Source organism: Musca autumnalis, unplaced genomic scaffold, assembly GCF_047663935.1.
Source record: "Musca autumnalis isolate F117 unplaced genomic scaffold, ASM4766393v1 scaffold_3, whole genome shotgun sequence".
In the NCBI taxonomy this organism is placed as follows: domain Eukaryota; kingdom Metazoa; phylum Arthropoda; class Insecta; order Diptera; family Muscidae; genus Musca; species Musca autumnalis.
In genome coordinates, this window is record NW_027411866.1 from 157,595,035 (window position 1) to 157,874,408 (window position 279,374).

The window sequence follows — 279,374 nt, forward strand, 5'->3', positions numbered from 1 at the left end:
TAGAACAGTCTTTACTTCCAACACGTGTAGCTAACTCCCTGCAGTAGCCACCTCCCCATCAGCAACCAACTCTGAAATATATGAGTGACTCGAGTCATGACGTGAATCCGAATTATTCTCCCTAAGCACTGACTACGATGGTTCAAAAATACACTGGAGTTAAATTTACCAGTGTGTGGCCACTAGTGTCAGGTAGAGACAATGTATGGTGGAGTGTTGTCAAAGCGCTGTTTACCCAAGACTGTAAAGGCCAGAACAGAATCAAACGTCGCTTGCTTTGCTTGCTTCCCCAAATGTCAAATTACACCGTCCGACAATTTTCCATTGCATATTTAAATTGTTTTTGATTTTTGTCGTTAGGCGCATCCACTGTGCGATGTTCGGTATTTTGAAAGTTTTAGCCACATTATTCAACTGAAATAACCGCAATTTGGTATTTTGTCTTCGTTGGAGTTGAAATACTTTCCTCTAGAGATTTCTCGGTACAGGTCCACATTTTGATACAATATTCCCGATTTTCGTTATTTTGAAGGTTTTAGCCTCATTATTTAACCAAACTGGCTTTATAACAGGCATAACATTCCTAACGAAAAGTCAGATAATATGGGTCTACGCTTTGCTATAGCCCCCACATAAGGATACCACCAGATTTAAGCTTTATACATTGAGGTGGTTAATTTGAATTTTGTGTTCATAGAAGATAGAAAACTTACTCGCAGGTTTGAGTGAAAACTTATATATGCAGGTTTGAGTCTAGCCCCCATGAACTGATATTGCTCAATTCGGAAAATTGTATTCATTGGTCTATGTTTTGGAAAGAACAAACATGACAGCCCATGTAAGCTCTTTTAAAGGGGTTTGCTACATTTTCCTTCTGAAATGGATTTAACTCCGTATTTTGAACTCTCAATAGTAAACCTTCACGCTGAAAATTGTCAATATAAAGGCATTTTTCACGGAATAAGCCTTAACGTGGAGGACGAACTTAGTACTTTCATATACGAAAAGAAATTAATTGATCCTATTTGTTTCAATACATTTATTATAAACTCCTATTAACAAACACACCAACACACTGACATATATTTTCAACAAAGTAAAACAAACAAAGTAAACAAAACAAACAATGAAATCTATTATAACATCGTATTTTAGTTTTAATTAAATTAAATATCCTTTTCGTCATCTGCCATTAAAATGCTACACATTGTTTCGGTCTTAATTGCAAACACAGAGAGAGTAGTTAATAAAATACCCAACAATGTTTCCGATTGTGGCCACAAACCAACCAACGAAACCCGACAACGACGTGTAATTACCACAGAATGTATTGGGCACATGCTGACATTATAAACGATTAAATAATTATATTTGTGTTAATAGTTGTTTGTTTATAAGACACGACAATAGTTTTTTTGCATACATTTTCCACATATGTAATTTCTTTTCTAGTGGTGACAGAGTGAAATGTTTACAGAAATTAACACACAAAATAGTTTAATTGAGCAAACAAATGTTTCCATAGCATAGCAACCATCTACTCATTAATCTATGTACAGCATATCATTCACGTATGTACATGCAATTTTTAATTTCAAACTACATACGTATATAAATAACTATGTTTTTTAAATATGTTCATAGAATGTTGACATATGCTATTGTAGAATTCTTCTATATATGTATACAAAAGAGTTGAGTGATGATGACTGATGGGATTGTGGAAATTCGTACTAGAAGGGTGTGAAAAGTACTAAAAATTTTACCTTTTGTGTGACTGACAGACGAAACGGCTAAAGCTAGAAACTTGAAATTTTCAGAAAGGTTCTCTCTTGGTCCGAAGGTATCAGATGTGGGTGGGTTTTAGGAAGTTCGAACTAGAACGGTACGAAAGGTACAAAAAAGGTATCAAATATAGTACCATGTGTATATGGCGAATCAGTAGAGCTGGAAATCTGGAATTTGAAATGAGAGTCACTGAAGGAACATAGGATAGTTTCGTACATCTAGCCTACGTTCCTTTAGTGACTCTCATTTCAAATTCCAGATTTCCAGCTCAACCGATTCGCTATATACTGGTACTATTTTTGGTACCTTTTAGAAATTCGAACCGTAATAGCTTGAAATTTGGAATGAAAATCAAGGTTAAGAAGTAAGGTTGATATAAAGAGGCGGTTTTGGAAATATGTACCCATTTACATATATGAAAAGTACTAAATGGTACTAAATTTGGTACGATTTGGATTTGGAGAAATGGATAGAGCTGGAATCCATAAATTTGGATTTATGGTTAATATTAGAATGTAGGGTACTTCGCCCAGGTAGTTTTGGAAATTAGTACTTATGGGTACGAAAAATAGTAAATAGTAATACATTTGGATTTGGGTGGTCGCATAGCGCTATAATCCTGAAATTTAGAATTGATATTAATATTAAAGTGTAGGATTGACGTATTTTTAGAAATTCGTTCTTACGGGTAGGAAAAGTAAAAATGTTTCTAAGTTTGGTACAATTTGTATATAGGTGATCGGATGGACCTGGAATCCTGAAAATTGGAATTATAATTATTGTTGGAATATAGAATACGGTATGAATTTGAATTCGGGTGGTCGGATAGAGCTGGAATCTTGAAATTTGGAATTAAGATTATTGTTGTAGTGTAGAATTGTACTTATTGGTACCAAAATTACGATTTACTACTTAGTAAATTGGTACAATGGTACATTTTGTTCCGAAGTAAGTCAATACTTCCTAAGATAATGGGCCAAAAGCTTCAAAACCCTGTCGGATATTGTGCAAGATAACTCTAAAACTTTTTCAAAAATTTCTTTCAAACTTATTTTAACATAATTTAATATTTTGAGTTCTTTATGAGGAAGTTTAATTGCCAAAAATGTTTGGTATATGTCAATGATTTGGTATAAGCCCACGTTACGGTACCTACAGATTTTAAAGCAAACTCGTGATATAAAATCAATATATTTTATATACGGCATTATTATTGTGTTTGGTTTGGTTTTGTTGTTTTTTTATTCTTGGTCAGTGGCTGAGGGCATTTCTCCGTCAGCACAGCTGACTGATACGTACTTACTTGTTTTTGTATTGATATTGATATATTGATTCAGAGTTATTTCGAAAAACCATCAAAATACATTAAACAGGATGATCCCATTGTATGTGGTCTAAACTAAAGTTTTTAGCTATTATTAATGTAAATTTTCAGCAGAATCGGCTTAAAGTTTGGCAAAAACCTTCAAAATACCTTTACCTTGGTAGAGAAGTTATCTGGTCACTCAAAGTACAAATCGCAAATCATCAGGAAAATCGGTTCAAAATTTTACCACCCAAACATCAAATAGTTCTGAATTTTATATACATATGTGCCTTGAGAAAAAATTATGCTTCATTTATCGCAACGAATCGCAACTTGAAACCAGTTTTTTTTTTATTAAAGTGCACACATCAAACTAATTTTGATTTTTTTTAAACACCGCTCACTCTCACTCAAAATTATTTCAGTCTAAAACAATTTTTGAAATTAAAGAAAAAGTTAATAATTTAAGGTGTTTCCAGAAATGTGTTGATAACTTCGTTCTTATACCGAATTTTTCTTTCGAACTTTTTGGAAAATTAGACTACTTTCTTTTATCTATCTTTTCCATATTTGAGCTTTATTCTATTTAATTTTATTATTGTGATGTTATTACTACAGAAATTATCACAAAATAGTGCACGTACAGCTCTACTAAAAACACAGTGAATAAATCCCAATTTTGATAACTTCTCTTTTAACGGTAAATGCAAATTTGATACAAACATACTTTGTTTTTGTAGTTTCGGAATGTTTACTATCTTATTATGAAGGAAAATTCGAAAAGGAAGATGTCAAAAAATTGACTTAAACAAATCTTAATACCTTAAGTTTTAATAGATGAACGTGGGTGACGTAGGGGATGGAAGATACCAAGGAATGGTCCTGAGCGGCTTTAACATGGCAAAGCCCAAGATTTATCTTGGTCCTTCTTTCATCTCAAGTGAACACTGACCTCCCCGTGGTACCACCTGGGAAGCTGCCTTTAACACCCATTAAAGGTAGTGAACTAACATGTGCCGCGCGTTCACCCATAAGAACGTTAACAACTTGGTTTTGGGCGTCGGGTAAGTAACCTTCACCTAGAAAAAGCAGCCTACAATGAAAAACGAAAGAAAAGAAAAACAAACCCCTCTAAAGTTGAGGAAAAGTACAAGGCCGACATTACTGCCATACAGGAAATACGATGGATTGGGAAAGGCGTCACAACAACACCTACAGTTGGCGCACTTTATAATATGTGCCATGACGTAAATCATGAGTTTGGTTGCGGATTTGTAGTTGGTCGGAAATTAAAACACCTGCGGCATATAGGGCTACTTCACAATTAGTAGCAACGCGTGGCGCACTAGAGAGGTATCGGGAGAAAAGGAGAGAGGAGAAACGTCTTTTCCGCAGGAAAAAAGAGAGATATGGAAAATCGGGTGTGTGAACAAATCGAGATGTACAGGAGCCAGAATGAAGTCCGAAAATTCTACCAAAGTGTGAAACATGAAATAGATGTCTTTGGTACAGGCACATCCTCCTGTAGAGACCAGCAAGGTTATCTGGTAACAGATACAGATAGCGTGCTCAGGATATGGAATGAACATTTCTCCAATCTGCTCGTATCCAATGGTAGCGAAGACGATGATATCACAGATCCAATCCCAGAAGATGGTATAGAATGTATACCGCCCGGCCAAGATGAGGTAAAAACAGCAATCAACCGGCTGAAGAATAATAAAGCAGCAGGAGCCGATGGCTTGCCAGCCGAGCTGTTCAAAACTGGAGGCGACACGCTGATAAGGTGTATGCATCAGCTAGTTAGCACCATCTGGCACCCGACGATTGGAACGTGAGCATCCTATGTCCAGTCCACAAGAAGGGAGATAAGAATGTGTGCTCCAATTACAGGGGCATAAGTCTGCTCCCTATCGCCTACAAGATAGTTTCAGGGATATTGTGCGAACGACTAAAGCCAATGGTCAACGAAATAATTGGACCATACGAATGCGGCTTCAGACCTGGCAAGTCCACCATTGACCGGATATTTACCCTGCGGCAAATCCTGGAGAAGACCCAAGAGATGCAGATCGACACCTACCACCTTTTTGCCGATTATAAAGCAGCCTTCGACAACCCGCTACGTTCAAAGGTATTCTAAGCCACGTCTGAATTTGGTAACCCCGCAAAGCTCATTCGGCTTTGTAAATAACTCTAACTGACACAAGATCTTCAGTTAAAATAGGAAAGAACCTCTCCGAAGAGTTTTGTACCAAAAGAGGTTTCAGGCAATGAGACAGCCTCTCGTGTGATCTTTTCAACATCCTGCTAGAAAAGTTTATACGAGAGGCAAACGTCAAAAAAGTGGCTCAATCTACACCAATAGCCACATGTTACTTGCTTATGCTGATGATATAGACATCGTGGGACGATCAGTAAAATAAGTAACCGATACCTTTATGAAGGTCGAAGGAGAATCTGCTAAAGTGGGTCTGGCGGTAAAAGGCGAGAAGACCAAGCTGATGGTGTCGACGCGCAATGCGTCCATTGAAATCGGACCAACTGTTGAAGTTGGTTCCTATAATTTTGAGGTAGCAACATACTTCGCATACCTCGGCACCGCCGTAAACACAACAAACGACATCAGTTGTGAAATAAAAAGAAGAATTGTATTGGCCAACAGATGCTACTTTGGCGTAAGTAAGCACTTTAAAAACAAAGCCACCACTCGTCGAACAAAAACAACGCTTTACAAAACACTGATACTACCCGTGCTGATGTATGGTTCCTAAGCCTGGGTACGCTTTGGCTAGGCCATATAATAAGAATGAACCCGCTAAAAAGCCAAAGCAGGCCAAAGAATAGATTGCGCAAACAAGTGGATGAAGAGATGACAAGGTGCGGTATTCCAAAAAGCGAAGGACGAAACAGAGAGAATTTGAGATCTTTGCTTAGTTCGGTCTATGGAACAAATGTTCTGTAATGGGCCTGCTAAATAAGTAAGTAAGATGAACGTGACATTGAGAACATCCGAAAACTCTTAACTTCAAACTATGGTCATCGACGCTCGCCTTGAATCTTGCGCCGATTTTTATTTAATTCTCAGCTATCCAGTATATCTGCTGGGTAGCTAACCTGTAAATGCATCCGATAAAACTCAGATTCGCTTCCATAAAAGAACTGGCCAATTTGAGGAAGCCGCAACCGAAAATACATAGGTTTTTTTCTTTCATGTTACCTTCTAATCTGCAACCCACCGCAGTTTCATAATAACTCTTAATATAATTGGATTTTGCTTAAGTTAATGGTGAATATACAACTTTTTACAATTGTTGCTATTACCAAAAAACGTTGGAAGCGATAACAACGCTGCCGATTGTGTGATTTCTTCTATTTTTTTTTCTATATAGAAACAAAAAGTAAACGAATATGTTACGGTTGATCCTTTTTCATAATGGTTCCTCTTTAGAATACTTTACGCCGAAAAAACTCAGTATAATTGTACTGCTTGGAAACTTAAACCGAAACAAAGAACAAAAAACCAATTCTTAAAAAAGGACTAAAAGAATTAACAACAAATTGCGCTCATTTAGTGATTTTTCTGTGTTCATGTTTTTGCTGCTACCTCTATATTCTTGCTCGGGGTTTTCTACTCGGTTTCTGATTGTCAGTGCTGCGGTCCTTAAGAAGTCACATGTTAACCACAAAAGTACGTGACTACAATCTTAAAAAAAAACACACACACACAACTTTTATTTCGCTTTTTGCCGTTGTGTAATTCGTTTTGTGGCATAATTGAAAGCAGCGTTGGTTTGATGAAGGGGGGTCTGTATCTACTTCGTGTGATTGTTCCTATATATCTATGTGGTTTACAATCTGCTACAATGTTCATTTTGGCCCATCATATCATCGTCGTACATCCTTGACATGATGGGAATTTTCATGAGATTCGTTTGTAATTCATTTTGATGAATCCTTTCGTTTCTTTTTCTGTATTCATTTTTTAGTTGATTGTCAGACCAACTCGTACATACAGGAATGCCACATATGTTGGACATGGCAGCAGTCAAACGTATTTGTTATTGTTAGTGAGATTTTTCATCTGAGAATCACAGCCACAGCTGTGTGCTAGAACAGAACAAAAAGAAAAACAATAAAATTGTTAAGAAATTACTAAAAACTTTTGTAATTAAATTATACATTTCCCCTCCTTGTTTTAATTCACATCATGTCCTTTAACTTGGCTATTGCTCTTCGTTGCTGAGCATCAATAAAGTGACGTAGATGTCCTAGCATTAAAAACTGTAGCAATTAACAATAATTGATTTCTTTTTTTCCCACAACAACATCAAAAATGTATGCATGTTCCAACATAATGTAGTTCAGACAGGGGCTTAGAATTCTCAAAACAAGTAAATATAGATCATTGTACTGCCAAAACTTATTTAAATACTAGCAGACCCGGGTCCGCGCAATTTTGGAGGCAATTTTTTACTTCACAATTCAAAAAATTAGTATTTTCTTCGCGTCCATTGTTACACCTAGTTTTTCATTGAGGAATTTTAATTTGTCATCAGACTTTATCTGTAAGCTATTTAACGTTTCCGCTTATTATAGCTGGAAGGATAGATCTTTTTGTATTGTTGAACCTCGCCATTTAAGGCACTTTGTAAATATGTCGTTTTTTTCTAAATAGGGGAGGTACCGTGCTACCTTCGACATTCACGTCTACGAGTACCACGCAAGTTCCAGAAAATTTCTAGATAATCGATTTGTTAGTTTTAGAGATATAATACATTTTACAAATAGGAACGGTATTAAGTTAGCCAGACCAGCAAGTTCGGTAAAACAATGTAGGTAACATTAAATATACCGAAATTCGGAAGGTACTGTTCCATGGTTTTTATACCCAAAGAAGACTAAATACGAAATTTCCGATATTTCGGTAAAACCTTCAAAATTCAGAAAATCAAGAGGTAGTAGGAAGATAGGAACCCGCGGAATATGTTATAACCCCATGGAAGACTAAATAACAAATATCAGTCTTTCGATGGCATCACATCCTTCCGAATTACGAAAATCGCGAAGTAATGCTCTATGGAGGCTATCCCGAAACGTGAACCTATACCGATGAATTTCAGTCAAAAAAGCTTTAACTTCCAACAAAGCTGTGGCCACAACCTTCAAAATACCGAAAATCGGATGGTACCGTTCTATGAAAGTTTAATACTACAAATGAAGACCATATACCAAATTTCAGCTATTTCGGTGGATTATTGTGGCCACAGCCTTCAAAATACCGAAATTCCGGAAATACCGTTCTATGGGGCCAATATTAAGGAGTTGATCTATACCGACAAATTTCTGGTACCAAATTTCAGCCATTTCGATGTTATAATGAGGCTAAAACCTTCAAAATACCGAAAATCGGGTGGTAGCGTTCTATGGGGGCTATATAGAAACGTGGACCGATATTGCCTATTAGTAATACAAAACATTCTAGGAGTAATAAAAGCTTCTATAACAAATTACCAGGCTCTTTCTTTAAAATTGAGAGCTGTATCTTCATTTCAATTATATATTATATATATATATATATATATATATATATATATATATATATATATATATATATATATATATATATATATATATCTTCATTTCAACAGACCGACGGACAGACGAACATTTTGTTTTGTGGCCACAACATTCAAAATACAGAAAATTGGGATGTACCATTCTATGGGGGCTATATGAAGGCGTGGACCTATACTGACAAAATTCTGGGGAAAGTTGAATACCCCCAATGAGGACTAAGCTCCAAAACTCATTTCGGTGTGATATTGAAACTATTGTCTACAAAATACCGAAAATCGGGTGGTACCGAATGTGAAGATTTATCGTCATTTTGACGATTTTTGGCCCAAAATTGAAAAATGAGGATTTGACGATTTTTTGTCCAAAAAGGCGATTTTTAATGAAGCCAAAATTGTATGAAATAAAAGGTAATAACTATATTTATATCCTCAGCATTTATGCTAACCAGGGTATATGGCAATATTCAAAAACGTTTTTCAATCGTTGAAGTTGAGGATCACCATTTAATAAGTCGCGAAATGTTAATATATTTTATAAAATATGAATGTATTTATATTAATTGAAGTGTTTTAACCACGATCTCATAATATGGACCATAACAAATAATTTTCGTGGAAGCTGCTTTGGTGGTAATATAAAAAAATGGGAAAAATGTGTTGAAGTAAACAAGTTTTTTTGTGTTCTTTCTTGATTTCTGGCCAAACCACGCAAAATTCAAACCTGTGCTCAAAGAAAGAACTAAAGAATACCGCTTGGGCAACATGGTTCTAGTGCAAGACTTTTCGATATATACACTGCATCCCCCTAAAATCGATGCTGACATTTTGAAGTTTTGATTTCAGTGTATTTCGAATTTTTCTTATAATTAGAGGGTGCAACTAGATAATAATCGAAACTAGTTTATAGGATTGTAGAACTCGCGATTCCACGTCGTTCGATGTATATCTCACGAGTGTGCTCCGTACAGCTTCCTAGTAATAGGAGTCCAAAAGCGAAATTTGGTGCGTAAATTTTCTGAAAAAACCTATTTTTTTGGCTTTAAAATTTACAACTGTCGCACAGGTACCCCTGTGCCCCGCGTGTTTTTAGTTTTTTACGTGCCGGATCTAATGAACCCTTCCGCGTTCGAATCCATCCACTAAAACGTCGGATATAGACACCTTGAAAGTAGGAAAATCTGCAAAAATATATTTTGACAATTCCGCTAATTGAACCGCGATTTTCTCTGATTATTTTTACATAAATGTAATCCTATATACGCGATTGTATTTGCCAAAAAGGTGTGTCACAAATTACAAAGATTCGGCAGTAATATCCCTATTTATCCCAAAATAGAATGTGGTGGCACATCCGCGGTTCTTGACGAATCTGTCTAAAATAATTTATATTGACGTATTTTTAATAGGCGGCCATTGAAATCGGATGCACCTTATAATAATATGCACATCGCGTAATTTTTGCCCACTTGAAGGTTTTTTGAATAGTAAGATGCAACTGATGGCACACTTTGGCCGCTGAATAAAACATGGGAAAATCCATGCATATTGATAGACATGGACTCCCTGTATCCGAAAAGCACATGCACCTCAACCGATTTAAACCAATTCGCGAATTATACGGTTTTTAACTTCTATGTTTTTTCTTTGATTGTAATTTGAATATTACTCTCTACTTCTTATTTCTACTGCTTATCAAAGAAAGCAAATATACTTTCACGATGACTAATTACTTTTCTCGTAGAAGTTGAAGCAAAATACGTCAGGATTTGGATCGAAATTTAGCGAAATAATAGAATAACTCCCAACATTTACTTTTCAAATTCTTCGTATTTTACCAAAAATATATTTTTTAAATAATTTCCAACAATAAGTTTCCGTTCTTTGTTGTTGCTGTAATATGCAAGTTATAAACGCGATCTTTATAATTTTGGTCTCACATTTTTCTACGCGTTATCTAGATTCTGTACGTATTTTTAAATTATTTTTTAGAGATTTTTTGGACTCTGATTCAGAATTAATAAAATTTATTCCTAGATTTCTTCAATATTTTTTGATTTTCCGCGAAAATAAAAATAAATTTAGCAACTATTTTAGCATCTACGGATAGATATGAAATGCTGCTAACGATTCATATATACATGTTCTTATTACAACACAATAGGAATTTTTAAATATTTTTTCTTTACAAGAAAGTAAAACCACATATAACTTTTGAGTGCAGCATCCAATTTTGTGAACGCGAACAGATTTGAAACCACGATTTTTTTCGTAACCCATGTACCAAAAATGTCGGATGTGCTAGCCAAAAAAGTTTTTAATTTTTTTTCTATGTAATTGTAAAGGAAATTTGAAATTTACCATATACACTTTCATACGGGCAAAATATGCCTCATTGAAATAATGATTTTAGACCCCAAGTATGTTTGTGCGAAATCCGTTTCAGACAATTTGGTGTTGATTTAGCCATGTCCGTCCGTCTACCTGTCTGTCTGGCTGGAGATCACGATAACTCTCGAACGGATCAACAGATTCGGTTCAAAATGTGGCTTTTGTAATATTTTGTTCAAACTTAGATGAGATAAATCGGCCCACTCCTTCCGGTACCTCCCACACAAAAGTTCGAAAATGTTCGGAAAATTTGTGCGCACGATAACTCTTGAAGGGAGTAAACGATTTGATCCATACTTTGCATATCGTGAACCAGACTTAGATGAAGTTCTAATATGAACTCAATCGATCCACACCTTCCGGTACCTCCCACACAAAATTTCGAAAAAGTTAAGTTTAGGGGCTGCTTTCGAATCGCTTTGATTTTTGTTGTAACAACTTGCATTCACTGCCACCCCAACGACGGTTTAAGTTTCATCAGAGGCAAGTCCATACTTCCTGAGAAAATAGCCAGAAAGTTTTAAAAAATCCCTATTACATCGTGTGTAGTGGTTTGAGCGCAAGATAACTCTCGAACGGGTTTGACGAATCGGTCCAAGATGTGGCCTTCATAATATTTTGTCCAAACCTAGTTTAAGTTCGAAGTTAAGCCATATCGGTTCACTCCTTCAGGTACCTCCCCCCCAAAAGTTCAAAAATATTCGAAAAAAAATGTGCGCACAATAACTCTTGAAGGGAGTGACCGAGTTAGCCCCTACTTTACATGTCCTAATATATTTACCAGATATAGATCAGGTTCGAATCTGGAACATATTTGTTCACTCCTTTGGGTACCTCCCACAGAAAATTTCGCATAAGTTCACTTTAAGACCTGCTCTCGAATCACTTTGATTTTTGTTGAGGCAACTTGCACTCGCTGCCTCAATTACGACGGTAAAATTTTCTTCAGGGGCAAGTCTTCTTGAGAAAGTTGTAAAAACCCTTTGGATCCCCTAATATTATGTGCAAATTTAGTTTAACTTCTAAAATGGCCCATATCGCTCCTCTCCTTATGGAACCTCCCCCAAAAAGTTCAACATTTGTGTCTAAGTGTAGTTTAGCGTCTGTTCGAAGATCCTTTGGAAAAGTATACCGATGTACTGGTCAAAATGTTATACGCTGAGCTACTGAAATAACTAGTGGGCGCGATATCTATCGAAGAGATATGACTGCCAAAATAAGATCCACTTCCATAATGGACTATGTCAGCCCATTCCTCCAAGTATCTCCTCCACTTTTGAACTTCAATCCTAATCCACATTTTTTTTAGGCAAGTTCAAATGTCCAAAAAAGACCACAAAATAAATTCGATGTATCCATAGATGAAACTTTCACGTCACATAGGCTGAGGGTATATGTCTCTCGGCGAAGCTGACTGATACTTTTTTACTTGTTTGACCAACATTTACCAAAAGACTTAAAAGAAAAACAAACTTGCAAACTGGATTTTATGAGTTTTTTTAATTTCCAGACGGATTGAATATATTTAGGCATATATCAGGAATACAGATATTTTTGTTTAGGATTGTTAATGGAAGATTAATGAAAATCTAACTTGAACATTTTTCGAAATAAAATAGGAATTATATCTATGTCGTTGTGAAAAAAATTATGAGTCCAGGGGCTCAATTCTGTTTCTATGAAAATGTGAAATGAAAACTTTTATAAAGGAAAAAACTGTCAAATGAAAAAAATTATAAAGGAAATACTTTTCATTTCAAATTTTCATAGAACAAGAATCAAGCCCCAGCTTTCTTAACTTCCTACTACTACCCTCGACTGCCCAACAACTAAAATGTACATGTACCGACAAACTTCGGCGATCACACTGTCAAACAAGGGATATTTGAGCTAATCTGTCATTCAGAACTGGCAATATGTACCCAGCTTTACCTTGCTGCATTACTGCAAACTCGATAATTATAGGGGAAACTATCGTCTTGTAAAAGCTGTTTTTATAACGATATTTAAGTGAGATTGGGTTAGATTTAATACTGTGGGTGTTATATCTTATGTTGTCTGTCTCATTGAACTTAGTTTTGGACCATGTTGGCGATTTTTGACTTGATTTTCAAAATTTTATTCACGATTTTACGATTTTTTGACGATTTCAGATCAAAAACTGTCGGCAACGCTGGGGCTATATCAAAACGTGCACCGATATAGCCCATTTGCAATACCAAACATTCTAGGAGTTTTAGAAACTTCTATACAAAGCTCTATCTTAAAATTTGCGAGCCGTATCTTGATTCCAACAAACAAACGGAGAGACGGAGATGGTTATATCGACTTAGAATTTTACCCTGATCAAGAATATATGTATATACTTTATAGGGTCTCCGATGAATATATCGATGTGTTACAAACGGAATGACATATTGCATTATACCCTCCATATTATGGTGGAGGGTATAAAAAGTGGGCGTGGTCAGTTTTCTTGCCATTTTCTACGAACAATATTTAATTGTTATGTTTGATTTCTAAATGAAATTGGACACTTTTGCCAAAAAAAAAAATGGTTTTTATTTCCTTTTTATACCCTACCCACGTCTTCATGTAGCCCCCATAGAAAGATATCCTCCGATTTTCGAAGGTTATGGCCTAATTATCCCACCGAAATGACTGAAATTTGGTATTTAGTCTTCCTTGGGGGTATACCATATTACACTAAACATTTGTCGGTATAGGCCCCCGTCTTCGTATAGTCCCTATAATAGGGTAACCAAATTTTCGGTATTTTGAGAGTATTAGAAATAATCAACCGAAATTACTAAAATTTGGTATTTAGTCTTATCTAAGGGTACAAAACATGTACAAAACATCCCTTGCAAAAAATCAGATAGTATAAGTCCACATTTTGGCATAGCTCCCGTATATGGGTAACACTCGATTTAATTTTTTTTTTGAAAATTTTAGTCACATTTTGTGTACCAAGAAGATAAAAAACTTACTCGCAAAAAATTATACATGTACATCCGGGTTTTAGTCTAGCCCTCATGGAACCAGTTTTGGCCTATTTTATGTATTTTGAGGCCATTTGTCAAATTTTCTAACCGAATTTGCAGTAATTTGGTATTGTGCCCTAATATGAGCTCTGAGTCCATATTTGAACAGGATTTAATTTTGAAAGACATTTTTCGATGGGCAAAGATTGGATCAATGTCAGTTACTGCTTTTAAAAGTTATCGTGCGCACCAGGTACTTTAGTTAGCCACGGTGGAATTTTCAGAGCTTTTGGACCCCTATGTCAGGGAAAAACAGAAAAAGACATTTCGTCGGTGTCATGCTTAAGTGTTCTCTACGCCATTTGCCTGGTTCCAGAAAAACTCAAGTTAATGTTTAAGGTCATACAGGATAAAAATGGTGCAATAATCCAATACTTTAAGAGCTCAGTTCTACTTAACTAAACTAATAGAATATACCAGTAGTTTATTTTAGTCAGATATCTGTGATAGTCTAGAAGTTATGGCAAATTTTTATAATTGCAAAAAGTTGCTGAATTGTTCCATGGAATCTTTTTTCCATATTTTTGGCAGTTTGTATCACATGGAACACGTTTTGTCACATTTCTACCAAAACACTTTTTATCAATCGTGTTCCACCTCCCTTATATGAAGTGCTACTGTGGAGTTTAAAAATCAGGACTTTAAATGAAACATTTATTTTTCTCATATAAATACAATAAGGACCATTATTATAGATTTCCTTAACATTTATTTAAGGGATTGCCTCCACCTATCACTATTTTTTTTTGTGTTAAAAATTTCGATCGGACAAAACGGATTGATATTTAATTAATTCTCTTTCGAGTTGAGCTTATTAGACCTATTATATACATTGAAAAAATAGGAATCTACCGAAGTCCCACACATTCAACCATTACGCTACGTTTCACGGGTGGTTAAGCCGATCTTCAGGCGTATTGAATGTTGTTTTTGTGGCAGACGAAGGCAAAGCTTGGGAACTAGTATATATATCGCACTTCATTGGATACATGCATATGCGAAATTGAAATGTCAGTTAATTGAAACTCCAAACTTTTCCTATAGTCCTGCTTGGTAATCCCATTTTTCAAAGTTCACAAATACAATGGTAAGTTTTATTCCTACGTCATTAGTAATTGCGCTCCTATATCAGAAGATTTTTGATCATCAATTATTGTCTACTAAAGTTTTGACAAGTTGATGGTGGCTCAGAACGCTAAGACGCCGGAAACCTTGACACTCAGTTGTCGGAGACCCAGGATTGATATTTTGCATTTCAAAGGTAACATAAAACGGTTAAACACGTTTTTCTTATAATACCATTTTTGTAGTCGGTGTTCACACTAGCTTCAAGTCGAATGGACGTTTTTGCGTATATTTTTGTGGACTACCATCAAAATTTTGTCTTTAAACTAGGGATTTTTTGTTTAAACGATTGATAAATTTTCGTTTTCATATAACAATACAATATTCAAAAATATTTGGATTTAGAAACTATTATTCTTCAGTTTTTAAATCAAGTCCTTTAAAACAATTTGTTCCATACGCCACAATATTCGTAACTTGGCAAAAATAGAAAATTTTTTGTTCCAAACGCCACCATTTTTGGTGCGGAACAATTCGTTCAAAGTTTGGACCTAATCGGATATTCAATTCGCAAGTTTCGTACTCATCAGTTGTTTTAGTTGGTGCCGGCAGGTTTATTTAAAGTTATGAAATATGGACTTGCCCCGGAAAAAAATGTGACGTCATGAAAGGGGCCGCGAACACAACCTGCTGCGAAAAATTTCATGCCTTGTACCTCAATCTAAGTTTGGACAAAATATTACGAGAACCACTTTTGGACCAATCGGTTGATCAGTTCGAGATTTATCGTGCGCTCCAGTCAACTGGGCAGACAGACGGACATGGTCAAATCGGCTTCAAATTGTCTGAAACGGATTTCGTCCAAACATACTATGGGTCTAAAACCACTTATTTCATTGAAACATATTTTTATACCCTCCACCATATGGAGGGTATAATTAAATTTGTCATTCCGTTTGTAACACATCGAAATATTCGTCGGAGACCCTTAAAGTATATATATTATTGATCAGCATAAAATTCTATGTCGATTTAATGATGTCCGTCTGTCCGCCCGCTGTCTGTCTGTTGAAATCAAGATACAGCTCGCAATTTTGAAGATAGAATATTTGGTACACATGTTTTTATTACTTGCAGGATGGTTGGTATTGAAAATGGGATATATCGGTCCACGTTTTGATATAGCCCCCATAGAACGGTACCTCCCGATTTTCGGTATTTTTAAGGTTTGATCTTCATTTTCCTACCAAAATGGCTGAAATTTGGTATTTAGTTATCGTTGGGTGTATAAAACTTTCCACCTGAAATTTGTTGGTATTGGTTAATGCCTTCATATAGCCCCCTTAGAACGGTACCTCCCGATATTCGGCATTTTGGAGGTTTTAGCTTCATTATCCCACCAAAATGGCTCAAATTTGGTATTTAGTTATCGTTGGGTGTATAAAACTTTCCACCTGAAATTTGTTGGTATTGGTTAATGCCTTCATATAGCCCCCTTAGAACGGTACCTCCCTATATTCGGTATTTTGAAGGTTTTAGCTTCTGTTCCCACCAAAATGGCTGACATTTGTTAATTCGTCTTCGTTGAGGATATAAAAATCGTTCCATCTGAAATTTGTTGGTATAGGTCCACGCCTTCATATAGCCCCCATAGAACGGTACTTCCCAATTTTCAGTACTTTGAAGGTTTTAGCTCCATTATTCCACCGAAATGGCTGAAATTTGGTATTTAGTCTTCGTTGTTGCTATAAAACATTCCTCCAAAATTTTGTCCACGCCTTCAGATAGCCCCCAAAGAACGGTTCCTCCGGTTCGGTTCGGCATTTTGAAAGTTAGACACATTGTTTTACCGAAATTGCTGAAATTTGGTATTTAGTATTTTTCATGAAATCACTTATCCGAAGCAAGTATCTATTAACCTATTATCGAATTAAAATAATACTCAAAAATTTTAAGTTCTCTTTGTTTAATGTTGAATATTTCCATATAATTTTGTAAAAGTCTCAATAAAATATATCTTGAATATTGAGTCTTCTTCATAAACGAAAGGAAACTAATTGTTCCACTTTACTTCAATACAACTCGTGGTGGAGGGTATAACAAGTTCGGCCCGGCCGAACTTAACGACGTTTTTACTTCTTATAGTATCAATGTGTATGTCCTCATTAACCTTAAGGCTGAGGGAATAAACCAAAATAAGAATAACTACAATTCCATATTAAATCAAGGTGAAAGGTGAATACAGCGTTCACGTTACAAAATATTCCGGGAAAGTAACTTTTTATATATAAAAATAACTCTTGGCCTTTTCTTTGATGCAAATTACAATAATCTAGTGGTGAGATTACGGGAATACAGTAATGACAATTCTTCGAAGGCTGAATCCAAACAGTTTCCATTGCAAATCTGAATTTTCATTCGTACAAGTGCACACATAAAAAATCATAATTTTTCAATGACTATTTTAGATACCATGCAAATGCTCGTTGACTTAGAAAATAATAATTTAATACAAAATTCAAAATAAACCCATCTGGCATTGAAGCGCAAAGACACCACATAATTGCTGATACTAAGAAAAAAAAAACACACACGAATATGAAAGACAAGATCAAAGAAGAACACATGCCACTGATTATTTGGCTTTTGGGTATTTTGATGTAAACTCAGAATGGTGCGTCATGCAGCTATTAGGTTATGTTTCCTATTCATCACTGAGGTTTTACAACATGATGCAACAACAGTCTCGCTTTTTATGGTAGCTACCTTGATTTGAACTTGGCTTCCTAGTTCTCTGTTCTCTGTAGGTAGGTGGTCGTATCGTTGAAAGGGAAGTTAAGTTTGTGTGTACACTACGACTTAGATCCACGGTTAGTTCCAGCACAATAGGATTAGCATACATTTGCTTGAATATACTAGAATCATTTGCATGGCTTCACACAACACAACAATTCAGCCACCCAGCAGCTTTTAGCCAGCTTCCTTTCTAAGTTATAAGTTTACATGAATTTGCCCATTTGTATAGCTGTGTAACTCCCCCATTTTCCTGTTGTACGACTGGAAGCGTATGTATGTATGGCTGCAATTTATATGCTTCAGTTAGCATTGAATAGAGTTCTCTGTGTTGAGGGGAGCAACACTTGTAAGGAAGCTATGATTCCGGTGTGCCTCCTTTTTTTATTTTTTGTATTTACACCTGCGAACGCTGTTATCTATGACTTCAATATGTTTCCATAATACGTTTTTATGATTTATATTCATACGCTTTTTGATGAGATGTGTGTATAGGAGTTGGATAACCCACACTTTTTTTCTGTTATATCTGTGAAAGGATTTTTTTCTGAAACTAAGGCAAGCACAAATAACACTGTGCAACAGCATTTTTGGGGGGTGAAAAATTCCGTTTGGAGATTAAATCCCTTTCTGAATGTATTATGAGCCCAAAAGGAAATTGTCTTGTACCACAAGATGAGATTTCTCCACATCCAAATATTCAACGAAAATATTGCTCAGAAGATTTAAGGTACGGTTCTCATTGGGAACTAATCAATATTGTCCCGTTTTCATTGTCCATAAGAACGTTTGGGTTTGGCCGCCGGGTTAGTAACCCTCCCCTAGAAAAAGCAGCCTACTATGAAAAAAAAAGAAAAGAAAAACAAATCTCTCTAAAGTTGACGACCCCCGCAAACGTTTTAAAGACCATGTTCTGCGAATCTGCACCTGGAATTTCGCACACTTTATAGAGAAGGTGCAGTTTACGCATTGGCAGATGTACTTGAAAAGTACAAGGCCGACATTACTGTCATACAGGAAATAAGATGGATTAGGAAAGGCGTCACAATAACACCTATAGGTGACGTACTGTATTATAGCTGCCATGACGTAAAGCATGAATTTGGTTGCGGATTTGTAGTTGGTCGGAGATTAAAACATTTGGTCTCCAGCTTAACCCCAGTGAATGAAAGACTCGCTGCAATTCGATTAAAAGCAAAAATCTTCAACACCAGCTTTATTTGCGTTCATGCTCCCACAGACCAAAGATATATGTATCTTATGAGCGCTTGGAAGAAACTTATGACCGTTGCCCTGCCCATGACATTAAAATTATTCTAGGCGATTTTAAAGCCAACATTGGAAAGGAGAATATCTATGGCCCAACAGTCGGGAAATTCAGTCTCTACAGTGAAACATCTGACAATGGTATGAGGCTGATAGATTTTACAGCTGCAAAAAACATGGTAGTTAGCAGTTAAGCATCTGGATATTCATAAGGGCACCTGGCTGTCTCCAAATAAAAGAGCAAATAATCAAATTGATCATGTTGTGATAGATGGAAGACATTCATCGAGCGTGTTGGATGTAGGATTGTTCAGAGGAGCAAACATAGATTCGGATCACTACCTTGTTGCAGCAAAAGTATGTACTCGTCTAAAGGTTGCAAATAAAGCACGGACAGATACAACACGAAAGTTGGACATCTGTAAGCTGCAAACACAACAGATAGCCACAGCATATTCCACTCAACTAGCCCAGGTGCTTAATGAAAGCACTCCTCGTCCCGATAACATATCAGCACAATGGCAAAATATTGCCCACAACAGCCGCAAAATCCACACTTGGATACCAAAGACCTCCACCAAGGAATCCATGGTATGGCCAGGAGAGTCGTGCTGCTACCGAAGAGAAAAATGCGGCATATAGGGCTACTCTACAATCAGTAGCAACGCGTAGCGCACGAGAGAAGTATCGCGAGAAAAAGAGGGAGGAGAAACGTCTTTTCGGGCATCAGGCGGGCGTGTGAAAAAATCGAGATGTACAGGAGCCAGAATGAAGTCCGAAAATTCTACCAAAGAGTAAAACATCAAACTGATGGCTTTGGTACAGGCGCATCCTTCTGTAGAGACCAGCAAGGTAATTTGGTAACTGATACAGATAGTGTGCTCAGGTTATGGAAAGAACATTTTTCCAAACTGTTGGTATCCGATAGTAGCGATGACGGCGAAGATACCACAGATCCAATCCCAGAAGATGGTATTGAATGTATACTGCCCAGCCACGATGAGGTAAAAACTGGCTGAAGAATAATAAGGCAGCAGGAGCCGATGTCTTGCCATCCGAGCTGTTCAAAACCGGAGGCGACACGGTGATAAGGTGTATACATCAGCTAGTTAGCACCATCTGGCAGGAAGAACGCGTACCCGACGATTGGAACGGACTGTGTGCTCCAATTACAGGGGCATAAGTCTGCTCCCTATTGCATACAGGATATTATCTGGCATATTGTGTGAGAGACTAAAGCCTATGGTCAATGAAATTATTGGACCCTATCAGTGCGGCTTTAGACCTGGCAAGTCCACCATTGACCAGATATTTACCCTGCGGCAAATCCTGGAGAAGGCCCAAGAGATGCAGATCGACACCTACCACCTTTTTGTCGTGTGATCTTTTCAACATCCTGCTGGAGAAGGTCATATGAGACGCGAAGGTCAAAATAAGTGGAACAATATACACGAACAGGCATATGTTACATGCTTATGCCGACGACATTGACATCATGGGTCGATCGGTAAAGGAAGAAATTAACACCTTTGCAAAAGTCGAAAGGGAATCTGCTAAAGTGGGTCTGGCGGTAAACGGCGGGAAGGCCAAGTTGATGGTGTCGACGCGCAATGCGTCCATAGAGATCGGGCCAACTGTTGACGTTGGCTCCTATAATTTGGAGGTACTAAAGGTCTTCGTCTAACTTGGCACCGCCGTAAACACAACCAACAACATCAGTTGTGAAATAGGACGAAGAATAGTGTTGGCCAACAGATGCTACTTCGGTCTGACTTAGCAGTTTAGGAATAAAGCCACATCTCGTCAAACAAAAACAACGCTTTACAAAACACTGATACTACCCATGCTGATGTATGGTTCCGAAGCCTGGGTACTTGCGCAAGCAGACAAGGTAGTGCTTGGTGTGTTTGAGAGAAAAGTGCTTGGTGTGTTAAAGAGAAGAGAAAGCGCGGTATTCCAGAAAACGAAGCAGTAAGCAAGGAGAATTGGAGATCTTTTCTTAGTTCGACTTATACAACAAATGTTCTGTAATGGGCCAGCTAAGTAAGTAAGACATCTGGGGTACTTCTGAAATATGTACCATAAATAGCTATTGTAATGACGAAAACGAAAATAACAAATTTTCTTGGAGGATAGTTCTGGTTATCTAAATTTTTGAGCTGGATATTCCGATATTAAAACCGATTTTTGAACCGATTTTAAGTAACCGATTAAGCTTGTATATATACCATCAAAAAGCTTATAAATCAATCAAATGAAATTAAAACACTGCATTTTATTGATTTAAGAATTTAATAAGAAATCTGCCACGAAGACTTCCAATTTAAGTCATAATATATATATATATATATATATATATATATATATATATATATATATATATATATATATATATAATTGGTCCACAAACATCCCATAAGGGACAAGGAAGACTTCCCTCATATCAATGAGTGCACCCCGATTCATATTAGCTCAATGATATGGGATCTACAGTTTACCGACGAGTCCGAATGGCGTGTCTAAGACACCACTTTTGTAGAGAAGTTTTACATGGCTGAAATACTCAGGAAACGTCGCCAACATTACTGAGGGGTATTTTGCCACCGTTGAAAAGTGTTTTGATGTTGCCTGGCCGAGGAATCGAACCAACGACCTTATGTGTGCAAGGCGAGTGTGCATACCATTGCACCGCGGTGGCACCCAATTTAAGTCAACTAACATTTATTCCTTTGAAAAAATATCATACCTAACTTTGGAATCATTCCAACTTTTATGTTATATACCGATTCTCTAACTCATATTCGCCGAGTCAATTTACGTATATCCGTCTGTTCATGTATTTTTGTAAACAAACACGGTGCGCCTTAACTAAATTTAAATGAAAGGTGCTTACACCTGGGAAGTTTTTGCGGTTTCTGAAACTACAATGTTCATAGTTGAGAAAAATAAAAAAACAAAAAAATCGCCGGGGTATTTTTTAAATAAATTGCGGTCAAAGTTCGATATATCGATATGGGATTAAAGAAAGTTTTGTAGCAGGGAAAATTCTCTAAAAGATTTTCCTTCCTGATGTTTTCGTAGGTATTACAAAGATATAGAAGTTATGAAGTTATGACTGCAATTCCCCATCTTAAACTTATGTATCTCAGAACAACCTAGTAAAAAGTTACGAGATTGGTTTTCGAATTTTCACAGCTATAAGATTTGCTCTAATCCTATTTCAATATGACTTACCGTTTTCAAGCAAATCGTGAAAACCTAACAAAAGAACCTAAATATGTGACCTGAACTTCTCGTATATCTCAAAAATGGTAAATCCTAGGAACAAATCATAACGGTCAATCCTCTGGAGGATAGGACTTGGTCTGTAGGATAGGACCTAAAATAAACCTAAAAATGTGAAGTTTGACCGCGATTTATTTAAAAATCAATGCAGCAATTTTTTCTTTTGGATTTTTCTCATAAGCCGCGAAAACTTCCCAGGTGTAAGCGGTTTTCATTCAAAGTTAGTTAAGGTGCACCATGCATGACATTGTTTTATAGGGGGCATACAGTCAGTACATTGTCCCAATTTGAACTTCTATATCTCAAAAATGGTAAAACCTAAACGAAAATACCATTGAGGTCAATCTTGTAGATAATTTTCACTGCTACAACATTTTCTTTAATCCCATTTCGATAGGTCTTGCGGTTTGCAAGCAAAATCGTGAAAACCTAAAAAAACCAAAAAATGTGAACTTTGACCGCGATTTATTTGAAAATCCCTCCGGCGACTTTTTTTGTTTGTTTGATATTTCTCATTTATGAGCATTGTAGTTTCAGAAACCGCAAAAACTTCCTAGGTATAAGCACCTTTCATTTAAATTTAGTTAAGGCGCACCATGCAAAATACGGATCGCACTTATTATAAGATTCGCATAAAAATTGGGGAAGCTATTTTTTGCCCAAAGGACGAACCCCATTTATTTTGGTAAGAATCGGTTCAGATTTGGATATAGCTCCAATATATATTTTCGGCCGATTTGAAGTATTTAATGCACCAAACAACCTATATACATATGTCATAATTATATATTAATTATATTTAATTAATTCCTCGTTGGAGCCGAGCTTACTGACAGATGATTTTTGTAAGCGAAAAAGTGATGAGCCTCTACAAAAGGCGAAAAATATCGCATAGTGGTGGTTGTGTGGGTTCGAATCTTCACTTAAATTAATTAAAATTAATATTAAAAATGATCTTCGCCCTAATAGACAAAATTTTCAAATAAATAACAATCAGCTTGAGCTAGGCTGGAGTTCAAACCCACGTCCTTGAAAAACACATGAAAAAAGTGTTTTGTTACGGCGTGATAGCGTTCAGAGCCAAACTCATAACTTTCAAAGGCTCTGCTATGCGCTTGTCATGGAAGCCATGCAATTAATCAAATATCGATCCTTGTAAAAAACAAATTGCATTTGAAAGTGGAAAAGTTCGATGATAGCGAAGCCGCTCCGATATGTCTGATGAGCCTCTAACAAAGGTGGTGGTTGTGTGGGTTCGAACCTTTGGCTTTCCTTTTCACTTACAAAAATTATCGGTCATTAAGGTAACACAAGGAAATATATTCTTGATTAACATAAAATTCTAAGCCGATATAGCGATGTTCGTATCTCTATTTAAGATAAAGCTTTATAAATTGGTACATAAGTTTCTATTCCTCCAGGATGTTTAATTTTGAAAATGGTCTATATCGGTTTGATAACTAAACTTGAAAACCAGCTCTTGACCTCTCCCGATGTACGGAGTCTTGAAATTTTTCTGCTACCTCTTGCTCTAAAGTAATGTAACAACTCGAAATATTGGTCCTTTTTCATTGGTCCATTCGGTGAAAATCAGCGAAAGCTATTTCTAAAAGTCTTTTAATATTGTTTTCTTTATAATATGTTCAGATTGTCCATTATAAAATAATGAAACTAACACACAATTATTTGTAGAATTACATGTTTAGCCACAGAAATTAACTTGTAAAATCTTCTCATCGATTGGACAATAAATGTGGGCTTTTGAGCAATTTCGTGAAAATTCAGCTTTGGCACCATACAAATTACTATGGAAAATTTGAGGCCCGTATTAATATATTCCGATTGTATTCAAACTTTGGCAATCTTAAAATGTAGCAAAACTAAGCATTTAAGGTGGTGCCGCATAAAAAGTCTGACAATGTCAGCTCTCACACAACGAGTAAAACTAACTCCTTTTTGACCTGACAAAACGTGGCATTATTGGGTCATCCGCCATTGAGCCCTGACTTGGCATCCAATGAGTTCATTTGATTCCCGCACAGCAAGAAAAAATTGTCAACGGAACTACCTGATAGTTGACATTCGAGATTACCAGTGGTCACAAAACATTTTTAATTTTTTTAATATAGCTCCACTTTTTGGTATAGGTCCCCCAGAACGGAACGTTACCACCTGAATTTCGGTATTTTGAGGGTTTTAGCTACATGTTTGATGGAACTACCCGTAATTTGGCAATTGAGATCCACAGTTTGAACACATTTTGTTAGATTAGATTAGATAATGTAGGCATTTGGCATATCCGTGGTCGTAAAACTTTTGCACTTAAAACTGGAAAGGAAACTAATTATTCCACTTTAGTTAAGAATATTTTATAGTGGAGGGTATAAAATTCGGCCTGTGCGAACTAAACGACTTTTTACTTGTTGTTTATTGAAATGGATCATAATTCATTTTAGATATTTACAAATCCTATTTCACACTTTATTGCATTTGTTAATAATTTGTTTTTATTTCTTTTCAGGATATAATTGTTCCGTTGTATATTGATCGAATTTCCTATGGACTGGACAGCATTGTACAACAATACCTGCGGATTATTGGTTGATTGTATGTTCAGCACATACGCAAAACATCATCATCAATGTATCCTTAAATATTACAATTGACATGATATACTAAATTAAATAAACTTTTGTTAATAAAACATATGTTAAAAATAAAACACAGTAAGAACAATAACAGAGCTTTTTATTTTTGTTTTACATTTTAAATAAAACATGTAGGTATTTGCACCAAAATGGTCCAAAAAGTAGTTTTTATTATATTGAAAATTGACACTTTTCTCACACACTTTTGACACTTTTCTCTTTTACCACTTTTACCATTAAAAAACAAAGGAACGAAGCTATTGTTAATCATGATCCAATTGATGGCGCTCCATCCAAATATTTAACAAGTAAAAACTCCTTAAGTTCGGCCGGGCCGAACTTTTTATACCCTCCACCATAAAAAAATCTTAATTAAAATGGAATAATTAGTGTCCTCTCACAACTACAATAGGTACACCAATTGTCTTAATTATCAAATCTAATCTAAAAAATGTGTTCAGCCAGGTGAAAGGTACCACCTACGGGACTATATCAAAGTGTCAACCTATCTTTATAATTTTTGGTGGAAAAGTTTTGTAACGGCAGAGAACCTCAAAAGTCAAATTAAATTGAGGGTAGTTCCATCAAACAATGTAGACCCTCAAAATGCCGAAAATCGGAAAGTACCGTTATACGAAAAGATGGACGTATGTTGACGAATTTTAGTGAAGAAGTTTCGTGATCACTGAAAATTCAAATGTCAAATTATAGCTAGTTCAATTAAAAATTGTTGCTAAAATTCTCAAAACACCGAAAATCGGGAGATATCGTTATATGGGGGCTTTACCAAACCATGGACCTATGTTGACGATGTTCGGTGGAGAAGTTTGATGACCACTGAGAACCTCAAATGTCAATTTACATCTAGTTCGGGTGAAAGTTGTAGCTAAAATTCTCAAAATACCGAAAATCGGCCGTTATATGGGGGCTATACCAAACCATGGACCTATGTTGACGATGTTCGGTGGAGAAGTTTGATGACCACTGAGAACCTCAAATGTCAATTTACAGCTAGTTCGGGTGAAAATTGTAGCTAAAATTCTCAAAATACCGAAAATCGGGAGGTACCGTTATATGGGGGCTATACCAAAACATGGACCTATGCCCATATCCTTTGGAATATAAGTTTGTTGATCACTACTAACCCTAAACGTCAAATAATACAGTTATACCGGGGCTATATGGAGGCTATACCAAAACGTGGACCGATATAGCCCATCATCGAACTTGACCTGCCTGCAAACAAAAGACGCATCTTCCCAAAATGTCAGCGTCCTATCTCCATTTTTGTGAATGCTAGAGTGATTACCACAGACGGACGGACGGACGGACATGCACAGATCGACTCAGAATTTTACGCTGATCAAGAATATATATACTTTATAGGGTCGCAAATGTTTATTTCAATGCGTTACAAACGGAAAAACAAACTTAATATACCCTCCATACTATGGTGGAGGGTATAAAAATGAAATCGCGAAAATTGAATCCAATTCCACTGTTCTAAATTGTTTTACACCAAAGCACTATAGGTAATTTGCCCTGTTTTTGAGACAAAAATTAATAACAGCGGAATTAAAGGATTTTTTAACTTTTTAAATTATTTATGTGTAAAAGTGAGATAAAACAAAGATTTTTACAGATAAATTCGGAATGTATAAAAATTCGGAGGGTATAAAAAGAATGGACATTGTTTGGAATTACAACAAAATTACAAAAATGATTTGTCCCTTATCACCACCAACAAAACATACGCTGATGTATAGGACAGAGTAGTTTCAATAAGCGCCTTAAGTTATGCCACGAACATAGGATCGAAATAAAGACGAAATTCTAGTGTGGTTGGCAGTACTGGCAACGAGGCGTTTTTAACGCCACCTATTGAATCATATGATTCAAATTGGCCATGTAAAATTTTTAAATAATAAATTTTTATGATTTTCAACAGCCCACTATTTTCAAAATAAATCAAAAAATTACAAATTATGGTTAAAAACCATAATTCTCAGATGTGCTACAGACTTCTTAATGGGTATTTCATCCAATTTTTTTAAACTTTTATAGGGTAGATTGGTGTTGTCCATTTTATAGAAAAATTATAGTGTAGAACTGTAATATAAGGACTACCTTCATTAATAGCCGATAGCCTTAGATGCTAGGGCTATTTTTAATTATAATTTTTATTATAATAATTAATTGAATTTAAAAAAGCCTTCATTAACATTTTTTACACTTTTCTCGAAGAGCCATTAGAAGAAACCATGGCACAATTACCCAGGTAGTGGCATCGTAAAATTTTGAATATGTTATGTCAAAACTTTCTTTATGTTGTTGGAGACTTTTCATATTAGAACAGCTGGTGTGATACCACTACCTGGGTAATTGTGTCATGGAAGAAACTATCCGAAGGACTTGTCCGATGTAGATCTCCTTGGATCCTTACACATGTTTGAAGAAATATTACAATTGTCAAGGCGCAAACACTACGCATTAAGTATGGTATTAATTCATCATTTTAGTTAGTACTGGCGAGCTTTTTGAACCATTTGCTTAGAAAGTTGGAATTGCCAACCTAAATTATATCATTGTTATATGTTCGATAAAAATTTCAAAACTATTTTCTAACAGTCCTTAAAGATCATATACGCTGAGGAAAAAATAAAATAAAATGTTTGGGTGCAAACAAATAATATGTTTGGATCCAAACATATAATTGGTTTGAAACAGTCGCAAACCATGGTTCAATTATTAGAAGGTTGGGCAGGTTCATAAATTTATTAAAAAACAACTCTGATGTCGGTTTGCTTATAACTTCAAATGAATAATAACAAATTCAACAGGTTTTGTTTATTTGAAATATTGTCAAATATTTAAATTGAAATATTTGAAATAAAATATTTTATATATGTATGTATGTATGTATGTATGTATGTATGTATGTCCACGTTTTGTAGAGGTTAAAAAACATTTCTACCAAAAATTGTTTATAAAGTCCATGTTACGGTATATCCCCCATATAACGGTACCTGCAGATTTTAGTTCAGAAAACTTGACGGTGGAGAATATAAAACGTTCGGCCCGGCCCAATGGACACTGAGCTCACCGTGGGAGCTACCTTTAACATCAGTAAAGGGTAGTGAGCTACCATTTATACTCATAACAACGTTATGACTTGAGTTGGACATTGGGCTAATAACCCATCCCTCCAAAACATCGTACTATGAAAAACAAAGAAATAGAAAACATTATAAAAAGCGAATCTACACCTGGAATGTTCGGACTCTTTATAGAAGGTGTAGTTAACGCTTTGACAGATGTACTTGAAAAATACAAGACCAATATTACTGCCACAAAGGAAATACGATGGATTGGGAAAGATGTCACAACAACACCTAACGTGACACACTGTATTATAGCTGCTGTGACTTAAAGCATGAGTTGGCTGGTTTGTAGTTGGTCGATGTATAAGGGTCTGGTATCCACCTTCACACCAGTAATTGAAAGACTTGCTACAATTCGTATAGAAGCAACATTTTTCACCATCAGTTTTATTTGCGCTCATGCATCCACAGAAGACAAGGACGAACAGATCAAAGATACATACATATATTTTATGAGTGCTTAGAAGACACGCATGACTGTTGTCCTGCCCATAACATTACATTTATTCTATGCGGTTTTAATGGAAAATAGGAAATTGGAAAGGAGAGCAACTTTGGCCCAACAGTCCGAAAATCCGGTCTCCCCAGTGAAACTTCTGACAAAGGAATCAGGTTGATAGACCATATTTAAGCATATCGACATTCATCGTTCCTAGGAGCTAACATGGACACTGATCCGATTAAACGTTGAAAATAAAGTACGAACAGACACAACATGGCAATTGGACATCGGCCCAATTGTTTAATGGAAGCACCCGTCGACAATGTTGAAGTTATTTCTGTTTCCAAAATTGTACATCTTCTATATTTATTTTTGACGTATTCAATTTGATTTTAAATAAATTTATTTTGTCGTTTGTCAACTTTGTCAAAACGTTTTGACACAATAGGAGGACCACAGGAAAAAATTGTAATCAGATGTTTGCTGTGTCCTACCTTCTAATGATTGTACCATGGTCGCAAACATAACATATGTTTGGATATGTTTGTAAAATGTTTGCTGCATTTGTTTTCTCCGTATATGTATGTAATTAAACATTTTTAATCCTTTGTGGGTTTTCCTCCCCACAGGAGTGGACTCATATAATCTAATGGCGATCTATGTTTGGAACAAACAAAATTGAACCAAATTCGTACTCCTTTCCAATGAAATATTTTTACCTTAGAAATATTTAAAAAAAATCGAGAAAAAAATCGCCTTTCATTTGACACCTGATTTTGGTCTGTAGGGCGTCAGATTTATTTTTATACACTCAGCATTTATGCTAACGAGGGTATATACACTTTCATACGGGCAAAATGTGCCTCATCGAAATAGGCGTTTTAAACCCCAAGTGTGTTTGGACGAAATCCGTTTCAGACAATTTGGAGTCGATTTAGCAATGTCCGTCCGTCCGTCTGTATGGCTGGTTGGTGCGCACGATAACTCTTGAACGGATTTATCGATTTGTTCCACAATTTGGCTTTCGTAATATTTTGTCCAAACTTAGTTTAAGTTCGAAGATGGATCATATCTGTCCACTCCCTAGGGTACATCCCCCACAAAAGTTCAAAAATGTTGTGCGCACGATAACTCTTGAAAAGAGAAGCCAATTTGGTTCATACTTTGCACATCGTGAAATTTCTACCAGACATAGATGAAGTTCCAATATGGACTTTATCGGTTCACTCCTTCGGGTACCTTCCACACAAAATTTTAGATAAGTTCAGTTTAAGACCTCCTCTCGAATCGCTTTAATTTTTGTTCTAGCAACTTGTATTCGTTGCTCCAATTACGACGGTACTAGTTTTTTTTTCAGGGGCAAGTCCATACTTCCTGAGAAAATAGCCCAAAAGGTGTTAAAAACTCAATGGCACCATGCGTAGTGGTTGGAGCGCACTATAACTCTCGAACGGATTAACCGATTTGGTTCAAAATTTGGCTTTCGTAATTATACCCTATACCACAATGTGGAAAAGGGTATTATAAGTTTGTTTTGGTAAAAATTCATGTAACACCGCGAAATATTCGTCGGAGACCCCCAATGTGGTATACCATTCTTCATATCTCGACGAGATAAAGCGATTTTGAGATGTGTGTCCGTCCGTCCGTCCGTCCGTCCGTCAGTCCGTCCGTCCGTCAGTCCGTCCGTCCGTCAGTCCGTCTGTCCATTATAAATTGTAAACACGCTGCAGGCCGCAATTATGGACCGATCGTCACGAAATTTTGTATGGAGGTCGGTTTCACATCACAATAGGTCGCTATTTTAATTAATGATGATCATGAAATGTTTAGCGGGTGAAATGGACCAAAAACTAAATTTTTACTCGATTTGGTAGCTGCTCTGTAGGTCGCAATAATAGTCCAATCGGCGGGAAATTTTAAATTAGGTTTGAGGTCATGACAAAGAAGAAGCTTGCAATATTAAAAGATGATCAGATAACATTTAGCAGGGTTAATGGACCAAAACTTTTGTTTGAAAATTGTAAAAAATGTTAATGTACAGCCTGTATCTTTATTCTTGGAAGACCCATTTCGGTCTAGTACGTGATATTTGGAAGAGGAACTCTTGACCTTTCCATTGATGTCAATTATATTGAGGAAGGTGGTCAGACGGCAGAGCCTAATGTATAAAGGGGTCTTACAGTGCGTAGTGTATAATATTCACGAAAATGTTGTAGTTATAGTTCAATGCTAACAAAATTTTGCATGAGATAAGAGTTTAGGTCAATGAATATACCAATAATTTTGGATGATGATCGAATGGTGTGAAATTGGTCATAACTTTTGTGTGAAAAATATTTAATTTCAAGTTTTAGTCCATATTTCTGGAGGTATATTTCTGCCAACAAGATTATACAGACAAAATTAACTCTTGATATTTTACTTTCTGCTTATTGTAATAATGCAGCGGTTTGATAACGGAACTGCTCCCTAATACATAGGTGTGTTCCTTAGTTTTTTGTTGTGTGTAAAAACCTACGTTTTTATTTCATGCTACAAAATGTCGCTTTCATTATAAAGAAATTTTCGCTATCATGGTGGAGAGACCACCACCACAGAGAATTCGAAATCGGAATAATCTAGGTGATGCTGAGGGTCTTTAAATTTCTGTATAATTTTTTATTTTGCTGAAACATAATGTTATACCTCGAAATGTTGTTGCCTTAATCATATAAATATTATATAAAGATATATAAACTATAATGATTATGACTGCCACACATGGATAGAGCAACTCATTCGTAAATTCTTATTCCTGAATTTGGCAGAAAAGCTCATTTCATTTCTTATTGTGTCCTACACCACAATGTGTTAAGGGCGTTATGTTTGTTTTACTAAAAATACCGATCTTCATGTAATTTGTGTAGAATACACAATTTAGATCTTGGATTTTCAAGTAATGTCAATGTACAAAATGCTATGTGTATGCATATGACCGGACTGCAGCAAGTCGCAATCATGAAAAATAAATTCCGCGGAGATATAGTGGCCATATATAGTGGTATAGGGTATCACAAGGTCAGTCCCGTCTGTCTATAGTCGTTTCTTACTTGTTAATAAAATATATTTTTCTTCCATCCAACAAATTGTCATTATATGATGGTAAAGAAATTGTCGTATTCGTGACAGAGATATCCTAGATTTCCATTTATCTACAACGACTTAAAGTTTTTATGCTACTTTTGGTTTTATTCAATAGTAAATATTGGTCCCACCTGGCTTTATATGTTTGTTGGTCCATATGTTCATTATAATTTTTTATGAATCTTCAGAACGCAATCATATACAAATCGTCAAACAATTTCGCATTGAATTCGGAACCTTATGACAAGGACGAAACCTACGTTTAGATATTACGCATGAGCTATTTAGTAAGTCAAATGGACTATACATCTTGTGTGAAGCATTTCAAACTGTATATTGTAGTTCTGTGGAACTAAATTATATGAAAAAGGAACTGTTGACCCCTTAATGTAAAGTATGTGGTCGGTCTTGTATACATATGATGTCAATAATGTGGTCGGTTTGGTACAGAGTCAACATTTTCCTATATTGATCAAAGTTGCCACTAATATGTATATTGATCACACACCTTCTGAAATTTAATATAAAGTACAAGCAAATATTCTCTATGTTGCCTGTATCTTAACTTTATGAGGATCTACTGTTTTTCCAATATAATTTCAAGTCTCTTGAAAAGGTATCCTTGTTTTTTGTTCAAACTTAGTTTAAGTTCAATGATGGGTCATATCGGTCCACTCCCTCGGGTACCTCCCTTACAAAAGTTCAAAAATGTTCGGAAAAATTGTGCGCACCATAACTCTTGAAAGGAGACGTAAATGAGATTTTAATATGGACTCTATCGATCCACTCCTTCGGGTACATCCCACACATAATTTCGGATAAGTTCAGTTGAAGACCTGTTCTCGAATCGTTTTGATTTTTGTTATATCAACTTGTATTCGCTGCCCCATTACGACGGTACAAGTTTCTTCAGGGACAACTTCATATTTCCTGAGAAAATGTCCGAAAGCCGTGGAGCTTCATGTGTAGTTGCTTCGGCCATAACTCCGGACGAATCTGCTGATTCAATCCAAAATTTGGCCTCGGTAACATTTTGTCCAATTTGTTTAAGTTCGAAGAAGGGCTATATCGGTCAACCCATTCCGGTACGTCTCCCTCAAAAGTCTAACAAAATTCACTACAATGCACGCCTATCTTGAAATTATCTTCAAATTTTGTTCACCTTCGAAAATGGCGTATATCGGTCTAAGGAGAAGAAGATGGTACCACCCACGTTTTTAGAGTCTGTTAGAAGATCCTTTCGAAATTTATACCAATGCTTCTCTTTGTGGTCCTGTTTACAGAGATATATTTTTCGTTCAAAACACTTCCAAAAAAGGCCACAAAATCTGAAAACCCCTAATAAATAATTATCGGGGAAAAGGATTTTGGTTGGGTAGCCGGTATTCGATTCAATATTGTCATCTCTGCCGGCAAAGCCAATTGATAGTTCTTTACTTGTTTATTTTAAAGACATGTCAAAATTTCGAATAAAAAATATTTCGCGATTTTAGATCATGTGATTCAATAGATGGCGCTAAAACCATGTGTTTGCCGGCGTTGCCAGCTATCTTCATGTAAAATGTGCCTCGGCTAAACAAAATAAAATTTGAAGCATACTTTCAGGCGCAAATTATATTAATTTGCTTATTTTCATATACGAAGGAAATTTCTATTTTTAATGTGTTTATTTAAATTTATTAGTTTTATTGTACAAAATAATATGTTACAATGTTATTTTTTTAAACAAAATGTATAATAAATTTACTAATGAAATGTACAATAAAAGTCTTACATTGCAATTCTTATATATTGTGATCAACATTTTAATTTAATATGTTTATTTTATATTTTCGGGTTTGTAATTAGGGCTAGAACAAGTCATTTCCTCTTTGAAGTAACGGATCAGAAAGGCTCCATATTCTGTAAATAAAAAATGAAAAACTGTAATTAATAAAAAAGTGTAAAGATAAAATGTATGTATAGTAAAGATATATATCGCAAAAAAACATTTATTTCGACAGATGTTAACCAATCAGTTGAGAAAGGCAGCACCGTTTTGGATAGTTTTTGTTTTGAAATGTTCGCCATAGCACCACTTGAAAATGCATTTGCGAGACAATGGTGGTTGTGTCTCCGACCTCAGAACTTATTTGGGGCCTAAAGACCCGAACACGCCTACTTTTTTAATACCAAACTACATACAATGTTTAACGTTGTCCCATGCCTTATTTATACCCTACACCACACTGCACAGTGGTGGCACTTACATGGGAAGGTGTGAACTAAATACTTCTAGGTAATATATCGAACTGAAATTTTTATTTAAAAATACTCTAACAAAAATATTGTAGTCCTAGGTCCAAGTTTTCGAGTAAACAACTCTTAATGTTCGTACGCGTGGTCTAGTGTGTAGTATGTTCGGCTACAAATCAGAAGTTTGCAAGAGCAAATCCAGCAGACAGCGGAATAAAATATCAAAGGATCAAAGTCGGGCGGGGCCGACTATATGATACCCTACACCACTGTGAATAGGTAAAATGTATATGGGAGCTAAATCCAAATGTGAACAGATTACGATATAATTTGGCACATATATTTCTAGACCAAACACCGTCACACATTCCAAATTTCATCAAAATTAGACATACATAGCGTCTTTGGTGCATCAAATACCTTAAATCGGGCGAATATATATATGGGAGCTTTATCCAAATCCGAACCGATTTCGATAAAATTTGGCACTCTTGTTTCCAAATTCCGTCACACATTCCCTATTTCATTGAGATCGGACATATATAACGTGTTTCGTGCAGCAAATACCAACAATCGGCCAAAAATATATATGGGAGCTATATCCAAATCTGAACCGATTTTGACCAAGAGCAATAGCGTTCTTCATTAGGCTTAAAAACATGATCTTCCCCAACTTTTAGCCAAAACGAACAGTAAATGCGACCTGTACGTTGCGAACGGACGGACATGCATAAATCGACTCAGAAAGTGATTCTATGCATATCCCTAGAAGGAACTATGGGTCTATCTCTTTTCCTTAAGCATGTTAATACAAATGCACTAGCACATAATACCCTTACCACAGGGTAGTGTAGGGTATAAATATGAAGTGTGTTGAAATTGAAAACAAATTCCACATCAAATATTCTAAAAATAAAACCCATGTTTTTTAGCTTATTTTTCAACATCTACTGACCTAATAAACAATATTTAACATGGAAATGGAGAACACTCAATATTTTGTTGTACTATACCAATTTTAATTAATATTTATTTGTAAAACACTTTAGTTCGATTTTCAAAAAAAAAAAATCAGCCGTATCTCACCCCACACATCAACAGCGAGACACAGTTTTTGAAGTATTTTAATTAAGGGATTTCTGTCCTCAGAAGGTAAAATATTCCTCTAAAAAAATACCATTTAGTGCTTTTTCTTAAATTTATTGCAGGTATTTCCAATACGATTTCAAAAAAAAACTTCTTATATTATCGTTCATGCAATACCAAAATGGTACCAAAATTCAGTGCTTTTCGTATGTACGCCTGGGTATAACCTTCAAAAAATTACCTTTTATGTCAACCCAATATACCAACCACGATTATCAATTCTAACCCTATCAGTTTCCCCAAAACCAATTATTGTACTTTACAAATAAAAACATAAGTACGCATTTCCGAAACCACCTCCCAATATATCAAAATTCCTGCTAACCCCTTTACACAATAAGAAATTGTACCAAAGTCTGTACCATTTAGTACTTTTCATAGTATGCATTTCCAAAGCCATCTCCATAGCTTAATTCCACATACCAAAAATGTCTCAAAGTACAAATCTTAGAATTCCAGCTCTGTTCCTACACCCAGTACCAAATTTAAACCGATTTGATAATTTTCGTAAATTTATGGTACGTATTTCATAGACCATCCCCCATATACCAACGTTACACACCAGCTAAACCCAATAACAAAATTGAGTACCATTTAGTAATTTTCTTAAAGTTATGGTACTTATTTTTACAACCACATTTATGAACCGTACACCGACAATAATACCAAATAATAACAGTAATCTTAATTCCAAATCTCAGTATTCCAGCTCCTTCCATTTGTCCAATACCAAATTAAACCAAACTTAGTACCATTTGTCACTATTTGTACCCATATGTACGATTTCCTACAACTACCTCAATCTTTGACTTCAACAGTAATCCTAATTCCAAATTTTAGTATTCCAGCTCTATCCGTTCATCCAAATCCAAATTGTACCAAATTTAGTAGCACTTAGTAAATTCCGTACCCATACCTACGAATTTCCAAAACCTCCTCAATCCTACACTCCAACAGTAAGTTTAATTCCAAATTTCAGGATTCCAGCTCTATCCGTTCGCTCAATTTCAAATTGCACCAAATTTAGTAATTTCCGTAACCATAAGTACGAATTTCCAAAACTATTTGAATCCTACACTTCGACGGTAATCTTAATTCCATATCTCAGGATTCTTGCTCTATCTGTTCATCAAAATCCAAATTCTACCAAAAAATACTAACAGTTAGTACTTCTCGTAGCCATAAGTACAAATTTTCAAAACTTTCTCAATCCTACAGTCCAAAAAGTAATCTAAATTTCAGGATTCCAGCTCTATCCGTTCGTTCAAATGCAAATTGTACCAAATTTAGTGCTTTCCGTACCCATACCAACAAATTTCCAAAACTACTTGAATACTACACTTGGACAGCAATCTTACTTCCATGTCTCCGGATTCCTGCTCTATATGTTCATCCCAATCCAAATTCTACCAAATATTGTACCATTTAGTAATTTTCGTACACATATGTAAGAATTTCCGAAACTTCCTCTATACTATACTTCAACTGCAATCATTATTCCGGATTGTAGGTTTCCAGCAGTAATCATAATTTTAGATTTCAGGATTCTAACGCTATCCGTTCAACCATATCTAAATTTTACCATATTTAGTACCATTTAGTACTTTTTGTACACATAAGTACGAATTTCCAAAACTATCCCCATATCTCAATCCTTCACTTTATCAGTAATCTTAATTCCAAATTTCAGGTTTCTAGCTCTATCCAAAAACCCTTTGGTGCATCTTCCTAGCTCTCCATCAGTGACCCTCATTTCAAATATCCGAATTCTAGCTCTTTCCGTTTACCGAATACTAAGGGTACCATATTTAGTACCTTTTAGTACTTTTTCAATTTGGAATTTCCAAAAACCCAGTCTTATCTCACCCCTACACACCAATAGCACTCAACAATTAAAATTTCTACTTTCTAGCTCCAGCGGTTACGTTTGGGCGATGATATGCCAGTCACTCACTCACTCAGTCATCATACATACATATGTTCCCATAACATCCCTGAAGGGACAAGGGAGACTTCTCTCATATCAATGAGTGCACGCTGATTCATATTGGCTCAATGATATGGGACCTACTTTTTATTGCCGAGTCCGAACGGTGTGCCTTATGACACCACTTGTAGAGAAGTTTTTCATGGCTTAAATACTCAGGAAATGACGCCAGCATTACTGAGGGGGAATTGAAAATTGACGTTGAAAATTTGATGTTGATTGGCCTGGGATTCGAACCGCAGACCTTCTGAGTGCAAGGCGGACGTGCTAACCATTGCACCACGGTGCCCCCCTCCCACTCAGTCATCACTAAGCTCTTTTATATAATAAGAAGATATGCAGTGAATATATCGGAATATCATACACATTGATACTTTCTTTCGGCATAGGTCCATGAAATCCCGAATTCGGAAAGGAACATTAAAACTTGTTGGCTTCAACCCATTTTTCTACATTAATGCCACGTATACTTACTTAGCTGGCCCATTACAGAACATTTGTTCTATAGGCCGAACTAAGAAAAGATCTCCATTTCTCTCTGCCTATTGCTTCTCTTTCTGGAATACCGCGCCTTGTCATCTCTTCATCCACTTGTTTGCGCCATCTATTCTTTGGCCTGCCAATTCTGCGTGCACCGCCAAGCGACTCATATTTATACGTCTTTTTAGCGGGTTCATCATCGCTCATTCTTATGATATGTCCTAGCCAACGCAATCGTTGCATCTCAATACGTTTAACTATATTGATGTCTTTGTATTGCAGATACAGCTCGTGGTTCATGCGACGTCGATATTCACCGTGAACGCAGATCGGTCCGTAGATCTTTCGAAGAATTTTTCTCTCCAACACACCAAGCACTGCCTTATCTGCTTGCGCAAGTACCCAGGCTTCGGAACCATACATCAGCATCAGTGTTTTGTAAAGCGCTGATTTTGTTTGACGAGATGTGGCTTTGTTTTTAAACTGCTTACTTAGGCCAAAGTAGCATCTGTTACCCAAAACAATTCTTCTTATTTCACAACTGATGTCGTTAGTTGTGTTTACGGAGGTGCCGAGGTTGACGAAGTCTTTTACTACCTCAAAATTATAGGAACCAACGTCAAAAGTTGGCCCGATCTCAATGGACGCATTGCGCGTCGACACCATCAACTTAGTCTTCCCGCCGTTTACCGCCAGACCCACTTTAGCAGATTCTCCTTCAACCTTCATAAAGGTATCGGTTACTTCTTTTACTGATCGTCCCATGATGTCTATATCATCAGCATAAGCAAGTAACATGTGGCTATTGGTGTAGATTGTGCCACTTCTTTTGACGTTTGCCTCTCGTATAACCTTTTCTTGCAGGATGTTAAACAGATCACACGAACGGTTGTCTCCTTTCCTTAAAAACTCTTTTGGTACAAAACTCCTCGGAGAGGTTCTTTCCTATTTTGACTGAAGATCTTGTGTCAGTTGGAGTCATTTTACAAAGCCGAATCAGTTTTGCGGGGATACCAAATTCAGACATGGCCTGGAATACATTTGAACGTAGGGGGCTGTCGAAGGCTGTTTTATAATCGACAAAAAACTGGTAGGTGTCGATCTGCATCTCTTGGGCCTTCTCCAGGATTTGCCGCAGGGTAAATATCTGGTCAATTGTGGACTTGCCAGGTCTAAAGCCGCATTGGTATGGCCCAATTATCTCGTTGACCATAGGCTTTAGTCGTTCGCACAATATCCCTGACACAATCTTGTAAGCAATCGGGAGTAGACTTATGCCCCTATAGTTAGAGCATACAGCCTTATCTCCTTTCTTATGGACGGGGCACAGGATACTCAGGTTCCTATTGTCGGGTACTCGTTCTTCCTGCCAGATGGTGCTAACTAGCTGATGCATACACCTTATCAGCGTGTCGCCTCCGGTTTTGAACAGCTCAGCTGGTAAGCCATCGGCTCCTGCTGCCTTATTATTCTTCAGCCGGTTTATTGCTGTCTTCACCTCATATTGGCTGGGAGGTATAAATCTTCTGGGATTGGATCTGTGGTATCTACGTCGTCTTCGATGGATACCAACAGGTTTGAAAAATGCTCTTTTCATATCCTGAGCACACTATCTGTATCAGTTACCAAATTACCTTGCTGGTCTCCACAGGAGGAGGTGCCTGTACCAAAGCCATCAGTTTGATGCTTCACTCTTTGGTAGAATTTTCGGTCTTCATGCTGGCTCCTGTACATCTCGTTTTTTTTCACACTCCGGCTTCTCCATCTCTTTCTTTTTCCTGCGGAAAAGACGTTTCTCCTCTCTCCTTTTCTCCCGATATCTCTCTCGTGCGCTACGCGTTGCTACGGATTGTAAAGTAGCCCTATTTGCCGCATTTTTCTCTTCGGTAGCTGCACGACACTCCTGATCATACCATGGATTCCTTGGTTGAGGTCTCTGGTATCCAAGTATGGATTTTGCGGCTGTTTGCATGGAGTGGGCAACACTTTACCATTGCGCTGATATATTATCGGGATGAGGAGTGCTTTGATTAAGCAATTGGGCTAGTTGAGTGGAATATGCTGTGGCTATCTGTTGTGATTGCAGCTTACCGATGTCTAAATTTCTGTTGTGTCTGTTCGTACTTTGTTTGCCACGTTTACCCGGGTGCGTACCTTTGCTGCAACTAGGTAGTGGTCCGAGTCTATGTTTGCTCCTCGGAACTAGCGCACATCCAACACGCTCGATGAATGTCTTCCATCTATCACAACGTGATAAATTTGATTTCATGTTTCCTGATCTGGAGACATCCAGGTGCCCTTATGGATGTCGAGACGTTTAAATCTGGTGCTGCTAACTACCATGTTTTTTGCCGCTGCGAAGTCTATCAGTCTCATGCCATTGTCAGATGTTTCATTGTGGAGACTGAATTTTTCCGACTGTTGGGCCAAAGATATGTTCCTTTCCAATTTTCGCATTAAAATCGGCTGACGTAGGGGATGAGAGATGCCAAGGAACGGTGCTGACCGGCTTTAACATGGCAAAGTCCAGGATTTATCTTGGTCCCTCTCTTCTCAAGTGGACACTGACCTCCCCGTGGTGTCACCTGGGGAGATGACTTTAACACCCGTTAAAGGTAGTGAGCTAACATGTGCCTCGCGTTCACCCATAAGAACTTTAAAAACTTGGGTTTGGCCGCCGGGTTAGTAACCCTCCCCTAGAAACAGCAGCCTACTATGAAAAAAGAAAAGAAAAAAAAATCCCTCTAAAGTTGACGACCCCCGCAAACGTTTTAAGGACCATGACCTGCGAATCTGCAGTTTACACATTGACAGATGTACTTGAAAAGTACAAGGCCGACATTACTGCCATACAGGAAATACGATGGAACGGCAAAGACGTCACAACACCACCTAAAGGTGACGCACTGTATTACAGCTGCCATGACATAAAGCATGAGTTTGGTTGCGGATTTGTAGTTGGTTGGAGATTAAAACTTCTGTTCTCCAGCTTCACACCCGTGAATGAAAGACTTGCTACAATTCGAATAAAAGCAAAATTCTTCAACATCAGCTTTATTTGCGCTCATGCTCCCACTGAAGACAAGGACGAACAGACCAAAGATATATTTTACGAGCGCTTAGAAGAAACATATGGCCGTTGTCCTGCCCATGACATTAAAATTATTGATGCCACGTATATTATTCCTTAAGCATTACATTTTAAAGAAATTATGTTATACTTTATAGAATATGTCAATAGTTCGCGAATTCTGCAAGGGTGAAACTCGGATTCATCGACTGTAAAACTTTTTTTGTTTGTACTATATTTCCTCGTTAGTCTAACGACTGAGGGTATAAAAAACAAATATTCAAAAGTATGGAATGGGATTCGATTCGCAGATCGGCTCATGGAATAAATATTCTGCATCAGACCAAGAAGTTATTTCATTCCACTTTCTTACACTCAGTGAGATAAAGCCCTGGAAATTGAAGCAAACGTTTACTTTATGTCCAATATGTTTTGAACTGACCAAGCGTTTTTAACCGAATTGTATATATTTTGGATTTTTTTCATAGGTATAGAAACCCCCTAAGGTTTGCATGTAGTGCACTTTTTAATGGCGCAAAATATTAAACATGTTGTTATAATAGCTGAAACACTTCCGTTTTATTGACAATGCTGAGGTAGGTGCTAACCTAACCCAACTTCATTGAAATAGGATTATGCCATTGAATGTTATTACAGTCAAACAATTGTCAATTGTAATTTTACGCTCCTCTAAAGCTATAAAATGACATTTAGAAAACACAAAAGCCAAACATATCTACCTGCAGCAGTTACCTCAATTGACCATAAAGGTGTGCTTTAGTAACCACGAAACCATTAAAACATGACTGCATTTTCATAAATAATAAAGCCAACGAAATGTTAGCGTCCTGTTATTATCTACCACACACTCTCGCACACAAACGAAACATTTCGTCCTTTTTATTTTTTTTTATTTCACCACTAAAACTCATTCCCCAGATGGTTGGGAATGAAAATTCTAACGAATAAAACCAACGAAAAAAGGAGGAAGGACGGAAGTAGACGCTACACCAAATGCGACACATGCCTTAAGGGGTTTGCATAATGTTTCAATTTGAATAATGTATTCCATACCAAGGAGAAGGCAGAAGAAGAAGAAGAGTGAAACAAAACAAGCCGACGAAAGGATCCATGTTATTCTAATGTGAGGGCAACAAAGTCATAATGTCAGCAGTCTGGTCAACGATAGTTGAGTTAAAAATTAGAATTAACTCAAAAGTTATTGTTATAAATAGCACTCTTTGTTGAAAATTCGAAAAAGGGTGGCTAATATGCATATTACAACCATAAACGCTTAAAGTTATATTAGCATCAACATGACTGGGGTTAATTGTATTCCAGTTTAATGTTAAAGTTTAGTTAAATTCTTCTTTTGTTTAAAATCTTAGAAATAGACATAATTGCCGAGTTGAAAAGTAATAACTTTTGGGGTTGTGATTTTTTTATTCCTTTGACGTAAAACTTTTTTAGAAGCCTTTTTTAATGTAGCCGGATTTTTTATCTTCGTCCACGAATTTCTCCCTAAGAGCAACCACAATCGCAATATTTTATGCCACTGCTGATTTACCACTTCCTGGTAAAACATTATTTTTACAAATTAACTTAAATTATATTACTTTGAGAACAATAAGTGATTGAGATCGATTTGTAAGATATTTTGATTTTCAATACTAAATATTTCTAAACTAATGTTTCCAACAGATTAGGTCAAACTATTTAAAGGTGTGGGTATTACGTGATCCGGAATACATATATAGTTTTCTATACTTTCTTATATTTTCTTTGTTGGTTAGCATATTATTTGTATTTACTACAGAAAGCGGTGAGTGTCCTCTTTCACCCCACATTTATACTTTTGCACCCATGCCGAACGGACTGTTCGGCACTACTATGTGTGGAGGGAATACATTTATCGTTACGTCAAGATTAGGCCCACAAATTTTTAGTCGAAAGTTGTTTACCACCAGCGAAGACCAAATAGCAAATTTCAGCCATTTCGGTGGGATATTGAGGATAAACCCTCAAAATACCGAAAATTGGGAGGTAACGTTCTATGGGAGCAACATCAAAACGTGGTTCGATATAGGCCATTTTCAATATCACACATCCTAGGATATTGCGAGCTGTGTCTTCATTTCAACAGACGGACGGACAGACCCAAACCCAACCCAAACCCACTGGGTTAATCCGGTTAAGTGTAACCGGGGTATTAGCTTCATTTTCACACCGAAATGGTTGAAATGTGTTACCTAGTCTTCGTTGGAGGTAAAACACTTACTCCAGAATATTGTCGGTATAGGTTCACGCCTTCACTATACCCCCCATAGAACGTAGCTCCCGATTTTCGGTGTGTTGAAGGTTGTGGCCTCAATATTGCTCAGAAATGCCGGAAATTTGGTAGATAGTCTTCGTTGGGGATATAAAACTTTCTCCAAGAAATGTGTCGGTATAGGTCCACGCGTTAATATAGCCCCCATAGAACGGTACCTCCCAATTTTATGTATTTTGAAGGCTGTGGTCACAATAATCCACCGAATGGGCTAAAATTTGGTTTTTGGTCTTCATATGGGGTATTAAACGTCCAGTATGAAATTTGTCGGTGTAGGTCCACACCTTCATATAGCCCCCATAGAACGGTACCTCCCCATTTTCTGTATTTTGAAGGTTGTGGGCACAGCAACCCACCAAAGTGACTGATGTGGTATTTAGTCTTTGTTTGGAGGTAAAAGCCTTTCTGACTGAAATTCGTCGGTATAGGTCCACGTTTCGATATAGCCCCCGATTTGTGTAACTCTGAAAGCAGTGACGTCAATATTATACCGAAAGACTGAAACTTGTTATTTAGTCTTCCATTAGACTTATCAGTATAGCTCCGCGGGTTCCTATATCCTCCATAAAAACGTACCTCTTGATTTTCGATATTTTGAAGATTTGATCGAAATATCGGAAATTTAATGTAAAGTCTTCTTGATATAGCCTCCATGGAACAGTACATCCAGAATTTCGGTATTTCGGAGGTTAGTCACATTGTTTTACCGAATTCGCTGAAATTTGGTATTTTGTCTGCTTCGTAAACGAAAGTAAACTAATTGTTTAATTTTACTTCAATACAGCTGGTGGTGGAGGGTATAACAAGTTCGGCCTGGCCGAACTTAACGTCTTTAGTATATATTTCAACGTCAATTTAATAAATATGTCAATAATGTGGTGAAATCCTAAATATGAGTATAATGTAGAAGGTATATAAAACTGCTGGAACAGCATGAAGTACCCATTTTAGAGTTTCAAAATGGTCTAAAGAATTGCTGAGCACAATTTTTCGAAGATTTTTGCAAGAGGTTACTTGGTTCATATCCCAACAGATTAGCATCTATATAATTGTTCCACAAACATCCCAGATGGGACAGGGGAGACTTATCTCATATCAATGAGTGTACCCTGATTCATATTAGCTCAATGATATGGGACCTACTGTTTATCGCCGAGTCCGAACGACGTGTTATACGACACCACTTTATAGAGAAGTTTTACATGGCTGAAATACTCAGGAAATGTCGCCAACATTAATGAGGGGTATTTTGCTACCGTTGAAAATGTTGATGTTGCCTGGCTGGGGAATCTAACCCACGACCTAAGTGGTATGTTCAACACTTTAGTTCTACTACTTCAGAGCTACTAATAGCTAATAGCCCCATGTATGCCAAAAATGTAGTTTAACCCGGTTTAGATCTGACAGGACAAAACCCAACTAGGGTTTTTGTAGTTCCAATGTACAGTTTCAAAAAAAGCACACAAGAAGTTGTTTGCATTATCTGTGTTGCACAGTGTTATCGAACGAAAATGTTCACAAGTAAATTCTATTTTTTTTTCTATATATTTTTTGTAAAGTAATTTTTCAAATCAGTGCACCGTGGTTATAGCCATTGGCTAAAAATGAAACCAGTAAAGAAAGGATCAAAGCCGGGCGGGGCCGACTATATAATACCCAACACCACTGGGAACATGTAAAATATATATGGGAGCTAAATCCAAATCTGAACAGATTTCGAAATAATTTTTCACATTTTTTCTAGACCAAATTCCGTCACATATTCCAAATTCCATCAAGATTGGACATATATAGCGTGTTTCGTGCATTAAATATCTGAAATCGGTCGATAATATTGAGGGAGATATATCCAAATCTGAACCGATTTCGATATGATTTGGCACACTTATTTCTAGACTAACCACCGTCACATCAAATAGTTAAATTCCCCCGAGAATATATATGGGAGCTATATCTAAATCTGAACCGATTTCGATATACTTTGGCACACTTATTCCTAGACCTAATTCCGTCACATATACCAAATTGCATCAAAATCGGAAAGAATTTGCGTATTTGGTGCACCAAATGCCTCAAATCGGGCGAAAATATATATGGGGGCTATATCCAAATCAAATATCAAAATAAATAGCGTTCGTCCTTTCCCCAAAAAAACTATCTTCCCCAATTTGCATGAGAATCGGACAATAAATGCGACCTGTACTTTGTTTAAAAAAAAATACATGGACAGACGGACATGCGTAAATCGTCTCAGAAAGTTATTATATGTGTATTCCTACAAGGAACTATGGGTATATCTCGTTTCCTTTTGCATGTTACAAATTAATGCACAAAGACATAATACCCCTTACCTGAATGTCAAATTTTTGGTACAACAACTGGTAAATTTGACATCTATGACATGGAACTCTTTTAAAATACACTGTGCAACATTTTTAAGGTGATCTTGTGCAAACAATTCGAACTGAGGACTTTTTGAAAGTACAGACCCAAACGACAAGAAACCCTAGTTGGGTTTTGTTGTGACAGATCCAGCTCGGATTTTATGGCCCCATCTAAACCTGGTTAAATATTGAGTTTTGAAAGAAATTCAGGGCTATATCTCTGAAACCAATGCGAATCTTCTTCTGACCTCTGAAGCAAATTTGTAGATAAGAACAAGAATAAAATATGTGGAGAAATAATGAACTCGAAAAACTATATTAATTGCATCAAATTTCAAAACATATGCAAAAATTCCACAATTTTTATACATTTCACACCGTATCTCCAAAATCGTTAATTATTTCTGAATATTTTCTTTTGCAAAAATATTCCCTGGAATGTAATACACAACTCCTCAGAACATGTCATTGTTGTAAAATGCATCTATGCCTCTATTTTCAGTACATTTTTCAACGACCATTTGATAAAAATTTCAATAATGTAGTGAAATCCGAAATGCGAGAATAAACTGTTGGTGTGAACTGTGTTTGAAATATGTGTTGTAAAAGATATGATACAAAACTCCGCTGAAACAACATGAAGTAAGCATTTTAGAGTTTCAGGTTACTTGGTTCAACTCCCAATAGTTTAGCCGATACTGACCAGAATATCAGCAATTATGTAAAATTTTCTACATTTTATAGATTTTGATGCCCTAGAGGGAGTTTTTCCTATATGGTCTGTTCAAAGGATAAGTTCTACAAGTTCAGGGCTGCAATATTGCCTAAGACAGCAAGGCCAAATTCCTAATCGTTTCTGAGATAAAGGCCCGATAAATGCAAAAAAGTGTAATTTTAGCCCGGTTTAGATGCGGCCATAAAATACGAACTGGATCTGACAGGACAAAACCCTACTAAGGTTTTTGTAGTCTAAATATGTACTATCAAAAAATGCACACTAGAAGTTGTTTGCATTTTCAGTGTTGCATAGTGATTTATTAGTTTTTATACCCTCAGCCTTTAGGCTATGAAGGGTATATACACTTTCATACGGGCAAAATGTGCCTCATCGAAATAATGGTTTTAGACCCCAAGTATGTTTGGACGAAATGTGTTTCAGACAATTTGGAGTCGATTGAGCAATGTCCGTCCGTCTGTCTGTCTGTCTGTCTGTCTGTCTGGCTGGCTGGAGCGCACGATAACTCTCGAAGGGATGAACCGATTCGGTTCAAATTTTGGCTTTCGTAATATTTTGTCCAAACTTAGTTTAAGTTCGAAGATGAGCTATATCGGTCCACTCCTTCCGGTACCTCCCCCACAAAAGTTCGAAAATGTTCGGAAAATTTGTACGCACGATAACTCTTGAAGGGTGTAACCGATTTGGTCCATACTTTGCCCATCGTGGAGCGTGTACCAGACTTAGATCAGGTTTTAATATGGACTCAATCGGTCCACTGCGTCGGGTACCTCCCACACAAAATTTTGGAAAAGTTCAGTTTAGGAACATCTCTCGAATCGCTTTGATTTTTGCTTTAGCAACTTGTATTCACTGCCATCCATACGACGGTATAAGTTTCATCAGGGGCAAGTCCATACTTCCTGAGAAAATAGCCTGAAAGTTGCAAAAAAAACCCTATGACACCGTGTGAGGAGGTTGGAGGGCAAAATAACTCTCGAACAGGTCTGCCGATTCGGTCCAAAGTTTGGCCTTAGTAATATTTTGTCCAAACATAGTTTAAGTTCGAAGATAAGCCATATCGGTCCACTCCTTCAGGTACCTCCCCCACAAAAGTTCAAAAATGTTCGGAAAAATTGTGCGTACGATAACTCTTACATCTTACGTTCGATTTCAGCTATTTTAAGGTTTTTAGATACATTTCTACAACGAATTAGTTATAATTTGACAAGTAACTTCTCCACTTTGTGGAGAAAGAAAACAAATTACTCTATGCCGAACATAACGCTTTTTACTTGTTTGATTTCGCTTAATTTTATTGTATTTTATTTGTATTTCCCTTAATTTTATTTTATTTTACTTTATTTTATTTATTTTTTAACTTTATTTTATTTCAATTAACTTTACTTTATTTCACTTAATTTTATTTTATTTCACTTTATTTTATATTGTTTTATTTTTTTATTTTATTTTTTATTTTCTTTTACTTCATTTGATTTATTTTGATCTTATTTTAATTTATTTCGTTTAATTATTATTTAATCTTTATTAAAATTATTTTATTTTATTTTTATTTCATATTAATTTATTTTATTTTACTTTTTTCATTTTATTTTACTTTATTTCACGTAATTTTATTTTATATTATTTTATTTTATTTTATTTTATATTATTTTATTTTATTTTATTTTATTTTATTTTATTTTATTTTATTTTATTTTATTTTTATTTATTTTATTTTATTTTATTTTATTTTATTTTATTTTATTTTATTTTATTTTATTTTATTTTATTTTGTTTCATTTTATTTCAGTTTAATTTAATTTATTTAATTTTATTTTATTTTATTTTATTTTATTTTATTTTATTTTATTTTATTTTATTTTATTTTATTTTATTTTATTTTATTTTATTTTATTTTATATTATTTTATTTTATTTTGTTTCATTTTATTTCAGTTTAATTTAATTTATTTAATTTTATTTTATTTTATTTTATTTTATTTTATTTTATTTTATTTTATTTTATTTTATTTTATTTTATTTTATTTTATTTTATTTTATTTTATTTTATTTTATTTTATTTTATTTTATTTTATTTTATTTTATTTTATTTTATTTTATTTTATTTTATTTTATTTTATTTTATTTTATTTTATTTTATTTTATTTTATTTTATTTTATTTTATTTTATTTTATTTTATTTTATTTTATTTTATTTTATTTTATTTTATTTTATTTTATTTTATTTACTTTTAATAATATCAGTTTCATTTCATTTTTTCGCTCTTCTCAATTTTACATGTCTTATTTATTATTGCCAAGTAAAAAATAATGCAAAGATGATAAAACATTCTGTGGAACAAATATCATTCACACTTTGCAAGAGAACTGAGAGACTTACCAATATGGCGGAAAAATTGAGCAAGAGAGCACAACAACTGTGCTAAAAGAACAGTGATAGACAAATTTGCTAAGTGCAAGGGAAATTGAAAAGTAATTTTGTGGAACAAAAAAAGGTTATCACTTTTCAAAATAACTACTTTTTGATAAATGCAAAATGAAAAGCGATAAGTTGTTTCGAGGAATAGGGCGCTGATTTCATATTTATTTAATTGTTTAATAAATTCGTAATAAAACTAAACAAAGTTTATTTTTTATTGGTGTAAGTTAATTTAAAAAAAAATGTTTTGGGTCTGAAGTTACATAGTTATGTAGCAATAAATTTTCAAAAATTATTATTTTTTTATGTTTTTAGTTCAATATACTTTTGTTGAATGGAGCGTAACTACCAAGGTCCACTGAGGTTCAGTCCAATTTTTTTTTACTAATTAAATTGGACTTCCTAGATTCCGAATAACTAAAATTTAGCTGCAAATCTTGCTGATAAATGGTCTTGAAAAATAGCTTAAATCCTCAAAATACACAAAATCTGTCGGTACGGTTATCTGGAGGTACCTTAAAAGCGCCCTATAGCCAAACGTGGACCTATGTCCACAATTTTTTGTGGAAAGGTTTAGTGATAACTAGGAACCCTAAGTACCAAATTACAACTAATTTGGAAAGAAAGGGTGGCTTAAATCCTCAAAATATCGAATATCAGGAGGTACCGTTATATGGGGGCTATACCAAAATATTAGTCGATGTTGTTCATATTTAGTCCATTATTGCCCACGGACACAGACTAAGTTTGTGCAAAATTTCAGAAAGATATCTCCATTCGTTTCCAAGTTATTAATTTCGCGCCGCTAGATCAGTGATTTCGACCACTGTGCATCGATCCAATTAATATGATGTTTGTGTTTTTATACCCTACACCACTATGTGGGGAGGATATTATAAGTTGGTTTTGGCCAAAAAGTTTGTAACGCATCGAAATAATGGTCGTAGGCCCAAGCTTATATATACCAAAATGAATGTCTCGACGAGTTGAGTCGATCTATGTGCGTCCGTCCGTCCGTCTGTCAATCTACTTTATTATGATCGGATCGTCACCAAATTTTGGGTGTTGATGAGGGTCCCGGAGGGCAAGAAGCCTATTGAAGGTCGGATAATATTCAGGGATCGGAATGGGCAAAAAACTTATTTGGAGAAAAAGTCAACGTTTTATTTCAAAGCCAATAGCTCTGTTTCTTTAAGAGGTATATTAAAAGCAAAACCTGGCGAGGAAAGTAGAAAATATCACCTTTGCAACGATGTAAAGTAGGTTGTCGTAGGTGGTCAAACAACAGAGATATTGCAATAGTCGGTAATGCATCCCATTTTCCGATTTTTTTTTTTGTAATCACGCTACAGGTCGCAATTTTGATTGGATCGTCACGAATTTTTTGGGAGTTGATGCGGGTCCCTCAGAGGAAGAATCCTATTAAGTTTGGTTATAGTCGGATAATATTCAGGAGTCGGAATAAGCAAAAAGCTTATGTGGAGAAAAGTAACGTTTGTTTCTTATGCGAATATCTCCGCTTCTGGTAGGAGTATTCCAAAATGAAAGCCCGTCAATAGAAGAAGAAACGATCTCCTTAATATTGATGCAAAGTATGTTGGCGTAAGTGGGCAAACAACCGAGATATCAGAAAAGTCAGTAATATATTCAGGGTGAAATTTTGATCGGATAGTCACACAGTTTAAGAAGCCTATTGATTTTGATGATAGTCGGATAGTATTTAGGGGTCGGAATGGGGAAAAACTCATGTGGAGAAAAATTCAAAGTTTTCTTCTTTGTGAATATTTCGGCTTCTAGTACGGGTATTCCAACGGCAAAGCCTGTCAGTGGAAGAAGAAAATATTACTTTTACATTGGTTGGCGAAGGTGGTCAGACATTTGTTTGCAATCACGCTACAGGTCGTAATTTTGATCGGATGGACACGAAATTTTGCTTGCTTATGGGGGTCCCAGAGAGAAAGAGGCATATTATGTTTGGTGGTAGTCGTATTATATTCCCTAAAAGAAATGTTTACCAGTGAAAAGCTTATGTACAGGGGTAGTGGTGTAGGGTATCACATGGTCGGCCCCGTCCCGACCGGTACCTCCCCCACAAAAGTTCGAAAATGTTCGGAAATTTTTGCGCACTATAACTCTTGAAGGGAATAACCGATTTGGCCCATACTTTGTACATCGTGAAATTTCTACCAGACTTAGATGAGGTTCCAATATGGACTCAATCGGTCCACTCCTTCCGGTACCTCCCACACAAAATTTCGGATAAGTTCAGTTTAAGACCCATCTTAATATATCTACCAGATATAGATCAGGTTCAAATATGGACTATATTTGTCCACTCCATCCGGTACCTCCCACTCAAAATTTCGGATACATATTCACTTTAAGACCTGCTTTCGAATCACTTTGATTTTTGTTGAAGCAACTTGCATTGCTGCCTCAATTGCGATGGGAAAAGTTGTTTCAGGGGCAAGTTTATACTTCTTGAGCAAACATCCCTGAAGTTCTAAAAAACCCCTATGGTACCATATGTAGTGGCTGGAGATCCATTCTTTTTAGTATCTCCTCCGCAAAACTTTTTATATTAAATCCTAATCAACATTTTTGTCAGTTCAAACGCCCAAAATTTTTAAAACTCCCTAAATACATGCGTTTTTTGGAAAAAAATTGTTTCAATATACACAGGCTGAGGGTATATCTCTGTCGGCAAAGCCGACTGATACTTTTTCACTTGTTTTATTAGTTTTTGTTTTTAAAATTTTAATATTTAATATGTAAAAAAATAAATGTAATATTTATACCCTCAGCCTTTAGGCTAAGGAGGGTATATACACTTTGATACGATGAAAATGTGCCTCATCGAAATAATGGTTTTAGACCCCAAGTATGTTTGGACGAAATGTGTTCTAGACAATTTGGAGTCGATCTAGCCATGTCCGTCCGTCTGTCTGCCTGTCCTGCTGGCTGGAGCGCACTATAACTCTCGAAGGGACGATTCGGTTCAAATTTTGGCTTTCGTAATATTTTGCCCAAACTTAGTTTAAGTTCGAAGATGAGCTACATCGGTCCACTCCTTCGGGTACCTCCCACACAAAATTTCGGAAAAATTCAGTTTAGGGCCATCTCTCGAATCGCTTTGATTTTTGTTTTAGCAAGTTGTATTCACTGCCCCCCATACGACGGTACATGTTTCATCAGGGGCAAGTCCATACTTCCTGAGAAAATAGCATGAAGGTTGCAAAAAACCCCTATGACACCGTGTAAGGTAGTTGGAGCGCAAGATAACTCTCGAAAGGATCTGCTGATTCGGTCCAAAATATGGTCTTAGTAATATTTTGTCCAAACATAGTTTAAGTTTGAAGATAAGCCATATCGGTCCACTCCTTAAGGTACCTCCCCCACAAAAGTTCAAAAATGTTCGGAAAAATTGTTCGTACGGTAACTCTTGAAGAGAGTGGCCGAATTGGTCTATACTTTACACATCCTAATATATCTACCACATATAGATCAGGTTCAAATATGGACTATATTTGTCAAGTCCATCCGGTACCTCCCACACAAAATTTCGGATAAGTTAACTTTAAGACCTGATATCAAATCACTTTGATTTTTGTTGAAGCAACTTGCATTCGCTGCCTCATTTACGATGGTAAAAGTTTTTTTAGGGGCAAGTCCATACTTCTTGAGCAAACAGACCGAAGAGTGTAAAAACCCCCTATGGCACCATATGTTGCGGCTGGAGATCCACTTCCATAACGGTCAATGTCGATCCATTCCTTTTAGTATCTCCTCCGCAAAACTTCTGATCTTTAATCCTAATCAACATTTTTGTCTGTTCAAACGCCCAAAATTTTTAAAACCCCCTAAATACATACGTATTTTGGGAAAAAATTGTTTCAATATACACAGGCTGAGGGTATATCTCTGTCGGCAAAGCCGACTGATACTTTTTTACTTGTTTTATAGTGAGTACAACATACAATTTACGTGCAAGTAAATTTATCCAAAATATCGAATATCGGTAATCGCTTTTTTTATAGATAATATTTGAACTTGTTGTTGAATTCCAGTTCGCTGTATGTTTTTTTAGTGTATTTTGTAATGCCAATTCTATCATAAATTTAAATGTGACTTAAGGGTTTAGTGGAGATGCCAACCAGTGCCCACCTCAGGAAAAATGTTTCCAATGTAGATCATGTGTTTGAGATTACCCAATGCCAGACTTTAAATGGTAGGTCGCAGACTAAAACTGTCCTAGAATATGGTATCTATGGATATATTAGGGTATAACTCTGACCACGTACATTAATATATTTGGCGCCAATGGAAAGGTCATGAATTTATCTGTCAAGTATGACTTACGAGGGCGATACGTGTCTTCCAAGAAGAACGCTATCTATTTTAAAAATGTTTACCAATTTTCGGACAAATTGGTTGGTTTCTATGTTGTATTTTTTCCCATGCCTATTTAAACATCATAAGATAATTGGAACTTTTGTTCATGACATTTTTATTAACAGACAAACAATTCATACCATGGGAAAAGGGAGAGAATGCTATGCTCATGGTTTCTTAAAATCTTAGCAGCAACACAAAGCTGTAACCAATGCATCAGCTTGATATTTGTACAAGAAATATTTGGCCAATTTCTCCATTCCAGAGGATCCACTGTGCAGTGTAAACAAAAGAAAAACACATGGTCGTATGTCAAACTGTCCTGAGTACGTTTAGGCTAAAAACTGTCAAACTTTCCAACAAAAAATGTCAAATAGCGCATGGCAACACGCAGTGTTGCTTAAGCCAGAAAGTTATCGTGCAGCCCTCGTAAGATAGTAATAAAGGTTATTACAACAAGTCAGAAACTATCAGTCAGCTTTACCGACCTAGATATACCCTCAGCCTCGGACTTAAAGAAACGAAATAAAGAAAATTCTTCTGACTTCTATTTGATATGGGCTTGTCCCCGAAAAAATGGGACATTTTTTCGTACATAGGGACGCACACAAAAAATTAAAAGCGATCCCAGTCCTTATATGTAATCAATCCTAGTCTGAAAGAAATAATATGATGTACAACGTTTGGACCAAATCGGTTTCTGCCTTCGAGGATTAGTTAATGCCGGCAGACGTGTTTTAAGCTTCTGGACCATTATCTCAGGAAGTAACAGGGCCCTCAAGAAGATATAAAATTTCAAATAATTTCAAGACGTTCCGAGAGGACCTTTCGTCATTGTCATTTTTTTCAAATTTTGCGTGGGAGGTACACGAAGGATTATATCGATTTAGTCCATATTCAAACTTGGTCTATGACTGCAAGTAACAATACCCTATGCGAAGTTATGTCCAATTCGGTTACTCTCTTCTCCATTTAAGCGAACATTTTTGAATTCTTGTCGAAGAAGGTACTGGAAGAAGTAGACCGATATGGCATATCTTCGAACTTAAACTAAGTTTGGACAAAATAATACGATATCCAAAATTTGAAGCATATCGTTTGATACGTTCGACGAATGGACAGACAAACATCGCTAAATCAACTCAAAATTATCTGAAACTGATTTCGTCCAAACATACTTGAGGTAAAAAACCATTACTTCGATGAGCGTATAATGATAATATAAAGAAGAAAGAAAAAAATTGTATTTTTATACCCTCCACCATAATATGGAGGTTATAATAAAAATTTGTCATTCCGTTTGTAATACATCGAAATATTCATCTGAGACCCTATAAAGTAGACAGTATCCATCAACAATATTATTCATTCAGTTGTTGTTTTCTTTAGAGATGAGCTCAATGAAGAGAAGATTTTTTGTTCAATCCTGGTAAATTGACATTACTTATCTTCCAAACTAATTGTTTTATATCTTCTTCACTGTTTGTATTGAAAATAAGTTGATAATTATGTTCGGTTAGGGTGAAATTCCTAAAAATCCCCAGTACTTTAAAACTATTCTTTATCTTTGATACTATAAATCTAAGAGATTTATTTGATATTCATGTGCTTTAAAAGAAAACCTTTTTTTTTTACAGAAATTTAATATGACCAAGGCTTATGCCCTGGGTTTGTTATTTTGGCTACCTGACGTTAGCCCTCTCTAACTAGTTTTCCTTCATATATTTTTGTCTTATTAGAATGAACGTTATTTGTTGCATTTTTTATTTTTTTCTATTTCGAGTTCACCTTTTATTACCTAATATCCTGTCACTCTGTGGAACAGAAGAAAGCTTACAAAATTTTATAATATTTGAAACGTACACCATTGTTTTTCTCTATGTCTCTGTTATTTTGTATTTTCTCATAAAGAACGAATTGAGTTTTAGCACTTTCATTTTGCTTCGTTTGTTTATATTCTTGCCGAATTTGTGAAAGTAATTTGGATAGCAGCAAAAAATACCAAAACACCATCTCTATATTTCTACTAACTGTTCTACCTTAAAAGAGACACACACTTTAAAGTTCTACACTTTGTGATAGTAAAAAAACACATTTACACTTTCACACAATTTACAACTTTTAACCATGGAATCCTAGAAAGTGGTTCAGCACAACTTAGCTCATTCCGTTAAACCATTGGTAATATAATGCACATAACAGTGCACAATGGGCAGGAAGGGAACCTTTGAATGTAAGGGTTATCTAAAAAGTAAAAAGGTATATGTCCGTTAAAACAAGTATTTGTCGTAGTGCGTATTCTTTATGTACACATGTGCATGCAACATGTTCATCATACGCCACATCAGTGCGCCGAACTTTTTTCGAGAATCGGCCATAGAAAAACAAATAATACTTCTTCAGTTCTTCTATGTATAGAAAACATCTTGATGTCTCTCATTTGCAGACGACCTTTTGAAGTCATCTATGGACAGAAGACTTAATGAGGTCTTCTATGGGCAAGAGACTTCTTGAGATATTCCTTTTGAGTTATTCGATAGACAAAAGAAGAACTTTTGTGGTCTTCGATGTGCAAAAGATCTCTAGAGGTATAAGACCACTTGAAGTTTTCTATAGACAGAACACCTCTTGACGTCTTAACATGATGTTTTCTGTATCTGAAAGCAGAAGTCATGTGGTCTTCTATAGACATAAAACCTCTTGATCTTAAGCTCTTCCATAGACAGAAGACCTTTTGAGGTATTCTGTAGAAAGAAGACCTTCTGTTATCTTTTTGAGGTATTCTATAGAAAGAAGACCTTCTGTTGTCTTCTATACACAGAAGGCCTTATGATGTTTTCATAGAAAGAAGACCTCTTGGGTTTTTTTTATAAAAAAAATACCTCTTGAGGCCTTCAATAGACAGAATAACTTTTGAGAGCTTCCATTAAATTCTTTTATAAACAGATGACTTTTTGAATTATTCCATAGACAGAATACCTCTTGAGGTCTTCTAAAGTTAGAAGACCTTTTGAAGTCTTCTATACACAGAATACTTCTTGAGGTTTTCTATATGCAGAATACTTCTTGAGGACTTTTCTATAGACTGAAGACCTCTTGAGGTCTTCTATAGACAGAAGACCTCTTGAAGTCTTCTATAGACAGAAGAACTCTTGAGGTCTTCTATAGACAGAAGACCTCTTGAGGTCTTCTCTACACAGAAGACTTCTTGAGGTCTTCTATACACAGAAGCCTCTTGAGGTCTTCTATACACAGAAGACCTCTTGAGGTCTTCTATACAAAGAAGACCTCTTGAGGTCTTCTATACAAAGAAGACCTCTTGAGGTCTTCTATACAAAGAAGACCTCTTGAGGTCTTCTATAGACAGAAGACCTCTTGAGGTCTTCTATAGACCGAAGACCTCTTGAGGTCTTCTATAGACAGAAGACCTTCTGAGGTCTTTTACAAACAGAAGACCTGTGAGGGTCTTCTATAGACCTTTTGATGTTTTCATAGAATGAAAACCTCTTGGGTTTTTTTTATAAAAAGATACCTCTTGAGGTCTTCAATACACAGAATAACTTTGGAGATCTTCCATTAAGGTCTTCTATAGACAGAAGACCTCTTGAGGTCTTCTATAGACAGAAGACCTCTTTAGGTCTTCTATAGACAGAAGAACTCTTGAGGTCTTCTATAGGAAAAGACTTAGGGCTTATATAGACAGAAGACTTCTTGAGGTCTTCAAAAACAGAAGACGTCTTGAGGTTTTTTATAGAGACAGAAAACCTCTTGAAGTTTTCTATAGACACAATACTTCTTGAGGGCTTATATAGACAGAAGACTTCTTGAGGTCTTCTAAAGACAAAAGTCGTCATGAGGTTTTTTATAGACAGAAGACATCTTGCGGTCTTCCATAGGCAGAAATCATCTTGAGGTATAATCAGAATACCTTTGAGGTCTTCTATAGGCAGGCATCCCCTTTAGTATTTTATAGACAGAAAATTTCTTTAAGTCTTCTAAAGACAAATGACATCATTAGGTCCTGTATAGACAGTGGATCTCTTGAGGTTTCCTTTAGAGAGAAGACCTCTTCTAGTCTCTATATACAAAAAATTTTTTCAGGTCGGCTATGGACAGAAGACCTTTGGAAGTATTCTCTGGACACAAGAAGTCTTGAAGAATTCTATGGACAGAAGATTTCCTTAAGTTCTCTATAGACAGAAGACCTTTTGAGGTGTTCCATAAACAGAAGACCTCTTAAGGTTTTCTATAAACAGAAGGCCTCTTGGGATTTTCTATAGGCAAAAGACCTCTTGAGGTATTCTACAGGCAGAAGACCTCTTAAGGTCTTTAATATACAGAAGACCTCTTGAGGTCTTCTATATACAGAAGACCTCTTGGGGTCTTCTATATACAGAAGACCTCTTGAGGTTTTCTATAGAGAGAAGACCTATTGAGGTCTTCTATAGGCAGAAGGTCTTCTATAGGCAGAAGACCTCTTAAGGTTTTGTAAAGGCAGAAGGCCTCTTGAGGACTTCTTTAGGCAGAAGACCTATTGAGGTTTTCTATAGGCAGCAGATCTCTTGAGGTCTTTTATATTCAGAAGACTTCTTGGGGTCTTCTTTATACAGAAGACCTGTTGAGGTCTCCTATAGACAGAAGAACTTTTGAGACTTTTTATCGTCTTCTACAGATAGAAGACCTCTTAAGGTCTTCTTTAGATCTTCTATGAACAGAAGACCTCTTAAGGTCTTTTATATTCAGAAGACCTCTTGGGGTCTTCTTTATACAGAAGACCTCTTGATTTCTCCTAAAGACAGAAGACCTCTTGAGGTCTCCTATAGACAGAATACCTCTTGAGGTCTCTTATAGACAGAAGGCCTCTTGAGACTTCTTATCGTCTTCTACAAACAGAAGACCTTTTGAGGTCTTCTTTAGATCTTCTATGGACAGAAGACCTCTTGAGGTCTTCTATAGGCAGCAGATCTCTTGAGGTCTTCTATATGCAGAAGACCTCTTGGGGTCTTCTTTATACAGAAGAACTCTTGAGGTCTTCTATAGACAAAAGACCTCTTGAGGTATCCTATAGGCAGAAGACCTCTTGAGGTCTTTATACAGAAGACATCTTGATTTCTCCTATAGACAGAAGACCTCTTGAGGTCTCCTATAGACAGAAGACCTCTTGAGGTCTCCTATAGACAGAAGGCCTCTTGAGGTCTTCTATAGACAGAAGACCTCTTGAGACTTCTTATCGTCTTCTACAAACAGAAGACCTTTTGAGGTCTTCTTTAGATCTTCTATGGAGAGAAGACCTCTTGAGGTCTTCTATAGGCAGCAGATCTCTTGAGGTCTTCTATATGCAGAAGACCTCTTTGGGTCTTCTTTATACAGAAGACTTTCTTCTATAGGCAGAAGACCTCTTGAAGTCTTCTATAGGCAGAATACCTCCTTAAGTCTTCTATAGGCAGAAGACTCTTGAGGTGTCCTATAGACAGAAGACCTCTTAAGGTCTTCAATATACAGAGGTCTTCTACAGACAGAAAGCCTCTTTAGATCTTCTATAGACTGAAGACCTCTTGAGGTCTCCTATAGACAGAATACCTTTTGAGGTCTTCTATAGACAGAATACCTCGCGAGGTCTTCTATAGACAAAATACTTCTTGCGGTCTACTAGAGACGGAAGACTTCTTGAGGTCCTCTATAGACAGAAGACCTCTTCTCGTTCTCTATATGCTTACAGAAGGCCTCCTAAAGTCAAGAAGCGTAAACAATACTCTATATCGAAATATAACCTTCTTCTTCATTGTGCAACACAAAATAAAACTACGTTGTTCGCCTATAGTAAAAAGAGAATAGCTATTTAAAAAAAATATGTTTGTATACTTACATTCTTTTGAAAATATTTTCCATCCTTTTGTGCGGGTACATTAGAGATGACGTTCAAAAGGCTGCACACCACTACTACTACTTCTGCTACTACTACTTCTGCTAAAGCTGGCTGGTTTGATACTGGGAAGTCATGACTTTTACAATGTGGGATAAACAAAAGAAGCTGCTAAAACACAATGATGCCAAAGCTCCAAAACGGTTCAGTTGAAAATGAATGGGAAACTTAATAATACTAAGTAATTATCAAGCACATAAAACCGTTATGCACTTTCATGTTGCTCTTGCTGCTGTTACCATTAGTTGTGAAGGTGAGAAGAGGAGGGCAAACAAAAATAGTCACACCAAAATGAATGGAATGAATTGCTGACGATATGCTCCTCTTATTTTACTGTTGATTTTACTCTGGCCGTCTCTTAGGGGTATTTTACTATGGTCCGACTACCATCTGTGACCTGTGCCTTTGCTGTGGCCGAAGAAGATGGAGCTTTAGCTGATGTTCTTATTGCTGCTGCAGGTGATGCCACTGCTTTGTTTACTATGGCACTGACTGATGTGGGTGGATGGTAGAGGTGAGAGCTATACTGTAGACCACCGGCATGATTATAAAATGGCAGTGTGCTACCTACGGGTCCAATTTCCGGTGTTGTTTGATACGTAGGACCATGACCGTGTCCATGAGCAAATGGCTGAAGCAAGACATTGGTGAATGATGTCACTTTACTTGGAATTCCCAATGGGCTAAAGGCAGGTTGCAGAGCATTTGGTGGCAATGGATGGTAGAATGGAGTCACTACGGCAGCTGGTGGTGGTGGAGCAATATGTAGAGTCGACCCCAAAGGTGGTGGTGCCAAATGCGTGTATGGTACTGGCGTGGGCCCTTGTATGGTTGTCGGCTGTGAATATGCTAAGTTATTTAAATTGTCTACAATTGTTGTTTGCTGGGGTACGTTGGGTGATGATGCTGGGGATGAAGGTTGGGGTGGAGGTGGTTGTGGTGCTGCTTGCAATTGAAAACGATGGGGTTGTGCGTGTGGGTGAGGTTGGGGGTTAGAGTTCAAATGGGAAGGATTAATGTGCACATGCTGAAGTTGCAATTGTGGTTGTTGGTATTTAAGATGGTGCTTTGCTGGTAGCTGAGGTTGCTCATATTGCAGCAGATACTGCGGATTGTAGTGAACAACAGGCTGATACGTTTGCTGGGGTACAAGTGCAGGTGCTGCAGGCGGTGGTGGTGGTGCCAAAGTTTTTTGGGCCAACTCTTGTGGTACCACTTGTGCGGATTCATGTTGACCATTTGAGTGCGGGTGATGTGGATGGCTATACGCTGCTTCATCCTGTTGTTTACCCACCACATTCAATTGTTGTTGCTGCTGCAATTGCTCCGGCTGTAAGTGTTGCACCTGATATTGTACAGCTGGGGGCGCCTGCTGATGTTGTTCGTATTGTTGCGTTGCTTGTTGTTGTTCCTGAGGTTGATATGCTTTAATTGCAGGTGATGTGTAAAGAAAGGAAATGAAGAAAAGGGGTGCGTTAATTGATTTTTTTTGCTATGAATTGTGAAAATTTATATGAACGATTTATAGTCTAACTTAGTGATGTAAATTTAAGTAGATTTATTTAGTATAATTCTAAAACAAATTTGGTTTATTGAATCCTCAAGAAATGTGTTGTTGCTCATAAGATACGTTTGCATGTTGCGGAGTTGTGATATGTTTCTGGAGAATATTTATTTCTATACGATTCTATTATCTATCTATCTATCTATCTATCTATCTATCTATCTATCTATCTATCTATCTATCTATCTATCTATCTATCTATCTATCTATCTATCTATCTATCTATCTATCTATCTATCTATCTATCTATCTATCTATCTATCTATCTATCTATCTATCTATCTATCTATCTATCTATCTATCTATCTATCTATCTATCTATCTATCTATCTATCTATCTATCTATCTATCTATCTATCTATCTATCTATCTATCTATCTATCTATCTATCTATCTATCTATCTATCTATCTATCTATCTATCTATCTATCTATCTATCTATCTATCTATCTATCTATTTATCTATTTATCTATCTATCTATCTATCTATCTATCTATCTATCTATCTATCTATCTATCTATCTATCTATCTATCTATCTATCTATATATTTATCTATTAGCAGACAAGCAAGTATACCCGCAGGACAGACATAATCAAATTTTCAAATTCGTAATGTTAGCGAGATTTACTGAGTATATCAGCCATTTAAACTACGCCGCTGGTGCTCGGATTCGGCAATAAAAATTAGGTCCCATATCTTTGAGCAAACATGAATCGGGGTGCACTCATTAATAGGAGAAAAGTCTCCCTTGCCAACTTCGGGGATGTTTCTTTGGAACATAGGGTCTTAATACAAAAATTTTTTCCTATAAGACGAACTGAAATTAGATTTCCAAACCCAGACAGTATGCCTCTTGAGGTCTTCTATAGAAAAAGACCTCATGAAGTTTTCTTAAGGCAGATGACTTTTGTGAGGTCTTGAGGTCTTTTAGAGACAGAATATCTATTATGGTCTCCTATAGACAGAAGGTCGGTTGAGGTATTCTATACACAAAAGATCTGTTGAGGTCTTCTAAAGACAGAAGGTCTGTTGATTTCATCTATATACCGAAGGCCTGTTGAGGTCTTCTATAGACGTAAGGTCTTTTGAGGTATTTTATTAACTGAAGATCTGTACTACTGGCAAAATACTTCTTGATGTCTTCTTTAGAAGATATATAGAAGACCTCTAGAAGTCTTCTGCCTTTAGAAGACCTTAAGAGGTCTTCTGTCTATAGAAGACCCCAAGAGGTCTTCTCTCTATATAAAACGTCAAGAGGTCTTCTCTCTATAGAAGATGCCTTCTGTCTATAGAAGACCTCAAGAGGCCTTCTGTCTATGGAAGACCTCAACAGATCTTCAGTCTATAGAAGATCTCAGGAGATTCTCAGTCTCAGAAGACTTCAAGAGATCTTCTGTCTGTAGAAGACTTCAAGAGGTCGTCTGTCTATAGAAGACCTCAAGAAGTATTCTCCCTATAGAAGACCTCAAGAGGTATTCTCTCTGTAGACCTCAAGAGGTCTTCTGTCTGTAGAAGACCACAAGAGATCTTCAGTCTATAGAAAATCTCAAGAGATACTTAGTCTATAGAAGATTTCAAGAGATCTTCAGTCTGTAGAAAACTTCAAGAGGTCTTATGCCTACAGGAGGCCCCAAAAGGTCTTCAGTCTATAGAAGACTTCAAGAGGTCTTCTGCCTATAGAAGACTTCAAGATGTATTCTGCCCATAGAGGACCTTAAGAGGTCTTCTGCCTGCATCAAGAGGTCTTTTGCCTGCATTAAGAGGTCTTCAGTCTATAGAAGACTTCTTGAGATCTTCTACAGACAGAAATCTTCGTTAGCTCTTCTATAAACAGTTTTGAGGTCTTCTATAGACAGAAAACGTCTTGAGGTCTTCTATCGATGAATGGTTGTGCCTTGATTAATATGACTGGTATTAGTTCGCTTTTAGAGGGTAAAAACCATCTGGTACAAGGAGCTTGGGCAATGACCGGAGAGGCTCCTACAAGAAAAGGCGGATATTCCCAGCGTTCACCAGACATCACTGTTGTGTGACGTGTCCTGGCAACATGCCTTTTTGCCATGACTAAGACCACCTCTCTATAATCTTCCCTTTTAACAGACCACCCGACTTCATAGCCTCTGGCCGCCCTATTTTTCTGAACCATTGAAAAGCTGATTGGCAAGAGTTAAGAGAATTTACCAATTACCGCTTCAGAGATTAGCCCATTTCATAAGATCCTCGAGTATCAACATCACAGCTGCAGTCGCTCACAACATACCTGCTGATCGAACACCCGAAATTAGACCAAACTTTCCACCAGAGTCGATGGGAATAGCAAATTAGGGTGACGACCCCAAGTGTTAGGGAACTTACTCTTGAAGTCGAGCATAAGCGGAAAAAACGGCTACACCACTTGAAATAATGAAACATTGGTACTGGGTTGAACTCTCTCAAATCCGAGTCCATAGAGCTTCTCAATGTCCTCGAACAGCTTGACATTGTTCATGGTATCAAAGTCCTTCGATAAGTCAAACGCCTCGAACAGCTTGGCATAGTTGATGGTATCAAAGTCCTTCGATAAGTAAAAGGCCTTTAATAGGTCGCCAGGGCTATTCGGCCGGTCGGATTGTTCTGGTTCTGGTTACCCGACTGATATGTGTAATACTGTTGTGGTACTGTGAATTTTCCGGAGTCCAGCCATGTTTGAAACGTTGGATAACCAACTAAGTGTGTGGACGCCAGTTGTTTGTGAAGTTCAGAAAAAACAAGTAAAAAAGTATCAGTCGGCTTTGCCGACAGATGAAGTGAATGTGAAGTGAAACTTTCACCTACGAAGAGATCGAATGTATTTAAGGTCTCATCAGAATTTTGTGGCCCTTTTTGGACATTTGAACTTGCCGACAAAAATGTGGATTAGGAATTAACTGCACTAAGACATGAATGTTGAACCTTTGTGGGGGAGGTACCCTTATGGAGGACCGATATGGACCGTTTTAGAAGTTAAACTAAATTTTGACAAAATATTAGGAGATCCAAAGTTTGGTAGCTCCATTCAAGTGATATCGTCCTAGCAGTTTAGTGACATTTTTGGGGAGAAGTACCGGAAGTTGTGGACCCGGTATTGCCCCATGAAACTAAGTTTGGATATAATATGACGAAGACCAAATGTTGGACCAAATCGGTTGAACAGTTCGAGAGTTATCGTGCTCTCCGACAGCCACACATAGGGTTTTTTTTCAACTTCGGGCTGTTATCCGAAGAAGTATGGACTTGCCCCTGAAAAAACTTTTACCGTTGTAATGGAGGTAGCGAATAAAAATCGCTTCAACAAAAATCAAAGCTATTCGAGAGCAGGTATTAAAGTGAAATTTTCCGAAATTTTGTGTGAAAAGTACCAGAAGGAGTGGACAAATATAGTCCATATTCGAAACTGATCTATATCTGGCAGATATATTAGGATGTGCTAAGTATGGATTACATCGATCACTCCCGTCATGAGTTATCGTGCGCACAATTTTTCCGAACATTTTTGATCTTCTGTGGGGGAGGTACCTGAAAAGGTGGACCGATATGGCTTATCTTCAAATTTAATCTATTTTTGGACAAAATATTACGAAGGCCAAAATATGGACCGAATCGGCAGATCCGCTCGAGAGTTATCTTGCGCTCCATTCAATGCACACGGTGTTATAGGGGCCTTTGGCATCTTTCAGGCTATTTTCTCAGGAAGTATGGACTTGCTCCAGATGAAACTTTTACCGTCGTATAGGGGGCAATGAACACAACTTGTTGCAAGAAAAATCAAAGCGATTCGAGAGCAGCTCCTAATCTGAACTTATCCGAAATTTTGTGTGGGAGGTACCCGAAGGAGTGGACCGATTGAGTCCACTTTGGAACCTCATCTAAGTTTAGTAGAAACTTCACGATGTGCAAAGTGTAAGTCAAATCGGTTACTTCCTTCAAGAGTTATGGTGCGCACAAATTTTCAGAACATTTTCGAACTTTTATGGGGGAGGTACCATCTTCGAACTTAAACTAAGTTTGGACAAAATATTACGAAAGTCAAATTTTGGATCGTAATATTTTGTCCAAAGTCAAATTTTGGATCGGGGACCACCGTGGTGCAATGGTTAGCACGTCCGCCTTGCACTCAGAAGGTCTGCGGTTCGAATCCCAGGCCAAGCAACATCAAATTTTCAACGGTGGCAAAATTCCCCCTCAGTAATGCCGGCGACATTTCCTGAGTATTTAAGCCATGAAAAACTTCTCTACAAGTGGTGTCGTAAGACACGCCGTTCGGACTCGGCAATAAAAAGTAGGTCCCATATCATTGAGCCAATATGAATCGGCGTGCACTCATTGATATGAGAGAAGTCTCCCTTGTCCCTTCAGGGATGTTGTGGGAACATATGTATGTATGTATGTAATTTTGGATCGAATCGGTTGATCCGTTCGAGAGTTATCGTGCTCTCCAGCCAGCCAGACACACAGACGGACGGACATTGCTCAATCGACTCCAAGCCATTATTTCGATGAGGCACATTTTGCCCGTATGAAAGTGTATATACCCTCGTTAGCATAAATGCTGAGGGTATAATAATTCCAAGACCCGTACAGTAAAACGGGGAGTTCCTCACGGCGTGTTTTGGTATAGCCACCATATAATGTATCTCCTGATTTTCGGTAATTTGAGGATTTGAGCTAAATTGTTTGACACAACTACCAGTAATTTAACATTTGAGGTTTCCAGTGGTACCAAATATCTCCACCAAAAATTGCCCACATAGGTCCATGTTTTAGAATACCTGTAATTTGACGTTTGAAGTTCCCAGTGGTCACAGCACCTCTCCACTAAAAATTGTTAACATAGGTCCATGATTTGGTATAGCCCCCATATAACGGTGCTTACCCTATTTCGGTATTTTGGGGATTTTAGCTACCTTTTGGTTCCCAGTAGTCAGACAACTACTCACTAATTTAGCATTTGTCTCTCTTTGTGTGCTGCTAAAATCTAAAATACCATGATTAATGTCCCCTTTGGTAGCTCCTAAATACTACGCTTCTATGCTTAAATTAAATCCAAACTTCTAATTGCAAATTGCTCAGCATTTACAAAAGACCCAAATCCGGGTGACTTCTAGTGGGCGGCATAGCGACATGGCGAAAAGAGAAAAGAAAACACAACACCTGATTGAAATGTATGACAGCAGCAACCAATCACTTGTGATCCAAGTAGTCACCAAAGAAGTGGATAAATGAACGAGATCTGTGGTTAAGAATTCAATTGAATCCTTTCCCAATTCAATCGCAGAACAGAACAAAAGAGTATCAGGGAATTGCAAACAAAGGAATTGAATAGCTTAAAGGTAATTACCATAAAGTGGTGGTGGCAGTGGTGGCGGTGCGACATGTGACACAGGAGGAGCTGGTTTCAATTGCTGTTGGGGCTGTTGTTGATGCTGTTGCTGCTGCGGCTGTTGGGGATAGTAGTAATATTGTGGCTGTTGTGATATTGGTTCCTGTTGATGATGTTGTTGAGTTGGTTGATGATGATAGACAACTTGTTGTTGTGGTGGTGGTGGTGCTGCTGCTGCTGCTACAGATGCCGGTGGAGGTGGCGAATGGGCTGATGCAGGAGATTGATAAACTTGAGTTGCTTGGGCTGCAGCCAGTAGCACACTGGCTGGCACCTGTATATATTGAGTAACATAGCCTGGAGTGGCGGAGGTTTGTGAGGGTTGCTGTTGATGCTGCCCTCCAGCGTTGATTTGCTGAACATCATTGATAGCTGTCGGTGAAAAGCGATGAACAGGACGATAAGTACCATGGTGATCACGAGCTAAAGGACCTGCTGCTACCGTGTAACCCGGTTGCAAAGAATAAGCATGTAATTGTGGAAACGACTGCTGTTGATGGCCATTGTTCTGTTGTGGCAAATGAGACTGCTGTTGTTGTTGCTGTTGCAATTGACGTAAATACGACATTGGTATGGCTATAATGTATTGCACTCGTTGAGGTCGCTGATGACCACGCTCAATCTGTTGCTGCAATTGTTGTTGCAAATATTGCAAAGGTAAACGTTCATAATTAAATGCAGGAGGAGCAGCAGCATTATGCTGATGAGGAACTGTCACATACTGAACATCCTTTTGTTGAATGCCATTATTATTATTTTTAGCAACGACCCGCACAATCTGTTTATGCTGTGTTGCTAATGATGGCTGTTGCTCTTGTGGCTGTTGATAGGCCACCGCCACTTGACTGTAGGGTCTCTGATAAGCTGCACTTGGGGCAGCTGTGGCATGACGATTTATTGTATCATCCTTTGTGGCTGTTGTTGTTAAGGCATCATGAGCTGTGAACTGTTGTTGTTGTTTCTGATGTTGCCGCTTTTGTTGTATGTTATTGCTGCCACCTCCATCATTAGCCGGAGTCGTTTTCGACGTCAGCTGGGTTTTATCGTAGAACGTTGCCTGCAAATAAATGAAAGTAATTATTGTAGACTTAATGGGTATTTTGCTGTTGTTGCTGTTTTTGCTTTTCTTCTTTTAATCATACATTTTCATTTATGTTATTGTTGTATCATATCATAATTTCCATTCTTGTGTTTCCACTTGGTATTCAATTTTATTGCTTTTGTTCGTATTCAACAACGACCCCTTCTCTGTTCTTAATGCCGCTCGGTACATTGATTTAAATATTCATATTTTTGTTGTTTTTAATTGTTAAAATTGCTTTTAAAATCTGTTATTCATTTTGAGTGTTAAGCGTTTTCGTTGAAGATGAAACAGTTAAGGATGCTCATATTTGTACGAAGAATAATTGAAAAGCAGAAAAACATAATTTTTCGTACCTGTTCATATCTGTTGTATGTGCTGTTTCTGTGAAATGTTATTATAGGATTTTTGCGAATTCTGGTAAACCACGAAAACAGTCAGGAAATTATTTCCCCGAAAAAGAAGATTTGCAAGGATATCCTTAATGATATTTTATAAATTGTTTGTAGGATTTTTTCTTTCCAGAAGAATGCAACATCTAAGAGAAACGCCGAGTGAGTTGGGTCGGACAGCATTAATTATGTATATCAATCACTATATAGAATACTGAATATATGAAAAACAAGTAAGAAAGCATCGGCATGTATGGGAGGTATCCGAAAGGGTGGTCGGATGTAGTCAGTATTAGGGCATAATTCGAGGCTGTAAGAATTAATACAATGTACAACCAAATCGGTTTCTCCCTTCGAGGGTTATCTTACATAATGCCCAAATTAGTTAGGCCATTATCTAAGGAAGTATGGACTTCTCCGGAAAAATTTGTACCGTCGTAAAAGGGCCTGAAGGACAACGGACTGAAAAAAGTTTCAAAACTATTAGATTTCATTTTTTCCGAATTCTGATCCCGATCTTTGCCTGAAAGTATATTACCATTCAGAAAGTTATGACCAATTGGGTTACTCCCTTCGAGTGTTATAGTGCGCAGCATTTTACAGAAAAACATGTAAGAACGGCGTTAAGTTCGGCCGGGCCGAACTTGTTATACCCTCCACCACGAGTTGTAATTAAGTAAAATCGAACAATTAATTTCCTTTCGTTTATGAAGAAAACTAAATACCAAATTTCAGCAATTTCGTCGATCTATACCGACAAATTCCTGCGGAAAGTTTTTAGACTCAAAGAAGACTAATTACCAAATTCTCGATATTTCTGCAAGGTAAAGTGAAAAAAAAAAGCAAAAAATACCAAAAATCTAGATGTGGGGCTATATAAAGGTGTGGACCTATAGTGACAAAATTAGAGGGGAAAGTTAAATACCTCCACCGAACACTAAATACTAAATATTGAGGCCACAACCTTCAAAATACCTTAAACCAGGAGGTACCGTTCTATGGGGTCTATATAAAGGGGCAGACCTACACCAACAACATTTTGGGGGAAAGTTGTATACCCACAATGAAGACTAAATACCAAATTTTAACAATTTCAGTGAAATATTGAGGCCACAACCTTCAAAATACCGAAAATCGGGTGGTACCGTTCTATGGGGGCTATATAAAGGCGTGGACCTATACCGACAAATTTCTTGGGGAAAGTTTAATACCCCCAGCAAAGACTAAATATCAAATTTCAGCCATTTGGGAGGAATATTGAGGCCACAATCTTCAAAATACCGAAAGTCGGGTGGTACCGTTCTATGGGGGCTATATAAAGGCGTGCACCTATACCGACAAATTTCATATGAAAAGTTTTATACCCCAAACGAAGGCTAAATACCTAATTTCAGCTATTTCGGTGGAATATTGAGACAACAACCTTCAAAATACCGAAAATCCGGGGGTACCGTTCTATTGGGGCTATCTATATGAAGACGTGGATCTATACCGACAAAGTTATGGGATAAAGTGTTATACCCCGAGCAAGGACTAAATACCACATTTCAGCCCTTTCTGAGGAATATTGAGGCCCCAACCTTCAAAATACCGAAAATCGGGAGGAACCGTTCTATGGGGGCTATATAAAGGCGTGGACCTATACCGACAAATTTCATATGAAAAGTTTAATAGCCCAAACGAAGACTAAGTACTTAATTTCAGCCACTTCTTTACCAAATTATAAGGCACTATCTTAAAAATTTCGAGCTGTATCTTAATTTAAACAGACGTACGGACGGACATGGTTATATCGACTTAGAATTTTACCCCGATCAAGAATAAATATACTTTATAGGGTATCCGATGAATATTTGGATGTATTACAAACGGAATGACACATTTAATTATGCCCTCCATATTATGGTGGAGGGCTTAGAAAAAAATTAACTTTTGTGTGGAAGAACCCGTAGGAGTAGACCGATATGGCCCATCTGCGAGCTTAAATTAAGTTTGACCAAAATCTTATGAAGTCCAAAAATTGCTTTAAATCGGCTGAGCCAGACAGACACCAAATTATCTGAATCGAATTTCGTCCAAAAATACCTGGGGTCTAAAACCATTATTTCGATGAGGCACATTTTTGGTCGTGTAAAAGTGTGTTGGTTAGCCTAAAGGGAGGGGTTAAAAAAAGGTAACTTTTGTAAACATGGAATACCAAGTGCAACTTTAAATTTAGACTAAAACGGTATATACACATTGATACGATCAAAAAGTATCCCATCGAAATAATGGTTTTAGACCACACATATGTATGTGATGACCAATGTTGTTCGTGGGCAAATCCATGCTACCTGACAAAATGGTCCAAACTAAAAGGGATGATCGGATTATATCGGATACCGTTACAAAAGTTTCAAATGGTCGGTTAAGTGCAATATAATTATAATGATAATTTTTTTCGTTGACAAGTCCATGCTTTCGTGACATAATGACGCAAAGTTCTACAAGTCCTACGGTGACAAATTTATAAAATTTAACTCAGGTTGTAGTCAGAAGGAGAGTATTAAGTACAAGAGCGCGAAGTTACATATATTAAGACAAATGGGCGGGTCGTCGGTCAATACTCAATACTTTCTCCAAAAGCGGCTCTTAAAATAAAGGACAAATAGGACATTGAAGGAAGCGAGTTAGAGGGTTGAAGTGCTCTACGAAAATAATCCTCATTCGATTTGACTACAGACACGTCATTTCAAAAATAAGCTAAAACAACTGTGAACAAAGGTATAACGCAAATTCCTGATGCCTTACAGGGTCTCTAGCAAAAACTTCATTATGCCATAACGCGGAAGTTCGACTCATAACGGATCTGGCCTTTGGGATTCCTCATATACTCTCCAAGGGCTTTCATCTCCAAAAGGAATTATCTCTGCCCCAAAATGTGTGTTGACTGTGTAATGAATCAAAAATCTTAACAAACACAAAACTGCATAAAAATTAATTCAATGAGTTGTTCTTCAGTACTCCAATTAAGTTTAGTCAATATACAGTTCAATTAATTTGATACTAATAGCTTTGTTCCTTTACTTTTTTTAATGGTCAAAGTGGTAAAAGGAAAAACTGACAAAATTGCTCTCTCACAACCAGTTTTACAAAAAAAGTAAAGGAACAAAAAAATGGTAGATCTGGTAACAATGTCAAAAAGAAACAAAAAATATATTTTCTTTTTTAATTAATTCTATTTCGAGTTGAGCTTATTAGACCTATTATATACATTGAAAAATTAGGAGTCTACCGAAATCCCACACATTCAACCATTACGCTACGTTTCACGGGTGGTTAAGCCGATCTTCAGGCGTATTAGGATGTTTTTGTGGCAGACGAAGGCAAAGCTTGGGAACTAGTATATATATATCGCACTTCATTAGATAAATGCATATGCGAAATAATGTCAGTTAATCGAAATTCCAAACTTTTCCTATAGTCCTACTTGGTAATCCCATTTTTCAATGTTCACAAATACTATGGTAAGTTTTATTCCTACGTCATTAGTATTGCTCTCCTATATCAGAAGATTTTCGATCATCAATTATTGTCTACTAAAGTTTTGACAAGTTGATTGTGGCTCAGAACGCTAAGACGCTGGCATCTTTCGATTAACTGACATAATTTCGCATATGCATTTATCTAATGAAGTGCGATATATATACTAGTTCCCAAGCTTTGCCTTCGTCTGCCACAAAAACAACATTCAAAACGCCTGAAGATCGGTTTTAACCACCCGTGAAACGTAGCCTAATATTTGAATGTGTGGGACTTCGGTAGACTCCTAATTTTTCAATGTATATAATAGGCCTAATAAGCTCAACTCGAAAGAGAATTAATTAAATATCACTATAAATGACCTTCGCCTTAATAAGGCAAAAATAAAATTTTCTTTTTTTATTTCACCGTTTTTAATTTTGTTTTGTCAGCGTTCGTTTTTATACCCTCCACCATAATTTGAAGGGTATAATTAACTTTGTCATTCCGTTTGTAACACATCGAAATATTCAACGGACACCCTATAAAGTATATCTACATATATTCTTGGTGAGGGCAAAATTCTAAGTCGATATAACCATGTCCGTCTGTCCGTCCATACGTCCGTCCGTCTGTTGAAATCAAGATACAGCTCGCATTTTTTAAGATAGATCTTTGTAATTTGGTGTAGAAGTTTATATTACACCTAGGATGCAAACGAGTTATATTGGTCCACGTTTTGATATAGCCCCCATAGAACGGTACCGATTTTCGGTATTTCGAAGGTTTTAACTTCCCCCCAGAATTTTGTCAGCACAGGTCCACGCCTTCATATAGACCCCATATAACGGTACCTCCCGATTTTCGGTATTTTGAAGGTTGTGGCCTCAATATTCCTCCGAAATAACTAAAATTTGGTATTAAGTCTAGGTTAGGAGACAAAACTTTCCACCTGAAATTTGTAGGTATAGGTCCACGCCTAGCCCCAATAGAAGTGTACCTCCCGATTTTCGGTAGTTTGAAGGTTGTGGCCTCAATATTCCTCCGCAATGGCTGAAATTTGGTATTTAGTCTGCGTTGGTGATATTAAACTTTCCCCCAGAAATTTGTCGGTACAGGCCCACGCTTTCATATAGCCTCCATATAACAGTACCTCCCGATTTCGGTATTTTAAAGGTTGTGCTCTCAATATTCCACCGATATGGCGGGAATTTTGTAAAACCAAATATTTAGACATCCAAATTTTGGACCATATCCGTAGCTACGTTTATGAAATATCGCGCTTACCATTTTAACGAATATTTTCGAACTTTTGTGGGAGAGGTAACAGAAGTAGTGGAACTATAAGCACCACCTTCGAATTTCATCTAATATTCGAAGAAATATTATGATATCCAAATTGTGGATGAAGACATAATTCAGTTCGAGCTCTCCAGCCACTACACAGGTGTTTTTACAACTATCGATATGTTTTACCAAGAAGTATGGACTTGCCCTTTTAAAAAACTTTTACTGTCGTAAATGAGGCAGTGAATGCAAGTTGCTTCAATAAAAATCAAAGTGATTCGAGAGCAGGTCTTAAAGTGAATTTATCCGAAATTTTGTGTGGGAGGTACCCGAAGGAGCGGACAAATGTAGTCCATATTCAAACCTGAACTATATCTGGTAGATATATTAGGATGTGTAAAGTATGGACCAAATCGGACACTCCCTTCAAGAGTTATTGTGCGCACAATTTTTCCGAACATTTTTGAACTTCTGTGGTGAAGCTACTTGAAGAAGTGGACCGATATGGCTTCTCTTCGAACTTAAACTAAGTTCGCAGAAAATATTACTAAGGCCACATTTTGGACCGAATGTGCAGACCAGTTCGAGAATTATCTTGTCATAATGTTTTTTAGCAACTTTCAGCCAATTTTCTCTGGAAGTATGGACTTCTCCCTGACGAAACTTGTACCGTCGTATAGGGGACAGTGAATACAAGTTATCACAACAAAAAGCAAAGTGATTCGAGAGCAGGCCCTAAACTGAACTTTTCCAAAACTTTGTGTGGGAAGTATCCGAAGAGTTATCGTGCGCTCCAGCCAGCCAGACAGACAGACGGACGGACATGGCTAAATCAAGTCCAAATTATGTCAAAAAATTATTTCGATAAGGCACATTTTGCTCGTATGGAAGTGGTATATACATATAGCATAAATGCTGAGGGTATAAAAAATGGTAAAATGGTAGCGTGTGGTAAAAAAAATTGCTTTCAGCTTTACCACTTTTTGGGGTTAAGGAACGCTTTGCAGGTTAAATATGGTAAGAAATGGTAACCTCAGATGAGTATTTTATTTCAATTACCTTTTGCACTGAATTCGCTTCGAAAACCAACATCTTAAATGTCCTCTTTTTTAAATGGTTTTATTTAGCTCATCCCGTTTGTTTTTTTATTTATTTATTATTTATTCTTGGGTCAAATTTAGTAATTCAAATTTCACCCTCTTCCTGTCAACCGATTAATCTGAAATTTTGTATACACTTTGGATTTTGGTGACAATACAATTATGTTTATTCATTATCATTATAAATTCAAGATGGCGGCCGCTACAAAATGGCGGATAACGTAGGTTTTATCAATCCCATCAATATGGGTATCAAATGAAAGGGCTCAACAAGCTCAAGAACAATATACTATAAAAAATTTAAATCCAAGATGGCGGCCGCTACAAAATGGCGGATAACGTAGGTTTTATCAATCCCATCAATATGGGTATCAAATGAAAGGGCTGAACAAGCAGAATACAATATACTATAAAAAATTGAAATCCAAGATGGCCCCCGCTACAAAATGGCGGATAACGTAGGTTTTATCAAACCCATCAATAAGGGTATCAAATGAAAGGGCTCAACAATCAGAATACAATATACTATAAAAAATTGAAATCCAAGATGGCGGCCGCTACAAAATGGCGGATAACGTAGGTTTTATCAATCCCATCAATATGGGTATCAAATGAAAGGGCTCAACAAGCAGAATACAATATACTATAAAAAAATTTAAATCCAAGATGGCGGATAACGTAGGTTTTATCAATCCCATCAATATGGGTATCAAATGAAAGGGCTCAACAAGCAGAACACAATATACTATAAAAAATTGAAATCCAAGATGGCGGATAACGTAGGTTTTATCAATCCCATCAATATGGGTATCAAATGAAAGGGCTCAACAAGCAGAATACAATATACTATAAAAAATTGAAATCCAAGATGGCCCCCGCTACAAAATGGCGGATAACGTAGGTTTTATCAAACCCATCAATAAGGGTATCAAATGAAAGGGCTCAACAATCAGAATACAATATACTATAAAAAATTGAAATCCAAGATGGCGGCCGCTACAAAATGGCGGATAACGTAGGTTTTATCAATCCCATCAATATGGGTATCAAATGAAAGGGCTCAACAAGCAGAATACAATATACTATAAAAAAATTTAAATCCAAGATGGCGGATAACGTAGGTTTTATCAATCCCATCAATATGGGTATCAAATGAAAGGGCTCAACAAGCACAACACAATATACTATAAAAAATTGAAATCCAAGATGGCGGATAACGTAGGTTTTATCAATCCCATCAATATGGGTATCAAATGAAAGGGCTCAACAAGCAGAATACAATATACTATAAAAAATTGAAATCCAAGATGGCCCCCGCTACAAAATGGCGGATAACGTAGGTTTTATCAAACCCATCAATAAGGGTATCAAATGAAAGGGCTCAACAATCAGAATACAATATACTATAAAAAATTGAAATCCAAGATGGCGGCCGCTACAAAATGGCGGATAACGTAGGTTTTATCAATCCCATCAATATGGGTATCAAATGAAAGGGCTCAACAAGCAGAATACAATATACTATAAAAAAATTTAAATCCAAGATGGCGGATAACGTAGGTTTTATCAATCCCATCAATATGGGTATCAAATGAAAGGGCTCAACAAGCAGAACACAATATACTATAAAAAATTGAAATCCAAGATGGCGGATAACGTAGGTTTTATCAATCCCATCAATATGGGTATCAAATGAAAGGGCTCAACAAGCAGAATACAATATACTATAAAAAATTGAAATCCAAGATGGCGGCCGCTACAAAATGGCGGATAACGTAGGTTTTATCAATCCCATCAATATAGGTATCAAATGAAAGGGCTCAACAAGCAGAATACAATATACTATAAAAAATTTAAATCCAAGATGGCGGCCGCTACAAAATGGCGGATAACGTAGGTTTTATCAATCCCATCAATATGGGTGTCAAATGAAAGTGCTCAACCAGTAGAATACAATGTACTATATAAAGTTAAAATCTAAGATGGCGGCCTCTACAAAATGGCGTATAACTTAGGTTTTATCAATCCCCTCAAAATGGGTATCAAATGAAAGGTCTCAACAAGTAGAATACAATTTACTATGCAAAATTGAAATCTAAGATGGCCGCCGCTACCAAATGGCTGATAACAATTTTTTATCAATCCCACCAATATGGGTATCAAATAAACGGGCTTGACAAAAGAATACAGTGCACTATACAGTACATCTTATACACCCGAAATCCATACAGTTTCCAGCTAAGTACAATTACGGGACGGCTGAAAGAAGAATGTTGCCTTTAACACTATCATGGGCTTCTACTATACATAAAATGCAGGGCTGCACTGTGGATCACGCAGTCGTATACTTAGGTGCGAAACTGTTTGAAGAAGGTCAAGCCTACGTGGCTCTTAGTAGAGTAAGATCTTTGCAGGGACTACGTATAGAGGAGTTGGACTGCAATATACTAACGGGCAAGAAACCTTGCAATAATGAAGCACTAAACGAATTAAACAGAATGCGAAATAAAAACTAAAAACTTAAAAATAAAAATAGGTAAAAAAACTTTTTAAGTTAAACGGTTTTATGTTAAACATACATTGCAATGTTTAAGATAAATGTACTAAAAACTAAAAAATAATAAAATAGATACAGTCGTGGGAATTAAAAACATATGCATAGACTAGACTAAAATAAAACCGTGGGGCACGTCAATTGTCTACAAATTATCGACTTAATGTGCGATAGAAGAATCGTTTAATTCGTCGTTATGCAGTTGGCCCGCAGACGGTGAGGAAATTACTTACTATTTCTTGCTCATGGAAATTCCAATAGTTATACTCTCCATGTAAATAAAAGAGATGTTTCAACTAGTTTATCGTTGGACATTCACACTGCTGCCTGGCGAGGAAGCGTTTCACTGCTCGTAGTTTGTCTTTAATCGACAAAGTACTACTCGCTCACCACTATGAAACCCTAAAACTCGCTTATAATCGAGCTTGCTAGCTTGTTTTCACATTCTAGCCCTACCTATCACACGTCCATCGTTGTCGGTTGAACAACTGCCTAATTATAGTGTAACATTACAAAACAAACATTTTAATCAACGATTGTAGACAATTGACGTGCCCCACGGTTTTATTTTAGTCTAGTCTATGCATATGTTTATAATTCCCACGACTGTATCTATTTTATTATTTTTTAGTTTTTAGTACATTTATCTTAAACATTGCAATGTATGTTTAACATAAAACCGTTTAACTTAAAAAGTTTTTTTACCTATTTTTATTGATGGTGTTCTTAAAAAGTACGGTAAGAAGTAATCCATAACCATTTTATTTTAGAGGAATATAACCTCTTAGGAGTAGATATGAACACATTTGGTACCAAAAAGTAGACTTTTTAATTGTTCCACAAACATCCCAGACGGGACAAGGGAGACTTCTCTCATATCAATGAGTGCACGCCGATTCATATTTGCTCAATGATATGGGACCTACTGTTTATCGCCGAGTCCGAACGACGTGCCTTACGACACCACTTGTAGAGAAGTTTTACATGACTGAAATACTCAGGAAAGGTCGCCAACATTACTGAGAGGTATGTTGCCACCGTTGAAAATTTGATGTTGCCTGAGCGGGGAATCGAACCCACGACCTTCAGCGTGCAAGGCGGGTGTGCATACCATTGCACCACGGTGGCACCTAAAAAGTAGAATTTCATTTTTTTCACTTTTTTAATTTAGGCCAAGGGCTGCGACTACTGTGCAACGAGCCGACAATAATAAGCCGATTACCATCGAACCGACTTCAATTGTTTTAATATTGTTAATGATTTGTGATATTTGCTTATAAAAATCTTTACACGATATATGTAGGTCAAAATATTTTAGCCATAATATTAAAATCAATTTCATCAGAAGAAATTGTGCAATTTTTCTCCCCAGTTTCTCTATGGAAAATCTCATAATTAATGGTAAACATGTTGCGGGAAAAAGTCATAAATCATTCTAAAATTGTTTTTGGTTTATTTTCTTAGAATAACTTCCTCAACACTTTCCTTACTGTTGTCCTAAACAATATTCTAAGATATTTTTCTTTTCATGGGGAAGGAGGAGGTCTGTTTTACAAAACTTTATTATTACTTATTTTGACATTTTCATGACAACATGTCTTTACGGAGGTGATGGTGGTGGTTGTTGTTCTCTACATCTTCTTTTTTTCTTGTTCGCTGATGGTGATTTCTGATATGTGTGTATATGCAATAAAAGTTTGTGTTTTACGATTTTTAGCTTTAGAGCGAGTTCTATCTTTCCCCCCAATTGTTATATTACACAAATATTTTACATTTTTGGCTTTTAAGATTTTTCATGTCAAAGCTTTATGTGTGGCTTTTGTCTTGAACTTTACTCGGACGTAACACACATAAATATGTATTTTTCTATGAAAATTTAATAAGTCTATGTTGTGCCATAAATTCATGGAATGTATCTTTTCTTTATACGTTTATGTACATCAAGACAATTTTGGATAGCCTTTCGTCGTTGTAAAGTAAGAAAACGACAACAAAACCTGATTGTAATATTTTTTAGCTTTCTTGAAAATCTGTATAAATTACCCCCAAAAATGTCTTCATTGCTCAATTCACAGGGCTTTTAAGGAAACAGAAAAAAACAAAAATAAAAACTCTGGCTAGTACGTAGGCCGAGCCATAATAGACCATAAAATAAACACAAATATTTGCAATACAGAAAATGGGGTTTTCCATAAAAAATGTCACTTTATTGCTGTGATGAAAATGTTTTGTGTTTATAAAATTAAGTACTCACAAAGGAACAAAAATTATTATTGTTTTCTTTTGTTTATACTTCGCTGGGGGTAAATTTGCATAGCCGTCAAAATTGTATTAACATTAAATGTGGAAAATTGTGCACTGTGTGGATCGTAGAGAAGAAAATTATAAAACTGATTGACATGTTAATTTATTTCTTTATTGTTGTTTTTCGTGCTCAAAAAAGGTAAGGCCGAGATAACAAAACATTTTTATTAAAATTATTTAAGCTGTACCCTCAAAATAAAAGATGGGAAATTTGTATAGAAATTTGTATAGAATATCTTGGTCTGGCCAGAAACCCAATTTTTTATCACCGATTTCTAAACCATACATATGGATGAATTCCGATAGTAAACATATTAAAACTAAGAAAACCAAAAGATTAGGTCAAAATATAGGAAGGTGTGGAAGTGTCGTGCCCCTAAAGATGAAAATACGTAATAATAATAATAATAATTGTTCCACAAACATCCCAGATGGGACAAGGGAGACAAGGGATGAACTTTTTAATTTTTCTCAGAAACTATATTTTAGGCAAACTTAAATTGGTTTTGATATCCAATTGTATGTTTTCAAATTTTTTTGTAATATTTCGTAGTTTTAAGGTTCACACATGGGAGCGTATTATTCATATAATTTAGAAAAATTAAAATAAGAACAAAACCACGGGAGCGATAGTTAAAAATATGTATAAAATACTACAAAAAACCAAAAAGTTAACACACAAAAAATTTGCATAAAGCTAGGTACACATTGTCAGTTTTGAATGACGACTTTTTTGCAATTATCGATAACTGTCCAACCGTCCAGCAACCACAAAATATTTTGTGGTTGCTTGAAGAATGACAAAAATGAACGGCCACACTAGCAAGCAACAACAAAGCTGTCATTCAAAACTGACAATGTGTACCCAGCTTTACTCATACATTTTTTAAACGATTTTTCAAATTTTCGACAGTTCTTTTGTAATAGTTTAGTATCTTCTAAGCCGCTTAAAGCCAATGGAAAAATTATTTGTGAGGCAATTAAAAAGTTGTTTGAAATGTATTATTCTCTTCCAAAGAAAACAAATAAAAACGCAAAGTTCGATCATGCCATAGTTTCTATGGAAACTTTCCATGAAATATTCTGAACTAAACTATAATAAATATATTTCTTTCAGTTACGAAAGTGCCTATATCCATAAATTGTGATTGGGAAGTCCTCTGGCAACTGAGAACACTAAATGCCTAATTACAGCCCATATAGAACGAAACCATACAACCTTCTAAATATCTGAAATCGGATGGTACCGTAATATGGGAGATATTCCAAAACGTAGACCTATGTAGACAATTTTTAGGGTAGAATATTTCTGGCCACTGGGAACTCGAAATGCCAAATTATCGCTAATTTAGCCAGAAAATATCGACAAAAGATTCAAAATACCTAAAGTCTGGCGATAGCGTTATATGGGGCTATTCCAAATCGTAGACCTGTGTTCATAATTTTCGGTGGAGACCGTACCGTAATATGGGGCTATACCAAATCATTGACATATGGTAAATTTCAAAATTTCTTTTGCAATTCCATTGGAAGAAATGTTAAACAATTTTTTGTGAACACATCCGCAATTTTTGGAACATAGATTAAGAAAAAAGTCGTGGTTTCTAATCTGTTCGCGTTCACAAAATTGGATGCTGCGCCCCAAAGTTATGGGGGGTTTTATTCCCTTATAAAGAACAAATATTTAAAAATTCCATATTTGCTGTAATAAGAAAATGTATATATAAAGCATTAACAGTATTTAATATCTATCCGTAGATGCCTAAATATTTACTAAATGTATTTTTATTTTCGCGGAAAATCAAGAAATACTGAAAAAATCTTGGAGTAAATTTAATTTATTCTAATGTATAGTCCAAATAAAACTCGAAAAAAATAAATTAAAAATACGTACAGATTCTAGACAACGCGCAGAAAAATATGAGACTAAAATTTTAACGATAGGATTTATAACTGCAATATTACAGCAAAAACAAAAGACGAAAACTTATTGTTTGAATATTATTTCAAAAATATATTTTTTTGTTTAATACGAAAAATAGAAAAAAACATTTTTGGGAGTTATTCTACTATTTCGCTAAATTCCGATGCAAGGACTGACGGACTTCGCTGAAACTTCTTCAGGGAAAATGCGATGACAAACCCGAAAGTGTATTTGCTTATTTTGATAAACAATAGGATTATGAAATAGAAAGTAATATTGAAATTACAACCAAAGAACAAACATAAAAGTTAAAAAATGTATAATTCGCGAATTCGTTAAAATCAGTTAAGGCGCATGCGCTTTTCAGATACAGCGAGTGCATCTCTATCAATATGTAGCGATTTTTCCACTTTTCATTCAGTGGCCAAAGTGTGCCGTCAGCTGCATCTTACTGTTCAAAAAACCTTAATGTGGGTAAAAATTGCGCGATGTACATAAGATTATAAGGCGCATCCGATTTCAGTGACCGCCTATAAAAAATACGTCATTATAACAAATTTTAAACAAATTCGTCAAGAACCGCGGATGTGCTACCAAATTCTATTTTATACGAAATACGAATATTACTCCAGAATCTCGGTAATTTATGCCACACGGTTTTGGAAAATAATATAATCGGGTATAAAGGATTACATTTATGTAAAAATAACCAAAGAAAATCGAGGTTCAGTTCGCGGGATCTTCAAAATATAATTGTGCAGAATTTCCTACTTTCAAGGCATCTATAACCGCCGTTTTAGTGGATGGATTTGAAAGCGGAAGGGTTCATTAGATCCGGCGCGTAAAAAAAAAAACTAAAATCACGCGGGGTTCAAGGGTACCTGAGTCACAGTTGTAAATTTTTGAAGCCAAAAAATAGGTTTTTAAAGAAAATTTACGCACCAAAATTTCGAGTTTGGACTCCTATTACTGTGGAGCTGTATGAAGCACACTCATGAGATATACATCAAACGACGTGGAATCATGAGTTCTAAAATCCAATAAATAGTTTGAGTAACAATTATAAGAAAAATTCAAAAAACCCAGATTTCAAAACTTCAAAATGTCAGCGTCGATTTTAGGGGGATGCAGTGTACATATCGAAAAGTCATACATTAGAACCATATTGCCCAAGGGGTATTCTTCAATTCTTTCTTTGAGCTCAGGTCTGAATTTTCCGTGGTTTGACCAGATATCAAGAAAGAACACAAAAAACTTGTAAACTTCAACACATTTTTACCCATTTTTTAATATTACCACCAACACAGCTTCCACATAAATTATTTGCTATGGTTCATTTTATGCGACCCCGGCTAAAACACCTCAATTAATATAAATATATTCATATTGTATAAAATATATTGACAATTCGCGACTTATTAAATGGTGAACCTCAACTTCAACGATTGTAAAACATTTTTGAATATTACCATATACCAAAAATTTTTAGTAACCAAACTTCTTCATAAAGGGCTCGAAATATTAAATTATGTTAAACTAAGAGCCATTAGTACATGTCTTCTTTTACTATTGGATGGATTTGAAAACTCATAATAAACCAATTTGGAGGCATAAGAACAATAATTTTCACATTAAAAGTAAATGCCAAGAATGTCCTCCTTGAAATTTAATGATAACATTTAACTTTAAGTTAACCAGAACGCTATAAATCTGTTCGTAAAATCCAAACTATAAGAAAAGAAGACTTATAATAAAGAGGGTAAGTTTGGAAGACATTTTTGAAAAAGTTTTAGAGTTATCTTACACAATAGCAATTTTTGTATATACTCGTACAGGAACGGTTTTGGAGCTTTTGGATAATTATCTCAGCAAGTATTGACTTACTCCGGAAAAAAATGTATCGTTGTAAATGAGGCAGCTAGAACAACCTTCTGCAAAAAGAATCAACACGATCCGAGGTGGGGGAGGTACCCGAAGGAGTGGACCGATATAGTCCATATTCGAGCCCGAATATACCTGGAAGGAATACTACGATGTGCAATGTTTGGACCAAATCAATTGCTCCCTTCAAGAGTTATTGTTCACACCATTTTACAGAAAAATTGTGAACTTTTGTGGGGCAGGTACCCCAAGGAGTGAACCGATATGTTCCATCTTCGAACTTAAACTAAGTTTGGACAAAATATTATGATACCCAAAATTTGGTTCGAATCGGTTCATCCGTTCGAGAGTAATCGTGCGCACCAAACAGACAGACAGACGCACTGTGGGCGAAATTCAAATCTAGTGGGGAAAAAGTCCGAAAACTGACCAAGAGCTAAGTAAAAATCATTAATGCAGTATTTTTTTAAACATACTGGTAGACCTAAAAAATAACATTCAGTGGTTATTGGCCGTTTTGGCGTTTTTTGATAACTTGTATGTTGACAAGTAATATGGAGAAACGAATATAAAGATGAACATAATTTAATTTTTTCATAAAGTTTGGAAGTACTGTTTATTAAAAAAATTATGGTAGCATTATCTGATGTTGTAAATATTCTGAAAAAAAAAACTTTAAACATTGAGATGCGATTTTTTCTATTTAGAGCATTTTGAGTAACGTGCAACTTATGGGAAACTCACGGAAACACTATCGGGATTTTCTAATATTATATTTCATACTCTGAGGTATCCACTGCAAACATTTCGTCTGCCTTTTTTGCCTTTTTTCATGTTATCAACAATTTTAAAAATCCAATTTTACATGAAAATACGTACTTTAAAGTAGGAGCTTTGTATGGGTGATATACCAAAACGTGAACCTAACTTAATATTGTTTGGTGTGTAGGTGTTTTATCTATTAAACCCCGAAAACCAAATTTACAGCCATTTCTGTCGGAAAATGTTGCTAAAACCTTCTTAATTCAGGAAATCGGGAGATACTTATATATGGACACTCTATTAAAACTAAGGATCTAAGTCGAACATTTTTGGTGCGGAGGTTTTGTGTGTACTTAGAACACGAAAGACCAAAGAACAGCCAATTTGGTTGAAAAATGTGATGCATACCTTTAAAATAACTAAAATATCGTAGATAGAACAAAACGTAGACCTATGGCCCCTATAATTGGAAATAATGTTATATACCCCCTGGGGACACTAAATACTAAAATTTAGAAAAATTTACAGTGAAATGTGGTCCACATACCAAAAATACCTTATATGCGTAGGTACCGTTACAAGGACGATATGATTTAACGGTGAGCTATATTCGCCATACTCAGTGTAATCATACCTATACATATAAGTACCATCTGTATCAAATTATAGCCGCTTAGGAGTTATTAATTTTTCCCCGCTAGATTTGGATTTCGCCCACAGAGGGACGTACATAGCTAAATCGACTCCAACTTCTATGAAAAGAATTTCGTCCACAATTTTTGCCGCTGAATCTCACCATTTAGGGAAATTTGTAAATACATCGTTTTTCTTGCTCAGAGGCGCAACCACCTTTGTCTGAAAAATTAATTTGCAATCCCATGCACTCATAAGTTTAGCAAATATAGATGTAACATATTTTAAAAAATGGGCGTGGTCGGAGACACAACCACAATTATCTCGCAAATTAATTTCCAAACCGATACATTCGTAATTATTGCAAATGTAGCATTTTTAAAGAAATAGGGTATAGGGGAAGTGCCCCGCCCCTTCCGAAATTCAACAAATTATGTAGCCTATTTTCACCGGGGGCCATCCGTGTACATTCCACGACAATTTCAGGAGAGTAAGTGCCGTAGTTTTTGTAGAAAAGTCCCAGCAAAATTTGACGGAAGGGGTTCTTTGCGATGACGTGATTTCATGTCATCTTTTGCATTGGTTCAAAGGAATTTGTGAAAGATCCGATCTTTTCATTAGGATTTGAACCAATGCAAAGGAAGTCGTGAAAGATCCGATCTTTTCATCAGCATTTGTACCCATTCCATCGATCCAATAGAGATGATGTTTGTGTTTTTATTTACACACCTGTTTATTTTCATTTTGGTATGTTCCAGTACTGCAAAAATCTACTAATTTTTTCCGATAACATAAAGGAAAAATTGTTATCGTAGTAAAAATAAGTAGATTGTAGTTGTTAGAACTGTCGTCGTGATGTTGTCTTACATTTCCTGCTTATCAAAGAACTAAAACTTCTAAACAATTGGTATTATATGAAATCCCAACCATCGAGCTAAAAATAGAATCGGACTGAACTGTTCTAAATCTGACATAGAATGAAATCAATCAAATCTCGCTTCTTGGAATTTGAAAAAAAAGTCCGAAACGAAAAGGAACAAGAATCTGAAAATAAAGAAGAATCTACTTTTGGAAAGAAACAATTAAAAATAAATTAATTAAGCATAAATGGTATTTTCCATAAAGAGTCTCTCCTCCCCGTTCGTTACATTTTGTTCTTAGAGATCCCTAAAGCAAGCCGGGTTGTAGATCCCTACATATTTCCGTCACTAAACAAAAGAGTATAAATTACCAAAATGTTGTTATAAAATAACAAAATTATAAAATAAAAGTAATTTACGAAATAAAAATACTTAAAGGAGTGCATTTGGAGTCCATGTTGAAATCTGAACTGGTGATGGGAGGATAATTGAAAAAACCTTTTGTAAGATGAAAGAATATCAGTTGCGGAGAACGGAGGAAGTAATCTTTTGCGTTGCAGCGGTGGTGATTACATTGCAATTTTGGATGTAAACTTTTTAAAAATTTAACTGATAAATTAATTGTAACTATTTCATGAATTCCTTTGAATTAATAAAGAGTTTTGTTTTTCATGAAAACCATATTTCAATACAGCATTTCCATTTTCCAAACAAGACATGAAAATTTCATGCCAAGTGGTTGGTGAAAATGACATGCCAAAGCATTGGTTAAAATGACATGTCAAAGCATGGGTGAAAATAACGTGTCAAAGCATTGGTGAAAATGACATGTCAAATCATTGGTGGAAATGACATGCCAAAGCATTGGTGGAAATGACATGTCAACGCATTGGTTAAAATGACATGCTTAGGATCCAGAAAAGAACGTCATCTTTTGGGGTCCACGCTCATATAAAATTCATCGATGAAGATGCTAAAAAGATGACATGCTAGATCACTTGCATCCCATGATTGAATGTCATCTTTGGCATCGAACATTTTGCTGGGGATTAAAATCGAAATTTGTGAAAAATTCTTGACCGAAAATTACATTATTTTATTCCTTTGCAACTTTTTGCAAAGTAATTTTTTCAAGTCATTGAAAGCAACACATCACATGGTCGTACGACAGACTGTCCTGAGTACGTTTAGGCTTAAAACTGTCAAACTTTCCAAAGAAATTTTCAAATGACGCCCGGCAACACGTGGTGTTTCCTAGGCCAGATAGATTTCGTGCATCACTTGTATCTCTGTCGGCAAAGCCGACTGATACTTTTTTACTTGTTCAATATTTAAATGGAATAAAGGTTATTTTAGTCTTTAATAGGCAAAAGGTCATTCATTCGTGCAAAAGGAGATCATTTTTTGAGAAAAAGTTTTCGATGCATGGTGTTCTTAACAAATATATAATTTGAAAGTGGTTTGTGCGGAACACTTTTAAAAACTTAAACGAATTGGACGTTATTTTAGGCATTAATAGGCAAACGTTCATTCATTCCCGCTACTGGAAATCATTTTTGAGAAAAAAGGTAAAAAAGTCATAACACTAGTATACATACATACATACATATACACTGACAACGACATATAACATGAGCCACAAGGCGGTAATTGGAAAGATGGTAGACCAAGACTACGATGAAAAAAGGTGCAAATCTAGTCTTATTTAGGCTTATGGGACAAATGTTTTGTGCGCAAGCAGAGCCACCTAGGAAGACATACTTATGATCCCAATAACCACGGCTACTTGTTTTGATACATGCTCTCCGAATGCTTCCAAAAACTAAACACCAAAGTATTGATTGTATTGAATGAATTATTAGGGAAAAATATTTGGTCGTGCAGCCAGCCTTGGCTGTGTCCATGTAGGCCGGTCACTAACGAAATCATCGAAAATAAACAAATCAGTTGTAACGAATTTAGATTTTCCATTACTAATACTATTATTCCTATAAGTAAAATCTTATCAGAACAAGGCATGCAATAAAATCAAATAATTTCTTTTTGAAATGTATTTTCTTTTTGTCCTACAGAAAAACGAAAAATAACATCGATAACCTCTTTTAAATTACCAACTTTGTATGTACATAGTTTAAAATGTAATCATCGATAACCTCGGCTATTGATTGCAATCTTATTGAATGTTCGTTCACATTATGCAGCATATACATATGTACATATAGAGTGATTCTGAAAAATATTATGTCCATCTTCCCAAAGGACTATCTGGCCCGTTGCCTTTTCATAGCATATGTCTGCTCATAATATATTAGTTGTGGTTCAGGGCACAAGGTTAGAACTTTGGCATGTATGGTGCATCGTCACCATCATCATTATCATCATCATCGGTATTCCACACACACTCGACTCGATTATTATTACCATTTCCAGCGTTGCTGCTTTTGTATACAACTATTGGATAAAACATCGTCAGCAGAGACGTTAAAATGAACGACAAAACATTAGCTTTATCTGGAACAATTTGCACATACTCGCACATTGACTCAAGTATCCATAGAGCAATTTTAAGGATACATCCATTTTAACAATCTAATAGCCAGCCATACTATGTAACATTCAGTGTATAAGCTTGAAGTCAGCACATAGCATTTTTCAGTTTTCCAAAACAACGCAAAGAAATGGACACGTACACATTTCAACACTCTCCTAACTTCTATCTACACAGACACACACACATTAGTTCACTTTTGGTCCATTTTGAAAAGCTTTTATGTGTTTCTCTGGTGGTTATGCGATTAATGTCATTCTGATACCCCTAAGTGGCACAGCGTTCAAGTATTTTAACCATGTTCATACATTTCCTGCATAATCTGCTGACACATTCATCCACTTCCATGTTTCTCTTGTCTCGGACAAAGGATGAGAATTTTAAATTGTAATTTTTTTCGTTTTTATTCTTACTTGTGAATTTCGTGCTCTTGACTTGTGAATTTGGGTGTGCGGAGAAAGGAAATGCCAGGATTAAATAAAGGAACTTTGCATTGGAACAAGCATAAAAGAATCATTCCGATTATCCTACTGTAAAAAAAAATTTAACATGAGTAGTTGACCTAATTATACTCTCAGCCCTTACGTTAGGAAGGGTATATACATTTTGATACGACCAAAAATGTGCCTCATCGAAATAGCGGTTTTAGACCCCAAGTATGTTTGGACGAAATTCGTTTCAGACATTTTGGAGTCGATTTAGCCATGTCCGTCCTATTTTCCGGAGTAAGTCAATACTTCCTAAGAGAGTGACCCAAAGACTCTAGAATCCTGCCGGCGCATACTTTAATAGCTATTGTGCAAGATAACTCTAAAACTTTTTACAGTGTTTTATTTAACTTGCTTTGGTGTCCGTTTAGTTCAAATCTTGTAACTCATTTCTAACACAGTTGCAGTTGACTAATCGAACTGAAACTTTGCACACTTTTCAAATTTGGATGACAATACATGAATATGGGCCCATTTTTTCCTACAGCCCCCATATAACGGTACCACCCGATTGCAGGTATTTTGAGGATTTTATCTTCATTTTTAGACCGAATTGGCCACTGGTACTTCCTCACTAAAAATCATGGACATAGGTACAGGTTTTGGTATAGCCCCCATATAGCGGTACCACCTGTTTCCAAGTGTTTTAAGGATTTTATCCTCATTTTTAACCCGAATGGGCTGTAATTTGGCATTTGGTGTCCCCAATGGTACAGAAACTTCTCCACCAAAAATTTGACATAGGTCCAGGATTTGGTATAGCCCCTATATAGCGATACGGCCCGATTTCAAGTGTTAATTTTTAGCCAGAATTGGCTGTAAATTGGCATATGAAGTTCCCAATGGTACAAAAACTTCCTCACCAAAAATTATGGACATAAGTCCAGGTTTTGGTATACCCTTTAAATATCGGTACTACACGATTTCAGGCATTTTAAAGTTTTTATCCAAATAAATTGACTATAATTTTGTTCTCAGTGTTCAAAAAAATGTATTTACTAAAAAGTTAAAAACAAAAAATAATTTAAAAAAATTAAGTTTCAGTGTTTTATTTAGAAATGCACTTAAAACTAGAAAATAATTTGTCGCTTAGCCTCAATAAATATATTGTTACGGAATTAGATTTAACTAATCTCCGTGTAGACGTTGTTTTATTCCCCAGTACGATTTGTACCAAATAAAACAGGGTTTACTTTATTACACTTATTCAGAACCGACTTAAATTACTAAGCACACAGCTTGTCTCTAGTTAGCACGCAGCTATTCTTTAACCGATCTGTTAAGTTCAACGCTTAAAACACAACTAACTCGCCGTTGCTGATTCCACCTGTATTTATCCCAAAATCTCCCTGTTCGAGAGTTATCCAGAACATCTGGTAACACCTCGAATCTGTGCAACGAACACACAGACGTAAATTCGCACTAAGAGGTAGTTTACACTATCTATCAATGTCATATGATACGAAATAAAAACATTCCATATTTACCCACGGAGGCAATGTGGAGACGTAGTTGTTTTACATTTTTGCTGGTGTGGACGCACAGAGTAAATGGCGCAAGGAAAATCTTCAATATTACACATATTAGCGAATATATAACGATGGAAAATTTCATGTCATATGACATTTACATATAGTGTAAACTACCCCTAAGCGAACAATCATTCTCACATACACGAGCGAAGATCAATACAAGTGGACAAGCACACTAATGACGTAATTACAACAACAAACAAATGCAAGAAATACAAGAGTAGCAAACTAAACGATAATTACATTATTATGGCAAAACAAACAAAATCACATTAATGAAAGATAAAGTAAGAACTAGAATGATGAAGGGAATTCTACATGGTGGTTGTTGTTGCTTAAATAAAGTAACTGCGTAATAAAAACTTTACGTTACAATTCAAATTTTTAAATTAACGGAAATTAAACTAAATTAACTTAAACCTATCAGTTACATTCGTAACAATATTCTTTCTCATGATGGAATCTCTCAAATAAAACGCTTGCATTTAAATTATAAATGGTGGCAAAATTAAACGACAAGCGTTTTATTTCATGAGAAAGAATATATTTATTGAGGCTAAGCGACAAATTATTTTCTAGTTTTAAGTGCATTTCTAAATAAAATACTGAAACTTAATTTTTTTAAATTATTTTTTATTAATTTTTTTTTTCAAACTTAGATTAACGTAGTATAACATTTCGAGTGCTTTAGAAGAAGTGTGTTTACTAAAAATGTTTGGTATATGACAATGATTTGGTATAGCCCCACATTACAGTACATACATATTTTAAAACAAACTCGTGATACAGAATCAATATATTTTATATACGGCACTAGCAAAGTGCTCGCTACTTCGTATGCCGAAAAGATATAAAAAACAAATAAACAATATAAAATATGAAAATGGCGAACACTGAAAATTTTATTGCACTAATACCAATTTTAATCAATATTTATTGTTATTTTAGTACTGTTCGTACCTCTTTAGTTCGATTTTCAAAAAGAGCAGTATTTCACCCTTACATGTTAACATCGAGACCAACATTGCACACCAATACTCACCCTAAATCCAAAGAATACAGATTCCAGCACTGTCTCTACCAACAACAACAAATTGATTGCCATTAAGTACTCTTCGTAAATACCCATAAGTACGATTTTCTAAAACTACCTCAATCCTTCACTTTAACAGTAACCTTAATTCCAAAAAACAGGATTCCAGCGCAATCGGTGCACTCAAATCCAAATTGTACCATTTGGTATATTTCGTGCCCATAAGTACGAATTTCAAAGACTACCTCCACGTCTAAATCCTACACTCCAACCGTAGTCATACCAAATTCCAGGATTCCAGCTCTATCCGCTCCCTCAAATACCCACTGCACCAAATTTAGTACCATTTAGTACTTTTCGTACCAATAATTACGAATTTCCAAAACTACCTTAATCCTATACTCCTACAGTAATCTCAATTCCAAATTTAAGGATTCCAGATTCAAAAATCTCAATTGTACCAAATTTAGCACTTTTCGTTCCCATAAGTACGAATTTCCAAATCTACCACAATCCTACACTCCAACAAAAATCTCAATTCCACATTTCATGATTCCAGTTTTTCCGTCCCCATTGTACAAAATTTAGTACCATTTAGTAGTTTTTGTACTCTAAGTACGAATTTCTAAAACTCCTTAGTTCTACACTCCAACAGTAATGTTAGTTCCCGATTTCCGGATTCCAGCTCTATCCGTTTACCCAAATCCAATTTGTACTATATTTAGTACCATTTAGCAATGTTCGTACACATAAGTACGAATTTCCAAAACTACCTCAATCCTATAATTCAACAGTAATCTCAATTACGAATTTAGGATCCCGGCTCTATCAGTTTACTCAAATCCCCATCGAACCAAATTTTGTACCATTTAGTACTTTGGTACATCTTTTTTACTCTTCATCAGTGACCCTCAGTCCAAAGTTGAGGAATCAAGCTCTATCCGTTCACCCAAATCCAATTTGTACTATATTTAGTACCATTTAGCACTGTTCGTGGGTGACGTAGGGGATGAATGATACCAAGCAACGGTCTTGACCGGCTTTAACATGACAAAGCGCAGGATTTATCTTGGTCCCTCTTTCATCTCAAGTGGACACTGACCTCCCTGTGGTGTCACCTGGGGAACTGCCTTTAACACCCGTTAAAGGTAGTGAGCTAACATGTGCCGCGCGTTCACCCATAAGAACGTTAAAAACTTGGGTTTGGGCGTCGGGTTAGTAACCCTCCCCTAGAAAAACATCCTACTATGAAAAAAACGAATGAAAAGAAAAACAAACCCCTCTAAAGTTGACGAACCCCGCAAACGTTTTAAGGACCATGATCTGCGAATCTGCATCTGGAATGTTCGCACTCTTTATAGAGAAGGTGCAGTCTTCGCATTGGCAGATGTACTTGAAAAGTACAAGGCCGATATTACTGCCATACAGGAAATACGATGGATTGGGAAAGGCGTCACAACAACACCTAAAGGTGACGCACTATATTATAGCTGCCATGACGTAAAGCATGAGTTTGGTTGCGGATTTGTAGTTAGTCGGAGACTAAAACATCTGGTATCCAGCTTCACCCCAGTGAATGAAAGACTTGCTGCAATTCGAATAAAAGCTAAATTCTTCAACATCAGCTTTATTTGCGCTCATGCTCCCACTGAAGAAAAGGACGAACAGAGCAAAGATATATTTTACGAGCGCTTAGAAGAAACATATGACCGTTGCCCTGCCCATGACATTAAAATCATTCTAGGCGATTTTAATGCCAAAATTGGAAAGGATATTCAGTCTCCACAGTGAAACATCTGACAATGGTATGAGGCTGATAGACTTTGCAGCTGCAAAAAACATGGTAGTAGAAGTACCAGATTTAATCATCTCGATATTCATAAGGGCACCTGGCTGTCTCCAGATCAAAGAACAAGTATTCAAATTGATCATGTTGTAATAGATGGAAGACATTCATCCAGCGTGTTGGATGTACGATCGTTCCGGACCACTACCTTGTTGCAGCAAAGGTACGTACCCGTCTAAACGTTGCAAATAAAGCACGAACAGACACAACGCGGAAGTTGGACATCGATAGGCTGCAAACACAACATATAGCCACAGCATATTCCACTCAACTAGCCCAATTGCTTAACGCGAGCACTCCTTGTCCCGATAACATAACAACACAATGGCAACATATTGCCCACTCCATGCAAACAGCCGCAAAATCCATACTTGGATTCCAGCGGCCTCCACAAAGGAATACATGGTATGACCAGGAGTGTCGTGCTGCTACCGAAGAGAAAAATGCGGCATATAGAGCTACTTTACAATCAGTAGCAACGCGTAGCGCACGAGAGAGATATCGGGAGAAAAGAGAAACGTCTTTTCCGCAAGAAAAAGAGAGAAATGGAAAAGCGGGAGTGTGAAAAAATCGAGATGTACAGGAGCCAGAATGAAGTCCGAAAATTCTACCAAAGAGTGAAACATCAAACAGATGGCTTTGGTACAGGCACATCCTCCTGTAGAGACCAGCAAGGTAATCTGGTAACAGATACAAATAGCGTGCTCAGGATATGGAAGGAACATTTCTCCAATCTGCTGGTATCCAATAGTAGCGAAGACGATGATACCATAGATCCAATCCCAGAAGATGGTATAGAATGTATACCGCCTGGCCAAGATGAGGTAAAAACAGCAATCAACCGGCTGAAGAATAATAAAGCAGCAGGAGCCGATGGCTTACCAGCCGAGCCGTTTAAAACCGGAGGCGACGCGCCGATAAGTTGCTCCAACTATAGGGGCATAAGTCTTATCCCTATCGCCTACAAGATAGTGTCAGGGATATTGTACGAACGACTACAGCCCATGATCAACGAAATAATTGGACCATACCAATGCGGCTTTAGACCTGGCAAGACCACCATTGACCAGATATTTACCCTGCGGCAAACCCTAGAGAAGACCCAAGAGATGCAGATCGACACATTTCACCTTTTTATCGATTATAAAGCGGCATTCGACAGTCCCCTCCGATCAAAGGTATTTCACGCAATGTCTGAATTTGGTATCCCCGCAAAGCTCATCCGGCTTTGTAAGATGACTTTAACGAAGAATTTTGTACCAAAAGAGGTTTCAGACAAGGAGACAGCCTTTCGTGTGACCTATTCAACATTTTGCTGGAAAAGGTAATACGAGATGCAAATGTCAAAACAAATGGCACAATTTACACCAATAGCCACATGTTACTTGCCTATGCTGATGACATAGACATCATGGGACGATCAGTAAAGGAAGTAACTGATACCTTTAGGAAGGTCGAAGCAGAATCTGCGAAAGTGGGTCTGGCGGTAAACGGCGAAAAGACCAAATTGATGGTGTCGACGCGCAAAGCGTCCATAGAGCTCGGACCAACTGTGGAAGTTGGTACGTACAATTTTGAGGTAGTTAAAGACTTCGTCTACCTCGGCACTGCCATAAACACAACAAACAACATCAGTTGTGAATTAAGAAGAATAATTGTATTGGCCAACAGATGCTACTATGGTCTAAGTAAGCAATTTAAAAACAAAGCCACATCTCGTCAAACAAAAATAAAACTATACAAAACACTCATACTACCCGTGCTAATGTATGGCTCCGAAGCCTGGATACTTGCGCAAGCAGACAAGGCAGTGCTTGGTGTGTTTGAGAGAAAAATTCTTCGAAAGATCTACGGACCAATCTGCGTTGACGGTGAATATCGACGTCGTATGAACCACGAGCTATATAAGCTATACAAAGACATGCATATAGTTGAACGTATCGAGATGCAACGATTGCGTTGGCTAGGCCATATCATGAGAATGAGGGATGATGAACCCGCTAAAAAGGCGTATGAATAAATGCCACATGGCGGTGCACGCAGAATCGGCAGGCCTAAGCTTCGATGGAGCATACAAGTGGATGAAGAAATGAAAAGGCGCGGTATTCCAAAAAGTCAAGCGAAAAACAGAGAGGAGTGGAGATCTTTTATTAGTTCGGTCTATGGAACAAATGTTCTGTAATGGGCCAACTAAGTAAGTAAGTAGCACTGTTCGTACACATAAGTACGAATTTCCAAACCTTCCTCAATCCTACGCTCCTACAGTAATCTCAATTCCAAATTTCGAGATTTCAACTCTATATGTTCACCCAAATCGTAAGTGTACCAAATTTAGTACCATTTAGTACTTTTCGTACCAATAAGAACGAATTTTCAATACTACATCCATTCTACTCTCTAACATCAGCCTTAATTCAAATTTGAGGATTCCAGTTCTATCCGTTCGCCTAAATCATAATTGTACCAAATTTAGTACCATTTAGTATTTTTCGTACCCATAAGTACGAATTTTCAAAACTACTTCCATGCTACCCTCCAACTGTAGCCTTAATTCAAAATTTCAGGATTCCAGCTCTATCCGTTCAACCTATATCCAAATTGTACCAAATTTAGTACCATTTAGTACTTTTCGTACCCAAAAGTACGAATTTTCAAAACTACTTCCATTTTACTCTCCAACAGTAGCCTTAATTCAAAATTTCAGGATTCCCACTCTATCCGTTCGCCCAAATCATAAGTGTATTAGTACTTTTCGTACCCTTCCAGTTCGAATTTCCAACAACCCAGCCTTATCTGTGCCCTTCGGACCAAGAGTGGTCCACACCCAAAATTTCTTCAGCCGTTTCGTCTGGGCGTTGATGAATCAATCAGTCAATCACTTTACTCTTCTATTAATATAGAAGATAGTTTTTGTGTTTGGTTTTTTGTTTTTGTTTTTTTTTTTTTCAGTGGCTGAGGGTATATCTCCGTCAGCACAGCTGACTGATACTTTCTTACTTGTTGTACTATGAACAGATCATTAACCTTCGTAGGTCACAACAGACATTATGGAAGTATTAAGCATACATTTTTACGCGCTTGTGAGGAGGTGTCATAAACAGCGGAACTTATCATTCCTTTAATTGACTGAAGCAACACAATCTACATAAAAAACGTGTGAAAAAGTATCTGTCTGCTTTCCCGACAGAGATAACCCTCAGCCTATGTGAATTTGTAACTATGAACAGATCGAATACTGGCTGCATACCAACAATTATTTTCCTCAAAAATTTTGTACTAAGGGAATTAACTTGGATTAAAGCTCAAAAGTGTTACGGAGGAGCCATTTGAAGAAATGAATCGCATTATCCATTTCATAAAAAGGACCCTAAAGTCCTCCTTATGGTAAAAATTCCCTAAGAATTTACGAACAGACCTTAAAATGTACATAAGCAATAATGATGCACTTTTGTGAGTAAGGAGTGAACCGGTATGACCTATTTCGAACATAAGTTTGGACAGTATATTGCAAGATTGAACCAAATCGGTTGCTCCGTTTTATAGATATCGAGCGTACCATTATAGCGAATATTTTTTTTAACTTTCGTGTGGGAGGTATTGGAAGAAGTTGACCGATAAGCACCATCTTTGAATTTTACTGCCCGGTGGAGAGACGCCGAGCCTACCAGCCATTACGCTTGATGGCAGTTGGGGTTTTATTTTGTTATTACAAGAGATATATTATTACAGAGAACACCCTCAGCATGTATGAATTGAAACTTTCTTTTATTAACAACATCGAATCGAATACCGGCTACGCAACCAAAACCCTTTTTTCGACAAGTTTATACTCCAAAAATGGCCACAAAATCTGAAAAAAACCCTAATACATGTTTTTTCAGATGTTGTAGACCTTTTTGGAGTATGAACTTGTAGAAGAAATATATTTGGATTAAAGCTCAAAAGTGTTGCGGAGGAGGTAACAGAAGGAATGTATCGACATTGTCCATTTTGGAAGTGGATCTTATTTTGGGAGTAATTTATTATCGTTAACCGTCACCGTATAGCTTTCGGAAAACTATGTCAGGAAGCATGGACATGCCCACGAAAAACATAAAGTCGCTGTAAACAGAACACGGAGTAACATCGGTATACATTTCCAAATAATCTTCGAACATACCCTAAACTGCACTTAAACTAACATGTTGAATTTTTGTGGGGGAAGTACCCTAAAAAATGTAGTCAATATTCAAACTGTATCCAAGATTCGCAGATATGTATATTATAATATGCAGACCATGGACCAACTCGGTTACTGCCTACGAGGGATATCGTGCGAGGTACCTGAAGGAGTGAATCGATATGGCGCATCATCGAACCTTAACTAAGTTTTCACAAAATATTGTGAAGGCCAGATTTTAGACCAAATCGGTACATCCCACAGTGGTCCCACTTGTAGGGAAAGGAGTGCCAAAAATAGTTATAATCGAGCTAACGCCTCGAAATTTTAAACATAGTTTCATAACGAGCCCAGAAGAGAGAAAAACATTAATGGATGTAGGTCCACATTTGAGAGTAGACCCCATATGAAGGTACTGCCCGATTTTTTATACCCTACACCACTATGTGGGGAGGGTATTATAAGTTGGTTTTGGCCAAAAAGTTTGTAACGCATCGAAATAATGGTCGTAGACCCATACTTATATATACCAAAATGAATGTCTCGACGAGCTGAGTCGATCTGGCTATGTGTGTCCGTCCGTCAGTCCGTCCGTCTGTCCGTCTGTCCATCTAAACCTTGTAATCACGCTACAGGTCGCAATTTTGATCGGATCGTCACGAAATTTTGGATGTTGATGGGGGTCCCGGAGGGGAAGAAGCCTATTGATTTTGGTGATGGTCGGATAATTTTTAGGGGTCGGAATGGGCAAAAAACTTGTGTGGATAAAAAGACAACGTTTTTTTCCAAAGCGAATATCTCAGCTTCTATACGGGGTATACCAAAAGCAAAACCTGACAATAAAAGTAGAAAATATCGCCTTTCTAATGATGTAAAGTAGGTTCTCGTAGGTGATCAAACAACGAAGATATACAATAGTCGCAAATAAAACTCAAATGTTCATTTTTGCAATTTTAATTATAATGACGAATATCACAGCTTTGGTTGGGGACTTTCCAAAAGCAAAGCCTGGCTGTGAAAGTAGAAGATACCATCTTTACAATGATGTAAATTAGGTCGGCGTAGGTGACCAAATAACGGAGATATCGCAATAGTAGGTAATACATCCCATTTTTCTACTTTTTTGGAAATCACGCTACAGGTCTCAATTTTGATCGGATCGTCACGAAATTTTGAGGGTTAATGGGGGTCACACAGATGAAGAAGCCTATTGATTTTGGTGATGGTCGGATAATATTTAGGGGTCGTAATGGACAAAAAACTTATTTGGAGAAAAAGACAACGTTTTTTCCAAAGCGAATATCTCAGCTTCAATATGGGGTATACCAAAAGCAGAACCTGGCCATGAAAGTAGAAAATATCGCCTTACTAATGATGTAAAGTAGGTTCTCGTAGGTGATCAAACAACGAATATATCGCAATAGCCGCTAATAGAACCCAACTTTTTATTTTTGCGATTTTAATAATAATGACGAATATCACAGCTTCGGTTGGGAATCTTCCAAAAACAAAGTCTGACTATGAAAGTAGAAAATCCCATCTTTACAGTGATGCACAGTAGGTTGGCGTAGGTGGCCACATAACGGAGATATCACAATAGTCGGCAATACATCCCATTTTTTCATTTTTTTGTAATCACGCTACAGGTCGCAATTTTAATCGGATCGTCATGAAATTTTGGGGGCTAATGGGGATCCTACAGAGAAAGAAGCCTATTGATTTTGGTGATGGTCGGATAATATTCAGAGGTCGGAATGGGCAAAAAACTTATTTGGAGAAAAAGTCAACGTTTTATTTCAAAGCGAATATCTCTGCTTCTAAAAGGGGTATATCAAAAGCAAAACCTGCTGATGAAAGTAGAAAATATCACCTTTGCAACGATGTTACGTAGGTTGTCGTAGGTGGTCAAACAACGAAGATATCGCAAAAGCCGCTAATAGAACACAACTTTTCATTTTTGCGATTTTAATAATAATGACGAATATCACAGCTTTGGTTCCGGACCTTCCAAAGGCAAAGTCTGACAATGAAGGTAAAAAATCCCATCATTACAATGATGTAAAGCAGGTTGGCGTAGGTATCCAAATAACGGAGATATCGCAATAGTCGGTAATACATCCCATTTTTCCACTTTTTTGGAAATCACGCTACAGGTCGCAATTTTAATTGGATCGTCACGAAATTTTGGGTGTTATTGGAGGTCCCACAGAGAAAAAAACCTTTTGATTTTTGATAATGGTCGGATATTATTCAGGGGTCGGAATGTGACAAAAAAAAATATTTGGAAAAAAGGCCAACGTTTTATTTCAAAGTTAATATCTCCCTTCTGTAGGAGGTATATCGAAAGCAAACCCTGGAAAGGAAAGTAGAAAATATCACCTTTACAACGATGTGAAGTAGGTTGTCATAGGTGGCCAAACAACAGAGATATCGCAATAGTCGGTAATGCATCCCTTTTTCCATTTTTGTGCAATCACACTATGAAATTTTGATCGGATCCTCACGAAATTTTGGGGGTTGATGGGGGTCTAACACAGAAAGAAGCCTATTGATGGTTGGCATACATCCCACTTTTCCATTTTTTATTTGGACCTGTGTTAATGAAGACATTCAGAGCAAAGGCGCTAAGCTATCCCAATTTTAATATTTTGAATTTTATTAGTCAAAAGCTTATGAACAAGGGTAGTGGTGTAGGGTATCACATAGTCGGCCCCGACCCGACTATAGCCTTGGCTCACTTGTTTTATATTTGATTTTAGCCAAATTTTCCAATCGATTTGGCTGTAATTTTGCATTTTGTGTTCTGAGGGAACAACATACCACCTTGCAAGAAATGTTTATTATAAGTCCAAGTTTAGATATATATAGGTCCCATATCAACGTATCTCCCGATATTCGGTATTTTGAAAATTTTAGCCAGATTTTCTAACCGAATTGGCTGTAATTTTGTATTTTGACTTCGGAGGGAACACCATATTTCCGTGCTAAAAACAAGATCAATATATGTCCAGGTTTAGATATAGCTTCCATATAAACGTACCTCCCGATATTCGGTATTTTGACGATGTTAGCCAAATTCTCCAACCGATTTGGCTGTTATTTTGCATTTTGAGTTCAAAAAATGTTCAATAAAGGTCCACGTTTTGTTATAGCTGCCGTATAAACGTACCTCCCGATTTTCTGAATTTTCGGATTTTAGCCAGATTTTCTCACCGAGTTCGCTGTAATTTTTGATTTTGACTTCGGAGGGAATACCATACCTGCTCCCAGAAAATATTCAATATAGGTCCAAGTTTAGGCGTAGTTCCCATATAAACGTACCTCCCCATATTCGGTATTTTGACGAGTTTAGCTATATTTTTCCACCGATTTAGCTGTAATTTTGTAGTTTGAGTTGTGAGGGAACAACATACCTCCCGATATTCGGTATTTCGATGATTTTAGTCAAATTTACTAACCGTGTTGGCTGTAATTTTGTATTTTGACTTCGGAGGGAAAACCATATTTCCGTGCAAAAAATGTTCAATATAGGTCCACGTTTAGGTAAAGCTCCCACATAAACGTACTTCCGGTTTTTTGGAATTTTGGCGATTTTACAGGCGTGGTATAAGGGGAAGTATAACTTACGGGGTGGCAGATGGGGGCAGCTGGATTTTTTTTATCGTAAACTGGAGACTTTCCTCTGTATTTACAAAACAAGGTGTCGCTCAGAAAATTTTTGGTTTTTGTAGCGTTTTCATGGTCATTTTTGACATTTACCCTGTTTGGGTTCAGAAAAACAACCAATAAATAACGAATATAAAAAATATAGTCTTTTTTTTTTGAAAAAAAAACGGGTAAATGCACAAAAGGACCGTGAAAATGAGACAAAATTGATTAGTTGTCAATGAGAGCCGTATCTAAAATGTTTTGAGCGACATATTTGAAGAAAATTTCGAAGCTGAAAAACGTCACCTTGTGGTATTTTTATAGCGGTTCTTAAAATAAGGGACGAAAAAGACATTGAAGGAAGCGAGTTAGAAGGTCAAATGCTGTACGAAAAAAATCCTCATTCGATTTGACTGCAGACATGTCATCTCGTAAATAAGCTAAAACAACAGTTAACAAAGATATAACGCTAATTTCAGATGTCTTACAAGGTCTTCAGCAGAAACTTCATCACGCCATAACTCAGAAGTTCGACTCACGGCGGATCTGTCCTTCGGGATTCTTAATATACTCACCAAGGGCTTTCATACCCAAAAGGAATTATCTCTGCCCCAAAATTTCGGTTCACAGTGGAATTTTTTTAAGGAAGTTAGAAAACGAATTATGCATTTGTTTTTCCGTAAGAATATTGTCAATGCCATCAACTGTAAGTTTCATTTTGGTAATTGTAATATAATTTTTATAATTTCACTCATAAGCTACGAATGGTTTGCTTTTTTTTCGTTTAAAAGGCACCACATACAAATCTCAACTTTACATAAGTTGACATATTACCGCAGTAAATTGGCAAAAATAATATTGGATGTAAAAATTTAATGTGTTTAGAGAATATTTATTTCAATCGTAATCAATTTTGTCGCCTTAAATTTTTCGATTTTTGTCCACGGACGGAACCACAGTGCATCCGTTCGAGAATTATCGTGCGCTCCTGCTTGCTGTCATAGGGGTTTTTACAGCTTTCCTGCCATTTTCTTAAGAAGTATGGACTTGCACTTGGAAATACTTGCACCGTCGTATGGGGGCAGCGAATACAAGTTGTTGCAAAAATAATCAATGTGATTCGAGAGTAGCTCTTAAACTGCACTTTTCCCACGTTTTTTTGTGGGAGGTACCCAAAGGAGTGAACCGATATAATCCATATTCGAAACTGATCTGCAACTGAAAGGAATAATATGATTTGTAAAGTTTAGACTGCATCGAATGTCCCCTTCGAGAGTGATTTCGACGAGGCACATTTTTGGTCGTATCAAAGTGTAGCCAAAATGCTGAGGATACACAAATCCCAATAGCAATGATAACAAACCAATTTGAAACAACCACACTAATAAATCCCCGTTCATCAGTAACTCAAACAAACATTTCCCCCTAAAATTGTTCTGCCACGATATTTAAACGTTTCTTAATAGACTCGTTAGTAACGTCATTAGTATGTTATATTGGCATTTTGACTTATCGTTTGGGTGGTAATAAAACTTATGCAAAATGAATGAACTCCAAGCAGTAAGTACATACACAACAACGAGGACGATGTTCGCTAACCCTTTTAGATAGATATTCCTATCGATGTCATAAATCTGCTTAATATTCCTTTCATAAAGCGAAATTACCCAAAAAAACGACCAACTCAAAAGCCAAAATGAATTGCATCCATTTCAGCCATCCTTCTTCTTTCTTTCCCCCATATAAGTCATATCAATAGCGCGAGACAAAATTTGCTTGTTGTTACGACCAGTTACATTGAACCATCAAACATTTGAGCTGTTGTTGTTTACCACAAATTTCCACCATTGATACGACTACGACGTGTATTTATTGAGGAATATGTGCAGACATACATAAACACATTGAGCCGTTGTCAGTATCACGGCGTTCGTGAATTTATGTTGCTGCATCGTGCATGCCAAGGGTACATGTTAGCTTCACCTCATCAAATTTCCCATATGAAATGCACAAAAGCCAGCCAGTCTTTCAAATTCCAAGCGATATCAGTTGATACGACCGCGTTCGACGTCGCTTACCTAGTGGATTTAGTCATACATACATCAACACATAATGAGGATGGCGGGTGGCAGAAGGAAATATTCTTCACGTATGAACTACAAGTCTAAATGTTTATTGGAGTGGGAAATTAAGCCAAACGACCATGATTGCCAATGGAGAAAGAGGCTTTTTAGATCAATAAGCCAATAATGGATTTGGAGTTATTACATGTTCGTTATTTTGTGAGAGTTACATTCACCGAGAGAACGAGTGAGTTCAAAGGATGTGGCGTGAAAGTTTCACCGTGGTGCATTACTCACTGAATGCCTGGGTTTGACTCTTAGGCAAGGTAATATCAAAATTCCGAAAATCAGGAGGTACCATTCTATGGTATATCCAAAACATGGTCTATGTTGACAATTGTGGGTGGAGAAAGGTTGTGACAACCGGGAACACCAAATGTCAAATTATTGATAGTTTGGTAAAAAATGTAGACAAAATTCCCAAAATACCTGAAATCGGGAGTTACCATTATATGGGGCTATACAAAAACATGGACCCACGTCTACAATTTTGGGTGAGATGTTTTGTGACCACTGGGAACCTCTAATGTCAAATTAAATTTAGTTCCGTGAACAAATATATCGAAAGTCCTAAAAATACTTATAATCGGGAGGAACCGTTATGGGGGGTATACCAACAAATGCACCCACGATGACAATTTTTGCAGCAGAAGTTATGCGACCTCTAAAAACTTCAAATGTAACAAAAATCGGTCAAAAAATGTAACAGAAATCCTAAAAATACCTAAAATCGGGAGGTGCCGGCATATAGGGGGGCTATACCAAAACACGGACCCCCGTCTAAAATTTTTGGAGTAATTTTCCAATCACTGGGATCTTCAAATGTGAAATTACAGATACCTAAAATCCGAGGTACCTTTATATGGGGATACACCAAAAGGTGGACCTGTGTATGTTCAAAACATGGACCCACGTTCTCTATTGTGGGGAGAAGTTTTATGATCACTGGCAAGCTCAAAGGCCAAATTTCATTTAGTTCTGTAAAAATGTATTAAATGTACCTAAAATCGGGGCCTATATCAAAATAGGGACCCACATCTACAATTTTTGGTCGCAAAACTTTGTGACCGCTGGGAGCTTCAAATTTTAAATTACTGGTAGTTCCGTAAAATGTATCAAAACTCTTCAAAATACCTAAAATCTGGAGCTAACTTTATATGGAGGCTGAAGACGTTTTGTGACCGCTGGGGCCCTATATATTAAAAAACAGGTAGATCGGTCAAAAAATGTACCTAATATCACCAAAATACGTAAAATCGGGGGTGCCGTTATATGGGGGCTATACCAAAAGACGGTCCCATGTTGACAATTTTTGGGAGAGTAGCTCTGTGACCACTCGGAACTTCAATTGTCAAATTTCGGGTAGTCCAGTCAAAAATTTAGCTAAAACCCTCAAAATACCTAAAATCGGGAGGTACCTTTATAAGGGGGCTATAATAATACATGGACTTACGTCGACAATTTTTATGGGAGAAGTTTTGTGACCCCATGGGACATCAAATGTGAAATAAGAGATAGTTCGTAAAAATTATCAAAAATCCTCAAAATACCTAAAAGCTGGGGTAACCTTAAAGGGGGGATCTATACCAAAACCTGGACTTATATCCACATTTTTCTTGTTTTTCACCACTAAAATGCTAAATTGCAGGTAGTTCGGTAGAATAAATGTACACAATATCTTCAAAATATGTAAATCGGGTTATACCGTTATGTGGGGGGTATTCCAAAACATTGGCCTATTAAATTTTTTGTGGAGAAGTTTTGTGAGCACTGGGAACCTCGAACTTTAAATTACAGCTAGTTCGGGCAAAAAATGCAGCAAAAATTCTGAAACTACCTGAAATCGGGAGGTACCGTTATAGACCCCATATCAAAACGTGGGCCCATATAGCCTATATTCGAACTTGACCTGCCTATGAAAAAATACACTTGGTTATAACTGTTCCACAAACATCCCAGGCGGTACAAGGGAGACTTCTCTCTTATCAATGAGTGCACTCCGATTCATATGAGCTCAATGATAAGGGACCTACTGTTTATTGCCGAATCCGAACGGCGTGTCCTAAGACACCACTTGTAGAGAAGCTTTACATGGCTGAAATACTCAGGAAATGTCGCCAACATTACTGAAGGGTATATTGCTACCATTGACATTTTTGATGTTGCCTGGCCGGGGAATCGATCCCACGACCTTTAGCGTGCAAGGCGGGTGTGCATACCACTGCAACACGGTGGCACGGTGGTTATAAAACTATAGAATTCCAACTCAACTATTGCGGACGCTAGAGTGATTACAACAGACGGACATGGCTAGATCGACTCCTTGAGAGACGAGCAAGGAAACCTGGTAAAAATTAAAAATAGTGTTCTAGAGACGAGCAAGTAAATCTGGTAAAAAATAAAAATAGTGTTCTGAGGTTACGGAAAGACCATTTTGCCAAACAGTTTGTATCGTAAATAACGAAACACAAAAATCCAATAACAAAAGATAAGGTAAATACAGAAATAAACCGGCCGAAGAAAAATAAGGCCGCAAGAGCCGTGGTTTTTCAGTTGAGTTATTCTAGACTGGAGGCGACACACCGATAAGGTGTGTACATAATATGGAACGTAATGTTGAACATCCTCAAGTCCCGTCCACAAGACATATGACTGTATATTGAAATTTCATTTCGGCAAATCCTGGAAAAGATCCAAACGACGTAGAGTGACATCTACCATATTTTGTGTCGATTAAAAATCAATCTTCGAACAATAATAATTGTTCCACAAACATCCCAGAAGGGACAAGGGGGACATCTCTCATATCAAGGAATGCATTAGGATTCATTTTAGTTGAATGATATGGGACCCACTGTTTATCGTCGAGTCCGACCGGCGTGTCTTAAGACACCACTTGTAGAGAAGTTTCACATGGCTGAAATACTCAGGAAATGTCGCCAATATTACACTGAGGGCTATTTCGCCCCCGTTGAAAATTTGATGTTGCCTGGATTGGGAATCGAACCCGGACATTGGGAATCGAATTAGGCCGGTGTGCATGTTATTGCACCATGGTGGCACCCATATGACAGCCCCATAACTTCTGTTATTCACAGCCATGTCTGAATTTGGTGTTCCCGCAAAGTTCTTTCGGCTTCATTCATTGTGGCAGCAGTTGCCACTTAAAAATCACGCTGCGATCTACATCTATGTAGAGGGCAATCTGCGTTGACGGATAGTTAAACGTATGGAATTACAGCGATTGCATTGGCTAGGCCATGTGATGAGAAAGAGCAATGATGAACCCACTAAAAAGGCATATAACTACAGGCCGCATGACTGTACAGACAGTTCTGGAAAGGCTGCTATGTACACGCAGAAAAATATATGTTAGAAAAATTTTTGGATCTAAACTAATTAATGTTTGCGCTTGGTTGCAAACAAATATATGTTTGGGCCCAAACAAATACATGTTTGCAACATTTTGTAAAATATCTAAATTTTATTTGCTTGGATACCAACAGATTTTTGTGGATGGAGAGAGGTTTTTTGTCAAAGAGAGTAACAACAGGGCTCTCGCGGCTGCGGAATGCTGTTTTATAATAAAGATATGTGTGTATGGTGTAATAGAAGACCCAGACACGAAGACATGAGGGTTAAAAAGGTTTTTTTTCAGTTTGGTGGTGTGTATGCGGCCAAATGCGTTTGATTCGTGCTTTGTTGTCACGATTTTTTTCCACAAGCAGTAATATTTTCTGTTACTCACAGTTAGCTAACGTAGCAAGCGAAGAGGAAAAGAAAAAGTGGTATGAATTATTTTTTTCTTCAGTTTTCTAAATACAATCGTTGAGTAAAGACGGTAAAGCGTGTGAATAAATCAGTGTTTTGCGTTTTTTATACCCTCAGCATTTATGCTAACGAGGGTATATACACTTTCATACGGGCAAAATGTGCCTCATCGAAATAATGGTTTTAGACCCCAAGTATGTTTGGACGAAATGTGTTTCAGACAATTTGGAGTCGATTGAGCAATGTCCGTCCGTCTGTCTGTCTATCTGTCTGGCTGGCTGGAGCGCACGATAACTCTCGAACGGATGAACCAATTCGGTTCAAATTTTGGCTTTCGTAATATTTTGCCCAAACTTAGTTTAAGTTCGAAGATGGGCTATATCGGTCCACTCCTTCCGGTACCTCCCCACAAAAGTTCGAAAATGTTCTGAAAATTTGTGCGCACGATAACACTTGAAGGGAGTAACCGATTTGGTCCATACTTTGCCCATCGTGAAATGTATACCAGACTTAGATAAGATTTCAACATGGACTTAATCGGTCCACTCCTTCGGGTACCTCCCACACAAAATTTCGGATAAGTTCAGTTTAGGACCTGCTCTCGAATTGCCTTGGTTTTTGTTGTAGCAACTTGTATTCACTGTCCCCCATACAAAGGTACAAGTTTCATCAGGGGCAAGTCCATACTTTCTGAGAAAATAGCCTGGAAGTTGAAGAAACCCCTATGACACCATGTGTAGTGGTTGGAGCGCAAGATAATTCTCGAACGGATATGCCGATTGCGTCCAAAATTTGGCTTTGGTAATATTGTGTCCAAACTTAGTTTAAGTTCGAAGATAAGCCATGTCGGTCCACTCCTTCAGGTACCTTCCCCAAAAAAGTTCAAAAATGTTCGGAAAACTTGTGCGCACGATAACTCTAGAAGGGAGTGGCCGAATTGGTCCATACTTTACACATCCTAATATATTCATCAGATATAGATCAGTTTCAAATATGACTATATTTGTCCACTCCATCCGGTACCTCCAGCACAAAATTTCGGATAAATTCACTTTAAAACCTGCTCTCGAATTGCCTAGGTTTTTGTTGAAGCAACTTGCATTCGCTGCCTCAATTACGATGGTAAATTTTTTTCAGGGGCAAGTCCATACTTCTTGAGAAAACAGCCTGAAGGGTGTAAAAACCCCCCTATGGCACCCCCATGGTCTATGTCGGCCCATTCCTTCTAGTACCTCCTCCGCGAAACTTTTGAACCTAATCAACATTTTTGTCGGCTCATACGTCCAAAATTTTGACATACGTTTTTTGGGAAAAAAGTGTTTCAATTTACACAGGCTGAGGGTATATCTCTGTTGGCAAAACTGACTGATACTTTTTTACTTGTTTTTTTAAGAAATTGTGTTTTTTAGTGAATTAAATAATGTCCAATACATTTTATAATTGGATGTTTTATAATTGAATCAAAAATGTGAATGGAAATATTTTTTTTGCACCAAGAAGAAATCGTATTTAATATTAGTAATAACATTAATAAAATTTTCATATACATGCATATATTTGATATGGAAGTACCTATTTATTGCATTATATAATCATTTGATTCCCGATGCCGATTTCCCGTTGATGATTTCAATTTTGAGGAGAATGTGTTTTATTTCACAAGTGTGCCACTATTTCTTGTATTTGGAATTTTTTATGTAATTATGCGTCCGTTGTTGTTTTTGTGTTTGGTATTTCTAATAAAAGAAAAACAATCATGTATGTATGTTTTCCGTGGTTTGTGGGTGTGTATTTATATTTCATCCAGACAAATATTTGTTTGCACTCAAACATATATTTTTGTTTGCACTACCCAAACTTATGTTATGTTTGGGACTGTTGCAAACATATATATGTTTGCAGCAAAATATGTTTGGGACATTTGTTAGAGAAGCCGTTTTTCCTCCGTGTAGTAACCAAATACAAGACGTGATATTGGAAAACAATGCATCAAATAGATAGAAGTGGTATGAGTTCGAACATCATTTAAAACAGCATGCAAAATTTCCAATCGTTTTCTTTAACTTATTAAAGTTTTCTCATTTCAGTAATACGCAGTCTACTGCCGAATTTCGCACTAATCTATTTTTTGCCCATAGTAATTAAATGTTTTCTCATTACTTAAATTCTTCATCTTCATCTTCTTCAATTAAAATTCTTATTTAACTTACCCTTCATTTAATCGTTGAGTGTTCTTCAATCATTTTCTTAATCATTCGCATCGACATCATCATCACCATCGTAGTCGTCATCATCATCATTATTGTGGTTAACCACAATTGAAAATTACACAACCGACAAGTATTTCCTTAACAGATGAAAGCGTATTAACAACTAATTAAGAGGACTTGGCAAATATTGAATTACACATCCAATTGCTGCAAAACTATCTATTAGGGCTATTATGGGGTTCAATTATTTAATCAACTTTCTTTCGAAAACTTTTAAGTTAAAATATCAAACAAATGCATGGCAAGAATTTTTCGCCTTGCCACAATTGCCCGGACAAGGGAGAAATAGAGAATAAAACTATTTTAATTAAAATCAAGTTGAACATTTTAGATTTGCTATTTGAGCATGACTGAAAGAGACAAGTGTGGGTGTGAGTGTGTGCGTGTGTGTGGAGAACTTATGCCTTTAGCCAAATCAGTATATTTACCTTTACCAAAATTCATTTAAAATTTTTGTGAAATACATTTGAATACTTTGGCCTATACATAACTAAACTAAATTTATGTAAATTGACCATTTCTACCAACATTTCATGAGCTGTTTAAAACTTTGCAATCAACTGACCACAAGTTGCGGCTTTTTCAGTTTTAAGTTGAATTGCTTTCATTGTACATATGTATGAATGTATGTACCATATGGAATAAATTCACATGTGATGATTTCCATGGAAATTTAGTCAAATTTATTGAATTGAAATTTTTGGTTCTTTTACAACAATCACGAATAAGTGATGGATGTACATACGTAGGTTTTTATAGAGGGAGGTGACTGTGATGTTTATCCCCAAGGCGGGAAACCAATTGAATGTGAACCAAAGCACTATAGACTAATTAGCCTTTCTTCTCTTCTTCTAAAACCCCAGAAAGATAATTGAACCCAGATTTGCAAAGCATAAGATGCTTATACCAAAAGGGTAGTCTCGGTTTCGATAGACGTCGGGGGTATATTGAGAGAACATGGAGGGATCGAACTTCATCCTGGCTGCCATCCTTAATATTGAAGGAAAGGTTAACAACGAAATGCTCGAATCAATTCACAATGCCTTGGAAGACTTGGGTGCCTCCTACCCTGACAGGGTGAATCGATAATATGCTTGAAACAAGAATCATTAACTCACGACTAGGAGGGAGTTCCATTAGGAAATCGTTTACTAGGGGCACACTTCAGAGAGAGTACTTTCACCGCTGCTTTGGCTCTTGGTAATAAATGGGATACTGAAAGATTTCGAAAACTTAGGAACTAAGCTTTTAAGAATGGCTACATCGTCGGCATAGATCGCTGTCTATGTAGTCATTCTAATAAGCGGTAAAATGATTTCAACACTGTCGGAGAAGGGGAAAATCCAAAACTTCCCACTACCGGTTTTGGATGGTATAGAATTATGTAAGTCATTCAACGGAAGCAAAATAGCTCGGTGTGGTTCTTGACTACCAATTGCGATGAAAGAGGAACATTGAGGAGCGCACAAAGAATAGTTTAATCGACATTTACTCTTGTAAGAATTCAATAGGTAAAATTGAAAGGCAAATACCTCAGATAATACATTGGATATATACGAAACTGTGGTCTGTTCCGTCTTGATATATGGATGTCTGGTATGGTGGCATGCGCTTTGTAAAAAGGCAAAACTGACAAAGTTGGCGTTTTTAAGCTCAGAGATATGAAGTTTGGGAATGAGTGGTGTTCTGCACACGCTTCTATACTTCAGAAAGGAAGATGCCTATACTCTGTGGAGATCAGTGATCACCAATACTGTATTTCAAAACGGGTGAGATCTTGATTTTAACTACATAGAAGTGACTGGGCACATGAAAGACCAGTTCCACAAAGCTTGGTCATCTATAGAGTCGTCTATACAAAATGTAAGATGGTATAGGAACCTAACTCTTCTGTCATAAGCTCGATGTCTTATAAATTGCATCTTCTAAGCGTAGGTTCTAGCTGTTGTAAAGGCCCTAGTACTGATTCAGGTCAACTTATGTGGTTCCGAAGGACAGATAGTGGTATTTTTGGACAAACTAGGAGGCACTCCAGGCACTCAAATTCTGCTTCGAAGTTATTAACATGTGTAAAGAAGGTACCGAGACACTGTAACATAGTTGGCAATGAAATTGCATATGTTTTGGCACGAGCAGGATCACAGTCTCCCAATATGAAAATTAAGGAAACTGTGTCGCTTCACCAATAAACTCGACAATTTCTACACAGATGTATCTGCTCGCGAATGGCAGAACAAGCCCAGTTGTTGGATCTCGAGGCTTATCTGGCCTCTTTGATTACTGTAGGCTGTGCGAGAAAGATGACAAGATGGAAACAATTGAGCACCTACTATGCAATTGTCCAATGTCAAACAACACTAGACAAAGACCCTTCGGCGGCTATGAGTTTTCTCCTGTCTTAGACCTATCAAGCATTGACCCATCAGTCGTTGTCACTTTTTAATGCTGCTAGAAAAACTGACGATTTCCTCATTGTCTTATTCACTACCTTCTACTTAAGGGATTATCCCTAGTTGTGCTGGCCAAAAAACTCATTTTTCGTATTTTTTTCTGAGAAAACTACCAATATTATTAGGTAAATATTTTATTCCTATGAAAGAGCACATCCTAAACTACCTTTAGAATGTTTGTTGTTGAAAAATATTTTTGTTTTGTGGTAAATGGCTACCTGCGAAACCCATTTTTTGCGGTGCCAACGCTTGCTCGAAAACGAATGGGCCGATCTTCATATATTTTGGTGCGCGTTCTAAGGACCTAATAATCTTGTCTTTAAGCGAGACAGAATTTTCAAAAATCTATTTTAACAAAAATTCAAAATTTCGATTTTAACGAAAAAATGGACCGATTTTTCCCAAAAATCGGCCAAAAAATTTCCACAGCTCACTCCGAACCAATCGCAATGTAAGCTGCTAAATTTACAACGAGTGTTCCATTTGAAAGGGTTTTGGGGCAATTTTCCAAATAAGTTGATTGAAGTTATCGTTGCTATTTTGATTGAAGCCGACGACGCATCTTTCGAGTAAAGACTCTTTACTTAGATCGTTGTATATAGATCTAATAGCACCCAAAACATTTGATGGAAATGGTCTGTAATCGTGTATTAAAGCCTCCTTTCTTGCCCGAACCCGTTTATATGAACACCACGAGTCTTCACCGGTTGGACATCTCTCGTGACGTGAATTTGTATCGCTTGAACTGTAATGATCAAATGTAGCCTATATTGCCTCATGCATATCGTGAATTGAATTCGAATGGCGTCGAATTGCACGTCCATAGTAGACAGTGAGCTTGTCAATCAATTTTCCTGTCAACATTCCTTTGCCTCTAAGCTTTTTGTTACTTTTTACTAAACTTCGAAGGCGGGACCCAGTGTACGTCTTCGAGTCTCCGTCTCCAAAATAGTAATAAAACAGGACATTATATTTGGCTATTGAGCGTTTGAAGATTTCTATAATAGAGTCCACCTCCATTTTTCCCGAAGAGCCTTCATGATTTGCACTGCAATTGTCTTTGTGTTTCCACGATTCACACATTTTACAAAAAGCTCTTTTTAGCACAAGATCAATAACTTTTCCACTGTAGTATCCTAGGACTGATGTAACTCCAAACAACGATGAAAATCCTCGTTTCCTCCACAATCCATTTTCGGATACTGTTAATTTCGAAATGTCGTCGAACGGTACATTGGGAGTACTTTCAATTTCTTCTCGTATTGCTTCTTTAAATATGATATCTGCACACATAAACGCTTTTAACAATCATAGAATATGTAGAATCGGAAAGATTCTACTCGCACAAACAAACCACTACGGGTTCTCCACTTTGAAAGGTCATATCTCAGCCAATTTTGCTCCGATCGACCTGATTTTTTCGATTTTTTGAAATTGACAAGTAGGGATAACTCCTTAAAACACGCTTTCGGCTTATCTTTCCTTGATTACTTACAAGATGAACACAATGGACATTTGGTCTAAACCTACAAACATATGTTTTGATTATAATATTGCCTCATGGTTCCTATCACGCCGTACGTACGACGATTTTCATTTCATTTAATAGGTGTTAGAGTTAGCTTCCTTGGTTATACCACGGGAATGTCAGTGAAGAAAAGAGCACACCTTTGTCATGAAAGTGCAATTGTTCAGATTTGTTTTAAAATCTGAACCATAGCATTTTCGTCGTGGACGTCGCCAATATAGTAATATATCATAAATTTTGGACACATTTGTATACTTTTGATCAGTATAATAAGTGGAAGAATAAATTGAATTATATGGAAGTTCAATATGTTACTATACCTGCTCTCAACATTTCTTTATTGAGTTTCATGGAAACCACCATACCTTAGTATGAATGCCCAAATACAGAGAAACTTGGCATAGCGTTTGTTACCGTCATTGTCACACAAAAAAAAATCCAACAAAAATCATCTGTGTATCCCCGTGTGTACAACAACGAGGAGAGATAGACTTATATAGGAAGAAATAATTCTAACGGAAGAAAATGTGTCTTAGAGATGAACAAAATTTACTGTCCACCAACATTTTTACTTAAGACTAACCACCTGTTTTTGTAAAAAAAAAATTTCTACTCGTACGAATTGTCAAATTTTGTAGATCGATTTACTAACCATAGCGCAAATGTAGAGCGCTGATTTTTAAATGAGGAATTCTTTACAAAATATGGAACGCATCTTCGAAAAATTAGGTCTTTATGTCATCTGGAGCAGAGCTATGGATGCCTACATTATTACGAATATAGACGAACGATAGTTATAAAAACAGGGGGTTAATATTACAACCTATGAGTTCAAGGTGTGATCAAAGTGAAGCCATTACGCCACAGGCAGCGGAGCGTACGATTTCTGGGGTTATGAGTTTCAAGACGAACTCCCCTAGGGTGTGCTGAGGCATAGGGTTCTTAACCCTCCCTTCAGCTACGAAAAACTAAGACTAATAAGACGGAGTTTATTTTGTAAGGACTATGATTTACGAGTCAGAACCTGGAACATCTGAAATGTAGAATATCTTCAGTGCCAATATGGGGAAATATAGCTCCAAAATGAAACAACAAAAACATGTGACTATCACCAGATTAAATAATAAGAAATTAACAATATTATTTGGTAAGTTAGTGACCAATAAAAAGTAGTCGTAAAGTTCTACAGTGTTATCAACATTTATTTGAACTTTTTATTTATAATTTTGCGTTTTATTGTTACCGATTTTTGTCGGTAACTCATTAGTTTGAGAATAGCATTACTGATACAGTTGTTTATCGATTGGACCATAATTGCGGCTTTTAGAGAATATTAGTGAAAATGCACCTTTGGCCCTATAAAAAGTACTATGGAAACAAAGATCGCCAGGTTGACACGGATTAAAGTTAACCGATCGCCTGTCACAGGGTTCGAAATTAAACTCCTACCAACGGCTGGACCGAATTTGACGAATATTTGTGTGTAGGTAGTAGAAAAGGTTTTAGCTATTTTTTATACCGAAAAATAGAGGGGACTTTCCCAACAAATTTGTTATGGAAACCTAGAAATCCAAGATATTTTTGAACGCATTGTTTAAAAATTGTTTGCAATACCATGGTAATTACTGCCTTGGAAATCGGAAGGTATCGTTCTATGGGAGCTATATAAAAACATGGACCTTTACCGACAATTCTCTGCAGGAATATTTCAGACCCCCAGGCGAGACCAACAAAACAAATTTGGTTGAATAATATGGCTATAACCTTGAATATACCGCCATTCCAGATCAGAAAACAAGAATTCAAATTGATCACGTTGTGATAGATGGAAGACATTCATCGAACGTGTTGCATGTGCGTTCGTTCCGAGGAGCAAACATAGACTCGGACCACTACCTTGTTGCAGCAAGGGTACGTACCAGATTAAACAAACAAAGCAAACAAAGTACGAACAGACACAACACGAAAGTTAGACATCGGTAAGCTGCAATCACTACAGATAGCCACAGCATATTCCACTCAACTAGCCCAATTGCTTGATCAAAGCACTCCTCATCCCGATAACATATCAGAACAATGGCAAAGCATTGCCCATTCCAGGCAAACAGCCGCAAAATCCATACTTGGATATCAGAGACCTCCACCAAGGAATCCATGGTATGATCAGGAGTGTCGTGCTGCTACCGAAGAGAAAAATGCGGCATATAGGGCTACTTTACAATCCGTATCAACGCGTAGCGCATGAGAGAGATATCGGGAGAAAAAGAGAAGAGAAACGTCTCTTCCGCAGGAAAAAGAGGGAGATGGAAAAGAGGGAGTGTGAAAAAATCGAGATGTACAGGGACCAGAATAAGTCCGAAAATTCTACCAAAGAGTCAAGCATCAAACTGATGGCTCCTGCAGAGACCAGCAAGGTAATTGATACAGATAGTGTGCTCAGGATATGGAAAGAACATTTTTCAAAACTGTTGGTATCCAATAGCAGCGAAGACGACGAAGATACTACGGACCCAATCCCAGAAGATGGTATTGAATGTATACCGCCCAGCCAAGATGAGGTAAAGACAGCAATAAATCGGCTGAAGAATAATAAGGCAGCAGGAGCCGATGGCTTACCAGCCGAGCTGTTCAAAACCGGAGGCGACACGCTGATAAGGTGTATTCATCAGCTAGTTAGTACCATCTGGCAGGAAGAACGAGTACCCGACGATTGGAACCTGAGTATCCTGTGCCCCGTCCACAAGAAAGGAGATAAGACTGTATGTCAGGGATATTGTGCGAACGACTAAAGCCAATGGTCAAAGAGATAATTGGACCATACCAATGCGGCTTTAGACCTGGAAAGTCCACCAGTGACCAGATATTTATCCTGCGGCAAATCCTGGAGAAGGCCCAACAGATGCAGATAGACACCTACCACCTTTTTGTCGATTATAAAGCAGCCTTCGACAGCCAGATGCGTTCAAAGGTATTCCAAGCCATGTCTGAATTTGGTATCCCCGCAAAACTCATCCAGCTTTGTAAAATGACTTTAGCTGACACGAGATCCTCAGTTAAAATAGGAAAGAACCTCTCCTAAGAGTTTTGTACCAAACGAGGTTTCAGGCAAGGATACAGCCTTTCGTGTGATCTGTTCAACATCCTGCTGGAAAAGGTTATCCGAGAGGCAAACGTCAAGTGGCACAACCTACACCAATAGCCACATGCTACTTGCTTATGCTGATGATATAGACATCATGGGAGATCAGTAAAAGAAGTAACTGATACCTTTATGAAGGTCGAAGGAGAATCTGCTAAAGTGGGTCTGGCGGTAAACGGTGAGAAGACCAAGTTGATGGTGTCGACGTGCAATTGGTTCCTATAATTTTGAGGTAGTAAAAGACTTCGTCTACCTCGGCACCTCCTTAAACACAACAAACGACATCAGTTGTGAAATAAAAAGAAGAATTGTATTGGCCAACAGATGCTACTTTGGTTTAAGTAAGCAGTTTAAAAACAAAGTCACATCTCGTCAAACTATACTACGACATCAATATAGTTAAACGTATCGAGATGCAGCGATTGCGTTGGCTAGGCCATATCATAAGAACGAGCGATGATGAGCCCGCTGAAAAGGCGTATAAATTCGAGCCACATGGCGGTGCACGCAGAATTGGCAGGCCAAAGAACAGATGGCGCAAACAAGTGGATAAAGAGATGACAAGGCGCGGTATTCCAGAAAGCGAAGCACTAAACAGAGAGAATTGGAGATCTTTTCTTAGTTCGGTCTATGGAACAAATGTTCTGTAATGGGCCAGCTAAGTAAATAATAAGTTGTACAAAAGGCAATTACTCAAAGGGAGACATGCATTTTGCTTAGAAGCGGATGCCGTATCGAAATGGGACTAAGGAGAATGTTGTAGCAATGAAAATCCCCTTCAATATTTTCATTAGTCCCATTTCGATAGCACTTGCCGTTTCCAAGCAAACTCCTGAAAACCTAAAAATGTGAACTTTGATCGCGATTTATATAAAATCCCTTTAGCGATTTTTTCTTGTTTTTAGATTTTAGATTCAGAATCCGCAAAACCGTCCCAGATGACATCGTTTTATAAGGAGGCAATACAGTCAGTACATAGTCCCAATTTGAACTTCTATATTTCAAAAATGGTAAAACCTAGGAAAAAGCCCTAAAGGTCATTCTTGTAGGGAATTTTCACTGCTATTTATACCCTACACCACTATGTGGGAGGGTATTATAAGTTGGTTTTGGCCAAAAAGTTTGTAACGCATCGAAATAATGGTCGTAGACCCATACTTATATATACCAAAATGAATGTCTCGACGAGCTGAGTCGATCTGGCTATGTGTGTCCGTCCGTCAGTCCGTCCGTCCGTCCGTCTGTCCATCTAAACCTTGTAATCACGCTACAGATCGCAATTTTGATCGGATCGTCACAAAATTTTGGATGTTGATGGGGGTCCCGGAGGGGAAGAAGCCTATTGATTTTGGTGATGGTCGGATAATATTTAGGAGTCGGAATGGGCAAAAAACTTATGTGGATAAAAAGACAACGTTTTTTTTCAAAGCGAATATCTCAGCATCTATACAGGTTATACCAAAAGCAAAACCTGACAATAAAAGTAGAAAATATCACCTTTCTAATGATGTAAAGTAGGTTCTCGTAAGTGATCAAACAACGATGATATCACAATAGTCGCAAATAAAACCCAAATTTTCATTTTTGCGATTTTAATTATATTGGCGAATATCACAGCTTTGGTTGGGGACTTTCCAAAAGCAAAGCCTGGCTATGAAAGTAGAAGATCCCATCTTTAGAATGATGTAAACAAGGTCGGCGTAGGTGACCAAATAACGGAGATATCGCAATAGTCGGTAATACATCCCATTTTTCCATTTTTTTGGAAATCACGCTACAGGTCGCAATTTTGATCGGATCGTCACGAAATTTTGAGGGTTAATGGGAGTCACACAGATGAAGAAGTCTGTTGATTTTGGTGATGGTAGGATAATATTTAGGGGTCGTAATGGGCAAAAACTTATTTGGAGAAAAAGACAACGTGTTTTTCCTAAGCGAATATCTCAGCTTCAATATGGGGTATACCAAAAGCAGAACCTGGCCATGAAAGTAGAAAATATCGCCTTTCTAACGATGTAAAGTGGGTTCTCGTACGTGATCAAACAACGAATATATCGCAATAGCCGCTAATAGAACCCAACTTTTTATTTTTACGATTTTAATAATAATGACGAATATCACAGCTTCGGTTGGGGATCTTCCAAAAACAATGTCTGACTATGAAAGTAGAAAATCCCATCTTTACAGTGATGCAAAGTAGGTTGGCGTAGGTGGCCACATAACGGAGATATCACAATAGTCGGCAATACATCCCATTTTTCCACTTTTTTGGAAATCACGCTACAGGTCGCAATTTTAATTGGATCGTCACGAAATTTTGGGTGTTATTGGGGGTCCCACAGAGGAAAAACCTTTTGATTTTTGATAATGGTCGGATATTATTCAGGGGTCGGAATGTGAAAAAAAAAATATTTGGAAAAAAGACCAACGTTTTATTTCAAAGTTAATATCTCCCTTTTGTAGGTGGTATATCGGAAGCAAAACCTGGCAAGGAAAGTAGGAAATATAACCTTTACAACGATGTGAAGTAGGTTGTCATAGGTGGTCATATAAACAGAGATATCGCAACAGTCGGTAATGCATCCCTTTTTCCATTTTTTGCAATCACACTACGAAATTTTGTTCGGATCCTCACGAAATTTTGGGGGTTGATGGGGGTCTAACAGAGAAAGAAGCATATTGATGGTTGGCATACATCCCACTTTTCCATTTTTTATTTGGGTTGTACTGCAGATGCACTTAAATGCGTTTTACCTTTACAACGATGTGAAGTAGGTTGTCATAGGTGGTCATATAAACAGAGATATCGCAACAGTCGGTAATGCATCCCTTTTTCCATTTTTTTGCAATCACACTACGAAATTTTGTTCGGATCCTCACGAAATTTTGGGGGTTGATGGGGGTCTAACAGAGAAAGAAGCATATTGATGGTTGGCATACATCCCACTTTTCCATTTTTTATTTGGGTTGTACTGCAGATGCACTTAAATGCGTTTTAAAAAAATTGACCTGTGTTAATGAAGACATTCAGAGCAACGACGCTAAGCTATCCCAATTTTAATATTTTTAATTCTATTAGTCAAAAGCTTATGAACAGGGGTAGTGGTGTAGGGTATCACATAGTCGGCCCCGACCCGACTATAGCCTTGACTCACTTGTTTTATAATAATTTATAATAATTTTCTTTTGTCACTTTACGATAGGACATGCGGTTTCAAAGCAAAATCGTTAATACCTATAAAAATCCTAAAAATGTGAACTTGGCCGCGATTTATTTGAAAATCCCTCTGGCTATTTTTTTTTTTTTTTTGTTTTGTGGCGATGTTGAGGAATGAAAGGACACCGTTATATTTGATTTTTAATTATTTTCACTTTATTCTTTTCGGATGTTACGTCCGTTCACTTTCGCTTTCACAATGAGAATGAATAGTTGGTAGACAAGAATGATGGATGAGAGTGATTGGTACAATCAGAGACTTACAGCTAGTTACTATTAACGTAACGTAATTAAAAGTAAATGCATCTTACGTACTAGTTGTTATCATATTATTGACTAGGGTTACCTTATATACTACAATTCGGCCTCCTGACCCCAAGGATCACCCGATCCTTTCGTAATTAGTTTTTTACTTTCTGCTTTATTTCTGCCATTGAACCAGAGTTTTATGTTGTGTGCTGCCCAAACACCTTTGTAGGGAATTTGCGTTTGCTGAAAACCGTCTACATCTTCTAAAATGTACCTGTCATTGTCTAAAACCTTTGTTATCTGATACGGTCCTTTATATTTCGGTATTAATTTTCTCGGTACACCAGTTGTACAGTCAAAATTTCTAATTACAACATAATCTCCTACGGTGTAATTAGTTGCACTCTTTCGAGTTCTGTTAACAAACGTTTCATTGTAATTTTGTGATTTAATTTCGTTTTCCTTTGCATTTGTTCTAATCTCGTTTATATCTCTATGATCTTCGGTCACCAAATTTTCCTGTATTTCGTCTGTGCACTTTCTTTTTTGATTTATTCCAAAAAGCATTACACTTGGGTGTTCGTCAATCATTCTATGAACCGTATTATTCATGGAGAATTCTGTCATTTCTATTATCTCATCCCAACTAAATTTTGTTTCCGAATCTTTAATTTTCGCGATCATCGGTCCTAAATTTCTATTGACTCTTTCTACTTGTCCGTTCGCTTGTGGAGACCCTGTAGCGACTAAGATATGCTGAATGCAATTTTCTTTTATAAAATTTGCAAAGTCAGTAGATGTGAAACACGTACCTCGATCTGAAACAATGTATTTAGGTCTACTATAATATCTAAAGTACTCATTTAATGCCTTTATAACCTCCTTAGTGGCTGTAGTTTTGGTTGGGTATAGTTTCACGAACTTTGAACAAGCATCTACAACAACAAATAAATGTTTTCTAGTGTCGTTCCCATGGATGGGGCCATAATGATCTATGTGAAGCATCTCGAAAGGTTTATCAGGCTTCGGAATGTTATGTAGCAAGCCTTCTTTTTTACCACTTTTGTTAGAGAATGCTATGCATTTTAAACAATTCTCAATATGAGTTTTAATTTTAACTCTAAGTTGGGGAAACCAGTAATTTTTTTCTATTAACTCTGTAACTTTATTAATACCTACGTGGCCCATTTCGTCGTGATATTTGTATAAGACATGCGACTCCATTTCTGTAGGGACATAAAATCGTACTCTATTTTTTCTTAACTTCTTGTAAATTATTCCATTTCTCATTTCATAATGTTTGTGTTCTGTATTTTGTAGTGTTTCTTGAAGTTTCCTAATATAGGGGTCTCTATTTTGGCATATCACTAAGTTCTCTTCAAACGCGTTAGTATGAATTACCATAATATCTTGACACCTGCTAAGTGCATCGACATGTTGCATGCGCTTTCCAGAGCGGTGGTCAACTGTGTAGTCAAAGTTTTGCATCTCTAATGCCCATCTTGCTATTCTGGGATTAAGATCTTTTTTGCTCAACGTAAGTTTAAGTGAATTGCAATCTGTAATTATTTTGAATGGTCTACCAAATAAATAAACTCGGAATCTTCTTAATGCATATATAATAGCTAGAGTTTCCAATTCGTAACTATGAAATTTTGATTCTGACTCAGTTGACCTTTTTGAAAAGTAAAATACTGGGTGCCATTTCGTATCACTACCTCTTTGAACCAGTATGGCACCAAACCCTAATGCACTGGCATCACAGTGCAGTTCAGTTTCGGCTGACGGGTCAAAGAGGGCAAGTACCGGGGACTCCAGAAGTTTATTCTTTAGTGTATCAAATGTTTTAAGTTCTTCTGGTCCGAACTTAAACTTCTTATCTTTTTTCGTAAGGTCGTATAAAGGTTTTGCTATAATTGAAAAATCTTTTATAAAACGTCGAAAATATGAACACAAGCCCAAAAAACTCCTAACTGTGTGTACTTTGTCTGGGACTGGATAATTTGTAATAGCCTCTAAACCCTTTTCATCTGCTCGAATACCCGAAGCATCTATCGTATAACCTAAATATTTAACACTATTTTGTAGAAATTCGCATTTGTCTAAACGTAACTCTAATTTGTTGTTTACGATTCTTTTCATAACTTCCTCCAACACCTTGAGATGCTCAGATACGTTGTCGGAAGCTATCATAATGTCGTCTAAGTAAATTGTAACTTTTCTTTCTCTAACTAAATCGGCGAAAATTTTGTTAATAAACATTTGAAATACAGATGGAGCATTTTTTAGTCCAAAAGGCATTCTGAGGAATTCAAATTGTCCTAACGGAGTGATGAATGACGTATACTTCACTGAATCTCGGTCCATGTGGACATGGTAAAACCCATTTCTTAAGTCCAGTTTTGTGAAGATTGTCTTTTTCCCTAATGTTTCTAATAGATCGTCTATTAGTGGTATCGGATAATTATGCTTCGCTGTGACTTTATTTAGACTTCTAAAATCAACACACATTCTTAATTCACCCGTTTTCTTGCGTACTAATACTATCGGCGATGTATATTCAGATTCGCTTACTCTAATAATTTTGTTCTTTAATAAATCATCTATGATTTCCTGTAGCGCTATTTTTTCAGCATAAGCAAGTCTACGAGGGGGGCAATTGAAAGGTTTTAAATTATCTAAATTAATTTTCATCTCGAATTTAACTTCTGGTTCTTCAGGTCTTGGCATGTTTTTGTAAGTATTATAAAATATATTTTCTACAGCAGTTTTTAATTCTAGCGGTACTTTGTCATTAATATTTAAATTCAATTCGTTTGTATCTGTATATTTTTCTAATGCCATAATTGCTTTCTCAAACTCTAAGTTCTCATCTAAATCATAATTATTTCTTTTATTCTGTATTTTGTCTTCCTCTTCTACTTTTCCAATTAATATTTTGCTATTGGTTGTATATAAAAAGTCCCTTCCCAAAAGCACAGAGTACTTCATAGATTCTGCATCGACAACAATCAGTTCAATTTCAAAACAAAGTTTATTGACTTCAATCAAACATAAACATTTTCCTTTGACTTTCAATATAGAGAAATTTAATCCATAAAATAAAGTATTATCATTAAAATCAAAAATTTCAAATTCATTTGGCACCATGTCCATTTTTATTAAGCTGACCGGACTTCCAGAATCTATGAGGCATTCTAAAGAAAAACTTAAATTAGAATTGTTTCGTGAACTAAATAAGAAAGATCTTACATAATCATTATTTTCGGCTTGCTTCTTTTTGTTAAGACTGCATGTTGCAACTGTATGCTCTTTGCTTCCACACGCATAGCACGTACCTGGCTGCCGACGGGGTTTTCCGCAGTCCGCTGCATAGTGACCGAGGCTATTACAGTTGAAACACCGTATGTCCAGCTTCGTTGTTGTTGATGTAGACTTCTTTGTGACGGTCACGGTAGTTGTTGTTTTCGGCAATTTGACATTCAGTAATGCCTTATACAGGTCTCGAGTATTTGTGTGCTGTTGCATAGAAACCTGTGTTTTAATCTGGACATTTGTAATACCATCTATGATGTACTCTAGTAATTCTTCTTCATCCATCTGTAATTTTCCGGCAAGCATCATTTTGGCATTAAAATAATCAGTAAAATTTTCATTTGGTTCCCATTTACGTTGTTCAAATTTGCGACGTCTTTCTAATTTCGTTTCTTTTGTTCCAAACGTCAAACAGAATTCTTCTAGTAAAGTGCTCACATCTTCGTTTGCTGTGTTACGTCGGGAATGTAACCACAACTTTGCTTTCCCGACAAGTTTCAATGCAAACAATGCGCGCAACATGTTGTCATCGAACTCGTATGTTTGTTGCAGGTCTTTCAGTTGTGCCGTCCAGAAAGTTGCGTCGTATGCTCCATCATAATCTGCTATGAAATTGCCAATTAGATCGAGTGAAACTCCACTTGTAGTTTGTAGTTTGTCTTGGTGTTTGTTTTTTAACAGCTCATTCTCTCTTTTTAGCAATTCGCGCTCACGGCGTAATAACTCATTCTCTTTTTTCAGGAGGATGAGTTCTCTTTCGTTGAGCATTTGCTCTGCCGATGTTTCTGCGACGCTGCCGACAGCGATAGATCCTCTTGAAAATGCTGCCTGTTGTGCACTGTTACCGTTGTTATTTATTGGGGTTTCTTTTTCTTCATTTTGCAATATTCCATTTCCAGTATTGTTGTTGTTCTGCAATTTGAACACGGTAAAATTGTTTTCGCCTTCCTTGTCTTGTACTGTTGTTGGGTTCTGTATGTTTGCTGACTGCTGTATATTTATTGGTGTCGGTATTTTTGTTGTTTGCTCTACATTTGTTGGCTCCTCTATATTTTGTAACTCTACATTCGATGTTGGTGTGACGTCATCTTGTATATTTGGATGCATAATGTCGCTTATGTCGGCAATTTGTTCTTCTTCCACAATTTGAATAGCGGCACTTAAATCATCTAAGGTTACATTTTTCAATCGTTGTATTAAAACTCGTTTTGTGCCGTCAGACGATAGGCACAATTTTTTGCACACAAACTGCAATGATGCGATTGACATTTCCTCTAAAATATCCATCGTTTTTGGTTTTAATGATTGTTCTTTTTAGGTTTGGCGGATAAGGCCCACTTCTGATATTTGTGGCGATGTTGAGGAATGAAAGGACACCGTTATATTTGATTTTTAATTATTTTCACTTTATTCTTTTCGGATGTTACGTCCGTTCACTTTCGCTTTCACAATGAGAATGAATAGTTGGTAGACAAGAATGATGGATGAGAGTGATTGGTACAATCAGAGACTTACAGCTAGTTACTATTAACGTAACGTAATTAAAAGTAAATGCATCTTACGTACTAGTTGTTATCATATTATTGACTAGGGTTACCTTATATACTACAGTTTTTTGTTTTTTGATTTTTCTCATCTATTAACATTGTAGTGGCAGAATTCGCAAAAACTTCCCAGGTGTAAGCTCCTTTCATTTAAAGTTAGTTAAGGTGCACTGTGTTCTATAATATCGCAACAGGGTAAACGGGTAATCACAGGGTAGGTCCCCTAACGGATGCAAGTAAATATAGATTTACCTAATGTACAAATATGTCAAAAAAATAAATCATACAAAAATATCATGATTTAACTATTTTTGAATTTTTGGAAAATATGCATCCGATGTCTAATAGATCTATAATTCTTCTACAAACACCATGTGTCCGCTCCGATTCATATTAACTCAATGATATGGGACCTACTGTGTATCACCGTCTCCGAATCGAATGTCTTAAAACACCACTTATGGAGAAGTTGTACATGGCTGAAGTAGTCAGAAAATGAATTCAAAAAGAAAAGAATTCAGCGCACAAAGCGACACTTCATACTTTAAAAATTTAAATTTTCTCTATGACATAACACACAAATAAGGGACATTTATCATTTTTACTTCCTTCCTGTCAGCAATTAATATACCAAGCCTCGTTGTACTTTTAGAAAATTATTTTACATCTTCGTATTAGAAAAATTTGTTCATTTCCAGATCTATTATTTATTGCCACTCTACGGGATATTTGGTTATACGCCCATATTAAATGTCTTTTGCAGCATAAACTAAAACTAAAAAATGCAATCAAGTTTAATTTGTGGCCATCCAATTTCAATATAATCGAAAGTAGACATTTTAAAGCAAAATAAAATGTTAAGAGAATTTTCTGCACGAACAAACAGCGAAGAGAGCAAATTTGCTTATATGTGTATCAAAAAAGTGTCAGAGATTTAAAAAGATTTTGGTAAGAATATATCCTTCGTAAGAGTAGTAGAAAAACGGACCTTAATTGTCGTCCAAACCTCCATCCTTTGGCCTCTACAGAGTTAACGGTATGTATTTCATTAGTATTCTAGGAACATTTAATCATATTCATTGTTATCGAAATAACGATATTAATTTGGCACATAATTGGTATGTGGCTAGTAATAGACAATTGTTTTATTAATATTAAAGTTATAGAATTGTCGATTTTACGTTTAATCCCATTTTATAAATGTCAAATTTAATTGTTCTGTCCATTGTGTCGTATACGTGCTGACAACAATCATACGCCTCTATGTATATTGAAGCAATTTCATGTAAAATCCGCACAAATTTAAATGAACTAAGTGAATTACTCAAAACATACATTTATTTTAATTTGAAAGCAACAAAAAAACAAAAAAACATTTCATTAAATGGCTCTAGATTACACGATACACGATAGTATGTCATGGACTTAAATGCAAACATTAAAATTTAATGATCTGTCTAGTCATACGAAATTATTCACTGCTAGGCAGAATGGAAATAAATGAGTTCATTGGTCTTCTTCGTGCTATTTCTCAATTTAAACGGAAGCTCAGTATCCATCGAACGGATAGCATCACCTGTACGTTTCATCATCTATCTCATCAATATGTAAAATATAGCAGCAGATTGTGAAATATAAAACCAACAACTGGGATACCACACCACCAGATACCAACTGAGACGTACATATATACGTACAGTATCAATGTGCATGGTAATTAAGTGAACATATGTCAATTTTAATTAAAACACAAATTTTCCATATAAACATTGCAACAATTGTTGGTGTTGTTGTTCTTGTTGTTGACGTTGTGCCGTGGCCACATCTTTGCTTCATCTGTTTCATCTGATTTTAAATAATGAACATTTTGACAGATTGTCATTAAAGCATTCGACAAAATAATTACAGATTTTGTGCTTCGAATAAAGTCAGCCAAGCATGGTTTGCCAATGACCGGATATTGATGTTAACACCCAACCATCGACCCACCCACCCATTCATGCATTTATCTGGATGGCAACGGAAACGTAAATAAAATGGAGGACAAATAATAAAAATAATGAGGTATGTGGAAAGTATGATGTGCCACATGACTTCCTTAACATCTGTTGAAAGTCTGCACGGAGCTGACGGAGGTAGGTAGGCGTTGAAATATTGTCTTTACCACGAATATGCGTGTGTATGGTTGATTGTAATTTAAAATCAATCATCACCTCATTATGATTAATTATAAATCAAGATTAATTACCCGCATTTGAGTGTGTGTGTGAAGGAGATTGCTTGCGGCATTGGATAATTTCAATCGAAGCAGATTTTTTTTGTAGGAAAATTCGCAATGGCTTTAAATAAAATGAAAAGATTTTCGCGGTTTTATGAAGAGATAAGAAATTTAGTGTAATTAAAATTGATGCAAGCTATAGAAATAGTTTTCAACAAAAAAAGGCTGAAAGAAGAATTTCGTCTTTTGGAACATAATAATAATAATAATTGTTCCACAAACATCCCAGGCGGGACAAGCGAGACTTCTCTCATATCAATGAGTGCAGCCCGATTCATATTTGCTCAATGAGATGGTGCCTACAGTTTATCGTTGAGTCCAAACGGCGTGCCCTAAGACACCACTTGTAGAGAAGTTTTTTACATGGCTGGAATTCTCAGGAAATGTCGCCAACATTACTGAGGGGTATTTTGCCACCGTTGAAAATTTGATGTTGCCCGGCCGGGGAATCGAACCCACGACCTTCTGTGTTCAAGGCGGGTGTGCATATTGCACCGCGGTGGCAACCCTTTGAAACATAAGTATTGTATTCAATTAGTAAAAAAACGGTACAATTTTTCGAGAGCAAGTCCGTACATCTTAAGACAATGACCTCAAAAAGCTCAAAAAATTCTGTTGGCACCCACTAAAACTACTAATGAGCACGATAATTTACGAATTGAGAACCCGATTAAGCCCAAAATTGGTACATCGTAAAATTGTTTCCAAAGGGTCTATAACAGACAACACCTTTGGGTACATCCGTCAATAAAGTTCAAAATCGCTTTACTCAAGTTTCAGGGATTTTCGAAAATTGTTTTGACAGTTTTACAAAAGAGCTACTTGGAGTGACATTTACAGTGATATAATGTATTACATGACAAGACAATACATAATATTAATGTAGTGTACAATACCAACAAATTAGTTATGTGCTTTTTATTGATAATCATCGAACGCATAGCAGTGGGAACGATTTGGTTTTGTTTGCAAGTGAAGTTACTCGAGTTTAGGTAGTGCCGAAGAAGTTCTCGATCATCGTGTTGCACACGTATCTATTTGAGCGAGCAATTGACACTTGGGTATAAAAAGTTTCTTGTTGAAAAACAAGAAACAAGGGAACTGATGAAGATCTGTGGCGAGATCTGAAACTATAGTCTTCCCTGCATTACGACTGTGGGACTTAGCCTGACTATTGTGAAAAACAAAATAAAAGTCTTCATCCAAAATAAAAAAACGCCAACCCTCCTAGTTAAATGGCTGGTGGCGACGATAATCGAAAGAAGAGACTGACATTGGTCAAACTTTGCACATCCTAATATTTATACTAACGAGGGTATATGGCAAATAACAAAATTCCTTTGCAATTCCATTTGAAAAAAATTAAAAAATTTTTTCGCGAGCACATCTACGATTTTTGGTATAGAGTTAAAGGAAAAAAATCTGGTTTCAAATCTGCTCGCGTTCACGAAATTGGCCGATGCGCGCAACAGTTATAGCGGTTTTTATCCTCTTATAAAAAAAAAATATTTTAAAATTTCTTATTTTTTGTATTGAGAAAATGTAAGCATATATCAGTAAAAGCATTTGATATCCTTCCGTAGATGCACCAAAATTTCCAAAATGTGTTTTTATTTTCGCGGAAAATCAAAAAAATTAAAAAAATCCAGCAATAAATTAAAATTATACTAACTCAGAGTCCGTACAAACTTCTAAAAAACTAAATTACAAATACGTACAGGAACTAGACAACGCGTAAAAAAATGTGAAACCAAAATTATAAACATTGGCTTTATAAATTGCATATTATAACAACAACAAAAGAGAAGCAACTCATTGTTGGAAAATATTGTTACAAATATATTTTTTGGTTTGTTTCGAAAAATTAGAAAAAAAAATATTTGAGAGTTTTCCAACTATTTCGCTAAAATCTAATACATAGATTAAAGTATTCTGCTAAAATTTCATCAAAATATATGGTTTACCATCGTTAAAGCTTAACTGTTTACTGTGATAACTTATAAGGATAGGAAATTAAGAGTAATATTGAAATTACTATCATTTACAAGATATGAAAATTAAAAAGCCTGTAATTCGCGAATTAGTTAAAGTCGGTTGATGCGCATCCGATTTAAGATAAAGCGAATCAATCTCTTTCAATATTTATGCATATTTCGATGTTTCACTCAGCGGCCATTGTGTGCCGCCAGTTGCATCATGCAATGCGAAAAACCTTAACCTGCATACGATTTTGATGCGCATCCGGTTTCATTAGCGCCCATCAAAAATACGTCAATATACACCTATTTCAAATAGATTCTTCAAAAACCGCGGATGTGCCTCCACATTCAATTTTTGGCGAAATACCCATATTACTCGCGTATCTCTGTTTTTTTATGACACGTGTTTTCGCAAATATTATAATCGCGAGTAAAGGATTCCATTTATGTAAAAAATATTAAAGAAAATCGCGGTTTAGTACGCGGATTTGTCAAAATATATTTTTGCTGATTTTCCGATTTTCAAGGTATCTATATCTGCGGTTTTAGTAGATGAATTCGATCGCGGAAGGCTTCATTAGAACCGTCGCGTAAAAAAACTAAATTCACGCGGGTTTCAAAGGAAATTGAATGACAGTTGTAAATTTTACACGCAAAAAATATGTTTTGTAAGAAAATTCACGCATGAAATTTTGGCCTTTCGACTCCAATTACTAGGATGCTGTAAGGAGCACACTCATCAGATATGCACTAAACGACGTAAAATCATCAAAAAAATTCAAAAAACCCCGAAATTCCGGCTTCAAAATGTCAGCATCAATTTAAGGTGGATGCAGTGGTTATATCGAAAAATCATACACAGCTATCTTATTGCCCATGAAGTATTCTGCGATTCATTCTTTGGGAATAGGTCTATAAAATGTAAGGTTAAGCCAGAAATCGCATGGGAACATAGAAAAACTTGTGGGCTTCAACCCATTTTTACCCATTTTTCTACATTATGCCAACACAGCTTCCACGAAAATTAATTTTAATGGTCGACATTATGGGATCTCTCCTCAAACACTTCATTTTAAAGAATTGTAGTCATACTTTATAGAATATGTTAACAGTTCGCGAATTCTGAAAGGGTGAAACTCGGATTCATCGACTGCAAAACATTTTTGTTATTTACCATATACAATTTCATAGGGGCAAAATGTGCCTCATCGAAATAATGGTTTTAGACCCCAAGTATGTTTGGACGAAATGTGTTTCAGACAATTTGGAGTCGATTTAGCAATGTCCGTCTGTCTGTCTGGCTGGTGTGCACGATAACTCTCGAACGGATGAGCCAATTTGATCCAAAGTTTGGCTTTCGTAATATTTTGTCCAAACCTTCAGGTACCTCCCCCACAAAAGTTTAAAAAATGTTCGGAAAATTTGTGCGCACGATAAGTCTTGAAGGGAGCAACCGATTTGGTCCATACTTTGCACATCCTAAAATTTCTACCAGTCATAGATGGGGTTCAAATATGGACTCAATCGGTCCACTCCTTCGGGTACCTCCCACACAAAATTTCGGATAAGTTTAGATTAGGAACTGCTCTCGAATTGCTTTGGTTTTTGTTGCAACAACATGTATTCACTGCCTGCCATACGACGGTACAAGTTTCATCAGGGACAAGTCCATACTTCCTGAGAAAATAACCTAAAAGATGCCAAAAAGCCCTATGACACCGTGTGTAGTGGTTGGAGCGCAAGATAACTCTCGAACGGATCTGCCGATTCGGTCCAAAATTTGGCTTTCCAAACATAATTTAAGTTCGAAGATAAGCCATATCGGTCTACTCCTTCAGGAACCTCCCCCACAAAAGTTCAAAAATGTTCGGAAAAATTTTGGGCACGGTAACTCTTGAAGGGAGTGACCGATGTAATCCATACGTTGCACATCCTAATATATCTACCAGATATACATCAGATTCGAATATGGACTATAATTGTCTACTCCTTCTGGTACCTCTCACACAAAATTTCGGATAAGTTCACTTTAAGATCTGCTCTCGAATCACTTTGATTTTTGTTGAAGCTATTTGCATTCGCCACCTCCATTACGACGGTACAAATTTTTTCAGGGGCAAGCCCAAAACAGCCCGAAATGTGTAAAACACCCCTAGGTCACCATATGTGGCGGTCGGATAGCACGATAACTCTCGAACTGTTCAACCGATTTGGTCTAACATTTGATCTTCGTCATATTATATCCAATCTTAGTTTCATGGGACAATACCGGTCCACAACTTCCGGAACTTCTCCCCAGTATTTAAATAATGTCACTAACGCTAGGACGATATCACTTGAATGGGGCAACCAATTTGGTCTAAACTTTGGATCTCCTAAAGTTTTGTCAAAATTTAGTTTAACTTCTAAAATGGCCCATATCGTTCCTCCCTAAGGGTATCTCCCCCACAAAAGTTCAACATTTGTGTCTTAGTGCAGTTAATTCCTAATCCACATTTTTGTCGGCAATTCAAATGTCCAAAAAGGGCCACAACATTTTGAAGACACCTTAAATACATTCGATCTGTCCGTAGGTGAAAGTTTCACTTCACATTGGCTGAGGGTATATCTGTCGGCAAAGGCGACTGACACTTTTTTACTTGTTCTTTTAAACGTACCTCACGTACAAAAAGGTTAACATTGGACAACACAATCTGGTACATCCCTCACATAGGTTCAAGATATTCGCTTCAGTACAGTTTACGAACGTTCGATTATTGTTTTAAAATTTTCATCGAAGTTACTCCTTTTGATTCTAATTACAACGATATAATTTTCTTCTTGAAGATCCCTCCTGACAGGTTTGGTTGGCGGAGTCCTATTCACCATACGGTGATTGGGATGACTTTTATGGTAACACCCGAGCAAGTGTTGTAACAATAGCGTTCCATTGCGTTGCCGTTCTGGAAGAATCTTCGTTTCTTCATGATGTAAGAGGGCATACTGTTACAGTTCTCAGGTCGGTTGGCTGACAGTTTTAAAATCTTTTAAATTGCGTTGCCCTTTTATTCGCGGAACACTCTGGTGATGCCCAGACCGGCCTATTGCCTTATAAGAGGTCAACAAAGCTGAGCCAGGCTGGGGTTTGGATCCACGTCCTTGAAAAACACAGGAAAAAAGTGTTGTCACGGCGTGTAATCGTTCAGAGCCAAACATATAACTTTCAAAGGCAGCGCTAAGCGTTTGTCATGAAAGCACAACTAAATGGGAAAATCCTCATTGCTGTTGTAAAAAACAAAACAAAAATGCATTTGAAAGAAGAAAAGTTCGAGGACAGCGAAGCCGCTCCACATCCGATATGTCTGAAGAGCCTTTACCGAAGGCGAAACATGCATGTCACATAGTGGTGGGAGTGTGGGTTCGAATCGTCGGCTTTCCTTTTTCACTTGCAAAAATAGATCAAAAAGCTCGATTAAAAAATTTAAAAATTAATACTAAAGCTTTTTTGTCAGCACCGACATTTTACTAGCGGGTAGTCTTTGACTTCAAAAAATACATGCTGATATGAGATCCCCGAAGAGATCCGATACTTAAAGCCACAACTTCATACACGTCTCGTCTCGCACTAAAGACAGTAGAATCTTTGGCAATATGGTATTTTAGCAAAGACTGAAGATAGTTAATCCGATGACGAACTTGGAAGCACAGTCGTCCCAAACACAGTAGTCGTCGTTAGACTGGCCTCGGCCTCAACAGAAAGAGCTAAGGCTCTTGAACCCAGGACCGTTGAAACCGAATTGAGAAAGGAACCTCGTCCGTAGAATTGGTCCCCACCACATTTACTATTGCACCAAATTGCTTGGCTAAAAAGGGCTTAGGTCAATACACCATTTCGATGAGAGAGTGCACATTGATGAGGATCAATTCTCCATCAAAAACTTCGTGAAATCTCCAATGAGAGGGCAAATCAAAGATGGCTATTGGTTCCTGGTTGTAGGGTATCCAAGGCAATCTGGCCTGTAGTCTCTCATCGAAGAACTTATAACAGTTCACTGCACAGTGAGATCTCTAACCTCAAAATGGGATCACAGTGGCACTGACTACTGTAGACTATGTGAAGATGCGGAGGAGATACCGAACACTGGGTAGATATGAGATAGATACTCTGACCTTCCTGTTCTACTGCCCCATTGTTCTACTGTCAAAAATCTATCATGGCTCGACAAGGCTCCATAACTACTAAATACTAAAATTGTTTTTCTATTTTCCAGTACAACATCATCTCTACCTCAGCAGTATAACTTCTCATCGATGTAAAGATGTATTTGTACCTCATCATCATCTTATCATCCTCATCTTATTTAACCACATCAACATCCTTATATCTTAAAATCTCAATTCCTTGTCCCAATATCAATTTCTATATCTCATAAATGGTAAACCCTAGGAAAAACTCATGAAGGTCAATCTTGAACAGAATTTTCACAGCTACAACATTTGCTCTGATCCCATTTCAATCCCATTGCGGTTTCCAAGCAAAATCGTGAAAACCTAAAAAAATCGTATAAATGTGAACTATGATGGCGATTAATTTAAAAAGCGCTCCGGCGATTTTTGTTTTTTTTTTCATTTTTCTCATCTATGAACAGTGTAGATTCAGAATCCGCAATAACTTCCTAGGTGCACCGTCACATAAAATTGTATTTCCTTTTATAGTTTTGGTTTATTTATATAGAACTACGTTTATCTTTCGTGCTACAAAATTTCGGATCCATGATAGAAAGGTATTAAAATCATGATAGGGGAATTCCAAGTTTTTTTAGATTGATGCAATATACGATGCTGTACGGGGTTTTGAAGTTTTTTATGTACCTTTGATTAAAAGTAATGTAATACCTAGAAATATTGATTTCTTTCATTGATCGAATCGGATAAAGTCACAAAAAGCTATTTATAAATACGTTTAGTATTTTTTGTTTCTTAATACAAATTTTTAATTTATATGGTCAAATTGGCTATCTGTAATATATAACGTGTCGCAATCATACATACATATATTCCCCAACATCCCCGAAGGAACACGGGAGACTTCGCAATCATATAAATAAATTCCGCGGAAAACTAGTGCCAAGGGGAAGTGGTGTAGGGTATCACATAGTCGGCCCGTCCGACTATAGCCCTCTTTTACTTGTTTTTACTATTTTTCGATATCATAAAGGAAAAATTGTTATCGTTGTAAAAACTTGTAGATTATTGCAGGTTTTGGAACAGACATTATTTTGGTTCAGGGTGGCTAATAGCATTCGTTCCCTCCTAAGAAGGAATTCTGCTGATCCGTAAAAAGCTTTATGTACATGGATAGTGGTGTTGGCTACCATATGATTGGTCCCGTCTCGCCTAGATCCTTTGTTTTCTTTTGCCCCTTACAACATTTTGAATGAAGAGGTGGATAGTTATTTTTGCTATAAACGATCATCGAATTTATAGCGAAAACCCCACATTGTATAAATAATGACATCTACCACACCTATAGAAATAAAATCTAAATAAGATTCATAGGTAAAAATCATTTTTAGAAAAGTCCAAATAAATACCATAATAATATTATGGTCATAACAATAAAAAAAATTTTGGGGATAAAACAAAAATAAAAAAATTAGTGCTAACTCTAATGAGAAAGTTGACAAATTATAGTTATTATTTATTTTCTTTAACAGCCCTTTTTTCTGTGTTAAGGAAAAAAAGACATATTTACATTCGATGTGCTTCTTTAACTAGACACATATAATTCATTGGAAGGGTGAAACTATACAACAATAAACAGAACAACAAAAAGAATTAGGACTATAATTTCCTTAATACCTATTTGCCCATTTGACATTGTTTGGTGTTATCAGATTTCTTAGCAATTTCTCCCCAACACCCACAAGAAACTAATTAGCATCGTTGAAAAAAAGCGTCTAAAGACACACGAATTAATCACAAGAAAAAACCTCTACCCTTTATATTCTTTCCAGGATGAAAAAGAAATTCTAATACTTCCTGTAGTTGATTGTGTCTGGTTACGGGTTATGTTGCTGGGTTCACAAAAAACAGCCACTTCAACCCAAAACACCCTGCAATGATATACAGGACAAAATGAAATGTTATTTGATATGCTTCCTTGTTTGTTGCTGTTGACTTTATCTGACAAGTGTATTTTTTTAACCGGCACTTTACTCCTTTTTATTTTCAAATAAATTTGCAATAATAAATTACAACAATTTATTTTATTCAAGTTGTGGATTTCTTGTAAAACTTATACGACTCAAGCTGTTGGGAGCACAACAGATTGTTGTGATAATATTTTTTATAATTAATTGTTTCAGCAAAAAAAAGGAAACTTCTGAGCTGCATTTGAATTTTTATTTGATTATGATGGAATGAATGAAGATGATGATTACGTACAATTAGTTTAATATACAAGATTAAATTGTAATAAATAAACTTCTTTAAAAAACAAGTAAAGGTATGGTCGCATTAGGCAAATATTTACTCCAGGGACTGATGAAGATCTGAAGGATTTTTCCCACTAATAAATTAAAGTTGTTTTAATAAAAACAAGTAAGCCAAGGCTATAGTCGGACGGGGCCGACCACGTGATACCCTACACATTAGCTTTCCACATATCAAAATTTTTTTATAGAACAAATAAACTTATTGTAAGAAGTAAATTTGTGGATTCTGGTACCGTGTCACATCAAGCTTAATAATAACATAATAATTGTTTCACAAACATCCCAAAAGGGACAACACTCAATGATATGGAACCCACAGCTTATCTCCGAGTCCGAACGGCGTGTCCTAAGACACCACTTCTAGAGTAGTTTTACGTGGGTGAAAAACTCAGAAAATGTCACAAACCTTACTGAAGGATATTTTGCAACCGTTGAAAATTTGATTTTGCCTGGCTGGGGAATAGTTTTGAAAAACGTGGCAAAGGTGGCGACCCATGCTGCAATGTATGTATAACAAGTAAGCAAAGGCTATAGTCGGACGGGGCCGACCATGTGATACCCTACACCACAACCCCTAGGAATTAGCTATGTGCAACTACTTTGCACGCTGAATCTCCGGGTATGATTCCCATGCCTGACCACATCAAATTTTCAACGGTGGCATAATACCCCTTTGTAATGCTGCCGATACTTCCTGAGTATTTCAGCCATGAAAAACGTCTCTACAAGTGGCAACTTAGGACACGCCTTTTGGTTTCGGCGATAAAAAATACGTCACATATCAATTACATAACATGAATCCATTGGTATAAGATAAGCCTCCCTTGTCCCTATTGTGATATTTGTGGAACAATTATATAAATTATATTTCATTTCTAAACAATATGCCAAAATTGGAAATTTCACATTGATTGTGGGTTTATTAAAGATCTATCGTCCTCACATATTTTGAAAATAGTTCATTGTGGTTATATACATATTTTATACTGATAGAAATAACTAGTAATGAATAGAAATTCAAATAATTTGCATGCAAACAAATTTATAAATCCCAAAATTATTCATATTCAATTACACACTAAGTAAGATAGTATAACTCAGCTCCGCTAACGGTGATATATGCATGTACCTTCAGCATCTGACCAAAAAAGAAACAAACACAATAATTATGCCGTATAAAAAAATCTATATATTTTGTATTTTGTAGGTATCGTAATGTAAGGCTATACCAAACTAATTGTAGTAAGCTATCTTCTGATTTTTGAAAAAGTTTGAGAATTATTTTTGGAAATTTTGGACCATTATGTCAGGAAGTATGGACTTACTCCGGAAAAATTGTAACGTTGCAATAGGTACCGTGAAAAGAACCTACTTTAAGCTATTCAAATAGATCCGAGACTGGTCCTCAAACTGTACTTTTCCCAATTTTTGTGTAGGAGGCACTCGAAGGAAGGGACCGATATAGTCCATATTCCAAGCTGATACATTACTTAATGAAATAATAGGATGTGCAAAGTTTGGACCAATCAGAAAATCCCCTTGAGAGTTATCTTGCGGATTTGCCATTTTAGTTAGGTTTCTTGCTTGTTTTTCAGGGTTTCTTGGACCTTTTCGGCCATAATCTCTGGAGGTATGGACTTGCCATTGCAATTGTACCATCGTAAAGGGGCCGCATGGACAATCTGCTGAAAAAAATCAAAACGATTCGATAAGACCCTTAAATTTTACTTTTCCAAATTTTTTGTGGGAGGTACTCGAAGGTGTGAACCGATATAGTCTTAACCGATTTATATCCGGAAGAAATAATAATATATGGACAGTTTGGACCAAATCGATTTTGCACTTCGACAGTTATCGTTCACACAGTTTTTCAGAAAATTTGTTAACTTTTGTGGGGGAGGTGCCCGAAGGAAATTAAACTATGTTTGGGCAAAAAAATACGAAGTGCGAAATTTGGTTCGAATCGGTAGATCCGTTCGGGAGTTCTTGCGCACCAGCCAGCTAGACAGTAAGAGAGACAGATGAACGGACAGGGCTAAATCGATTCCAAATTGTTTGAAACGAATTTCGTCCAAAAATACTTGGGGTCTAAAACCATTTTTTCGATGGGCACATCTTTGGTCGTATATTGTATATTAACCTTAAGGCTAAGGGTATAAAATAGGGGGCGAAGCGATCCCATGCTGCAATATTTCTATAAATATTTAATTGGACAACTGAACTGAAAATGTCTCTGTCATGATTGAGACAATTTGTAGTATGAGAGGAATTTGTGGTTCTCTACACAAAACCCATTATATATATTAGGCAGTAGGCCCGTTATCTAGCAGACACATTATTGCGATTTGCATCAGGGGAAATATCAGTATTTATTTTTCCATATGTAGGCTACTTTGCCGGTATATGCCCTCCAGGAATTAAAATATAGACCAAAAATAAAATTTGAATATTTTTTATATAAAAGTAATGGTCCATTTCACTCGTAGGCATCTTCTTCGACCGAAACCCTTACCTCGTGCAAAATTTCGTGACTATTGAGCTATAATTGCGAACTCTAGTGTGTTTTTGATTACACTTCAAGCACAAAACTGGATATATTAGGCTGTAACTCTGTTATCTGAGCACGTAAATCAACGTAATTGGCATCAATGGAAAGGTCAAGCGTTCCTCTTCCAAGTATAGCTTACTTGCCCGGAATGTCTCTTCCAGGAAAAAAGATATAAGCTGTATATTAAACATTTTCACAATTTTCACACAAAAGTTGAGGTCCATTTAACCCTCTAAATATTATCTGATCACTATCTCAAATTGCAAGCTTTATCTTTGTCATATACTCTTACCTTATTTAAAATTTCGAGGCAATCGGACTATTACTGCGACCTACAGAGCAGCTACAAAATCGGATAAAATTATGTTTTTGGTCCATTTCAGCCGCTAAATATTTCACGATCATCACCAATTAAAATAGCGATCTATTCTGATGTGAAACCGACCTCCATGCCAAGTTTCGTGACGATCGGTCCCTAATTGCGGCCTGGAGTTTGATTACAATTTATAATGGACAGACGGACACACGGACGGACGGACGGACGGACGGACGGACGGACACACATCTTAAAATCGCTTTATCTCGCCGAGATATGAAGATTGGTATACCACATTGGGGGTCTCCGACGAATATTTCGCGGTGTTACATGAATTTATACCAAAACAAACTTATAATACCCTTTCCACATAGTGGTGTAGGGTATAAAAATAAAAACAACGACTATGGGATTAAGCCTGACTATTTTGAATAGCAATAATAAATTACGTTAAAGTAGGTTTGGAAAAAATTTTTGAAAAAGTTTTAGAGTTACCTTGCTGGGGACAAGTATGTGCCGGCAGGATTTTGGAGCTTTTGAGCCAATATCTCAGGAAGTATTGACTTACTCCGGAAAAAAATTGTACCGTTGTAAAAATTGTAAACGTTGCGAGAGGAGCTCTTAAGCTTCACTCTTTCCGAACTTTGTGTGGAGGGTACCCGAGAGAGTGAACCGATATAGTCCATATTCACCCTGATACATGACTGGATGAAAAAATACGATGTGCAAGATCTGCACCAATCAGAAACTCCCTGTGAGAATTATCTTGCGGATTTGCCATTTTGGTTGGTGCCGTCAGGGTTTCTTGGAAATAAAAAAAAAATCAAAACAATCCGTTAGGAGCTCTTAAACTTCACGTTATCCGAATTTTAAGTGGAAGATACCCGAAGGAGTGGAACTATATCTGGAAGGAATAATACGATGTGTAAAGCAAATCGATTGCTCCCTTCGAAATTTGATCCCTTGATTGAGGTATCGGAAGGAGTGGACAAATATGGTCCATTTTCGAACTTAAACTAAGTTTGGACAAAATATTACGATACCCAAAATTTGGTTTGAATCAGTTGATCCGTTCGAGAGTTATCGTGCGCATCAGCCAGACAGACGGAAAAAAGCCTAACAAAAAACTTAAAAATGTGACCTGAACTTTTATATATCACAAATGGTAAAACCTAGGAACAAATCATAAAGATCAATCCTCTAGAGAATTTTCACAGCTACAAGACTTTCTTCAGCCCTATTTCGATAGGACTTGCCGCTTCCAAGCAAAATCGAGAAAACCTAAAATAAACCTAAAAATGCGAACTTTGACTTTTTTTAAAAATCCCTCCAGCGTTTTTTTTTTTCTTGTTTTTGAATGTTTCAGAATCCGTAAAAACTTCTGTTTTACAAAATGGTGATACAGTCAGTGCGTTGTCACAACTACAATATTTTCTCTAATCCCATTTCGATAGGACTTGCGGTTTCCAAATAATATCGTGAAAATCTAAAAATGTGAACTTTGATCACGATTTATTTTAAAAACTCTTCGTGTAAAGGAGTGGTCTCGTAGAAATTTCACGATGTGCAAAGTATGGACGAACTCGGTAACTGCCTTCGAGAGTTATCGTGCGCACAATTTTAGCGAAAAGTTTTGAACTTTTGTGTGGAAGGTACCGGAAGGAGTGGATTGATATAAGCCACCTTCCAACTTAAACTAAGTTTGGACAAAATAATCCCAGCAAAATGTTCGATGCCAAAGATGCCATTCAATCATCGGTGCAAGTGATCTGGCATGTCATCTTTTTAGCATCTTCATCGATGAATTTTATATGAGCCTGGACACCAAAAGATGCTATTCATTTCTGGGTCCAAAGCATGTCATTTACACCAATGCTTTGACATGTAATTTTGCACCAATGCTTTGGCATGCCATTTCCACCAATGCTTTGGCATGTCCTTTTCACCAACCCTTTGCAATGACATTATCGTTACGACGAGAGTTTTAACAACGTTGGTTGTGATTTCGAGTCTCCGACAACATCAAGCCTATTGCGAATAATTAATTTTATATATTTAGAAAAATGTGTATAAATAAAAACACTAAATTCATCTCTATTGGATCGATCGAATGGGTTCAAATGCTGATGAAAAGATGGGATCTTTCACGAGTTCCTTTGCATGTGATCAAATGCTGATGAAAAGATCGGATCTTTCACGACTTCCTTTGCATTGGTTCAAATGCTATTGAAAAGAACGGATCTTTCACGACTTCGTTTAAACCAATGCAAAAAATGCCATGAAATCAAGTCATCGCATGGAACCCCTTCCTTCAATTTTGCTGGGATACGAAGACCAAATTTTTGACCGAATTGCCTGATTCGTTTGAGAGTAATCGTGCGCTCCAGTCACAACACTTGCTGCAGTAGGGCCTTTTACAGTTTTCGGGCCATTTTCTCAGGAAGTATGGACCTGAAAAAACTTGTACCGTCGTAATGGAGGCAGCGAACACAAGTGTTTGCAGAAAAAATCAAAGCTATTCGAGAAGAAGTCTTAAATTTCACTTTTCCGAAATTTTTTGTAGGAGTGGACTGATAGAGTCTATATTGGAACCTCATCTATGTACCGTAAAAATGTTACGATGCGCAAAGTATGGACCATATCGGTCGCTGCCTTTGAGAGTTTGCGAAATGTTTTGAACTTTTGTGGTGGATGTACCCGAAGGTGTGGGCCGATATGATCCATCTTGGAACTTAGACTTAGTTTGGACAAAATATTACGATGAACACGTTTTGGCTGATCTATTCGAGAGTGCGCTTCAGCCAGCCAGACAAACCAACAGACAGACGGACATTGTAAAATCGACTACAAATTTTCCTGAAACGGATTTCGTCCAAACATACTTAGGGTCTAAGACCATTATTTCGATGAGGCACGTCTGTCCGTATCAAAGTGGTATATACCCTCGTTACTGTAAACATTGAGGGTTTTAGAAACAGTAACAAAAGACGGAATTCGGTCATTTGATGCTGCCAGTACTGAATGGATTGCAAATACATCTCTCACCTGAAGCTTAATGCCTAGGTACAATTCTGGACTGTCAGACACGTTGAGGAGCCGACGCAGATAGAATTAATCGCTCTCTATTCGTACAATAATTCGATTGGAAAAAGCTGGGGACTGAACCCATTGATTATTGATGGACGTATAACACTGTGGATCTTTGGTCCGGTGGCATTCTCTACGCAAAAATTCAACATCCTACAAGATACAAGGGCAGCCTCGATTCTAATAAGGGGGCCTTTATAAGTACTCCACAAGCAGCTCTGAATGTAATACTGAACCTCCGGCCTTTGGGAATCAATATTAAATGTCGGGCAGCACGTAGTGCTCTAAGGCTACACTAACACAGTTGTTGGCGTTGCAGAACCCTATGGGCATTGATGTATCCTGAAAGAATTAGGAGCAGACCTCAAAGTGGAGCATTGTGAGACCATTAGTCTTGAGATTTGAAGATGTAGAAGTCGTTATCCTTATTAGAGATGATTTGAAAAAAGTAACCCCACTCTGGACGGTACCTAGATGGAAGAAAGTACCGGTGCCGGCGTCTACTTTGAAAGGCTGGGTCTTGAATACTTACACCTGTTGGACAACGACTGTAGTGTTTTCCAAGCTGAAATCTTCGTGATGAGCAAAGCTGCAGAATTGATAAAAAGTATGAATGCTGAAATCTTTGAACCGGTAACTATCTTTGTGGATAGTCAAGCGGCTCTTAAAGCCATCAAAATATTTGATGATCAAATATTTTAGCATCAAATCTGAGGTCGTCCTTAAGTGAAAAATTAACAAATGGCTTCCGACTATGATAGGTACCAGGACATTGTGACATTAAGGCAGACGAACTAGCTAGATGTGGATCACAATCCACAAGTCTAGCAACCAATGAATCAATCAAACCACCCATATGTCACCTTTTTCGGAAAGTTTAAACGTTCATTGATGAAAGAGCCAAAGAATTATGGCATAATGAACCTAGGTGCAACGTGTCAAGAGCCATTTCACCAACTCTATCAGTCAATAGAATAAATTTACTACAAAACCTGAGCAAAGCTGAAATCAGGGTAATGACTCTGGACACTGTAACAGTGCCCAGATTTTAACAGTAAATGGAACAATGACGGTATTGACTACTGCAGACTCCGCAAGGCTGAGGAAGAGACGGAGACAATTGAGCACCTCCTGTGTCACGTCTAAGTCTAACCTTCAATTCAACGATAGAACCTGTTCCCTTCAACAATATGATCAAAAACTTAAAATGTCTCGGACGGCACAACTTGAATGCGTAAACTATAACCGCGACAGATTCTCAACCATCACCAAAAATGTCCAATAATGTATACAAATAAAAAAAACATTGTTCCACAACATCCCATACGGGACAAGGGAGACTTCTCTCATATCAATGAGACACCCCGATTCATATTTAGCTCAATGATATGGGACCTACTGTTTATCGCCGAGTCCGAACGCCGCGGCGTGTCTTAAGACACCACTTATGGAGAAGTTTTTCAAGGCTGAAATACTCAGGAAATGTCGCCAACATTACTGAGGGGTATATTGCCATCGTTGAATAAATGTTTGATGTTGCCTGGCCGGGAAATCGAACCCCCGACCTTCTGCGTTCAAGGCGGGCGTGCATACCATTGCACCACGGTGGCACCCATGTATACAAATACTTTGTATAATATATCTCTGCTTCTATTGTTTTTCGTTTCTATTCTTACAGGTACTATATAACAATCCTTAAATTTCTTTGGGATGATCACAATCGACCGGAGAGGCGTAACCAAACTAGTGGCTATACATCCCCTAACCTAACCTACTCCTTTTATAAAAGTATAACATAAAATCGTGTCAAGCTGTTTTTAGTAAATTTTTTATAATAACACATCACCTCAGTAGTCAATTTCAATGACGTCAATGTAAATGCGCTATAACTCAATACAAATATTAAATTTAATGAAATTTAATTACCTGGGCACTTTACTTAATTTACCGCCTTATTTGCAATAAGATAAATGATTACAGGCCGACCTACCTGTAGTGCATTATCAACATTCAGTTTTCAATTGCAACCATTAGCCAAGTCATTTAAATATTTGCCCATTTCTCAAGACGTTGTTGCTGTTGTTGTTGTCACTATAGAAAAGGATATTAAACAGAATTTATGCATTTCTTAATTAATAAATTACGCACAAGAGACAGTCAGCCGCCATTCGCTTAAAATGCAAACTTCTTAAGATCCATCCATTTAAAATGCCACTGTCCAGCAATACAAACACAGGAAAAGAAGGGTAGTACTTCAAAACGACGAACTCAACACAAGTGCATTAATTGAAAAATCTTTTAGAGTAGAATTTATTTATAATAAAATCATCGAAATGGAACAAAATGCATTTCATAGGAAATTAATTTGTAAAAGGGAAGTTAATGCAATAAGGGAGTTATTGCAGTGTTTTAATTATGGAAAAAGGATTTCAATTGTTAAAGAAGTTTTTAGGGGAATATATTTCAACTCAATAGAACAAAATTCTATATCTTTTGAAGGGATAGAAATATTTTCTTACAACATTTCCGATAAATCAAAAGCGATAAAGTTCGATCAGTAGTTGCAAAGGAATTGAAGGTCAATGTTAAAATTTCAATTTTTTCATATTTTGCATCAACATATCGTCTGGGTGAAGTAGGGGATGAAAGATACCAAGGAACGGTCCTGACCGGCTTTAATATGGCAAAGCCCAGGATTTATCTTGGTCCCTCTTTCATCTCAAGTGGACACTGACCTCCCCGTGGTATCACCTGGGGAACTGCCTTAAACCCCTTCAAAGGTAGTGAGCTAACATGTGCCGTGCATTCACCCATAAGAACATTAAAAACTTGGGTCTGGGCGTCGGGTTAGTAAACATCCCCTAGAAAAAACAGCCTAATATGAAAAAACAACGAAAAGAAAAACAAACCTCTCTAAAGATGACGAACCCCGCAAACGTTTTATGGACCATGATCTGCGAATCTGCACTTGGAATGTTCGCACTCTTTATAGGGAATGTGCAGCTTACGCATTGGCAGATGTACTTGAAAAGTGCAAGGCCGACATTACTGCCATACAGGAAATACGATGGAACGGGAAAGGCGTAACAACAACATCTAAAGGTGACGCACTGTATTATAGCTGTCATGATACAAAGCATGAGTTTGGTTGCGGATTTGTAGTTGGACGGAGGTTAAAACATCTGGTCTCTAGCATCACCCCAGTGAACGAACGACTCGCTGCAATTCGATTAAAAGCAAAATTCTTCAACATCAGCTTTATTTGCGCTCATGCTCCCACTGAAGACAAGGACGAACAGACCAAAGATATATTTTACGAGCGCTTAGAAGAAACTTATGATCGTTGCCCTGTCCATGACATTAAAATTTTACTAGGCGGTTTTAATTTCAAAATTTGAAAGCAGAACATCTTTGGCCCAACAGTCGGGAAATTCAGTCTCCACAGTGACATCTGACAATGGTATGAGGCTGATAGACTTTGCAGCTGCAAAAAACATGGTAGCTAGCAGTACCAGATTTAATCATCTCGATATTCATAAGGGCACCTGGCTGTCGCCAGATTAAGGAACAAAAAATCAAATTGATCACGTTGTGATAGATGGACGACATGCATCAAGCGTGTTGGATGTACGATCGTTCCGTGGTGCAAACATAGACTCGGACCACTACCTTGTTGCAGCAAAGGTACGTACCAGATTAAACGTAGCAAACAAGGTGCGAACAGACTCAACACGGAAGTTGGAGATCGGTAAGCTGCAATCACAACAAATAGCCACAGCATATTCCACTCAACTGGCCCAACTGCCTCAAAGCACTCCTCGTCCGGATAACATATCAGGACGATGGCAAAACATTGCCCACTCCATGCAAACAGCCGCAAAATCAGTACTTGGATACCAGAGACCTCCACCAAGGAATCCATGGTATGACCAGGAGTGCTACCGAAGAGAAAAATGCGGCATATGGGGCTACTTTACAATCAGTAGCAACGCGTAACGCACGAGAGAGGTATCGGGAGAAAATGAGAGAGGAGAAACGTCTTTTCCGAAGGAAAGAGAGAGAGATGGAAAAGCGGGAGTGTGAACAAATCGAGATGTACAGGAGACAGAATGAAGTCCGAAAATTCTACCAAAGAGTGAAACATCAAACTGATGGCTTTGGAACTGGCTCATCCTCCTGTAGAGAACAACAAGGTAATCTGGTAACTGATACAGATAGTGTGCTAAGGATATGGAAATAGCATTTTTCCAAACTGTTGGTATCCAATAGTAGCGAAGTCGACGAAGATACCACAGATCCAATCCCAGAAGATGGTATTGAATGTATACCACCCGGCCAAGATGAGGTAGGACAGCAATAAACTGGCTGAAGAATAATAAGGCAGCAGGAGCTGATGGCCTACCAGCTGAGCTGTTTAAAACCGGAGGCGACACGATGATAAGGTGTATGCATCAGCTAGTTAGCTCCATCTGACAGGAAGAACGCGTACCCGACGATTGGAACCTGAGCATCCTGTGTCCCGTCCATAAGAAAGGAGATAAGACTTTATGCTCCAACTAAAGGGGTATAAGGTCATGTTTATATTAACCTTCTTTATGAGGATTTATTTGAAATATAAGCAATGGCATTGAGATTTGAAACCCAGTGGGTTTGTTAAATCCGGTTATACAGTGCTGCTCAAAACATTTGCAACTCAGATGCCCTTATCACATTTAGACTATTTTTAAGGACATTTTATGTTTTGAAATATATTTATTTTTGCAATTTGATTCTTTATTGACCCTACTTTCAAGATTATAAAATAATGATTCAGTTCTTAACACTTATGTTACAGAAATGTGTGAAATGTCGGAGGATCACGTGTTTTAGCCTGCTCAAAACATATGCAACTCCGTGGTTCGAATATTTATTACCTAATTTTTGTTGAGTTTTTTGTATTGTTTGGCATAAGATGGTTTTTAATCAGAAGAAGGGGGCAAAAAGCTTTCATGAGGAATACATTTTATTCCGCCTGTGTTTAATTTTGACAGACAAGAATGCCGAAAACAAGGCATTTCTAATTTTTTAATAACAACAAAAGTTATGGTCCGAAATTTGTATCAAAGATATGAAAAATGCTTATTTCTGAAATTTGTGGATCCAACGCAGTCCAAAAAAAAAAATATAAGGACATGACAATAATTAAAATTGAGCTGTATACCGCGTAAAAAGTACTAAAATTGCGATAAGATGGGAAGGAGGTGAATTTACAACTAGATCTACTGCAGGGGATAATCAAATAATGATGCGAATTATTAAGCAGATCCCTCAGAGGTCATCAACAGACGTTAAATAAAGGCTTAACATCGATAAATCTTTACAAAACCCTCTGATACATACCATAGATACCGGTGCACAGTGCGAAATATGGGAAGTTTAGTGGAACTTTAAATTTAGTGGAACTTTGAATTCGTTAGCTAAGTACTCCACTTCAAATGACCCATACTCAGTTTGGCGATTTACTCCGCGAAACGCAGTTAAAGTTGCACTTTTGTTTCATATATTTTTTTTTCTAAGAAATATATTTTGGTTTCATTAAAAAATAGCGTGGCGCGGACAAGTGGTAAGTCAGTTTGCCATGATTCATTTTTCTTAATATTTTACAAAACAAATATGATATTCTACTCTTTAAAAAAAAACCAAAAAAACTCTTATTCTTTTCGTGCAATTTTAATCGGAAAGATGTGCTTTTTTGAGGTTTTCAAAATTAGTTTTTTATTTTCCGTGGATATTTCAAAAGTGAGTCCCGTGCATTCACGTGTTAAGATATATATGATCTGAAGGATTGGGGTCTCCTCTGTTCGCAAAGCCATAAAACAGCTGCGGACACGTGCGGTCTTCGGAGAAATTCAAGTTTTTTTAAAATGGCTTCGGAAATTTCATTTAATTGCATTTTCCAAAGTGGAATGTAAGCGCGCCAATGAACGCCATTGTTGACTGCGTTTTGAAGAAATGGACTCACTAATTCTAACAAATGATGATATCTGTTAAATTAATAATCCTCTCGCAATTTGGCATAGTTTTGACCTGTAAATCTTGGTGATTTATATATAGTGCAACATTTTTGGATGCTGTGGTGCAAATACCAATATACGTTAAAAATTGTAACGCAGTTCCACCTGAACTTGATCTGAGAGACTTTATTAATAAAATTAATGGTACAGACCTACTAAATAGACCAATAAACATTATAGATACAAAAAAACAAACAATTATTGACATTTTGCTCCTTAATGGATGTGTAGGATTGTTGGGCTTCACCCAGAAGTGGACCTATGTTGACAGCTTTTATGTGAGGAGGATTTTTATTCGCTAACATCTTAAAATTTACATTTGCATCAAAATCGGTTGCAATTTTTGTCTTCAACATTTCAAATACCTAATATGAGGGAACCCCTCATATGGGGGCTATACCAAAAGCGTACAAACGATGCTAATATTTCGCACAGAGGTTTTCTATCTACGAAGAACATAAAATGCCAAAATACAACCAAATACGTTGGAAAATGTGTCTGTAACTTTAAAATATGTCCCATCGACCGGTACCGTTCAATGGGGGCTAGACCTAAACGCGAACCTATATTGAAAATATTTTGTACATAAGTTTTCTATCCGCTGAAAACTGAATATACCAATTTGCAGCAAAATCGATTGAAAAATAAATGTAAAACGTAAAAACGGCATCCGCCGCTACATGAACGCTATAGGAAACCGCGGGCTTATGTGGCCCAATTTGAGCCCCACACTATCCACTAATATAAGAAACATTTTTGCAAAATTTTAGGAATCTACGCCCTTTCCTTTAAAAGTTATTAGTAAAGTTCCGCTAAAGTGCTCATATTTCGCACTGTGCGGTGTACCAATATGGGCAAATTTTAGGAAAACAGTAATTTCCAGGAAAAATTCAATTTTTCATATAAATTTTGCAAAAAATGTTTGGAATGGATTTTGGTATTATAAAATCGAGTATTTTTCGTCGACTTAAATCAATATTTGAGTTATATGACTTGAAAAAATGTACTTAATCACCAAGTCGAATGATAATAGAATTTGTCCCCTTATACAAAAAAGTTGGCCCAAAATGAAGATGGTGTTTTATATTGACCTGGAGGTATTTTTATGGACAGAGATTGTACTAGAGGCATGAGGTCGAAATATTTATTGGATTTAAAAACTAACCAGACATATAATATGTCGAAATCGCACCACGTACACACCACAGATGTCGTATAAGAGGGGTTTTGGCATAATACCGTCACTAAACGTATGAATAACCACGTAAAACTATGATTTTTTTTGCAAGTATTTTTGTGTTCTTATCGGACCCGATCAGCTTAAGTGATCTGCATTCATATAAAAGGTTCCGGGGCCCTAAAATGGACTCTACACATTTAAATATCTAATAAAACTTTTGTATTTAATAATTATCCTTAGAGACAGGATTCAAAAGGATATATTAATTTATTTAGTTACCTGGATACCTTTATGATGTGTCCAGATAATAAATAAAAGGTTAAACTCACAATATATTATCAAAACACAAATCATATCTTCAAATTTTGAATCAAATTTTCTAAGTTGCAAATGTTTTGAGCAGGACCAAAAGTGAGTCCGAGCTTTGTTTCATGTATTTTTGTAAAATATGTGCAATTATTGCCAATTCTTTTTTAAATCTTTAAAAAGTGGTCAATAAACAATCAACCTACAAAAATATTTGCATTTCAAATCCATAAATTACCTCAGAACTATATAAAAAGTGAAGTAGTCATTCCAGTTGCAAATGTTTTGAGCAGCACTGTATATAAACTTACTATAAGTCTGCTCCCTACTGCCTACAAGATAGTGTCAGGGATATTGTGCGAACGACTAAAGCCCATGGTCAACGAAATAATTGGACCATACCAACGCGGCTTTAGACCTGGCAAGCCCACCATTCACCAGATATTTACCCTGCGGCAAATCCTGGAGAAGACCCAAGAGATGCAGATCGACATCTACCACCTTTTTGTCGATTACAAAGCAGCCTTCGACATCCCGCTACGTTCAAAGGTATTCCAAGCCATGTGTGAATTTGGTATCCCCGCAAAGCTCATTCGGATTTGTAAAATGACTCTAACTGATACAAGATCTTCAGTTAAAATAGGAAAGAACCTCTCTGAAGAGTTTTGTACCAAAAGAGGTTTCAGGCAAGGAGACAGCCTTTCGTGTGATCTTTTTAACATCCTGCAAGAAATGGTTATACCAGAGGAAAACGTCAAAAGAAGTGGCACAATCTACACCAATAGCCACATGTTACTTGTTTATGCTGATGATATAAACATCATGGAACGATCAGTAAAAGAAGTAACCGATACCTTTGTGAAGGTCGAAGGAGAATCTGCTAAAGTGGGTCTGGCGGTAAACCGCGAGAAGACCAAGTTGATGGTGTCGACGCGCAATGCGTCCATTGAGATCGGACCAACTGTTGAAGTTGGTTCCTATAATTTTGAGGTAGTAAAAGACGTCGTATACCTTGGCACCTCACAACACAACAAACGACATCAGTTGTGAAATAAAAAGAAGAATTGTATTGGCCAACAGATGCTACTTTGGCTTGAGTAAGCACTTCAAAAACAAAGCCACAACTCGTCAAACAAAAATAACGCTTTACAAAACACTGATACTACCCGTGCTGATGTATGGTTCCGAATCCTGGGTACTTGCGCAAGCAGATAAGGCAGTGCTTGACGTGTTTGAGAGAAAAATTCTTCGAAAGATCTACGACCGATCTGCGTTGACGGTGAATATCGACGTCGCATGAACCACGAGCTGTATCTGCTATACAACAACATCAATATAGTTAAACGTATCGAGATGCAGCGATTGCGTTGGCTAGGCCATATCATACGAATGAGCGAAGATGAACCCGCTAAAAAGGCGTATAAATACGGACCGCTTGGCGGTGCACGCAGAATCGGCAGGCCAAGGAATAGATGGCGCAAACAAGTGGATGAAGAGATGAAAATGCGCGGTATTCCAGAGTGCGAAGCAACAAATAGAGAGAAATGGAGATCTTTTCTTAGTTCGACCTATGGAACAAATGTTCTGTAATGGGCCAGCTATGTAAGTAAGTAAGTAAAATCCCATAGAGGAAAATTATCCGGTTGTTAAGATAAGTCATTAGGCTTCTTAAACGGAAATATAGTTCAAATAAACTGTTTTAATTTATATGCATTATTAAAATATGTGTAAATCGCGTAATTTTCAAAATCTATTTGTCCGCATGTCATTTTCATGTTCAGCTCTGTGCAAATCTCTGTTTCCGCAAAAATGAAGACGCTGTACCAGTTTTTTCATTGCAAAACTATTTTAGGTGATTTTTCTACTTTGGAGTTTCTCGTATCTCTCGTTTTAGTAGATGAATTTTTACGATTATTGACAATTATAAAAATTAGGCCCGAAAAATATGATTTTTAGAAAAATGTTTGCACAAAATTTCCGTATTTGGATACAGATTGCTGTGAAGCCGTGTAGACTACATTCACGTTCTACAATCATATAAACGATTTGTTGAAAAACCTGTTTGCGGAATGAAATTAGAAGAAAATTTGAAAAACACTTAAAATCTGGCTTCAAAATGTCAGGATCCTTTAATGGTAGACGCAGACCAAATTTTGAAAAGTTATATGTACATTGGTGAGGTGATCCTTATTTAGTTGGGGTATGCTTTTGCTTTGACAGGAAAATCGTGAAAGTGTGGTTTAATCACAAATCGAGGGTATACGTTGGCTTCAACCCATTTTTTAACATACTAAATATAGCCACAGCTTCAACGCATATTAACTTTCAAGGCCAATATTTTTTATAATATACAACCAAAATTCGCGAGCTATAGAAGGGTTGGTTCTGATACAAATATGAATAAATTATGCAACAGGAGCCATTGCAAAATCATTACGAGTTGGAAACAGATAATATTTAATTAAATTAAATTCTATACTCCACACCACCATGTGGAAAGGGTATAATATATATATATATAGTCTTATTAGGGCGAAGGCCATTATTTGTGACATTTGTAATTAATTTATTAATTGAGCTATCATAACCTAATGAGTTGTATTGAAAATATGTATATCTCAACGAAGTTCCACGCATCGAACCAATATGCTACGATTGTTTCACTGGTTGCTCTTCAACTCATTAGGCATATCAAGTGTGAGCTGGTAGATAAAAGTCCAGTTTGATAACTTCTATTTATACTAATACTAGCAATACTATTTATTATAGTTTTTCCGACACAGTTATACCCTCAGCCTGTGTGAATTGAAACTTTCACCTATTGATAATATTGAATCGAAATCTTTTTCCCCAAAAATTTTGTATTTGAGGGTTTTCACATTTTGCCAAATTTGGCCGGCCGAACTTATAGACTTTTTACTTGTTCCATATTTTGTTGAAAGATGTACAGAGAGGTACAATTATATATGGAATACTAGCTGACCCGGTTCCGCGTTGCTGGCCCGTCGTTTTGGATTTCCATGTTAGCCTTCGTAATCCATCAGCAATTTATTTATCTAATATTGATACCTCTAGATTTTCGAACCGAATTGACGATATGGCGATGTGTTGGTATAACCCTCATACAATGGTATCTCCAGATGTAGAATAGAAAGTTACTTAAATTATAGCTTCCGCCATACGATGTGTAAGGGTATAATTAACTTTATGATTCTGTTTGCAACACATCGGAATATTGGTCGGAGAACCTATAAAGTATGTATAAATTTGTGATTAACATCAAGATGCAGCTCGCGATTCCACTGACCGCCCGATTTGCAGCATTTTCAAGGTTTTAACAGCATTATCTTACCGAAATGACAATAATTTGGTATTTAGTCTCCCTTGGAGGCATAAAATATTTCTGTAATAAATTATCGATATAGGTCCACGTTTTGATAGAGCTACTCTAAAACGGCACCTCCCGAGTCTCGATATTTTTAAGGTTTCAGTCTCATAATCCCACAGAAATGGCTACAATTTAGTGTGGGTATAAAATATAGAATATTCGGTACAGGTCCAGGTTTTGTAAATAGTAATCGCTAGATTTCTAACTTCGGTATTTGTATGTGTATATCCACATTATTCATACGAAATTGCTATAATTGGTACTTAGTATCCCTTGGGGGTATAAAACATTTCTGCAGAGAATTATTGGCATACGTCCACGTTCTAATACAGCTACCATAGGACTGTACCTCCAGAGTTTCAATATTTTGGAGTTTTTTGAGTCATTATTTCACTGAAATGGCTACAATTTGGTGTTTAGTCTCCATTATGGGTATCAAACATTACCGGTAGAAGTTGTTATGTAGCCTCCATTGAACGATACTTTTAGCGGCATTATTCAACATTATTTGGTATGTAGTCTCCTTTGGAGGTATCAAAATATTTTAGCAGAGAATTGTCAGTAAAATCCACGATTCCATATAGCCCCCATAAAACGATACCTACCGATTGTTGGGGATTTTTTTTTCAACCGAAATGTCTGAAACCTGATTTCAATATAATTTATGCTGGTGGGTAACGTCGTTTTTACTTGTTGTTAACAATGTGCTGTTTCATTGATCATGTTATTATTTTACACTTTCAAACATGAAACATCGGTGATTCATAAAAAATTACTTCAAAATGCTAGTTGAATTTATCTAGACTCTGCTGTATTTCAAGCCCTAAAGTTTATGTTCACGGCAGGGACGTACGCAGGGGGGGGGCACGGGGGGCCCGGGCCCCCCCCGAAATGGTTTGGTCGAACAAAATTTATTAAGCTACTGTAACCAATTATTAAATTTTTTCTTTGTCATAAACATTTTTTATGTTAGGAGATTTCAAATGAAAACTTATATATCTATCTTATATATATGAAGTTTCTGTACAGAAAATGTACATCAAGTCAAGTTATGTAAGATTTTTTCAAATTTTTTGTTTGTATACTCCTTTTGGGAGAAACTTCCAATGAAATCTGAATTACGTCTTCATGCCACATCATTCCACTATTCAATACGAATTCCGTAATGAATATACTCCATATTTGTTATGTCTTATTCAAGCTATATTGAGGTCTCGAGGCTTTACACTCATCCTGAATCCCAAATAATTCAGTATTGTGGGAATGGAAGTGCATGAAAAATGCCTATTGGGCAAAATGAATGAATCGTTCTTCGTGGCCTATATATTGAAAGCCAATTAGAAATTTGTTTCGCTGTCTTCACCAACATGTTTTTTACTTGTTGCAAAACAAGAGGAGAAAATTATGAAGAAAAATGAATTTGTGTTCGTCAAAAACTGCTAAAATCTGCTATATGTAGCATACTCACTTGCATTTTTTCCCTATAATTGCACATATCGCTCATTTATATTTCAAAAAATCAAGTTTCGAGAAAAACGCGTTTTAAGTTGCGGAATGAAATTTGACTTCCCAACTTAAAAAGGTTTATACACAAAAACAAAATAACTATTGGGATCATCTTTAGTACAGATCTTGCCAGATATTCGTGCTAAATTTCTGTGCAAGATCAAGCATGATTCGATTTGTTTTAGTGCTTTATAACCTCAAAAAAAAAAAAAACGTTTTTGTTAATTTATGCCAAACTCCTAGAAAACAAGCTGTAACTCGTTGATTTTTAGAGATGTCAACATGAAAATTTGACACAAGATAAACTAGAAGTCGTAGAAAAAATAGAAATTGCTAACTCAAAAAACCCGTTTTTTGAGTTATGCCACTCTTTGAGTAAATGAGCGATATGTTTGGACGGACAGCCCGTCCGTCTGTATCTCAGTTGTCTGGCAGGCTGGAGCGCATGATAACTTTCGAACGGATCAACCGATTTGGTCAAAGTTTTGGATCTCGTAAAGAAAAAAATTTCGCTAAAATCGTAGTAATCGATTCGATCTGAACTTTGCACATCGCAGTATTTCTTCCAGAAATATATCGAACCCAAAATTGATTATATCGGTCCAGTTCTTCAAATAAAATTTTTTTCCAAATGTACAACAAGTTCCAAGAGAATATGTGTGGCCAACATCTTCCTGTACGTCCCTCTCAAAATTCAACATAAGTGCAGCTTAAAACTGATCCTTTGGACTTTTTTGACATTTGTAGTCTTGTTTACTGCGATATAAAATTTTGAGGGGGAAAGTCCATGCTTCAAAGCTCTAAATACTAAGGAGACCAACTAAAATGGCTTGTGGGTGCAGTAACTATTCATAGATGAGAAAAAAAGGTTTTCACGATTTTGCGTGGGAACGGCAAGTCCTATCGAAATGGGACTAAAGAAAATGTTAAAGAGAATTTTCACTGCTTCAAAATTTTCCTTAGTTGCCTTTCGATAGGACTTGCCGCTTCCAGCAAATCTAAAATGAACCTAAAAATGTGAACTTTGACCGCGATTTATTTAAAAATCCCTCCATCTATTTTCCCAGGTGTAAGCTGTTTTCAACTAAAGTTAGTTAAGGACACCATACATGACATTGTTTTACAAGGAGGCGATACAGTCAGTGCATTGTCCCAATTTGAACTTCTATATCTCAAAAATGGTAAAACTTAGGAAAAAGTAGTAAAGGCCAATCTTGTAGAGAATTTTTTCAGCTACAACTTTTTTAGTCCCATTACGATAGGACTTGCAATTTCCAAGCAAAACCGTGAAAACCTTAGAGACACCTAAAGATGTGAACTTTGACCGCGATTTTTTTCTTGTTTTTGGATTTTTCTCGTCTATGAACATTGTAGTTTCAGAAACTGCAAAAACTTTCCAAGTGTAAGCACCTTTTAAATAAAGTTAGTTAAGACGTTCTTTAACATTATACCAAAAGTAAAGAATGCAGCCGGAACAACAATCATGAAAATTTTCGACTTATATTATTTTGTCACGACTTAGCTAGAGTTTGCCAATTGGTTTCTGAGATATTTGATCGACCATGCAGTGGCTTTGTCCAAACATGAGTTTTGTAGTCTCAAACAGAACTCTGAGAAGGATTTGAAGTCTATGAATCGTAGTCTGTATCGTCCGTTTTTAAATTTCTAAAGTTTTTTATCAAATTTGGCGTTTTTATGGCATTAAAGAATAGTTTATTCTTAGGTTATCAACACAATAGCTAGATATAGAAGTCCAATCTGTGCTCGCAGATTCGTGTTATTCTTCTTTTTAAAGGTAAATAATTTATAGAAGTCATATGGGTATTTCGATATGTAATTAAAAAAATGAGGCGTTATGTTCGGGTCGAACTATACCCCTGTACCCTATAACTCCTGTATAACTTAATTCGTCCTACTCGCGAATATAGTTAAGTAGATATTGGATTAAAACGTGGATATATTTTAACCACTTTCTGCATGAAGGCTCTTTCACAAAAAGGAATCCCAAAATCTGTATTACAGCTGATATTCTAAAAATTAGATTAAGAGCTTTGAAATACTGAAAATCTTGCGAAAGCAGAAATAATGGAAATTCTCTGTACTTTTAAAATTCTGGGACATACCATAACGTTGACCTATATTTTTTAATCATATAGGTCCAAAATACTGAAAACGGGGCGCAATTTTATATGGCGAATATACTAAACGTGGTTTCAATTTCAATTCTAAATATCTTATATTTAACTTATATTTAATACTCTGTAAAAAGTTAAAATTGTATCCTAAATATTTTGATCTTTCTCTACTGAATTTTTATACTTTGTGTCAATATTTCATATAAAATCAACAGCAAAACCTTAAAAAAGCTTTACGTAACCCTACACACCATTTTAAATTTTCATGATTTTTGGTCAAGTTGGGCCCCCCCCGAAATGAAATCCTGCGTACGTCCCTGGTTCACGGCGTGTTTGCTGTCCCCTTATTAAATCAGTAAATCTAATCGGAAAGAATAAAGTTTTCAAAAATTGGACGCAATCGCGATATTCTGATTCAAAAAACCCATTATTGACAGAGGCCACAATTACTATTGTTTTTCCTAATACGTTTAATAATCGCTGAGTTTCGCGATTTGTTAAAACCTGATTTTCTGTATAAACCTGCACACACGGAAGTCTAATTTAGAACATCATGTGAGTCTTAAAGAATTTATATAGATTTAGATAGATCATAACATAGTTTACCCGTCGTTTTAGTGACCATTTCACATTTTTAGACGTTCCAGTTATTTAACCATCTTTGGAATTACGTTTTGCCTGATTTCTCAATCAATTTTTTGGAATTTCGATCACGCAGCATCATCGAATTCGGTCCAGCCGTTTCGGAGGAGTTTAATTTCGAACATCATGGCAAACTAGAAGAATTTTATATATAGACTAGCTGACCCGGTCCGCGTTGCTGGCCCGTTTTTAATTTTCCGTGTAAACATTTATAACACATCTACATATTTATATATCTACACCTTTTCAGATTCAATTCGAATCATTTTAGTTGTAATTCGAGAATTCCATTTTTAATTCGTAACATTTTATTTGAAATTCGATAATTGCAATTGTACTTCGAAACATTTCAATTGTAATTCGAATTATTCCATTTGTAATTCGAATTTACCTATTTGTAATTTGAATTATTATATTTGTAATTCGAATTATTCCATTTGTAATTCAACTTATTTTACCTGTAATTCGAACTATTTTATTTGTAATCCGAATTATTCCATTTGTTTCTTTTTGTTCCTTTCCTTTTTATAAATGGAATAAATCGAATTACAAATGGAACAATTTGAATTACAAATATAATAATCGAATTACGAATGAAATATCGCGATTTTCGAACCGAATTGACGTAACTACGCATTCCTCTTGAAACTTCATAAAATAAAATTTTTAGCAAAACTCTCATGTAATTGTATCTCAAGATTTAAAATAGAAAATTCTTTTAATTAAACCCTCCACCATAAGATGAAGGGAATAACTAACTTTTTGTTTCCCTTTCAAACACTTCGAATTTTTTTTGATCAGAATAAAAATGAGCTAATGTAGCGATGTTCTTCAGCTGAAATCAAGATACAGCCCGCAATATTTAACATTGAACTTTGTAATAAATTTCTCCTACCGATGTTGGGTATTTGCAAGATTTTAGCCAAATTATTAAACTGCAATGGCTATAATTGGGTTTGTTGGGTGTCGTAAATACTTCTGCAGAGTATTGTCGCTACAGGTCCACTTTTTGATAAAGTTCCCATAGAACGATACCTCATGAATTTCTATAGTAAAGAGGTTTTGCCTAATTTTCCCACCGAAATTGTTGTTGTTGGTCTCCGTCGGGGGTCGTAAACATACCTGCAGAGAATTGTCGGTATAAGTCAACGTTCTGATATAGGTACCATAGAACAGTTTGGAGGTTTCCTACCGTTATGGCTACAATTTGGCATTTACTCCCTACTTTCTGCATTACCAGTAAGCTGAATAATAATGGCTAACTTCTTAAAATTTTTAAAAGGAAAAATTACATTGTGATTAGGGTTCGACTGTAGTCCTTGGCAATATTTGGTTTTCTCCATCATAATTGTTCGTAAAGAAGACCTGCTCACCTAGGGACCTAGCTGACCCGGTTCCGCGTTGCTGGCCCGTCGTTTTGGATTTCCATGAAGGCATTAGTAATCTATCAACAATTTATCTATCTAATATTGATAACTCTAGATTTTCGAACCGAAATGACGATATGTCGATGTTTTGGTATAACCCTCATACAATGGTATCTCCAGATGTAGAACAGAAAGTTACTTAAATTATAGCTTCCACCATATAATGTTTAAGGGTATAATTAACTTTGTGATTCTGTTTGCAACACATCGGAATATTCGTCGGAGAACCTATAAAGTATGTATAAACTTGTGATCAACATAAAAAATAAGTCGATATAACGATATCCGTCTGTCTATCTGTTGAAATCAAGATACAGCTCGCGATATTTAACATAAAACTCTTCAAATTGGTACAGAAGTTTCTATGTATTACTCGTAGCATGTTTGGTATTGAACAGCTATTATATCAGTCCACATTTTAATATAGCCGCCATACCACTGACCGCCCGATTTGCAGTATTTTTAAGGTTTTAACAGCATTATCTTACCGAAATGACAATAATTTGGTATTTAGTCTCCCTTGGAGGCATAAAATATTTCTGTAATAAATTATCGATATAGGTCCACGTTTTGATAGAGCTACTCTAAAACGGTACCTCCCGAATCGCGATATTTTGAAGGTTTTAGTCTCGTAATCCCACAGAAATGGATATTAAGTGTTCAGTGTGGCTATAAAATATAGAATATTCGGTACAGGTCCAGGTTTTGCAAATAGTCGTCGCTAGATTTCTAATTTCTGTATTTGTATGTGTATAGCCACATTATTCATACGAAATGGCTATAATTGGTACTTAGTCTCCCTTGGGGGTATAAAACATTTCTGCAGAGAATTATTGACATAGGTCCACGTTCTCATACATCTACCATAGGACTGTACCTCCCGAGTTTCAATATTTTGGAGTTTTTAGAGTCATTATTCCACCGAAAAGGCTACAATTTGCTGTTTAGTCTCCATTATGGGTATAAAAAATTACCGGTAGAAGTTGTTATGTAGCCTCCATTGAACGATACCTTCAAGGTTTTAGCGACATTATTCAACATTATTTGGTATGTAGTCTCCTTTGGAGGTATCAAATATTTTAGCAGAGAATTGTCAGTAAAATCCACGATTCCATATAGCCCCCATAAAACGATACCTACCGATTGTTGGGGATTTTTTTTTTCAACCGAAATGTCTGAAACCTGATTTCAATATAATTTATGCTGGTGGGTAACGTCGTTTTTACTTGTTGTTAACAATGTGCTGATTCATTGATCATGTTATTATTTTACACTTTCAAACATGAAACATCGGTGATTCATAAAAAATGACTTCAAAATGCTAGTTGAATTTATCTAGACTCTGCTGTATTTCAAGCCCTAAAGTTAATGTTCACGGCGTGTTTGCTGCCCCCTTATTAAATTAGTAAATCTAATCAGAAAGAATAAAGTTTTCAAAAATTTGACGCAGTCGCGATATTCTGATTCAAAAAACCCATTATTGACATAGGCCACAATTACTATTGTTTTTACTAATAATAATCTCTGAGTTTCGCCATTTGTTAAAACCTGTTATGGGAGCGGTCCCCCACCCCATCCATTTTCTGTATTCTACCACCTTATGAACCTGCACACACGGAAGTCTAATTTAGAACATCATGTCAGTCTTAAAGAATTTATACATATACATTTAGATAGATCATAGCATAGTTTACGCGTCGTTTCAGTGACCATTTCACATTTTTAGACGTTCCAGTTATTTAACCATCTTTGAAATTAAGTTTTGGCTGATTTCTCAATCAATTTTTTTAAATTTCGATCACGCAGCATTTTACATTATCGAGGTTGTACTGTATTTCAAAATGTGGGGTTGATCGCTCTTCCCCACTTATTGAAGCCAGTGTTTATAGCGTTATTGTAGTCAGGCTTACTAAAATTAAGGATATTATCTATAATAATACATTTTTGAAAAATTGGGCTGACCGCGATATTCCACTTCCGAGATGACCATTCAGGATCGAGGCAGTATTTACCATAGTATTTCAAGTACTTTTTAAACAATACGTTCAAAATTATGTTTGATTTCACGTTTTCTTAAAAAATTTTGTGGGGGAGGTACCCTGGTCACTCCACTGACCAGTATAAAAAATAGCTAAAAACCTATTCTCAGACCTAAAAACTCCACATACAAAATTTCATCAAATTCGGTCCAGCCGTTTCGGTACTATGGCAATAACTGTCTTGATAATGAATGGTCACCCCGGAAGTTGAATATCGCGGTCAGCCCAATTTTTTAAAAATGTATAACTATAGATAATATCCTTAATTTTAGTAAGTGTGACTACAAAAACGAGATAAACACTGGATTTATATAGTGGGAAAGCGCGATCAACCCAAAATTTGGAATACAGTACAACCCCGATAATGTAAAATGTCAATGGACATAAATTCCTAAAAATCGATAGAGAAATCAGGCAACACCTAATTTCAAAGATGGTCAAATAGCTATAACGTCTGCAAATTGTGCATTGGTCACTAAAACGATGGGTCAACAATGTTGTGATGAAAACAGTCGTGATGCTCTAGATTATACTTCCGAAACTGCTGGACCTAATTCGATGACATTTTGTATGTGGAGTTTTTAGGCTTGAGAATAGATTTTTAGCTATTTTTATATTGGTCATTGGAGTGACCAGGGTACCACCCCCACAAAATTTTTAAGGAAACGTGAAATCTATGATATTTTGGACGTATTGCTTAAAAATTGCTTGCAATAAAAATGATAATAACTGTCGTGATACTGAATGGTCATCTCGGAAGTAAAATGTCGCGGTCAGCCCAATTTTTCAAAAATGTATAATTATAGATAATATCCTTAATTTTAGTAAGCGCGACTGCAAAAACGCTATAAACACTGGCTTCTATAAGAGAGAAAGCGCGATCAACCCCACATTCTGGACTACAGTACAACCCCGATAATGTTAATTGTCACTTAATTGAATTTCCAAAAAATCGATTGGGAAATCAGCCAGAGTTCTTCAAAATGTCCAAATAGCAGCTTTCAATGCAAAATCTCATAGAATAACGGGTAGCAGTCGTCACGGATGACCTCCCCGAAAACGGTTTTAACCAAAACTCGAGATTTCAGAGATGACGTATTGATATACACGATATTGGTAATTGTGGGTAATTGTGGTCATTAGGTGGTGTTTTGGTAGTAAAAATCCGCGATCCCGTTCGATTTTTTTCATGGGACTAAAAAACCCATCAGCACTGACTTCAGTGCTTTTAATTACTCGAACAAGACGACATCTTTAAATACAGTGAAGTCTCGATAATTACTGAATTACTGAAGAGTTTATGTTTAGGAGAATAAAAGCAAAAGTAGTATTCTGGTACCCTTTGCCGAAAACCGGGAGGTACCCTAGACCTGTACCGAACATATCTCTCCATGCGAACATATCTCCAATAAACACTAAACACAGAATTTAGGTCACTTCGGTAGGAAAATGCCGCTAAAACCTTAAATATAACGAAATAAGATTGTTCTATTCTATAAATATTGCGAGCTGTATCTTGATTTCAGCTGAAGAACATTGCTATATTGAACTATTTTATTTCGAAGTGTTACAAACGAAATCAACAAGTTAGTTACCCAGCAAATTGTTTGATGTCAAAGATACTATTCAATCATTGGTTCAGGTGATCTGGAATGTCATATTTTTAGCATCTTCATCAATTAATTTTATATGAGTGTGGACCCCAAAAAATTCTGTTTATTTTTAATCAAAGCATGTCATTTACACAAATGCTTTGACATGTCTTTTCGCCAATGCTTTGGCATATCATTTTCATAAACCCTTTACAATGGCATTATTATTACGACGAGAGTTTTCACATCGTTGATTGTGATTCGTGTCTCCAACAACATCAAGCTCATTGTAAATAATTATTCTTATATATTTAGAACAATGGGTATAAATAGAAACACAAAATTCATCTCTATTTGATCGATGGAATGGGTTCATATGCTGATGAAAAGATTGCACCTTTCACGACTTCCTTTGCATGGGTTCAAATGCTGATGAAAAGATCGGATCTTTCACGACTTCCTTTGCATGGGTTCAAATGCTAATGAAAAGATCGGATCTTTCACGACTTTATTTGAACAAATGCAAAAGATGCCATGAAATCACGCATGGAACCCCTACCTTTAAATTTTGCTGGGTATACCCTACATCTTATGGCGGAGGGTATAATGAAAGACGTTTTTTAATTTAAATCTGGAGACCCATTACATGATAGATGTGCTAAAATATCAATTTATTTCATGAAGTTTCAAGACGAATGCATAACTATCAATCGTCAATTCGGTTCGAAAATCTAGAGGGAGGTATCAATACTATATCTTTTGGAGATGTAATTCGAAACATTCCAGTTGTAATTCGCTACGTTTCATTCTTAATTCGAATTATTCCATTTGTATTCTAATTATTTCATTTGCAAATCGAATTATTCCATTTGAATTTCGTATTAATCCATTTGTAATTCGAAAAATTCCAGTTAAAATTAGAAAAATAAAAATTAAAAAATTGGCTGCATTGTCTTACGTTTAGTTTTTCGAATTAAAAATAAAATGTTAGAATTAAAAAAATGGAATATTTCAATTCGTATTACAAATGGGACAATACAACTATAATAATTCGAATAATATATCGAATCAAAAGATGTTACGAATTACAAATGAATTTTATAATTACAACTAAAATTTTTCACATCTGAAAAAGGTCAATATAGATAAATATGTATATACATAGGTTATTAATGTTTACACGGAAACCCAAAAACGGGCCAGCAACGCGGACCGGGTCAGCTAGTATATATATAATAATCACGGAGATTTTGCATTGAAAGCTGCTATTTCAGACATTTTGAAGAACTTTGGCTGACTTCCCAATCGATTGTTTTGGAATTTTGGTCAAGTGCCATTTCAAATTATCGGGATTTTACAGTATTGCAAAATGTGAAGTTGATCGCGATATATAACTTGTTGAATCCAGTGCTTAAATCGCTTTTGAATTATACATTTTTCAAAAAATTTTGCGGACCGCGTTTTTTTACTTCCGCGACGATCTTTCAAGGTCAAGACAGTAATTACCAAAGTTTTGCAAACAAATTTTAAACAAAACGTTCAAAAATATATTTGATTTCACGTTATCTTAAAAAATTTTGTGGGGGAGGTACCCTGGTCACTCCACTGACCACTATAAAAAATAGCTAAAAACCTATTCTCAGACCTAAAAACTCCACATACAAAATTTCATCGAATTCGATCCAGCCGTTTCGGAGGAGTTTAATTTCGAACATCATGGCAGACTCGAAGAATTTTATATATATATAGATAGATATAGATAACAAAACGTATGTCTTTGTCCAAAGACAAAATCAAAGTAATTCTGTCAGAAAATGTTGATAAAATGCTCAAAATACTTAAAATCGGGAGCAACGGGTGTATCACCTTCGAACTAGGCGTACCTGCTAACCAAAGTCTTATATATGTTATCTATATTTTAGCGTCGCAAATTAATTTGTATGGATGCTAACGTGATTACAACATAGGACCTGAATAGGTAGACTCAGAACTTTCATTCAGTAATATAAATTTTTATTGATCGTATAAACAATCTTTATATACACTCTATACTATGGAGGATGATATACATATTATATTAATTTAATTTTTTTTTTGTGGAACGGTAAACCATTCGTTTAAACTTTAACATAATTATCTAAAAATAAACCAAAAACAAAACTATTACATGCCGCACTACAATAAAACTGCGATAATTAAAACATGGCGTGTAAAACCACAAAATTGTCTAAAAACCTCCAAATGAATTTCTTATAAATTTCAGAAATCACATTACGCCAGACCGCATAGTTTAACCGAAAATATGTTGTTTAACGATGTCTCATCGTTGTCTGGGCTAAAGACCTCAGCAAGCAATACAAGGAAAATATTACTGTTTTTGTTGCCTTAAACTCCTCATGTCGCATGATATGTGGTTTTCACTTAGCTTGGTGACAACAGTTGTGGATAAAGTTCTCATCTTCGATGTTGTTTACAGCGTTAAATTGCACACAGCAGCACATGAACTTTGTGTACATACACAAATACATGTGGATATGGATGTTTTAAATGAGCATGTGACAAACACTACGTTTTCTATGTGTCATGCATTATGGGTAATGGTAGCAACATTTTCCAAAAAACCGCAATTTCTTTTCTACTTCATTATCAGATGCTACCCTGTTGTTCGTTGTTAAGCTTATTGCCAAGAGTAATGCCATAGCAGCATCAACTCTTCCAATTGGTGTCATACCTCTAGCTTTAACTAAGCATCGCCATGGTAGCTTCTACTTGCAGCAATGGGATAATGTACCATCAAAATGGTACTGGGAATGCTCAGTACAATAGGCCAGACAAGAATCTGCTCTCATTGCGTTAATAATTTAAAGGATTTCATGTGAAAACATGCTTTCGTGATGTGGTCAAAATGTGACAGCTAAAGCCAGAGCTGTTGAAAGATATAATCCACTGAAGTTCCAGGGAGAGAGAGAGCGAGCTCATAATAGCAGTGCACAAAAACAACAACTGTGACTGTATGTTGTTATGTACTTTAAGTTTATGAGATTTTCCACTTTGGAGTTATTTTTTAAAAAACAACAACAACAACAACAGCAACATTGTATGTTCATTGTCTGTGCACATGGTGTACAATGCATCATTACTAACTGGCATGGCACATAGTATGCAGTTACAGTCTGCAGCATACGATATTAGGGGCGATTATTAGACTTAATCAAATTCTAAGTATTTCTAAGTTATGTATGTAAATTACAATTATGAGAACAACCAAGCTCACAAATTATGTAGGGAATTATAAGTGTGGCGTATGCGTAATAACAATAATTATACGTTTCCTGTGCCACCTTATTGCCGTAGAAGTATTTGCCTGGCCGATATTCGCATAGCAAAGTCCCGATTTATCTCTGTTATTATTTCGTCATAATTACGCACTGACCCTGTATGGTGGTGTCAGAAGAACTGTATCTAGAACCCGTTATAGTTAGTGAGTTAACATAAGACTTGACATAACCTTTGGTTGGATGACGGGCCGGGCCGAAATTTGTATACTTTCCACCATAAAATATTCTAAACTCAAATGGAATAATTAGTTTCCTGTCCCAAATTTGGTCAGAAAATTGGTCAGAAAAAGTTGGGACTTATGTTGACAGCATTTGATGGAGAAGTTTTGTGACCACTGGGAATCTCTAATGCCAAATTACTGGTAGTTGGGTCAAGAATGTGTGACGTAGGGGATGGAAGATACCAAGGAACGGTCCTGACCGGCTTTAACATGGCAAAGCCCAGGATTTATCTTGGTCCCTCTTTCATCTTAAGTGGACACTGACCTCCCCGTGGTGACCCGGGGGAACTGCCTTTAACACCCGTTAAAGGTAGTGAGCTAACATATGCCGCGCGTTCACCCATAAGAACGTTAAAAACTTGGGTTTGGGCGTCGCGTTAGTAACCCTCCCTTAGAAAAAACAGCCTACTATGAAAAAGCGAAAGAAAAGAAAACCAAATCCCTCAAAAGTTGACGACCCCCCGCAAACGTTTAAAGGACCATGATCTGCAAATCTGCACCTGGAATGTTCGCACTCTTTATAGAGAAGGTGCAGTTTACGCATTGGCAGATGTACTTGAAAGGTACAAGGCCGACATTACTGCCATACAGGAAATACGATAGAACGGGAAAGGCGTAACAACAACACCTAAAGGTGACGCACTGTATTATAGCTGCCATGACACAAAGCATGAGTTTGGTTGCGGATTTGTAGTTGGTCGGAGGTTAAAACATCTGGTCTCCAGCTTCACCCCAGTGAATGAAAGACTCGCTGCAATTCGATTAAAATCAAAATTCTTCAACATCAACTTTATTTGCGCTCATGCTCCCACTGAAGACAAGGACGAACAGACCAAAGATAAATTTCACGAGCGCTCAGAAGAAATTTATGACCGAGAATATCTTTGGCCCAACAGTCGGGAAATTCAGTATCCACAGTGAAACATCTGACAATGGAATGAGGCTGATAGACTTTGCAGCTGCAAGAAACATGGTAGTTAGCAGTACCAGATTTAAGCATCTCGATATTCATAAGGGCACCTGGCTGTCGCCAGATCAAAGAACAAGATATCAAATTGATCACGTTGTGATAGATGGAAGATGTGCATCAAGCGTGTTGGATGTACGATCGTTCCGAGGTGCAAACATAGACTCGGACCACTACCTTGTTGCAGCAAAGGTACGTACCAGATTAAACGTAGATAACAAAGTGCGAACAGACACAACACGGAAGCTGGACATCGGTAAGCTGCAATCACAACAGATATCCACAGCACATTCCACTCAACTGGCCCAACTGCTTAATGAAAGCTCTCCTCGTCCCGATAACATATCAGGACAATGGCAAAACATTGCCCACTCCATGCAAACAGCCGCAAAATCGGTACTTGGATACCATAGACCTTCACCAAGGAATCCATGGTATGGCCAGGAGTGTCGTGCTGCTACCGAAGAGAAAAATGCAGCATATAGGGCTACGTTACAATCTGTAGCAACGTGTAGCGCACGAGAGAGGTATCGGGAGAGAGGAGAAACGTCTTTTCCGCAGGAAAAAGAGAGAGATGGAAAAGCGGGAGTGTGAACAAATCGATATGTACAGGAGACAGAATGAAGTCCGAAAATTCTATCAAAGAGTGAAACATCAAACTGATGGCTTTGGAACTGGCACATCCTCATGTAGAGACCAGCAAGGTAATCTGGTAATGGATACAGATAGTGCCCTAAGGATATGGAAAGAGCATTTTTCCAAACTGTTGGTACCCAATAGTAGCGAAGTCGACGAAGATACCACAGATCCAATCTCAGAAGATGGTATTGAATGTATACCACCCAGCCAAGATGGTAAAGACAGCAATAAACCGGCTGAAGAATAATAAGGCAGCAGGAGCTGATGACCTACCAGTCGAGCTGTTTAAAACCGGAGGCGACACTCTGATAAGGTGTATGCATCAGCTAGTTAGCTCCATCTGGCAGGAAGAACGCGTACCTGACGATTGGAACCTGAGCATCCTGTGTCCCGTCCATAAGAAAGGAGATAAGACTTTATGCTCCAACTATAGGGGCATAAGTTTTCTCCCTATCGCCTACAAGATAGTATCAGGGATATTGTGCGAACGACTAAATCCCATGGTCAACGAAATAATTGGACCATACCAATGCTGCTTTAGACCTGGCAAGTCCACCACTGACCAGATATTTACACTGCGGCAAATCCTGGAGAAGACCCAAGAGATGTAGATCGACACATACAGTCCGCTACGTTCAAAGGTATTCCAAGCAATGTCTGAATTTGGTATCGCCGCAAAGCTCATTCGGCTTTGTAAAATGACTCTAACTGACACAAGATCTTCAGTTAAAACAGGATAGAAACTCTCCGAAGAATTTTGTACAAAAAGAGGTTTCAGGCAAGGATACAGCCTTTCGTGTGATCTTTTCAACATCCTGCTAGAAAAGGTTATACGAGAGGCAAACGTCAAAAGAAGTGGCACAGTCTACACCAATAGCCACACGTTACTTGCATATGCTGATGATATAGACATCATGGGACGATCAGTAAAATAAGTAACAGATACCTTTATGAAGGTCGAAGGAGAATCTGCTAAAGTGGGTCTGGCTGTAAACGGCGAGAAGACCAAGTTGATTGTGTCGACGCGCAATGCGTCCATTGAGATCGGACCAACTGTTGAAGATGGTTCCTAAAATTTTGAGGTAGTAAAAGACTTCGTATACCTCGGCACCGCCGTAAACACAAAAAACGACATCCGTTGTGAAATAAAAAGAAGAATTGTATTGGCCAACAGATGCTACATTAGCTTAAGTAAGAACTTCAAAAACAAAGCAACAACTCGTCAAACAAAAATAACACTTTACTAAACACTGATACTACCCGTGCTGATGTATGGTTCCGAATCCTGGGTACTTGCGCAGGCAGTGCATGGCGTGTTTGAGAGAAAAATTCTTTGAAAGATCTACGGACCAATCGGCGTTAACGGTGAATATCGACGTCTTATGAATCACGAGCTGTATCTGCTATATAACGACACCAGTATAGATAAACGTATCGAGATGCAGCGATTGCGTTGGCTAGACCATATAATAAGAATGAGCGATGATAAACCCGCTAAATAGGCGTATAAATTCAGGCCGCGGTGCACACAGAATTGGCAGGCGAAATAATAGATGGCGCAAACAAGTGGATGAAGAGATGACAAGGCGCGGTATTCCAGAAAGCGAAGCACTAAACAGAGAGAATTGGAGATCTTTTCTTAGTTCGGTATATGGAACAAATGTTCTGTAATGGGCCAGCTAAGTAAGTAAGTATGTATGTGGGGGAGGTACACGGAGGAGTGGATCGACATGGCCCATTTTCGAACATAAACTAAGTTTGGATAAAATATTACGAGGGCCAAACTTTGGACCGAATCGGTTGATTCGTTATAGTGTGCTCCAGCGAGCCAGACAAACAAATGGACGGACATGACTAAATCGACTCCAAATTGTTTGGAACGGATTTCGTCCAAACATATTTGGGGTCTAAAGCCCTCGTTAGCATAAATGTAGGGGATATAAACATGTATTAAAAATGTCTTCAATCGGTCGGTACTTTTATATGTAGAATAAATTAAAGTGTGGACCAATGTTTATAATTCTAGATAGAGAAGTTTTATGACCGCTGGCAACATCAAATGTCAAATTACGGATAGTTTTGGCAATAAATGTAGCTAAAAAGCTCGAAACTACTGAAAATTGAGAGGTACCTTTATATGGGGCCTATACCAAAAGGTCGGAATATATAGCTCCTCTTCGAACTTGACTTGAGATATAGCGCTCTAATTCAATTATTGTGGCTGCTAGAGTGATTAGAATAGACGGACGGATCGACTCAGAATTTTATCCTGATTAAATTATTATTTCAATGCGCTACAAACTAATAAACAAAATTAATATATCATCCATACTCTGGTGGAGGCTATTAAAACAAGATCCCCCACAAACGTTTCAAGGACCATAAACGGGGAATCTGCCTCAAAAATGTAACAAATCATTCGCAGTAAACAAGTATCAGTTTGAGATATTCCTTCAGCCTGTGTGAATTGAGACTTTAGTCTATGAACAGTTCGTATATCGGTTAAACAGCCGAACTCCCTAAAAGTTAGTGTTGATCTGTCGTCCCACAAAACATGGGGCATTGAAATGCCAACCCCATGTCAGCCAGGAATCCACAAGGCTCTCTACGAGGAAACTTCTCTACAAGGGACTGCTAAAGCGTCCTTAAGCTTTATATTGAGAAGTGGAACATGCACTGTGACGGTAAAATACATTGAAAGCTCAAACAATCGTAGAAGGACTCTAGATGTGTTCAATCTGTAGGGATTAATTGTGAAGATTTTTGACAAAACAAGAAGCGTGAATATTAGCCAGCAAACGAGTATGATGAACTTCAGGAACTTATTCTTGAAGTCAACAGCCTATTAGGAGAGCATATGCGGAATAAGTGGCTAGACCTCCTGAAGCAATGCAATATTGTTTCAAGATTATGTAAATTGTGGGCTAGGGTTAAATCAGTCTCGAATCCGGAAAAGAAGGATGACAGAACGGCTGTTACTTTCAACTGCGTGAAGATGGCGGATCCGATTAATATACAATGCGCATCTCGTTGTATATTAATCGGAAATTTATGGAGCATCCCTAAAGTCTTAGGGCGAAGATTAGTTTGCTACGCCGCATAAGAGCCCTGTCCGCCGAAGTGGTTCTACCACAATTTACGATGAGTGATGTTTCAAACGTATAGAAAACGTTGGGTCCCAACAGAATCTCAATGGTAATGCTAAATCAACTGGCTGCAGCCTCCTTTGAGTATTTAACAAGTTTCCTCAATCTATCGTTAGCCACTCATATTGGACCAGAAGCCTGGACAGTTGGCAGGATGGTTCCGCTACTGAAGCTAGGCAATGCAATAACAGAGACGAATCGTACAGACCGATCTCTCTTTTGTTGGCAGTGGCAAAAATTGTAGAGGCACTACTCCTCCCCATGATGAGAAGCATTTTCCCAGTTGCCCAACATAAGCATGGATTCCTGAAAATGTACAGCATAAAATGCCATATCCTCACATATTCGTCGAGTACTGAACTTTGTCCAGTGGACCAAATTTGAAATTATGTGAGTTAAATATAGAAACATATCAAAAATTTACCATTACGGTGACGCAAGCCATAGCTATATGCGACAAGATCAGAAGTAGGAGCAAGGTTATAAAGTCGCAGCCCGAAAGCACTCTGGGTGCTGACAAAGAAACCTTGTTGGTATCTTACAAAGCAATAGGCCGGTCTGTGGGAATCTATGCGGCGCCGTTGTGACATGCGAATGTTGCGCTACACAGCGGAAGAATATGTAATCCTGTCAGAATGGCGTCCTGAGGACTGCACCTTTATGTGGAGACGAAGATTTTACCGGTACATCAGCACAACAAGATGTTGTCGACGGAGTACCTTTTTGTGTGTTACCGCCGTTAGCATCCCTAACACGATCTAGTAGACAAGCTTCCCCTCACCCAGACACGTCTGGGCAGATCTTAATGTTCTAGAAAGAAAGGTCCAAAGATACAAGCGAAAAGCTCTAGATCAACGAGACTATTAGGCAGGCTTGAATATTATTCACACTACTGCAGTTGCGCAAGCCGTGCAGAGGTACAACGTGAATGCTGTACTTAGAGACCACCATCCATCGCATCGCAGTAGCAGAACGCCTGTTGCCAAGGCAAATACGAGTGGTTTTTGAAGATTTCTGCAACAATTTTCAACCGAACTACCTGTAGTTTGACATTTGATGTTCCTAGTGGTTACAAAACTTCTCCACAAAAAATGTTCGATATAAGTCGATGTTGTGGTATATCCCCCATATAACCGTACCTCCACATTTTCGATATTCTGAGGATTTTAGCTACAATTTTGAAGCGAACTAGCTGTAATTTGGCATTCGTGGTTCCAAATGGTCACAAAAATTTTCCACCACAAATTGTCAACATAGGTCCATGTTTTGGAATAGCCCCCATATAGCGGTATCTCCAGATTTGCGATATTTCAATTTCGAATTTTAGCTTCTACTTTTAACCGAACCAGCTACAATTAACCATTTTAAGTTCCTAGTGGTCACAAGACTTCTCCACCAAAAATGTTTAATATAAGTCCATGTTTTGGTAAAGCCTCCGTATAACGGTACGCCTCGATTTTCGTTATTTTCAGTATTTTAGCTATAATTTGTAAGCGAACCAGCTGTAATTTGATATTTGAGAGTCCTAATGGTCATAACACTTATTCACTAACAATTGTCAATATATAGGTCCATGTTTTAGTATATCGCCCATATAACGGTATCTTCCAATTTTGGGTATTTTGAGGATTTAAGCTACATTTTCTGACCAAACTGATTGTAGTTAGACATTTTAGGTTCCCAGTGATCACAATACTTCTCCGCCGAAAATTTTCAGTATAAGTCCATGTTTTGGTATAGCCCCCATATAACGGTACCTCCGATTTTCGGTATTTGGAGGATTTGAGCTTGAACTTTTAACGGAAATAGCTACAGCTATTTTCACATTTGATGTTCCTAGAGGTCACAACACTTCTCCACCAAAAATTGTCAATATAGGCCCATGGTTTGGCATAGTACCCATACAACGTCACCTTGCGATTGTAGGCATTTTGAGGGTATTAGCTACAATTTTTATCTTCACTGGCTATAATTTGATATTTGAGGTTCCTAGTGGTCACAACGATTATACAGGAAAAATATTCAATATATAGCTCACTGTTTTGGCATAGCCCCCATATAACGGTACCTTCCGATTTTAGGTTTTTTAAGGCTTTTACCTAAAATTTTGCCATACTAGCTGTATGTTAACATTTGAGGTTCCTAGTGCCCACAACACTTCTCCACCAAAAACCCCATTTTAGTTTAAAATATTTTATGCTGGAGTCCGGCTCGACCGAAATTATCTATTTTTTAATCCAAACTTTTTATATGTAAATTTTAGCTAATATAATAAAAAACTCATCAACTTATGATACACAAATGCGTTGTTGTATAAAAGTCATCCAGTTTTGTTGTTGTAAATTTTTAATCAAGTTGTCGTATATTTTAGTGACACATTTACATATATATTGTTGGACAGTGGACTTACGCCTTGTTTCCATTAGTTTAATTATTAAAAGCTATTTACGTAACTTCACTTCAGTACACTGACAATACGACATTCCACATTGTGATATTGAAAGAAATTGACTTTATTTTTGTTTTAAGTCAACATCAACATAAAAAATTCATAGGAAAAACTCATCTCCTTCCACAAATATTAACATTTCTATGTTGACTTAACAATTTCCTTATATTTTAACCCGTTGACTGTAGGCAAACACGCAGAAAAAAACTTCACCTTCTCTTTTGGTGCTATAAAAATGTCAAGAAATGGGATGCTCTATAAATCAGCACCTCTGATAATGTATTTTTATGTTGAGAAAGCTGTTCGCATTGGCTTAAAACAATTCCAAGTTTGTCTAACAAAAATACAAAAAAAAAAAGAAACAAGTAAAAAAGTATCAGTCGGCTTTGCCGACAGAGATATACCCTCAGCCTGTGTATATTGAAACATTTTTTCACAAAAAAAAACGCATGTATTTAGGGAGTTTTAAAAATTTTGGGCGTTTGAACTGACAAAAATGTTGATTAGGATTAAAGATCAAAAGTTTTGCGGAGGAGATACTAAAAAGAATGGATCTCCAGCCACTACATATGGAACCATAGGGGTTTTTTACAACTTCAGGGATGTTTGCTCAAGAAGTATGGACTTGCCCCTGAAAAAACATTTACCATCGCAATTGAGGCAGCGAATGCAAGTTGCTTCAACAAAAATCAAAGTGATTCGAAAGCAGGTCTTAAAGTGAACATGTATCCGAAATTTTGTGTGGGAGGTACCGGATGGAGTGGACAAATATAGTCCATATTTGAACCTGATCTATATCTGGTAGATATATTAGGATGTGTAAGGTATGGTCCAATTCGGCCTCTCTCTTCAAAAGTTATCGTACGCACAATTTTTCCGAACATTTTTGAACTTTTGTGGGGGAGGTACCTGAAGGAGTGCACCGATATGGCTTATCTTCGAACTTAAACTATGTTTGGACAAAATATTACTAAGGCCAAACTTTGGACCGAATATGCAGACCTGTTCGAGAGTTATTTTGCCCTCCAACCTCCTCACACGGTGTCATAGGGGTTTTTTGCAACTTTCAGGCTATTTTCTCAGGAAGCATGGACTTGCCCCTGATGAAACTTATACCGTCGTATGGAGGGCAGTGAATACAAGTTGCTAAAGCAAAAATCAAAGCGATTCGAGAGATGGTCCTAAACTGAACTTTTCCAAATTTTTGTGTGGGAGGTACCCGACGGAGTGGACCGATTGAGTCCATATTAAAACCTGATCTAAGTCTCGTACACGCTCCACGATGGGCAAAGTATGGACCAAATCGGTTACTCCCTTCAAGAGTTATCGTGCGCACAAATTTTCCGAACATTTTCGAACTTTTGTGGGGGAGGTACCGGAAGGAGTGGACCGATATAGTTCATCTTCGAACTTAAACTAAGTTTGGGCAAAATATTACGAAAGCCAAAATTTGAACCGAATCGGTTCATCCGTTCGAGAGTTATCGTGCGCTCCAGCCAGCCAGACAGACAGACGGACAGACAGACAGACGGACGGACATTGCTCAATCGACTCCAAATTGTCTGAAACACATTTCGTCCAAACATACTTGGGGTCTAAAACCATTATTTCGATGAGGCACATTTTGCCCGTATGAAAGTGTATATACCCTTCATAGCCTAAAGGCTGAGGGTATAAAAAGAAAACAACAAGAAATCTACAAAACGAAAACTTCTACTTTTAGATAACGCGAAGAAAAGAAGCAACGTCCAACAGAAGAAGTTCTCTTTAAAGTGCCATAATTTATAAAAAAGGTTTATTAGGCTATAGAGCAAACATGTCCAAAGTAGATGGAGAATTGCTGCAAGGTATAGGAAATGAAAAGGAAATTTATAACTCAACTAAAGTACTGAATGGGATGGACGAACAAGAAAAAGAAGAACAATAAGAAAAGTATTAAATACACATTTTCATTTTATCCGACAGCGCTGTCCTGCGCGTGTTTGTTGGCTAGTAAGTGAATCAAACGACTGTTCATGAAAAATGTCAGATAGGCATAGCACCAGAAGAATCCAAATATAAATGACCCAAAAGGCTTGAAATTGTTGAGGAAAAAACTTTCGTTGCTGTCAAAGTAAGGAAACTGTATTAAGCTTTGGATAGTTGTAACTAAAATTAATTGTTGTACAGAAGTGGCATTTTGGCATCACGAAATGCAAAACAACAACATTCGTAGGTAAATGATTCTGTTTTTGTGATGTTGGATTTTATAGGTAGGTAGCAAGGAATGGTTCTGATCAACTTTATCATACCAAAGTCCTGGATTAAGCTTTGGCCTTCTCATGCTGCCACCTACTAAGGTTTCTAAACTTAATAGCGGTCCATTGTAGTGAGCTAGCAGGTAACATATATTTACATAATTGATACTATAAAAAGTAAAAAATCATTATGTTAGAGACCGAACTTTTTATATGAAATAATTAGTTTGCCTTCCTGTCCACAATGTTAGGTGGAGATATTTGATAACCTAGGACAGCCCAAATTCCTAAATAAAGACTGAAAATGTACCTAACTATGCACCTTTATATTCGGCCTATATCAAAGGGTTTCAGTGTCACCGTGGTGCAGTGATATGCAAGCCCGCCCTGTACTCAAAAGGTCTGCGGTTCGAATCCCAGGTCAGACACTATCAAATATTCAACGGTGGCAAAAATACCATTCAGTAATGTTGACGACATTTCCTGAGTATTTCAGCCATGTAAAACTTCTCTACAAGTGGTGTCGTAAGACACGGCGTTCGGAATCGGCGATAAACAGTAGGTCCCATATCACTGAGCTAATATGAATCGGGAGATATGTCTCCCTTGTCCCTTCTTGGACGTTTGTGGAACATTTTTTAGTATATCAAAGTGTTAACCAATGTTGGAAATATTTGGTAGGGAAGTTTTGTGACTGCAGGGAACCTCAAATGGTAATGTCAACAATTGTTGTTGGATAAACATTGTGACCACCGGGAACCGCAAATGTGAAATTCCAGATAGTTCGGTCAACAAATGTACTTTCAATCCTGAAAATGCCGAAAATCGGGAGGTACCGTTATATGGCCACCATACCTGAACATACCAAAAATTGGGAGGTACCTTTATTTTGGGGCTATAAAAACATGAACTTATGTTGAAAATATTTGGTGGAGAAATTTTTGTGACCACTAGGAACCTTAAATGTAAAATTACAGAAAGATAGGTTGACAAATGTAGCTGAAAATATAATTGAACATTTTAAGTGGAGAAGTGTTGCGACTACCGGGAACCTTCAACTTCAAATTATACCTAGTTCGGTCAAAAAATTTAGCTAAAATTCTCAAAATACCAAAAATCCAGAGGTACCGGTATATAAGGTCTATACCAAAACATGGACAAATTTTTACGATTTTTGGTAGAGAATTTGTATGACTTCTGGGTTTCTAAAATGCCAAATTACAGGCAATTGAATCAAATAATGTAGCTAAAATCTTCAAAATACCGAAAGTGGAAAGTGCTTACACCTGGGAAGTTTTTGCGAATTCTAAAACTACAATGTTCATGGATGAAAAAAATCAATAAACAAAAAAATAAATAAATAGCGTTCAAGTTGTAATTTTTAGTGGTCTTTAAAGACCCCGGACATAACTCCCAAAATAATTCTGGACATAACTCCCAAAGTTCGTTGGAGAAGTTTTACCAGACTATGGTATTCGACGAAAACATTTCGTACACATATTAATTATTATTTTTTTTAATATAGACATGTAAATATAATTTTTTTCTTAATTTTTTTTGAGCGATTTTTATAGTATACACATACAAAAAATTGCATTTTCTTAAATTGTGGCGCTTTTAATTTTTCACAAAGTATTTGCATACTTTTAAATAGCTTTTTATTTTCTTAAAAAACGAAAATATTTTTGTAAGAAACCGAGCGATTTTTCTTCAAAAATGTTTTCGCCTGCGGTCCTTTCTGTTTTTTATTTTTATTTAATTCATAAAAAATTCATTACAGTTTATTATGTTGCCCCAGCGTCTTTAAGACTTTATAGGGGCTAATTGGTTTACAAAAGCTTATACGAACGGTATTATTTTAAAATTTCAAAAAATATTTAAAATCAAGAAAGAAAACATATTCAAATTACATCAGAACCATTCCGACCTCATTTGAAAGAAATGATTTTAATTCTTTTTTAAATGTTGATATCCTTGAAATAGCCGTACTTCGATTGGGAACATTGTTAAATTCCAAGCAACCATTGTGTTCTATACGCTGTTTTGATACTTCTAATCTGCATCTTTTTATCCGTAAGTTTGAAGAGTTCCTTGTATTAATTAAGGTTTGGTTAACATCAAACTGAATTGACTGTGGACCAATATTATTAATGGCTTTGTACATGTATGTGAGGAGTTGTAACTTATAAATTCCATACAGAGCACGATGGGACCAATGGCAGGTTTTTGAGGCAAAAAGTCATTTTTTCAAGTCAGCGACTGAAATCAAATAATAACGGAATTATTTTTTTTGTTTTGCCTTATTAAGGCGAAGGTCATTTTTAGAGTGATATTTGAATTAATTCTCTTTCGAGTTGAGCTATTTAGACCTAATAGGTACATTGAAAAATTAGGAATCCACCGAAGTCCCACACATTCAACCACTTTGCTACGTTTCACGGGTGGTTAGACCGATCATCAGGCATATTGAATGGTGTTTTTTAGTGGGTGGACGAAGGCTAAGCTTGGAGACTAGCATTTATATCACAAATCATTCGAAATTTGTATATTCGAATTATTTATTTATTTTAATGTTAGTCATTTAATTCCAAACCTTTCCTATAGTCCGACTTGGCTGGTAACCCTATTTTTCAATGCTTTATTACAAATACTAATTATATTCTTAACACTTTCAAACCTCCAAAACCAAAAAATTACAATCTGGCAACGACCCACGGTGACATGCCAAGCTGTCAAATTTGTCATAATTATGATTCCGTTTATTTCTGACATTCAGTCGTAATTAAACAATTTAAGTATTTTGGCGCCAAAACCTGATCTGTTGATATTATATATTTCTTAAAAATGGAAAATACGGGTAATGGTGTGTAAATTAAGATTATTATTAAAAGTGTAAATGTAATATTAGATGTGGCCAATAATTTGTTGTGTCAGTAAGTGATGATTTTTGATGTAGTCTATGGTATCGTCCATGTGTTCTTTGGAGTAGAACTTTCGGCTTCAGGGTGCATTCTCGTAAAAATATGTATCTGGTGAAAGGTGACAATGTCGGCTAACAGATTTTGAAAAGAATTTTTGCGTATACTTGCGAATAAAAAAATTATCAACTTCCAGATTTCGTAAAACTTAAAATTTGGATATTTTTAATTTTTGGTTGGAAAATCAGCGAAAACCTAAACACCTTATAGAATGGATTTCTCCAAATTTAATCGAGGTGTCAAAGACAACTTCATGACGGAAGTTAAAAAGCAAATTTATAATATTTGTGCACGCCTTAACCAAAAATGGATAAAAAATTGGAGGTAAAAAAGTCGTGTATTACAATTTGAAAGCTTATGGTTAGCTAGCGACACAGTATTTACGCTAGAACAAGGTAATGATAAAAAGAAGAGAGGGCGCCCTAATGTGGATTATAGTGAAGGAAGAAAACTTGCTTCGGAAGTCTGCTATGAACACGGCAACAATACCAAACCCTTGATTCATGCCGCCACTGTTTCGGCCAATTTGTCAAAAGAAAAATATTTAAACTATGTTCTCAAGGAAGTTCGGTATCAACCAACTAAATTGAGAAAACAATTAACTTCGACAGAGAAAAATTATGAACGATATATCCAAATCTGAACCGATTTCAATATGATGTCTCAATAATGTTTTCTAGACCAAATTCCGTCACACACTTTAAATTTCATCACAATTGGACATACAATTGGATTGCTGCACGAAATACCTAAAATCGGGTGCAAATATATATGGGAGCTATATCGAAATCTAAAGCGATTTCGATATAATTTGGCATACTTTTTTTCTAGACGTAATTTCGTCACACATTTAAAATTTCATCGAAATTGGACAGAATTTGCGTGTTTGTTGCACCAAATACCTAAAATCGAGTGAAAATATATAAGGGAGCTATATCCAAATCTAAACCGATTTCAATATAATTTAGCAAACATATTTCTAGACCAAATCCTGTCACACGTTTCAAGTTTCTTCGAAATTGGACAGAAATTGCGTGTTTGTTGCACGAAATACCTCAAATCGGGCGAAAATATATAAGGGAGCTATATCCAAATCTGAACCGATTTCAAAATAACTTGGCAAACTTATTTCCAGTCCGAATTCCGCCACATATTCCAAATATCATCATAATTTTCGTGTTTGGTCCATCAATTACTCGAAATCGGGCGAACATATATATGAGTGCTATATCTATATATGAACCGATATCAACCAAATTTGCCAGATTAGCTTCTAGGCCGATTATAAACATCTGCACGAAATTTTGAAGGTCTAGCTTGCCCCTGTGATTTTTTGCCTCAAAAACATATCAGAGGTAAGATATTTACCTGTATCTCTGTAAAGTTCATAAGTAGGGTATAGACGAGGCAGGTTAAACACAATCTTAAGAGCTTTGTTTTGGCATCTTTGTAATGACTTCAAGTGAATCGTTTTCTTATAGGCGTATACTAGTGCCAAGTAGTTTAGGTGACTCTGGACTAAAGAGTTGTATAGAAGAAGTTTTGTTTTTTCGTCATATGTGTATCTAAACTTATCTAGAATTCCTATACGAGGGCAGTTCGGAAACTTCTTAGCCTAGCACAAAAAGCGCGGTATAAACAGAAAAAAGTTAAGTGTTTTGGAAACTTCCATCTCTGGTTTGAACACATGTTAAATTTTGTTTCAATCTGGCAACTCCTTCATATAGAAACAGGTGTTCAAAAAAGACGCATCCGCAATTTCCTTACAATGGAAAAATTAGAAATGCGTTCTGTCATTAAATATTTACATAAAAAATGTTTATCGGGACAAGAAATTCATAATGATATGGTGAATGTGTTAGGTGAAAGTGCTCCTTCATATGCAACAGTAAAAAAATTGGGTTGCTGAATTTAAACGTGGTCGTACAAGCATTGAAGATGAACCACGTAGTGGACGTCCAAAAACAGCAACAACAACAAAAATTGTAGCCAAAGTGCATGATATGGTATTAAATGATCGACGAATAAAAGTGCGTGAAATTGCTAACATCATGGGCATCTCAAATGATCGAGTCCATTTAATTTTGCGTGAAGAACTACAGATGAAAAAGCTTTCTGCAAGATGGGTGCCGCATTTGTTAACAGTCGATCACGCATAAGAATGAACATTTCTTAAGCTTGTTTGGATCGTTTTAAGCGAAATAAAATGGATTTTAAGCGTCGTTTCTTAACTGTTGATGAGACATGGATCCACCACTATACTCCAGAGACAAAAGAACAATCCAAACAATGGAATGAAGCTGGAGGAAGTGCCCAAAAGAAGGCAAAAGCAATTCAATCGGCTGGTAAGGTTATGGCAACGGTTTTTTGGGACTTCAAAGGTATTTTATTGATTGACTATCTGCAAAAGGGTAAAACAATAAATTCAGAGTACTATTGCAACCTTTTGGATCAATTGAATGTACAAATTCGAGAAAAACGTCCTGACTTACAACACAAAAAAATAATTTTTCATCAAGACAATGCACCAGCGCACAAGAGTGTTTTAACAATGGCTAAAATCAACGAATTAAAGTACGAGTTGCTTGACCACCCACCTTATTCTCCTGATTTAGCTCCCAGTGACTTTTAGTTGTTCCCAAATCTAAAAAAATTCCTTGCTGGCAAGCGTTTTACCTCAAATGAAGATGCAATTACAGTTGTAAACCACTATTTTGAAGACTTTGAGGAAAACTATTTTAATCAAGGTATAGAATTACTAGAAAAGCGTTGGAAGCGTTGAAGTTTCAGGACATTATATTGAAAATAATAAAAATATTTTTGAAAAACTAACTATTCTCTTTCATTGATAGGCTAAGAAGTTTCCGAACCGCCCTCGTAAATGTCCCCTTTAAAAAAGAGAATTAAATTAGGAATAACGTTAAGATTGAGAACGTTTTTCCAAGGGCAAATATCAAGCTGTTGTGGCACCTTATATTATTATTAGAGTAACTCCCACTTGCATTGACAATTTTTAATCCAATAATAATAATAGCAAAAACAAAAAAATATGTTGAGGAAATTTATAAAATTTTTGTAAGAGAAAATATTTATTAAAAATTATTTTGTGAGTTAGTTGAAGAAAATGTAGTAAAAATAAGTCGGAGTTTTTCTTCTATTTTAGTAAAATTTTACGCAAAAAATCACATTTTTATACCCTCAGCCTTTAGGCTAAAGAGGGTATTTACACTTTGATACGACCAAAAATGTGCCTCATCGAAATAATGGTTTTAGACCCCAAGTATGTTTGTACGATATCCGTTTCGGACAATTTTGAGTAGATCTAGCAATGTCCGTCCGTCTGTCTGTCTGTCTGTCTGTCGGTCTGTCTGTCTGGCAGGCTGGTGCGCACGATAACTCTCGAACGGATCAATCGATTCGGTTCAAATTTTGGGTATCGAAATATTTTGTCCAGATTCGATTTAAGTTCGAAGATGGGCTATATAGGTCCACTCCTTCAGGTACCTCCCCCACAAATGTTCAAAAATTGTCGCAAAACTTGTGCGCACGATAACTCTTGTAGGGAATAACAGATTTGGTCCATACTTTGCACATCGTGTAATTTCTACCATACTTAGATTAGGTTCCAATATGGACTCAATCGGTCCACTCCTTCGCGTACCTCCCACACAAAATTTCGGAAAAGTTCAGTTTAGGACCTGGTCTCGAATCGCTTTGATTTTTGTTTACACAAGTTGTATTCGCTGTCCTCTATACGACGCTGTAAGTTTCATTAGGGGCAAGTCCATACTTCCTGAGAAAATAGCCTGAAAGTTACAAAAAACCCTATGACACCAGTGGTTGGAGCGCAAGATAACTCTCGAACGGATCTGCCGATTCGGTCCAAAATTTGGCTTTCGTAATATTTTGTCCAAACTTAGTTCAATTTCAAAGATGGATTATATCGGTCCACTCCTTCCGGTACCTCCCCACAGAACTTCGAAAATGTTCGGAAAATTTGTGCGCACGATAACTCTTGAAGGGAGTAACCGATTTGGTCCATACTTTGCACATTATGAAATTTCTACCAGACTTAGATGAGGTTCTAATATGGACTCAATCGGTAAACTCCTTCGAGTACCTCCCACACAAAATTTCGGAAAAGTTCAGTTTAGGAAAAGTTCGCCTTGGTTTTTGTTGTACCATCTTGTATTCACTGTCCCCTATACGAAGGTACAAGTTTCCCCAGGGGCAAGTCCATACTTCCTGAAAAAATAGCCTGAAAGTTGAAAAACAAACCCTATGACACCATGTTTATGGGTGGAAGCGCAAGATAATTCTCGCACGGAATTGCCGGTTACGGCCAAAATTTGGCCTTCGTAATATTGTTTCCAAACTTAGTTTAAGTTCGTAGATAAGCCATATCGGTCCACTCCTTCAGGTACCTACCCAACAAAAGTTCAAAAATATTCGGAATAATTGTGGGCACGATAACTCTTGATGGAAGTGACCGACTTGGTCCATACTTTACACATTCTCATAATATCTACCAGATATAGATCAGGTTCGAATATGGACTATATTTGTCCACTCCATCCCGTACCTCCCACACAAAATTTTGGATAAGTTCACTTTAAGACCTGCTATTGAATCACTTTGATTTTTGTTGAAGCAACTTACATTCGCTGCCTCAATTACGATGGTAAAAATTGTTTCAGGGGCAAGTCCATACTTCTTGAGAAAACAGCCCGAAGGGTGTAAAAACCCCCTATGGCACCCCATGGTCTATGTCGGTCCATTCCTTTAAGTACCTTTTCCGCAAAATTTTTGAACTTTAATCCTAATCAACATTTTTGTCGGTTCATAATAGACCAAAATTTTGAAACCCCCTAAATACATAAGTTTTTTTGTGAAAAAAAGTGTTTCAATTTGCACAGGCTGAGGGTATATCTCTGTCGGCAAAGCCGACTGATACTTTTTTACTTGTTTTTATTATATTCACTTCTCGAATACACGCTAACATCTAACGGAAGATCAAGTTCAAATAGATTTTGGGTTCCTTTAAATGCGGTATAATCTTGAAATAAAACTCTATCGGGTAATGTTCATTTTGAAATGCGTGTTGGACAATTTTGTAGAATTGTTCTCTCTGTTATGGGCTCAGGTAGATTAGAATCTGTATTTAAAGATAAGAAAACTGTCGGCCATAAATTATGTATTTTTATTACCCACAGCACTTATACGTGCTGTGTGGTAATGCACAAAAGGTCGATCGCCTGCAACACATTGTGTGCGTGAGGTGCATCAGAATGTTATGTACTGCGTACATAAGTGATATGTATGTATTGTCTATGTGTAGATTGTAAGGTCTTGAGTTAAGAATGAATACTAAATAAAATGAGTCTCTCTACAACCACGAGGCAAGTAACATCTCGCGGCGGTTTCATTTCTTTTTTCCTAATTTCTTTGGTTACATTTTAGTGTTGAGACTAGGAGTCGTCTTAACATTTTGGTGACCCCGACGTGATTGTTTCGTGTTTAAAAAAAAAGACACGTAATAGTTCGCGTAGATAGATAGTAGCGGGATAAGCGCGTAGAAAAAAAGTTACTGCGTTGTATTTATCCGCTAGGATAGGCTAGGATCATAGTGAAATGTGATAGTGTATCCGTCTATTTAGTATAGTGTTAGTGACACGTAGTGAAACTAAAAAAAAGTGACTACGTTAGGTTGGTAACATGTTTATTTAAAGAAACAAAAAAAAATTGAATTTGTTTTCTTAAAGGCGCACAATATTTTTTCGTCAAAATGAATTTTGGAGAATTCATTCAGCATCAAAAGATGTTGGGCGAATATATTGTGTCGCTATACTTAAAAATGAGCAAAATTGCTCAAACAAGTGTAGCAAGAGAAACTAGGGAAAAGTGTGAAGTCATTGTTAGTTCTTTCACGGAAGCCAGAAAGGATTTTTTAGACAATGATAGGGAGCTCCGGCATATGGGAAAATTTCCATATGAAATGCATAGCATATTCGCCTCAGGTGTGCGATATGCAATAAAAAAGTTCGACTATTTAGATCGCCAGATTAGAATAGATTTGGGCTTAGAATCAAATAGGGATTCGTCGGAGTTGCGAACTCCTTCTAGATTTAAATATATAGCTGAGATGGACAGCTTAAGTCCATTGGAACAGTATGAAAATAGACACATACTGCGCCATTCTAAAACATTAAAAGGTAGTTTAGTTAGAAAGTTTGAATATATGTTGAATGACTTGGAAACTGAAATCAGGACGGACTTTCCAAGTGTGGAATATATGACAGAAAGATACGATATTGCATCGTCAGTATTGATGGAATATTTGAGGGAATTTCCAAAAGAGGATGATCTCGTTGAGAATTTCAATTTTTTAACAATTTGTTACCGCATGTTGAAATATGGGAACATTTCCAGAGTATCACCTAAGAAGATGATAATAAAAAATAAAGTACAGTTTTTAGGTGGTCTAGGGATTCAGCAGGAAGTTGTTGAGATCTTGAAACATACGGAAACTGAAAATGAAAACGTTCGCGTTGATGTTTCGCGAAAGTACGAAAGTGTAATAAGTCTATTACGGAAAGAGAATGAGAAGTTGAAGTCCGATTTAGAGCAAAAAACGAATGCTTACTCAATTGCTGAAGGAAAGGCTCAAGATGAAAAAAGGAGACGTGTTGAGTTGGAAAACAACATTCAGAGTTTGCGTGAAGAACTTGCGTGCAAGGAGCAAAATCATTTTCGAGATATAAATGAAATACGCTCTCGTTGTCAAGTTGAAATAGAGGAGATGGACGGTCGCATCTCTGAACAATACGAAGCCAGATTGCAACAGTCTTCGGAAGTGATACGTGAACAATACGAAGAATTACGTGCCTCACGTTCACGTATTGATGATTTGAAAAGTTACATCCGAGAATTGGAAGCTACAAATGCTACATTGAAGACCCGTAATCGTGATTTGGAGGAAGTGATCCAAAATGAACGGACACGCCATGCTGCTGAGGTAATAAATCTGGAAGCTGAATTACAACGGTGCCGTGATGAAATGGCACAACAGCAGCTAGAATATCAAGGTTTAATGGCTATCAAGGAGTCATTGGATTTCGATGTTACTGCCAAAGACAAACTACTGTGTGGCGATGAAGATTTCTGCCAAATCAACAGCAGTAGTGATGACATCGAAGTTTCTAAATATGAGCCGATGGTAACGGTACAAAACAAAGGTACCAATGAGATGGAAAATGATGATTGGCGAATTGAACGTAAGGACAATCCGTTCTATTGTCCTCGCAACGTTGCGAACGCAGCTTATAAATCATCAACCAAAATTGTTATGAAGTCCCTACAAGAGCAGAGTGGTGAAAGGGAAACGAGGTCGCCGTGTAATGCCGTTGGCGAAGAAGTTACCGGTTATCGCACAACCAGAGCTGATGCTAGCAATGTTTCAGGTTATCCCCTAAGAAGAAAATGGATTTACCACGCATTTAACCAACGGAAAAGAAGTCCTCATCCTAGCTGGTTGCTGAAGGTGTTGGGTGCCATCACCTAGATTTAAAGTATCACAATTCTTTCTATTCCTAGGATTAATGTAGAACCTAAGTAATGCTTTCAGCAATTTGAAAATGAAAAATATTATATTATGTTAATGATAATATCCCTATCTTGTAAAAAGTAACATACAAACATATAATTGTTAAAAGATTAGGATCTTTTCACGGCGGGGAGTATGGACAATTTTGTAGAATTGTTCTCTCTGTTATGGGCTCAGGTAGATTAGAATCTGTATTTAAAGATAAGAAAACTGTCGGCCATAAATTATGTATTTTTATTACCCACAGCACTTATACGTGCTGTGTGGTAATGCACAAAAGGTCGATCGCCTGCAACACATTGTGTGCGTGAGGTGCATCAGAATGTTATGTACTGCGTACATAAGTGATATGTATGTATTGTCTATGTGTAGATTGTAAGGTCTTGAGTTAAGAATGAATACTAAATAAAATGAGTCTCTCTACAACCACGAGGCAAGTAACATCTCGCGGCGGTTTCATTTCTTTTTTCCTAATTTCTTTGGTTACATTTTAGTGTTGAGACTAGGAGTCGTCTTAACACGTGTGAATCGCGAAATCCTCAAAATAGCTTGCTGCGCATGTGGTTTACTAACACACCGAATTCTTTTTTTTTTAATTTGTACAAATTTTCCAGGATTTACTTTGGCCGCTAAGATGTACATCGCCTGCGGCGTAGTGTGCATCCGATGTCATTATCATCCAAGAAAAAATACATTGATCTAAACCTATTTCGATAAAGTCCATCAAGAACCGTGGATGTAGCATCACACACTATTTTTGGGATAAATCGGATACAGCTCCCATGCCACTAAATTTTTTAAACCGCTGTTTTCACAAAAACTCGAGTGTTGTGTCAGTTTCTTCATTGAAAAGGAAACGATCCACAGAAAACGTGACTAAATCCGCAATATTTCCAAAAACATTTTACGCACATTTTTCGGTTTTTGCAGTTCGCCCTTCCGGACCGTCAAAAAACTAAAATATCTTGGGGTCTCAATCAAACGGATATTGTAAATACTGTACCCCAAAAATAGGGTTTTTTGAAAAAATATGGAACTAAATTTTGGCCTGTGGCAGTGGATTACTCTGATGCTGTCTGGGCTACATGGTCAATATACATATCAAATTATGCGTAAGGGAGATGCAATGGAAATTTTGAAATGTGATACATTAGAAGTGTAATCTTCATTTTTATTCTTCTACTTTTACTTTGGACAGATATCGTTTATTTAACCGGTTTAACCGTCAATCGAATAACAAAGTAAAAAACTCGTTTCTTTCAACGTGTTTTTACCATTTACGTGTTTTTATTCATTTACGCGGTCACAGCTTCCGCGAAAATTAACTTTTTAGCCACATTTTTGAGCGTTGATTAAAAACACTTCGTTTGATGCAACTATGGTCAATTTCGTGATACACTGCAATATTTCGCGAATTATAACAGTGCAAACCTTGGCTTCATCAATGTTAATTTTTTTGACTTTGCGTTATATACACTTTTCACTAAAAATTTGAAAAAGGTGGAAATAAGCAAGTCGACAATATAAGCCTCCAACAAAATGTGAGGAACAATTAACTTTCTTCAAAATATATTTTTGCAAATGTTAGCGGATTTTCGCCCTAAAAAATATCAAATAGGTGGAAATAAGCAAGTCGACAACAAAAGCCTCCAACGAAATGCCAAGAAACAATTAACTTTCTTCAAAATATATTTTCGCAAATTTTAGCGGATTTTTCGCCCTGAAAAAAATTTAAAAAGGGTGGAAATAAGGAAGTCGACAACAAAAGCCTCCAACGAAATGTGAGAAAACAATTAACTATCTTCAAAATAGTATTCCCCCATTGGCTTAACTTCATCACTTTCCAATAATTGCATACAAATTTAAATTTTTTAAAAATTTGGCAGAAAAATTTGAATGTTTAATTAACATATCATATAAAATTAAAATAATTACCTGACGCGTTGCGGCAGCAGCTTCAAATACGTCTGCATTTCCACGTGAAATCATAGGCCGAAACGGTTCATCATTGGGATTCGTTGCAAAAGAACCTGAAAAACATAAATAAATTATTACAAAACGATTATGTGATTGGAGTTAAAACTTCGGATCCGCAGAACACTTTCATTTAGTTTTTGTTGAAAATAAAATGTTTTTACTTGATATTTCTGTACATACCCTCCTGATCTGATGAATCTCGTTTTCCAGTTCTGCTTTTCTTTGGTTCGGTAGCTGTTTTCTTTACATCTTTGGTGTCGACAACCTTTTTAGTGTCTGTCGGTTTAATTGCCTTATCTTCGGCCAGAACAAAGCCCACTAAAAGTAACACAAGTAGTATCTGGAAGAATATAATCAATATATTGTCTTAAATAAAATAAACAAATATTTAAAGTTTGATATACAATGTTTTTGGCACTGTCCAATGAAATGACATAGTTGAATATGTTATATGTTATGTCAAATTGTTTCTTTTTGTTGTTGGGGAAATTATAACATAACATTTCACTTCAAAGGGGTTTCATATTCAACTAGCTTTGTTGTATCACTATCTTATTTAGATAGATATTCTTGTTGTACTTATTACAACCACTAAATGAAAATTATATTTATCTGGCTCTTTTACATTAATCATAAAATATTATTATAATAAAATATTAATTTCAAATTTCATAATCATAAATGCTATACAATTTTAATGGTAACACTTTTTCGTTAGTCAAAATCCTTAAAATGATCACTCGAAAGGATATTACCACTATTACATTTATTTTATACACTTTGAAATTGAATATCAGCATTTGTTTGTGGACAATTGGCATTACATTTTCATTAATACGTTAAATTAACTAATTATGCTTGAATGAAGAATCATAACGGGCGAATTTAAATATTGATTTCAAAATAGCCTTTACACACAAATTACATGAAAATACAAATACGTCATATTATTAAAACATTTATTAACATGAAGTTTAAATTATATAAATGGTGTTGAACACAAAAAAAAAACAGTTGGTAGCTTGAAATATTTAAGTGTTTGTGCGATAATATTTTGTGGCAAATTAAAATATGAAAATATATTATGGACAAGTGGAATGTTTGAAATAATACAAGACCTTGTAAATTACACATATCAATTGTTTAAAAATAATATATTTAAAATGGACACAATTGACTGCACATATCTATACATATAAAAGAGCAGCGTATTGAGTGAGGGACTGGAACTAACGCATTTTAAGTAGCCGATTGCAGTTTGATTCCCAAACTCAAACTCAAAAAACATTTTTATCCTAGTTGAGTTTTAGAGATTTCAACACAAAAATTTGACACGGCGCACAGTGGTTCAGAAATCGATTTTTCTGGCCAACGCCCCAATTTTTTTCGTCACCGGTTGTTAATTTCTATACGGGATTCGATAGTAAAGATATTGAAACTAAGGAACCAAAAAATTAGGTCAAACATTGGAAGGTGTGGACGTGGCGTGTTCCTATAGACGACTATTTTTTCGCAATTTTGGAAACTACGCCAGTTTTGTACATTTCTATAGAAAGATATAAATATTTCTCTGTGTTCATTGTGTTTTGTGAAGTAGGTAGGATTTTTGTATTTAAGAACCGTTTCAATAAAATGCCGTAGCGTTTTCACGAAGTGAGCTATTTTATTTTTCCTCAGGCACTAAATTTTAGTGAAATTCCAATTTTACTGGACAAGAACTTTTAAGTAACAGCTTGGAAAAAAAATCCGTTTCCACAGAATGATGCCCGAGAGTGTGCTCTTTGAGCCCATATACACTTTTGTACAAGTCCGGTACAGTCCGTTTAACACTTTTTTAATTTTTTTGAAATTACATAGGTAAAAATGTGTGTTTTCCATACCGTTTCTCATGTAAATTATACATTTTTAATAAATGACTTTTTATAAGATTATTTGAGTTTTATGAAAACCCAAGGAGTATATTTTAAAGTTTGGAATAAAATTAAATTTTTGGAAAAAAATGGTTGAAAATTTTTTTCCAAATTTTTGTTTTTAATTTTTTGTATTTTTACGGTTTGTTTATTGGTGTTTGACCTTTTTTAAATAGTTATAACATACGAAAAACTCAAAAACACTCACATTTTGATGCAAACTATGAAGAAAGTTAAATTTTTTAACTTTTAAATTCCGCCGCAACTACTAGACCGAATTCGAATGGTTTTACTGCATCAGAAAGTTGATTATGTTATCTGTCGAACAAAATACCTCTATCCATTCAAAAGATACAGAGTTTTGACAACGAAAGAACGATTCTGAACCACTGTGCCGCGTTTAGTTCGGCTATGCCGAACTTTTTATACATCCACCACGAAGTGTATTGAAGTAAATAGGAACAATTAAATTCTTTTCGTTAATGAATATTTATTAAATGATAATAAATATTCCCATTAAAAGAGTTAGCATGGGTCGTCGTCGTTGTTCTTTGTAAAACATGGACCAATATTATAAATTTTCCGATTTGACTTTTTCTATCCTCTAGCAATACACAACAATACACATGGACCTCTACCGACAAATTTCAGGTGGGAAGTTGTATACCCCAACGAAGACTTTATATCAGACTTCAGTCGTTTCGGTGGGATATTGAGGCCACAAGCTTCAAAATACTGAAAATCGGAAGGTATCGTTCTATGGGGGCTATATAAAGACGTGGACATGCACCCGAAAATTTCAGTTGGAAAGTTTTGTACGCCCAATGAAGGCCAAGTGCCGAAAATTCGAAGGTATCGTACGATGGAGGATATATGAAGACTTGGACATATACCAACAAATTTCAGCTGGAAAGTTTTATACACCTAACGAAGACCATGTACCAAATTTCGGCCATTTGGGTGGGATAACGAGGCCACAACCTTCAAAATATCGGAAATCGGGAGGTATCGTTCTATGGGGGATATATGAAGACGCGGACCTATACCAACAAATTTCAGCTGGAAAGTTTTATACCCCTAACGAAGACCCTGTACCAAATTTCGGCCATGTTGGTGGGATAATGAGGCCACAACCTTAGAAAATCGGGAGGTACCATTCAGTAATTTAGGCCACCGCCTTCAAAATATCGAAAATCGGGACGTACCGTCCTATATTCCCAGCGAAGACTAAATAATAAATTTCAGCCGTTTCGGTGGAATATTAAGGCCACAACGATCAAAATATCGAAAATAGGGAAGTACCGTTGTATGGGGGCTATGTGAAGGCGTGGACCTATACCGACAAATTATTTATTTAAACAACAACAACAAATATGGGATTAAGCATGTCCATTGAAAAAAAAAAAACATAAACAAAATAAAAGTCGTTATCCCATCTCTTATTTGGAAAAATAATTGATATTGGAAAATTACACTATGCAACACTGGAAAAGTACATATTGAGACTACAGAAACCCTAGTAGAATTTTGTCCCGTCAGATACAGTTCGGATTTTATGGTCTCATCTATACCAGGCTAAAACTACAGTTTTTTGCATTTATTGAGCCTATATCTCGGAAACGATTAGGAACTTGGCTTTGCTATTTTGGCAATATTGAGCCCTAAACTAGTAGAACTTATCTTCTGAACAGACCCCATAAGAAACACTCCATAGGGCATCAAAATCGATAAAATATAGAAAATTTTACATAATTGCTGTAATTCTGGTCAGTATCAGCTAAACTAATGGGAGTTGAACCAAGTAACCTTTTATAAATATCTTCCAAATTTTGTTCTCAAAAATTCTTCAGAACATTCGGAAACTCTAAAATGCTTACTTCATGTTATTTTAGCGGTATTTTGCATCATATCTTTTAAAACACATATTTCAAACACAGTTCACACCAACAGTTTATTCTCGCATTTCGGATTTCACAACATTATTGACATATTTATTAAATTGTCGTTGAAAAATATGCTGAAAACAACGTGGTAGAGGCATTTTACAGCAATGACATGTTCTGAAGAGTTGTGTATTACATTCCAGCGAATTTTCTTCCAAAAGAAAACATTAAGAAAAAATTAACGGGTTTGGATATATGGTGCAAAATCTATAAAATTATGAAAATTTTCAATATTTTATAAAATTTGAGGCAATAAATGTAGTTTTTCGAGTTCATTATTTCTCCAAATATTTTATTCTTGCCCTTATCTACAAATTTGCGTCAGAGGTCAGATGAAGATTCACAAAGGTTTCAGAGATATAGCCCAGCATTTCTTTACACAGTCAATATTTAATCATATTTAGATGGGACCAACCTGGATCTGACACAACAAAACCCAACTAGGGGTTTTGTCGTTTGGGTCTGTACTTTCAAAAAATCCTATGTTCAAATTGTTTGCACAAGATTACCTCAAAAATGTTGCAGAGTGTTATTTCTCATTTGTTTTGCAATGATAATAATTTAAATGATTTTCTATATATGCATATTTCGCTTATTTATTCTCAAAAGAGCTACAATTTCACCCATATAACAGATTAATGTACATCCCCTCATCATCTAAAATCCCACTGTAGTAGTTGGAAGGATGGGACAAAATCATACTGTCAATTGTAACCAACCAAAAAAGAAGCACCACAGGAAACCACAAACCACTACACACTCAATATTTATTTTGACGGTTATATTATCAATAATAATGACAGAGGATACAAACAACTTTGGCGAAAGATAACAAATCGAACCACTTAGACATTTCATTAAATCGAACTTAAATTGATGTATGTGACGGCGACCCCATTGTTGTTGTTGTTGTGTGCAACAATGAAAGAAGACAAATTTTATTGCCCATTATCACTTCCTCAAACTCGTTGTTAGGGGTTTTGGTCTTTGAATGGCATCAAGTGCTTAAGGAGTTTCGGTTTGAATGAAATGGCAAAAATGGGGTTTAACCAGGCGACAGCACAAGGCTAAAACCATTGTTATAAGTGGGCGAAAGTGAAAGTCAAATAAAAAGAAATAAAACCATATCAAAATTGAGTTTTTTATTATTTATTTTTGGGCTTTGGAAAAAACCATACTTTCACTTGAGTTTATCTCGGAAAATCCATGCATCTGGATATAATCATATAGATTTGTGACATCAATAAATGAAACCATTTAAATGATACATATGTGCTTAAAAACCAACATTCAATAATTTATAATAGTAATTTTGTTTTGTTATAAAGTATGGTCATAAATTTGAGATTTAAGAAATATTTGAAATAAATAGTATTACAGAGATCAATTTATGGACTGCTTTAGATGTTATTAAACGCAACGACCACTATATAAAGAGGATATTAAAAATATGTATTAGCTTTTAATAAATGGATTTTTCTGTTCAAAGTGGTTCAAGACAAAAAAAAAACAACAAACTTGCTTCGACTATCAGTGTAAAACATACAATATACACACCTAAGTGAAGCTTAACCTACGCAAGCTTTATATCCTTTAGCAGATAACTAAATTTTGGTTTTGGTCAAAAATAATGTATACCACGAAATATAGGCATTTTAAGTATACCGATTTCAATAAAACATAAATCATCAACTCTGGACCGCAATTAAGGTTAAGGAACGAACCTATTATATATGGAAGAGGAACTTAACATAAACTTAATTCATAATATGAAATATAAACAATAACATATAAAATTAAAACTAAACAAGTAACAAGGACGTATCAGTCAGCTGTGCTGACGGAGAAATAACCTCAGCCACTGACCAAGAAAAAAACAACAAAACCAAACCAAACACAATAATTATGCCGTATATAAAATATATTGATTTTATATCACGTGTTTTCTTTCAAATCTGTACCATTGTAAATGAGGCCGCTCCAACAATCTACTGAAAAAGAGTCAAAACGATGCGAGAGGAGCTCCTAAACTTCACTTTATCCGAATTTTGTGTTGGAGGTACCCGAAGGAGTGGACCGATATAGTCTATATTTCAATCCCATACTGGACTGGATGAAATAATACGATTTGCAAAGCCTGCATCAATCAAAAACTTCCTGTGAGGATTATCTTGCGGATTTGCCATTTTGGTTGGTGCCGTCAGGGTTTCTTGGAGCTTTTAGGCCAATACCTCAGGAATTATTGACTTACTCCGGCAAAAAATTATACCATCGTAAAGCGAGTCACAAAAAAAATTACAGAAAAACATTTCAAAACGATCCGTGAGGAGCTCTTAAACTTCACTTTATCCGAATTTTTCGAAGGAGTGGACCGATACAATCCATATACCAACCTTATACATTTTTTTTATCCTTTATTTATTCCACTTGGGAACATAGGGCTTCTACAAAAGAATTCCATCTTACTTTATCGTTACAAATATGTTTTAAATTATCTAAGTTTGTATTTTGCTTGTGGGTTTCATTCCAAGGCCATTCTAGCTATGCTGTACTGTGGCTTCCGTAGTGTATGGCCTATCCATTTCCATTTTTTTCTTGTTATTTGGCGGATTATGGGTTCCTCGTTTGTCATTATCCATAGATCAGTGTTTGTGATTCGGTTTGGCCAGAATATGCGACAAATTGTACGAAGGCATCTGTTCACGAATGTCATGTTTCGCTACCATAAAGTAGGGTGGATTTTACACACGCGTTAAAAATTCGTAATTTGGTCTTCATTGAAATTTGTGTTGATCGCCATATTTTCTTTAGCCGACCGAAAGCGGCGCGCGCTTTGTTGAGTCAGTTTTTTAAATCATCATCGATTCCTCCATTCTCTGCCATTACTCTACCAAGGTAACAAAAAACCGATACGTATTCAATTTGTTGGTTTTCAATGTGAATATGCATATTTGTGGTGTTATTTACTCGCATTGCTTTTGTCTTGTCTATGTTGATTTCTAGACCCACATTTTTGGCCAGTTCGACGAGCTCATTGAGTTTTTCTTGCATATCGGTGCATTTGTGCGATAATAAGCAGATGTCATCTGCGAAGCCAAGATCCTCTAATTTTCGGTGCAAATTCCAGACGATTCCCCTTTTCATCGTTTCAAGTTGTAGCATGATTTGATCCAATGTTACGGCGAATAGGAGTGGGGATAACGGACAACCTTGTTTAACACCTGTATTTGTTTCAAATATATCACTTGTGGTTCCGTTGTGACGCACATGTAGTTTGTTGTTTGTATACATAGCTTGTTTAATGTTTATTATTTTCTGTGGTACCCTCTTTTTCTTTAATGCCGACCAAATTGCACTTCGCCGTAAAGAGTCAAATGCTTTTTTGAAGTTGACGAATACCAAATAAAGAGGGGATCTCCATTCAACCGACTGTTCAATAATAATGCGCAATGTATTTGTCTGGTCCACACAATTACGATGTGGTCTGAACCCAGCTTGTTCGTCGCGTAGCGATTCTTCCACCCAGTGTAGCCTGTTGTTTATGATTGTGGCTACTATTTTGTAGACTGTATTAAGCAGCGTGATGCCTCTCCAATTGTTACAGTCTTTGCGATCATTTTTTTTGTGCGGTTTTATAATGGCGCCGTTTGTCCACTGGCTGGGAAATGTTTCGTTGGACCCTGCCTCGAGTATATGAGGGAATAAAAATTCAGCAGAAGCGATTTGTTTCCCCTGGCGATTTGTTAGTTTTTAACTTTGTAATTACACTAGCGATCTCTTCTACGCTCGGATGTTCTGTTGATATTCGATTATCCACTATAGCGTCCTCGATTGGCGACATAGGGGCTTCTGCATTATTCGCGTTTCCACAGTTACTTATGTCCATAAAGTGTTGTCTCCATCTGCGTGTTTGTTCAGCAGTGTATGTCAAAAGATTACCATTTGTCTTTTATGGCATGGGATCGGCTTCCGGTTTTATTGGAAATATGATTAATAATTTGATGCAATTCTTTCATATTATTTTCACCTGCCGCTGCTTCTGCATCGCTAGCCATTAACTCCAAATATTTCCTTTTGTCATTTCTCGCAGCTCTTTTAACTCTTTTCGCTAAAGATGAGTAACTTGATTGAAAAGGTTGGTATTTTTTTGAATTTTCATGTTATTACGCTCATTGATTAAATTCCATGTGTTTTCTGACATCCATACTTTCCGTTCCGTTTTCTCGTTGTAACCAATTTTATCCTTCGCTATATTTATGATTGCTTTATATGTGTCTTCCCATGTTGTGTTTGTCGACGGTACACAGTCTCTTAACGCGTTGCTTACCTCATCTCCCCTCTGACTATTTTTCAATTTTGTTACATTAAAGCGTTTCGGTATTTTGTTCTGGTTCTTCTTATATATTCTCCTCAGCTTGATTTTTATAGTCGCCACCACTAGCTCGTGGTCGCTGTCAATATCAGCACCTCTGTTGGTGCGCACGTCCATTAAAGACCCTCTCCATTTGCGGCGTATACAAATGTGGTCTATTTGATTTTTTGTGTATCCATTTGCCGACGTCCATGTATATTTATGTATATTCTTGTGTGGAAATAGTATACCGCCTATAACCAGCTAAAATGTTTGGCAAAGTTCAATAAATCGTTCCCCATTGTTGTTCTTTACTCCCAAGCCGTGTTTTCCCATAATTTCAGATGTGCCATCATTGTTGGAACCTATTTTTGCATTGAAATCCCCTGTCAGAAGTAATATGTCGCGCTCCGCTACCTTGTGAATAGTGGCAGTTAACTGGTTGTAAAACTGGTCCTTAATTTCTTCTTCTGCATCCTCCGTGGGTGCATAGCATTGCACAATAGTAACATATTTTTTGACATCGCTGTAGAAACGGGCCATTATAATGCGTTCGTTATACATGACTGGATGAAATAATACGATGTGCAAAGCCTGCACCAATCAGAAATTCCCTGCGAGGATTATCTTGCGGATTTGCCATTTTGGTTGGTGCCGTCAGGGTTTCTTGCAGATTTTAGGCCAATATCTCAGGAAGTATGGAATTCGGCAAGAAAAAAATTGTACCATAAAGGGAGCCGCAAGGAAAACTTACTAAAAAAAACTGCAAAACCATCCGAGAGGAGCCCTTAAACTTCACTTTATCCGAATTTTGTGTGGGAGGTACCCGAAGGAGTGAACAGATATAGTTCATATTCGAACCACATATACATCTGGAAGGAATAATACGATGTGCATAGTTTTGACCAAATCGCTTGCTCCCTTCGAGAGACCATTTTACAGAACAATTTTGAACTTTTGTGGGGGAGGTACCAGAAGGAGGGGACCGATATGGCCCATCTTCGAACTTAAACAAACTTAGTTTATAAATATTACGATACCCAAAATTTGGTTCGAATCGGTTGAACTGTTCGAGAGTTATCGTGGGCACAAGCCAGACAGACAGACATTTTTCGTCTCAAAGTGTATATGCCCTTCTAGCCTAAAGGCTGAGGGTATAAAAAACAAGTGAGCCAAGGCTATACACCACTACCCCTGTGCATAAGCTTTTGACTGGTAAAATTCAAAATATGAAAATTGGGATAACTTAGCGCCTTTGCTATGAATGTCTTCATTTTGTTGAAACGCATTTAAGCGCATAAAAAAATGGAAAAGTGGGATGTACGCCAAACATCAATAGGCTTATTTCTCTGTGAGACCCCCACCAACTTCCAAAATTTCGTGAGGATCCGATCGAAATTCCGACCTGTAGTGTGATTGCACAAAAAATGGAAAAAGGGATGCATTACCGACTATTGCGATATCTCTGTTGTTTGACCACCTATGACAACCTACTTCACATAGTTGTAAAGGTGATATTTTCTACTTTCCTTGTAAGGTTTTGCTTTCGATATACCTCTTACAGAAGAGAGATATTCGCTTTGAAATAAAACGTTGACCTTTTCTCCAAATACGTTTTTTTCTCACATACCGACCCCTGTATAATATCCGACCATTACCAAATCAATAGGTTTTTTTTCCTCTGTGGGACCCCATAACACCCAAAATTTCGTAACGAGTACAGCAAAATTACGACGTGGACCGTGATTAAAAAAAATAAAAAATTGGACGACTATTGCGATATCTGTGTTATTTGGCCACCTACGCCAACCAGCTTTACATCATTGTAAAGATGGGATTTCCTACTTTCATAGTCAGACTTTGCTTTTGGAAGGTCCCCAACTGAAGCTGTGATTATTATTAAAATAGCAAAAATGAAAAGTTGTGTTCTATTAGCGGCTATTGCGATATCTTCGTTGTTTGACCACCTACGACAACCTACGTTACATCGTCAGTTTGAACGTGAGTTGAATGTCGTGGTCGACGGTAGCAGAATTCCGACCACAAACTGCCCTAAAATTTTAGGGGTCACATTCGACACTACATTCAGGTCGTGCGCACACGGCACAGCTATCTGCGACAAGCTGAAAAGTAGGAACAAGGTCCTCAAGTCCCTAGCCGGAGGCAAAGATTCTTCCAGTAAAGCAACACAATGAGATGCTTTCGTTGCAGTACCTGCTTGGATGTTACCGTGTGAGCCATCCCAATCACCATCTTGTGGGTAGGCCCGACACATTCAGGCAGATCAGGAAGGATATCCATGCTCTAGAGGGAGAGGTCCAACGATACAGGAGAGAACCCCTAGATCATGCTTGTTGATCTAGGGGTTCTCAAGCAGGTTTGAATAGCATTCACACGGACGCAGTTGCCAAGGCCTTAAGCAATTATAGTGTGAATAAAGTACTCGGAGTACATCCCCCATCTATCGCTGCTACGACAAACCAGAGTAGTTTTCGCTCAACTACGCTCGGGATATTGCAGTCGCCTAAATTCTTATTGGGCGGAAATCGACCGTGCCGTGCAAGACATCTGCCCAGTATGCGGCATGGGCCCGCAGGACACAGAACACCTTTTCAACTGCCCCGCCAAACCTACCCATCTAACACAAGTGGATCTGTGGTTACATCCCATCGAAGCAGCCATTTATCTGGAACTGGAGATAGACCCAGAGCCAGATTGAACAGAGGAACGAACCTACAAACATAATAAAAAACACTGTTAAACCAACAACAACAACGTTACATCGTTGCAAAGGTGATATTATCTCATCAGCAGGTTTTGCTTTTGATATACCCTTGTATAAGCGGAGATATTGGCTTTGAAATAAAACGTTGACTTTTTCTCCAAATAATTTTTTGTCCATTACGACCCCTGAATATTATCCGACCATCAACAAAATCAATAGGCTTTTTCCCCTCCGGGACCTTCATCAACACCCAAAATTTGGTGACGATCGGATTAAAAATGCGACCTGTAGCGTGATTATTACCTTTTTACCTCCTGTCTGTGTGTGTGTGTGTGTGTGTGTGAGAGAGAGAGAGAGAGAGGGAGAGAGAGAGAGAGTGTGTGTGTGTGTGTGTGTGTGTGTGTGTGTGTGAGAGAGAGAGAGAGAGAGAGTGTGTGTGTGTGTGAGAGAGTATTTGGAGAGCGAGGGTTAAATTTAACTGCACAGTGGGTCAAAACAACAAAAAATTACAAGAAATATGATAGGCTAAGCCACCTATATGAACGGATGAGGGGGAGAGAGCCCGAGAATTTGAGAGAGACCCACATTTTTTCGATAATATAATCAAGAATACATACATACATATGTAAGCGTTTAAATATAAGCGAGGCAAAATATGAAACAATGTTGCATATTTTACCTCCTGTATGTGTGAAGCAAAATATGAAACAATGTTGCATATTTTACCTCCTGTATGTGTGAAGCAAAATATGAAACAATGTTGCATATTTTACCTCCTGTATGTGTGCTACAGAGAGCGAGACCGAGATTTGAGGAGAGAACCACATTTACCCTGTATATGTGTGGGAGGAAGCCAGACCGAGAAGTTGAGAGAGAACCACATTTGATCGCTAATGTAAACAAAATACATTTCAATAAACATATGTCTGTCCGTAAGCATGCCGAATCATGATCGTAATCAAAGTGGATTTTTCCGTCCGTCCGCCAGTCTCTCTGTGAGAATGTTCATTCATGTTCATAACTTAACATATGTATACTCAATTAATTTCACAATATTGTGAAATTCATGTTTTAGCATACTACAGTTTTCGTATAAAAAGCAAATAATCTTAAATAAGATTCAATGTATACCCAATTAATTTCACAAGTTTGTGAAATTATTGATGATGGTCAGGTTCGTTCGTCTTTTGAATTTCATAACGCTATGAGTTGAGATGAATGTCAGAGTTTCTCATATTGCAACAAAAACCCAAGAGTAAACATTAAGTGGCCATGAAATGATTCGTACAAATTCTCTCCTTTGTTATATTCCATGTTAGCGTACTGGTGATCGATACATTGACCAAAAATTTGATTTTTTGTCACCGAGCATTTAGGCAATTTGTTTACATTTAGACCAGACATGACCAAAAAGAGAACGGAGAAAATGTGAATGTAATCAAAATATTGGCAACTTATAACATTGTGTTAGTAAGTTTGTATTCACGCAAGCTATAAAACAATAACAAATCAAAACATTTGTTCTCTTTTGTACGCTCTTTCTGTGCATTCGGGTCGTGTGCGTGTAAATTGCCGAGAATCATCGACACCGCCGTGCCAAATGTGAACATGCTTGATTTAGACAAATGTAAACAAATCTGCAGTATTCTATGCTACAAGAATATTTCTTTAGCTCTGTTCCAGAACTAAAAAGTTTTTACAATTTTTACCACTTTTACACATTTTGCGTTCCCGTACACAAAATTTATATGAAAATCGTTTACGACTTTTACAACTTTTACGACTTTTACCACTTTATAAAGTACGGGAACAGGCCATTTGTTCGTAGGAATTCTTGCCCTTTGTGGGTATTACACAGTTTGAGTCTGCAATGCATGTGTTTATGTTGACCATCATGTGGAGGGGGATAGGGGGTCAAGTGTGATGTGGAGGGGTATGGTTGAGGGCGGATTTTGATTCTGGAATACAATCAATACTTTGATTCATCCAAATAATTATATATTGATGGGAATTGTTGAGAACGCCATCCAGGAGTAAATTTTTATGGTCACCATTTGTTGATTCATATATATAAGTGGGTTGGAGTTCGATACATTGATCAAAAATTTTGTGTTTTGTCAACGACAATATATGCGATTTGTTTACATTTAATCGAATATAAACAAATCTTTTATTAAACAATACAATAAGAGTATTTCGTTTACATATTTATTCTTTCTATTATTCAATTCTCAATAAAGTGCGTATTTCGATAAAATGAACTCAACATGAGTATAAGACAGTGCAGAAAATTAACTCAGCGAGAATATATGATCCAAGAGAAGGAAAAAAGTGAACATATAACATTTTCGAAATGGTGATTTTCTCTTTCATGGTACAATTGGGATTAGACTCAATTCTAGACTTGGGATTATACTCAATTCATGTCCATTTAGCTTTATTGAAAAACATTCAGTTGTGGAAACTGGTTGGCTTAAGTCCATCCCAAAAAGTGTCAAAAATTGTGTTTTAAATTTAAATTTGTTGCATTAAAATGCCTTCAAGTGCGCAAACACATTTTTATCTATTGAGAATCCGCGAGAGACATCCGGAGTTAAAACAAAATGTTTTAACTCTGATGAAAGATGTAACTAGGAAAGATAACGCGTTAGACATATCTCAGCTCAAAAGTAAGTATTAAAAATAATATATATATATATATATTATTTATGTGATTATTTATTTATTTTTTCTTTTATTTTAGATAGATACCAGGCATTATTTGAAGAGGTTTTTCCAATAAGGCGTAATGCATCAGTCATAGTGTCCTACATGCTTAGCATTAGTAAGCATATAATGTGCTTTAAAGACGATGACTGTGAGGCCTATTTGTTCTTTTATAATGATGATATAAACTAAGCAAAATGTAATCATATTACAAAATGTACTCATTTTTAACTTTTTTTATATATATTTTTACTAACAATGTTTTATTATTATTACTAACTTTTTTCATATAAATATATATATATATATATATTTTTTTTTTTATTCAAATTCACTATATATCTTTCAATAATAAAAATATTTTAAATTGTTTTATTCATCTTTATGAAATTCATTATGTTGTCAATATTTTATTTGGAAGGAAAAATGTATTGAATTTGTTGATATAGTAAATTTTGCATTACTTTTCATCTGATATTATATGTTTTAAGCTAGAGCGTTAACCATGAATGTTGTGTAAGTATTACTCAATATTCAATTTGTTATTATTATGGATTATTGGACCTTTTTCAATGATAAGAAATGTGGTTGGAACATCAAATAGAGGCAAAAGTATGCTTCAGCTTGACCTTGAAATAAAATTTGAAAATATGCTTATGTTGCTTTTCATCACAATATCTAAATGCCACCCCATTTCTCCGCAAATTAATGCACAAATTATGAAAAACATAAATCGCACTCTTCATTAAAATGTTCGATCTATAAATGCACACCTATATTATAATAATTTTATTAGTTAGAAACATACTTTCAAACTGTTACAATATGGATTCTCAATATATACTTCCTGAAATCTTCAAGGAAAGCACATTAAGGGAGTCGAAGGTTATCGAAGCAGACAAATATTTGTTAAGAATAACGGATGAAATCAGGCGGAATTCTATATAACACATGGTTTGAAAACGGACAGAAACAGAATGCAATGGTTTATGTATAATTGTCATCTTCTAATCTAAAATTTTGTCTCTGTGTTTAGAGAAAATGTGACAACACTATACACAGTTACTATTTCGTGCCACAGCTCGCTTTTCGCTTCAACAAATTCTTATTATAGCTCACCCTATCCCTAATTTGGTTCAACAGTTCTCTCTCTTAGAGTTAAACAGATTCATATTATAACTTAAGGGCTCCCTAATCTTATTCAACAGGTTCCTACTCAACCCTCATCACTTACCCCCCAGTTTATGTATTTCGAAACGAAAATGTGTGCGCATGAAAGACACCCAAACTTTAGTTTTTGAAATATTATTTCATTTGCTTTTGCTTCAAAACAAAAAACAAATTTGAAATACACACTCAAATTTGGTAGTTTTTCTTCCGCATTCGTTTTCTTATCGACATACATAAACAGACCCTTAAAATCGAACCTCTTCATACAAGGAACACATTTTGATAGTTCTCAAGCATACCATTTGCTTCAAATTTATGAAAGTTACAAAAATTACAAAGCGTACAGATATGATATTTTCAAGAATATTTATTTCAAGCATATAAATATTAGTGTTCCTCACTCAAATTGAAAATTCGAAGGAAAAGAAACTTAAACAATGCCATCTAGGGATTGTGTTATCGATACCTAAATTATTACGAAGATGTTATAAATGCTGACTTGTGTACATAACTGTACCATATTACTCATTTAAACAAAAAAATGAAATAAAAAACAATGATATTCAGAAGACCATAGATTGCATTTATTATATAAAACCTTATATGTATGTATATATAGTTTTGTCGTCTTGGACAGTCATTTCTTTTGATGTATTCCTTTTATATTTAATATAAACATTAAACCCCTATAAAAGTTTGGTTAGACTCGGAAACTATATTCAGTTTTCAAAATTCCTTTAAAGGAGTGAGACATTTCATCAAGAAAAGTAAGAAACCTAAAAATGGTCAGTAATATCAACGGAGAGCTAGGATTTGAGTTCGAGAATGAAACAGAGTTCGAAAACATTTGTTGCAATATGTTAGACCATTACGAGGCAACACAAAATACACCACAACAAACTGAATTATTTGAAATGGACTATGAGTTCGAGGCTGCTTGCGTAAAAGCTGTAAATGAATTCGAGGCAAAGTATAATGAGTCTCTGCGAGTGGAAACCGATGCTGAAGGAAAGGAGAACGAAACCCGAACAAACCAATCTTTGGAGAATTCAGAAGAAGATTATCCGTATATACCAGAAGCACAAAACGTATGGGCATTGGATGAAAACGATCCATGGTTTATAGTTTAGCCGACGACACTCAAGCTTTTGATATGTATATTAGAGGTGCCTATAGCACCACTCTATGTTTACTTCTGCATTTGTTTCTTCTTGAAAAATGTTGACATATAAATAAATGAATAATATTGTTTGTCTACAAAAATATATCTTTATTCTGGGATAATAAACAATAGAAAGGTGAATACACATTTGTGGGACTGTAAGTTTTAATAATCTACTACTGTTAATCATGCAATTATGACCGTCTATGCAATGTTATAAAATATTAAAGATTGAACAAATGTATATGCTGTTGAGTTGGGTTCGGGTTAGCTTGGCTTCGGGTTAGGTTGGGTTCAGGTTAGGTTGGGTTCAGGTTAGGTTGGGTTCGGGTTACGTTGGGTTCGGGTTACGTTGGGTTCGGGTTAGGTTGGGTTCGGGTTAGGTTGGGTTCGGGTTAGGTTGGGTTCAGGTTAGGTTGGGTTCGGGTTACGTTGGGTTCGGGTTAGGTTGGGTTAGGATGGGGTTCTATATATATTGTATCAATAACTCAAATTTAACAGTAGAACTCTAACTATGGACGAAGAAATGTTAAAACGGCTGGTTCAATCCCGCAATGTTTTGAAAAGAAAATTTCAAAACATTAAAAGGGGAGAACAAGCAAGAACAACCCAATTGGAAAATACCTTCAAACCTATAACAGAAGAGTTAAACAAATTAGTTAAAACAACAAGTGAAAATGCATCCAAATACATGATTCCTAAAACAGAAAATATACCCGAGTATGGGAAATCATCGTTTTCCAGTATCAAGAGATATAAGGAAGATGTTAAAGAAGAAACCACTCCAAGTGGTGATGAGTACGAAGAAGATAATAATCAAGATGACTCAAGTAACGACGAGGGTGGAGAAGAATCTTTTTATTCTGATCATGATGACTATGATTATGAAAACAATCTTCTTCAATTGAAAATCAATAATAATCTGGATACTGTATACGGTCCACATAAAAATGTTAATGGGGAATGGAAATTTGGAGATAAACCTTTAGAAATAAATAATGAAAAAATTATGGTAGGAAACCAGAATTGGGCACTCACACCAGGCTTATTTGAACTCCTCTTTCATCAAAAGCCCAAAAACTACGATGAATCAGAGTTGGAGATATATAAGAAAATTTTACTGGATTCAAATGCACATAAAGTAAACTACAACCATAATGAACGAGTAAAATCAAACAAAGGATATAAATACACTAATATAATAAAGAAGATAGTCGATGGTACTCACACTGGTAAAGGCCTAATGAGAGTAAATCCCGAAAAACCTCAATATGAATATTGGAACGATCCCAATGTTCTTGTTGAACGACTAAAGCTGTTGGTGGAATCAAATCAAAGTGGAAAATATGACCATACAAATGAGATGGTTTCTATAATTGAAGAACTACGAGAGGCAGATATTATATATTAATCAAATTTGTACATTGCGATTACGAAATAAATGCAATCTATCTCCATCGTAATATTGTTGTTTTTATTTATTTTTTAATGCGTATTAGTCATTGAAATATATTTATAATAAGGACTTTGAAACTGTGACAATCATGAGAAATATTTCCCGGACCATCAGTAAGGTAAAATCCAAACCAAATATGAACCCAACCCCACCTGAATCCAACCTAACCTGAACCCAACCCAGCCTGATCCCAACCCAACCTGAACCCAACCCAATCTGAACCCAACCTAACCTGAACACAACCTGAATCCAATGTGAACGAAACCTGAATCTATGAATTCAGGAAGACTGGATAGAGATTTTTTCGAACTTGAGCTACCTTATTTCTTATTCCAAATTGTGATAATATGAAAAATGTAATGTCAAGCAATATAAATATGAAATTCACAATCTTTGGGAATTATTTGGATAGATGGCATGTTTAATCATGACCACGAATAAACATGCTGTTAAACAGAAGATTATTCAATAACTTTGTTAAGCGCAGACATCAAGCATAATCATTTGTCCAGTCTTTTTGGCATGAAACTCTGCGTCAAAGCCCCTTAACCCTATTCACATCAGTGATCCCTTTGTATTTTGATGAAATGGAGTATATTTCTGTCAGCGGTTTATTGGAAATTACAAAAACAAAAAACCATCCTATGTCATGGATAATAGATTCCATCGTGAAGATGAACGCTTACAAACGTTTGAAAATTAGCCATTGGATTTTTAGATATCAATGAATTGGTCCGTTCTGGTATGAGGTGGAAATTGGTTTTTAGGAACATGAAGATAGACCTTACATGAACATCATCGTTGGTCACCTAATTACACATTATTGACGAGGCATACAATAATTGTCGGTATGTTGGAAAGTATTCTTCTTGCTTATGATATTTTTGGAGTAAACAATAATTCCAGCTTCCATAACATCTGATATACCACAACATCTGCTGGATAAATAGACATTAAGAAAACTTTCTATTAAATATCAGATGCAAATTTATGCAAAATTTGCTATATCAACGAATGCAGTACATTGTTTTTATATTGTGGACATATTTTTGATCTTTGTCAAGTGAACCTCTTCTGGTAGAAAATGTTCCATGTGTTGCTAGCCATTTATTGATGAAGTTATATGTAGTTTATTTTTCCTCAATCCTAAATACAACCACTTTTGTTTACATTTGATTAAATGTAACCAAATTGTCTACGTTCTTGTTGACAAAAATCCGATCATCAAGCTTAACTCTAAACGAGAAAATTAATAAAAGTCATTAAAACTGATCAAGCTTAACTCTAAACGAGAAAATTAATAGAAATCATTAAAAATGATCTTCGCTCTAACAGGCAAAATTTAAAATAAAAAATCTAATTATTGGGTCCATGTATCGATCTCCAACCCGCTAACATCGAGTATAGAGAGCATAACAAATGGTGACCATTGATATTTACTCCTGGTTGAAGTCATACAATAACTGAGACTCTCTCATTCCTATTTATTTAAACTCAAATTAAATTAAGTTACGAGTACGAAATTCCCAAGCCTTAAACGCTTTGACTTGGGTTTTTTTTTCTTTGATTATATTGCAAAATGTTGGGGGTTTTTCCCAATTCTCTATCTATTTCATCTCCCTCTTTCACATATACGGGAGGTAAAAATATGCAACATTGTTTCATATTTTGTTCCCACACATACAGGAGGTAAAATATGCAACATTGTTTCATATTTTGCTTCACACATACAAGAGGTAAAATATGCAACATTGTTTCATATTTTGCCTCGCTTATATTTAAACGCTTACATATACATTGACTTTCCCAATTCTCTGTCTATCGCTCCCTCTCTCACATATATAGGAGGCTAAATATGCAACATTGTTTCATATTTTGCTTCCCACACATACTGGAGGTAAAAAATCCAACTTTGTTTCATATTTTGTCTTGCCTATATTTGAACGCTTATATGTATGTGTGTTTTTTGATGACAATAATACCATACTCTCACTCATACATATGATTTCATTTAGACTTACTCTAAATTTGGTTCAGCCTAACATTTTGGATATTATTTTTGTTGTTTTGGCCCACTGTGCAGTGCATTTAAGCTCCGTTAATAATATGTGACGTGTTAAGTTCTGATATAATTATTTAGATGAATCAAAGTATTGAATGTATTCCAGCATCAAGATGCTCCTCAACCATACCCCACCTCACATTTGAATCCCCCTCTCCCACCCTAGTATGGTCAACACTAACGCCACATGCATATTATACTCAAGCTGTGTAATAACAACAAAGGGCAAGATCTCATATGAACAAAGAAATATTCTTTCTCTTCTTCTATTAACGATTTGTTTATATTAAATGTAAACAAATTGCCTAAATGCTCTTTGACAAAAAATCAAATTTTTGGTCGATCACCAGTACGCTAACATGGAGTAAAACAATAGACAGAATTTGTACGAATCATTTCATGGCCACTTAATGTTTACTCTTGGGTTTTTGTTGCAATATGAGAAACTCTGACATTCATCTCAACTCATAGCATTATGAAATTCAAAAGACGAACGAACCTGACCATCATCAATAATTTCACAAACTTGTGAAATTAATTGGGTATACATTGAATCTTATTTAAGATTATTTGCTTTTTATACGAAAACTGTAGTATGCTAAAACATGAATTTCACAATATTGTGAAATTAATTGGGGATACATATGTTAAGTTATGAACATGATTGAACATGCTCACAGAGAGACTGGCGGACGGACAGAAAAATCCACTTTGATTACGATCATGATTCGGCATGCTTACGGACAGACATATATTGAAATGTATTTTGTTTACATTAGCGATCAAATGTGGTTCTCTCTCAATTTCTCGGTCTGGCTCCCTCCCACACATATACAGGATAAATGTGTTTCTCTCCTGAAATCAAGGTCTGGCTCCCTCCCACACATATACAGGAGGTAAAATATGCAACATTGTTTCATATTTTGCTTCACACATACAAGAGGTAAAATATGCAACTTTGTTTCATATTTTGCTTCACACATACAGGAGGTAAAATTTGCAACTTTGTTTCATATTTTGCTTCACACATACAGGAGGTAAAATATACAACATTGTTTCATATTTTGCTTCACACATACAAGAGGTAAAATATGCAACATTGTTTCATATTTTGCTTCACACATACAAGAGGTAAAATATGCAACATTGTTTCATATTTTGCCTCGCTTATATTTAAACGCTTACATATGTATGTATGTATGTATGTATTCTTGATTATATTATCGAAAAAATGTGGGTCTCTCTCAAATTCTCGGGCTCTCTCCCCCTCATCCGTTCATATAGGTGGCTTAGCCTATCATATTTCTTGTAATTTTTTGTTGTTTTGACCCACTGTGCAGTTAAATTTAACCCTCGCTCTCCAAATACTCTCTCACACACACACACACTCTCTCTCTCTCTCCCTCTCTCTCTCTCTCTCTCTCACACACACACACACACACACACACACACACACACACACAGACACACACACAGACAGGAGGTAAAAAGGTATCAAATTACTGGTCTGGAAGCCCCATTACCCCTCTACTAAAGTACAAAAGTTTTGTTTTTACTTTGGGAGTCATATCTTTTTGATAGATTTCGCGTCCACTAGTCATTTTAGTGGGCCATCGTAGAACTTTTGGACCAGCATGCCAGGAAGCATGGACTTGTCCACGGAAATTATAATATGGCTATAAACAGGACCACAGCGAACAGCATCGGTATAGATTTCCAAAGGACTTTCGAACAGACCCTAAACGGCACTTAGACACAAATGGTTGAACTTTTGTGGGGGAGGTACCCTAAGGAAAGGGGCCGAAATGGGTCATTTTAGAAGTTAAACTAAATTTCGATAAAATATTAGGAGATTCAAAATTTGGACCAAATTGGTTGCCCGTTCAAAAGATATCGGGCATGAGTGACATTTTTAAATATTGGGGGGAAGTACCGGAAGTTGTGGACCGGTATGTTTGGACCAAATATGACAAAGCCCAAATTTTGGACCAAATCAGTTGATCAGTTCGAGAGGTAACGTGCTCTCCAGCCGCTGCATAAGACGCAATAGGGGTTTTTGCTGAGGGTATAAAAATATAAAATACTCGTATAAACTATAAAATAAAAAAAAAAATAAAATATCCAATATACAACACGGTGTGCCTTAACCAAATTTAAACGGAAGGTGCTTACACCTGGGAAGTTTTTGCTGATTCTGAAACTACAATGCTCGTAGATGAGAAATATCACGAAACAAAAAATCGGCGGAGGGATTTTCATATAAATCGCGATTTAAGTTCGCACTTTTAGGGTTTCTTTAGGTTTTCACACTTTTGCTTGGAAAAATCGAGTCTAATGTAAATGGGTTTAAAGAAAATGTTGTAGCTGTGAAAATTCTCCACAATATTGACTTTTATGATATTTTCGTCGGTTTTACCGTTTTTGAGATATAGAAGTTCAAATTGAGACAATGCACTGACTATATTGCCTCCTTATAAAACAATATCATGCTCAGTGCGCCTTAACTAACTTTTGATGAAAACCGCTTACACATGGGAAGATTTCGCAGATTCTGAAACAGCAATGTTCATAGATAAGAAAAATAAAAAAAACAGAAAAAATCGCCGGAGGGATTTTTAAATAAATCGCGATCAAAATTCACAATTTTAGGATTTTGTAGGTTTTAACGATTTTGCTTAGAAACCGCAAGTCGTATCGAAGTGAGTCAAAAGAAAATGTTGTAGCTGTGAAAATTCTCTACAAGAATGACCTTTAGGTTTTTTCGTAGGTTTTACCATTTTTGAGATATAGAGGTTCAATTCAAATTTTTATAAGTTTAATTTGGGAAATTGCAGTAATGACATTGTTTTATAAGGAGGCGATACAGTCAGAGCATTGTCTCAATTTGAACTTCTATATCTCAAAAACGGTAAAACATACGAAAATATCAATCTTGTGGAGAATTTTCACAGCTACAACATTTTCTTTAGGCCCATTTACATAGGACTCGCGGTTTCCAAGCAAAATCGTAAAAACCTAAAGAACCCCTAAAAATGTGAACTTAAATCGCGATTTATTTGAAAATCCCTCCGGCGATTTTATACCCTCCACCATATGGAGGGTATATATAAATTTGTCATTCCGTTTGTAACACATCGAAATATTCCTCGGAGACCCTATGTCGATTTGACCATGTCCGTCTGTCCGTCCGTCCGTCCGTCTGTCTGTTGAAATCAAGATACAGCTCGCAATTTTAAAGATAGAGAGTCAAAATTTGGTACAGAAGTTTTTATTACTTGCAGGATGGTTGGTATTGAAAATGGGATATATCGGTCCACGTTTTGATATAGCCCCCATAGAACGGTACCTCCCGATTTTCGGTATTTTTAAGGTTTTAGCTTCACTATCCTACCAAAATGGCTAAAATTTGGTACGTAGTCTTCTTTAGGGGCATGAAACTTTCCCCCAGAATTTTGTCGGTATCGGTCCACACCTCCATATAGCCCCCATAGAACGGTACCCCCCGATTTTCGGAATTTTTGGAGTTTAGCTTCATTATCCTACCAAAATGGCTGAAATTTGGTACGTAGTCTTCTTTAGGGGCATGAAACTTTCCGCCAGAATTTTGTCGGTATCGGTCCACGCCTTCATATAGCCCCCATAGAACGGTACCTCCCGATTTTCGGTATTTTGAAGGTTTTAGCTTCATTATCACACCGAAATGGCTGAAATTTGGTACTTGGTCTACGTTGGGGGTACTCAAACTTCCCCTTTAAATTTGTCGGTATAGGTCCACGCCTTCATATAGCCCCCTTGGAAAGGTACCTCCCGATTTTTCGTATTTTGAAGGTTGTGTATTCAATGTTCCACCAAAATGGCTGAAATTTGGTATTTAATCTTCAATGTGATATAAAACTGTTCGCCAGAAATATGTCTGTACAGGTCCACGCTTTCATATTGCCCCATTTCTGACTAAAATTCGTCGGTATAGGTCCACGTTTCGATATAGCCCCCATAGAACGGTACCTCCAGATTTTCGTAATACTGAAGATTGTGACGTCAATATCCAACCGAAATGGCTGAAATTCGTTATTTCGTCTTCCAAGACTTATAAAATATTCCAGAAGAGTATTATCAGTATAGGTCCACGTCTTCATATATCCCCATAGAAGCGTTCTTCTTGATTTTCGGTATTTTTTAAGTTTTACACATCCCGATTTTCGGTATTTTGAAGGTTTAAGATTCATTATCACACCGAAATGGCTAAAATTTGGTACTTAGTCTACGTTGGTGGTATAAAACTTTCCCCTAGAACTTTGTCGGTATCGGTCCATGCCTTCATAGAACGGTACTTCCCGATTTTCGGTATTTTGAACGTTGTGGAATCAATATTCAACCGAAATTGCTGTAATTTGGTATTTATACTTCGTTGGGGTACTCAAACTTCCCCTTTAAATTTATCGGTATAGGTCCACGCCTTCATATAGCCCCCATGGAAAGGCACCTCCCGATTTTTCGTATTTTGAAGGTTGTCTCTTCAATGTTCCACCAAAATGGCTGAAATTTGGTATTTAGTCTTCAATGTGATATAAAACTGTTCGCCAGTTTTCTATATCCCCATAGAAGTGTACTTCTTGATTTTCGGTATTTTTTATTATTTGTCGGTATAGATCGACGTTTTGAAATAGCCCCCATAGAATGGTGCCTCACATTGTTTTACTGAAATTGCTGAAATTTAGTATTAAGTCTTCTTCATACATGAAAGGAAACTAATTATTCCATTTTACTTCAATACAACTTGTGGTGGTATAACAAGTTCGGCCCGGCCGAACTTAACGCCTTTCTTACTTGTTTTGTTTCTTGATATTTCTCATCTATGAGCATTGTAGTTTCAGAATCTTCAAAAACTTCACAGGTGTAAGCACCTTCTATTTAAAATTAGTTAAGGCGCACCGTGACAACGTAAAATATAAAATATGAAATATAAATTATAAATTATAAAATATAATTTTCCCACTAATAAATTAAAGTTGTTTTAATAAAATATTAAAACAACGACTATGGGATTAAGCCTGACTATTTTGAAAAACAAAATAGAAGTCGTCATCCCAAACAAAAAACGCCAACCCTCATAAAATATAAACTGTAAAATATACAGCAAAATTTGAAGGAAGGGGTTCCATGCGATGACGTGATTTCATGGCATCTTTTGCATTGGTTCTAACGAAGTCGTGAAAGATCCGTTCTTTACATTAGCATTTGCACCAATGCAATAGAAGTCGTGAAAGATCCGATCATTTCATCAGCATTTGAACCCATGCAAAGGAAGTCGTAAAAGATCCGATCTTTACATCAGCATTTGAACCCATTCCATCGACCAATAGAGATGAATTTTGTGTTTTTATTTATACACATTTTTCTAAATATATAAGATTAATTATTTACAATAGGCTTGATGTTGTAGAAGACTCGAAATCACAACCAACGTTGTTAAAACTCTCGTCGTAATGATAATGGCATTGCAAAGGGTTGGTGAAAATGACATGCCAATTTTGGGATCCACGCTCATGTAAAATTCATCGATGAAGATGCTAAATAGATGACATGCCAGATCATTTGCACCCATGATTGAATGGCATCTCTGGCATCGAACATTTTGCTGGGATATAAAATATAAAATATCTTTGAGCTAATATAAATCGGGTGCACTTATTGACATGAGGGAAGTCTCCCATGTCCCGTCTGGGATGTTTGTGGAACAATTATATTATAACAATTATATTATAATTGGATGGATTAGCGACTATTGCGACATATCCGTTGTTTGACCACCTACACCAGATTATTTTACATTATTGTAAAGGAAAACAAATCTACTTTCGTTGTCAGGCTTTTTTTGGAATATCCCTAAAGGGAGATACTCACATGAGACTAAAATGTTGACTATTTCCCCCACAAAAGTTTTTTGCCCGTTCTGACCTCTGAATATGATCTGTGTGTAGCAATACGAATTCGAAGTCTACGTTTTTCGTATTACAAATATAAAAATTCAAATTACAAATGCCAAAAATTCGAATTTGATAGTAGTATAATTCGGTTAAAAATCTATGTAGTTAAAATTATAATTGAAAGAATTAAAAAAAAAACATACAAAGTATTCTCATAATATATTTTTGTATGTTAAATAATAAATATTTGCCAATAAAAAAGATTACGGGTCACGGTGTATCACCGAAATACATACGTCTATTTAAGTACATATTTATTTTGATAACTCCCAATACCATTGATATGACAAATGTTGTTTTTTATAGTGTTTTATATAATACAAGTTCAAATAACATATTTACCCGCATACTGCTGCTGTATATTCTTCCTTCGTTTTATTTATAGTGAATAAATGTTTAAATGTTGCCGATGGCAATCTTCCTTTTGCTGGATGTTGATGATAATGTCGTTTGCTGCAATTATAGTTATTGCTGATGTTGTTGGGCTGCTGCTGCTGTTGTTGACAAAGTTATTTGTTGTTGTGCTATTGACACACAACCACACACTCGTACCCAAACGCTCACCAAATTCCCACTGGTGTAACCAAACTCCACTTCACATGAAATTTTGTATGACGTTGTTGAGCTTTAATGGAAAACAAAATGAAAAGCCCAATTAACCAAACAAATCCAATTAAATTTTATTTAAAGAATAAAAAAACGTGGTAGCAACAACAAAAAACCTACACAGAAAATATAATTATTTGTATTTATTTTTATTATTTGTTTTCACATTTTGTTTGTATCATGATGATGTTCATAAACACATGCACACACACGTGCACATAAAACGTTTACGAGTATTCAAAAATTTTGCATACATACAACTCAAATACAATTATGTCCCACAATCAGGATAACGCACATACATAAGGAACACAGAAAATAATGTGTTCATTTTCAAAACTACTTGCAAACCAACCTACTAACCCATCGTTTGAATGGCATATCGCACGGTGTCACCGTAATGCACCGATGTAGCCAGGGGGCCGGACCACCCGATTCGGTCATTGTAGATATTCACGGTGCTCTTGAAGCTACTTGAAATGGAAGGTGCTTACACCTGGGAAGTTCTTCCGGATTCTGAAACTACAATGTCCATAGATAAGAAAAATCAACAAAAAACCAAAAAAATCGCCGGAGCGCTTTTTCACTAAATCGCGATTCAAGTTGACATTTTTAGAATTTTTTAAGGATTTCACGATTTTGCTTGAAAATCGCAAGTCCTATCGAAATGGGCCTAAAAAATGTTATAGCTATAAAAATCCTCTACAAGATTGACCTTTATAATGATGTCTTAGGTTTTACCGTTATTGAGATATAGAAGTTCAAATTGGGACAATGCATTGACTGTATCGCTACCTTATAAAACAAGTTCTTACATGGTGCGCCTTAACTAACTTTAAGTGAAAACCGCATACACCTGGGAAGTTTTTGCGGATTTTGAAACAGCAATGTTCAAGAAATCAAATTGATTACGTTGTGATAGATGGAAGACATGCATCAAGCGTGTTGGATGTACGATCGTTCTGAGGTGCAAACATAGACTCGGACCACTATCTTGTTGCAGCAAAGGTACGTACCAGATTAAACGTAGCAAACAAAGTGCGAACAGACACAACACGGAAGTTGGACATCGGTAAGCTGCAATCACAACAGATAGCCACAGCACATTCCACTCTACTGGCCCAACTGCTTAATCATAGCTCTCCTTGTCCCGATAACATATCAGGACAATGGCAAAACATTGCCCACTCCATGCAAACAGCCGCAAAATCAGAACTTGGAGACCAGAGACCTCCACCAAGGAATCCATGGTATGACCAGGAGTGTCGTGCTGCTACCGAAGAGAAAAATGCGGCATATAGGGCTACTTTACAATCAGTAGCAACGCGTAGCGCACGAGAGAGGTATCAGGAGAAAAGGAGAGAGGAGAAACGTCTTTTACGGAGGAAAAAGAGAGAGATGGAAAAACGGGAGTGTGAACATATCGAGATGTACAGGAGACAGAATGAAGTGCGAAAATTCTATCAAAGAGTGAAACAACAAACTGATGGCTTTGGAACTGGCAAGGTAATCTGGTAACTGATACAGATAGTGTGCTAAGGATATGGAAAGAGCATTTTTCCAAACTGTTGGTATCCAGTAGTAGCGAAGTCGACGGAGATTCCACAGATCCAATCCCAGAAGATGGTATTGAATGTATACCACCCGGCCAAGATGAGGTAAAGACAGCAATAAACCCGCTGAAGAATAATAAGGCAGCAGGAGCTGATGGCCTACCAGCCGAGCTGTTTAAAACCGGAGGCGACACGCTGATAAGGTGTATGCATCAGCTAGTTAGCTCCATCTGGCAGGAAGGACGCGTACCCGACGATTGGAACCTGAGCATCCGGTGTCCCGTCCATAAGAAAGGAGATAAGACTTTATGATCCAACTCTAGGGGCTTAAGTCTTCTCCCTATAGCCTACAAGATAGTGTCAGGGATATTGTGCGAACGACTAAAGTCCATGGTCAACGAAATAATTGGACCATACCAACGCGGCTTTAGACCTGGCAAGTCCACCATTGACCAGATATTTATCCTGCGGCAAATCCTGGAGAAGACCCAAGAGATGCAGATCGACACCTACCACCTTTTTGTCGATTATAAAGCAGCCTTCGACAGCCCGCTGCGTTCAAAGGTATTCCAAGCCATGTCTGAATTTGGTATCGCCGCAAAGCTCATCCGGCTTTGCAAAATGACTTTAACTGACACAAGATCTTCAGTTAAAATAGGAAAGAACCTCTCCGAAGAGTTTTGTAACAAAAGAGGTTTCAAACAAGGAGACAGCCTTAAGTGTGATCTTTCAACATCCTGCTAGAAAAGGTTATACGAGAGGCAAATGTCAAAAGAAGTGGCCACATGTTACTTGCTTATGCTGATGATATAGACATCATAGGACGATCAGTAAAAGAAGTAACCGATACCTTTATGAAGGTCGAAGGAGAATCTGCTAAAGTGGGTCTGGCGGTAAACGGCGAGAAGACCAAGTTGATTGTGTCGACGCCCAATGCGTCCATTGAGATCGGACCAACTGTTGAAGTTCGTTGCTATAATTTTGAGGTAGTAAAAGACTTCGTATACCTCGGAAATAAAATGAAGAATTGTATTGGCCAACAGATGCTACTTTGGTTTAAGTAAACAGTTTAAAAACAAAGCCATATCATACGAATAAGCGATAATGAACCCGCTAAAAAGGCGTATAAATACGTGCCACATGGCGGTGCACGCAGAATTGGCAGGCCAAAGAACAGATGGCGCAAACAAGTGGATGAAGAGATGACAATGCGCGGTATTCAAGAAAGCGAAGCACTAAACAGAGAGAATTGGAGATCTTTTCTTAGTTCGGTCTATGGAACAAACGTTCTGTAATGGGCCAGCTAAGTAAGTAATGTTCATAAATGAGAAAAATCCAAAAAGAAGAAAAAATCACTGGAGGGATTTATGAACATCTATAAATAAAGTCACATTTTTAGCTTTTTCGTTAGGTTTTCACGATTTTCTTGAAAACGGTAAGTCTTATCGAAATGGGACTAGAGAGAATCTTTTAGCTGTGAAAATTCTCTACAAGATTAACTTTCGCAATTTTTTTAGGTTGTACCATTTTCGAGATATACAGTCTGTCGCAAAAATTAGTATACACCGTTGAAACCAAAATGTATTAGGGATAAATATCACTTTAACTTATTGAAAACAACAAACAATTAGTTTTATTTGATAGACAAGAAGGTTGTCTTCCGTAATAACAATTAAAAGTGCGCAATATTTGCATACATTAGCAAATGTACGGTTCGAATCCCAAAAAGACCAAAATTTATGTCGCAAAAGTTAGTATACAACGGAGAATCCTCGTGGAACTGTGTAAAAAATTCTTGATATTTTTGAACAAAATGAAACTAAATCAGTACTTAAGATCATAAAGAGTATATTTATTGGTTTTAATGGCAGTTATAGTACTTATAATGACAAGTCCAACGTACACAGGATCGTAATATCCACAAAAATTGGTCATCTACAAATACAACAAGTTTAGCCGCAAAATTCCGGGTGTTATGTCCCGTTTATGAATTCTAAAGCCATGAAATGCTCAGAAAAGCTCTAAAGTTTCAATTTGGGGTGATCTTGATCGAGTTTCGACTTGTCCTGTTTGAAAAAACGGAAATTTCTTGAAGGAAATCTATACTTTTGAGGCCATTGTCCTTTTGAAACATGTAATAATCCTTAATCCTTACACATAAGGACTTTCCTTTTGAGTCAATTTTCTCACAAATGTCGCCCCTTTTCATATTCCCACCAAAAGTAAATAGTAGGAGAACCTCAAAGTCCGTTGTAAGCCCTACAGTTATACTGTCCTACCGGCATTTCAGCAGTATCGGACATGCTTCTCGTATCCTTAGTGTATAATTTACTACTAATGTCTACTGAACTACTTCTAACTGATCCATTTAGTTGTATTTTGGTCCTAAGTGAAGCGAACACAGCTTTTCAGAACGTTTTTGCACAATCCATGCGTTATATCAGCAGAGAAAGTTCTGTATTAAAATTTTAAATTAGCTGTCATATCCTTCTGTGGTGGTGGAGTATCACTGTAGAGCTTACGCCAGAACTTGAGGTTCTCCTACTATTTATTTTTGGTGGGAATGTGAAAAGGGACATAATTTGTGAGAAAATTAACTGAAAAGGAAAGTCTTTTGAGTAAGGATTAAGGATTATTACATGTTTCAAAAGGACAATGGCCTCAAAAGTATGGATTTCCTTCAAGAAATTTCCGTTTTTTCAAACAGGACAAGTCGAAACTCGATCAAGATCACCCCAAATTGAAACTTTAGAGCTTTTCTGAGCATTTCGTGGCTTTAGAATTCATAAACAGGACATAACACTCGGAATTTTGCCGCTAAAGTTGTTGTATTTGTAGATGACCAATTTTTGTGGATTTTACGATCCTGTGTACGTTGGACTTGTCACTATAAGTACTATAACTGCCATTAAAATCAATTAATATACTCTTTATGATCTTAGGTACAAATTTAGTTTCATTTTGTTCAAAAATATCAACAATTTTTTACACAGTTCCACGAGGATTCTCCGTTGTATACTAACTTTTGCGACATCAATTTTGGTCTTTTTGGGATTCGAACCGTACATTTGCTAATGTATGCAAATATTGCGCACTTTTAATTGTTATTACGGAAGACAACCTTCTTGTCTATCAAATAAAACTAATTGCTTGTTGTTTTCAATAAGTTATAGTGATATTTATCCCTAATACATTTTGGTTTCAACGGTGTATACTAACTTTTGCGACAGACTGTACAAGTTTAAGTTGGCAATTGCAATTTCAGTCATGACATTGTTTTATAAGGAGGCGATAAAGTAAATGCATAGTCCCAATTTCTATATCTTCTATATCTCAATAACGGTAAAACCTGCGAAATTAACATGATGGTCACTCATGTAGAGAATTTTCGTAGCTACAACATTTTCTTTAGACTCATTTCGATAGGACTTGCGGTTTCCAAATCGTGAAATCGTGAAAACCTAAAAAACCCTAAAAATGTCAACTTGAATCGCGATTTAGTGAAAAAGCGCTCCGGCGATTTTTTTGTTTTTTGATTTTTCTTATCTATGAACATTGAGTTTCAGAATCCGCAAAAACTTTCCAGGCGTAAGCACCTTCCATTTAAAGTTGCTTCAAGAGCACCGTGTATTTTTGTATATTTTTGTCCCCGGGGCTCTTATACAATTTTGCACAATTTTTAGGATACTTTCGAGATAACGTCCCAAAAGCTCTAAAAAACCATGCCGGCACCAACTAAAATTACTGATGAGCACGTTTAAATATGAATTGAGTATCCGATTTGGTTGAAACTTTACACATCGTAAAATTTCTTCTAAACATACATCAAGTTCCACGACGTTTTCCGGGTCCTGATTCGTGGGGAAGTCCATACTTAAAGACATAATGTTTCAAAATCTCTATAAAATCATAGGGTAACCACCAATAATAGAAAACACTAATGTTTTTTCTCAAACGTACCTCCAGTTATAAGAAGGTCCTATATAGACATTAGGGTTATGACTTATTGACTTTTTTCTCGAAAATGATTTCTTGTAGCAAGAATGAATGAAATTTTGCCTACTAATGACAAAACAAATGTTTACTCCGTTTAAATATTAAAAAAGGTCACCCACAAACCAATATGAAAAATAAACAAGATTTTGAAGCAAATACTATGTGAAAACGCCAATTGTGGGTGTTCTCACTAGAAAGAAGGGCGGTTGGATTCTTGCCGTGAGCCTCGAAAATATTTCAGTAGTGGAAATATTTTCCTCAAGATTCATCCACCAAGGAATAATGGAAAGAAAAAAGGAAAGAAAATGCAGTGTTTTAGGATTTTGGATATAAGAACAGTAATGGTTCTTTATTGAATTCGTTGAAATGGAACGACTTCTTACCAAGAACAACAGTATTGGTTGATGCTTAGTTGACAAGTGTTTATTATGAAGAAAATTACAATGTTGGTTTAGTAAGAATGTTCAAAGAGAGAAAATGAGAGCATGCAGGTACAATTCTGAACAGAATTAGGGATGCCGAATGCAAGTATTTCGGAACGTAGGAAAATGCGAATTAGGGTTGTCGATTGGGGAAATCCGGCGTGAACACTATGAAATGAAAGACATTTTTTCTGTTTTAAGGGGTTATGGCCACTTAAAAATTTTACAAAATCGAAAATTTTTATTTGCTCATTTTAAAGTACAGGTATAATAGAATATGTTCAAAAAAATTTTAGTCGATCGGACAAAAATTATCTTCTTAGCTTAGATCGTTAGAAGAGAAAAATTCATTGTGATTTGTATGTAACATCGATCTTCATATTGTTGGTGGGATTATTATACACATAAAAAGTATGTCCTTAAGCGAGAGACTTTATTTAAAACAAGTAAGCAAAGGCTATAGTCGGACGGGGCCGACCATGTGATACTCTACACCACTGTACGAATTAGCCACGTGCAACCGTCTTGCACGCTGAATATCTGGGTTCGATTCCCATCAAATTGTCAACGGCGGCAAAATACCCCTTAGTAATGTTGGCGATATTTCCTGAATATTTCAGCCATGAAAAAAATGTCTACAAGTGGCAACTTAGGACACGCCGTTCGAACTCGGCGATAAAAACTAGGTCACATATCAATAAATTAATATGTATCCATTGATATAAGAGAAACCTCCCTTGTCTTTACTGGGATGTTTGTGGAAAAATATATAAATTATAAATTTCTAAAAAAAAAATATTCGAAAATTAGAAAATTCACATTGATTAGCTCCTCCTGCTACATCTTCAAATTGTCTTTGAATAACAGGTTCCTTTTTGGAATACACCTGAAATAAATGCAATTTGGTAAATTTGATAATTGGGAAAATTGCGAGTTTACTGAAGATCTATCGTCCAAAAATTTTGCACTTTAACCTCACATGTGCTTCGAAAATAGTTCATTGTGGGCATATATTGTGATATCAAAAATATATTTTATACCGGTAGAAATAACTAACAATGAACAGAAATTCAAACATTTTGCAAGCAAACAAATTTATAAATCCCAAAATTATTCATATTCAATTGTACACCAAAGAAGATAGTATAAGTCAGATGCGCTAACGGTGATATACCCTCAGCCTCTGCCCTTTAAAAATATATTTATTTTGTAACACGAGTTTGCTTCAAAATACGAGGAATCTGTAGGTATCTTAATATGGGGCTATACCAAATCAATAGGAACCGCGAAAAGATCCGTCGAAGGACGGACCGATATAGTCCATATTCCAACCTGATACATGACTGGATGAAATAATACGATGTGTAAAGTTTCGACCAATCAGAAAATCCCCTTGAGAGTTATCTTGCGGATTTGCGGCGCAAGTACAATCTGCTGAAAAAAATTCAAAACGATTCGAGAGGACTTCTAAATTTCTCTTCTCCGAATTTTGTGTGAGAGTGCCCTAAGGTGTGGACCGATATAGTCTTATCCGCTCTATATCTGAAAGGAATAAGAATATATGGAAAGTTTGGAGCAAATCGATTGCTCACTTCGCCAGTTTTCGTTCACACAATTTTTCGAAAACAATTTTGAACTTTTTTGAGGGAGGTGTGGACCGACATAGCCTACATTCGAACTTAAACAAAGTTTGGGCAAAATATTACGAAGTATAAAATTTAGTTCTAATCGGTAGATCCGTTCGAGAGTTATCGTGTGCACCAGCCAGCTAGATAAAGGGAAAGGTCAGTAGTTATTATTCCATATGTAGACTACTTTGCCGGTACATGCCCTCCAGGAATTAAAATATGGACCAAAAATAAAATGTATATATTTTTCATTTTCATTGCCACCGTGGTGCAATGGTATGCACACCCGCCTTGCACACATAAGGTCGTGGGTTCGATTCCCCGGCCAGTCAAGATCAAAACACTTTTCAACGGTGGCAAAATACCCCTCAGTAATGTTGACGACATTTCCTGAGTATTTCAGCCATGTAAAACTTCTCTACAAACGTGCTGTCTTGGACAAGCCGTTCGAACTCGGCGATAAACTGTAGGTCCCATATCATATGAATCGGGGTGCACTCGTTGATATGAGAGAAGTCTCCCTTGTCCCTTATATGATGTTTGTGAAACAATTATATATTTATATTATATTATTCATACAAAAGTAATGGCCTATGTCACCCGCTAAATAATATCAGATCATCATCAAAAATTGTAGGCATTTTCTTCTACTTAAACTCTTACCTCGTGCAAAATGTCGTGACTATTGAGCTATAATTGCGACCTCTAGAGTTTTAATTACTACACTACAAACAAAAAAACTGGATATATTAGGCTATAGCTCTGTTATCTGAATACGTACATCAACGTAATCGACCTCAGTGCAAAGGTCAAGATATCGTCTTCCAAATATAACTCACGAGTGAAGAATGTGTCTTTCAGGAAGAAAGATATAAGCTGTATATTAAAAATTTTCACAATTTTCACATAAAAGTTCTGGTCTATTTAACCCTCTAAAAATTATCTGATCGGCATCTCAAATAGCAAGCTACTTCTTTGACATATACTCTTACCATATTTAAAATTTCGTTGATCGAACTATTATTGCAACCTACAGAGCCGCTAAAAAATTGGATAAAAATTATGTTTTTGGTCCATTTCACCCGCTAAATATTTCACGATCACCTCCAACAGAAATAGGGATCTATTCTGGTCTGAACCCGACCTCCATGCAAAATTTCGTGACGATCGGTCCATAATTGCGGCCTGGAGTTTGATTACAATTTATAATGGACAGACGGACGGACGGACGGACACACATCTCAAAATCGCTTTATCTCGCCGAGATATGAAGATTGGTATACCACATTGTGGGTCTCCGACGAATATTTCGCGGTGTTTAATGAATTTTTACCAAAACAAACTTATAATACCCTTTCCACATAGTGGTGTAGGGTATAAAAATTGATTTATGGCCAAAAAACCATAATTTTTTTTTAGTTTAAAGAAAAAATCTTTTAAAAAGGTTTAATATATTTCCTGTAAAAAAATCATGAAAAATTTCTTTTGGTGCTTAATAAGTGGCCATAACCCCTTAAGTTTTATATCTTCTTATAGTGACATTAAAGTTTGTCAAAAAAAAACTCATATTGTCCAAAAAGTTTGTAACGCATCGAAATAATAGTCGTAAACCTATAACATAACAAGTAAGCAAAGCTATAGTCGGTACGGTTGGTACTGATTGAAAGCTTTGCTGGTCTTCTTGGTTAGCATTTTACATGTCTTTATTACACCAAATTGAAGCAGATGTATTTGTCATGCATTTTGGATGAATTTAAAGTTCAGATGGTTTAGTTTCATTATCAAGCTCTCTCCTTGAAATATGTCCAACAGACATGGAAATAAATTTGGATAAATTGGAAGGTGGGATATCCAAGCGTCTTTTTAACATCACAAAATCGTCAAATAGTCAAAATAGTATGTCAAAATCGTCAAATACAATAAGTACTATACTTAATATGTAAACGTTACAAAATAAAATCTTAAGTAAAGAAAACAATTATCAATTCATAAAACAAGGCCACAATGTAAAATATGTACAGTGACTGTCACTGAAAATGATGCAACCTGAAATAAAAATGTAAACGTTGATAATAGTACGTTTATATATAACCGGATTTAACAAACCCACTCAAATGTTAATTCCATTGCTTATATTTCAAATAAATCCTCATAAAGAAGGTTAACCCTGCAAAAGGCTATAATATAAACATGGCCTAACTTGGAAACGAGTTGAGATTTTTTAACAATTCAAAAAACAATTTTGTAGGCTGAAAAGTTGTCTTTAAGATGGCATACAAAAGTATCCCGTACAGCACCGTTATACTAAAAGTTTACCGGAGAACAAAAAATGGGAATTTTTCATATGAGCATTGAAAATGATGCCCCACTATAATCGATTAATAATTTCCAAATTTTTCGCTTTTTATGCCATTTTAGTAATCAGAATGGTGGCATAATTGGTTCCCTATCGTTTTCAGTAGTTTTGTCATTGATTCCGATAGAAAAAATTAAGTTCCTGATGTAATTTTGGCATGTTTGTAATTAGTGTCCCTTTGTAGGCAATTTGGCTAGAAATTTCTAGCTTTGAAGTTATTTTCCAAAAAATGTCTATGAAAAATCATTAAGGGTTATATCCAGAGTACGTACAAACAATCTAATGATATATGGAAAGTCCTCTATTAGCCAGGCTTGCCTATATTATACTAGTCTTTAACGGCGTTGCCCTGATAGAGGTAAACATCAGGGCATAGAACAACATTTTTTGCACTTTTCTTTAAAAATAGTTCTCAGAAATATTGCTAACAATATTTTGACGATGTTTTTTTTATAAAAACAAAAATTTTAACACTCTTTGATGCCATTCAAGCCCAAACAATATTACTTCTTACGTAGGGGTTTGATAGCGACAGTTTATTTGTTTAAACTCAGGTGTGTGTTGGCTTCTTCCACAAGTAAGATTTTACGCTAGATATGCTGATTTTCATCCGAACTATGAATTTTTTTGTGAAAAAACCCGCACCAAAAAACAATTGGAGCGATTCTATGAAACTCGTCGAAGGTAGTAGTATTATTTGGCTTGAATGGCAACAATGGGTGTTGAATTGTTTGTGTTTATAAAAACAAACATTATCTCGACATTGTTAACAATGTTTTTAAAAACTATTTTCAAAGAAAAGTGGAAAAAATGTTGTTCTATGCACTGATTTTTACCTCTATCAGGGCAACGCCGTTAAGTACTAGTAAGCCTGGCTGATACAGGACTTTCCAAATACCATTAAATTCTTTGTACGCACTCTAGACATAAACGTTAATGATTTTTCATAGTCATTTTTTTTTTAAATAACTGCAAAAACTAGAAATTTCTAGCCAAATTGCCTACAAAGGGGCATTAATTACAATCATGCTAAAATTTATGTCAGGAACATCATTTTTTCTATCGGCATCAATGACAGAACTACTGAAAACGATAGAGACCCAATTATTCCACCATTCTGATTAGAAAAATGACATAAAAATTTGGAACTTATTAATCGATTATAGTGGGCCATCATGTTCAATGCTTATTTTTAAAATGCCCATTTTTGTTTTCCGGTAAAATTTTAGTAAAATGGTACCGTAAACGGAATATTTTTCAATGCCATCTTAAAGACAACTTTTCAGTCTATAAACCTGTTTTTTGAATTGTTAAAAAATCTCAACTCGTTACCATGTTATCAACGTTTACATTTTTTATTTAAGATTGCATCATTTTCAGTGACAGTCACTGTATAAATATTAATGCTTTTATCATATAAATTAGGGTTATGCATTTTTTACAACCTCGTATCCCTGTATGATGTTTTGATGAGTTTTTACGTAAGATTGCATAAAATCTTAATTCGATAAAAAAAGCTTCCGCACAAAAAGCTTTTAAAGTTTTTATATTTCAGAACTTTTGACAATTTTTTGAAGTCACTGAAAACAAGGTATGTGGGCATACGACATAACCAAAATGACCTAACAGTTTGTTTCTCACTAATATTATATATAACTTTATTTCATATACACTCAACAAAAAGTTTGGATTCGATAACGTACCGATATAATTTTTTTTTTTTCATTTTCTTTCAAAAAGCCCAAAATTTGTACGGTTTAAAGTGTTTCATCGGAATAGCACATTCTTTAATAAGTTGAGTAAAAATGCAAATTTGTAATGCTTCTGTTACGATTCTATAAAATTGGAACAAATAAAAGCTATTTTATGTTTAAAACGCTAAAATTGGTCGAACTATGACTTAATACCGGGGAAATAAGACCTTATGAAAGCTGTGGACTTTAATTGTCTATAATACGTTAAAAATTTGGCAGAAGTTGGCAGTTTCTTGCCAGATTTATAAAGATTTAATGAAAAATGAATGATAGAAGACAAATGGTGCAAAATAAACTTGAGCTTCTACAGAAATTTGGGTACATTTCTTCCTGAAACTTCAGATTCCTATGAACTCTATTGCATAATGGGGTCCAATGTTTGCATAAAGATAAGTTGATCATTAAAATATAAAGTTATTTTTATTGTTTTGGGTCTGAGCCAACATACTATAAAGAAAAAACCAGATTCTTCCTGTATACAGAAAGAAAATAGGTTGGATTTTTTGAGGCAGCTATAATGAATATTATAAGGAAGAGCATGTATTCGTTTCCCGAAGCAACTTATCATTATTTGCAGGTTTCCGATGGCAAAATGTATTACTTCTTCCATCTCCGGAAAAAGATGAACTAAATAGACCATCAATATTGCTGAGTTGATCGCTTCATGGATTTGAACGGTACAAAATATTACTGTACTAAATTTGCGAATATTTCCAGTTTATGTTTGTTCCATAAATTCAAACTAATTTCTTTCTGTGTATAGGAAGGATGTGGGTTTTTCTTTATAGTATATTGGCTCAGACCTAGAGCAATAAAAATCGCCCAACATTTTAACGGTTAAATTATCTTAAGGCCAACATTATGCAATAGGGTTCATAGGAATTTGAAGTTTCAGGAAGAAATGTACCCAAATTTCAGTAGAAGCCTAAGTTTATTTTGTACCATTTGTCTTCTATCATTCATTCTTCATTAAATCTTTATAAATCTGACAAGAAACTGCCAACTTATGCCAAATGTTTAACGTATTATAGACAATTAAAGTCCACAGCTTTCATGAGGTCTTATTTCCCCGGTGTTAAAGTCAAAGTTCGACCAATTTCAGCGTTTTAAATTAAAAATAGCTTTTATTTGCTCCAATTTTGAAGAATTGTAACAGAGCATTCAAAATTTGCATTTTTACTCAAGCTATTAAAGAATGTGCTATTCCGATGAAACACCTTAAACCCTACAAATTTTGGGCTTTTTGAAAGAAAATTAAAGAAATTATAACGGTACGTTATCGAAGCCAAACTTTTTGTTGAAATGTACTTCATAAGATTACAAACCAAGATACATAAACATTCCCAAGGTTATTCCACGGATATCGACTAAAATCCAGTAACTAAAAGCAATTTCAAATGTGCTATTGACATGAAACGGAGTGTATCATAAAAATTAAAAGTGGTTTGTGCGGGACCTTTTTTAAAATTTAAATGGAATAAAAGTTATTTTAGTCATTAATAGGCAAAAGGCCATTCATTCATGCAACAGAAAATATTTTTTTGAGAAAAACATTTCTTTCACTTCATAGAATTTTTTTCAAAAAAAAAAAAAAAAATTTAAGTGATTTGTGCGGAACCTTTTTATACCATACACCACTATGTGAGGAGGGTATTATAAGTTGGTTTTGGCCAAAAAGTTTGTAATGCATCGAAATAATGGTCGTAGACCCATATTATATATACCATTAGTCGATCTGGCTATGTGTGTCCGTCCGTCTGTCCATCTAAACCAGTGATGGCCACCAACAACAACTTTCCTATGCCCGCGGGCATACGACACACACGTACACTGTAAACACATTCCTTCGGTTAATGCATTGTTTACGTTTCCACTCACACTAGCGCAAGTTATAATTTGCAAATGTGTGTTTTTGGCCATCACTGATCTACACCTTGTAATCATGCTACAGGTCGCAACTTTGCAAAGCAAGTATCTCAGCGTCCATAAGGGTATACCAAAAGAAAAACCTGACAATGAAAGTAGAAAATATCACCTTTCTAACAATGTGAAGTAAGTTGTCGTAGGTGGTCAAACAACGAATATATCGCAATAGTCGCTAATGAAACCCAACTTTTCAAATTTGCGATTTTAATTATAATGGCGAATATCATAGCTTTGGTTGAGGACCTTCCAAAAGCAATAACAGGCTATGAAAGTAGAAAATCCCATCTTTACAATGATGCGAAGTAGGTTGGTGTAGGTGGCCAAATAACGTATATATCGCAATAGTCGGTTATATATCCCAATTTTCCATATTTTTTAATCACGCTACAGGTCGCAATTTTGATCGGATCATCACGATTTTATGAGGGTGAATGCGAGTCTCACCGAGGAAGAAGCCTAATGATTTTGGTGATGGTCGAATAATAATCATCGATCGGAATGGACAAAAAACTTATGTGAAGAATATCTTTACTTCTAGTAGTGTAGTCGTATTACAAAAGGAAAGCCCGTCAATTGAAAAAGATTAAACTTCCTTTACATTGTTGCAAAATAGGTTGGCGTAGGTGGTCAAACAACAAAGATATCGCAAAAGTCGGTAATGCATCCCATTTTTCTTTTTTTTAACCACGCTACACGCAGTGATGCCATGTTGGTGGTTTTACCGCTACTTGTGGTGATTTTTGACGTACAAAAACTACTTTTTAGGAGTTGTAGCGATTTTTTATTTTAAATCGCTACAGTAGCGATTTTGGCTGTTTAAGGTAGCGATTGTACCGATTTCAACGCAACATCGTTTATTGTCATCACTTTTAAACGAAAAATAGTATATTGTGTTGCGAGTGAAATATTCATACATTTAGAGCAGCGTCAGGCGAGAGAGCGCCCACGTGCGCTCATTTAACGTTGTTCTCTCCACACACACAATTCAACCAATTGAAAAAACATACACTCACACACAGGGATGCCAGATAAGTTTGGTGGAAAATCGGCACTTTTCGGGTGCCAAAATCGGCAAAATCGGCAAAAAAATTTCAAAATCGGAAAGTTTGCATGGAGGTCGGGCTCAGACCAGAAAAGATCCCTATTTTTGTTGGAGATGATCGTAAAATATTTAGCGGGTGAAATGGACCAAAAACATAATTTTCATCCAATTTTGTAGCGGCTCTGTAGGTCGCAATAATAGTCTGATCAACGCGAAATTTTAAAAATGGTAAGAGTATATGAAAAGAAGTACCTTGCAATTTGAGATGCCGATCAGATAATATTTAGAGGATTAAATGGACCAGAACTTTTGTGTGAAGATTGTGCAAATTTTTAATATACAGCTTATATCTTTGTTCCTGAAAGACACATCCATCCCTTGTGAGTTATATTTGGAAGACGATCTCTTGACCTTTGCTCTGATGTCGATTACGTTGATGTACGTGATCAGATAACAGAGCTACAGCCTAATATATCAAGTTTTTTGTTTGTAGTGTAGTAACTTACACTCTAGACGTCGCAATTATAGCTCAGTAGTCACGAAATTTTGCACGAGGTAAGAGTTTAGGTAAAAGAAAATGCCTATAATTTTGCATGATGATCTGATATTATTTAGCGGGTGACATAGACCATTACTTTTGTATGAAAAATATACAAATTTTATTTTTGGTCCATATTTCAATTCCTAGAGGGCATATACCGGCAAGGTAGCCTACACATGGAATAATAACTCCTGACCTTTCCCCAGATACAAATTGCAATAACGTGTCTGCTAAATTACGGGCCTACTGCCTAATATATAATGGGTTTTGTGTAGAGAACCACAATTTACTCCCATGCTACAAATTATCTCTATCATGACAGAGACATTTTTAGTTCAGTTGTCAAATTGGATTTTTTATACAAATATTGCAGCATGGGGTAGCTTCGCCACCTATTTTATACCTCAGGATTTAGGGTAAAGGGGATACAAACAAAATACGACTAAAGATGTGTCTCATCGAAATATTGGTTTTAGATCCCAAGTATGTATGGACGAAATTCGTTTTAGACAATTTGGAGTCTATTTAGCCCTGTCCGTTCATCTGTCTCTCTTGTCTAGCTGGCTGGTGCGCACGATAACTCTCGAACGGATCTACCGATTAGAACCAAATTTTATACATCGTAATATTTTGCCCAAACTTTGTTTAATTTGGAATGTAGGCTATGTCGGTCCACATCTCCCCCAAAAAAGTTCAGAATTGTTTTCCAAAAATTGTGTGAACGATAACTGGCGAAGCGAGCAATCGATTTGCTGCAAACTTTCCATATATTCTTTCCAGATATAAATCGGATAAGACTATATCGGTCCACACTTTAGGGTACCTCACACACAAAATTCCGAAAAGGAGAAATTTAATAGTCCTCTCGAAGACTTTTAAATTTTTTCAGCATATTGTACTTGCGCCGCAAATTCGCAAGATAACTCCCAAGGGGATTTTCTGATTGGTCAAAACTTTACACATCGTATTATTTCATCCAGTTATGTGTCAGGTTGAAATATGGACTATATCGGTGCGTCCTTCGAATACCTCCCACACATAATTTAGGAAAAGTGTAGTTTGAGGACCCGTATCGGATCTATTTGATTATTTTTTATTTATTTATTTTTTTTAAAGGTTCTTTCACGGTCCCTATTCAGGTCCCTTTTTAGGGGTAACTCATACTTCCTGATATTATAGTCCAGAAGTTCGGATTATTTAAAAAGTAACAGAATAGGCCTACAGTTCACTGCGCACACTTAATGTAGCGCTGGCAGTGCGGATTTGTTATTGGCAGCAAACTTGGAGTCTGATATATTGTTTGACGATGGTTACACACGGAGTACCCCAAGTCTGTCAATCTATTACTTTATATAATAAGCTAGATAATACGTATAATATCATACAATACCATATAACCGAATCTTCCATATTATCCATTTAATTACATTATTATTATCCATATAATTATCGTTCTCTGTATTCTCTGTAATACCAGTAAAAATGTCTAATTTACTTAATTTTATCGACCCAATTGTTTTAACGCATTTAATCCATCAAAATGAAAAATGTTCCCAGGATTTTCATAATAAGCACTTGTCGAACAATGCTTGCAAACAAAGCAAAACTGAAAAACATTCTGATGGAATTTACAAAAATAGGATTTAAAACAGAATGGACTTCACAATAGCCCAGGCTAATGGCAAGTGGTGATGATTGACTCCGGTGTGTGCGTGTGTTTGTGTGCTCAGCAGATTATCTCTTAGGAAGATTATTGTGTACGGATGAAGAGTTACGAAAACAATACGATTAAATTATTGTATATCTGGTTAAATACAAACAAACACATACATACATTCATAACAGAAAGTGCTTAGAACGATCTACATAGGTATAAAAAATGGGGAAAATTCCTATGTGATATTCTATTCGGGTCGAAGTAAATAGGGAAAATTATGAAGTAAATAGGAAATTTATGAAATTACTAAGCTGTTCCGCTATGTTAAGGCTTATTCCATGGAGGAGCAGAATATCATAACTGATGATAATCACCTTATACTGAAAATTTCCTTTGTGGAGATTTGTCGCACTGAATTACTAGTTATTCTACGACCACTTGAATAACTGCACAGAAAAAAAAGCCACCATGAAAATTTTGATTAAAAGCTTTATCACCATATTTTTGTCGAATGGCAATAAAATATTACGAATATATAGGGAAAATGTTTATCAAACATGAAAATGTTACTAGAAAGCGATCGATAACTATGTTTATGGACATTTTTGCGGAATGGAGGAATCATGCGTTTGTTTGGCATTTGGTTTGTTTATCTACTTGTGCTCGGGTGAAGGCTTGTATGTATACAATAAGTTTCTTACTGTTTTTAATGAACCTAACAAACGAAGAGGGAAGGAAAAAATGGTACGAGTTCTCATGTTTTGTTCTGTTTGGTGGTTAGGTTAGGCAGATAATATTTTTTAACCGTCAGTTTGGTTAATTTTGGCAGTCTCTTTAAAGCAGTAGTTGTGTGTGGATCGGTAGCGCAGAAATAAATCAGTGGTTCTGTGTTTTCTTAAAGTAAAGGTGTCTTTCAAGTAAATTAAATTCCCAATACATTTTATAATTGAATTCACGTATCTGAAAAAGGAGAATAAGAATATTTTATTGGACAAAGAAGCAACCGCATGTGATATTGGTAATAACGTCAATACATTTTATATATTTGAAATATGTATGTAATATATTTGTAATTACAGATATCCATTTTCCGCTGGTGATTTTCAACTAACGAGAAGCGTTCAACGATGTTCCCTGTATTTTTAAATGGTTTTATTTAGCTCACCCCGTTTGTTTTATTATTTATTCTTGGGTCAAATTTAGTAATTCAAATTTCACCCTCTTCCTGTCAACCGATTAATCTGAAATTTTGTATACACTTTGGATTTTGGTGACAAACAATTATGTTTATTCATTATCGTTATAAATTCAAGATGGCCGCCGCTACAAAATGGCGGGTAACGTAGGTTTTATCAATCCCATCAATATGGGTATCAAATGAAAGGGCTTGACAAGAAGAATACAGTGCACTATACAACCTCAATATTTAAGATGGGCGCAGCCACTAAATGGCGTAAATTTAAATTTAGAAATTGAATCTGTAATTTAGGTATCTGATTAATCCAGCCTGAATCCACCACCCAAGTCAAGATTTTTTATCGTGTTGAGGACTGTGTGGCGTTAGGGTGGCTAAAAATGATACGTCGTTAGCGGCATACCACTCAAGTTAAAGTGAAAGGTTAAAACGCGCCGAGAACTGCATGACATTAGGGTCGATAAAAATGATATGTCGTTAGCGTTTTCCCCTCAAGACTCAGGCGCATCTTGTTGTACATAGCCTTGCCCCTTTATTTGACCTCTGGGGGGTCGACTGTTTAAATGTCCATTACTCGTGGGAACAAAATGGTAAAAAAATATATAAAAAAATACAAACACAAATAAAACAGAAACTGCAACACAACGTAAACGAATGCTTCAAAAAGCGAAAGAAAAGTATAAAGCAAAACGAGTGAAGGTGATAGAAATAGTCGATTACAGAAACGACGGGAACAATTAGCGTCAAAAACACCTGAGCAATATGAGGCCAGGATAAAAAAGCAACGTCAGCGATATACACAAATGACGGCGTCAGAAACGCCTGAAGAATATGAAGCCAGGTTAACAAAACAACGGGAGCGATACACACGGATGTGTGTTGCCTATAATATTATCATGGGCTTCTACAATACATAAAATGCAGGCCAGCACTGTAGATCACGCAGTCGTATACTTAGGTGCGAAACTGTTTGAAGAAGGCCAAGCCTACGTGGCTCTTAGTAGAGTAAGATCTTTGCAGGGACTACGTATAGAGGAGTTGGACTGCAATAAACTAACGGGCAAGAAACCTTGCAATAATGAAGCACTAAATGAATTAAACAGAATGCGAAATAAAAACTAAAAACTAGAAAATAAAAATAGCTAAAAAAACTTTTTAAGTTAAACGGTTTTATGTAAAACATACATTGCAATGTTTAAGATAAATGTACTAAAAACCAAAAAATAATAAAATAGATACAGTCGTGGGAATTATAAACATATGCATAGACTAGACTAAAATAAAACCGTGGGGCACGTCAATTGTCTATAATCGTTGATTAAAATGTTTGTTTTGTAATGTTACACTATAATTAGGCAGTTGTTCAACCGACAAGATGGACGTGTGATAAGTAGGGCTAGATTGTGGAAACAAGCTAGCAAGCTCGATTATAAGCGAGTTTTAGGGTTTCATAGTGGTGAGCGAGTAGTACTTTGTCGATTAAAGACAAACTACGAGCAGTGAAACGATTCCTCGCCAGCCAGCAGTGTGAATGTCCAACGATAAACTAGTTGAAACATCTCTTTTATTTACATGGAGTGTATAACTATTGGAATTTCCATGAGCAAGAAAATAGTAAGTAATTTCCTCACCGTCTGCGGGCCAACTGCCTAACGACGAATTAAACGATTCTTCTATCGCACATTAAGTCGATAATTTGTAGACAATTGACGTGCCCCACGGTTTTATTTTAGTCTAGTCTATGCATATGTTTATAATTCCCACGACTGTATCTATTTTATTATTTTTTGGTTTTTAGTACATTTATCTTAAACATTGCAATGTATGTTTTACATAAAACCGTTTAACTTAAAAAGTTTTTTACAGTAGTTTTGATTTTGCTGCCAATCGTTTTAGTGCGAATTTGATTTTCCTGCCAAAAAACTAAAATATTTGCATTTTTGTCAAATTTTCAATGCAAATTACACTTTTAACTGCTAATCATCTAAGTGCGAATTTTATTTAACTACCACTTTTATTTGGAAAAATTAACACATTTTCACAAAGAAATTTGTATTTACCAGCCAAAACTAAAATCACGTCATGCGACAGTTGCTAACTCATGCACAGGGTCTTTTGTACAGAAGAAAACTGTTTTATGTTGATCATTTGTAGACAACCTATGATATTATGGAAAAAAATAGTTAGGCTTTTTTAGTCGTGGGAACTCTTTCTACGAACTTATAATAATAATTAATTTATTGTTGTAAAATAATTCCAGTTCAATCTCGGGTTTTGTTGTTTTTAAATTTTTAAAACAAGTTTTATTTAAAGTGGGATGCAGTTAAAATTGATTTAATTTCGGTTTACATATGCGGCTACGAAATTTTTTTAAATGTTTCTGATGAATTCTCATTTAAACGAATTTATCGGTTACGTTTATTCTTGAGCTCTGGTCGTCATAAAATTGGGGAAGAGTTCTTTGTTTCAATACAAATAACTAAAGGCCTGGGTACACAAGCTAACTCGCCTGCTTGCCTCTGATAAAAGAATAAAAAAGAAAAGGGCAACCCAGTTCGAAATTTGCTCGGCCTTCGTTATTCTTTTATTTTTATTATGTCAGAAATGAAGCAGGAAAGCAGGCAATCAGGCGAGGCAGCTTATGTAGCCAGGCCTTAAAAGAACTGATAAGTCCAAGTGACGTTGGATGAAACTAGTATTCTTTGCCTATCCCGAAATTAAATCAATTTTAACTACATCCCACTTTAAATAAAACTTGTTGTTTCAAAAAAAATTTAAAAACAACAAAACTCGAGATTAAGCTGGAATTATTTTACAACAATAAAATAATACACATCTCAACAAAACTGGCAATGTGAATCTAAAAATAATTAATAATAATAATTAATTATTCCACAAACATCCCAGAAGGGACAAGGGAGACTTCTCTCATATCACATCTGCAGGTTCAAGGCTGGTTGCAATAATACAAAGAAAAAGTTAACACCACTTTCTTTGAAACAGAAATTGAATGACAGATGTGGAAGCAAATATAACGATAATAATTGTTATTTAACTCCATTTTGATTCTTTCAGCTGATGGAAAATAAGCTTTTTGATTATATGTTTTTATTTGTTCATTATTCCTCTCCAAATAGTTTTCGGATATCAAGAAATCTGAAGCTGAATATTACATGAAGAGCCAATTCTTTGGCAGGTGAACGAATCGGATAACTGCCACTTTTTGGCAGCTACAAATATTAAATGTAAATATGAACATTAACATTTTTTATCGATTGAAAAAAATGCATTCGACAATTTTTTTAATCAAGAAAATATTTTGTTTTTATCAAGCAAAATGTAGAATATTTTGATAAATATTTTTGTCAATATGTGAAATATTTATCAGTTCAAGATAAACAAATTCGATAAATATTTTAGTCAATATTACAATTTTATTTTATCAAACTGTATTTTTACTTGGTGATCAAATAATTTTATCGAATTTTGTCAATATGACAATTTTTTTATTGCCGGATAATCGATAAGTTTTTGGTTGAATCTTTGAATTTCTTTATCAAATGACTACAATTTTGTTTTCTGTATAGTTATTCTATGGCCAATGGAAGATGAAAGATAAGCTAGAAAACATATGTTATATTTTTAGAATATTTTTATTATATTTTATTACGCTGTCTGCTGGATTTGATCTTGTGAACTTCTGATGTGTAGCAGAACACACTATACACTAGGCCACGAGAACGAACATTAAGCGTTGTTCAAATGTTTACATGTCCTTTGTTTTGTTTAACAAATTACCCGCTGATTTGTAGTCGGGCACACATGCTCTGTGTCACTGTACTCATAACTGAGGAAGGAGTAACATAAGTAGTTATTTTTGTTTACATCATTTTGTAATGGGTTACATAATGACTACGGGTCAGAATTTTCGCTTTCAAAATGTGGTTCATCGATATAATGGTTTTAGACCCCAAGTATGTTTGGACGAAATCCGTTTCAGACAATTTGGAGTTTATTTAGCCATGTCCGTCTGATAACTCTCGAAAGGATCAACCGATTCGGTCCAAAATTTGGCCTTCGTATAATTTTGACCAAACTTAGTGTAAGTTCGAAGATGAGCCATATCGGACCACTCCTTCAGGTACCTCCCTCACACAAGTTCGAAAATGTTCGGAAAATTTGTGCGCACGATAACTCTTGAAGGGAGTAACCGATTTGGTAAATAGTTTGCACATCGTGAAATTTCTACCAGACTTAGATTAGGTTCCAATATGGGCCCAATAGGTGCACTCATTTTTGTTGTAGCAACTCGTATTGACTCCCCGTTATACGTAGGTACAAGCTTCATCATGGGCTAATCCATACTTCCTGAGAAAATAACCTGAATGGTGCAAAAAAAACCTCTATGACAGCGTGTGTAGTGGTTGGAGCGCAAGATAACTCTCGAACGGATCTGCCAATACTGTCCATACTTAGTCTCAGTTCGAATATTAGCCATATCGGTCCAAAGCTTCAGGAATAATTGTGCGAACGGTAACTCTTGAAGATATTGGCCGATTTGGTCCATTCTTTACACATCCTAATATATCTAACAGATATAGTTCAGGTTTGAATATGGACTATATTTGTCCACTCCTTTGGGTAACTCCCACACTAAATACGTTCACTTTGATTTTTGTTGAAGCAACTTCCATTCGCTGTCTCAATTACGACGGTAAAAGTGTTTTCAGGGGCAAGCCCATACTTCTTGAGAAAACAGCCCGAAAGATGTAAAAAACCCTATGGCACCATATGTAGTGGCTGGAGAGCACGATAACTCTCGAACTGATCAACCTATTTGGATCAACATTTGACCTTCGTCATATTTTGTTCAAACTTAGTTTCAGTTCGAAGATGGGCAATACCGGTCCACAACTTCCGGTACTTCCACCAATATTTAAAAAATGTCACCAAAATGGTATGCCCGATATCTTTTGAACGGGCCAATTTGGTCCGTAGTCTAGTGATGTATTTGATCAGTACTATCCCAGGAATAAGAAACGTTAAAAACACAATAAGGTGTTCAAATCGCCCCACCCTAATCGTACCACATATATCCCTCATTGGCATAGCATATTTCAATAATTAAAAGATAATCACTTTTTATTAAACATCGCAAAAATTCAATAACTTTCAATTAAATTCCCTGAAGTTCTTTCGAACAAATCAAAAATGTTAAAACAAACATTAAATCATTATGTTAACAACACAGCAGTAACAAACAACAAACATAAGAGTACACCCTCAAACCTGTTACCAATATGTTTTCATTGGATTTCTTTTAACCTGGAAATCCGTAACGTTGTAGCAAACCATTTTTGTAGCAACTACAGCACGCGATGCTTGAAAATCCGACTTACACTTAAAGTATGTTTGCGTGATTGATGTAATCGATGCACTTGAGAGGTATAATCCAATGTGGTGTATTGGCTGGTGGTTGTCTGTCATAGAGATTTTCCCCTCTTTCGGGCGAAAGAAACAGCCACAAACAAACAAACATGCACAAGTGAATGCACATTCACTTACCTTTCAATAGACGAACAAAGTGTAGCATTTATCAAAGCAAAATTAATTTTAATGTTTACTTAAAGAGGTTTTACCATTTAACAAATATTCGTTTGTTTGCTTTTTTTTGCTCTATTACTTTCGCCAAAAGAAAAATCATTACTGCGGAAAATTTATACAAAATTGTGCACTTACTTTAAATGGAAATTAACTGACTTTTTTGGAAATTATAATTTTTCCTTATTGCAAGCAATTGCCTGAAGCGGGAAGTCTTAATGAACAAATTTGGAGAAACGGAATGCTGAACTGTATATTCCTCTTGTTAAAAACACAAAACATTTTAATAAATGTTTTAAATGTAAAGTCAGGAATAAAGTAATTGCATAGTTCAAATCCAATTAGAAACACATGCGGAAGAAGATAGGGAAAAATACTTTTAGGTAGTTATGAGTGATTATTGATCGCTTTTTACCCTCTCAATTTTTTTATACAAACTATTTTAAAAATAAATCTTCTGTTAAAACATGTAAGGTAGGGCTATAGTCGGACGGAACCGACAATGTGATACCCTACACCACATCCTCTGGGCGATAGTTTTCCAGGGAATTTATTAATATAATTGAACATATGTATGTATGACTGCGACACGTATGTATTATTTCCTTTATTCATAATGGACAGAATGGCTATTGTGGCTACACATACATACATGCATAAATATTACTTCAAAAAATTAAAATTTTGTATTAACAAGTAAAAAGTATCAGTCGGCTTTGCCGACAGAGATGTACTCTCAGCCTTTGTAATTTGTAACTTTCATCTATTGATATATCGAATCTAATACCGGCTACACAGATTTTGTGGCACTTTTTGGAAGTATAAACTTGCCGACAAAAAATATATTTGGTTTGAAGCTCAAAAGTGTTGCTGAGAATGTTCTGAAAGGAATGGACCTTTCGTTAGATATTGTTCAAACAAGTCATTTCAGTTGGTCACCGTGTAACTTAGAGGTTTTGGCCCACGATGTCAGGAAGCATGGAATCACCAACGAAAAACATAATATCGCTTAAACAGAACCACAAAGAGTAGCATCGATATATATTTCCAAAGGAACTTCGAACACTTCGAGCACTCAAACAAAACTGTTAAAATTTTGTGGGGGAAGTACCCTAAGGAGAAGATGATATCGACCATTTCTGAAGTAAAACTACATTTGGACAAAATATTAGGATATCCAAAGTTTGGAGGTTGCTCCGTTCAACAGATATAACGCGTACTATTTTGGTGACATACCGGAAGGTGCGCACCTATAGTGCCAATCTTCAAATTTAAACTAAGTTTGTTAAATAATTGAAGTTTGGACAAAGTAATACGAAGGCGAAATTTTGGACCGAATCTAAGAGAAAGGAAAAGAATGACAGATATCCATCTTCGAAGCTAAAGACAAAATTTTTCATAGACTAAATTTTGAACCAAATCGGTTACTTCGTTTTAGAGTTAGCGTGCTCTCCAGCCTGTCCAACAGACAGAATGATGGATCCTAATTGTTCCTTACCTATGGAATACCCTCTGGCAAGATTGAACGGATGTAGGAGATTCAGAAGATATCAGCCCACCTTGGATAAACCATTTCGATTAAGGTCAGAAAGCTTCAAAGATACGGTCGGAAGGTTTTCTAGAATATATTTTAATTTAGAGCAGAAAATTTGCTACCAAAAGGCCGGCAGACGGACTTCTCATAGAAGGCCTGTGGGTCTTCTCATAGAAGGCCTGAAGGTCTTCTCATAGAAGGCCCAAAGATCTTCTCAAATAGGTGGTCAGCCGATTTTCTAAAAAATGCAAGAAAAACGTTTAATTGGAGGCACGAAAATCTTCTAATAGAAGGCAAGAGGATTTTTTTAATTGAAGTGTAGATTGTCTTCTAAAAAAGACCAGACGGTTTTTAACTAAATTTTTGAAGATCCTTTTATAAAAGGCCAAAAAGACTTCTAATAGAAGACCAGAAAGAAAATTAATATAATGTCAGAAGGTTATTCAATAGTAGTCCAGATGGTCTACTCGGAGAAGTCCAGAATACCTTCCAATAGAATGCCAGCAGGAGGTCTAACAAAAATAAAAATGGTCTACCTATAGAAGTACATTAGTTATCTTAATAAAAGGCCAGAAGGCACTCTAATAGAAGTTCCTCTTGTACAAGGCCAAAAGTCTTCAAGTAGAAAGCCAGAAGACCTTCTAATAGAAGATCACAATTATTTTTTTTAATAGTATACTAAGAGAAGACCAGAAAGCCTTTTAATGGAAGGCCAGATCGTATTCTATGAGAGTGGAAGAAGTTCCAGGAAGTCTCATGGTCTTCTAATAGAAACAAGTACAAAATTGATATATATTGGTCGACCATGTGATACCCTATACCAATATCCCTTGGTTCTACCTTTCTGCTTTCTTTATGATTTCGAAATTTTGATAGATATAAAATACCAGTCTGCGAATCTGCACCTGGAATGTTCGCACTCTTTATAGAGAAGCTGCAGTTTACACATTGGCAGATGTACTTGAAAAGTACAAGGCCGACATTACTGCCATACAGAAAATAAGATGGATTGGGAAAGGCGTCACAACAACACCTAAAGGTGACGCACTGTATTATAGCTGCCGTGACACAAAGCTTGAGTTTGGTTGCGGATTTCTAGTTGGTCGGAGATTAAAACATCTGGTCTCCAGCTTCACCCCAGTGAATGAAAGACTCGCTGCAATTCGATTAAAAGCAAAATTCTTCAACAACAGCTTTATTTGCGCTCATGCTCCCACTGAAGACAAGGACGAACAGACCAAAGATATATATTTACCAGCGCTTAGTAAAAACTTATGACCCTTGCCCTGCCCATTACATTAAAATTATTCTAGGCGATTTTAATGCCAAAATTGGAAAGGAAAATATCTTTGGCCCAACAGTCAGGAAATTCACTCTCCACAGTGGAACATCTGACAATCGTATGAGGCTGATAGACTTGCAGCTGCAAGAAACATGGTAGTTAGCAGTACCACATTTAAGCATATCGATATTCATAAAGGCACTTGGCTGTCGCCAGATCAAAGAACAAAAAATCAAATTGATCACATTGTGATAGATTGAAGACATGCATCAAGCGTGTTAGATGTACGATCGTTCCGAGGTGCAATCATAGACTCGGACCACTACCTTGTTGCAGCAAAGGTACGTACAAGATTAAACGTAGCAAACAAAGTGCGAACAGACACAACACGGAAGTTGGGCATCGGTAAGCTGCAAACACAACAGATAGCCACAGCACATTTCACTCAACTGGCCCAACTGCTTAATCAAAGCACTCCTCGTCCGGATAACATATCAGGACAATGGCAAAACATTGCCCACTCCATGCAAACAGCCGCAAAATCAGTACTTGGATACCAGAGACCTCCACCAAGGAATCCATAGTATGACCAGGAGTGTCGTGCTGCTACAGAGAAAAATGCGGCATATAGGGCTACTTTACAATCAGCAGCAACGCGTAGCTCACGAGAGAGGTATCGGGAGAAATGGGGAGAGGAGAAACGTCTTTTCCGCAGGAAAAAGAGAGAGATGGAAAAGTGGGAGTGTGAACAAATCGATATGTACAGGAGACAGAATGAAGTCCGAAAATTCTATCAAAGAGTGAAACATAAAACTGATGGCTTTGGAACTGGCACATCCTCCTGTAGAGACCAGCAAGGTAATCTGTTAACTGATGCAGATAGTGTGCTAAGGATATGGAGAGCATTTTTCCAAACTGTTGGTATCCAATAGTAACGAAGTCGACGAAGATGCGGCTTTAGACCGGGCAAATCCACCATTGACCAGATATTTACCTTGAGACAAATCCTGGAAAAGACCCAAGAAATGCAGATCGACACCTTCCATCGTTTCGTTGATTATAAGCAGCCTTCGACAGCCCTATACGTTCAAAGGTGTTCCAAGCCATGTCTGATCTTGGTATTCCTGCAAAGCTCATTCGGTTTTGTAGAATAACATTAACTGATACTCGGTCCTCAGTTAAAATAGGAAAGAACCTCTCCGAAGAGTTTATTATCAAAAGAGGTTTTAAACAAGGAGACGACCTGTCGTGTGATATTTTCAGCATCCTGCTGGAGAAGGTCATACGAGACGCGAAGGTCAAAAGAAGTGGAACAATATACACGAACATCCATATGTTACTTGCTTATGCCAACGACATTGACATCATGGGTCTATCGGTAAAGGAAGTAACTGACACCTTTGCAAAAGTCGAAAGGAGAATCTGCTAAAGTGGGTCTGGCGTTAAACGGACCAAGTTGATGGTGTCGCCGCGCAATGCGTTCATAGAGATCGGGCCAACTGTTGACGTTGGTTCCTATAATTTTGAGGTAGTAGAGGACTTCGTCTACCTTAGGAATAAAGCCACATCTCGTCAAAGAAAAACAACGCTTTACAAAACACTGATACTAACCGTGCTGATGTATGGTTCCGAAGCTTGGGTACTTGCGCAAGCAGACAAGGCAGTGCTTGGTGTGTTTGAGAGAAAAATACTTCGAAAGACCTATGGACCAATCTGCGTTGACGGTGAATATCGACGTCGTATGAACCACGAGCTGTATCTGCTATACAACGACATCTGTATAGATAAACGCATCGAGATGCAACCATCGCGTTGGCTAAGCCATATCATAAGAATGCGCGATGATGAACCCGCTAAAAAGGCGTATAAATACGTGCCACATGGCGGTGCACGCAGAATTGGCAGGCCTAAGCTTAGATAGAGCAAATAAGTGGATGAAGATATGAAAAGGCGCGGTATTCCATTTTCTTAATTCGGCTTTTAGAACAAATGTTCTGAAATGGGCCAGCTAAGTAAGTAAGTTAAGGTCGATTTAGTATATATTATAATATTTAGTCGAGCTTTAAGACAACTGAAATAATAGCCAGATCGAAAAATCGCATTTTTATTTTTAGACCAAAATCGAAAAATCGATTATTGCTTTTAATTACCTATCCCTATCTGCGAATCTGCACCAGGAATCTCTAGAGGTGCAGGTGCAGTTTCCTCAGTGGCGGATGTACTTAGTAAGTACATAAAATTTGATATTATCGCCTTACAGGAAGTGCGATAGAACCGGGCAGACGTAAAAATCACATACGATTACGCACTGTATTATAACTGTTACTAAACGAAACATGAACTAGGGGTTGGATTTATGGTAAATCGAATGCTTAAAAATCTCGTCTCCATCTTCATTTCGGTTGATGAGAGAATTGTCACAATCCGTATAAAAGCAAATTCACATCAGTCTCATCTGCGCCCATGCCCCGACCGAAGAGAAAGATGAGCACACCAAAGGTATATTCTATGAGCGCCGGAGAGAACATATGACCGCTGCCCTGTTCTAGGAGATTTTAATGCTAAAATTGGGTGGATAAAGATATTAGTCCCACGGTCGGAAAGTTCAGCCTACATGAGGTAAAACTCCACAACGGAATGAGGATGATCGATTTTGCAGCGGCAAAAAACATGGTAGTGAGTACCAGGTTCCAACACCCCGACATACACAAGGACACGTGGATATCCATAGATGGGAAAACAAGAAACCAGATTGATCATGTTGTGATAGACGGAAGACACTCATCCAGTGTGCTAGATGTCCGATCGATTCGACGGGGGGAACATCGATTCGGACCATTTCCTTGTAGCAGCAAAGGTATACACTCGTCCTAATGTTGAGGCAAACGGGCGATCTAACAAATAACGAAAGCTAGATGTCGAAAAGCTGCAAACGCAACAAATAGCACAAGCTTATTCCGCTCAAATGACTCACATGCTGGAAGACGGCACAGCTTTTTCCGATAATGTGGAAACGCAGTGGCAAAGAATATCCCATCACTTCAAGCTGTCGCAAAATTTGTGCTTGGGTGCCAAAAACCACCACCTAAAAATGTGTTACGATCATGAGTATCGTAAGGCTATTAAAGAAAAGAACGCGGCATACAGAGCAAGCCAACATTCAGTAGCAACACGAACCGCGAAAGAAAAATATCGGGAGAAGAGGGGAGAGGAGAAGCGCATTTTCAGAGAGAGCAAGAAAAATGTGAGCGTAAGAAACGCGAGCTGTTCAGGACTCAGAATGAAATCCGAACATTTTACCAGAATGTAAAACACCAGACTGAAGGATATGGTGCAGGCATATTCTCCTGCAAAGATGACGAAGGAAATCTGGTAACTGATACAGATAGCGTACTGAGGATTTTGAAGGAGCACTTTATGAAGCTTTTGGTATCGAATATGTGTTGCAATGAAGATACCCTAGAACCAATCGTAAATGACAACGTTGAATGTCTGCCACCTAGCCAAAGCGAGGTTATGACAGCTATTAATCGGCTGAAAAACAATAAGGCAGCAGGAGCTGATGGATTCCCGCCGAACTGTTCAATACCGGTAGCAAAATGCTGAAAAGGAGTATGCATCAGCTAATTTGCGAAATTTGGCAGGAAGAAAGCATACCCGATTGGGCCTCAGCCTACTATGTCCCGTACACAAGAAAGGAGACAAGACGGTTTGTGCAAATTACAGAGGAATAAGTCTCCTACACATCGCATACAAAGTGCTGTCGAGCATACCGTGTGAACGTTTAAAACCCATGGACAATGAAATAATCGGGTCATACAAATGCGGTTTTAGACTTGGCAAGTCGACAATTGACCAAATCTACACACTGAGCCAAATATTGGAGAAGATCCACGAAAGACAGATCGACACATTCCACCTGTTCGTAAGGCCACGTTCGACAGCCTAATTAGAGCAAAGGTGTTTAAAGCCATGTCTGAGTTTGGCATAACTGCAAAACTTATTCGACTATGCAGGATGATATTGGCTGGCACTAGATCAGTAGAAACAAGTAAAAAGGCGTTAAGTTCGGCCGGGCCGAACTTTTCATACTATCCACCAAAAAATATTCTGAACTAAAATGGAATAATTAGTTTTCATTCCTGTCCCCAACAAATGTCATTAACAGCTAGTTCGGAGGTACCCCTATATGTGGGCTATACGAAAATATGAACTTAAATGAACAATTTTTGTTGCAGAATTTTTGTTGGCTCTTAAATTTCAAATTACAGAAAGTTCCTCCATAAAATAAAGCTAAGGTATGGAAAATCGGGAGGTTTGTTTTGGGGCTATACCAAAACTTGGACCTACGTTTGGTTAAACATTTTAAGTAAAATCCTCAAAGTACCGCAAATCGGGAGGTATCAATATATTGGGGCTATGTTGAAAATTGTTGATGCAGATGTGTGGTGACCACTACAACCTTTAAATGTCAAATTACAGTTAGTTCGGTTAAAACTTGTAGCTTAAATTGCCAAATTACTGAAAATCGGGAGGTACCGTTATATGGGTGTTATATCCAAACATGGACCTATGTTGACAATTTTTGATAAAGAGGTGTTGTGACAACTAAGAACTTCAAATGTCAAAATACTGCTAGTTCGGTTTAATATTGTAGCTAAGATCATCAAATTACTGAAAATCGGGAGGTACCGTTATATGGGGGCTTTATCCATACTTGGACCTTTCTTGACAATTTTTGGTGGAGAGGTGTGGTGACCACTAAGAACTTCAAATGTCAAATCTTCAAATTACAGCTAATTCGGTTAAAACTTGTAGGTAAAATTCTTAAAATGCCGAAAATCGGGAAGGTACCGTTATATGGGGGCAATTCCAAAACATGGACCTATGTCCACTAGTTTTGTTATAAAAGTTTATTGACACTTCAGAACCCTAAATGTCAATTTATAGCTAAATCTGTCTGAAAATGTAGCTAAAAACGTCAAAATGCCGTAAATCGGGGGGTACCGTTATATGGGGGCTATACCAAAACGTGGACCTATGTCCACAAGTTTTGTTATATGAGTTAATTGACACTTAAGAACCTTAAACGTCAAATTATAGCTAAATCGGTCTGAAAATGTAGATAAAAACTTCAAAATACCGTAAATTGGGGGGTACCGTTATATGGGGGATATACCAAAACGTTGACCTATGTTCACAAGTTTCGTTATATAAGTTTATTGGCACTTAGGAACCCTAAATGTCAAATTATATCTAAATCGGTCTGAAAATGTAGATAAAAACTTCAAAATACCGTAAATCGGGGGGTACGGTTAAATGAGGGCTATACGAAAACGTGGACCTATGTTCACAAGTTTTGTTATATAAGTTTATTGACACTTAAGAACCCGAAATGTCAAATTATAGCTAAATCGGTCTGAAAATGTAGCTAACATCTTCAAAATACCGTAAATCGGGGGGTACCGTTATATGAGGGCTATACCAAAACGTGGACCTATGTTCACAAGTTACTTATATAAGTTTATTGACACTTAAGAACCCTAAATGTCAAATTATAGCTAAATCGGTCTGAAAATGTAGCTAAAAACGTCAAAATACCGTAAATCAGGGGGTACCGTTATATGGGGGCTATACCAAAACGAGGACCGATATAGCCCATCATCGAACTTGACCTGCCTGCCAACAAAAGAAGTCTTTTCCCAAAATTTCAGCGTCCTATCTCTATTTTTGTGGATGCTAGAGTGATTACCACAGACGGACGGACGGACGGACCGACGTGCACAGATCGACTCAGAATTTTACCCTGATCAAGAATATATATACTTTATAGGGTAGCAAATGAGTATTTTAATGCGTTACAAACGGAAAAACAAACTTAATATACCCTCCATACTATGGTGGAGGTTATAAAAACCAGTCCATAAATTGTGAACAAAAAGATGAATCGTTATTCCGCTCTGGCTGATGTTAAATAAATTATATTAACTGTTCTTAGATTCTGTAGACACCTTAGATCAATATGCACCAATAATTTGTAAATCGGCGTATGTGATTTTTTATTTTTGGCGCGCTAGAGGAGGTACTTCACTTTCCCATATTTAAAAAAAACGCCATATCTTTATGAATAAAAGTCAAATGCTGTCATAACCCAACTTAGGTTTTGTTGAAAAGAACAATTTCCATCGCCCACTTTTTAAATCTTTAATCTAATTTTTTTCTGCAAGAACTACTGAACCGATTTTCCTGAAATTGTTAGGGAATGTACAGGGATGGCCCCCGAAAACAGGTCACATATTTTATTGAACTCCAGAGGGGGCAGGGTACCTCCTCTATGTGATATTTTAAAAATTGCCAGATTTAACTACAATCTAGGTACTTCTTTGGGACCTAAAACCCGACCCATCAAATTTGCCCCAAAAGCTTAATGTTTGTAATGTGTTCTGTTTGCATTTCGGAGGGGGTGGGATACCTTCCCCACGCCTTGCTTTTAAACGTTATATGTAAAAGTCAAAATTATATATAATTAATTATTATATATAATTATTATATATAAAAAAAATAGGAAAGAACCTCTCCAAGCCTTTCAACACAAAAGGAGGTTTCATGGAAGAGGACAGTCTATCGTGTGACCTATTTAACATCTTACTGGAAAAGGTCATACGAGATGCGAATCTATATACGGCCAGATATAAAAACAGCACGATATACAATAAAGATGTAATGTTGCTTGCATGCGCAGATGACGTAGACATAATAGGTAGATCAACGTGAGCAGTAACAGCCGCCTTTGCAAATACTGAAAAAGTGTCTACCAAAGTCAACTTTATTTACCTCGGCACCGCCATAAATAACAATATAAGCTTTGAAATAAAGAGATGAATAATATTGGCCAACAGATGCTACTTTGGTCTAAGTAAACAGTTAAAAAGCAAAACCACCTCTCGTCAAACAAAACTTAGACCCCACCAGACACTGATACTACCCATACTTATGTATGGATCTGAAGCATAAGTACTTGTGAAAGCAGATGCGGCAGAACTTGGTGTGCTTGAGAGAAAAATTCTTCGAAAGATTTATGGACCAATATGCGCTGACCGTAAACACCGACGTCGTATGAACCACGAGCTATACCAGCCGACGTATCGAACTACAACGATTGCGTTGGCTTGGTCATGTCAGCAGTATGGATAACGATGCTCCCGTCAACAAGCCATTTGGTTTTGTTGTCAGGCAGTAGCTAAGGGTATTTCTCCATCAGCACAGCTGACTGATACTTTCTTACTTGTTTATTCTTCCATTGGCAGGCTTATACCCCTATTAGAAGCGGAGATATTTGCATAAGAGCAAAACATTGAATTTTCTGCACACTAGTGTTTTGTCCATTGCGACTCCTGAATATTATACGACCATCAAAATCAAAGGTTTCTTCTCCTCCACGACCCCTATCAATATCCAATATTCTGTAAAGATCCGATAGATGGACAGACGGACGGAAGTTATATATAAGTATAGGTCTATGACCATTATTTCGATGTGTTAAATTTTTTGGCCAAAACCAACTTGAAATACCCTCCCGCATAATGGAGTAGGGTAAAAACAGCCAAATTACTACCCAAACACCATAAAATTGTATCCAACAAATTACGACATTTTCATGCGATGCAGGTGAAATCTTTGTGTTTTCTTAGAAAAGTTGCACTCTTACTCCTATCAATATTTCAATAATTTATTCTGAAATCAAATGTTTTCATCAGTCTAAAAAGTAAGTTATTTCTTTACTTTAAATATTCATATAATATAACACTTTGATAATTTAAATTTTGATAAATGCTTAAAACATTTCAAGACTTTTAATTTCAGCAGAAATATACATATAAAACCTATTTTTTTATTTTTACTTCAGTAAAGCATATAAAAACACCAAAAACAATTTTTAAAACGAGAAAAATCATAAAAGCGCTTTAGAAATCACATTCGGAGCGGTAATTTTTTCACCGAACAAACAAGTAGTATGGAACTTTGTTATTGAAAAACTATTTCCAATATTGTGCTGACGTGGTATTTTTTGGTTTTAGCCCTAATATTCACTTCTTGATGTTTTAATTCACATAATATAGTTTCAAAATACTTCATGTATCCGTGTTCATAATATGTCTTCACTAAAATTAATTAATTTATGTATTGAATTCTTTACCCGTTAAAAAGTCACAGTTCTTATTAGCTACCGGTAGCCGCACGTTATAAGAATTTGTTTTTTATTACGAAACGTTTTTCTTTTATCTTCCTTCTCTTTACACGGATATTATTTTTTGAAATTGATTTTAATGAAATAGTTGTTCGTACCCGTCACGCGTTACGATAGCCAACGTTTTGTAACACTTTTACAATGAAAGTGAAATTGGTGCAAGTTTTAAGTTTGGTTTTATATGAAATCTCCTAATCGAATGGCCGCAAATGGCAAGGGGAGTATCTCTCATCAAAGAGTGGGGAAAAATGCCAAGCCATGAAGTAACATCAACATAATATTTTCCCCCCTACCTACCTTGCATTTCTTTGCTTCATGTTATGATTTAGTTATGGCCATGGACATCCTCAGGCAGACAGACAGGTTGGCAGTCAGATTGCATGCTGTAATAGCAGCAATTGCAACATTGCTAATGGTCCACGGCAACAACAACGGTAGCAAGCAACAACCAGTATTAAATGTTAGCGCCACGTTTTGTGGCACGCAATATTTTTGTATCGTTTGCCTTTTGGTTGTTGGGTGCAAGTACCTGACTCTTTTACCAAAATCATCATCTCATTTTGTTGCATTTGAGGAAAGTATAAACATTGGGGGATTAAGAAATCGCTGTGTTTAAGTTTTGAGGAAAATGTTTAATGGGGTATTGCGAAAACAAGTGGATGCGTTTATTTTGTATATTGTTAATTAAAGAGAACTTTAAGGTTTGGTGAAACGATCAAATAAAATATGAGAATTATGCACTCGTCATTGTTGAACTACTAGTAATGCAAAAAGGTAGCTTGTTAACATTACTTTGTAATGGGTTAGTCGACTCATGTGGCTCCCAATTAGTTGCTGCTATATTGCCAATAGTAGGAAAAAGCTACCCGTTTCAATATTTGATGAATTTAGCTTCAAGGCCCATCTTGCTGAAAACCTCTTAAAACAAAATGGTTGGTAGGACGAGCTTTCCGTTATTTGAGTGTACTGGGAGCCGAATTTCCAAACTTAATATACCCTCCGCATTTATACTAACTAGGGCATATACACTTTCATACGGGCAAAATGTGCCCTATCGAAATAATGGTTTTAGATCCCAAGTAAGTTGGAACGAAATCCGTTTCAGACAATTTGGAGTTGTCTGTATATCTGGCTGGAGCGCACGATAAGAAGATAAGCCATATCGCTTATCCATATCCCCCACTAAAGTTCGAAAATGTTCGGAAAATTAGTGCGCACGATAAGTCTTGAAGCTAGCAACCGATTTGCTCCATAATTTGCACATCGTGAAATTTCTACCAGACTACCAGACTACCAGATGAGGTTCCAATATGGACTCAATCGGTCCACTCCTTCTGGTACCTCCCACACAAAATTTCGATAAAGTTCAGCTTAGGACCAGCTTTGGAATCGCTTTGATTTTTGTTGTAACAACTTTTATTCACTGCCCCCCATACGAGAAAATAGCCTGAAATGTGCAAAAACCCCAATGACACCGTGTGTAGTGGTTGGAGTGCAAGATAAATCTCGAACGGTTTTGCCGATTCGGTCCAAAATTTGTTCTTCGTAATATTTTGTCCAAACTTATTTTAAGTTCAAAGTAGGGATAGGTAAGTCGACTTTCGGTTCATCGATTAATCGACTTTTAGCAGTCAAAAATCTCAAAATCGTAGTCGACTTTTGTCTGGAGGTAAAATCGCATAATCGATTATCTTGTGATCGATTTTCGAGTTTGCCAATAGATTGTGGACTTGGCGGTTTATCACTTTTGGCGGGTTTACAGTTTCAAAAGAAAACTCGAAAATCGACGAATAGTCGATTATAATCGATTTTCTGCGGTTATGAAAAAGTCGAAAGTCGAGTTTTAAGACAACTGAAGTTTTAGACCAAAATCGAAAAGTCGAAAAATCGATTATTGCTTTCCAATACCTATCCCTAGTTCGAAGATAAGCCATATCGGTCCACACCTTTAGGTACCTCCCCCACAAAAGTTCAAAAATGTTCGGAAAAGTTGTGCGCACGATAACTCTTGAATGGAGTGACCGATTTGGTCCATAAATCACACAACCTAATTTATCTACCAGATATATATCAGCTTCGAATACGGACTATATTTGTCCACTGCTTCGGCTACCTCCCATACAAAATTTTAGATAAGTTCACTTTAAGACCTGCTCTCGATTCACTTTGATTTCTGTTAAAACAACTTGCATCCGCTGCTTCAATTATGACGGTAAAAGTTTTTTTCAGGGGCAAGTCCATACTTCTTGAGAAAACAGCACGAAATGTGTAAAAACCCCCTATGGCACCATATATAGTGGCTGGAGAGCACGATAACTCTCGAACTGATCAACCGATTTGGATCAACATTTGACTTTCGTCATATTTTGTTCAAACTTAGTTTCAGTTCGAAGATGGGCAATACCGGTCCACAACTTCCGGTACTTCCACCAATATTTAAAAATGTCACTAAAATGGTATACACGATATATCTTGAACGGGGCAACCAATTTGATCAAAATTTGGATCTCCTAATATTTTGTCCATATTTAGTTTAACTTCGAAAATGATCCATATCGGTCCTCTCCTTAGGGAACCTCCCCACAAATCTCAAGTGCTGCGTTAACGTGTAATTTAGGGTAATTTCGAAGATCCTTTGGAAATGTATACCGATGCTGTTCGTTGTGGTCCTGTTTACAGCCACATTATGTTTTCCGTGGACAAGCCAATGGCATACTGGTCCAACAGTTATACGCCAACAGGTGCGATATCTGTCGAAAAGATATTACTCTCGAAATAAGATCCACTTCCATAATGGACTATGTCGGTCGATTCCTTCAAGTACCTCCTCCGCAACACTTTTGAACTTTAATCCACAGTCTTGTCGGCAAGTTCAAATGTCAAAAAGGGCCACAAAAATCTGAAAGACCCAAAATACATTCGATCTGTCCGTAGATGAAGGTTTCAATTCACATAGGCTGAGGGTATATCTCAGTCGGTAAAACCGACTGATACTTTTTTTCTTGTAAAAAAGATTTTTAAGGAGTTTCAACATCAAAGGCGTGGTTTTTAAGAATATTTTCTTAAGAAATTTTAACAACAAAGGCGTTTTTTAAGAACATTCTTTAAAGAGTTTTAACATCATAGGCGTGGATTTTTTAAGAATATTTTTTCAAGGAAATTTAGATTCAAATGTGTGGAGTTTTTAAGAATATTTAGTTCAAATTATAAATTTTTATACCCTCAGCCTTTAGGCTATGAAGGGTATATATGAGGAAAAGACAAAATTTTTTAGTTTCCATGAAGCCAAGGTTTGCACTATTATAATACGCGAACTATTGTAGTTTGCCAGTAACTATGACTATTGCTGGATTAATTTAGATGTTTTTGTACAAAGCTCAAAAATTTAGCAAAAAAATTTAATTTACGTGGTAGTTACGACCGCGTTAAGGAAAACCCATAGGTAAAAACATGTTGAATCTAAACAGGTTTTTTACATTGCTATTCGATTTCTGATTAAACCATTCAAATGACGGACATCTGTCCAAAGTAAAAGTTGGAGAATACAAAATGAAGATTACACTTCTAATGTATCACTTTCCAAAATTTCCACTGCATCCACCTTTTATGGATGCTGACATTTTGAAGCCGGATTTCAGGTGTTTTTTGTATTTTTTATGTAACTGGGACGCGCATTCGGATATTTCGAAAAACCAATTATAGGACTAAAGAACTCGCGATTTCGCATAATCTGATATGTATATTAAGTATGTAGCCCACACAGCAGCAGAGTAATCTACTGCCAAAGGCCAAAATTTAGTGCGATATTTTTTCCAAAAAACCTATTTTTTGGGTACAGTATTTACAATATCGTTTTGAGTGTGCTGGTACCCCGCGATATTTTAGTTTTTCGACGATCCGGATCATATGAATCACAGATCGTAAAAATCCATCTACTAGAACGGCGGAAATGGCTACTGCAAAAATTGAAAAATTTGCGAAAAATGTTTTTCAAAATATCGCTGACTAATTCGCGTTTTATGTGGATCGTTTCCATTTCAATGAAGAAAGTGAATCATCACTCGCGTTTGTGCGAAAACAGCGGTTTGAAAAATTTAGTGGCATGGGAGCTGTATCCGATTTATCCAAAAAATACTGTGTGATGCTACATCCACGGTTCTTGATGGATTTTATTGAAATATGTTTAGATCGATGTATTTTTTCACGGTTGATAGTGAAATCGGATGCGCATAAAAAGTGTATGCACTTTGTGCAAAATATAAGCGTTATACAGTTTGTTGCACACTAAACTGCAGACGATGCTACATCTTAGCGGCCAAAGTAAATCCTGGCAAATGTGTACAAATTACAAGAGAAGAATTCGCCGTATTGGTAAACCGCATGCGCATCAAGTGATTTTGAGGATTTCGCGATTTACACGCATTTCAAAATGAACATTACCCGATACAATTTTATTTCAAGATTATACCCCATTTAAAGGAACCCAACATTTATTTGAAAGATATCCATATCGTCTGCTAGATGTTAGCGTGTTTTCGAGAAGTGATTAGAATAAAAATGTGATTTATTGCGTGAAATTTAACTAAAATAGAAGAAAAACTCCGACCTATTTTTCTTACATTTTGTTCAACTAACTCACAAAATAAATTTTAACAAATATTTTCTCTTACAAAAATTTTATAAATTTCCTCAATATATTTTTTGTTTTTTGCTATAATATGCAAACCGCTAAACGGATTTGTATAGTTTTGGTTTCATTTGAATCTTCGCGATGTTTAGATTACGTACATATTTTTTATATATTTTTCAGATGCATAAACAGCTTGAATTTTATTAGAACAAGTTGTAAACTACCAATTGTTTTGAATGTTTCCTAATTTTCGCGAAAATTTGCAACATTTTCACTAAAGTTATGGGACCTCAGTAAACATATAGTATGTAGGGAGCCCCTAATTAAGAGAGTTTCTCAATATAATGATTAGAGTCTTTTAAAGATTTTTTTCTTTTTATCAGAATTGAAACCGCCATAACTTTTGCGCGCAACAACCAAAATTAGTATCTCGAGCAGATTTAAGAATGGGATTTTTTTCCCAATCTATGTACCAAAAATCATTCATGTAGCTAAAAAAAAATGTTTAATTTTTTTTTTTATGGAAAACCAAAAAATTTTGTCTTTTCTTCATATACACTTTCATACGGGCAAAATGTGCCTCATCGAAATAATGGTTTTAGACCCCAAGTATGTTTGGACGAAATGTGTTTCAGACAATTTGGAGTCGATTGAGCAATGTCCGTCCGTCTGTCTGTCTGTCTGGCTGGCTGGAGCGCACGATAACTCTCGAAGGGATGAACCGATTCGGTTCAAATTTTGGCTTTCGTAATATTTTGTCCAAACTTAGTTTAAGTTCGAAGATGAGCTATATCGGTCCACTCCTTCCGGTACCTCCCCCACAAAAGTTCGAAAATGTTCGGAAAATTTGTATGCACGATAACTCTTGAAGGGTGTAACCGATTTGGTCCATACTGTGCCCATCGTGGAGCGTGTACCAGACTTAGATCAGGTTTTAATATGGACTCAATCGGTCCACTCCGTCGGGTACCTCCCACACAAAATTTTGGAAAAGTTCAGTTTAGGAACATCTCTCGAATCGCTTTGATTTTTGCTTTAGCAACTTGTATTCACTGCATTCCATACGACGGTATAAGTTTCATCAGGGGCAAGTCCATACTTCCTGAGAAAATAGCCTGAAAGTTGCAAAAAACCCCTATGACACCGTGTGAGGAGGTTGGAGGGCAAAATAACTCTCGAACAGGTCTGCCGATTCGGTATAAAGTTTGGCCTTAGTAATATTTTGTCCAAACATAGTTTAAGTTCGAAGATAAGCCATATCGGTCCACTCCTTCAGGTACCTCCCCCACAAAAGTTCAAAAATGTGCGGAAAAATTGTGCGTACGATAACTCTTGAAGAGAGTGGCCGAATTGGTCCATACTTTACACATCCTAATATATCTACCAGATATAGATCAGGTTCAAATATGGACTATATTTGTCCACTCCATCCGGTACCTCCCACTCAAAATTTCGGATACATGTTCACTTTAAGACCTGCTTTCGAATCACTTTGATTTTTGTTGAAGCAACTTGCATTGCTGCCTCGATTGCGATGGTAAAAGTTGTTTCAGGGGCAAGTTCATAATTCTTGAGCAAACATCCCTGAAGTTCTAAAAAACCGCTATGGTACCATATGTAGTGGCTGGAGATCCATTCTTTTTAGTATCTCCTCCGCAAAACTTTTGGTATTAATCCTAATCAACATTTTTGTCAGTTCAAACGCCCAAAATTCTTAAAACTCCCTAAATGCGTTTTTTTTTGGAAAAAAATTATTTCAATATACACAGGCTGAGGGTATATCTCTGTCGGCAAAGCCGACTGATACTTTTTTACTTGTTTTCCTTCTCGTTCGTCAAAAAGGCCTACTGTTAACTTGGCCCTATTTTCATATATACACTGTCTTATCGCTCAGACGTCAAGGCAGAAAAACTCTCTGAATAAAAACAACACTGTTTCTTGTCTATTTTCTTTTACAACATTTGGGGAATTCGCAAAAACACTTATCAACAACAAAAACCTGATCTTTGTTGCTTGTTTTTTGTCATTCTGTTTCGCCTATTGTTTAGAGGAGTTGATTGCCTCCTTTTTGTTAGTTGTCACTTGCTTGTTACAAACAGACATACGTACATCGTATGTACGAAATTTTTAAACAATCATTTTTAATGGTCTCTGACAAATGTTGCCCCTCTTTTTTCTGGTCAGCAGATATTTTTAAAAACAATTTCATGTTAGACAAGTTGTCTGCAGGTGTTTCTTTGTGGCTGATGTTCATATGTGGATATCCGCTAATGCAAATATGGACCAGGACAAACAAATTATGGCATTTATTCAATAGATGACATCACCGTAAAAACATCAAGACAATCCATATTCCATTATAATATATAGGAATCTTAATTCTTGAACAAAACTCTTATCTCGTGCAAACTATTCTTTGTATTGAACTAAAGCCTGTAGCTTTGTTATCTTACAATGTACATAAACATGATGGACACCAAATATAACTTACGTGGGTAAAATGTGCCTTCCATGAATAAAGATATAGTCATTATATTAACAAATTTACCAAATTTCATACAAAAGTGTTGGTCCATTTAATCTGCTAAATATTAAAATGTTACGCCGATCAGACTATTATTGCAACCCACAGAGCCGCTACAAAATCGGATAAAAATTTTGTTTACGGTCCATTTCATCCCCTTAACCCTTTGACAAACAAAGTTTGTTTCTTAAGTATTTTTATTATCGTTATATTTTTTATTATTAATGATGTATATATATATATATATATAATTGGTCTATATTTATCATATATACCTAGTTCACGAATTAGCCAATTTTGACGTATATGATGTTGTTCATATAATATGAAATGCTCATATTGACATTTTTCAGAGTAGAAGGGTTTGAATAATATTATCTATTTTGTATGCAGGCTCTAAACCGTATAATAGTGACCTTCATCCAACACATAAAATATCATCGTCGATATTTGAACAGATATTCGCTTGATATCTTACAAATTCCTAATATGTATGTTCAACAAAAAATGTGTCAATCTCCTCTTAATTCAAGTCCAATCTTTGAATAATAAAATAAATACAATATTTTTCACAAGCCCGAATGTCCCAATGACCCTTTGTATTTCATTGAACACCACTAACCAGAATTTTCGACTTCCACTAATGTAACCACTTTATTACCATAATGCACAGTGGCCAAATTTCCGAAAAACTGACCAATAGTCTCAAATATTGTTTATAGGATGCTACTTCGTGTAGTTATGGAAAATTGTTCTTTTTATACAGTGGCGGCCAGCTAATTAGGGATAATAAATTCAGTTTAATAGATTATTCCATTTCATTTAAAAATGTTTAGATTTTGATGAAATAAATTTTGGATAAAAGGTATTGGTATAAGCACTATCGATTAATGTCAAAACGTTCTGAGATTCCCCATATGTGGTGGAAGTACAACCCACTTTTCAAAAAAATGGTCCATATTAGCCTAGCCAGCCTAATTAGGGACATTAGTAGTAAAATTAACATTAAGGTTAATTGATGCATATTTTTATACAATAACTGCTCGCATTAGTTAGTTTATAGTGTATTCAACTGATTTCATGCTTTACCCCCGCCGAAAGTCTTTTAAGATCCGAAGTATTACTATAATCCCTAATAATGTGCTTTAGGCCTTATTTTCCGTTAATGCACCCAAATCATGCATATTTTATAACAAAAACTATATTTTTAGTAACCCCAGACATCATTCCGAACCATACACTACAAGTACCGCTCCATACTAGGTGTATATTTATCCTTAAATTACTTATTAACCAGATTGGATGAGTAATTAGGGTGAAAATCCTATTGAAGGATGTGTTATGAGGCATTTTTACGTCAACAAAATATGGTAATCTCGTCATCAGCATGCTGACATAAGGTGTTAAAAACATTGTGCACTTATTTTAACAACTGGGGCTTTTCGGCACGGAATAAAATTTGTGTATGTAAGGACTTTCGGCCGGGGTAAAGCATGAAATCAGTTGAATACACTATAAACTAACTAATACGAGCAATTATTGTATAAAAAAAATTTGCATCAATTAACCTTAAAGTTAATTCTACTACTAATGTCCCTAATTAGCTGGCCAGGCTAATATCTTTAAAATCGTATTTAGGGACCAAAAAGACACCTTTTATGGCTCGTAAAAGGGTAAGATTTTTTTTTTAATATTCTTCGCATTCTTGTTAGTAAGGTTGCAAAATACATCATATATGTACCTAAAGTGTAAGGATTCCAAGTAATCTTAACTCAAATATTTCCAAAACTGTGGAAATGGTAGAAGCTTGCACCCCTATTTTAGTTTTTTTTTAGGGATTTCATTTTTTTTTTTTTGAGACTTATAGTAGTATTAGCGGGGAAAACTTTTTTCTTTGACGCCACTCTTCTAAAATGATGTTTTGTATGACAATTTTACCAACACTTACATGAAGAACGACCTTAACCTTAAAATGGGTTTTTAATTTTGCATATTTCCGGAGGTTAGGTAAAATACAGCCTTTTGGAGTATTCTAGGGCCTACAGTAAAAATCGATGGCCAACTAATTATACCCTATACCACAATGTGGAAAAGGGTATAATAAGTTTGTTTTCCCAAAAATTCATGTAACGCCGCGAAATATTCGTCGTAGACCCCTCATGTGGTATACCAAACTTCATATCTCGACGAGATAAAGCGATTTAGCGATGTGTGTCCGTCCGTCCGTCCGTCCGTCTGTCCGTCCATTAAAAATTGTAATCAAGCTAGAGGCCGCAATTATGGACCGATTGTCACGAAATTTAGTATGGAGGTCGGGTTTGGACCAGAATAGAACTGATTAGTTTTTGGCGATGATCGTGAAATGTTAAAGGGATGAAATGGACCAAAAACAAAATTTTTGCTCGATTTTGTAGCCGCTCTGTAGGTCGCAATAATAGTCCGATCAGCGCGAAATTTTAAACGTAGTTTTGGTTTGAGATGAAGAAGTAGCGTGCAAGTCAACGGTATGATCGGATAATATTTAGCGGGTTAAATTGATCAAAACTTTTGTGTGAAAATTGGTAAAATTTCTAATGCACATCTTATAACAGCTAGCCCGGAAAGCTAGTGCACAGGGATAGTGGTATAGGGTATCACATGGTCGGCCCCGTCCGACTATAGTCTGTTCTTACTTGTTTTTAGAATATTTTGATCTGATACGACCACATTTTATAGAAGAAGGGACCAAAAATGACCCAATTCAATGACCTCTGAGGGTTAAAAAATTGAAAACGAAACAAGTGACACGAGAAACATAGGAACTCAAGGTTAGATCTAAATCCATTCATTTTTAGAGTTTGGGCCACAGTTTTCGTAAAATTGGGCAATGGCAAAATGTTGTCCACAGGCAACATTTAAATTTCAAAAAATTATAACTACTGATTCATGGTAGAACAAACCAGGTAAAGTAAATACTAAAACAAATACAACTAAAAAACAACCACATAGAAATTTGTTTTTGTTTGTAATGTTAGTGTCAACGGTAAATGTAAACAAAATAAGGAAATGTCTATAAATTATTGGTAGAGATGGGAAATGGGTAAATACCTAAATGGTAAATACCCATTAAAATGGGTAAATTGGGTAGAAATGGGTACATACCCAGGTATTTACCCAAATTGTGGGTATAAACTACAGAAACTAAAATCATGAAATAAGATGCGAAAACTCTGTGTTTTACCAAATTTTAAATGACTATGAATAAAATGACCGTTTTTGGATACGGGGCTAGTTAAAATATGATTAATGTTGGTCCATATTTTGGTAAATCTCTCATATATTGTGACATCATATTTTCGGTATTTGACAACTTTTAGAGCAGTTTGTTGTATATCTTCTTGCAGAAAATCATAAATGCTGGATCGAAATCCAAACTTTATGATTATGAGATGGATAAGCCCACGATTGCAGTGGATAATCTTGAGATTTGCGTCTTCCTCGAAAAAGCTATAATTTTTGCATTCTTCGCTAACTGTTTCGCACAAGCAATTCAAACGTCCGATTTGACGTATAAAAAGTTTAGTTCGCGTGGTTTTACCGCTTTTCTGGTATTCTTTTTGATTTTCTGTTTGACAGAAAAAACAAAATTTTGATTTCAAAATAAAATTTTATTTACCCAAATAACACCCAAAAAAATATTTATTTTATAAACTTGGGTAAATACCGGGTAGAATCCCATCTATAATTATTGGAATTTAAAAAACTAATATTTTTTCACATTTGAATGAATATTTTGGAAAACATGAATGAAAACTCGTTAGATTTTGAATTTTGAATTTGAATTTTTCCATATCATTCCACTAAGTGCATAATTTCTCGCAGAAAGTAGAATTCTTGCAAAAATGTTTGGGGTCGCTGGTAATTCATCGAAAAAGGAGAAGCTGCTTCAATCTTTTGTTTTTGAAATCAAAATAGCACACGTTTATTAGGGCTTTATTCTTTTAAAGTTTTACAAAATAGCACACATATTAACAAATATTGTACCGCCTCTGTAAGCGGTGTTTTAGTGTGCGGCACGTCGCTCGGACCTGCAGGAGGTTACATGTCAAAGATATGAAGAAGTCTTTATGGGAAATACTTCTTTTCTGATGAATAAATTTGTTCCTCAAAAATATATATCCCTAATATACATCGAACATAGAAATAAATAAATAATGTTTACTCGACTACTTATACTTAAACAAATATAACTTCGCCAATCTACCTATTTATTTTAAAGTAATTTCCATTTTATTATTTTTCTGAAACCAGGCTACCGACAACCACTTAGTATATATAAATATCTCAAACGGTGAGGGAAATACGCAAATACAAACATGTAAAATTGTCCACAAGCAACATCGGGCCACAAAGTGTTAATATTTTGCCATCATCACAAAAAACTATAGGAGTCTGAACCCGACCTCCATACAAAATTTTGTGATGATTGGTCCATAATTACAATTGGTCCGTGATTGCAATTTTTAATTGAGAATTTTAACAACATTTTGCGTCCGAAATGCCTGCAATTTGACATTTTGATTTTGATTCCCAGGGATCACAAAACTTCTCCACAAAAATTGTGAACATAAGTCCATGTTTTGGTATAGGCCCCATAAAGGGACTTCCCGATTTTCCATACTTTCCGAATTTTAGCTAAATTTTTTTCACCGAACACGTGTAATTTGACATTTCAGAATATCAGTAGCCACGAGACTTCTTGACAAAAAATTGTCAACATAGGTCCATGTTTTGTTATAGGCCCCACATAAGGGTACTTCTCGATTTTCAGTATTTTAAGAATTCTAACTACATGGACAAAGGTCCATGTTTTGGTATAGGTCCCACATAACGGTACCTTTCGATATTCAGTATTTAAGAATTTTAACTACATTTTGTGTCCAAACTAACTGCAATTTGACATTTGAGATTCCCAGTGATCACATAGGTCCATATTTAGCCCCCATATAACCGTAGTGCTCACAAAAATCTGCACGATAAATTGGTAGCATGTTTTCTATAGGCCGCATATAACGGTACCTCTAGATTTTGGTCGAAATATTATTACACCTTAAATTGTGGACTGGAAATGAAACTAAATATTCCATTTTAGTTCAGAATATTTTATGGTGGATGGTATAAAAACGTAGGCCGTGCCGAACTGAACGATTTTTTATTCATTTTTATTGTCTTATTTTGAATTTTTGGCAAGTAAATTGACAATTTTTTCGTAAAAATCAAAAATTCTACTTGTCGGATTCTCCAAATCACGAAATTGGTTTTAAAATTATGGCAATGGGTTGGAGACAATGACATGCTTCTGATACGAAAATGAACATAACCTTTTAGGGGTTATAGGCGAATTACATAATAACATGTGATCTGTACTTTCACCCATGACTAAAACATTTTGGTGGGATATTTTGAAGCAAAGGTGGCAAAGAGATGGGCCTTACAAGTCACCTTAGCTTAATACTTCTGACTAATAACAGTAACGTCACATCAGTACGGATGGAGACAGAACGTAGCGGTCATTTGGTACTCAATATACACGCCGTACGAGAACCACGATCCACCTAGGAAGATCACACAGACACTTTTAAACGAAAGGAGCATAGGCTTGGTAATTATTGGGTGCGACGCTAATTCTCATCATTTCCGCTGGGGAGAAGTAACAGAGATGTTAAAGATAAGCCCATATTCAATTTCATTTCTCAAAACTAACTTTTCAAAATAAATTAAGGGGGGATGATTGATAGAACTCTCACCAACATGGACATATCCGATATAAAGAATTGAAGGGCGTCGAAAAACTGTTCCTTCTCGGATCACAGGATGATGCTCTTCAAAATCTCTATACTTAGAGTTAAACAGAGTCCCCAAAGAAATCAGAGGAGAACGGATTGGGTAAATTCAGAGTCCTGACGTCTTCCAAATTGTGCGAAAACAATATTTTTACACCGTTGGGGAAGTCGAGGGAGCTATGGATTCCTAACCAATGCTCTCTTGACTTGTTATGAGGCTTCCTGTCCAATCACCTATCCATGGAAGAAATCTCAACCGGTTTGTTAGAATAAACACTTACCTAATCTTCGTAAAGCAGCTAGACGATTCTGTAATAAAGTCAGTTAAACGAAACGCAGTACTGAATGGAATGGCTACAAGGTTAATTTCAGTAAGTGAAAGATGGAAATCAAGGAAGCTAAGCGAATGTCTTGGCTCAGTTTTAGTGTGTCTATAAAGGGAATGAAGCGATCAGGTATCGCAAGATAGGTAGTATTTAGCGGAGCTACCTTTCTTGTACTAACTCTGGTCTAGAGACTCGCGATTTGCTATCAGGTGTTCACCTCAAAGGTTGTGCGGACTTTGATAATATCCTGCCAACAGCAAGTCAGAATAAAACCAGAAATAACGGGAATGAACAGCTGATAGACAGATAAACTAGTCGCCCAAGGCTTCAATGCGCGATTAACAGCTTTGAGGCGTACATTAGACTGCTTCTAACTCATAGGGAAAAAATCGATGTAGAATTTTTTATGCGGCACACCTCTTTAGTGCTTAGTTTTGTTATATTTTAAGATTGCCACTTGAGCCTCAAAGTTTCCATAGTAATTTTTATGGGGCCAAAGGTGAATTTTGACGAAATTGCTCTAAAAGCCATATTTATAGTCCAATCGATGAAAAAAGTAATCCTACAAACAATTGTGATAATTGGCTGGATTTAATATAAGGCTATACGAGTATAAGGCCCCAATTGACCAAATATTCCATGGGAGCAATATCATAATATTACCGGCCACAGAAACGAACTGGTAAAATTTTTAATTTACACATTACATAAGGCTCTGGTACATGGATCCATGGCAATGGTCTTCTAGTCAACCCGAAATGCAATATTGGACCATCGCTAAACATGGAAAAGGAATACCGAGGAGTGAGCTAATCCGAATTATATTGCACTCTACTCCTGCTACAGCTCTATTGGAAAAGGTTGGGACTAAGACCACAAGTCATACACTGGCTGTAAGCTAACGTGACACCGATTAGGTCCAAAATTTGCCCTTCGTTATATTTAGACCAAACTTAATTAAAGTTCTTAGATGGGTCATATCGGCCCTCTCCTTCGGCTACCTCCCTCACAAAAGTTTAAAAGTTTTCGCTAAAATCGTGTGCACGATAACTCTCGAAGGCAGTGACTGGTTTGGTCCATGGTTTGCACATCGTAATATTTCTGCGAGACATAGATTGGGATCAAATATGGACAATATTGGTCCACTACTTCGGGTACCTCCCACACAAAATTTCATAAAAGTGCAGTTTAAGAGCTGCTCAAAAATCGGGTTGATTTCTATTGCAGCAAATTGTATTCGCAACCCCCTTCAAGACGGTACAAGTTTTTTTCAGGGGCTAGTCCATACTTCCTGAGAAAATGGCCCGAAAGCTGTTAGAAACCCCCTATGGTGCAATGTGTAGTGACTGGAGCGAACGATCAGACAATTCGGTCCTTCGTAATATTTTGTCCAATTGAATTTTATCTTCGAAAATGGTTCATATAGGTCTTCTCCTTAGGGTACCTCCACCTCAAAAGTTCAACATTTTTATTAAAGTGCAGTTTAGAATCTGTTCGATAATTATACCGATGCCACTCCTTGTGGTTCTGTTTACAGCGAAATTATATTTTTCGTGAGCAAATCCATGCTTCCTGACATTCTGGTCGAAAATCTCTAAGTTATATGGTGACCAACTGAAATTACTTCTAAAATAAGATCCACTTCAAAAATGTAGTATGTCGATCCATTCCTTCATGTACGTCCTCCGCATGACTTGCGAGCTTCAGTTCATACGCCCAAAAGGGCCACAATATCTGAAACCACCCAAATACATAATTACTGGGGAGAAGTATTTCGGTTGCGTTATTCGATTCCATAGAATCCATAGACGAAGGTTTGAACTCGCACAAGCTGAGGGTATATCTCTGTCGGCAAAGCCGACTAATACTTTTTATACCCTCAGCATTTATGCTAACTAGGGTATATACACTTTCATACGGGCAAAATGTGCCTCATCGAAATAATGGTTTTAGACCCCAAGTATGTTTGGACGAAATGTGTTTCAGACAATTTGGAGTCGATTTAGCAATGTCCGTCCGTCTGTCTGTCTGGCTGTCTGGTGCGCACGATAACTCTCGAACGGATGAGCCGATTTGGTCCAAAATTTGGTTAAGTTCGAAGATAGGTTATATCGGTCCAATCCTTCCGGTAGCTCCCCCACAAAAGTTCGAAAATGTTCGGAAAATTTGTGCGTACGATAACTCTCGAAGGGAGTAACCGATTTGGTCCATACTTTGCAAATCGTGAAATGTCTACCAGACTTAGATAAGGCTTCAATATGGACTCAATCGGTCCACTCCTTCTGGTACCTCCCACACAAAAATTCGGATAAGTTCAGTTTAGGGCCTGCCCTCGAATCGCTTTGATTTTTGTTGTAGCAACTTGTATTCACTGTCCCCCATATGACGGTACAAGTTTCATCAGGGGCAAGTCCATACTTCCTGAGAAAATAACCTGAAAGTTGCAAAAATCCCTTTGACATGGTGTGTAATGGTTGGAGCGAATGATAACTCTCGAACGGATTTGTCGATTCGGTCCAAAATTTGGCCTTTGTAATATTTTGACCAAACTGAGTTTAGGTTCGAAGATAAGATATATCGGTCCACTCCTTACGGTACCTCCCGCACAAAAGTTCAAATTTGTTCGGAAAATTTGTGCGCATGATAACTCTGGAGGAGAGTATCCGATTTGGTCCGTACTTTGAACATCGTAATATTCCTACAAGACATAAATCAGCTTCGAATATGGACTGCATATGTCAACTCCTTCGGGTACATCCCGCACAACATTTAAAAAAAATGAAGTTTACGGCCTTCTCTCGAATCACTTTGATCTTTGTTGTAATGAGTTGCATTCGCTGCCGCCATTACGACGGTACAAGTTTTTTAGGGCGCAAATCCATTCGTCCTGAGAAAATAGCCCTTAAGTTATAAAAATCCCTATGGAACCATGTAAAGTGGCTGAATGAATCGCACGAAACTCTCGAACGGATAAGCCGATTCGTTCCAAAATTTGGCTTCCGTAATATTTTTCCAAGCTTTGTTTAATTTCGAATATGGGCACTATCGATGCGCAACTTCCGGTATGGTCCGTATCGGTCTTCATCCACAAAAGTTCGAAATTTTTTGAAGGACAGTTTAGGATCTGTTCGAAGATCCTTCACACAGGCTGAGGGTATATCTCTGTCGGCAAAGCCGACTGATACGTTTTTACTTGTTACTTTTTAAGTTTGCCAAAAACTCCTATTATGTTTTGGCAAAAAACACAACTACTCTATTTACTAGAAGCCATAATTAGAAAAATAATTCAAAGGCAAGTAGAAAACATTCTAAGAGATGAACAAGCTGGCATCGGACCAAATAGAAGCTGTGTAGACCAGGCCAACACCCTACGATTCATATTAGAACACTCTATAAAAAAGGGTGTAACCCAGAAAATATTCCGAATAATAAGAGCGATGTACGAGGATGCCGAACTCTCCGTTCATCACAACGGGAACATAATCAAAGCGTATCATGTATCACCTATAAACTGGCCTAGTCTGTCACCCTACATGACGCCAATTAAAACCTCTGAAGTGAATTAAAACAAATACTATAAAAAAAGGGACGGTTTATTGGAGGAAACAAAAAAGCTTCAGTCCCCTGTCGGTTGATTCATTACGGACAGTTGGGTTAAGTATATTCTCGTTTCCAATTTTGGAATTGAAAACGTTTACAATATTCTAACTTCATGGTCAGGACAGGGGTCGCAAATTCACATACAAACAGACGGATAAATGTAAACAACAAATGGGACAGAGGTAACAAATAAGAGAGAGTAGAAGGGGTTACAATGAACGACGATCTCAGAAAGAATCAGGCCTCCGTCGGTCGATTCATTATGGACAGTTGGGTTCAGTATATTCGGCTTTCCAATTTTAGAATTGATAACGTTTACATTCATGGTCAGGGCAGGGGCCATGTGCTCTTTAAGCCTTCGACAATATACAAATCCTATTATTTGGCAATGTTGGCTACAAGTCTTGTTTTAAAATTCTCTTTCTTTCTAATTTCTAATATTTAGCCAAAATTTCACATACCACATATTCGCACACATATAATCTCTGTATGTATGTCTGTATGCATTCCCATACACATTCATTATGTGCAAATCACTACTAATAGTTCTTTAGTCAATGCCAATATCAGAGATAAAATACTTGTCGCTCCCAAATTTCCATACAAATGTATTTTTGCCCCCGAATAGCCAACGGGTCCAACAGTCAGCAGACTTTTCATAGCCAGCCAATTCAAATCACACGCACACACAAAAAATACAACAAATGTTTGGGTCATGTACGAGGACAGACGACCAGTCAGGAAATGAACTCATTTCCATAAACCATTTTGACAACAACACCACTCACTGACTGCTACAGAAACAATAGCAGCGAAAATAATTTTAAACCAGTTCAAAGAGTTGGGCATTAAAATTTCGCTAACATTGATTTGGCTTGGTTTGCTTTGGCCCGCTATGTACGGTTCGGTGGATGAAAGGATGGACAGATGGATGGAAACACAGAAAAACCAACAAACATGAATATGGACATCTAACCAAACAGGGCGGATGGTTAGTTAAACTGGATATTTTTGTTGCATAACAAACGAACAAACGATGTAATTTCAAATCAAAACCTAAATTAGAAAACTTGCCGATTGAAATAGAAAACAGAAATACATTCCAGATCAACATTCAATACCGGATAATCAACAACTGTGGCAATAATAGCTAGAGTGTAAACCAAGTAATGCCACCAACAACAACAGCATAGAAGTCAACGTGCTTTGATGCTAAAATTTCTTGAAAAAAAAAAATATTCTTAAAAAACGGCTTTTTGAGCCTTAAATTTCATAAAAAATATTCTTAAATAAATTCTTAAAAATTCTGAAAAAATAAAAAATCCACTTATCTTAATCTAAAATTCCCTGAAAATTCCTTGTATTTTGCCTTTGATTCAAACCTCCTTAAAAATATACTCCTAAAAACCACGCAATTGAATCTAAAATTCCTTGAAAAAATCTTAAAAAATCCACGCCTTTGACTCAAAATTCTTTGAAAAATATTTTCCGCCATTGACGTTAAAATTCATTGAAAAATTATTCTTAAAAAATCCACGCCTTTGACTCAAAATTCTTTGAAAAATATTTTCCGCCTTTGACGTTAAAATTCATTGAAAATTTTTCTTAAAAAATCCAAGCCTTTGACTCAAAATTCTTTGAAAAATATTTTCCGCCTTTGACGTTAAAATTCATTGAAAAATTTTTCTTAAAAAATCCACGCCTTTGATTCAAAATTCTTTGAAAAATATTTTCCGCCTTTGACGTTAAAATTCATTGAAAACTGATTCTTAAAAAATCCACGCCTTTGACTCAAAATTCTTTGAAAAATATTTTCCGCCTTTGACGTTAAAATTCATTGAAAAGTTATTCTTAAAAAATCCACGCCTTTGACTCAAAATTCTTTGAAAAATATTTTTCGCCTCTGACGTTAAAATTCATTGAAAAATTATTCTTAAAAAATCCACGACTTTGACTCAAAATTCTTTGAAAAATATTTTTCGCCTTTGACGTTAAAATTCATTGAAAAATTATTCTTAAAAAATCCACGCCTTTGATGTTAAAATTCCTTAAAAAATATTTAAAAAAACTCGATTTTAAATTTAAAATTCCTTGAAAAAAATATTTTACAAAAATCCACGCCATTGATGTTAAAATACCTTGAATTTTGTTTTTTCTTTTTTAAATCCACGTCTTTGATATTAAAATGCATTGTAAAATTATTCTTAAAAAATCCACGCATTTGATTTAAAAATTCCTTGAAAAAATATTTAAAAAACCAACGCCTTTGATGTTGAAATTCCTTGAAAATATTCTTAAAAAATCCGCGCCTTTGATGGTAAAATTCCTTGAGAACATATTCCTAAACAAGTAAGAAAGTGTCAGTCGGCTTTGTCGACCGAAATATACCCTCAGCCTATGTGAATTGGAACTTTAATCTACGGACAGATCGAATGTATTTAGGGTTTTTTTCAGAATTTTGTGGCACTTTTTGGAAATTTGAAACTGACGTCAAAAATGTGGAATAGGATTAAAGATCAAAAGTTTTGCGGAGAAGAGAATGGACCGACATAGTACTTTACGGTAGTGGATCTTATTTTGAGAGTCATATCTTTCCGATAGATATCGCGCCCACTAGTCATTTCAGTGGTTTATCGTACACCTGTTGGACCAGTATGCCAGGAAGCATGGACTTGTCCACGGAAAACATAATATGGCTTTAAACAGGACCACAAATGATGCTCATCGGTATAAATTTCCAAAGGATCTCCGAACAGGCCCTAAACTGCACTTGGACACAAATGTTGAACTTTTGTGGGGAAGGTATCCTAAGGAGAGGACCGATATGGGCCATTTTAGAAGTTAAACTATCTTTAGACAAAATATGACGAAGGCCAAATTTGGACCAAATTGGTTTATAAGTTCGAAAGTTATTGTGCTCTCCAGCTACTACATATGGTGGCACAGGGGTTTTTTACAACTTTCGGGCTGTTTTCCCAAGAAGTATGGACTTGCCACTGAAAAAGCTTTTACCGTCGTAATTGAGACAGCGATTGCAAATTGCTTCAATAGAAATCAAAGTTAGTCAAGATCAGGTCTTAAAGTGAACTTATCCGAAATTTTGTGTGGGGGTACCCGAGGGAACGGACACATGTAGTCCAAATTCAAACCTGATCTATATCTGGTAGATATGTTAGGATGCGTAAAGTATGGACCAAGTCGGTCACTCAAGAGTTATCGTGCGCACAATTTTTCCGAACATTTTCGAACTTTTGTGGGGGAGGTACTTGAAAAAGTGAACCGATATGGCGTATCATCGAACATAAACTAAGTTTGGACAAAATATTATGAAGGGCAAATTTTGGATCGAATCGGCAGATCCGTTCGAGAGTTATCTTGCGCTCCAACCAATACACACGGTGTCATAGGGCTTTTTTGAAACTTTCAGGCTATTTTCTTAGGAAGTATGGTTTAGCCCTAAATGAAACTTGCATTGCCCTATGTGGGCCGTGAATACAAGTTGTTACAACAAAAATCAAAACGATTCGAGAGCAGGTCCTAAACTGAACTTTTCCGAAATTTTTTGTGGGAGGTAGCGGAAGGAGTGGACCGATTAAGACCATATTGGAAGCTCATCTAAGTTTGGTAGAAATTTTACGATGTCCAAAATATAGACCAAATCGGTTACTCCCTTCAAGAGTTATCCTGCGCACAATTTTTCCGAACATTTGCGATCTTTTGTGGGGGAGGTACCGGAAGGAGTGGACCGATATAACCCATCTTCGAACATAAACTAAGTTTGGACAAAATATTACGAAAGTCAAATTTTGGATCGACTCCAAATTGTCTGAAACGGATTTCGTCTAAACATACTAAACATCTAAAACCATTATTTCGTTGATGTATATACCATCGTTTGCATAAATGCTGAGGGTATAACAACGCCTTTCATGTTAAAATTTCTTGAAAAAATATTTTTATACCCTCAGCCTTTAGGCTATGAAGGGTATATACACTTTCATACGGGCAAAATGTGCCTCATCGAAATAATGGTTTTAGACCCCAAGTATGTTTGGACGAAATGTGTTTCAGACAATTTGGAGTCGATTGAGCAATGTCCGTCCGTCTGTCTGTCTGTCTGTCTGGCTGGCTGGAGCGCACGATAACTCTCGAACGGATGAACCGATTCGGTTCAAATTTTGGCTTTCGTAATATTTTGCCCAAACTTAGTTTAAGTTCGAAGATGAGCTATATCGGTCCACTCCTTCCGGTACCTCCCCCACAAAAATTCGAAAATTTCGGAAAATTTGTGCGCACGATAACTCTTGAAGGGAGTAACCGATATGGTCCATACTTTGCCCATCGCGGAGCGTGTACCAGACTTAGATCAGGTTTTAATATGGACTCAATTGGTCCACTCCGTCGGGTACCTCCCACACAAAAATTTGGAAAAGTTCAGTTTAGGACCATCTCTCGAATCGCTTTGATTTTTGCTTTAGCAACTTGTATTCACTGCCCTCCATACGACGGTATAAGTTTCATCAGGGGCAAGTCCATACTTCCTGAGAAAATAGCCTGAAAGTTGCAAAAAACCCCTATGACACCGTGTGAGGAGGTTGGAGGGCAAAATAACTCTCGTACAGGTCTGCCGATTCGGTCCAAAGTTTGGTCTTAGTAATATTTTGTCCAAACATAGTTTAAGTTCGAAGATAAGCCATATCGGTCCACTCCTTCAGGTACCTCCCCCACAAAAGTTCAAAAATGTTCGGAAAAATTGTGCGTACGATAACTCTTGAAGAGAGTGGCCGAATTGGACCATACTTTACACATGTTAATATATCTACCAGATATAGATCAGGTTCAAATATGGACTATATTTGTCCACCCCATCCGGTACCTCCCACACAAAATTTCGGATACATGTTCACTTTAAGACCTGCTTTCGAATCACTTTGATTTTTGTTGAAGCAACTTGCATTCGCTGCCTCAATTGCGATGGTAAAAGTTGTTTCAGGGGCAAGTCCATACTTCTTGAGCAAACATCCCTGAAGTTGTAAAAAACCCCTATGGTACCATATGTAGTGGCTGGAGATCCATTCTTTTTAGTATCTCCTCCGCAATACTTTTGATCTCTAATCCTAATCAACATTTTTGTCAGTTCAAACGCCTAAAATTCCCTAAATACATGCGTTTGTTTTTGGAAAAAAATTGTTTCAATATACACAGGCTGAGGGTATATCTCTGTCGGCCAAGCCGACTGATACTTTTTTACTTGTTTAAAAAATCAACGCCTTTGATGTTAAAATTCGTTGAAAAGTTATTCTTAAAAATGCACGCCTTTGATGTTAAAATTCCTTGAAAAATTATTTTTAAAAATCAACGGCTTTGATGTAAATATTCGTTGAAAAATTATTCATAAAAAAACACGCCTGTAATGTTAAAATTCCATGAAAAAATATTCTTAAAAACCCAAGCCTTTGATGTTAAAATCTTTTTTAAGAATATTTAGAATATTCTAAAAAAATTCACGCGTTTCATGCTAAAATTCCTTGAAAAAATATTCCTAAAAAATCCACGACTTTGATGTTAGTATTCCTTGAAAAAAATATTCTTAAAAATCCATCCCTTTGATGGTATGATATTTAAATATCCACGCCGTTGATGGTAAAATTGCTTGAAAATATATTTAAAAAATCCACGCCTTTGTGGTAAAATTCCTTGAAACAAGTAAGAAAGTATCAGTCAGCTGAGCCGACAGAGATATACCCTCAGCCACGTACCCGAAGAAAAAAAGTTAACACAATACTTCTGTAGGTTTTTTAGCTGTTGGGAAAATTTTCCAGGATGGAAAGGGCCGCAAAAAACTACATGTTGCAACAAAATTCAGAATGATCCATGACGAATGCATTTTTTCCCATAGGAGTGATCCGATGTAGTACATATTCGGACCTAATACAAATCTGTAGGAATTCTTTTTTTTTTTCTTTATTAGTCTATGGATATTTTCCTTACAGACTATATAATTAAATATGTTGTACTTAATTTTCTGAATTTCAATATATTACAAATTTACTTTTCAATTTACAAAGTTTGAGCTAAATCGATTTCTATCTTAAAGGGTTATTTTACACATTAGCCAGTTTAGGTGGTGCCGTTAGGATTTTCTGGACCTTTTTGGGTCATTATCTCAGGAAGTATGGACTTGCCCACGAAAAAAAATTACATCGTCGTAACAGGGGTCGCAAGTGCAACCTGCTGCATCACAAATTATTAAGATCAGAGAGGAGTTGTTAAACTATACTTTTTCCAAATTTTGTGTGGGAGGTACTCAAATGAGTGGACCGATATATTCCATATTAGAACTCGATCTATGCCTGAAAGTAATATTACCAATAGCAAAGTTTGGCTCAATTCGGTTATTTCCTCCTAGAGTTATCATGCCCACAATCTTGGCGAAAAATTTTGAACCTTTGTGGGGGAGGTACCGGAAGGAGTGGACCAATATGGTCTATCTTCGAACTTAAACTAAGTTTGGACAAAATATAGAAAGACCCAAAATTTGAACCAAATATGTTGATCCGTTCGAGAGTTATCGTGCGCTCCAACTACGACACATGGTATTATATGGGTTGTTTGCAGTTTTCGTGCTGATTTCTGATGATATATGGACTTTCTCTTGAAAAAAATTATATCGTCGTAATGAGGGTAGTGAATACAAACGGCGGAATACAAACGGCAGAAATGTCACGATGTGCAAAGTATGGACTAATTCGGTTACTCCCTTCAAGAGTTATCGTGCGGAGCATTTTTCCGAACATTTTTGAACTTTTGTGGGGGAGGTACCTGAAGGAGTGGACCGATATGGCCCATCTTCGAACTTAAAGCAAATCTGGACAAAATATTTCGACACCCAAAATTTGAATCGAATCGATTGATCCGTTCGAGAGTTATCGTGCACACCAGCCAGCCAGACAGACAGACGGACATTGCTAGATCGACTCAAAATTGCCTGAAACGGATATCGTACAAACATACTTGGGGTCTAAAACCAATATTTCGATGAGGCACATTTTTGGCCGTATCAAAGTGTAAATACCCTCTTTAGCCTAAAGGCTGAGGGTATAAAAATATTTAAAAATCCACGCAAAAAAAGTCTTCTTAAAAAGTCCAAGGCTTTGACTATAAAATTCTTTGAAAAAATATTCTCAAAATTCCACTCAACTTCTTTGATGTATTTCAGATTGAATTTGAAACTCTGATTCCAAACAATGTGCGATGTATTATTAAAATAAAACCCATATCCAATTCCATGTGTGCGTATTTTGTTACATATTCAACGCCAGTTATTGCAACGATTGGGAGGAATTTGCGAGGAAAACGAGGAAACACCAACAGAATAGCGTTGCAATGGTCAAAAGCGTACACGCACAGCACCGTACGACCACAATCCATAACAACTGAAATATCCTCGTCCCCGCCATCATATCTAAGTCTAAAACATTCCAACTGCCGAAGAAGATGATGATGATTATGATTATGTAGCCAACAGGTTTTGTTGCCCACATTTATCTTTTGATTTGGTGGACATACTCTCCCCTCCTCACCGCTAGTGATAACATGGCTGGCTAGTACTAGTGTTGCACGTTGCACAAACAGCATGGACGACAACACGCAACATCATTTGTTGCCACAATCATGCGGAACAAATGCATTTTGCCAATTGTTGTTTGCTCTCAACTATCGGGGGATGTCGAACCTTAATTGTACACAATTTCCACTGACTGTTGATAGACAACGGAGGAACAGATGCAACAGCACCCAAGAAGTTTGCTGTGCACCACAAACGGCATGAATGGTAGTTATATTTTTGTGATAATTATCACTTTTACGAATAGAGGATGGAAAGACATACAAAAATATTTGTATTTTATGATAAAAATTGTGTAAGAAATTCAAAACTGAAATATGAGGGGTTTCTACCACTATGTAGTCCAAGAGTGGCAATGTGGTTTTCATCGAAAACGAAATGTCAAAAACAACCGCTAGGAATCACAAGTGAGCAAAGGCTATAGTCGGGCGGGGCCGACTATGTTATACCCTACACCCCTGCCCCTGTACATGAGCTTTTCACTCGTAAACATTTCTTTCAAGGTGATACTAAATTTTGCACGAGGTAAGAGTTTAGGTCGAAGAATATGACTACAATTTTGGATGATAATCTGATATTATTTATTTTTGTATGAAAAATATAAAAAAATGTTGGTTGATATTTTAATTACTAGAGGGCATATACCGGCAAAGTAGCCTATATATGAAAAAGGAACTACTGACCTTTCCCCTGATGCAAATTGCAATAATGTGTCTGCTAGATAACGGGCCTACTGCCTAATATATAACGGGTTTTGTGTAGATAACCACATCTTCTTATCATTCTACAAATTGTCCTTATCATGCAAATTACGTGGAGTCCTAGCGTATTAATTGTCCAATTGGATTTTCATATGTACAGCCGCCACCTTTTTTTTCAAAATGTACTCGGTATCTTATGTCGCACAGTGTTGCCGCTTCCATACAAAAGTGGACAAAAATAGAAGGAGTTGACCTAGGTTGATGAATTTTTGCACAAGTACTTGTAAGGGCATAGGAACGAAAAATTTCAACTTTGGTCCATATCGGTTCAGATTTGGATATAGCCCCCATATATATCTTTCCCCGATTTTGCTATAACTCGGTCAATTTTAATCGAATAGCCTTCAAATTTAATACGTAATATTTTCTTAGGCCCCTGAGTGGCTCTACCGATTTTCACAAAAATCGGTTCAGATTTGGATATAGCCCCCATATACATATATCTTTCCCCAATTTTGCTATAACTCGGTCAATTTTGATCGAATAGCCAAATCTGAACCGATTTTTACGAAAATCGGTGAACCTATTAAGGGACCTAAGAAAATATCACATATCAAATTTGAAGGCTATTCGATTAAAATTGACGGAGTTATAGCAAAATCGGGGACAGATATATATGGGGGCTATATCCAAATCTGAACCGATTTTTGTGAAAATCGGTAGAGCTACTCAGGGGCCTAAGAAAATATTACATGTTACATTTGAAGGCTATTCGATCAAAATTGACCGAGTTATAGCAAAATCGGAGAAAGATATATATGAGGGCTATATCCAAATCTGAACCGATTTTTGTGAAAATCGGTGTAGCTATTTAGGGGCCTAAGAAAATTACACATATTTAATTTCAAGGCTATTCGATCAAAATTGAACAAGCTGTAGCAAAATCGGGAAAAGATATATATGGGGGCTATATCCAAATCTGAACCGATTTTTGTGAAAATCGGTGTAGCTATTTAGGGGCCTAAGAAAATTACACATATTTAATTTCAAGGCTATTCGATCAAAATTGAACAAGCTGTAGCAAAATCGGGAAAAGATATATATGGGGGCTATATAAAATCTGAATCGATATATCTCAGAGGGTTGCAGGGATGGGCAGAATGTTTTTACACATTTCGCTTCGGAAGAGATGTCCAATTAACGGAAATCAAGAGCCAAGGTGGCAATAGGTGGCAATCAAAAGATCTACTCTACGAAATATTAAGAATTTATATATTTTTTATCAAATTTAAATTTTTAGTTCTTGATAACGGTACTTTGCCCATGTGCAGTTGATGTCAACTGTTTGTACTATAATTTTTTATTTATAGCCCATCCTTCAAATCCCCCTCCAAAACTTTTAATATTATCAACAAACTTTTCAGAAAATGTTATTTTAAATGTCGTCTAATTTTCATATGATTATCGCTTTAGATTATCTGGGAAATATTTTTCATATTTAAAGAGCTATAACTTCATTATGGATGCACATATCGACAAAATTCTTTCAGATTCGTTTTATCGGATGTGTTTACTGTAAGAAAAAAACATAAACATATCGTCTGCTCCGTCGGAAAAGGTCGTAAGTCCCTCTCAATAAATTTTTCAGGAGGAAGAAAAAACATTCCAGCGCTTTCTGTATTAAAGATTTTATTATGGTGGTAAAAGCAGTATTCTTCGTTTATTTATTCCGCTTCAATACCTGTACTTTGTTTGATAAAGTTCCGTCGCGTTTGGGAGATACTTGGATGTCTTTGGACTTACGACCTTTTCCTTGTACAGTTTTGTATTTTTGTTGGGACTTACGACCTTTTCCTACAATTTACGGACGTTTTTAAAATAAAATATTTATACTTTACAAAACAATGTGGAAAGGGTATTATAAGTTCGTTTTGTCCAATATTCGTGTAATATCGCGAAGAATTTGTCGTATACCCCCTCCCCTTGCCATTTTTTCATATCTTCACGAGATAAAGCGATCTAGCTATGTGTGTCCGTCCATCCATTAACAATTGTAATAAAACTCCAGGCCTCAATTTTGGACCGATCGTCACGAAATTTTGTGGAGAGGTCGTGTTCCGACCAGAAGTGATCCCACTAGATGTTGGTTATGATCGAAAGGTGTGAAATGGACCAAACACACATTTTTTACCCGACTTTGTAGCTGTCGGTAGCCGATCGGAGTGAAATTTTAAAAATGATTTGAGTTTAAGAAAAAGAATAATCTTACAATTTAACATGGTGATGAGATAATTATTAGCGTGTTTAATGGACCAAAACTTTTGGGTGAAATCTTATATATAAAAGACAATGAGTGTATGTTCCGTATAGACTCAAAAACGGCTGGACCTATTTTTTTGAAAATTTCAGACAATATACAAGTAAGAACCGGAGTGAAAATAGGCTCTATATTTTTTTGAATTTGGAAGGGGGCAGGCCCTATTTTTTAAAAAACGCTTTTTTGCTAAAGTTATGAAAATATCGGTCAGAAAATTTATTTGCGAGGCAACTGTTGTTGAATCTCCGACCCAAAATACTTATTCCATGTAATTTTCAGGTTATGCACAGGGATGTCCCTTGGTGTAAGTAGGCTATATATTTTGTTGAATTTCGGAGGAGCGGGTTACACCTGTGCCCTATTTTTTAAATGCGCTATATACATATATAAAACTTACGAACGGTTCCGTTTCCCCAATCTTGGCTACATATTTTAGCAATAAGACCCGACCACCCCCACTTTCTTAAATATGCTACAAATCAATGGAAATACTAGATGTTATGCATAACTAAGCTTTGGTCTTATTGGGGAGCAAGTGTTTAGATTAGAAGGCAACATATCGGTAGCTATAGTTTCATCAGGTACATAAGATACATTTTAAGATGGTGGACACAGTCGGCATGCCTCAAATCATCAATTATTTGGCGGTATGTTAAAATTGCTATTCTTGATCTAAGACTATCTGTCCGTCTTTTGAAATTAAGATACAGCTCGCAATTTTAAAGATAGATTTTCGTGATTTGGTATAGAAGTTTCTATTACTTCTAGGATGTTTGGTATTGACGCCTTAATATAGCCCCCATAGAACGGTACCTCCCGATTTCCGGTATTTTGAAGGTGTGGCCTCAATATTCCTCAGAAATGGCTTAAATTTGGTATTTATTCTTCGGTTGGGGTATTTTGTTTTTGTTTCTGTCTGCAAACCATGTATAATCTTCAGCATGTAATGTCTTCCTGGGCTTAGGAAGTTTATCATCAGAGCTTTCAGAATCACCGTGAAAACCATAGGAAACTAGACCCATGACACCATCGTCTAATTCCATTCCAAATGTATACTGCTCTTTGTTAGCAAAAAGCATGATGTCTTTCTGGTTTAATAACATTTCAATCAATTTTTTATTTTAGAATACTGTTCGTTAGAAGGTATTACTTTATTCAATTCAGAATACAAACTAATCTCGTTATGTGAATAAATGCCCCTAGAGAAACCACCAATTACTTGTTAATAAAGTTAAGTAATATATACGACAGTAAAACAGTAAAAATCTTGTTTTTTTATTTTTTCAATACATGAGGTATTTAAACACATACAGCATCCCAATTTGTATCAATGAAAAGGCCAGAAGTCCATCTTTCATAATCAGTTCGCTTATAGGGAAAAATATATTTCAAATGTAAATTTTCGTTGCAATATAGAAATTATCACATTTTTGTTCAAAAGTTTGATCCAAAGGCTCCGCCAAATATCATCCGATTATCATCCAAAGGTGTAGGCTAGTTCTTTACATTGTACCCCAACCATGGATGACGTTAAACATTATATCTGAACTACATTAGCTGTAGTATTCTTTTAAAGTATACATTTTCCTGTAGACTTACGACATTTTCGTACTCAAATTTGCACGTTTTGTGGACTTACGACCTTTTCCGACAAGGGCAAAACATGTACAAAAACGCGACGTACTACCATTTTCTTTGTATCATACGACGTGTTTTGACGTGTACTATCATCCTGTAACAAAAACGCGATTTCCAAAAAAAGTGGACTTACGACCTTTTCCGACGGAGCAGACGATATGTAAAAGTTAACATCACATTCTTTGATTTTTGTCCACGCGGCAACACTGTGTGTCGGTCTTATGCCTAAAGAACCCTGATTTTCAAAGAAAATTTAAATATGTAGCAGAAGGGGCTAAACATTGTCAATTTTCCAATTTAGTAATATTTATTAGAAATTTCTAACATTAATGTATAAAATATAATTTTTCCACAAACATCCCAATAGGGAGAAGAGTACCTTCTCTCATATCAATAAGTGCACCCCGATTCATTGGACCACCGGGTCCGATGATGACAACTATGTTGGTGAAGATGATGATAATTAAGTTGCTGTGGATATAAACGATGCCAAAGAGGATGATAATGATGATTAGGGATGTTAATAATTAAATTGATTGCTATGTAGATGATGTTTTAGATGAAGATGATTTTGTTGAAGCGGGATTTTTGGTGTCCATTTGTTTTTTTGTTTGCACAGTTTAAGAGTTTGGGTTGGTAAAATAAGATATTTTCATCAACACCACGCTTATTGTGGCCTTAGAGTCCATCAAAAAATGTTTAAAAAAATCCACGCCTATTGTGGCCTTAGAGTCCACCAAAAAATGTTTAAAAAAATCCACGCCTATTGTGGCCTTAGAGTCCACCAAAAAATGTTTAAAAAAATCCACGCCTATTGTGGCCTTAGAGTTCACCAAAAAATGTTTTAAAAAATCCACGCCTATTGTGGCCTTAGAGACCACCAAAAAATGTTTAAAAAAATCCACGCCTATTGTGGCCTTAGAGACCACCAAAAAATGTTTAAAAAAATCCACGCCTATTGTGGCCTTAGAGTCCACCAAAAAATGTTTAAAAAAATCCACGCCTATTGTGGCCTTAGAGTCCACCAAAAAATGTTTAAAAAAATCCAAGCCTATTGTGGCCTTAGAGTCCACCAAAAAATGTTTTAAAAAATCCAAGCCTATTGTGGCCTTAGAGTCCACCAAAAAATGTTTAAAAAAATCCACGCCTATTGTGGCCTTAGAGTCCACCAAAAAATGTTTAAAAAAATCCACGCCTATTGTGGCCTTAGAGTCCACCAAAAATGTTTAAAAAAATCCAAGCCTATTGTGGCCTTAGAGTCCACCAAAAAATGTTTAAAAAATCCACGCCTATTGTGGCCTTAGAGTCCACCAAAAAATGTTTAAAAAAATCCACGCCTATTGTGGCTTAGAGTCCACCAAAAAATGTTTAAAAAATCCACGCCTATTGTGGCCTTAGAGTCCACCAAAAAATGTTTGAAAATTTACGCTTATTGTGGCCTTAGAGTCTACCAAAAAATGTTTAAAAAAATCAACGCCTATTGTGGCCTAAGAGTCCACCAAAAAATGTTTAAAAAAATCCACGCCTATTGTGGCCTAAGAGTCCACCAAAAAATGTTTAAAAAAATCCACGCTTATTGTGGCCTAAGAGTCCACCAAAAAATGTTTAAAAAAATCCACGCTTATTGTGGCCTTAGAGTCTACCAAAAAATGTTTAAAAAAATCCACGCCTATTGTGGCCTTAGAGTCCACCAAAAAATGTTTAAAAAAATCCACGCTTATTGTGGCCTTAGAGTCCACCAAAAAATGTTTAAAAAAATCCACGCCTATTGTGGCCTTAGAGACCACCAAAAAATGTTTAAAAAAATCCACGCCTATTGTGGCCTTAGAGTCCACCAAAAAATGTTTAAAAAAATCCACGCCTATTGTGGCCTTAGAGTCCACCAAAAAATGTTTGAAAATTTACGCTTATTGTGGCCTTAGAGTCTACCAAAAAATGTTTAAAAAAATCCACGCCTATTGTGGCCTAAGAGTCCACCAAAAAATGTTTAAAAAAATCCACGCCTATTGTGGCCTAAGAGTCCACCAAAAAATGTTTAAAAAAATCCACGCTTATTGTGGCCCTAGAGTCCACCAAAAAATGTTTAAAAAAATCCACGCTTATTGTGGCCTTAGAGTCCACCAAAAAATGTTTAAAAAAATCCACGCTTATTGTGGCCTTAGAGTCCACCAAAAAATGTTTAAAAAAATCCACGCCTATTGTGGCCTTAGAGACCACCAAAAAATGTTTAAAAAAATCCACGCCTATTGTGGCCTTAGAGACCACCAAAAAATGTTTAAAAAAATCCACGCCTATTGTGGCCTAAGAGTCCACCAAAAAATGTTTAAAAAAATCCACGCCTATTGTGGCCTAAGAGTCCACCAAAAAATGTTTAAAAAAATCCACGCTTATTGTGGCCTTAGAGTCCACCAAAAAATGTTTAAAAAAATCCACGCTTATTGTGGCCTTAGAGTCCACCAAAAAATGTTTAAAAAAATCCACGCCTATTGTGGCCTTAGAGACCACCAAAAAATGTTTAAAAAAATCCACGCCTATTGTGGCCTTAGAGACCACCAAACAATGTTTAAAAAAATCCACGCCTATTGTGGCCTTAGAGTCCACCAAAAAATGTTTAAAAAAATCCACGCTTATTGTGTCCTTAGAGACCACCAAAAAATGTTTAAAAAAATCCACGCCTATTGTGGCATTAGAGTCCACCAAAAAATGTTTAAAAAAATCCACGCCTATTGTGGCCTTAGAGTCCACCAAAAAAATGTTTAAAAAAATCCACGCCTATTGTGGCCTTAGAGTCCACCAAAAAAATGTTTAAAAAATCCACGCCTATTGTGGCCTTAGAGTCCACCAAAAAATGTTTGAAAATTTACGCTTATTGTGGCCTTAGAGTCCACCAAAAAATGTTTAAAAAAATCCACGCCTATTGTGGCCTTAGAGTCCACCAAAAAATGTTTGAAAATTTACGCTTATTGTGGCCTTAGAGTCCACCAAAAAATGTTTAAAAAATCCACGCCTATTGTGGCCTTAGAGTCCACCAAAAAATGTTTGAAAATTTACGCTTATTGTGGCCTTAGAGTCCACCAAAAAATGTTTAAAAAAATCCACGCCTATTGTGGCCTTAGAGTCCACCAAAAAATGTTTAAAAAAATCCACGCTTATTGTGGCCTTAGAGACCACCAAAAAATGTTTAAAAAAATCCACGCCTATTGTGGCATTAGAGTCAACCAAAAAATGTTTAAAAAATCCACGCCTATTGTGGCCTTAGAGTCCACCAAAAAATGTTTAAAAAAATCCACGCTTATTGTTGCCTTAGAGTCCACCAAAAAATGTTTAAAAAAATCCACGCCTATTGTGGCCTAAGAGTTCACCAAAAAATGTTTAAAAAAATCCACGCCTATTGTGGCCTAAGAGTCCACCAAAAAATGTTTAAAAAATCGACGCTTATTGCGGCCTTAGAGTCCACCTAAAAATGTTTAAAAAATCCACGCTTATTGTGGCCTTAGAGTCCACCTACAAATTTTTAAAAAAACCACGCTTATTGTGGCCTTAGAGTCCACCTAAAAATGTTAAAAAAATCCACGCTTATTGTGGCCTTAGAGTCCACCTACAAATGTTTAAAACATCCACGCTTATTGTGGCCTTAGAGTCTACCTAAAAATGTTTAAAAATCCACGCTTTCTGTGGCCTCAGAGTCCACCGTGGTGCAATGGTATGCACACCCGCCTTGCACACATAAGGTCGTGGGTTCGATTCCCCGGCCAGGCTACATCAAAAACA

The 279,374-nt window shown here is 36.4% G+C and overlaps 2 protein-coding genes across 2 annotated transcripts; both read right to left on the bottom strand.

Moving 5' to 3' along the window:
• Positions 1-59,030: 59,030 nt before the first annotated feature.
• On the bottom strand, positions 59,031-211,656 carry LOC141398348 (uncharacterized). Its single transcript, XM_073975637.1, has 5 exons — positions 211,420-211,656; positions 185,786-185,945; positions 185,564-185,658; positions 65,918-67,016; positions 59,031-60,419 (listed from the first exon to the last, which is right to left on the bottom strand). Exons 1-5 carry the CDS (start codon positions 211,423-211,425, stop codon positions 59,353-59,355), a joined length of 2,427 nt encoding a protein of 808 aa, XP_073831738.1. The 5' UTR covers positions 211,426-211,656; the 3' UTR covers positions 59,031-59,352.
• LOC141397999 (uncharacterized) lies at positions 121,255-123,014 on the bottom strand. Its single transcript, XM_073975087.1, has 2 exons — positions 121,492-123,014; positions 121,255-121,436 (listed from the first exon to the last, which is right to left on the bottom strand). Exons 1-2 carry the CDS (start codon positions 122,839-122,841, stop codon positions 121,425-121,427), a joined length of 1,362 nt encoding a protein of 453 aa, XP_073831188.1. The 5' UTR covers positions 122,842-123,014; the 3' UTR covers positions 121,255-121,424.
• Positions 211,657-279,374: the final 67,718 nt, after the last annotated feature.

Coding starts and splice junctions, on each gene's coding strand:
- LOC141397999 (XM_073975087.1), bottom strand. CDS start 122,841: ATGGATATTTTAGAGGAAATGTCAATCGCATCATTGCAGTTTGTGTGC.
- LOC141398348 (XM_073975637.1), bottom strand. Junction 67,017..185,563: donor CTGCTGCCGCAACGCGTCAG/GTAATTATTTTA, acceptor ATTTATTTGCAG/GCAACGTTCTACGATAAAAC. Junction 60,420..65,917: donor ACTGCCACCACCACTTTATG/GTAATTACCTTT, acceptor CTGCAATTAAAG/CATATCAACCTCAGGAACAA.